The sequence below is a fragment of the Psittacula echo genome (genome assembly GCF_963264785.1).
Source record: "Psittacula echo genome assembly, chromosome: 4".
Lineage (NCBI taxonomy): Eukaryota > Metazoa > Chordata > Aves > Psittaciformes > Psittacidae > Psittacula > Psittacula echo.
The window spans coordinates 6,599,662-6,856,502 of NC_137738.1; the positions used below are offsets into that span (position 1 = coordinate 6,599,662).

General features: G+C 48.7%; 12 protein-coding genes across 17 annotated transcripts; 4 read left to right on the top strand and 8 right to left on the bottom strand.

Annotated features, from left to right (window-relative positions):
• Positions 1-2,975: 2,975 nt before the first annotated feature.
• On the top strand, positions 2,976-7,240 carry VSX1 (visual system homeobox 1; the record flags this gene model as incomplete). The annotated part of the gene is made up of 5 exons (XM_080615649.1): positions 2,976-3,336; positions 3,608-3,686; positions 4,436-4,559; positions 5,617-5,797; positions 6,969-7,240. 5 exons carry the CDS (start codon positions 2,976-2,978, stop codon positions 7,238-7,240), a joined length of 1,017 nt encoding a protein of 338 aa, XP_080471775.1.
• Positions 7,241-12,435: 5,195 nt separating this feature from the next.
• On the top strand, positions 12,436-26,921 carry PEX6 (peroxisomal biogenesis factor 6; the record flags this gene model as incomplete). Its single annotated transcript, XM_080615341.1, has 17 exons — positions 12,436-13,308; positions 13,390-13,550; positions 14,100-14,183; positions 15,435-15,537; positions 15,699-15,835; positions 15,917-16,028; positions 17,562-17,770; positions 18,328-18,520; positions 18,792-18,868; positions 18,972-19,104; positions 21,670-21,875; positions 21,967-22,028; positions 22,442-22,550; positions 23,343-23,459; positions 24,024-24,101; positions 25,490-25,629; positions 26,442-26,921. 17 exons carry the CDS (start codon positions 12,436-12,438, stop codon positions 26,576-26,578), a joined length of 2,931 nt encoding a protein of 976 aa, XP_080471467.1. The 3' UTR covers positions 26,579-26,921.
• Positions 26,922-28,206: 1,285 nt separating this feature from the next.
• On the bottom strand, positions 28,207-30,267 carry GNMT (glycine N-methyltransferase). 4 transcript variants are annotated; one of them, XM_080614811.1, is made up of 6 exons: positions 30,061-30,267; positions 29,832-29,959; positions 29,395-29,508; positions 28,831-28,973; positions 28,585-28,706; positions 28,207-28,502 (listed from the first exon to the last, which is right to left on the bottom strand). In XM_080614811.1, the coding sequence occupies exons 1-6, from the start codon at positions 30,264-30,266 to the stop codon at positions 28,331-28,333; spliced, it is 885 nt and encodes a 294-aa protein (XP_080470937.1). In that variant the 5' UTR covers position 30,267; the 3' UTR covers positions 28,207-28,330. The 4 variants fall into 4 exon arrangements, with proteins under 4 accessions (XP_080470937.1, XP_080470935.1, XP_080470936.1 ...); XM_080614809.1 differs by having other exon boundaries at positions 28,585-28,727; XM_080614810.1 differs by having other exon boundaries at positions 29,832-30,267.
• Positions 30,268-30,711: 444 nt separating this feature from the next.
• Positions 30,712-35,393, bottom strand: CNPY3 (canopy FGF signaling regulator 3). Its single transcript, XM_080614812.1, has 6 exons — positions 35,291-35,393; positions 32,916-33,039; positions 32,586-32,682; positions 31,524-31,646; positions 31,269-31,386; positions 30,712-31,147 (listed from the first exon to the last, which is right to left on the bottom strand). Exons 1-6 carry the CDS (start codon positions 35,382-35,384, stop codon positions 30,936-30,938), a joined length of 768 nt encoding a protein of 255 aa, XP_080470938.1. The 5' UTR covers positions 35,385-35,393; the 3' UTR covers positions 30,712-30,935.
• Positions 35,394-35,761: 368 nt separating this feature from the next.
• On the bottom strand, positions 35,762-36,942 carry PTCRA (pre T cell antigen receptor alpha; the record flags this gene model as incomplete). Its single annotated transcript, XM_080615000.1, has 4 exons — positions 35,762-35,865; positions 36,235-36,276; positions 36,478-36,789; positions 36,891-36,942. The coding sequence occupies 4 exons, from the start codon at positions 36,940-36,942 to the stop codon at positions 35,762-35,764; spliced, it is 510 nt and encodes a 169-aa protein (XP_080471126.1).
• A 412-nt stretch (positions 36,943-37,354) lies between these two features.
• Positions 37,355-55,172, bottom strand: POLR1B (RNA polymerase I subunit B). Of its 2 annotated transcripts, XM_080616052.1 has the most exons (14): positions 55,078-55,172; positions 52,646-52,792; positions 51,844-51,976; positions 50,730-50,866; positions 48,857-49,080; positions 47,513-47,684; positions 46,552-46,723; positions 45,488-45,769; positions 44,777-44,910; positions 44,213-44,383; positions 43,438-43,594; positions 41,441-41,637; positions 40,808-41,061; positions 37,355-39,106 (listed from the first exon to the last, which is right to left on the bottom strand). In XM_080616052.1, the coding sequence occupies exons 2-14, from the start codon at positions 52,763-52,765 to the stop codon at positions 38,224-38,226; spliced, it is 3,036 nt and encodes a 1,011-aa protein (XP_080472178.1). In that variant the 5' UTR covers positions 52,766-52,792; positions 55,078-55,172; the 3' UTR covers positions 37,355-38,223. The 2 variants fall into 2 exon arrangements, with proteins under 2 accessions (XP_080472178.1, XP_080472179.1); XM_080616053.1 differs by lacking the exons at positions 44,777-44,910; positions 45,488-45,769; positions 46,552-46,723 and having other exon boundaries at positions 47,498-47,684.
• A 4,033-nt stretch (positions 55,173-59,205) lies between these two features.
• On the bottom strand, positions 59,206-68,326 carry TTL (tubulin tyrosine ligase). Its single transcript, XM_080614796.1, has 7 exons — positions 68,049-68,326; positions 65,214-65,292; positions 63,672-63,904; positions 61,996-62,131; positions 61,639-61,908; positions 60,681-60,824; positions 59,206-59,640 (listed from the first exon to the last, which is right to left on the bottom strand). Exons 1-7 carry the CDS (start codon positions 68,203-68,205, stop codon positions 59,523-59,525), a joined length of 1,137 nt encoding a protein of 378 aa, XP_080470922.1. The 5' UTR covers positions 68,206-68,326; the 3' UTR covers positions 59,206-59,522.
• Positions 68,327-68,372: 46 nt separating this feature from the next.
• Positions 68,373-83,593, bottom strand: SLC22A7 (solute carrier family 22 member 7; the record flags this gene model as incomplete). Its single annotated transcript, XM_080615001.1, has 11 exons — positions 68,373-68,643; positions 69,930-69,983; positions 70,140-70,346; positions 70,827-70,935; positions 71,426-71,640; positions 71,728-71,837; positions 74,211-74,328; positions 75,379-75,547; positions 76,933-77,087; positions 81,249-81,352; positions 83,216-83,593. 11 exons carry the CDS (start codon positions 83,591-83,593, stop codon positions 68,373-68,375), a joined length of 1,890 nt encoding a protein of 629 aa, XP_080471127.1.
• An 8,895-nt stretch (positions 83,594-92,488) lies between these two features.
• TTBK1 (tau tubulin kinase 1) lies at positions 92,489-157,861 on the bottom strand (the record flags this gene model as incomplete). The annotated part of the gene is made up of 15 exons (XM_080616123.1): positions 92,489-93,000; positions 94,025-95,619; positions 118,006-118,564; positions 121,077-121,252; positions 124,860-125,079; positions 126,046-126,200; positions 127,144-127,269; positions 127,688-127,780; positions 129,163-129,228; positions 139,064-139,168; positions 140,373-140,513; positions 141,002-141,075; positions 150,053-150,200; positions 157,523-157,681; positions 157,811-157,861. 15 exons carry the CDS (start codon positions 157,859-157,861, stop codon positions 92,571-92,573), a joined length of 4,098 nt encoding a protein of 1,365 aa, XP_080472249.1. The 3' UTR covers positions 92,489-92,570.
• A 12,483-nt stretch (positions 157,862-170,344) lies between these two features.
• On the top strand, positions 170,345-194,986 carry ACSS1 (acyl-CoA synthetase short chain family member 1; the record flags this gene model as incomplete). Of its 2 annotated transcripts, none has more annotated exons than XM_080616262.1 (14): positions 170,345-170,398; positions 173,412-173,508; positions 177,909-178,108; positions 179,868-180,043; positions 182,420-182,572; positions 184,266-184,413; positions 184,714-184,851; positions 185,841-185,933; positions 187,743-187,855; positions 188,665-188,791; positions 189,457-189,584; positions 191,087-191,150; positions 192,227-192,345; positions 192,783-194,985. In XM_080616262.1, 14 exons carry the CDS (start codon positions 170,386-170,388, stop codon positions 192,954-192,956), a joined length of 1,743 nt encoding a protein of 580 aa, XP_080472388.1. In that variant the 3' UTR covers positions 192,957-194,985. The 2 variants fall into 2 exon arrangements, with proteins under 2 accessions (XP_080472388.1, XP_080472387.1); XM_080616261.1 differs by lacking the exon at positions 170,345-170,398 and adding an exon at positions 171,595-171,901 and having other exon boundaries at positions 192,783-194,986.
• A 2,786-nt stretch (positions 194,987-197,772) lies between these two features.
• APMAP (adipocyte plasma membrane associated protein) lies at positions 197,773-211,003 on the top strand (the record flags this gene model as incomplete). The annotated part of the gene is made up of 9 exons (XM_080614578.1): positions 197,773-197,864; positions 199,913-200,029; positions 203,256-203,371; positions 204,875-204,967; positions 206,254-206,370; positions 207,652-207,826; positions 208,273-208,407; positions 208,767-208,959; positions 210,761-211,003. 9 exons carry the CDS (start codon positions 197,773-197,775, stop codon positions 210,968-210,970), a joined length of 1,248 nt encoding a protein of 415 aa, XP_080470704.1. The 3' UTR covers positions 210,971-211,003.
• A 3,029-nt stretch (positions 211,004-214,032) lies between these two features.
• On the bottom strand, positions 214,033-218,586 carry CST7 (cystatin F; the record flags this gene model as incomplete). Its single annotated transcript, XM_080616254.1, has 4 exons — positions 214,033-214,123; positions 214,670-214,786; positions 215,104-215,276; positions 218,511-218,586. The coding sequence occupies 4 exons, from the start codon at positions 218,584-218,586 to the stop codon at positions 214,046-214,048; spliced, it is 444 nt and encodes a 147-aa protein (XP_080472380.1). The 3' UTR covers positions 214,033-214,045.
• Positions 218,587-256,841: the final 38,255 nt, after the last annotated feature.

The window sequence follows — 256,841 nt, forward strand, 5'->3', positions numbered from 1 at the left end:
ATGGGGGGTATTTGGCCATTATATCTATCTCCTCCTAACTGGCCAGGAGCACACACACATAATCCAGCGCTCAGCCCTGAGAAAAGTCCCATTGCCTGCACTGAAAGTTGCAAATCCACCTGGAACTCAGAGGTGGGGATTTAGCCTTGTGAGATAGGGATATGCCTCACTGCACACACACATACACACAGCCCTTTGCTGCCTTCTCTAGTGATGGGCTGCTTCTCAGTTCCTTATCACCCATGTGTCACAGGCAGCCTTTTCACAAGCCCCATCACTCCTTGTGCTCCCAGGAGGACATGGGGGAGCCAAGAGAAAAGCCCTTTTCCTTCTGTCCATGATGGCAGGGACCTTCCCCCTCAGGCTCCCTCCCCTGGCATATCACTGCACCCCACTCCTGAGCCACCCTACACCCAAATGCAGGGTCCACCATGGTCACAGGCAGCTTCCCTGCAGAGCAGGCACTCAAGGGATGTGGTTTCAACATCATTTCTGAGGACCAGGCTCCCGCTTGCTCCTGTGCCAGGAGCTGACGTGGCACAAAGAAGCAGGGAGCCCTGGGCAGTGACTGCTGGTGCAGGTCCAATGGGTGGGAGCCTTTTCCACCCTGAGCTGCCTGAAACTGTCAGATGGTCCTTTATTATTGACCTGATTCATATCTAAACCAGGGAGGTGAAAGCTGTCTTATCCCATTACTAATCCCCTAAACCAGGCCCTTCGATACCTTCTCCTTGCTACCCCCTGGTTGTTGCTACAGCAAGTGGTTGTGAGGCAAGTGTACACCCTTCTGGGGTTTTCCCAAGCTTCATATCCCTGCAAAGATGAGGTCCCAAAACCCCACCAGCCACTGATGGGCTCAGAACCCATCACTGGCTGAAGAGGAGCCATTTGTAGGAGCTATTTGTAGACCCCCAAGGATGCGCAAGACTTGTCCCCACTGCCTGAAGGGGACAGCCCCAGGTACCTACCCCAGCCTGTGTGCCCTCATGATGCATCCCATAGGGTGCTGCAGGGCATGGAGGGTGTTTGAGGTGGCACTGGAGCAGCCACGGGGACACCTCAGGGACTGTCCCACCTCCCTGTGCCCCCAGTCCTGCCCAGTGCAGGGCACAGGGGTACTCCAGCATCAGCCGTGGGTAACACCCATGCCTGGGACACCAGGACCAGGGTGCTGTAGCCTCTGATTGCCATGGCTGGAGCCCTCATGGAGGACTTGGGTGCTGTGGGGGGGGGGGGATGAACCCCAGGGAAATTAGAGCAAGGGGCGATGTTTGATGTTCTGCTCTTTAAGCGATTAATAATCTTCCAGCGTTGGAGAATCAGCTGAAAATCTTCCCTGGAAAATAATGAGCAGAGAAACATTTACTGATTAGTCTAATCCCAGCTAATCCTATTGGATGAGCATATATCAAGATATCCTTTAACTGATTTATTGTCCAAAGGGCCGGTGGAGATGCCCCTCTCCACCGTGGCCAGGGGAGCTGGTGGTGGCAGCAGGTAGGTCCCCTCACTGTGTCCCACATCCCCTGTCCCTTCCAGCCCCGGCCGCAGCGGCGTATGCAGGCCACCTCCAGATTTAATCGCTCCTTCCATTTCTGCATCTATCGGCTTTCTCTTGGGTTTGAGCTTTTATGTTTCATAAACTGATTAGGAGCAATTATAGGCGCTTTATCCCCAAACTTTCCAAATGCCTAGGCCATATGCATATTTAAAGCTTCATCATCTCTCCCAACAGCTCAGCCCGAACGTAAACTGCTGAAATCAAGCTGATTCTGGGACAAACATCAAAAATTAGGGGTTTATCCACTAATATCTGTGCGGAACAGGAAATTTGTTGTGGGTGGTGGCCGGATTACGGCTTCTAATTACTGCAGCAGTGCAGATCCTCCCTGCCCAGCAGTGAAAGTCTCCGATTCCAGCAAAACTGTGGCAAAACCACTGTGAAGGAGTGAAGGTGCCCAAGGGGGTGCCGGGTACCCTGTCCTGAGACTGAGGGACAGCCTTGGGTGCGGGTGCCCTCAGCATCCCTGCATCCCAAAGCACATGGGGGGTGGCTTTGGGAGTGGTACCCCCTCCATCCTGGTGAGTAGTGGCCCAGAGGGTCCGTTCCCCCCCCCGGCAGCCCCCCAGCGCCGGCCACGGCAATTATCCTAAATGAAAGTTATTGTTCTGCTAATCCCGGGAACAGCTTGCGAGGGGAGATTTGGGTCTTCCTTTAATAACGCAAAGTTAATGCGGAGTCCCCTTGTAATTATCTTTATCAGAAGGACCCTCGCTTAATCTGACCGTTCAGTGAAGGCCCGGATCAGGCAGCCCGTGTAAGCCGGTTGTAAATCGTTTTCCATCACCAGATGAAGGGAAGGGTGGAATAAATTGCAGCCCAGGTGCAAGAATCTGGGAGCTAAAGGGAGGACGGGGGCCAAGGCACCTGGAGGTGGCCCTGCCCCTGGTAGCAGGACACTTGGGGTCAGGGAGGGTCCTGTCCCACAGCCCCTGGCCATCCCTGTCCCCGTCCCCATCCCTGGGGTGCTGAGTGGAGGGACAGTGGCCAGGTAGGATGCTCCGTCTGGGATGTGGGGCTGAGGGATCATGGGGTGGGTTGGGAACCCTGGAAGAGGGGACACGGGGACATAACGGGGGGTCCTGGGAGCAGAAACAGAGAGGAGGGGACACGGGGGTGTGAGGGGGGGATTTGGATGACCGGGAGCGGGGAAAGGGGGGGCTGAGAGGGACCGAAGGAAGGGACCCGAGGAGGGGATGGGCAGGACCGAGGGGCGGGGGTTGTGGGGAGCGGAGGGAGGGAAGCCCGCGGGGGATGGGACTGGGAGCCGTTAATCTGGGGATTGGGAGCGCTTCCCCCGCTCCTCCCGCCGCCCCGGGGCGTGATTGGAGACGGGGCCGGCGGCGCGACCATAAAAAGGGCTGCGGGCGGCGGTGCCCGCTCCGGGCCGGGCCAGGCGGCGGCGGCGGCGGCGATGCCAGGGCGGGCGGAGCCGTCGGGGGGACGCGCGGCGGCGGCGGGGACTGTACCGGTGGCCGCACCGGTGGCACCGGCAGCGAGACCGGGCGGTGCGGGGCTGCGGGCCAAGGGCTTCGCCATCACCGACCTGCTGGGGCTGGAGGCCGAGCTGCAGCCGCCCTCCGGCCCGCTCCCTGCCGCTGCCGCCGCTGGCTACGAGGGCTGCGGGGCGCTGGGGCTGGGGCTGCTGTGCGGGCTGGGGGCGCCCGGAGCCCCGCGCCTGCTGCCGGCTCCGCTGCCGCTGCTGCCCGCCCGCGGCCCCCGCCCGGCCCCGGGGCCGCCGCCCGGCGCCCGCCGGCACAAGGAGAACATCTCCGGTGAGCGGGGCCGGGGGTGGCCGCGCACGGGGACCTCCGACACCGCGGGACGGAGCCGCTGCCCCGGGCATCCCGGGATCGGCCCCTCCGGGCTGCCCGCTCCTCCACGACCCCCTGCCCGGGATGCCGATACCGGTGCCGCGGCCGGGTGCTGGGGTTAGGGGGGACGGGGAGCCCCGGCCCCGCTCTTCCTCCGTGTTTTGGGAGCTGGGTTCTGTCCCCCTGCTCCCGACGGGAATGTGACTCTTCCCCTCCTGCATGCTGCTGCCAGATGAGGACAGCCTGTGCGGGGACGGCAGCGAGATGAAGATGTCCACCTCCCAGATCAAGAGGAAGAAACGCCGGCACAGGTAGAGCTGTCCCTGTTCGCACCTCCCGCTGCTGCCAGCAGCCTCCCTCTAGTCCCCTGGCTGGGGCAGTGGATGGCATGGAACCACAGACTGGTTTGGGTTGGAAGGTACCTGAAAGATAGTCTATGTCTCCAGAGGAGGAAAGAGAAGGGCTGCAGCTGGGGAGGATTTTCAGGAGGAAAATAATTTTTGTGGTGCTCCTGTGGATCTGCTTGAGCAAGTCCAGAGGAGGCCACAAAGATGGTCTGAGGGTTGGAGCAGGTGTGCTCTGGAGACAGGCTGAGAGAGCTGGGCTGGTTCAGCCTGGAGAAGAGAAGGCTCCTTAAGGGGACACCCTAGAGCAGCTTCCAGTGCCTAAAGGGGCTGACAAGAAAGCTGGAGAGGGGCTTTTGACAAGGGTCTGTAGGGACAGGACAAGGGGGAATGGCTTTAACCTGACAGAGGGGAGATTTAGATGAGACATTAGGAAGAAATTCTTCCCTGTGAGGGTGCTGAGGCCCTGGCACAGGGTGCCCAGAGAAGCTGTGGCTGCCCCATCCCTGGCAGTGTTCAAGGCCAGGTTGGACACAGGGGCTTGGAGCAACCTGGTCTAGTGGAAGGTGTCCCTGCCTGTGGCAGGGGTTTGGCACTGGATGAGCTTTAATGTTCCTTCCAACCCAAACCAGCCTGGGATTCTATTAAGCTCCATCAGGAAAGGGGCTGCAGTCAGGGTCTGGGCTGTGTCACAAGGTGCTCTCTCCTCTCGGCAGGACGGTGTTCACAGCTCACCAGCTGGAGGAGCTGGAGAAGGCTTTCAATGAAGCTCACTACCCTGACGTCTATGCCCGGGAGATGCTGGCTGTGAAGACGGAGCTGCCAGAGGACAGGATACAGGTAGATGGCTGCAATGATTTTCTTTCCCATTGGGGTCTATGGGCTGTCTCTTCCCTTTGGCCAGAGAGTGCAGGTGGTGGGAAAGTGATAGCACTGAAATGCTGCAGGGCGCTGGGGGGGAACTCAGCTTCCACTCCCAGTACTGAACAGGCTCCAAATGGAAATGCAGAACAAGGAGACTGGTTGGACTTGATGAGCTTAAAGGTCTTTTCCAACTTGGTTGATTCAATGGTTCTATGACTGAGCTGTACCCAGCAGCTGATCACTGCGGCAGCTCGGCTCTGTCCTCCAGAGGCCCAACTCAAGCAGGAGCTGGGAGCGATTCAGGAGCCAAGCTGTGTCCCATTGGCTTCCTCATTAGCTTGCCCCTCTGGGGCACACATGGCATTTTAGGGCCTGATCCCTGGCAGTGCTCAAGGCCAGGTTGAACGGGGCTTGGAGCAACTTGGTCTAGTGGAAGGTGTCCCTGCCTGTGGCAGGGGTTGGAACTGGATGAGCTTTAATGTCCCTTCCAACCCAAACCAGCCTGGGATTCTAAGACCCTGTCCCACTGTGGAGCAGCTTGTTGGCTTAAGAATTGGGTGGTGGTCTAGTCAGTAGCTAGGTTGTATCTGCATCCCTTGAGCCTTCAAACTCAGGAAGGGGGTGAGGAGAGGGACCTGAGCACCCTCTGTCATTGTCACTCACTGCATTAGGTCCCCATTTTCTATAGAGGATGGAAGCAGCAGAGGGGCTCTGTGGGCAGGCAGAGCGTAGGGTGGCTTTGGCTGGGATCATCCTCCTGTGCCACAATCAGCCTCATGTAACCTGTGCTCCCTCTCCCCCCCTTCTCTCCTCTGTCACTGACACCCACGTGTGTGCCCTCCCTCAATCCCCTCCACACACACTGCTGCCACCTGCATGTCCACGCTCTCACACCCAAACCCCTCCTTGCACCCCCACGGCTGCCCTTTGGCCCTGGACACACGTTTCCCCCTGCCCGACGGGCCCTGGATGCCATGGGGCTGTCTCCTCCCAATCCCACCCCTCCGTGCTCTCCTGGCTGTTACCCCTGAAGGTTTGGTTTCAGAACCGAAGAGCCAAGTGGCGGAAGCGGGAGAAGTGCTGGGGACGGAGCAGTGTGATGGCCGAGTACGGCCTCTATGGAGCCATGGTGAGGCACTCCATCCCTCTGCCCGAGTCCATCATCAACTCTGCCAAGAGCGGGCTGGTGGGATCCTGCGCCCCATGGCTGCTGGGTAAGTGAGAGCTTGGGGCTGGAAGGGTCACGGGGGAGCTGCAGAGTGAGTGGCCCTTCTTCTTCCATATGGCCATCCTCGTCTGTTCCCAGAAATGAACGGGGTCTCAGCCATGAGCTGTACACAGGGGGATGAGAACCTCGGCTTTTCTACTCGCTCCTTGCAAAGAAGAGCTGGGAAAGGGAGAACCTTTTCCTGCAGGGTCAGAGAGGTGTCCGCATGTGGTGGGTATCGCTGTCTAGTGCTAGCAGCCAGTGTGGGAATCATAAAACCACAGAACCATAGAATTGGCTAGGTTAGAAAAGACCCTCAAGCTCACCCACTCCAACCATTCCCAGCACTGCCAAGGCCACCACTAACCCATGGCACTGAGGGCCTCGTCTACACGGTTTGTGAACACTTCCAAGGACGGTGACTCCAGCACTGCCCTGGGCAGCCTGTTCCAATGCCTGACTGCCCTTTGGGGAAGGAATTGTTCCCAATATCCAGTCTAAACCTCCCCTGGTGCAGCTTGAGGCTGTTTCCTGTTGTCCTATCCGTTGTTCCTTGGCAGCAGAGCCCAGCCCCCTCCTGGCTCCATCCTCCTTTCAGGCAGTTGTAGGGAGTGATAAGGTCCCCACTGAGCCTTCTCTTCTCCACACTAAACCCCTCTCCACATCCCTCAGCCGTTCCCCATCACACTTGTGTTCCAGACCCTTCACCAGCTCCGTTGCCCTTCTCTGGCTCTGCTCCAGCACCTCAGTGTCTCTCTTGTTGTGAGGGGCCCAGAAGTGGACAGATTTGAGGTGTGAATGGGAGCTGCAGGGTGCCTAGGAAGTCATCAGCCTCCCCACCGAACTGAGGAGGGTGCTACCTGAGCGCTCCCCTCTGCTCATACACAGTCCTGTACTGAGGAGGCACCTGAAATCCATGCTGGGATAGGCTGTCACAGCAACCCTGTCCCTGGAAGTCTTCCCCACTGCAGGGGAGGTATGGACCAACTCTGTCACAAGCCATGCTGCTGGGCTGCAAGAGAGCAGGCTCCAGGGCTCCGGGTCAGAAAAGGCTGGTAGCTAGCATGGGTTTTCCTTTGGGATGCAAATGGGAGCTGAAGGAAGCAGCAGGAGGTGATGCTGAGCATTCGTGGGCAGAAAGAAGCAACCAGCCCCGGTGGCTTTGCTCTCTCCTCAAGGCATGCACAAGAAGTCCATGGAGGTGAGCAGGAAGGCGGAGAGCCAGGAGAAGCTGGCAGATGGCTGGCGAGCGGAGCAGCAGGAGGAGGAGGAGGAACTCAAAGGGAAGCAGGCCAGTTCCCAGAGGGGCTCTGACAAGCTTGGCCCAGCAAAGGATTCAGAGGACACAGCCATCGACCTCTCCAGGACAGCCAAGCACGAGAAGAGGGGTGTGCTGAGGCAGTGCATCAATGGGGACCCCCCCACGGAGCTGAGCAGCAGGGACCACTGACCAGCTCCCTGCTGAGATAAGAATATTTATTGATTTATTGCTATATATATATTTTTTCCTTAAATAATTGAACTTTTCTCTGAATTCAGGGCATTTCAAAACTGGGCACACACATCCTTGTCCCCTCACGTTGTTCCGGAGCCAGGGTGGAGGGTGGGAGAGGTGTCCCAGTGGGACCAGGAGCAGTGTGGAAATGAGAGCACATTGTGGTCAGCATGGACCACTGCTAGGGACGAGCTGCCCTTCCCCTCTGGGCTCCAACCACTTCCCGGCTAGCCAGGAGCACAAGGAGCGGCTTCCCTGCTCCAACACACGGGTGCAAAGGCAGTGCAGGAGGTGACAGATACCTTCTCCAAGCGCTTCCACCGTGTGGAAGTTGCTCTGAACACCAGCTCTTCCCTCTCCAGGAGCAGCAGGTTTGAAACACGGTTGGGTTCATCCTCAAGCTGGTGTAACCTGACAGGCGCTCCGGTTCCTACCTGCTGAGGCTCTGGCCTGCCGATGCAGCCTTACCACTGGATTTACACTGTGTGACCTCCTTAACTCGTACCTGGGAGAAGGGGGTGAAGACACTCTTGTTTATGCAATGATTTTGTACACTCTTGAATGTTTCCTGCCACACTATGCAGCACAGAACAGACCTTTGGAAAACCAAGCCATAGAACCTGGAGCAATTAAACAGTGTTGTGAATTGACATAAGAAGATATTTTGTAATTGTCTGTACAAGGTGTTAATGTCAGAGCTGTTTCTTGGTTGTCCTCTATTTATGTCTAAAAGCACTTTAGTGATCTGGATTTTTGAATGTGGCTCTTCCTGTTTTGTCCACTGCTTATTTATTACACATCCATAAATAAAATCGTGGTGTCTCTTTGGTTTTCATGCTCTGCCTTGTAGTTTGTACCCTCCTCTGGCACATCTCATGGTGGCTGCCAGATCCTCCATAGCCTTGTACACTGGGCGGGAGAGCTCTGCCAAGACAGTGTCATTATTCCAAGGGGACAGAGGTCTAGTCCAGTGGCCTGCACATGCCAGAAGGCGATTGATTTGTGCCAGTCAAAGAGCCAGAGCACAGCTGATGTGTTATGAGATGGTCTGAAATGAAGCAATCAGGCAGCTTCTCAGGGAAGTCACAGGGAGAAAGTTGTTCCATTGTCTCAAGGGTTGTGGAAGTTTGACAGGCTGCGAGACCTGGGCCTGTTCAGCCTGGAGAAGAGAAGGCTCCAGGGACACCTTAGAGCAGCTCCCAGTGCCTAAAGGGGCCAAGAAGATACCTGGAGGGGGCTTTTGACAAGGGCCTGTAGGGACAGGACAAGGGGGAATGGCTTTAACCTGACAGAGGGGAGATTGAGATGAGACATTAGGAAGAAATTCTTCCCTGTGAGGGTGCTGAGGCCCTGGCACAGGGTGCCCAGAGAAGCTGTGGCTGCCCCATCCCTGGCAGTGTTCAAGGCCAGGTTGGACACAGGGGCTTGGAGCAACCTGCTCTAGTGGAAGGTGTCCCTGCCTGTGGCAGGGGTTGGAGCTGGGTGAGCTTTAAGGTCTCTTCCAACCCAAACCAGTCTGTGAGTCTATGAAAATCCTCCTCAATATAGCTCAAATGTGAGGTTCTTCACTGGAGTGTTTGCTGCCCTGCCAGCAGGAAAGGTTCTCTGCCTCTGGAGTGTCTGTGCAGTGCTCTCCTACTCCTCTTCCTGCTGCTCTTGCTGCTTTGAGAGATGCAGAGTGGGGCCCTTGGGCCCTCACATCTCTTGTGGTTAATACAAGCAGAGCTGCTCACTCACTCTGGCTAGGTGACTGCACGGTGGGACATACTGTTTGGTCCCAGCCACACAAGCACCCCCAGTGAGGCACAAGGGTGTCGTGGCCATCCAGCTGCCTGACTGCTGTCTGTGCTGGGTCCTCACCTCATGGCTGGGCTGAACTGGCCACGCCGACACTACGACAGCTCTTCTGGAACACCTCCAGTCTCATCTGCTGGCCAAAGCATCACGGAAAATTATCCAGAGATTTTATTCAAATCTCAATAATTCCCCATTTGGAAAGTTTCCCAATCCATCTCAGGGGGGTGTGGCCATGTAGGGATGCTGTCACCTGTCCACACCTTTGCTGCTGGGTCCGGCTCCTTGCACACAGCCTGTGCTGGGCAGGGCGACAGCGGTGGGATGCTGCCTGGGGAGAGCATCTGCACATTTCCTGCCTTTTCCTGCCTCTTCCCTCCTCTGTTGGGCCCTTGCTGGGCGGGAGGGAACATCTGCATGGCAAATACAAGCTTTGCAGCAAAAACATGTCTGATGGGGGGGTCATGGGGAGCGTAGTTCAGGGAAGGACCAGCCAGGGCTTATTGCAGCAGCAATTAGGCTCACCGAGAGCCGAGACTTAGCACATTGGAGGCCTAATCCTGCCTGAGCAGCATCTGCAAACCTTCTATTTGGGCTGTGCCCCGCTGGCACTGGGTGCCTGCAATCATTCATTCTTGCTGTGCCCGTGTGCAGATGGCCTGGCTCTTTGCCTTGATGCTGGGCGCAGTGCTGTGGGAGGGAGTGTGTCCTCACAACTGCTACAAGGGGAAACCCCAGCCCCTGCCCCGTGCAGGGTGAGGACAACTCTCCTGGTGGGCTCCAGCTCTCACCTCATGCTGTGGAGGGAGAGCTGCTGGCCCGTGGCACTTTCTGTGTGCCAGGAGGTAACCGTGGGCTGCAGCTGCGTGTGCTGGGGCTCAGATGTGCCCCTGCTGCTCACTCACAGTGTGCACCTCGAAGGAGGTGCTGGTGGGTGACAGTGACTGCCCAAAGCTCCACAGTGCTGGTGGCCGAGTCTGGAGGGGCAATCCTCAGAGCAGGGACAGTCACTCACCTCTTGGTTGCCTGTGCTAAGCCTGGCAGAGAAATGCTCTCTGTCCTCCGCATGTTGCTGCGGTTGTACCAGCAATAGGAGTAAGGCAGCACGTTCTTGTTGTTGTTTCAGGTTCGATCCATGCTGGGATGAGTGGCAGTCAAATCAGTGCCAGTTCAGGCCATGGACAGTCACAGTGTGACAGAAGAGACCCTGACTTATGGCAGCAGCTGCTGCTTGTGCACATCTTCCTTGCTGCATTGGGGTTGCCAATGTGAGGCTTGAGAGTCCCTCAGGCGCAAAGGCTGGGTTTGCTGAGGCAGGAGATCCCTTCTGTGGGGCTTGGGCAAGAGGAGGTGGTAACATGAAAGCCACTGTTCAGCAGCCTCACTTCACCTGGGCTGCCACTCACCTCGGCACATCCAGATCTTTCCATAGCACTAGCCAGGGACTCCAAACAACTACAGAAGAAGAGGAAAGGGAAAAGGGAATAAAATGATATTTTTTTGGCATCTCTCAACTTCTTGCAGGATTGGAGGCTGACTGTCAAGCATGCATGTCTAGGGGCTGCAGGGAGGCAGTGGCATCTGCATGGTGCCATTTCTGCACACCTTAGTAATATCAAATCCTAACCATCATTCTGCAAATCCTCCCAAGCCACCGGCTGGATTTGCAGACTGGGAGGTTAGGAAGTACAGTATGAGCTATAGAGAAGTTACGGTGGCTGCCCCATCCCTGGCAGTGCTCAAGGCCAGATTGGACGGGGCTTGGAGCAACCTGCTCTAGTGGAAGGTGTCCCTGCCCATGGCAGGCGGTTGGAACTGGATGAGCTTTAAGGTCCCTTCCAACCCAAACCAGGCTGGGGTTCTATGATTCCGTAGTATAAACTACATAGGAGTACAAACGTTCTGGAAGTGCTCCCTCGTGTGGAGCTCTTGGTGATGGGACACCATCGGAAGCTGGAAGGTTAACTGGAGTCCCCGAAGTAACCTGGTGCCTCGCTCCTTCCCCTCAGCCCAACAGAGCCCTGTCTACGGGCCGAAAGAACCTAAACCCCTGTCTGGATGCCGAATGAAAGAATCCGATGGGGGTTTGTTTTCCATTAATTGCTTCTTGGATCACCAGCAGGCGCTTGGTAAAGGAGCAGCCCCTTCCCCAGAGCAAGCTGGGTTGCAGCAGAGGGCACAGGCATCGATCAGAGGCTCCAGTTTCCTCCAGCCTGCTCCTTTCCAAGGTTATTGTTAAAGAAGATTCTTTGCCCTGGGTTTCACACAACAGATTGCTAGAACAGTAATTTAATAACTGACTGGTACAGGAATATAGGTGGGTGTGGGTGCCCATGGGATGGGACCCAGAACACAGGAATCCCTGGGTCTTTATACCCTTACTTATAGGTCTTTATACCTTACTTATGCACTGTCCATCAGGCACTGCTCACACGCCTTGCACACATCTCATGGTTCCATGGGGAATTTTGGTCTGGGGTCTCCTGGTCCATCACCGAGTTCTTTCAAGGCCTTGAGGTGGGCTGTAAATTCCCTTTTATCTCTCTGGTTGTTGCTCCTTGCTAAGGATGCATCTCCTCTACCTTCCAATGTGCATTAGCCTTGAGCCTTCTGTTTACAGAACCAAGCACAGGGTGTTGCAGCCTAAGGCTCCAGTAACTTCAGTTTCCCTTCAGTTTCTCATGCTCAGTGACTACATGAGCTAGGCAAAACCACCCGGTCAAAAGACTTCAGTTAAAGTTGTTCAGCTGCTGTTAGTGAACAGTTAACAGCTCAGCATAGCACCGGCACAACCACACTCTTATGAACCAAGTACACGTGTCCAGCCCACAAAACCTCACCACCTTGGCACTGGTGAGGCCAACCAGTTCTGCTCTGGGCACCTGCCATTCCCCCCTTATTCCATGTGCAGCCGGCACGGGGCTCAGGGAGGGCAGCACAGGCCTCTCTTGCCTTTCTGGCTCCATTCCGACCCTCCACAGCCGTGACACTTTCTGTGAACCAAGGGGCAACCGTGGGGTGCAGCCGGGTGTGCTGGGGCTCAGATATGCCCCTGCTGCTGCACTCACAGCGTGCACCGCTCCAGAGGGCACCCTGAAGGAGGTGCTGGTGGATGACAGCGACTGCCCAAGACTCCACAGCGCTGGTGGCAGGGTCTGGAGGGGCAATCCTCGGAGCAGGGTCACCCTGCCAGCGGGTCCTGCCCGGGCCTGGCTCTGCGGTGCTGCTGCTGCCGCTGCCCGCGGTGCCGCTGCGGCGGTGTAGGCGCGGCCTGGCGCGGGGCGGAGCCGCGTCGCTGCCGCTCGGCGCCTGCTCCGTGTCCCCGACCCCTCGGAGCCGCTCCTCCCAGCGGCTCGATGGCGGTGGCGGTGCTGCGGCCGCTGGACGCGCCGCCGGCGGAGCTGGCGCCGGTGACGGCGCTGCTGCTGGCGCCGCCGGCGCTGTGCGCGGCGCTGCGCGGGCGGGGCGGCGGGCTGGTGCTGGCGGTGCGGCCGGCGGGGCGCGGCGGGGCGCAGCCCGTGCTGCTGAGCGCCGTGGCGGTGGAGGCGGGCGGGCGGCGCGGCGCCGAACTGTGGCTGCGCGGGGCCGTGCTGCGGCGGCTGGGGCTGGCGGCCGGGCGCCGGGTGGCGGTGTGGCCGGTGCGGCGCCCGCCGGCGCTGGCCTGGGTGCTGCTGGGGGGCGCGGCGGCGGCCGGGCGGGCGGCGGGCGGCGCGGTGCTGGCGCGGCGGGGAGAGGCGCTGCCGGGGCCGGGCCCGGGGCCGGGCCCGCTGGTGCTGGAGGCGAGGCCGGCGCTGCAGGGGTTGCTGGGCAACGCCACGCGCACCGCGCTCGCCCCGCCGCCGGCGCCGCGGGAGCCCGCCGGCGCCCCCTGCCGGTGCCCCGCCGCGCCGCCCCTCGTGTCCCGGTTCGCGGCCGCCGGGCCCGGTGGGGCTGCGGCGGTTGCGCGGCTGCGGGCGGCTCCCGGCGGCGCGGCGGGAGGCGGCGGCGCGGAGGTGTGGGTGAGCCGGCGCGGGCTGCTGGCGCTCGGCCTCTTCCAGGGCGAGTGGGTGCGGGTGGGCGCCGAAGGCGCGGCCCGCGAGCACTTGGCAGCGCTGCTGGCCCGCCCGCCGCCCTGGGAGTACCCGCGGGCCGCCCGCCGCCGGCCGGGTGACGGCGCCGCGCTGATGGCCCCGGCGCTGGCCTTCAACATGGGCTGCGACCCCACTGCCGCCGCGCAGCTCCGCCTCAGGGTGAGCATCTACCGGGGATGGGGGACAGGACGTGCGGAGCACGGCGGCGGGGTCTCACGCTGCGGCCTTTCCCCTCCGCAGAGGTACGAAAGGTGCAGCGCCACCGACGGGGCGGGCAGCCGGTCCGTGCTGGCCGTGCCGCCCTTCGCCAAGGAGCTGCACCTCCAGATCGTCTGCTCGCCCGCATACAGCGCCCGGGGAGGGTACGACCGTGTCCTCTACAAGCACTTCAGAACACCCCGGTGAGCTGCGGCAGGACACGCGTGTCCTTTAGTGCCTGAAGGGGTGCAAGGAAGCTGGAGAGGGGCTTTTGACAAGGGCCTGTAGGGACAGGACAAGGGGGAGTGGCTTTAACCTGACAGAGGGGAGATTGAGATGAGACATTAGGAAGAAATTCTTCCCTGTGAGGGTGGTGAGGCCCTGGCACAGGTTGCCCAGAGAAGCTGTGGCTGCCCCATCCCTGGCAGTGTTCAAGGCCAGGTTGGACACAGAGGCTTGGAACAACCTGCTCTAGTGGAAGGTGTCCCTGCCTGTGGCAGGGGTTGGAGCTGGGTGAGCTTTAATGTCCCTTCCAACCCAAACCAGTCTGGGATTCTGTGAAAACTTGCTAATGCTTTAAGATTTAAAGTCTTCACTTGCAGATAATGAAATGATTTTTAGCTCTGGTTACTCTACAAGCTCAGCTACATAGTCAAGAAGAGATTAGAAAGTAAGAGACACTATGCAGAGAAGTTTATGGTATATGCGGTAGGGGCCTCTTTCACTGCTGAAAATCCCTGGGTCTTTTGTAGGCTTGTCCAGGAGGGGGATATCCTGTGTGTTCCAACGTTTGGCTATGCTGAGTTTCTAGAAGTAAATGCAGACAAATTCCTCAGGTAGGTGGCAACAAACTGTGGCTCTGTTACATGGGTACTGCAAGAGAAAAGATACTGTTCTGTCGCTGAGGCTCTTGAAACAAGACATTCATTCCATCCTGATCTGTCCCTGGAGTTTAGAGTTCATCTGCCCTTCATTTTAGGGGGAAGAGGTTTTTATTGGATTATGGGGAGCTGCAGCCAAGAGGGAAGCCTCCGGCAGCTCACTCAGACAGTCATGGAGGGAAGAAAGGGAAAAACAGAGAAACTGATGGGGGAAAAGGAATGAAGAGAGAGGGGTGGCCTTGGGACAGCCAGTGCCACTTGAAAGCCAAGGGGAAGTTGGGCTTGTCATGTTAGTTACATTTCATGTTAGATTAACTTTCTGTCTGGCCATCGGTTCTGCCTTTCTTGGCTGGCTGAGGTGGCTTTGCAGCAGTCGTGTGCTAAACGAGTGTCAGAGTAGGGCTGCTTGCGGCAGGATTTGGGTGGTGGCAATGGGAATGCTATAGCTGAGGGAACTGCCACAGGCAGCCGAAGGGTGTGATGCAAAGAACTGCCTTGAGTTTGTTCCTGCAGGATACACCAGCAGCCGCTCGGCTCCACTATGTGCTTTGAAATAGAATGGGTTATAGCACTACTACGATGACTGTTTCCTAGGCTCTTTCTTGCAGGGAGGCAGGACCGTAGGAAGCACAAGTCTTCTGTTTGTAGGAGTTTCCATTCTGTATTAGCCATGTGGCAAGCCAGAGAAGGCAGCAGAGCTTATGGGACCTAAAGAGCTTGGAACTGTGTTGGTGTGCAGGTGGTGCTCCATTCAGAGGATGGAGAAAACCCTGGAGGAAACCTCTGCAGATCCCTTGGTCTGTCCAATGGGATAGCAGTGTGTCCAGGGCAGAATGCTTGTAAGGCTCTCATGGTATTTGGGTGAGCCCCAGTCTGGAGCCTCAAGGACTCTGTGCTGTTAGATTTTATACACTGCAGGTGGATGTCTGTGGAGTTGTAGTGAAGGAGAGAAAAGAGAATGTCCTGAGCTCTTAGGTGCAATACAGACGTACTTGTAGGCTGAAGCCACCAGCAGGAGCTGTTGACCGTCCTGTTGCTTGTCTGGCCAGGCAGCACAGCGGGGTCTGTAAAGGATCCGTGTGGGTCCTGGGAGATGGCAAGGGTATCTTTCTTACCTGAGCCTTTCAGCTGTCTTGCTGACAAGTGTATTGTTCCTGCCTTTGGGATCTAGAGCCAGCAATTTAAACTGCTTCACTTTTCTCTCAGGTGGCCAGAGCTTTACTTCAAAGTGAGGAAGATTTTAGGCATGGTGGAAGGCGAGCAGTCTGAGGGTTACCTGGTGGACACTCAGAACACGTCCCTCTATCTGGTAAGATGTCGGTGAAGAGCAGGAAGATCTGAGGCTGAGGTTGCACTATGGATGATAAAGGTGCCTTTGGAGGCTTGTGTCTCCTGCCATTGGAAAATGGCATTTTCAGGGCAGACATTGTTGCTTGATACCTGTCTTTGTGCTATCTTCCCTTCTCACAGGTGGGCTCAACAACCAGTGCTGTCCCATCTGCCCCGGCCTATAACAACCATGAGTTCTGGAGCAGTTTGTCTCCTGCTGGACTTTCCGATGTTGTGAAGCAGCTCTGTGATGCTCTTCGGCCTCACCTGGGCAATCGGTGAGTTAGAATTCCTTCTACCAAAGCCTCAGGGGAGCTGGGACCCTGTTGGTCACCGGGAGAACTCCCTCTGTGTTACAGGGCAAGTGCACTGAGCGGGGCCAGCAGCGTTCTCCTCTCGGGGCCGAGCGGCAGTGGGAAGCTGATGGCTGTCAGAGCTGTGTGTAGCTGCCTCAACCTCCACCTCTTCAAGGTAATTTCTCCTCTGGTCAGTTGTGAGTGGATTCACAACATACAAGGAATTAAGGAAATGTTCTGTAAGTTAGCCATGCCAACACTCCTGCTGCAGCCCTGACATGAGCCTACCCGCAACCTGCTCCCACGTGCACATAATGCAGAAGGAGATCGAGTGTGCTGAGCTTAGCAGCTTGCTCTGGAATGGATTAGGGTCGATACTGACATTGTTCTCTTTAGCTGCTTTTTGTCTGTCCAATTCAAGCCAGAACAGTGGGCGGGGGGGAGCTTGACCAGCTGCTGTGCAGCTCCTCTTCTGGGCACGATCCTTAGAGGTGCTGAGCTCTTCAGCAGATGTGCCATGGCTCTTGGGATCTAGCACAAGCTCACAGAGTCTTCACAGTGCCTTCAGATACATGTATAGGATGTGTTTGGGAGCCCTGTGGCACATGGCCTCATGTTTTAGTGTGATGAGCAAGGCTGTAGCTCTGGTTTTGGCCTTGCTTGCTGCTTTTAAAGACTAACACTCTTAGTATTGAAGCCAGAGGTATTTGCTGTCAGTCTGATTGTCCTAGCCCAGCTTTTGTGCTCTCCCCTTCTTTTTTCACTTACTGCAATGCTTACATTACCATTCCACCTTCTCTTCCCTTCCTCTGATCGTTCTGCCTGTAGTTCTACTACAGAAACTACTGTTCACCAGTAGCTCTTCCACATTTCAATGATGATCACCCCTTTTTTGTCCTCTCGCTGCCCTTCTATACTTGCATACAACTACTGCTGCCCTTTGGCTCTGCTTGCTACAATCTTAACTCCTATGTTTTTCTAGGAATAGGAGTTCCTGTGCTCTGTGCCCCCATCCTTACCCTTTAGGCCAGCTCTTGAGGTGTTCTCCCTGCTCCAAGCTACCCTTTCTGAGGATAAGGCCAAGGAATCCCAGAGATGGTTTGTCTCTCCCTGCGTTGGCCTTGCAGCACCAGGAGGCAGCACTGCCTGTTCCCAGCAGCATTCACGCTGCTGTTCAAGGCTCACCACTCACTTCTCCCTTTGGGATGATTTCATCAATTGTTTGCTTTGCAAACAGCCTCTGGGCCTCCAGCCACCTCTAGCGTCCCCTCACCTCCCTTCTACCTTCCTCTTGCACTTTGTGCTCATGCAGCACTGGGTTGAACAGTGTCTCCCTCTCCGCTCTTTGCACTGTTTCTCCAAGACACTTTGTTCTCCCTGTCTTGGCCTCTTCCATGGCTCTCCCATCCCCTTCCAGCTTGGGTTGCTGAGCAGTGACAGCCACTGTATCAATTTCTTGGGTCCCTTGGCCTCACCCTTTTCAGACAAGACCATCCTGTCACCCTCAGGGGCACCAAACAGCCATTTTTCAATGCTAAAAGGTCCTCAATCTGTCTACTTTGCATACATCCTGTGTCTCTGAGAAAAATCCGCTTGGATCTCCTTTCAGCTGTGAATTGCCCATGGAAAGCTTCATGGGAGCGAACGTTGTCCTGCGTCCCCGCTGCCTGTGTTGCAACCGCTGCAGGCTGTGTGTTGTGTCTCGCAGGTCGATTGTGTTAGTTTGTGCAGTGACACCAGTGGAGCCACAGAGGAGAAAGTTCAGATGGCCTTCACCCAGGCCCAGCAGTATCAGCCCTGTGTGCTCCTGCTCAAAGACATCGAGGTGCTTGGCAGAGACCGGGACAGGCTAGGAGAGGACGCCAGGGTCATTGCCACGCTGAGGCAGCTGCTCTTGGACAGAGACCCAGCACTGAGGTACAGACCCTGCATGTTTGCTGTGGGTATTTGAGGGGATTGTTTGCTCCTGCCATTCCTAGGGCAGCAGTCACTGCTGCAGCAGGGTAACTGATTGCTAACGTGCCCTGTTTTGTTTTTAGTCTGGTGGAGTCTTCCCCAGGTTTGCTTTGTTTGCTTCAGAGGGCCCTTGTTCCAGCTCAGTGGCAGAATCGGGAAGCTCTGTTGGCTGAAGCTGGTTTCCGAGTTGTTGAATGAGGCATGGCAAGGGTCACGGGGGCCCCAGAAGGGAGCTGGACCCTGGGGAATCTTGAGGCTGATGGCAAGTACCAGGGTGCAGGCAGGGAGACATCAAGTGAAGAAATAAGATATCACTTGAAGGGCCTTGACTTGGAGATAGAGCTCACAAAGCAGTTCAAAGGCAAGCTGGAGGAGAGTGGCTGCAAGACAGCTTGGCCAGTAGGTATGCATTTCTTGGAGGAAAGGGTAGCCAGTGGAGAGGGCTCGTATGCGATGGCAATGTAAGAGGGAAGCTTCCATAGAGCTGAGGCCATGCACTGTCCCGCTTCTCTCAACAGCCACCCTGTCCTGGTGATTGGCACAACCTGCAAGCCCCAGGATGTTCCTGCAGATGTGCAGACTGCTTTCCTTCATGAGGTGAAAATCGAAGCCCCTTCAGAAGAGCAGAGGAGGTCGATGCTGAGCATGCTGACTGCCAGTCTGCCTCTGGGCAAAGAAGTGAGCCTGTCCAGGCTGGCCCGCAGGACTGCAGTGAGTGAAACCATGGCAGCATGTGGAAGTGGGCAGGCCAGGGGTGCTGGGCCAACCTCCCCTACCTGGCCATGGAGAAGGAGGGCAATTCCCACAGCCTCATCTGTTATCCACAGTGGATAACACTGGTCTGCAGACATCTGCAAAAAGCTGGAGCCTTTAAACAGGGCACAGAAGCTCCTGCAAGGAATTTTTCCCCATACACCTTTTATGGCATAGCTGGAGCTGTGGTCAGGGACTGAACTGATGCTGTTTGTTTCTGCATTCACAGGGCTTTGTGCTGGGAGATTTGTGTGCCTTGTTGTCCCACAGCAGCCGGGCTGCTTGTACCCGCATCCAGGCCTTGAGGTAGAGCAGGCAACAGGGCAGGAGGCAGGGGAGGGCAAGGGCTGCAGCCAGTCTGATAATGACAGGGGCAGAGCCTGATACCTTCCTTTCTCTTTGCTGACAGCTTTCCAGGTGGACTGAGTGAGGAAGTGGAGAGAGATTTCTGCACTGCTGGGTTCCCGGTGCTCGAGGAGGATTTCAGTGTTGCACTGGACCAGCTGCATGATGCCCATTCCCAGGCAGTGGGAGCCCCAAAGGTAGGATGTTGGGCAGAGGAACAGGGGTTGGTTCTCCAGAGCTGTATTGTCTTAGAATCCCAGACTGGTTTGGACTGGAAAGGACCTTAAAGCTCATCCAGTTCCAACCCCCTGCCACAGGCAGGGACACCTTCCACTAGACCAGGTTGCTCCAAGCCCCTGTGTCCAACCTGGCCTTGAACACTGCCAGGGATGGGGCAGCCACAGCTTCTCTGGGCACCCTGTGCCAGGGCCTCAGCACCCTCACAGGGAAGAATTTCTTCCTGATGTCTCATCTCAGTCTCCCCTCTGTCAGGTTAAAGCCATTGCTCAAAGTACCTTTCACAGACCTCAGCAGATGATGGGGCTGTGTTCTGGCACATCACTTCCTGCAGTGTCCTTCCATGTATTCCCCCAGCCTTGAGCAAGGAACAGTTCCACCCTGGGCTTTCCCCCAGTAGTGCTGTTCACCTTCTTGGCTTTGAATTTGGGCAGTGGTCTCTAATTGGAGACCACTGAATTTGGCATTGCCATAGGGGTACAGCTGAGTAGCTGCGGGCTGGCTGCCTCACTGAGGTCTCTCCAGCCACCTGGCTCAAGCATGTGAAGGGGGGCTCCCCACATGTGTGAGAAGCCTTATCCTTAATCTCTTGGCCTTGACCACTGCTTGAGCTGGTGTGAGCTTTTCTGACAGCCGGGCAGTTTGAAGAGTTTCAGGGTTCTTAGGGGAAGGGACATGGAGTGTCAGAGAAAACCAGCTTCTGGGGAGGGAGCATGATCCACATCTGGCAACTCGGCACCCAGGGAAGCAGCACCTGGGGAGGCTGGTTTTGTTAGGTAACGTGGTGTTGGGATCAAGCAAAATGATCGGAGCTTTCCCATGCCCTTGAGTGCGAATGGCAGCACAGGACAGGAAATGCTGGCCTTGGAGGAGTTATGCTGGTGCCTTCCCTGACTGCCCACTTGCAGTCCTGCCCTAGCAAGGTGCCACCTTGCTGGTGTCATCATCCAGGTGCTACTCTGGGACTTCATTCATTCATCACATTACTGAGAGACTGAAACAAGCTCTGCTTTGAGGTATGTTTGCAAAGTTTGCTGTAAGGCAAACAGTAACCCCAGAGCACGCTGGGCAGTGAGCTCTCTGTACGCATGTGAGCTCATTCTGTTTGCCTTTTACAGTCCTTTATCTATTTCTTAGTAACTGGCTGTGGTTCAGGAAGGCTGTTAGCAGAGCTGGGTGCTCTCAACATACATAACTCTTGATTCCCTGCTTGCATTTTCTGGTTAGTCACACATCTGTTTGCAGGTACAGCTTGAGCCTCCTGGAGAGAACCAGTTTCAAACCTCCCAGTTGCTGGCGGTGGCTGCAGCATGGCCTAGGCCTATGATGCTCTCTGAAGACAAGTCTGCTGCAGTTTTCCAGCTCCTATAGGCTTTTTCTAGCGAGGCAGGATAGTCAGGAGTGCAGGGGTGAAGGCAGCTCTCCCGTTCACCAGCACTGAGGAATGAGGGCCTGTGACCTTTTGCTTTCAACCCTTTTTTTGCTGGGAATCCTTATCTTGTCTGACCTGATTTTCCTGGTGGACTTGCTGGACAGCTGGAGGAACAGCGCGAGATGGCATCACCTCAAGCAGGGAAGGAACCAGAGCCAAATTGGCTGAGGGGGGAAAGAATTTCCCTCCAGCCTATTTTTAAGCTCCCCATTTGTGCTGGCGCCTGTTCCCCACCGAGCCAGCAGCTGGGGGAACAGTGCCGGGGCTTTGCTTTCTCTGCACATTCCCAGGAGCGCTGCTGTGACTCTCATGGGATATTTCGTGTCAGACTGTGGCATTCCTGCTATTTTTAAAGCCGGGAGCAGAGCAGCAGCATCCTCCGAGGCAGTTTTGCTCAGCACAAGTGGCGTGACTCCCCTCTCTCAAGCTTGCTGTCTTTCCTCTCTTCTCAGTGATCTCCTTCATGTTTGCAGTTGACCTCATCCTATCTATTTCTTGCAAGCATTCATGGACTTTGTTCTTGCACCCCTCCCTTTCAAAAGCAGATGGTTTTCTGTGCAGCATCCTCCAGGGTGTCTGTCTCTCACATCCTCCTTCACAAGACAGAGGTCCTGCTAGCCCAGGTTTTGTCACTGTGGTGTGAAGCCCTCGCACCGTCTCACTGCCCTCGGGGACAAAGTGCCCTGAACACAAGTAGCTCACAACCAATAGGTCTGGGTTTCATTTTTTCCCCCTCTTCTTATTTTTACCTTCCCTCCTGTGTCCCAAGGCCTGCCTGCAGCGGGGCTCTCCCCACGAGGCTGCAGGCAGCCCTGGCAGCTACTTTCCCCAGGGTATTTTTGCTGACAGGCGTTAGGAGGTCCAACAGAGGATTGGGGATGAGGCAGCACGCAGTGAGCACAGCTTGCCTGGGACCATGGGCAGTTTGTTTTCCCCATTGCGTAGCTCAGGAGAGGGGAAATGTGGGTGCTGATAACACAAAAGAGAGTGCAGGGGAATTCCACAGCTGATGGCACAAGAAGCTGACGGCTGGTACCCTGCTGGAGCAGGGGCTCCCCAGGCACACTGACAGGGACCCCCCCTTTCTTGGCAGATCCCCTCCGTGTCCTGGCAGGATGTTGGTGGGCTCCAGGAGGTGAAGAAGGAGATCCTGGACACTATCCAGTTGCCCCTGGAGCACCCGGAGCTGCTGTCACTGGGTCTGTGCCGCTCTGGGCTGCTGCTCTACGGGCCTCCAGGGACAGGGAAGACCTTGCTGGCCAAAGCTGTGGCAACCACATGCACCATGACATTCCTTAGGTGAAGAGTGGGGCATTGCACAACGGGACTGGCTTTCTCCTGGCAGAGGATAGGCATCCTCTAACTGGCTCCCTCTTCTCCCTGCCCACAGTGTGAAAGGGCCAGAGCTCATCAACATGTACGTTGGGCAGAGTGAGGAGAACGTGCGTAATGGTGAGGAGATGCATCCTGCTCCTGCGTGTGGGAGGATGGGGCTTTTCTGGGGTGCTGGAGGGGGAGGAGGTAGTGCTTAAACCCCTCAGCAAGGGTGCGAACCCAGCAATCTTCTACAGTCTGTTCCCTGCCTTGCTGCAGCTTTCCTGCTCTCTCTGCTCCTGTCACTCTTGTCCCTGGTGTTCCTGATGGGACAGCAGCCCCTCAGAGACAGCTGAGCCTCAGGTGCCATCGTGCTGGGTGCTGCCAGTCCCTGCTCCCACTGAACCCTCCAGTCAGTAGCAGCTGGTGATGGGGAGGCAGTGGGCAGCTGGTTTCCATCCACAGCTCTTCCCTGCTGGGGGTGTAGCAGGTTCTGTTGCCATTGAGTGCTCCTCCAGGACTTTCTCACCTTCCGTGCTGTCTTCTCCCAGTGTTTGCCAGAGCCAGGGCAGCTGCTCCCTGCATTATCTTCTTCGATGAGCTGGATTCCCTGGCCCCCAGTCGTGGGAGGAGTGGAGATTCGGGGGGTGTCATGGACAGGTGAGTGAGCACCGTGCATCCTTGGCCTTAGTTGGAGGGATATACGGGGCTGCCCTGTGAGGCAGAGTCCATCCCAAGTGTCTTTTTCCACTTTTCCACCTCCATGCTCCCTTCCAGCCCCTCTGCATGGCCTGTCTGCTCTTTCTGGACATTGGTACTGCTGTTTGCATTGCTGGACATTCCCAATTGCCCAAGCTTGTTGTGCAAACATATGGTCAGACAAAGTCTCCTCCAGCTGCTTCTGTGGCTGCCAACTGCTCCCTTTGGCCTCTCCAAGGACATCTTCTGCACCCTGTTGTGCTCTCCTATTTGCTGCTGTTTCCCTGCAGTGGGAAACCTTTCAGCTGCCCCTCTAGAAGCAAAGCATGTACAGTGTGAGCATACCCAGAAATGGGGTTATTTCTCCCAGGCCTCTTCTGCTGAGCCATTAGTCCCCATGCACTCCTTCTCTCCATCCTTGAGGGGTTCTGCAGGGTTTCACAGTGACACCGTGTGTCCCCAGTGTCCCGTCTTCTCACAGACAAACCAGCAGCTCTGCAAGGGGCTGGGAATGGTGCCTGTTGGTCACTTCAGGTGATCCCAGGACCTGGTAGAGATATCCCTGTTCCAGGAGGTGTGTGCAGCACTCAAGTACTGTGCTGCCAGACCAGCTTAAGCCCTGTGTCTGCAGAGCTGGGTCTGCTGTTCACTGCCCTGAGGACTGTTTGGCAGCATCACTGCCCTGCCAGGGTGTCCCCAGGGTGACAGTGGGTGGCTTGCCAGCATTGTGTGCATCCTGTCTTGCTCCCACAGAGTTGTCTCGCAGCTCCTGGCTGAGCTCGATGGCCTTCATTCCACCAGAGAGGTGTTTGTCATTGGAGCTACCAACAGGCCTGACCTCCTGGACACAGCTCTGCTCCGGCCGGGCAGGTACAGCGCATCCTATCCTGCCTTCGGGTAGTTCCCTGGAGCTTCTCAGGCAGCAAGGAGCTGGCCTGTGTCCCCACCATGTTCCCTCCAAAGAGACTGTTCCTAAAGCCCCCTGGCCCTGGCTTGGTGGGGGGAAAGGAAACCAAGAGGAATGGCTGTAGCAGCAGCACAAGATACCTCTGCTTGTCATCCCCCACCACTCTGCTTATTGCCTCAGCAGCATAGCAGGGCAAGAAGGGACCTGCTGTAGCATCAAACTGGTGGGAGCAATTGGTCCCCCCAAGTCTGTCTTCATGCCTGTGGCTTGCCACAGCAGGACAGGACTTTGTATGTGCTGTGGTTGGACCTCGTGTGGTTCCTGTCAGCCCATTTCTCCAGCTGCCTTGGTCCCTCTGAAGAGCAGCCTTGCCCTCCAGCACACCAACTGCTCCCCCACCCCAGGCTTTGTATCATCAATGAACTTGAGAGCAAAAGGAGCTGCCTCAGGGCCACCTTCAGTTCCTGGTGCCCCAGGGGCAGGTTGGTCTCGGCCTCTTCTCAGCTGCCTCTCCTCTCTGCTGGCAGGTTTGACAAACTGGTCTACGTGGGCATCAATGAAGACCGGGAGTCGCAGCTGCAGGTGCTGAGCGCCGTCACCAGGAAGTGAGTAACCAGGGGCTCTTGCAGCAGCCTTCTGCCACCTGCAGTGGGTCACAGCCTGCCTTTAAGGTTCATGTGTGGTGCACTCCAGCTTGGCTTCGTGTCTGAGCCCGGGGGAGCACCTGAGGCGCTGGCCAGCAGGTAGGGGAAGAGGATGGGGCAGGTTCCTAAGCACAGCTGGGGCTGGGTTTCCTATCAGATGTCTCAGGTGGCTGTCAGTGGAGGGGTTGGCAGGGTTCTCCAGTCACCGTGCACACATAGAATCACAGAATCATAGGACCAGCCGGCTTGAAGAAGACACTCAAGATCCTCCAGTGCAACCATTCCCCAGCACTGCCAAGGCCACCACTAACCCATGGCACTGAGGGCCTTCTCTACACAGTTTGTGAACACTTCCAGGGGCGGTGATTCCACCACTGCCCTGGGCAGCCTGTTCCAATGCCTGACTGCCCTTTGGGGAAGAAATTGTTCCCAATATCCAGTCTAAACCTCCCCTGGTGCTGCTTGAGGCAGTTTCCTCTTGTCCCATCCCTTGTTCCTTGGGAGCAGAGCCCAGCCCCCTCCTGGCTCCATCCTTTCAGGCAGTTCTCCTTGAGGAGCTCAGCCAGATCCTAACAGTGGGATGACACTGCAGCGCAGCAGCATGGCAGGAAGCTCCCATTTGCTTCCTGCAAGAGCTGCCCTATCACATCCCCTACTGTTTGCAGGTCTAGGGATGAAGGCCGCTCCATTTATCTCATTGCCTTTCCTCCTGCGATGCTGGGGGGGTCTTCAGCCTGTGCTCTGTGTGCCTTTCCCAACACCGGTGGTGTGGGATCCCCGAGCAGCGATAGCTGTGATCAGTGCTGCTTTTGAGGGTGAGCTCGCAGGAGACAAGAGCGTGGGCTGGCTGCGAGCATCCTTTCACACCAGTGCTGGCGGTCATGCCCTGCAGCACTGTGCTGGTGCTGAAGGAGGCTGACTGTCTGCAGCGTGGCCCTGATAGGATGCTGTGGTGTTACAGTGGCTCGTACAGTCTCTCATTAAACACGTTCGTGTCCAGCCCTGGCTGTAGGCTGTTCCCAGGCATGTGGAGCGCTCAGTGTCTCCTCAGTGAAAACCCAAAGTTGCCTTTGATCCTGCTTAGCAGGACACAGGACCTTGCTGCAGGGACGTTCCATGGGGAAGTGACTGCATTTAGAAAACAAACACAACCCCCCTTTGATTTCTGTTTGGAGCACGCAGAGGCTGCGGAACATGGGGCCCAGGCGTGGTGGCTGCTGTCTCATAGAATCATAGAATGGTTTGGGTTGGAAAGGACCTCAGGATCATCCAGTTCCAACCCCCCTGTGTCTTTCCTGGTCTGGTGTTTGTTCTGTGGCTCTTACACCTGAAGTTTTCTCTCGTGGCAGGTTTCAACTGGATCCCTCTGTGAATCTCACCACGGTCCTAGAAAAATGCCCAGCTCAGCTGACCGGAGCAGACATCTATGCCCTGTGCTCAGATGCCATGATGTGCGCTGTCAAACGCAAGGTGGAATGGATCGAGGAAGGTAGGAGCCCAGCCCCTGCCTGTCCCACATGGGGCAAAGGGAAGAGTTACCACTGCTGGCAACTGGGCTGTGCCTCGATGCCTTTGGGACCATCTCTGAATGCTTGGCTCTGGGTTACTGCAGCAGTTTAGTCACAGAATTATAGACTCGTTTGGAAGGGACCTTAAAGCTCATCCAGTTCCAAACCCCTGCCACAGGCAGGGACACCTTCCACTGGAGCAGGTTGCTCCAAGCCCCTGTGTCCAACCTGGCCTTGAGCACTGCCAGGGATGGGGCAGCCACAGCTTCTCTGGGCACCCTGTGCCAGGGCCTCAGCACCCTCACAGGGAAGAATTTCTTCCTAATGTCTCATCTCAATCTCCCCTCTGTCAGGTTAAAGCCATTCCCCCTTGTCCTGTCCCTACAGGCCCTTGTCAAAAGCCCCTCTCCATATTTCTTCTTGGCCCCTTTAAGCACTGGAAGCTGCTCTAGGGTCTCCTTGGAGCCTTCTCTTCCCCAGGCTGAACCAGCCCAGCTCTCTCAGCCTGGCTCCAGAGCAGAGCTGCTCCAGCACTGGCAGCATCTTCATGGCCCCCTCTGGACTCGCTCCAACAGCTCCACGTCCCTCTTGTGTTATTGCCCCAGAGCTGGACACAGGAATCCAGGGGGGTCTCACCAGAGTGGAGCAGAGGGGGAGATGGATCATCATTACCTCCAGTGTTTGGCCTCAGGGGGAGGTTTTCCTTCCACTCTGGTGGCTGGAGAGGGGGCTGTTGGATCTTGCTGTCTACCCCCGTGCTTGTCTCAGCCTGTTCCTGTCCTCTGTCCCACAGGGCTGGATACTGGGAGTTCTGCTCTTATCCTCACCATGGATGACTTCCTGCAGGCTGCTGCAAGGTTGCAGCCGTCGGTCTCTGAGCAGGAGCTGCTCAGGTACAGACTCATCCAGCAGAAGTTTGCTGCCTGCTGACGCTCAGCAGAGCTGGGACTGGAGTGATGGGCACAGTGCGTGAAGGGGTGCGAGAGAAGAGGCACAGGCACCTGCCTGCCCTTCTCTGGTGGATCCTGGGCCCCTTTGGAGCTTGATTGGAAATAGCAGCTGTGCAGCTTCCTGAGGCTGGTGGAAGCTGGGCTGGTTCTGCAGCCATCCCTTGCCTCTCAGAGCACTGTGTGGCTGCTGGGAGCACACTGGGACCATTCCCCCCCAGGGTGGAAGCTGAGTCTCACAGTTGTGGGCACTACAGGAGTGTCTCATGAGTGACAGCACTGGTGAGGGAGCAAGGCCCAAACTGCGCCTGGTTGGGCAGCAAGAGCGGGACTGGAGGGAGTTGCTTGTTGGGGTGTCAGCCCCCAGTCAGGGGTGCTGGCTGGAGGGCAGCAGGGCACAGGACACTGCTGCGGCAGCTGGCCTGACCTCAGCATGGGCTCCCTCAATAAATACAGCGGTTTGGCACTGGGTATTCATTGCCTGGCCTCAGGCCTTAGGTCTTTGCTTGCTAGTAGTGGCTGTGGACCCGGGAAGGGCCCTGTGAGCCCCTGGGCAGGTTGGGTGTTGTAGAGGAGCCACTGTCCTATAAGTCAAGGGGAGCACGGCTGCAGACCAGGCTTAGTTCAGCCCCCGGGATGCCTGGAGCCCACGGCAGGTGGGGAGAGACTGAGGAAGGAGCTGAGCATCCTCTCGGGTAGCTCAGTTCTTCTTGGAGGTGCTGGGTGAGAGCAGACATGGAGGCAAATGGCAGCAAGTGAAATTCCCGCTGGGTACTAGGAAAAACATCCCCAGAGAGGGAGGGCTCCAGCCTTGGAAATACTCCCCCCTTGGCTGGAGCTGCACTGACTTGTGCTGGGAGCCAGACCCCCTTTTGCAGTCCTGTCCCACCTCCTCCCGCAGCCCGCATGTGCCACATCGCTGTTCTGGGCTGTCTGTGCAGCCATGTGCCACATCCCTGCAGCTGCTGGTGGGGCTTGGGGGCAGCTCTGCCTTAAGCCCCAGCCCCGGGGTTGTTGCGGCAAGGTTTTAGCACTGCTGCATGCACCAAGGCTGCAGCAGCTGCATCCCTGCGCCGAGCGTGGCTGTCCAGGACCACCTCCCCACGCTGCAGGACTGGTTCTCCAGCCGTTCCGTGCATGAAGACCCAGCGCTCTGCTGCTCCAGCATCTGAGCGTGTTGAGGCAGAGCTGTCCCTGACCACAACGCGCTGCTAGACCTGGCCACCACCTCTTCCCCAGGGCGAGCAGGCGGGAGCTGCAGCCACAGCAAAAGCAGGCTGGGGTGTGCAGAGCCTCCTCTCCCTCGGGGGGGCTGAGGGTGTCAAGGGAATGGGTCAGAGCCAGGTTTTGGGAGCGCAAAGGGAGAAAACCGGTTGCACCCCTGAGCTCCGTGCTCAGTGGAGAGGTGCCACCACACACACCCAGGAGCCCCAAACCCCACACCACAGGCATGACTGGCCCCTGCAGCTGGGGCTTGGGCTGAAGCTGTGCCTGCACCCACCTCATGCTGCCCCAGGCTGGCTGCTTCTTCCCTTGGGGGTCCTGAAGAGGCTGCGGCCGTCCCCTCACCCCATGCCCTGACCACACAGACCACAGGCTCCGGTCGCTGTCACCAGTGTTCTTAATGAAGGGGAGGGGGCTCTCAGGTGGCTCTCAGCAGTGTCCCCAGCCCCATGCTTGTCCCCAGAGCTGCTGGCAGCTCTCAGCCCACCACAGTCCCATCTCGGTGGCCCACTCAGGCCGTCTTCTTCACGACGTGGATGAAGTAGCAGGGGACGTGAGCCTGCCCTGGCGTGTAGGGCTGGAAGTCACCCAGGACGCTGTGCTGGCACTTGCCCTGGAAGGCACCTTTCAGCAGGGCTGTGAAGGCCTCCAGCCGGTGCGGGTAGTACGAGAGCCGGAACTTGCTGCGGGGAGGCAGTGCTGGTGAGGTGTGGGGCCAGCAGGACACGGCGCCAGCCACCCCACGCCACGAGCAACCCCTCTCACCTCAGCTCTGGGGCTGCCCCCACCTCAGTGGGGGGGACCTGCACTGTGTAGTCCAGGGTCACCATGTGAGCCTTGTTGTTCACCATCAGCACCGAGGTGGTGATGTCCTTCGTTAAGTCACTCTGGGGACCGCCGGAGGACGGCTGTGTGGTGGCTCCCTGGGCACAGCCCTTCTCCTTGGCCTTGCCTCAGAGCTCGGGTTGGGTGGAGGAGAGAGGGACGGGCCAGGGTCCATCAGCCACTCACCTTGTAGTAGATGTTCTTGCCCGGTGGCGCGCAGCCTGTGGCCAGGATGTGGTCGTAGTTGCGGTGGTCAATGACCAGGACACCCCCAGGCCGCACCATGCTGGCGATGTTCCGCAGGGCCAGCTTGTGGTCACTCTGGTCCCCTGGAGAGGAAACCGTGGCATCCTCAGGCAGTGGTTGTACCCCATGGCAGAGCCCATGGGGCTTCATCTTGACCCCCTCTCCCCCTTTCCAGTCTCAGCTTGGAGCAGGCACAGCGCCACTCATGGTATGAGCTCAGGCACGTTCTCAGCCTCATCGGGACAGAGCTTATGGGGAACCCACCACCCCGCTCGTGGCACACATCTGGGTGTGTCTCCAGCCTTGCCAGAGATGTGACAGAGATGCACGCAGACCCTTTACCACCATAGGACCCAATGGCCCCACTTAAGCCATGAACTGGGGCATGTTCTCAGCCATGACACAGCAACTCCATTGTGCGTAGCCCCCTGCCCCACTCACGGCATGACTTAGGGCACACCCTCAGGTGTGCACAGGTCCATTCCCCCCTGCCCCAAACCTCACCTTTGAAGTCAGGCAAGTGAGAGAAGGAGTTCCCCAGGCAGATGACTGCATCAAACCCATCTCCGGGCTTCTCCAGGTCCTTCTCCAGTGTCAGCCAGTTGGCCTCCTCAATGACTGCAGCACAGGGGAGCAGCTGAGGAGGACAGGGACACCCCCCACCTAACCAACAGCCTCCCCTGCACCCCAGCATCACCCACCCCTTCATTGCGCCCTGTGGGTACTGGACCTGGCCTGGGGCCAGCAGGCAGGTGAGGGCCATGGCCTGTGCTTGCTGAGCAGGCAGCACCGGCAGGGCCCTGCCCGTCCCTGCAGGGAGGCCACCCGAGCAGCGGCACTCTGGAAGGGGGGAAGGAGCCGCGAGAAGGGCTCCGGGGGCCCAGCGCCCAGGTGGGTGTTGGTGTCCGCACGCCACTCCCGGCCCCCCCCGGCCCCCGCACCCCATCGGTCGAAGGGCTCCTCCTTGCGCCGCTCCCAGCGCTCCTTCAGCGCGTACTTGAGCATCTTGTCGCTTGCGTCGACGCTGGTCACCTGGAAGCCCTCCTCCAGCAGCATGATGGAGTCCACCCTGGGAACACGGCTGTCAGCGGGAACGGGGGCACCGGAGGGGCCCGCGGGAGCCCCGGCAGCGGGGACTGATGCAGCGAGCGGGCGGGCGCGGAGCCTCACCCGGTGCCGCAGGCCACGTCGAGGATGGAGCGGCAGCGGTGCTGCCGGAGCAGCGCCAGGAGCCAGCTGCGGTACTCGGCCGTGCGGCCCCGCGTGTCCCCGATGTACAGCTGCCATACGCGGGCCGCTCGCCCGTCCGCGTACTGGTCCGGCAGCCCTTCCGCCGCAACCCCCAGCGACCGCGTCCGGTACACGCTGTCCACCATCCCGCCGACACCGACCCGGCCCCGCTGTGCCGCGCCCCCCCGTCGCCCCGCCTCCAGCCACGCCCCCTCAGAGCAGCCAATCCCTGCCGGCTCCGCCCCCCCGTAACCCACCAATCGCCGCTCCGTGCTGATACACACCCCCCCCGCCGCTCCGCCTCCAACACACACCTCCACCAATCCCTTCGTCCCCGCCCCCCTGCGGACCCACCAATCGCCGCTCTCTCCCGCCACGCCTCTCCGCCCATTGGCTGGACGATGTAGGCTGGGCCTGGACATGGCGGCGGGCCCAGGACCTGCTGTCCCGCTGGCGCCCGGCTTGGGCCCCCCCGGTGGAGCCGGGGAGGCGGCAGCAGCGGGGCCGCGCCTGTCCGGACACCGCCGGTGAAGCAGCGGCTCCGGGGAGCAAAAAAATGTCTTTATTTACAGTACCGGCGGGGTGGGGGCAGCGCGGGCAGGGCGCGGAGCCGGCCCCGGGGCAGCACTCGCGGCCTCCCGCAGCTGGAGGCCCAGGAGGCAGGCAGCGGGGCTGGGTCGGCGGCTTCTCACGGGACGGCACCCGGCCGGCCCAGGGTCGCTCACACCGTGACTCAAGTCCCTTCTCATCCGGTGAGGCCGCGGAGCAGGCAGCCCCGGCTGCTGGGGCTGCAGCATCGGGCTGTGGCTGCATCCCTACAGCTCGTCGGCTGGGCTGTGGGTGAGGGGAGCCTCCTCCTGCACCCCGCTCTCCTCCAGGGCCTCCCCTGTGGGTGGGAGGCCATCAGCTCCCTCGCTCTCATCCTTCCGACCCTTCTTCTTCTTCTTCCCACTCTTTTTCTTGCTCTGCCTCTCCCCCACGCTTGCCAAGTCACCCTTCTTGCCAGTCCACTTCTCTGCCAGGCAGCCTGGGAAGAAGAGGAGCAGGGGGGCCGCTGAGGGAGTAGCGGGGATCCCCGTGCCCTAGCGGGGTTCCCCTGCCCTCCCCCTAGCAGCCCTGTGCTGCCCAGGGCACCAGGCAGGACTTACTTGTGTCCTTCCCTTTCAACACGTGGTTGGCACAGAGAAACTGGGAAAGGTCCTCTGTCTGGTGGTGTCTGTACCAGTCCTCGATCACATCTTCGTACTCCTCCACCAGCACATCGCACTAGTGCAGAGAAGAGCCTGGCTCCAGCCACGCACCACTACAGCAGGACCAGGGCAGAAGGTCCTGGTGACACCCCCATTCCCAGACCCTCAAGGCCAACGGTGGCTGCCGAGGGTCAATCCCACTGAGCCAGGTACCTGCTTTTTGAGGTCAGCCACCTCAGCAGAGGTCTCGTTCCACAGCTCATAGGGGATGTCCATCACCACCTTGACACCCTTGTGCACCAGGTTGTGCAGGGTCTCGAAGGTCTCTGACATGCCCTGGAGGAGCAGCAGTGCTTGGTCAAACCTTGCTCCTCCCATCACTCCCTCCCAAGTAAAAGTGATGGAAACCACAGTGCTCCTTAACAGCTCTGTACTCCTTACACTAACAATTATTCTCACACCAAGACTCCTCCTCCTGCTACCAAACAACTTCCAAACCTCTCCAGCTACCATCACTCTCGCTGTTAGAATAGCCCTTCTAACCAGCCTAGTCCCAGTAGCACTATTTCTGCACTCGGAGTCAGAAAGCATTGCCTCCCACCGAGGATGACAATTCATCATACGTTTCAAAATCCCACTTAGCTTCAAAATAGACCAATAACACTCCTTATTATTCTCCCTCATTCCACTGTTTGCCACATGATCCATTCTCCAACTTGCAACATGATACACAGCATCAGAACCATACACGACAATGTCTTTTTCCTTGTAGCTGTAACTAAAATCAACCACTGCTAACAACCTATTTCTACTAATCATAGGCTGAGTTGGAATCACTTCATTCCTCTCATGGGCAGACGGCAGGGCTGTGCAGAAGCTAACACAACAGCCCTTCAAGCCATGCTTTACAACCCAATTGAAAATACTGTTCTTATCCTAACCATGGCACTACTTACCTCGACCAGAAACACCTGAGCAATACAACAAACCTGCTCATCCACAGAAACCCCAACACTTCCCTGCAAACCTGCCTAAATCAGGGTCCTTGGGCACCAGCGTTGTCAGGAGGGAGTCCCCACCTGCAAACCCAGTCCCAAAACCAACAGGAAGACACAGGCTGGGCAACACAGCGCCTGGCTTCCCTTGTGCAGCAGCCACACCTCACCTGGGGGGAGCACAGCACCGCATGCTGGGCACTGCCAGGGGATGGGAAGGAGCCGCAGTTCAGCACCAAGCAGGCGAGGGGACACTTGGGGACTGGAGCACAGCCCTCACCTTTGCGAACCTGTTGCTGCCGCTCCGCTCCTTGTGCAGGTTGTAATCCAAGAGCCGCTTGCAGATGTTCTCCGTCACCTCGATCAACCGGATGTCCCTGCATGGAGAGGAGGGAGGGCTTGGGCTCAGCACAGCCGCCCAGAACCAAGCATGGCACAGGGCGAGCCTCAGCCCTCCCCCATCAGTGTGACGGGGAGCTCTGCCATCAGAAGGAGCTCCCCATAGCCTGGCACAGTTTAGCTTCCTCAGCCCCTCCACAGGCTGCACAAGCCCCTGCTTTGCCTCCTGCAGCAGTGACTGCAGGAGAACCCCCATCCCGCTCTCACTTACGACTGTGTGTACTTGACGGCAGAGCCCTTCCCGTCCAGGAAGCCGTACTTGGTGTCAATCACCTCCTTGGTCTTGCCGGTCTCCTCAAAAGCAGATTTCAGCTCCACTGCCACGTACTTGCACACTGTGGGAGGGAAAGGAGGGGTTAGGAGCGGTTTGGAGCGTGACACAGCGGCAGAAACAAGCACGGGAGTCAGGCACACCGAAGACACTATGAGCAGAAAGAAGCCTCAGCCATTGGAATAAATAACTGGGAATGGCCCAGCCAATTCCACTGGAGCTCCACTGAAGCAGGAGCATCTGAATGGTGTAAGCTACGGCACAGCTGGGAAGGTAGAGCCCATTCTGTCTGCAGGTTGGCAAGCAGCTCCACTGCTCAGCCACCAAAGCCTCTGCACCACAAGCTGCTCCCTTCCTCCTGGAAGAGGATGGGGTCTTTTGGTAACACAAGCGTCAGCTCCTCCTCATGATACCAGGGCATCCCATCACATATCAGTTCTCTCAGTGCCTTGGGGTCATAATGGCAGTGTTGGGGACCAAGCTGCAGGACAAGATGGTGGCTATGGATTGTGTCACCACAAAAGAGGCTGTCTTAGAATCCCAGACTGGTTTGGGTTGGAAGGGACCTTAAAGCTCATCCAGTTCCAACCCCCTGCCACAGGCAGGGACTCCTTCCACTACAGCAGGTTGTTCCAAGCCCCTGTGTCCAACCTGGCCTTGAACACTGCCAGGGATGGGGCAGCCACAGCTTCTCTGGGCACCCTGTGCCAGGGCCTCAGCACCCTCACAGGGAAGAATTTCTTCCTAATGTCTCATCTCAGTCTCCCCTCTGTCAGGTTAAAGCCATTCCCCCTTGTCCTGTCCCTACAGGCCCTTGTCAAAAGCCCCTCTCCAGATTTCTTGTTGGCCCCTTTAGGCACTGGAAGCTGCTCTAAGCTCTTCCCTTTAGGAGCCTTCTCTTCTCCAATCAGAACCAGCCCAGCTCTCTCAGCCTGTCTCCAGAGCAGAGCTGCTCCAGCACTTGCAGCATCTCCATGGCCTCCTCTGGACCTGCTCCAACAGCTCCACATCCCCCTTGTGTTGTTGCCCCCAGAGATGGACATAGGACTGCAGAGGGGGATCAGATCCAGCCACACTGCCTGGGGCACTGCCTGCAGCTGAGACCACAGCACCAACAGCTTTATACCACAGAGCAGGTTTTCTTTTACACAACATTAATAAGAACAAAAGTTTTATTTCTTCTGTACCAGAGTCTAACAGAGGCCATAGAAACAGAAACCAGAAGAAAAATATCCTGGTGATTTACAAGTGGAAACGTGGGGTGATGGAAGCCAGGCACGTTGTGGTTCTTCGTTCTCCAAAGCCAGGCTCCCAGGAGGCTGGAGAGAGCTTTGTTTTATGCTGCGGACTCCTGTTTGCCAGGAGCTGCCTCTTCTTCCAGCCCTGCTTTGGGAGAAGGCCCGAGCCATAGCAGGGACAGTTACCGGCAACCAGCTGCCAGATCTTCTCCCAGGCAATGATGTAAATAGAGAAGGAAGGAAAGAGCAAGGTGGCTTCTCTGGGGCTGCCACCATATGCTGGATACCCTGTGTGCACCTCTTGCACTTCCCTTTCTGTGCAGGCACCGGGGGCTGGAGGTGACCACAGCAATTTCTGAGGTGGGACAAGTGCTCCTTCATGCAGCCCCTCTGGCCTCGAGGTCACTCCTCTCCACGTCACACCATGTGTGCCAGGAGCACTTGCTGCTGGGTCTGGTTATCCAAGTGCTGCTGCAGCCATCACTGTGTGCTGACAGGCTCCAGCCTGGGCAGGAACAGGAGCAGCGTGGTCAGTGCTCACTGTGATGCTTCTCTGAGGTTATGCTGGTGCCACCACAGAGCTCTCACATCCGTGTCCTCAGAGCTGCTTCCCTGTCAGGGAAAGCTTTGCAAAGAGCTCCAGAGGTTCATTTCTTCCCTTTCTCTTTGCTGCCAAGCTCCGCATGTCCCTACACAGCAAAGACAGAGTAAACCACGGCAGACAACGAAGGTCCACCATGACCTGCCCCGGATTGCTTGTGAAGCCGTTGATTGTCCAGGGAGGAAGCACCACCGAGTCCGAGCGATGAGTGGAATTGACGACCAGCCCCGTTGCAAGCCGCCCTGTGGTCAGTGCCTACCGGGAGCAGCCTCTAACCCGGGGATGGGCAGCAGACACTCGCCAGCAGGGACAGGCAGAGGGAGGCTCGGCTCTGACCCGCCGCGGCGGCCCCATGGCTCACCCATCTCGTCCGCCGGCGGGGCCGGGCAGAGAGGCAGCCCGCAGCCTCCGCACAGGGAACCCCCCCGGCCCGAGCACCGAGCCGGTGCCATGCGGCCTGCCCTGGCCCCGCTTACCCTCGCACTTGCTGGGCAGCCGCACCCAGTCCGAGTCGTCGCTTCCCGCCGCCGCCGCCATCAGCAGCAGCGCTGCGGCCGCAGCCGCCGCCATGGCTCCACTTCCGGGATTGCGCTTCCGGGCGCACTGCGCCCACCCCGCAAGGTAACCATAGCAACCGCGCGGCGCCGGCCAATCGCAGCCCCGCGCGTGGTCGGACCGGCCAATCCCGTCCCGCCATTCCGGGCGCCAACCCGAGCGCGCCAAGAGCGAGGCCCTCCCGGCCGCCGTAGACGCGCCGCCAGGTTGGGAAGCTGGGCCCCACGTGGCTGGCGGCGGCGCCGCTACGGTGTCCGCCACCGGCAACACCCCGGCATCCCGTTTCTCTTCCCCAGTCCTATGGTTCCCCCCCAGCACCCCCAAAACACGGGGTCCCTCTCTCCTGCTTTTGGGGGTGCTCCAAAGGCCAACCCAGCGCTTACCTCTCAGCTCTAGGCAAGGAGAACGGAGGTGAAGAGGGCACTGGAGAGCACGACCTTCAGCAGCACCACCCGCACGGCCACAAGCAGGGCTGTTGAGGCGTGGAGCAGACGCACTGCAATGGAAGGGGCAGGGTGATGCCTCCCACGGGCACCCTGCTGCCCCCCAGCGTCCCCTCCAGGGCTGCAGTGGGGCCAGTGTCCCCAAGACTTCAGGCCCAGCAGCCTTGCCAGGGCCTGTCATGGGCTTTTGCCACCCTCACAACTCCCTGAGACACCTTGTGATACCCTCACGCTGTCCCTCTGACCCACTTTCTCCCTCCTCCACACCAAGACAGAGCTTCATCCCCTCTTCCCCAGCCCCACCACACTGCGGGGACCCACCCTGACCACCTCATGGTCCCAGCTGGGTCCCTGCCAGTAGCCCAGCAGGATTTCCTCTGTGACAACAAACTTTCCCACCGTTACATGGACTGGAGACTCACCAGCCATGTTGCTGGGACACAGCTCTGCCACCTCCTCGTTGCCTGTGGGATGAGAGAGCAGCTGGGGAGGCACCAGGTGTGAGGCAGGGCCCACCGCAAACCCCTTCCTGTGCCTCTCCGCTGGGGCAGCAACGTTGGCTTGTGGGGCCTCACACCTGCTACTGGAGCCCTCATCCTCGGAGGGCACCAGGGTGCTGGGCAGCAGCACCAAAGCAAGCAGAGGGGGTATCAGGGGAGCCATACCCGTGATGGGGATGGGGCTGGAGCTCTGTGCCGGGGAGGTTGTGGTGGGCCCCACGTGGCAGGCGAGATCCCCCTCAGCTGGGAGGTCATCAGGGAGGAGGGAGACAGTGCAGATGGTTCCACCGTCCTCCTGGGAGGCCCCGTAGGAAAACGACTGCAGGATGCTGCCATTCCCACCGGAGATCCAGACGGCATGGCCAGAGCCAGGGGCCAGCTCGCTCACCACGCAGACCACCAGCCGCCGGTGCTGCCCGGCCACCTCCATGCTCAGCGGTGGGGCCAGGGTGGGCAGCGGCCCAGCAGCCCTGCCAGCTGTAGGGACAGGCGTTAGGGGGGCACCGTGTCCCCCGCACATCCCACCCACCACGCTCGCCCTTCGCTCCCTGCCCGGCTGTCCCTCCCGGGGTACTCACGGGGCAGCAGCGGGAGTAGAGCGGCAGCCAGCAGCACCCAGGGCACCTCCATGGCAGCCGCACCGGGCTGCCGAGAGCTCAGCCCCCAACCGCCGCCCATCACCTGGCATCGCAGCGGGGCGGCCCCCGAGGCTCCTCCGAGCCCGCCTCCCCTGCAATGGCACCGCCTGCCTCCCCTCCAGCAGCAGTGGTACAGCCGCTCCCGCCTCCTCTACAATGGTAGCTCCCGCCCCCCCGCCCCGGTGGTACGGTCCATGCGCACCATAGCCACGCCATGGAGCAGGCCCCGGGCCCGGTCCCCACCGCGCCGCCGCCCGCCCCGTCCTTCGCCGAGGTGCTGCGGCTGGTGCAGAGCGGGCAGGAGCCGCCGGGGGTGCGGCGGCCCCGGGCCTCCCCCACCGGGGACACCCCCACTGCCTCCCGCCTGCCACCACCCGCCAAGCCCTGGGAAGGGCGCCCGGCGGAGCCCGCCCTCACCCGCGGCCCCCAGCACGGCTCAGCACACAGGTGATTAGAAACGTACAAAAGAACTCTTTAACGGGCACACAGCTCCGGGGCCGGCGGCCACCGGGAAAGCGGCTGCAGCAGGGGACGCGGCGAGCTCCTGTCCCACCGTGTCCATGCGTTCCAGCGCTGCAGCCAGGCTGAAAAGCCCTCTGCTTGCTGCTGCTTCAGCCAACGCACCAAAAAGCCACCTGCGGTGCTGCACCAAGCCAGGCGCTGGGCTCCGCGACACCAAATGCTCCTCGGGTCAGGCCTGGCATGGCCACGCTGGTCTCTCGGGGTCAAGGCTGCAGCTTCATGCGGTTAAACTCGGTGCCTTCTTCATGAGTTTCAAGGCACATGGTATTGAAATAAAGCCAAGTAAAACATGTCTAATCACTTTAACACGTACCCATCATTCAGGCATACGTTTTGCAAGGATTTCTCTTCAAAAACCAAAAGTATATCTCTTTTTTTTCCATAATTTCCAGCATTCACTTCATGCTGTTTTATGACTTCTTCATCTTTGCAGCTGCAGCCAGCTCTCGGAGAACGAAGAACCCGCACCGCTCTCAACGCAGCAGCCTGGTGGGAGCAGTGATATTGCTTGATTTCCTTATGCCTGGTGCCCGTGATCCTTTAGGAAGTGCAAATGAACTTCAGCAGAGCTGTGGTTCCTCACCACACAGCTCAGCGACCGCCCCGTCGCAATACCAACACCAAATTAATCTTGCAAACGTTGAAGAACCTGAGAACTGACTTAACACTTGAAACCCACGCTGGGGCAGAGGCAGGACTGACCTGTGCTTCCTCCCTGCCAGCAGCAGCATCGCCGTGCCCAGGGACAGCACTACTCCACATTGAGCTTTGTTTTTATGTTCATGGCTGCCAGCTCTGCCACGAAGTACCGGAAGACGTGGGGCACAGGGACCACCTCGATGGAGTCCACCCCGCTGCAGACAGAGCAGGAGTACCTCCTGCTGCTTGGCATGGAGGAGGAGTGGGGCTGTTTCTCCAGCACGGGAGATGTCATGCTGCCACAGCTCGTGCAGACATAGGCGATGGAGCCATCGGAACAGTTGAACAGCCGGTCTTGCAGCAAGAAGGAGGTGCCGTGAGCCAGCAAAGCGTCTCGTTCCATCTCACCGAAGCGAATCCCCCCTTCCACGTTCCTCCCCTTGACAGGCTGGTTGGTGACAGCGTCTCGAGGCCCCGTTGTCCTCACCTGGAACTTGTCTGAGACCATGTGGCGCAGGCGCTGGTAGTACACCACTCCCACAAAGATCTCTGCCTCCAGCTCCAGGCCGCTGATGCCACTGTACATCTTTTCCGTCCCAAAGAAGTTATAACCAGCACTCACTAAAGTCTCACCAAAGTACTTCAGGGCCGAGTTCTTCTCTGTGAAGGTGAAGGGAGTGGCGTCATAGGAGACACCATGCAGCGCCGCCGACTTCCCCGCCATGCTCTCGATTAACATTCCAATGGTCATGCGGGAGGGAAAGCCGTGAGGGTTGAAGAGGATGTCTGGAACCATCCCGTTCTCTGTGAAGGGCATGTCCTCCACTGGCCAGAGCTGGCTCAGGATACCTTTCTGTCCATGACGGCTGGCAAATTTGTCTCCAATGGTTGGATTCCGGGGAACCCTCACGGTGATACAGGCCTTCTTGAACTTCCCAGTGCCACGGTCGTTGCTGCATAACCTGACGTTGTCCACAATGCCGACTTCCTTACTCCTGTGTAGGTGGGAAAAACAACCACAGCAAAGGGGTCACGGAGCTAATTTACCATTCCGGAAGAGTCCGACTCGGTAGCCAGGGAAATCAGACTGCGTGAGCATGAGGGCAAGGAAGCAGTACAGTGGCTTCACACAAGTGCCATTCAGTTGCTTTTTCTCATACTATAAGCACAGCTACAACTTCCAGGTGATTTAAAATAAAGCTCATTTGAACCTGGTTTATCTGTATCCTACTTTATCCGACAAACTGCATCCCAGTGCCATGTGCTTTCTGTTAAGACAGCAGCCCCTCTCCCTGAAGGAGCCGGGGTTTTTTTTTGGCAAATGGGGGGCAGGAGCCAGCACTGACAGCTGGGAACCTCATGTCTTTATAGGAATTCTAAATAATCAGATTTGGACCAAGAATGAACAAAAGCTGGATAGTAGAAGTAAAATGTCTCTCTGGATAGGGAACCTGAACTATGGCTGGGCTGCCACAAGACAGCTGGGAGCAGAAGTGTAGGGTGAGAAAGCTAAAGGGCTCCACAAGGGCAAGGACAAAGCTGAGCTTCCACATCCCCACTACCAAGTGCTGAATCTCCTTGCTCTGCTCTACAACCAGGATGACTGAGCAGTCTCCTGTACACCTAAGGCACTGTTAGAACAACAAACAACAGCTTTTCCAGTAAGACCACTTAGTGTGTTACTCAAGTTCTTCTCAAACTGATTTACATCCATAATGCTACACAGCATTATCCTCACTCTATCAATGCTATAGAGAGACACATATAAGGCCCGAAGTTGTACAGAGCACAGGATGCACTTAAATACATGGGTTTGTCAACGTTTTTGTTTCCCTTTCCTGAAAGAATTAAGAGAGTTTAAATGAAAGCCTCAGCAGCCTTCCCTCTGTCAGTGGAAGTTCAAGAACAATCTGACAAAACTTATCCCTGGAATATTCCAGGGGAGAGGAAGGGATGTAGTCAACACATTTTAATACACTAGCAGTTTGGAAGCTGCATTGTTAATAGAAATGCTCTTTAAGCCCCTAATGCTGTAACAACTTAGAATCCTAGAATGGTTTGGATTGGAAGGAACCAAGCTCATCCAGTTTCAACCTGCCATGGGCAGGGACACCTTCCATGAGAGCAGGTTGCCCAAGCCCCGTCCAACCTGGCCTTAAACACTGCCAGGGATGGGGCAGCCACAGCTCTGGGCACCCTGTGCCAGCGCCTCACCACCCTCAGAAGAATTTCTTCCTAATATCTAATCTAACTTTCCTTACAAGTTTTTCTGGCAAGTCTCTGGGATCAGGCACTTTGTTTTTGTTTTCTGTTTGGTGGTTTTTTGGCTGTGTTTCTTGTTAAACAGAAGCCCTCATGTGAATCAATTCATAAGAAGCTACAGAAAATGACTGCAGGGCTTGGGCAGGGGAACAGTCCTTGGACACTGTGAAACATTTCTGCAAGCTCTTTCTTTTTACTGGCCTCAGATTCTTCTCCTGGGATAAGAAGCTCTGCAGCATAAATTGGCTTAGAGAAAAGCTGTGACACATGCATGGGAGTCACCTACAACATGAACTTCACACTCTCTCTGTCAGGACATGGACACTATCACGTGAAGAGAGTAGGGAACATCTGGAGGAGACGATACTGCAGCTCATTAGGACCAACTGCTCTCAGACTGGTGTGTGGAGAAAGAAAGGACAAGTTGTACTTACGAATAGTACACAGTGAAGGTCTCCCCTGTGTTGAGGTTCATGAAGCTATAGAAGGGGTCCCCAGGCTGTAGGATGGAGCCAACAAAAGGCAGTCCATCAGCATCCAACTTCTCCATAACGTTCGGGTCACCAGGCTTGATGCCAAAGACTAAATTATCGCCTGCTCTGCTGGCTTTAAGGGAAAGGTCAATGCTCTCCATCTTGATAACACTTCCATAGGCAAACCCTCTCTGCCAGGAAGATTTGTTCACGATCTACAAAGAAACAACAAAGGCTTGTTAAAGACTTGATGGTAACTGCAGCACAAAAAGCGTTTCCATTCTGATCTGATGCTTAGCTTTTTAACATTGCTTTCCTAAACAATGCCTCCCAGCAAGTCACTGTTCCAAAAGGCCCAAATCTCCTGGAACCCCAGTATTTCTCAAAGCCTTGCCTAAGGGAGCTCTACTCCACTCTCAGTACCTCCAGCATTACCTGCTGTAACAACACTTAACCACTGTGCTCCTACATCTGTATTTACAGTCTGTGGACTAGCAGAAGCAGAAAACAGGCTCTTCTGAGTGAGGTACCACCCTTCCTTCCAGTCCCCCACATCCTTTACGGGACAGCAGGAGTTCTCCTTTGGTGCCTTACCATTGCATCTTCCATGTCATAGCCACTGTAGGAGATGACAGCCACAATCGAATTGGTGCCAACTGGATAGCTGTCCATCCCATAATAGTCATACATGCTGGGCCGCACCAGGGGGCTCTGGGGGGTGTGAAGGTGGTACAGCTTGTTATCTGAGCGATCCTTGTAGTTATAAACTGGAAACCCCATGGTTTGCTTTCCTATAAAGAAAGTTGGATTTATCCAGGATCAACTCAAAGTTAATCTGTGTTTCATTCCCCATGTACGTGGTTAAGAAGAAAGCTGGAAATACTTACAATGTAGAGGGGTAACCAATCTTAAAACTCTTGGAATTTAATAACTGCCCAAAGTCCAGCTTTAAGAGGTTCTATGAACCACAACACTCAATTCCTTTCATGGCGTTTCCTAAGGACTAGTTGTAATTTTGTGTCTTTCCTGCAATTTCAAAATCGCTGATGAGGTTGGTATGGTGCAGTTTGGGTTTTTGCTCCCCAGAGTTTCCCATACTGAGGCATACTTTACATATGTCCAGGCCAGAAAAGTGTTTCCTTGTGCAGTATAAATGTACTGGCAAGGAAAGCAAGTTTTGAGCAATAGTCACATTGCTACTTCAGACAAGTATGAAAAAGTAGTAGCAGTTTAGGGACATCTTTCTGCTAATATTGTCAGGGATGTAATACGCCAGCGATGCTATCAAAGGAATGAGATCTGTTCTCCTGAATTCCCTTACCCACACACTTTCTCTCAGCCTGACTTTTTTTGTTTTTAATAAGCTTCTTGCACATCACTTGCACCTCACCTGACTGAAACCCTACTACATAGAATCAGTTGGGCTGGAAAAGACCTGTAAGATCAGAGTCCAACCCTTACCCCAGGACTGCCATGCCCACCACTAAACCATGTCTCTAAGGGCCTCAGATCCTATCCCTACTTCTTTCAGACAACCAAATCAGTCAGTTTAAATCTTTGTCAAGTATTTGTCAGGAAAAAAAACCCCTATTGTGTTGCCACAGCGCTGTATGCTCTTGCAACAGATACCTGGCAACTGTCCTCTCAACAGCTGCAGTGTCAAGACAGCAGTTGCTCAGTGAAGACAGGTGGCAAGGAAACCTCACCCTGAGCACTGCAGAGCATCGACTGTACCCACCAGTCAGAAGTCAGTTAACCTCTGTTGGCTCTGGGGAAGAGAGGACTGCTGGCAGCACAGCTGTCAGACACTAACACCGTGACACAGCTGGTGCAGTGCCCTTTCCTTGTCTGTGTGATCAACAATATCAAAGTAAGAAAAAACAAACAAAACTTACTGAAAGGCAACGGAGCTGGTGAAGGGCCTGGAGCACAAGTGTGATGAGGAATGGCTGAGGGACTAGGGGGGGTTTAGTCTGGAGAAGAGAAGGCTCAGAGGGGACCTTATCGCTCCCTACAACTGCCTGAAAGGATGGAGCTAGGAGGTGACTGGGCTCTGCTCCCAAGGAACAAGTGACAGGACAAGAGGAAATGGCCTTAAGCTGCACCAGGCAGCCTCAAGCAACTGCCTCAAGCAGTTTAGACTGCATATTAGGAACAATTTCTTCCCCAAAGGGCAGTCAGGCATTGGAACAGGCTGCCCAGGGCAGTGTTGGAATCACTGTCCCTGGAAGTGTTCACAAACCGTGTAGACGAGGCCCTCAGTGCCACGGGTTAGTGGTGGCCTTGGCAGTGCTGGGGGACGGCTGGACCTGAAGATCTTGAAGGTCTTTTCCAGCCTAGCTGATGGTATTATTCTATGGCTGCAACAACCTATAATGCCCACCAGAAGGCAGCCAGAAGGATAAACCTGACTTAATTTACTTTGCCATGAAAAAAAAGAGGCTGTTCATCAACCTTAATGTTGAAACAACAGCTGGAAGGAGCTTTTACTTGGGAATGCAGGAAGACACACTGAAATAGACAAACAAGACATATTTTCCCCCCCTCTTTCTTGCCCAGAGACTTGCAGCATTAGGTACTATAGCACTTACCCATCTGGCACTGGTACATGTTTCGAGGACTTTGGTTGTGATCAGAGAAGGGAATGAGGTTGGCCACCACACTCAGAATGCTGTGAGGGAAGAGCTCCAGGTGAGTGGTTATTCCAGGTATCACTTCTGACTCTATTGTGGCCACATTCATGAAGATCTGCAAGCATGAAATTGGACGATGCTCATTCACTTCCTTATTTTAAAGGAAAGGAAGCAACACAATGCTGCCTGTGATGTCTTTTTATCCACTTCAGTTTTAGCTGTGGTCATTGCCTGCACCTCAGAGTATTAGCAGGCGAGAAAAATACCAGATAGCTGTTAAACTGCCTATCACAATCACAGACCAGCTGCAAGGAAAGCAAGTCTGGAAATACAAAACTGCAGTAATGTGTTGTCCTTCCTGTCTCTCATTTTAATTGTTCCAAACGGGCCAGTTCCCCACCATCTACTGCTTGCCTACCTAGGGGCAATTTGAAGAACATGATGTAAAATGAGATGAGACAGTACACACAAGACAGCAATCCTTCATCTCCAAAGCTTCACGAAGAGCAGATTTCAGCCTCTCAAGAAGATCCCTACAGCCCAGGTACAACATTTAAGAGACGCCAATTAGCAGGAAGTGTGAAAACCCTTTTGCCACCTATGCCAGCTCTTCAACACAAGCTCCTCATGCCCCATCTTCAGCTCCCTTCACAAGTATTTTCAAAACTCTGTTTTTGATGCCAGGTACCTCTGTAACAGTCAGTGCTTTATAAAGGAAATATCCAATCCCCACCTGTTCCAGAGTACCAATCCATTCGTTCCTTCCATAGAATAGGTTCCTGACAGGCCGCACCATCCGGCAAGGGGTAGTAAAAATGAACAACCCAGGATACAAACTGGGTTTTCCTGTCATTGGGATAAGGACCACTTCTGCCCGCGCAGGAAACCTCTTCTCTTGTGTCATCTGTTTGTGCAAAGAAATACCAATTTAGAAACACAAACCAACACTGGTTTAGTTAAGCTGCATCCCACAGGCTACACAATGCACATGCAAACCACAGGTGTAGCTGCTGATATTAAATGGTGGAGAGAAGATTTTACAAATACTTCAAGAAAAGGACAGAGTTTGTCCATCTTTGAGAAGAATTCCGTCTCCAAAATCATGACTTCACAAAGCAACAGACCAAACATATGGATATAAACAAGAAAAACAGGAAAGCCCACTCCAATACAAACATAATGCTAAAGACTACATACTGGGTCACATTCAAAGAAGAAAGAAGAGTCCCAAACATGCCTATTTTTGACTGCTGCATATTGAGCACGTTTAGCTAGAAAGCATTTTAAACAAGACAACCTTGAACCGGTGGAGGGTTTCTGCGATCTCAGGAGCCAGGTCCCATTCTATCCAGCCCACCACAGAGCCATCCAACACAACTCTGTAGCACTCGGCGTAAGGCTTGCTTGGAGTTGCATCCAGGGGGGTGACACCTGTGGGAAAAGCGGTTGGTAGGAGGAACAGCCCAGAAAAGCAGACAGAACACAGGAGTTTTGTCTGTAGGAAGCCTCAGGGTGCACCAAAGAGCTTTCCGAGACATCCAAAAATTCAGACCTACAGGGCAAAGTTGCAGATGGAAAATACAAGACATGCACAACTAAGAATGCAATTGCCCTGCCTGTTTTTCTGACTGGAATAAGGATTCCCATTCTTGCAGTCAACACAAGTGAGCTACAGTTTAATTCAAGTCACCAGCAGCATTAGAAAGTGCCTGCTTGGTCCAGTTTCTCAAAGCTTGCATTGTGTAATTCTTTGTGCTTCATGAACATCTTCACTCCACAGCACGCAGTTAAGAGACACCTACACTGAACTTTATACTCTCCAAAAGGTCGACATGCCTGTAAAATCAACGTGCTACTTATCACTAAGAAGCAGCACAATAAGTACAGGTTTAAGTTGATTTCACCTTCTCTGGTGACAGCTGGAGAAGCTTTCCCAGATATGGGTTTGCAGGGCAGTAAGGTATAAAGGACACTTGCTGCACTAAATGATCAAGCCTGTAAAACATACCCAGGGAACATAACAAAGGTGGGATGTCCCTCACGGGCACCATCTCGGTCACTATTTCGCACAGAGCTGTCATGTGGTTCATGAGCCCGCATGGTTCCCCATCTGGAGTGTCCACAGGGCACAGGAAGCCCCAGGACTCGGGCAGCAGCTTGCGGACAGTTGTAGTTCTCATCTGGGAAAAGGCGGCTCCTCTGTGTATGCAGCGGAAATGGGAGAGGTACCGGACGAAATTCAGCTTGTCTCCCACAACACACAGACCGCTGTCCTGTAGCATGCCCAGGCCTTGGGAACAGAAGTGAGATTTATGTCAGGTGTCAGCCAGCTTTATCAGATAAAGTGTGATGTTACAAAGCAGTTTCTTGGTTTTCACTGACAAGCCCTAAAAGCCCTCACCACGGGATCCCCGCAGCAGAAGGTGCACATGCTGCTACTTGAGCACAGGCAACTCAGTGATGCGCAAAAGGCTGAGAGACTTTAAATTCCAAGCTGTTGCTCAGAATCTAACTCCTTTCAGGAACATGGGAAAGTCATTCCCAGGGAAGCAACTTGGGGATCTGCAGCTGGTATATGTTTTACTGGAATTCCGTGGCCTTCTCATCTCATTTTCTAGTGGGCATTCCAGCCCAACAGCATCACACTGGACACTTCAAGGAACCACCAGGTAAATTTGAAATACACATTAGCAAAGCAGTTTCTCTCACATGACCAGTGGGGCAGTCCTGATAAAACAAATGCCCCTTCTCTGTCTTACACTGCACCTTCGAAGAGGAGATAATCCTTGAGAAAACAAATCATAATATGGTTGCTCTTAAAGACGATGCTAAATTTAGTTTCAATTATTTATCTGCATAGAGGCTTTTTATACCATGCATGAAGTCTATGCTTGAGGAGAAATCTTACCTTTTTCCTCAACTATCCTTTTCCTTAATCACTTTCCCTAATTCAGTCTGCACACACAACACAATACCTGCATACAAGCAGTTGTTTTGAGTTAAGAGCTCAGTTTTATGTTGTTTCTCTTTCTGTTTAGAAGGGAAAAAGGCTTCTTAAGCCTGAAGATTTACCTGTTTTAGATCGCAGGTTACCAGTTGCAAGAAGGTACTCAAATGGCTTGGTAAAGTCTGTCGCCAAGCTGAAAGCCTTCACCAAGCTGTCTGCGTTTATGCTGACATCAGCCTTTTCTGCTCTTTTCTCCAAAACGAACTTAACAGATTGCAACCAGCTTTCAAGCCTCTCCTATGGTTTAAAAGTGAGAGATTTGCACTTAAAACAGGAAAATAAAGGCTCAAATTAGAACTTCACATCAGTTATATGTACTACTACTCCACAATGATTTTCATGGGAGAGTCTACCTTCTGAATAGGAACATTTTCCTCCCAGCATCCTAAAATGAAGAAACCCTAGAAATAAACTGAATTAATATTGAAATGAAATAGACCAGGAAACCACATGTTTACATGACCAGTAAGAAATTCACTGTGTAAGTCAGAAGCCTGCTATCAACTTCCTATCTGTAAAGGAATTTTAAGATGGGATAGTGATGACAGTATTATGAATCATCACTTCTGGAAGATGGGGAAAGTTATTCTCTTGCACATTTGCTACATGAAACAGCAGAGACACCAGAACCAGACAGAGCTTTACCACTCCTGTATGAAATGATGCAACAGGAGCATGCTGTTTCAAAACCCTCTTAAAGCACCAGAAGGATCAGTATTCCTCCTTCCTCAGACTCCCACTCTGAATGGGGCACTTCGATTTGCTCTGGAAGGCTACAAAGCTCTTTAATGCAGGTTTTGTACAGGCTTATCTTCAGCATATTGATTACCTTATACCGAGACACACAAACCTTCCTCAACTCACTGCCTGCCTACACTACCTCCAGCACTCTCCCAAGCCTGCATAGCATACCCAGGCTCTATGCTCTTCAATCTGGCTCCTGCACTTCTCCTGTCCCCATGGTCACTGTGGTGCCTGGACCAGATGACCATTACATTCACAGGCTTAAACCCTGTGAGACCTTACCTTCAAGAACATAAGGAAAAGCTGTCCTGGGGTAAGCACTTCTTGGTTCATCAGACTGTCTGGATTATCCTCCATGCACTCCCCTTTGGCAAAGGCATACAGCTTCTGGGTCATCATGCACAGCAGGTAGAACTTTTCTGTTCTGTTTGTCAGGTGGATGCAGATACACTTGCTGGAGGGAGAGAGGAAGATAACTAACACCATCTCTTCATGCTAGCTGGTCTTCAAGTTTCTCCTCAACTATCACAAACCAAGTTGGCTTTTCCTTTTGCTGAAAGGCCCAACAAGGCACAGGCTTATCCAGCTGACCTTAGTATTGTAAGAAAATACCAAGAAATAATACAAAACCCCCAGAGTCTGAGCCAAAAAATGATCCTCTCTTAAGGTGCCAGTTTTGTTAAGGATATAGATAAACTTTGTGAAAGGTTGATTTTACACACTTCCATGTTAGACGTCCTTGTTAAGTGCACAGTTTATGTAGCAGGTATTCCAGTCAGGACCAGTCAAAGGATGAGGTCTGAATGCTATTTTACAGTAGCTATGACACTAACTGTATACATGCACATATACACACACGCACAGAAATCTGAGCTGGCAACTAGCAGCAAATCTCAAAACATTACTGTTTACACTATCACTGCCCTGCCACAGAAAGTCTGCATCTCCACTGCTGGTCTTCATCAATTGGTCTCTGGATATTTCAGCACCCTCTGAGGCACCTGAAGGCTGCCTTTGGGTTTCCAGCCACATGACCACCCCCTATTTACAAATACATCCTCCCAGATGATCCTTCTCATGTGCTAAAAGAACCTCTCAAAAAGCTTACTTTTACCAGAAAAAGAAACTAGTTGAACGCCTGCCACACTGACAGGCTCAAAGCCAGCTCTTCCATTCCTTTCTAACTCATTCCGTGGAAGAAGCAAGATTTTAAAGTGTCTAATTTCTACCATTTTAAAAGATCAATGTAACTGTCATCAGAGTTGTCAGCAACTGTGTGAAACTGATGGAGGGACACAAATTGCAGCATTTCTGTTCAACAAATAGGGCCTCAGTCACCTACCTTCTCTTCCTTAACATTTTTCATCAAATACATCAGAAAATCACCTCTAAATAACAACTGACACCCTCTCCCAAAACTATTCTGTCAATCCATTAAAATACATATTTCTGAAGACCACAAATACAGATTATCAGCATCCTGGAGTGCCATCAGAAACTGGCCACTGGTTTTACAAATGCACATGAAAACTGTACCGAAGTAATATGGCAGAGAAGTTTTAAATCTGCTTGTAATTTCAATACAGTTACACCAAATCACATGCTCCTACATGCATACAAACATACTTCAAAATGAAATCTGCAGCCTGTTCATTGCTGTACCACTCAGGGAGGTTGAGTTTTATTCTGAAGCTCTTTCCCAGGTATTCGAGGACATTTTGCTGTGTGTAACAGCCTGCATCCACCACTGCTCTCAACATCTCAGTAACACAGTTCACATAAAAGGTGTCATCTTCCTTTCCCTTGACCAGCTCTTCAAAAATCTGGTAGTCTGGGAAATTAACTAATGCCTGAAAGACAGAAGTGTATCAGATCAGAAAAAAAAGGCATAGCAACATCTGTCCATAAAATACAGCAAAAGAACAAGGGTACCCCACTGATTTAGGTTTTCAGTCCTCTGGAAACAACCTTCCACATGCAAAGTGAAAAATGCTGTGGGGTTGAGGTGCTTAGCCAGTGAGTAATGCAGGGGATATTCACACCCTGATGGATGATTGCAAGTACTCCCAATTCAATGAGAGCCTTTGGAAAAAAAAGTCCAAACTTGCAGCCTCCAACATCCTCTTGATGTTACAATCGCTTCCTAGTATCTCTGCATCAGGGTTCAGAGCAAATATTTTGTCCATCAATTAATTCTGTATTTACTGACAAATGTGCCTCATCTTTAAGTAGACTTTTAAGGCAGAAAGGGAGCAATGTAAACCCAGTTCTGCTGCTTGATCATGATACATACATGCCAGAGCACGTACTGCCTCTTGTCCAGCACATGCTGCCTCTTGTCCAACAGGAACAAGAGGAAAGAACTGGGATAATTACACAAGAAGAAACCAGAATTCTAGCTACAGCAGAGGAGCAGTGGGGCTACAGTAGCAGCAGTCTGCCTCAATGGGACCTAGACTTGCCACATGAAACCAGAACAGAACTGAGCTCAATTGATGCAGGGATGCAAACCCACAGAGTGACTACCTATGGAAGATTTTGAACGTCAGACAACAGGGTCTGCTTAGCCAGAGATCTCATGAACTACCAGAAAATCAGTACAATTCTTCTGCATGTTAATACAACAGATAATCAGCTACTTTTGGTAACTACTTTTGTTGAAATAGAAGTTGAAGAAAAAAGTGAAAAAAAGTGCAATGTATTATGCAACAGCAAGTTTAAAGAATCCCAGACTGGTTTGGGTTGGAAGGGACCTTAAAGCTCATCCAGTTCCAACCCCCTAGCACAGGCAGGGACACCTTCCACTAGATCAGACTGCTCCTAGCCCCATCCAACCTGGCCTTGAACTCTGCCAGAGATGGGGCAGCCACAGCTTCTCTGGGCAACCTGTGCCAGGGCCTCAGCACCCTCACAGGGAAGAATTTCTTCCTAATGTCTCATCTCAATCTCCCCTCTGTCAGGTTAAAGCCGTTCCCCCTTGTCCTGTCCCTACAGGCCCTTGTCAAAAGCCTCTCTCCAGATTTCTTGTTGGCCTCTTTAGGCACTGGAAGCTGCTCTAAGGTGTCCCCAGAACCTCCTCTTCTCCAAGCTGAACAAGTCCAACTCTCTCAGCCTGTCTGCATAGCAGAGGTGCTCCAGCACTTGAAGCATCTGGGTGGCCTCCTGTGCTCTCGCTCTAACAGCTCCACATCCTCTTATATTGGGAGATCTTTCATATTAGGTGGCAAACTCTTCCACCCTCCAAGAGCTATTCATCCAGAGTATTAATCAGCAAAATCTATGCACCCTCTCTTCTCCTGACTCTGCGCACACTTCCTCTGCTGCAGCCAAGTGTTACATTACAGGCATAGGCTTGGCTTGAACTACAGTTCTTCAGCCAGTATAGCAAAGATGAGTAAACATACTTATGGAATTAGATTCTTCCCATTACTTAGATAAAAATGCTTAGCAAAACTTCCATATTTACTCAACACAGAAAGCAAGAGCATTAACCATTTACCTTCAGAGCAAATCCCAAGGGAAGAAAGAACAACTCCTTCTGAAAAATGAAGTTTACCATGACACAGCCATTTTCCAAGTAGTGAAGGTTCATATTTATTGCAGTGTGCTCATCCTTAACACAGTGCATCACCACTCCTGCAAAAATGAACACAAGCAAAGACCAAAGTGAGCTGTACAAACCTAACTGGCTGCATTGCTGCTGTATGTCTGAGCAGGTATGAGACAATCCATCAGAGAAACTTTGGTACTTGGTGGCTGAGAATACAAGGCAGATCACTAGTTTCAGCATCAGTCTAGCACTTCAAAGAAATACACCAGCTCAATTCAGCTCTCAGTGGACAAATGCCTCAGTACGGCCAGCACACTCAATGAGAGGCTTGGAAAATGCATAAAGAGAAAATCCTCAACTATTCTGTGTGTAACCTCTGCTGTAAGATTCAGCAATGCATAGGTAATCTTCCTAATTGCCCTGTGGGTGAAGTTTTCACATCTCTGTGCCCGGGTGGTACCACTGAGGCAGCATTTCCTGGTCTTGTCCCATGCTTGGCCCTGTACCACTGCAGGACAAAATAAAACCAAATGAGACCGTTTAAATTGGCAGTGCCTCAGAATTCCTTACTCTGGAATTACAGTGTGTGCTTCACCAGCACAGTCCAGTCAAGTCAGCATCTGGTAACATCCGAGTTTAAACTGTGAATTTCTGGCTTAATTCAACTTTAAACTCCTTTTACTGAGTATACATGACACAGGAATAGGACAGCCAAGAATCTGGTTCATCTCTTTCATATCAATTAAATCTGCCATCTCAAAGTGTGGATAAGCAAATTCAAGGAGACAAACTCAGTAGTTTACACTAACTTCTACTGAAGTCACCTTCCATGTAACAAAAGGTTCCATGTACTGCAATACAGTTGCCTTGCTCAGCATGGGGAGATCAGACAGCTCCCACAAGGCAAGCACCAGCCTCACGCTTGCACTATTATGTAGTAAAAAAATTAACATCATACAAGAGCTACAATAAACCAAACTAACACAAGTCAGCTCTAGATGGTCACTCCTCTTTGCCCTCAAGTAGTTACGAGCAGGATGCTGCAGGAAACTGCTCAGCTTACCGTACTCTGTGAAACCAGGGCCTCTGTTTTTCCATTTGGGTCTTGTCATTGCAAGAGGGAAGTTTCGCCTGGGCATAATCAGCATCCTAATAACCTTTTCTAAGCCATTAATTATAAAGTAGCCTCCCATTTCCTGGCAGAGGAAGAAGAATTATCTTAATGTGCTTAGAAATTCATAACCCAGCAAAAATGCCTGAATCATACAGTAAAAACAAACTAATCTTTCAACTATGAAACACATACAAAGACATATGTTTCAGCATTGCATTTGCAAAGGCTGCACTTCTTGCCAGTGACTATTAAGTCTAAGTGTAGCACACAGTGCAAGGAAAGGGATGTTCCATATTTTATGTTCCATAATTTAAAGGAACTAAGAAAAATGCAACAAACCTGTGTGGTCAACTGAACAGCTTTGTAGAGCTGACATGAACTACTGTTTAAATAAATACTCTGAAGTTCTCAAACGAGAGGAATCTTCAGCGCAGAAAATCTCTTTCTGGTCACATAAAAACTTAACACTGATAAATTTTTAGCTCCCTAAACAATATATCATTAGACACAAAGTGCTTCAGGAGCAAGTAATACCCTGAGTAAAGGTACAAGTGGCATACGAAGGGGACAGCAATAGAGTGCCATTGTAGATTGTGTTTCATAGTTTGCTCACTCTTTTGTGAGTGATACAGCACTAAATAACTGTGTACTCAATCACCAGCAGCTGATGTGCTACTGGGAGGGGGTGAGGAAAAAGGCTGAGGAAGACAACTGAAAATGCAGATTTTCCTGACCCACAAATCCCTGTTACCTCTTCCTCCTCATGGTGCTGCATGAGCTCTTGTGGAGACAGATCATAGAGGTTGCATAGCTTGGACTTGACCATGATTGGAATATACCCCAGGGGATGTTTAATCGTCCCTTGCGGCATGTCATTCACTGACCAGCTGATGTCAGCCTGAAACAACATAAAGCAAACAATGAGCAGATCGAGTTGCCCTTTTAATCTTTCCTGCTATATTAACTGTATGTTTAGTGTAACCACAATCTGTTAACTTCCATCACTGTAAAAATGGTAATAACAATATACAATAAAAAGCAGAACTACTAGATACAGGCAGAAAAGACTGCACTCTGGAAAACAGTCAACATGGGTTTACAGAAGATCATACAAGTCTAGAACTAGGTAAAGAAGCTGCTAGTAAAGTGTTGGTACAATCCACTCAGCCTTTCAGACATCCCAACAGAGCAGCCTAAATGAAAAAGGCAGCCACGGGATAGGAAAGGAAACCTCTGAAATTAACAAACAGTTAAAAGCAGTAAAAAACAGTGCTCAATGGAAGGCCATCCACACTACAGCCTGCAGACCCTTTCTAAGACTTGTTCACTTCACATGTTCACAAATGATCTTTCACAGGTCTGAAAGGGAATGATGTATTTACAGTAACAAGATCTGGCAGTGGCTCTGCAGCACTCCCGGACTGCGCATAATGAGGTGATAAAACACAATGTGGGAGCAAAAGTTTTGTTTCAACTGTTGCAAACAGTTATACAGGTTCAAAAAAAAAAACAACCAAAAAAACCCAAAATGATTAAACAGACATTGGAGAAAAAAATAAAAAGGAAATAATTCAGGTATGGAAAATAACACAATTCTAGCTCAGAGAAATCTAAGAGCTATGGGAAAGACTGAACAACCTGCAACTGCTCCACTCTCATGTTCAGATAAGATCCTGCACTTGCAGCTGCTTTTATCACTGTAATGCTTTGACAAAGAAAAATTCAAACAACTGAAGCTGCAAACCCCTCCCTCACACTGGGTGCAAAGGACTGGGTGCTGGGGATGCTGCTTCTCCTCTACGCAAACATCAGAGCAATTCAGAAAAATGGTGAACATACAATGTGAATTTATAGCTCTGAACTACTCTATGGGAACAACACTGCTTCTGAAACCTCGATTCCTGCAGAAACAAGATTGGGATTATCACACTCTCTGGGATGACACAGGTCTCCTTCCAAGGCCTTCCACACAGGCTGGCTGATTGCAAAGCAAATCTGACAGAAAAGAACACAGATAAGGTCCTGTGGAAAGCCACTGACAACACCAAGCTGTCCGGGAGTATTGATCTGCTTGAGTGCAGAAAAGATCCACAGAGGGATCTGCACAGGTTGCATTGGCTGTGGCCAATAGTGTGAAGTTCAACAAGGCTCAGTGCTGGGTCCTGCCCTTGGGCCACACCAACCCCATGCAATGCTCCAGGCTTGGGGCAAGAGAGGCTGGAAAACTGCTTGGCAGAAAAGGACCTGGGGGTGCTGATTGATGGAGCTGAACATGAGCAGCTTGTGCCCAGGCAGCCAAGAAGGCCAATAGCATCCTGGCCTGTATCAGCATGAGTGTGGCAGCAGGACCACAGCAGTGACTGTTCTCCTGTACTGGGCACTGGTGAAGCTGCACCTTGAATCCTGTGTTCAGTTCTGGGCCCCTCACTATGAGAGAGACACTGAGGTGCTAGAGCGGGTCCAAAGAAAGGCAACAGAGCTGGTGAAGGGTCTGGAGCACAAGTGTGATGGGGAAGGGCTGAGGGACCTGGAGGTGTTTGGTCTGGAGAAGAGAAGGCTCAGTGGGGACCTTATAACTCTCCACAACTGCCTGAAAGGAGGATGGAGGCAGGAGGGGGCTGGGCTCTGCTCCCAAGGAACAAGAGATAGGACAAGAGGAAACAGCCTCAAGCTGCACCAGGGGAGGCTTAGGCTGGATATTGGGAACAATTCCTTCCCCAAAGGGCAGTCAGGCATTGGAACAGGCTGCCCAGGGCAGTGCTGGAATCACTGTCCCTGGAAGTGTTCACAAACCGTGTAGAGGAGGCCCTCAGTGCCATGGGTTAGTGGTGGCCTTGGCAGTGCTGGGAACGGTTGAACTGGGTGAGCCTGGAGGTCTTTTCCAATCTGGTTGATTCTATGATCCTATGACTCCATGAACACATGGACAGGGGACACGGGGCCCATGAGGAACTCGGTCTGAAGAGAGGTTTGCGCAGTGAGCTCGTACTTCACCAACGCTCAGGCTAAGAGGGAGCTCTTCAGAATGCCCCGAGGCAGGTGAACCCGGGAAGCAGACTTTACCTAGAGGGGTCTTTTAACTTCAGGCTCAGCCGGCTTTGACCGAGACCGGCCGCGTGAGGCTACCCCGAGCGGCGGGAATACGCGGACCGGGAGGGCGGGCCCCGGCAGCCGGACACTTACAGCGATCCTGCCGCGATAGGTGCTACGGAGGCCGCGGCACTCGGCGGGAAACACCCTCCTCTCCTGGCACACGGTCCCCGCGGGCACGACGGGGGGGGCGATGGAGACCCCGGCCACGGCCAGCGACACCCGGCTGTCCTTTAGCGCGAACTCCAGGGGCGGCAGATCCTGCAACGGCACCGGGTGAGGCGCGGCGGGAGACCCCCGGGAACCCCTCCCGCCGCCCCCCCGCAGACCTGCACGGCGCGGTACACGCCCTCGCTGACGGCGTAGTTGAAGGACTCGATGTGGGCGCCGGTGAGGTCCCGCCGGGGCGCGCTGCGCACCGCCAGCCTCGGCCGCAGCCTGTGCGGGTCCCGCCCGCCGTGACCCGCCATGCCGGCCCGCCGCGCGCCGCCTCACGGGAAGCGGCGGGGCGGTACCGCGCGGACCGGACCGCGTGCGGGGGGCGGGATCGTTGCCAGCAGCCGCCAGGCCGCCTGGGGGCGCTGCTGCACTCACACAGCAGCTCGTTGGTGGGGAGCGCGTCTGCGCAGGGCAGCGCAGGCAGCGCCCCGTGCGGTGCTCTAGCGCCACCCCTCGCTGTGACCTCCCGTCGCTGTCCCCCTCAGCCGTCCGCGGCCGAGTGCCTCCATTGCTGCCCGCCTCGGTCACTCCCAGCCATGTCCTCCAGAGCTCTGCTCCCCCCATCAGGTACTCCCAGCACCATGTCCCGGCTATCTGCACCCCAAGGGCCCTGCAGCAGCAGTGAGGAAGGTCTGACACACTCCCCCAGTCACTCCTTGTTGCCTCTGCACCCCTAACCCTCAAACAGCTTCCCTCCCATCTCCTATGGGTGCCGAGACAGCCTTGGCGTGTGAGGCCAGCCCCTCAATGCCATGCTAGGGTCTCACACTTGTCACCCTGAGGTGAAGAAACCTCCATGCAAGGAGGCAACACTCCCCCATTCCCAGGGGACCTGATCCCCCCAAAGGAACACTGCAGGCCATGGGGTTCACGTTTTAATGATGGTTTAGGAGAGATGTGGATAAGAGTCACCGGAGATCCACCGGCTCAGGCAGCTGCCGGCCCCACACGCACATGCTGACATGGGGACACGAACCGGAGCTGGGTGGCAGTGCCACAGGTACTCCACCATCCTCTCAGCACCGGGGTTTTCTGAGGGCTGCCACTGGCAATGAGATATGGGTATGAACCTACGGATGGCACAGCACTGCTCTCCTGGGGAAGAGTTCCACGCAGAGGACAAGAAATGCCAGGAGCAGGGACATGCATGGTCACAGCAGCGCTGGGAAGCTGGGATGAAATGGCTTTTGAGCCCTTCCTTCGACTTCTCCGGCATTCTCTGTGGGCAGCCACTGGATTTCAGCAGGAGCACAACAGCTGTTGCGTGGTAATCAGGACTAACCTGGTATGAAACAAGCCACATGGGAGTCACCTGAAACCCAGAGTCCAGCGGGACCAGACCCTGCTGGAAAACACAGCCAGAGCACTTGAGCCTGAAGTCCTTCAAGCCTGACATGGATACAACTAAGACTAGAGACATTCTGCAATACAGTAGGTGTCTTCTGGAAACCCAGCACCACTCTCTGTGAAAGCTCAGGAAAGGGAGTAATACGTTTTCCTATTGACCTTTTAGCTGAAATAAGCTAGAAAACATTCATTGTTGTGTATTCCTGAAAAAAAACCCCAAACAAGTTTCACAAGGGCTTGTGAGCATCCCTTGGTGCTCCTAAGCATCCCTTGCTGCTTGAACATCCCAAGGTGCACCCACGGCTGCAATGTGTGCCTCAGCCACACACACCCCCTCTGCTCCACCTTGTAGCTAGTATTTTATGCAAGACCTTAGGTGCTGTGCTCTCTGTCCTTCATCATTCACCTCCTGTGCTCTACCCTGGGGAGGACCTTGGGAGCAGGGGGTAAACACACATATGCCTGCTGTTCTCCTCCAGAGGCTGTTGCCTATTCCTAAAAAACTCAGCAGACAAGGTAAAGATTAAAGCAACACCAACCCGCCATCTCCCCCAAGCCCAGCTTGGTTAATGGACAGGGCATGAATTGCTGCATCACCTGTGCTCATGGCTCTACCATTCAGTTGCAGTCCCACTTTCAACTGAGCAGCAAAAAATGCCTGCCTGCCAATGTGCTACAATGCAATCTAGGGTGGAAAAGGCCTTGGGTTAGACAGAGGCTCTTGTCTCCTCCCGGCAGCACTAGCTGCTTTTGCCCACATCCAGGCAGCTTCCTCGCCCTCATCCCCAGGCAAGGGGCAGGAATCTCACATTACTGTGCAGTAAGGGAGGGATTTCCCTTTTGAGAGGAAAAGAAGGATGGGTCAAGCACTCCAGAAAATGAGCATTTCTCATTTCATGATGGGGAACATTTTTCCCTTCTCAGTTTGCGCTCTGCTTTCATCTGCCCTAGAACCTGGGAGAACCCAGCCTCTCCTCTGTCACCCCAAGCACATCCTGGACCAGAGCAATGCTATTAGATCTTCCCTTTGCTGGGCACAAAGGTGTGATTTTTAGGCTCCCATAAGCTAATGTGAAAATGTCAACAGAGATGTGGTGAACTTTGCATGTTGAGCGACAACCATTACAGCCTACATTCTACCTTGGACTGTTACCACTATGCTTTCACCTGGCCTGCGGTGACATTTTGACACCTATATGCTACCATAAGGTTAAAAATCCCAATGAATTCTTCCCCCACAGTCCTCTCTCAGCTTCTCACCCAGTGCTCCCGACCTCATGAACTGATGCATTCACGGTCCCTCTTCATCTTGTGTGAAATGATGCCACTCGCAGATTCACAGCATGTCAGAATGAATGTCCATCCCATGACAGCACCATCAAAATGCATCATTCCAGGGAGGCCTGAGCACTTCAGTCCTGCCTTCAGAAAAGTGCTAGATCATCTTGCTGGCACAAAGATCTCTGAAATCTCCGTCAGGAGCAGAGACAAGTACACCAAAGCACTAGGATCTTCTGAGGGAGGCAGAAATCCCATTGCTTGATTCATTTCACATTACAGGCAGCTTGTAACATCCACAACCTCTTGTTTGGTTTGGGTAACAGGAATCAGCTTATCTGGGTGCCAAGCATCTTTCCCGCCAGAGGCAGCAGAACACAGCCCTGAATTATCACCCATTGAGCTCTACTCTTAGGAGGGATGTGCTGGGCTTACACTGAAAATTCAGATGCACTTCACAGGGTAGACAATAAGCCAAGGATTTAGTAGATGTTAGCTTTGAAATTCAGGGACCTCAAGGATTTTCACCTCCCCTTCCCCACCAAAACACATGGCTTCCCAGCTGCGTGGCAAACTTGTACATAGGGAATGCCTCTCTGGTCTGCAAAACCTCACCCACCTTCCCCAGAGCTGGGACTGAGCTGTGGACTGTGTTCAAGGCAGAAAATAACAGCATTTGTCAAACGGAGGACAATAAAATTGGCTGGACCAAATGGGTCAAAAATCATTTGGGTTGAAAGGTTTCAGATTTGAGGCTCAAATGCCTGAAAGGTGAAAGCTGAAAGAGGCTCAATCCACTGCAATGTCTCAGAAGAAACTGAGGAGGTTGGGCTAATGCTGTTTGAAACGCTCTCAGCACAAAAGTGATGCTAGAAATCCTACAGCCTGCCAGTGAGCCCCGAGGGGGTGTCTCTACCTCTTTTAAACTGAGTCCAACTGCATCAGACTGGGACGGACACTGATTCAAATCTCATTAGGAAATGGGATAGCTATAAACAAACAAAACTGCCTTCCTTGCTTGGGTTAATTCACCACCTGCAGTTCAGCACCCTTTTGCCAGCCGTTGCCTGGGTGTTCAGCCAACCAGCTTGGAACATGACTTAAGGAAACTTACTTCTTGGTGTTCCTGGTTTTAAGCATCCTGCGACGCAAAAGAGCTTGCTCCTTTCTACAAAATATATCAGGAACAAAGTAAAGGAGTCACCTATTTGGAGCTGAGCTAAGGCACTAATGATGCAGTAGGTGAGGAAAGAGGAAACACAGCGGGAGGAGGACAACTTCCCAGCCACGACGTCCTGGGAGATCATCGTTCTCTTCACTCAATTCCTTTAAAAAACCCAATGTTATCTCTATAGAAAAGAAGGAGCTAATACAGTATTATAGTATCCCTGTTGGGGTTTCATTTTAAGGTTATTTTGTTGTTCTCCCAGAGATTTGTTTCAGGTATCAAAGTCACACGAGCTGTTTCTAAAGTGGATTTTGGTGAATGCAGGCAGAGTTATCTGGCCAGAGCTCTGGTTCACTGCAGCTCTTGTGTGGATGCCTGGATTTGTTGTTTTCCTCCATGATTTCCCAGAATATAGGAGGCCTGTCTTTATCACTTTTTGGCATGATACTGAGATAAGCCACTGCACTGTGCTGACCCGACGGGTGCAGTCTATCCCTGTGCACAGGAGAGGCAATTCCTGTTGTTGTCACAGCTTGATAAAGATCGACGATGACTGGCTTGTCTTCTGCCCAGTGTCACTGAGGGGAAACACACTAGAGATGGCTACATCCACAATTCCTTGGCAGAGCTCTGCATACAGCTTCCTAAGAGATAAGAGAGAGACAGGATCAGATGCGCAGGTGGGACAAACCAGGAACCCCCTGACTAATTTTTATGTGGACATGCAGCTTCCCATAGAGGCACACAGCAAACAGAGCATTGCTGCAACCCAAATCCACCCAGCAACAGCCAAATTCTGCCCGTACAGCAACACAAGGGTGTGCAAGGCAGTACTGCATCACAGTGCACATGGTGAAGGGGGCATCCTGAACTCAGAAAGCTCCCCAGGCCTTAGCTCTGAAAAAGCTGCTGAACAGGCTAATAGGTTTGACCTGTATTTTTTGACTACTGTTAGTGACGTTCTAATCTAATTTTATCTACATCTAATCTAATCTGTATCTAGTCTAATCAAATTCTAATGTAGTGATGTACAGTCTGTTCTGTTTTGCCAGGCTCGTACATGATACAGTGCCCATTTAGCAAAGATTTTCAGTCTTCTGCAGTCATCTCCATCACATAATACACCCCCCTCCTGCTGTGCCTATGCACAGATGTTCATGGGCACAGCTGTTTGGCTGTCCCAGTCTCCCTGCAGCTGCTGGAGGCTTTGATCCACTGTCTGCAGCATTCCCAGTGTGCTCTGGGGTCCTGCTGCCTGCAAATCCAGTCACTCACTCCCAGCTGCTGCCCTTAATGCTACTCATTTATCATGTGTTCACGTAAAGACCAGCCACCAGTGGCTCCACAAGGGAGAATGAGAAACTACTTGACCCCTGAAGCACTAATTCTGCAACAGAACTTCAACCCAATAGCATCAAAAAAGATGACCCAAGTTATATTCAAACCCTTATGTCCAAAAGCTAAGGTTAGTGCTCCATCTCACATAGGAAAGAAGCTGCAAGATACCAAACACAGGAGCAATGAACTTAAATCAGATGGTACTAACTAGTGCCTGGTGCCTAGAAAACTCCCCTGCCATTCACTTTCTTCCACCTTTGTCACTTGGAGCTGGGACACAGCCATGTTTTTGGTAAGGCATGTGAACAGTGGCATCACAAGGATATTACAGAAACTGAGTACTCACTGGGCACAGGCTGGGGCCCCATTGACTTCTATCAGCCAGACCTTCAGCTCCTCATCCACCATGAAGTCAAAACCAAAGAGCTGGAAGCTCTGGTAGTGAAGATGCTTTGTGCTGATTGCAGGCTCTATACACGTAAGGCAGCTTCTGTGAAGGGAAAAACAGAAACTCAAGATTAACAGCCCTGCAGACATGTGTCACACTGCAGTTTCTGAGGGCATATGTATAGCACAGTTAATTGGAGGGGTCCCCTGTTGCTCTGGGCCTGCCCCAAATTACAAGCCACATCCAACACATGTCATGGTAACCAGGTGCCTGACAAGTGACAACCTCCAGTCATCAAAAAATGTGTGGGGATACCCCTGAGTTAACTCCCAAAGAGCTGGAGAGCAGCAGCCACACTCACTACTGAATTAGGCAAGCTGAAGAACATGATCTGCAATTAGAGCCTGGAGCAGAAGTCAGAGCAGAAAGAGCTACACCAGGTCCCCAAGGAACTGCCACTGAGAGCTCGTTTGCCTCAGAGTTCCTCAAACATCATGTAAGTAACAGCAATGGGGAACTTGAAAGTAAATTCCACCATGAAAGATCACTCTTTGAAGACCTGAATTCTCTGCAGCACTATGATCTGCAAGATCTCCCTTCAGGCAGTTTCTGTGCCCAGGAGGTAGGTGAATCTGTGCGGACCTACCCTCTTCCCTTACCAAATGATCTCATTGCATCCTTCCTCATCCACAACTAGCAAAATGCAGACACACTTACACATACCCTTGAGAGAACAGCACCTACGGAGGTCCATCTTCACTGAGCAGTGACATTGGGATGTTTATGACTTTATCTTAAATCTACACAATTGAAACCCTTCCCTCATCAGTCGGTCTGTAGGCTTCCCCAGCTGTGTCCATACACATTCCCTGTCACTGAAAGGTTATGTTCCCCTGTGCAACAGGCAGCTGGCTACCTTATTATGTGTTTGATTTGCAGTAAGATGCTATTCTCAAGCGTTGTGTTCAGCGCATCCATCAGATACTGGTTGAATTCTTCAAAGAACATTTCATTCCCTTCCTCATACCGCCCGTAGTTTTTGGAATACTCCTTCTGAATGCAGTGATTGGTCAAATGGCAGGTTTTGTCCTGGAAATTAGCACTGTTATACGGTTCGGAAGAGGTCCGCAGGACACCCTCTCTGTAGAGGTAGATATTATACTGATGATCCACAAGAACCCAGCTCCTGAGGGGCAAGAGAACAAGTCACAGTGGCTTAAAAAGAAAAAGAGCACGAAAATGGAAACCAGTGTTACAAGAGCAGAAAGGTTACCTGATGTCAAACTTGCGATGCCCTGGCTCTAAAAGCAGAGGCTTCTCCAGGTATTTCTGAATCACATGCACTTGTCCCTGCTCATCGATGAAGTCCAGGAGCTCTGCAGCCTCTGAAGAAATCAGGATCCCTTCCCCTGGCACAGAAAGACAAAGGCAAAATCAGGTTGAGGATCCTTCTACCTTTGCTGCAGCTTTTTCAGAGCTCAAGTGGACCACGGCTCATTTGCCCACAAAGCCATGTGGCTGTTACCACAGTACAGGGGTCTCTCTCCTCAGTAACCAGAGCTAAAGCAAACGGGAACCAAAGGTACCTGTGACAGCAGACTGACTTTATACCCCTGCCTGGCTTCTCTGGCTGCCGGAGAAGAGGCATGCATCAGAAGCAGCGTGTGCACGCTCGCACAGCATTGCCCTGCTCACCAAATTCATTTCAGCTGCTATTAAAATCATTGCTGAATTAGGAAAAGCACCATTTCAAAATGCTCATCCATATAGACAAGTGTTTTCCCTGCTGTGGAAGATCTTTGTTAACAAAGTTAGATGTGCTGTTCAAATACTGCTCGTTATGGCTGAAGCTGTCACTGTGTATTTCTTGCAGGAGCGCAGATCTGAAGCCACTGTTGCAGAGTAATGAAGAGAGAACACATCCCTTCTGGGATTTGATAAAAAGATGGCACGGTGCCACATGAGGGATAAACCAGCTCAGGTAAAATTATCTAACACTTGTCTGGCATTGGTACAACCACAGGCTGTGCACTGGGGGAAACAGGGAAACAACACCTCTGTAAGCCTCTACACTGGACAGACGGTGAATCAAGGGGGAGGTTAGCTTAACTGTGTACCCGGTGAGGCAGCAAAGCAGCTTACGTGGGCCAGCTGACCCTTCACCCAAAGAAAGGATCAAACCCTCTAGCCACAGCTGAAAAATTCCTCAATTTTTAAGTGACATCCTAAACCTCTGATTTTCTTTTCACTGATGGACAACCAAGCTTCCATTAGACCTGTCCCAGGTCAGCAGCTGTGCCTGAGCTGGACCTGCCTTGGCAATTAATATTGACAAGCTTTCCTCTTCATCAGAAGTAATCCCCAGACATTTAAAACTTCCTCTAGAAGATAAACATGACTCATCTCTCCTCCTCCCTGACAAATATAAGCATATTCTGCTGCTGCTTCTCAGTAACACAGCCAAGAGAGCAGAGCAGTGAAGGAAGCTAGCATGAGGCACAGTTTTATCATGCAGACTCCTTGCAGCAGGCTTAGCTACAGCATGGAGAGCTGGGATCCTTGCCCTTGAAGGCTGCTCTCCTGCCTGCTGCCTTCCTCCCCGTATCCCATTTTGCTCTCTGTTATCTCCTGCTCTATGTATTCCCCTTGCCTCTGGTGCCTGCTGCCTTCTCCCTGCAGCAAACTTTCCTGTATTTTGAGATACAAACATAGATAATGGGTGGTCCTTTCACTGCCATCCATGTCCTAAGCATTGTGTGCATGTTACAATGCTTGTCAGGAGCCATGCCACCAAGCAGACAAAGAAGAGCACTGTGCTAGCTTGACTGGCATAAAGTTGGAAGGTGAAGCCCTTCATAAACATGCTAGATATCAGCTGGGCTTAGCCAAACTCTACTGGTCAAGAGTAAGAAATAATGAGAAGGTGGCTCATTTTGTTGTGGAATGAACCTTTGGCACCAGCTGAGGACTTGGCGATCCAGACATTGCCTTCATTGCCTTCCCGACGCCTGTTGTAAGCTGCCAAGAAGACTTCCCGCTCATCCGTCCTTGTGTTGTTTATGAGGTGGCGAATTCCATTCTGGGCTGGAGCCACAGGGGTCTTCAAGTTTGTTGGGTAAATCACATACGACTCAGGGAACCACGTGCAGGACTCCGATAGTTCAGGGCTTGTCTTGATTAGCCTGGGTGAACAGAGACAGGTTGTTAATCTCCAGAGAGTCCCCACCTGCATGGGCATCATTTAAGTAAAAATCATCATTAACTGGGCTCTTTTGCTTGGTGGTGAATAGCAGTGGCCAATGAAGACCACTAGGAACCCACTGAAAGCAAGGACACAATTACATGTTTCATGTCGCAGGGTGTCTTAGACGTCTCTGGCACATCTCTCCTTCCAGTAATGTCTAGAGATGTCAGCAAATTCCTGGTAGCAGAGGCCAGGCCCATTTTCTTTCAGAGTCAAGGTTGCTGCCCGCCTCTCTTAATGCTTACTCTGAGCTTGCTGAAGGCCAAAAGCAGAGCTCATGACTTGCTGACTCTCTCTGTGAGAGACTGAATGGCAGTCAGTCAGTGACATCCTGGTTGCCTTGAGGAATGTCGTTTGTGGTCCCTTGGGTTCCTAAGTAGCTTGTTCCTCGTGAAGTTCCTAACTTCACCCACAGTTAGAAAGGTCAGCCAAACTCCAGCACTTTCAGCACTGCCTCTAGACCACAGGCCAGAGAAATCCAGCTGAAGAGCACTGCAAGTGCTTGTGTAAAGAATACTCTGCTAGTTCCTGACAAACACCACCACAACTGTGAAGTGATTGGGACCAGGTTCTCCACAGGGGAAAGAGAGACCTTGGATCAGCACACCCAGTCTGCAGGACTGCATCAGCAAGAGGCAGCGCAAACACTAATTGTGGAATCAAATGCTTGAAGGAGATCAAGAGCTCTGACATGAAGATGCCCTAATGGCTGCAGAGTTTGCACAGGGAAGAGCTTATCTACAATGAAAGCTCATCCACATTTCCCCAGGAGACCCTGGCATGGCTGGTCATGCAGAAATAACTCCCAGAGCTCTTCCTGGAGATGTTTCCAAGCATTTGTTTGACCAACAAATCTCATTAGCTGAAGGCATATTAGTGTCTCATCTCTGTACGAAGCAGAGAATAAAAGGGGTAAGTTTGAATTAAATGTCCAGAAGGAAAAAGAGCAGATATGAGTTGTTTGGTTTTTTCCCCCCTCTCTTTTGATTTGGCTCTAATCTGATTCAATGCACTCTCTGGTTTCAAGCAGATGTAATTCAGTGGAAACAGCATTTCCCCTGAAGTTGCAAAGAAGTCTTTATGCACTCAGATAGCTCCAGAGACCAGCATAGGAGTCAGAAGAGAGCACGTGCCGGGACACTCCCAGGGCAGCTGTTCTCTGAAATGCCTTCTCAAGAGCTTCAACACTCAACCATGCTCAGAAGAATTTCTGCCCAACCCATGTAACGTATCGGTGCACGTCTTACTTCACTAGAGATGCTTTGCGGCACAGCTTGTCTGCTCCCCTGTAGTAATTCACCAGCTGCACGAGACCGGGTTCATGGCCTAAAAAGGGGAAACAAAGACATCAGACAAACTTCTCTATTAATAAAGGAAAAACATGTGCTTGGTGGAAAGGACCTGTGCAGGAGGGCAGAGAACGGAGGCTGTTTCCTTGCCCTGTGTCACAGAAACAGGCTCTAAGTTGGTACCAGCTCCTGTGTTTCCTTTCTCTTAATTACAAAACGCTGACACTTCAATTTTCCAACAGAAAATAATGATTTCCTAATTCATGCTAGGAACTGGCAACATCACCCAAAGAATGTTTTCCATTTCCTGGTGGCAGTTTTCAAAAGTGAAGATTTCAGTTACTCTTAAATGCAGCAGGAGGATGCAGCGAAGCACACCACGATACAAAAAACACAGCTTAGGACAGGGCCTCATTTCTTTCTTTGTGTACAGCAGGATTCTCTGTAGGACACTGGGAAATGTTAAAGGATGTGTGTCTTACTTCACTCTGGCAGTCTGCAGAGGTAGACCCAGGTATTGCCCCAGGCATCACTTGCCTCTTGCACATCTATGTTCAGCTGCAGTGGTTGTGTGGGAGAGACTGCATGGTGATGCCCAGATTTGTGTTACACTACAGACAACTGCTGCCATCCTGTCCAGCTTCCAGCTGAGTGCAAGACATAGAATGAAGCTACAGAATGGTTTAGGTTGGAAGGGCCCTTAAAGCTCATCCAGTTCCAACCCCTGCCACGGGCAGGGACACCTTCCACTAGAGCAGGTTGATCCACGCCCCAATGTCCAACCTGGCCTTGAACATTGCCAGGGATGGGGCAGCCACAGCTTCTCCAGGCAACCTGTGCCAGCGCCTCAGCACCCTCACAGGGAAGAATTTCTTCCTAATGTCTCACCTAATTTTACTCACATGGTGCCCACTAGTATAACCCCAAGTAATGTGAATACCTACAGTTCTGTGAATTAACTTCTCCTTCCACTGAGCAGAGACTTTAGGAAAACCAAACCAACCCAGCTTTGATGCAACAGTTGCTCAGGACGACAGCTTTAGGAAAATGTTATAGAGAAGATAGAGCTTTTTGGAAGATGCACCAAAATAACCACGTTATTTTTGGTTTGAATCTACTGATTTCAGGCAACCAGCTCCAGCTACAAGAGGATGGGTTAAAGAAGCCAGTGCCAAGGCACGACCTGCTGGCCACATTAAAGCCTGGCTACACTGTGTGTGAGCATCCTTGCTGCTTTAAGCCTCCCCTGGTGCTTCCCTGCCTGCTGCAAACACCATGACGCTGGGAGATGACCAGATGGCATCGCCATGTGATGCGGACTTGTCACTCACAAACACATGAGGAGACAAGGGAAAAGGTGCTGGAGCTGGTGACTTGCAGTCTGAAAGAGCAGTTAATGCTGGGTCTGAACTGCAAGAAAAGGGCTGCAAAAGCCATCCTGCCCTGGAGCTGCTGGGGCAAGGGAGCTCCTCCTGCTCTGATGTTTCTGCAGCCAGAAGCAGTGCTGCAAACTCACCCCAGCAAGGAAGAAACCAGGTCCAAGAGCAGGGAAGGAGACCTGGAGGGTCCTGCCAGCCAATGGATGCAGACATGGGGGACTGCGGAAGGGAAACTGCTGGGGTCTGCAGTGTTCTCATCCCAAACCTGCTCCGACAGGCCTGGTGACAGGAGCCAGAACAGCAGCTGGCACCATGCACGGAGACCTGCCAGCCATGGGCAATGACAGTGCATCTCCAGTCCTTACAACGCTGCCAGCGCCTGGCTCAGCTCTCCCCGCTTGCAGGCAGTGCATGGCACTCTCCCTGCCTGCTCTTGGGCTCTTCCTCATCCATCGGAGCAGAGGACCAGCATGGCTCTGTCCTGCACAGGCAGTGTGCATGGCAGGCAGGGGACAATCCTGCACAGGGAAGCTCCCAGGACCTTGCATGTTGACAGTGTGACCGAGGGACTCGGGAAGGAGGGGAAAAGGTGGGGATGGAGGCTGGCCTGGGCCTACACACACAGAGAACCTCTGGAATAACCCTCACCCTGCTCCAAGCAGGCACTATACATGCTGTCATCCCCTGCAGAGGCACACCCCCACCAGCTTCAGCTCCAGTGCAAAGGTTTGATCGTGCCTGGCTCAGACCTGTTCCCTCACCAGTCCCAAACAATAGCAACACCCCATAACATGTAAGCTCAGCACTGCAACGCCCCTGCCCTGCACCAGGCACCACCGCGTTCCCCACAACCCCATGCTGGGTGACCAGAGCCCCTGCAATGGTGGGAAAGCCCCTGTAGGGGTGTCCCCGAGCGTGTTGCTGCAGTACAAAGCAGGCAGGGCAGGAGATGGGGGCTGCACCCATGGGTGCTGGGACCCCGAGGGTCTGTGGCATACAAGAGGGGGGGTCTCCAGGTGCCCTCTGCCCCCAGCACCCCCAAGCTGGGCTGTGTGTTCTGGCGGGGTGGGGGCACTGGTGAAGCCACCCTCCGAGAGCTTGGGAGGCGGGATCCTCTAAGCCCTGATACAGCCGATGCTCAGGACCCGGCTCTGCGGAGAGCCCTGCCCGGGACCGGGAAGCAGCTACACCGAGACCCTCCCGGCTCCCCCGCTTTGTTCTGGGCGACGCACCCGGGGCTGCACCGGGTGCCCGTGACAGGGAGCCCGGCACACGGTGTCAGCGGGAAAACCGGGAACCCCCCCCCCCCAAACCTGGCACGCCCTGCCCGCAGCGCCCGGGGATGACGGCGGACCCCACCGAGCGGGACGGGCACGACCGGGCTGCAGCAGGGGTGTGCGGGGCACAGCCTTACCCAGCCTGCCGAAGGGGAGCCGGTTCCTCTCGCCCAGCATCAGGTTGAAGCGCGGGTTGTCCCTCCGGAGGCGCCGCCACTGCCCGCTGGCCAGCAGCAGCCGGCTCACCTCGGCGTACACGCTGCTGCCCTCGTCCCGCACCACGAAGGTGTACATGGCGCCGGGACTCCCCTCCCTACCCGCGGCGGCCCCGGGCGCGTCCCAGGCCCATGGGGCCCCGCCGTAGCCCAGGCAGGGCCCGGCGCCGCCCGGCCCCCCTCCGCATGGCCCGGCCCGCCGCGGCGGGGGGGTGACCCGGAAGTGGAGCGGAACGCCCCCTGACGTTACCGGGCACCGCCCGTCTGCGGGCCGCGGCACCCTGGTGTGCACGGGGACTGGTACCCGGCAGCGCTGCTGCCCGTCGGTGTCGGGCCCCGGGCGGGGAGATCACCCCCGGCCCTGCCGGCAGCCAGGCTCTGGTGCAGCGCGCACCACCCGTGTTGCTGTGGTACCGCTGCGGGCTGCGCTGGCGGCACGGGCACCGGCCGTGTCCCGCGCTGCGTCACCGGCAGCGTGAGCAGGGCTCCCGATAAGGGACAGGACAAGGGGGAATGGCTTTAACCTGACAGAGGGGAGACTGAGATGAGGCATTAGGAAGAAATTCTTCCCTGTGAGGGTGCTGAGGCCCTGGCACAGGGTGCCCAGAGAAGCTGTGGCTGCCCCACCCCTGGCAGTGTTCAAGGCCAGGTTGAACGGGGCTTGGAGCAACCTGGTCTAGTGAAAGGTGTCCCTGCCTGTGGCAGGGGTTGGAACCGGATGAGCTTTAAGGTCCCTTCCAACCCAAACCAGTCTGGGATTCTATTAAAGCAAGAAGGTGATGTATGCCATTTTGTCAGGCAGCTTGTCTGTACTAGGAGGTGCTGCTTGACCTGGGATGGGTCTTCATCCACTTCCAGATGCATCCTCAGTTTATATTACCCCCATAACACTGTGCTTTAAACCCCTCACAGCCCAGGGAATCACAGTGGCCCTGGGACTCAAATGCTGAGGCCATTCCCTCTTCCCAATTTGGGAAAAGTGCTGTTTGTCAGGCTTCCAAATTTGTAGATAACTTCATGGCTCATGTCATTGTTTGGAGAAGGAAGGGCAAAATGCAAAGGCATTGCATACATTTAAGATCAATGTTTAGACCAGTAAGCAGAGTGAAGTTCAATAATGGATTACTAAATATGCCATGCAAAGGTTCTTTTAGCCATGTGGTACGTTTTGTTTTGTTGGGTTTGGGTTTTTTTAGCTTAAAAGGGTGCTTACACACACTACATTTAAGTAATCTGCAAAATCTTGTTTTCGTCTTTGTGTATTTGGGACAAATACTTGAAGTTTTCCCATTCTCAGATTCCTGCATGTGTTTTTTGCTGCTGTTGAGCCTCAAGAGTGAGAAACGCCCAGACAGTTTCCAAACTCAAGAGATATTTGTCTCTACAGGTGATGGTTTATCCACCACCCAGTCAGATGTACAGGGGATGACTTGGGTTTGTACAATTCCCACTATTGTTTCTTGCTGCACTGTGTTCCTTGTGGTGTGTAAAGCAGTGGATGGTAGTTTCTGGAAGGCTGTGCAGTGATCTGAAAGGTGCTGCTAGTCCAACAAGGGCAAAGACTGGAAGAGCTTAGCACTTTATTTCCACATTGTTTTAGACCTCTGCATTCTTGCTCCTGGTCACGCTACAGGGTGCGTTAGCTCCCTCCAGCTGCTTTCATGATCCACCTCCTTCCTCCAGTGTTCTCAGCCCCTTTTCCCTGCAGGGAGAGACTAGGTGCACAGTAAAGGTTCTTTCATTGACAGGTCAGAGCACAGCTTGGTTTTGCAGTTCTACACAGTGGCTGTCGCATGGGGTCACTTCAGCAGAGGCGGCATGCTCTCGGGTGCACTGATCTGGCGTGGCCCTTTCACTCTGGAAGAACAGAAAAGGCAGGTTTGGGCAGATGGACGGACGAACAGGAAGGCTGACAGCCCCATCCCCACTGTGCTGCCACCTGCAGATGGGGAGTTACAGGTGGCAGAGAGGGACTCCCCTGCCTGTCTCAGCAGGCTCTGTGTGCAGACTCACTGTGACTTCTCTACGTCCTCGATGCCCTCAGGCAGGCACACGTTGAGGGTCTCCGGGAGCAGGAAGGCCACCGAGCCGCAGCACACCGCTACACCGCAGTAGGTCACCTCGGGCAGAGACCTCCACACCTCATCCAGCAGAAAAACAAGTGAGGCCAAAGCCCCACCGAGGCGTGCCACGAAGGAGTTGTACCCCATCCCGTTCTGCCTGGAAAGGGAGGGCACCGAGGAGGTGCAGAACACCACAAGGAACAGATGGTGACTTCTTTCATATCAGGACTCAGGAGAAAGTGCAGACCCCCTGCTCCTGCCCCATATTTTTCTATAAGTTCTGAGGCTTCTCCCCCTTCCCTGGTTTTCCCTCTGCCAGCTTTTTCCTGGGTTATTTTGTTGTTTTGTTTTCTATATTTGTATCTTCATACAATGATGATTGCCCCCACAACTGAGGGATGTGGAGCTGTTGGAGTGAGTCCAGAGGATGCCACTGGGTTGGAACTGGATCCAACCGAAGCCATTCTATGATTCTTCTCCTGGGATGAGTATGTGTAATCCCTAGAACCTGCTACTTCTAGAGGCAAGGCATCAGACTTGCATTTTTGCCAACAGCACATCCTGGTGCTGATGGCGAAGATCTGAAGGTGACACCCCATCTTTGTGGTTGTGCACTCAGGCAAGTAGCATCTCTTACCTCAGTATGGTGGGGTAGAGCTCAGAGGTGTACAAGAAGACGGTAGTGAATGCCGATTCGGAGAAACCTTTGCCCATAATGGCTACTACAGAGCGCAAGGAGGTGAAGGCTGGAAGGAAAGAGAAGACATTTAAGACAATGGTGCAAGAACAGCCTCTAGGAAGAAGTTTCGTTTGGCCTCGGATACAAGAAGGAAGAAGGTTCAACGCTCCTACAGAAAAAACAGGGAGCTTCATAAGTCTGGAGCTGCTGTCTCCGAAGTCTGGATCAGTAAGTTTGGTAACTATTAGCCCAAGTGAGAGCTTGAACTGATGAAAAGATAAGCTCTGACATTTCCCATTGGACAATGTCTGTAATAAAGACAGGCACTTAACCTTGCCGTCACTGTGCCCTTTACTAGCCCCTTCACAGTGACTCGAGACCATCTTGCCATTAGATGTTAGGGTTAGCCCACAGTAGCAACCTTGTCCCACAGGTGGCCTTGAGGTGGAGGACATGTCTATACAGAGTTGCCTGTGAACAAGTTCTAGGGTTCTCCTTCTCTAGGGATTCACAGAATGGACCCCTCCCCTTTAGCAAGAACTGGATGGAGGTCTCACGCTTGGGAATGATGATGTTGGCTCCTATGCACAGTCCAGTCAGGATGAGTGACCACGCCTGACTCTGCCGACGTCCGATTCGATTCACCAGCACATACATGATTATCTTGGCTGGAATCTCGATGGCGCCAAAGACAAACTGGGAGAGATACATGTTGAGCCCAAAGCCTGTAAGGTTCATGCTCATGCCATAATAAGAGAAGGCAACACCAAACCTGTAAGGAGCGTGTGGAGATGGGGGTTAGGGAAATCCAGCTGGAGAACTGCAGAACCTCCCCCCCATATGAAGTGACTCTGCTTACCACACAGCACCTGAACACAGAGAGATCTTCCGCAGGACTGGTGTCCTGAACAAGCTGATGTAGGAGTAACTCCCTCCTGGCTTCTTGTCTGTCACCATCTTTCTGAGGGCCTGGAGGAGGTGGAAAGAAGGAGATAGCTCAGCTGCTGTACTTTTAGGAAACCCTACACAGGCTGGGGCCTTTGCCTTTCCCACCTCCACCTTGGATTTCCCATAGGTTTCCACTGCAGAAGAATTCTCTGGGTATACATTGTCCTGCGTGGATTGTTAGCCAGATTTCTTGACATGTGGAAGGACAACTGAGAGAACCAGAACAGTGAGAACCACAAGAAACTTAAAATGCACATAATTCAGTGGTGGCTGAGGAGGGAGAAGGGTGAGGGAATCTGCAGGCCTGGAGCATCATCTACAGTTAAGATGATGCTGAACAGGTCCAGGGCTGGAGACTTGTGGAAATATCTAATAAAGGAGAAATTGCAGCCCAAAGAGCTCTCTGGTTAAAAGAATTGTGCCAAATGAAAGCAAGTGTTAGGAAGAGGATAGCTGTAAGTCACAGCCTGTTTCTCTAGGGAAGAGCTAAGATTTTATTTCTAATTGCATACTATTCTTTGCAGTTCCTGGAAGAGTGATAAAGCTTTTCCTATGGAAAAAAACATCACACTGGGAAATTCCTTAATCAGTTCTATAAGACAACGCCATTAAACCTAAGAGTATGTCAGTAATGTGCTGTGCAACTACCCTGAGATCATACATCTTTCACAATCAAAGTCTTCTGAACTAAGGAGAATCAGTTATTCCCTCTATAAGTCATCAAAACACGCTGGTGCCTGGTCAAATCAATATAGCAAACTTGAGTCAGACAAGTCATGTTTGGATATGAACGAGAAATGTTCTTATAAACCTCAGAGTGTCACAACTGCAAGCCTTTCCTGATCGTGGTCCAGTGGCCACACTATGGTGGGGAAGTCCCAGTTACATTTCCTAACCCTGAAATAGGATGAGGGTGCACCAATGCGCTCTGAAATACAGAGTCGTCAGCCAAGGCTGAATGAAAAAGGATATAACATTTTAGTTTTACATATTTAGTCAGAGCTACTGGCTTCATTAAAGGCAAGGCAGAGTCACACTCAGCTCCTGTCTGCCACAACTCATAAACTCATCATTCCTCACATGATTAAACACCAGTTTTGTGTTGTAAATCAAAAGGGCAAATTGCCTCTTCAATAGATATTAAGAAACTGCTTTTAATAAATGACATGCTGGCCAGGATAAGAAAGTGGTGTGGATGCAGGAGCAGTGAACGCAGGGATGCAGCAGGACCATGCACAGGGCTCAAATGCTGGTGCCTGGGGTCCTATCTTTGTCTTTTAGTGAGAGGAAAACCAATGGACATGAAAGAAGAGATCAATGTTTAATGAGCCACAAACTTGTGTGCCCACTGGATTTCACAGCTGAGCTTTGTTGCTCTTGGGAAGGTCAAGATAAATCATGTGGACCAAATTTTAGTCCACATGATTAGAGGTGTTGGATACACAGCCATCCAAGCCTGGCTGTGGGGGTTTGGTGTGATCCCAGGCTATGCTCTGGTGTTTCTCCAAAGGGAGAGACCAGCTTCTGCTTGGCATTTGAGTCCTGCCTAGAACTGGGACATCACATCCAACTGGAGCCAGCAGTGTCCTTAGAAAAGCACCATGGACCAAGGTGTCAGCATTTGTGAGTCTAGCTGCAAAACATACATTTTTAAGACAGAACTCAGCACAAGATGAAGATTTCCAGATCAGGCTTGTACCTTGACCCTGGTAAAAGGCATGAGGAGTTGAAGGTAGGTGGCCAGTTTTTAGGGTTCTCCTTGCCCTTTATTTGTTCTGTCACCTAGCTGAGCAGCTTTGCTGCATCCTTTGCATCCCTAGGGCACTATGGCTGACAGGTTCACATGTACACTGAAGGCAGCCTAAGGTGGACCAGCTTTTGCATTTTTGGATAAGACTACATGCATCTCAAGTGCAATATGAGAGAAACTATGCCAACTACATGCCATTAATGCGTGTTTGCTTTCTGCTAGCACTGTACTTGGCTAACACTAAAGCAACCAAGAAGGCAAACACCGAGCTGCACAAATTGCTCATGCATCTGCATACTCTTCTCTCTCTTACGGGAGAGATGCCTCTGCCTTATATTTCAGACTGTGCTCCTCTCTTGCTGTGTATTTAGTCCATCATCCAGTGCATTGAGGCTTCTTATCGTGGCAATAATGAATGAAAAGACACCCCACTGAAGGAGGGGGATTGCTGGTGTTATGGGAGCTGAGCTGCTGCTTTATTTTAGGGGTGAATGTAGCTGCTTTCTGGAGTGAAACGGCACACTGGGGACCACAGTGCCCACAGATCACACCGCAGGCTGAGCATTGCTTCAGGTATCAAATGGATGTAAAACAGAGAGAAGATGGGGGAGGAAGAACATGTGCCTGGATCTCCAGTTTCTCACCTCTGGTGAGACAGTGAAGTCCTTCCTCCCGTTCATTCTTGCACATCTGAGCAGATTCCTGTGAGCTTGTTTCACTTGGCCGTTGGCTATGAGCCACCGGGCAGACTCCGGGACCCACCTGGTGCGAGAGGACAGGGCTCCTGTTGGTGCTCCGTGTTTCCCACCCCTGGCCAAAGACAGGGGTTCTTCTCTATGAGCCTTCAACCTCAGCTACAAATAGCAACTGTGGTGCAATAATGGGACACCCCTGTCATACGTGCATGCTGTTCTACCCTTAAACGAGTACAGTCTGCTGTAAATGCTGAAACTGTAGGATATAAAAATACTACTCTGTAGAAAGGATTTAGTGAGCTCTACATTCACTTTGTTCATTGCTAAAATGATTTGGTTTTCACCATTATCGAAGCCTTCTGCACAAGGCAGTCAGCTGGGGTCGAAATCCTTGAGGCTGCGGCCCCCAGTGAAGCATCCATGTTCATCACTGAGCGACAGGGGATGCTCTTCTGCTGCAGAGCTGTTCTTGTGGGAATATCTGCTTATTATTTTGACATGGGACTTTTGTCCAGCCAGGAAATGGAACTGCTTTGGATCATTGAATAAAGTGATCCAATAAACTTTATGTTAGTCACGGTGTCAGTGGATTGACCCTCTATTCTATCTGTATTACTACATGAAGAAAAAAAGAGGAGGAAAGTCAGTTTCTTTGATTAAATGAACCGTGTCCCATTTTAAGGCTTAAGAGATGTAAGGTATTGCTTAAATAATGCTACAAGAGGGAAATAACCCACAGAAAGCAGATGTATTATTTGACCCATCAGGATGGTTACACAGCTGAGAAAAGCCATGGGAAATGCATGTGACCTAGCCTGCAGATGTCATAGGCTCATATGGAAGAACTGGTACCAAAGGTATCCTCCCAAATGAGATGGGGGCAGAGAGTGGATAAATGATCTATCTTGAGTCTACCAGGGATTAAACCCAGGGATCTGACCTGGTCCTGACTGCATTTATTGGGCTCTCTTTTCTTGCTCTAAGCCATGACTGACAGTGCTTACAGCACCAAATCCTGCTCCTTTGCGCTGCAGCTTGTCCCCAAATGCCTCAGTGCTGTCTCCTCCTTGTCCCCAAAGCCCGCTCCCATCCCCACCAACCATCTGGCTGCACTCACCACAGGCAGACAATGCTCAGAAGACAAGGTCCTGTGACAGCTACTAGTAGCCAGTGCCATTCCCGCACCAAGTACGCTACCATGGCCAGCAGCATGTTCCCAATGCTCCAGAAGATGCTAGTCAGGATCCCGGAGAAAGTGCGGTGCTGAATGTCCACCCACTCCATCCCTGCAAGAGGGAGGCAGCGTTCAGCTGGGACACACAGGGCTCCTCCAGGAAGGGGTCTGCAGGGCTTTAAACAAGGGCAAAGCGAGGTGACATCCCTGGTGTTCTCCTCCAGGAAAGCTCCACTGTTTGGCTGATATTTGGCACATTAAAAACATTCATCCACAATGCTTAACCTCTGGCAAAGCTGTAAGCAGCTGAAAGAAAGCCTTAGAAGAAGGAATACTGGACACACAGTAAGAAACAGTGTGAAAAACACATTAGGTGATTTTAAATCCCATTCAATAGCATTTAAACGGTTGTCTTTATCAAATACCCTTTTCCCCTATCCACAGTGCACAGTTTCCCATTTCTCTGCACACTCATGAATCCAGATTAAAAAAATGCATGAAGATGAATTGTCATTCATGTGGAATCCAGCCAGAGTAGATACCAATGCACATGTGAAGCCAGAACAGACAGTAGTCTTCTTGTTGTGTGTGTGTGTGAAATAAAAGCCACTTTCCCCCCAAAGATCTTGACATCTTGCTGCAACCTCTACCGATCAGAAGTGTCCCTCCCAAGCTCCACTTTGTCTTGCAGGCATCAACCTTTATAACAATAATAACCATAGCAACCTTCGGGATTTGTCAGGTCGCCTGTGGGCTTGTCCAGTAACATCATTTTTGGCTATAGCTGCAAAAAGGCTGGATATTTTTTTGCTGTACCTGTAACTTGCTCTTGGGTACAATGAGTCTTGTCTAGGACATCCCAACTCTATCTACAGAATCGCCCAGTGCTCTGTTGGGTACCCTGGAGTTTGGAACTTGGTGTTATGGCATAGATACCTCAATTCCTTAGCCTCAGGTTTGCCGAGCTCTGCATGAGTTTGTTTTTTTGGGTGGTTCTTTCCCCACATTCTTTCTAAAAATACAGATTGGGAACTCGGGAAAACTGCAAGCAAACTCAAGACTGGGGTGGTGGGAATACCGTGCAGATGACACACCATCCTCCTCCTGCTGCGGAGTGCTGATGGATTATCTTAACAACGTGTTTGAGGGGTGAGAACTCGGTGTCAGAAGAAAGGAGGAAAGTGTAAACTTTGGTTTATGTTTGTTATTGTGCTACTAATGATCCTGAACAGGAATGATGCAGCATGGATTGCAAGTGCTAACATTACAACAGAAGTACTTATAAGTGGGTGTTATATTTAGAGAAGACTGGTCAACCATTAATTAGACGACCAGGGCATTGTAATTCTTGGATCCTCCCAGGAGGGATGTTCTTTTGGCTGTCTGTAGTGCTATTGCATACACATAATGATTTTCAAGCTCCTGTACTAGCTCTACCCTGTCTGTTAGACAAGTCCCCCTGTGCAACTGGGCATCCCCAGACCCCAATGTACTTACCCAGAGGCAACACAATAAGGGAGACGCCACTCAGAGCCACGCCGGTGAGGGTCCGTGTGATGGCCAGCATGCTGTAGGACACGGAGGCCGCGCTCAGCATCCCAAACACGACTGAGCACACGAGTGACAGCTGGAGCATGGCTTTCCGGCCGAACCTGCCACGAGCACAGGCTGGGTTACAGCAGTGAAAACCTGCCCCAGGAGCAGGGTTTGACGTGGGGCAAGCAGGGACTTGGGAAGGGAAAGGAAAACATTGCGTGCGCTGCAAAGGGGCTCTGGATATAGACAGTGCCACTGCGGTGTGACACCATTCAGAAGGCCAGCCTGCCCCCAGAGCTCTCCTATGGGAAGAGCAGCACTGATCAAAACAACATATCACCCTCCTCTGTTCAACACCATCATCAAAACCAGGGATGTCAGCTGGAAACCTCATAGAACCATCAACTGGGTTGGAAAAGACCTTCAAGCTCACCCAGTCCAGCCGTTCCCCAGCACTGCCAAGGCCACCACTAACCCATGGCACTGAGGGCCTCCTCTACACGGTTTGTGAACACTTCCAGGGGCGGTGATTCCAGCACTGCCCTGGGCAGCCTGTTCCAATGCCTGACTGCCCTTTGGGGAAGGAATTGTTCCCAATATCCAGTCTAAACCTCCCCTGGTGCAGCTTGAGGCAGTTTCCTCTTGTCCCATCCCTTGTTCCTTGGGAGCAGAGCCCAGCCCTCTCCTGGCTCCATCCTCCTGTCAGTTGTAGGGAGTGATAAGGACCACCCTGAGCCTTCTCTTCTCCAGACCAAACACCTCCAGGTCCCTCAGCCGTTCCTCATCAAATCTACTGAGGGTGCACTCGATCTTGGTCATCAATGAAGGTATTCAACATGTCTGGCCATCGTGCTGGTGACACACTCTGATATCTCCAATGGCTATCTCTGTGCCTGGCTCAGCAATTCCATCTCCTGTGGCTCACTCAGGACCAGCCACTGCCACTGCTCTCAAGGAGGAGAGAGAACCATGACACTTCCACCCCATCTTTGGAAGGGAAAACAAAGATCCCAAAGGAAAATAAAAGGAATCCAGATGTCAGCCCACATGTGCAAATAGCCCTGATGTCCTAAGGAGTCTGTGAGGAAGTCATTCCCCAAGGGGTTTGGAAGCTGTAACACCTCTTACTCCTGGTGCAAAGCCTTGTGTGGAGAGAGTGGAGGAACACAGAAAATCAAATACACACAGATGCACATGTGTACACACACAGAGAGGAATGCGTGTGTATGTAATGGAGCACCAGGCATCAACCTTCTGATGAGCATCAGCCCTGCATGTGAACAAAGCTTGGGTTCGAACTGGAGTAGCACATTAACCCTGTCAGCAGGTAATGTTCAGTCTATAGGGTCTGAAATCCTAGTCCAGTTCTGGCATTAGGGCTCTCTCAGTGGCCACCTGAGAAAGATGGTGGCAAGAACAGTTGCTCCAGGGGAAGAGGTGATGTGCTGGGATATAATGCCATTGTTACATTCCTAAAGGTGATCATAAATGACTCCCTGCAGCAGGCAGCTAATGAATCTACCCAGATACACCCCAGAGCTGGCTCCAGTTTCCAGCAGGGAACTGCCTAAGGAAGAAGATGCTTTTATTAAGTGAAGACTTTTCTGGACAATACAGTAAGAAGGATATAAACCCATGAGGTTCCCTGCAGGGTGCTATTTATGGACCCATTACTGGGCTCCCTCAGCTAAAGCACACCACCAGCTGGGGAGAGCAGAGGCAAGATTGAACCGCAGGCTCCCTGTTGCGCTAGGAATAATGCTGTTAAAATTGTCTTCAAAGGGAGAGGTGGGAAAGCACAACCTCTGAAAGATTAAATGCAGAAAATACAACAGAAGGAGCAAACTGCACAAGCAGAAAATGAATGAAAAAGCTGTTTTCATTAATATCCCAGTCTGGAAGGCGGCCAAAGCATCATACAGCCGCTTCTGTGCAAGGACAAGGTACAAACAAGAGTGTTTGGAAAAGAGCAGGCAATAACAGAAACAACATATATATATATATATATTTGCATATATATGTTCACAGTGTAGGTTGTTGGAGGATTTAGCAGGGTGAAATTTGCCAAGAGACGTTCTTATATCCAAACGTCTGTGTTGGCTTAGAATGAACCAAACCTGAACTGGAATGAAATTCCAGGAGCAGATGGTTTTCACTGTGGGGCACTGGAGATGACATCCCTGCATTACTGGCTGAACAGATAAGTGGGACCTCATCTCTATTAGAGAAAAGGGAGGTTGCTAAGGGAGGGTCACCTTATAAGAGGCCTTAGGGGAGCTGTGTGCCTGGTGCCGGGGAGCTCGGGTGGGCAGGGCAGTCAGCTCTGCTCCAGGCTGATGCCTGTCCAACCCTTGTTATAGGCCATGTGAGCAGACCAAAGGGCCCTTTTAGGGTCCTGCTCAAGCCATAACTTGGTCTTTGTTAGTTTCTCCAAGCTTTCTCTATTTGCAACTGGATGATCATAAGGTCCTTTCCAACCCTGACCGTTCTATGATTTCTTTTGTATCTTTTTTGAGGTGGGGAAGGAGAGTGAAGGCATCTGCACGCAGTATTCAAGATGGGTCACCATGCGTTTACATGTTACTGCATAGTGATATTCTCTTTCATTTTATATTCCTTTCCTAATAATTCTTACTTTTCCATTTACTTCCCCAGCAGCTACTCATTGCTGGGTAACGGGTTCAAACTTAAACAGGGGAAGTTTAGATTGGATATAAGGAAGAAATTCTTTACTGTAAGGGTGTTGAGGCACTGGAATGGGTTGCCCAAGGAAATTGTGAATGCTCCATCCCTGGCGGTGTTCAGGGCCAGGTTGGATGAGGCCTTGGGTGGCATGGTTTAGTGTGAGGTGTCCCTGCCCATGGCAGGGGGGTTGGAACTGGATGATCTTAAGGTCCTTTCCAACCCTAACTGTTCTATGATTCTATGTTTGCCTCAAGCTGTCTGTCGTAACCCGAAGTCTTGCTCCTGAGCAGCCATTGTCAGCTCAGACGCCTCCAATTTAAGTGAGAAGTTAGAATTGTTTCTCTGTTTTAGATTAATCTAGGTGAAACTTTCTCTTCTGCTGCTCCCGCCCAGTCACAGCGCTCTTTGAGCTCCTCCTGCAGGTCTCTCAACAGACTCAGATCTCATCTCTGCCGAGCTGGTCACTCAGCATCACCTCCTCACTCACTTGCTCCTTTTCCAGGTAATGAGGCCCTTAGGGACATGGGTTAGTGATGGACTTGGCAGCCCTGGGGTAAAGGTTGGATCTTAAAGGTCTTTTCCAACCTATGATTCTATGATAATTTATAAATGAGAGCACACAAACCCGAGCACAGGTCTCCCTCCATTGTCACACGTGAACACTTACATCTCCTCTCTCCTTCCTGGCTTTTAATCACTTATTTAATCACACAGAGACCTTTGTTCTTACCCTAGAACAGCTCAGCTTCTTTAGGAGCCTTTGGGAAGGAAACTTCCTGCAGCTCATGTAGATGGTATCTTCTTTGTTCACATGCCTGGCAGCACATTCAGATCAGTCCAGTTTGTTTGTAAGGCTTTGTCTTTCGCAAACCCCCTACTGATTCCTCTCTTCTGCTTTATTTTGTCCTGCTCCTTTTCCTGATCTTGAATTAATTTCCCCCCCACTGTGCTATAAAACTGCTGTAGATACAAAGCCAGGACGCGCAGTCTGAAGATCAGCCAGGTCCTTGTAAAAGTCTATCAGTGTACCCACATGCAAAGATACGGATGTAAACCCCCCATGTTTAACACTGAGTCTCCAGGTGCTTCATACTGCGGAGCTGGTTCCCCTTTGCTATGCAGGGATTCTGTAGCCTGATACACACTAACGCTTGTTTGCTCCCAGAGGAAGGAAATCGGGAAGCAGTTTCCTGCAGAGGAAACTCAGTCATTGAATAATGAATAGCCTACAGGACAGAGCACATCCTGACTGTGTGCCTGCACTACACACTCTCCGGTAGGTTTTCTGCTCCTGCTGTTTGCAAAAGTATTTGATTTCTTAATTGATGCCCTTCCTAGGTTCTTGGTTTTAAGGTTTATATTATCACATCCTGACATTTAGCCAGAGAGAGCAGGTATGTTCTGGTTTTCCTCATTGCCTCCATTGGGGAATGCCTCCCTGCTTACCAGAGCCTCGTTCACCCTACTTTTCTAGTTCCAACCCCCTGCCACGGGCAGGGACACCTTCCACCAGACCAGGTTGCTCTAAGCCCCATCCAACCTGGCCTTTGTGAAACTGAAGCTCTGGAGGAACAGCCTGGAAGGGGTCAAACCTGTCTGAAAGGTATCCGAATATCACGGCTCCTATCGTCACGCCAATGAAGAAGAAGGTTGCGGTCGCCTGGTTCAGTCCACGCTGCTCACACACGAGGTCCCACTGAAACACAAGGCCAGAGTGACACTTAGTTCAGCCTCTGTTGCCTGTTCACATCCCTTCCCTCTGCTGATCAGCCATTGTGCCTTGCGATTTATGTCACCGAAATCTGATTGAGGGGTAGAGCCCTGCACTAAACTGCACAAAGGACAGTGCCAGAGTCCTGATACACATAAAGCTGCATCTTACAGAACTCAGACACTGTGTCAGCCTCTCCATCAACACTTGTGGGGCATCAGGAAGCTCTCCTGGGTACCGCTCATCATGGAGCTCCTGCAATAGCTGCTCTCCTCCTCCCCTGGTGCCTGTCTCGCTCAGCTCCCTCTGTCATGCTTTGGGGGCTGCCCTGGTGAGATGGGTGTTTGTGGTGAGCTGCAAGATAAGCTTCAACCTGCGGTTAATGTTGCGTTGATACCCAGTTACTGCTGCCCTGACCGGTTTCATTTGCAGTTGTCCATGCAGGGAGGAGGGTGGGCAGAGAGGGACTCAGACCAAATACTTGCTCTTGATGCCAACCTACTGATTTCTTCCTAAGAAGTTGCTCTACACGTTCTTCCTCATTAAGTTAATGAGCATCACTCTGCTTTCTTGGGGGTGTGAATGTTGCTAATCATTACTGAATGCAGTGGCCAAGCTGCAGAGTGAGACTTCTCTATGTGCAGACTTGGCAAAACTGGATTTAATCATCAATCCGGCCCCAGGCCTCTCTGCCGAGGCCAGACCTTGAGCAACCTTTCCTGCTGCGAGAGCAGAGGACCTCAGAGAAAGCCCTGTCCCCTTGCTGGTGCACCGTGGGCGCAGCATCACGAGGCTCCATGCTCAGGATCTGTGTTGCAGAAAACCTCCTCTTCCTTTCCCACCAAGGGTGCTCTGCACCTTTCTCCCTGAAGCAGTGCAGAAGTGAGGTACGGACCTGGTGCACCCTCACCTCTGCACTGCCAAAAGCAGGGGTAGTGGTGGTGGGGAGGTTAAGACTTGGCCCTGCTCTCACTGGAACAGCCAGCACTGCCATTTCTAACCCAAGCATGCCCCTTCTGTCTGACCAATTCATCCCCTTCCCTAAGGCCTCCTGTGCTTTGGGCCACTTCTCAAGGAAGGTAAAGCATTAACACCCAGAGGTATCACTGTTAGCCCTAGCACAGGGTTTCAGAAGGGGGGTGGTTAATGTTTGATGGGCAGGGACCTTGGGCAGGCTCAAGGTTATGGCCAGTCGGCATAGAATCATGGAATCATATAGGTTGGAAAAGACCTTTAAGATCGTTGAATCCAATCGTATTTATGTAGCTATGTGACATTTAACTCCATATGCTCCATCTCAGTGGGAGGCCCTTGGGGAGCACGCCTGGCTTGACAGCAAGAGGCACTGGTGATAGGAGGGAAGCAGCACTGATTCGGGGAGAAGAGGAGGAAGATGGACATCAGTGAGGAGTGGTGGCCAAGGGAATAGAAGTTACAAAGTGGAAAATCCAGAAAGCAAGTCATGGGCTCATGAAATCCTGACAGGGTGCAATCCTGTGTGAATGCCACGTGGCCCAGAGAACATCCTCTATGTTTTTCCTTCCTTCCCCACCCATCTCTCCATCACCCGGAGAAATTAAGATGCTTATAATGAGAAATGTTGGCTACTAACTATTAATCTAAGCAAGATTATAATAACAATGATAATAATGATAATAATGATATTGGATTCTAACTAAGAGCTTCAGAGCTTCCCCGTCCCAGGAAATCTTTCCTAACAAGTAATTTCCACAGGTTAAAATGCAAAGCTTCCCCTTTGATTCTGTGTACCCAGTGAACACCTCTCCATCTGCTCCTCCAAGCACTGAGCTAACATCATTATCAGCTAGATCCCAGGCCTGGCGTTACCTGTGTGGCGATGGTAGAGGTGAACTGCGAGTGGTCATAGACCCATCCGTGCTGGCAGTGCTGGATGATGGAGCTGTTCTCTGGCTGCAGAGAGGAGTTGAGCAGCAGCTGAAACTGGGGCTGCGAGAACATCTCGCAGGACCTGAAGGTGCCGTCGGGATCCCGGGGGATGCTGATGAGCAGAACTTCCTCTGTGGTGAGGTTCTCAAATGCCTCTTGAGGTGGAATTGCACAGTGGTGAGGAGGGGTGGCAGCGAGAAAGTTGTGCAGCAGAAAGTGCATGGGAAGGTTAATTCTTGGGAGGCAGAGGATAAGCAGAACCAAAATCTGGAATCTGCCAAAGCCGCCGATTTCCAGGAAGAGATCCTCAAATTTCATCTCTTCCATGGAGGTTTCTCATTCAGCTACGTACCAAGGAGCGGCAACATGAGCTTGGAAAGCGGTCTCTGTCCTTGGAGCTCAACTTCCCATGGTTTTCATACAGCCTCCTCACTGGACTTTGAGACCTTGCTGAAAGGTTGGCAAAAGTCACAGTGAAACTCTCCATTTGGGGTAGAGCCAAAGAAATACTCCTGTGTGCACACAACATCCACTTCAAGTGTACCCAGCACCAAGTGCCTACTCTTTATAGAGTCCTTTCCTTCTGTTGGGGTTTTTGAGAGTGAGATCCACGATAGGAAAGGAAGAGCGCTGTGAAAGCAGAGAGGATGCATCTGAGAGGCTGAAAGAGAGGTCATCAATGGTGTGTAACACACAGCAGTACATCACACAGCTGTACATCACTGCTGTACATCTCACTGCTGTACATCACACAGCTGTACATCACACTGCTGTACATCACTGCTCTACATCACTGCTGTACATCACACAGCTGTACATCACAGCTGTACATCACACAGCTGTACATCACTGCTGTACATCACACTGCTCTACATCACACAGCTGTACATCACACTGCTGTACATCACAGCTGTACATCACACAGCTGTACATCACTGCTGTACATCACACAGCTGTACATCACACTGCTCTACATCACACAGCTGTACATCACACTGCTCTACATCACACAGCTGTACACCACACAGCTGTACATCACACTGCTCTACATCACACTGCTCTACATCACTGCTGTACATCAGACAGCTGTACATCACACTGCTGTACATCACACAGCTGTACATCACTGCTGTACATCTCACTGCTGTACATCACACTGCTGTACATCTCACACAGCTGTACATCACACAGCTGTACATCACACTGCTGTACATCACTGCTCTACATCACTGCTGTACATCACACTGCTGTACATCACAGCTGTACATCACTGCTGTACATCACACTGCTGTACATCACACAGCTGTACATCACACTGCTGTACATCACTGCTGTACATCACACAGCTGTACATCACACTGCTGTACATCACACTGCTGTACATCACACAGCTGTACATCACACTGCTCTACATCACACTGCTGTACATCACACAGCTGTACATCACACTGCTGTACATCACTGCTGTACATCACACAGCTGTACATCACTGCTGTACATCTCACTGCTGTACATCACACAGCTGTACATCACTGCTGTACATCACACAGCTGTACATCACACAGCTGTACATCACACAGCTGTACATCACTGCTGTACATCACACAGCTGTACACCACACAGCTGTACATCACACTGCTGTACATCACACTGCTCTACATCACTGCTGTACATCAGACAGCTGTACATCACAGCTGTACATCACACAGCTGTACATCACACTGCTGTACATCACACAGCTGTACATCACTGCTGTACATCACACTGCTGTACATCACACAGCTGTACATCACTGCTGTACACCACACAGCTGTACATCACACTGCTGTACATCACTGCTGTACATCACACAGCTGTACACCACACAGCTGTACATCACACTGCTCTACATCACACTGCTCTACATCACTGCTGTACATCAGACAGCTGTACATCACTGCTGTACATCACTGCTGTACATCACACAGCTGTACATCACACTGCTGTACATCACTGCTCTACATCTCACTGCTGTACATCACACTGCTGTACATCACTGCTGTACATCACACAGCTGTACATCACACTGCTCTACATCACACAGCTGTACACCACACAGCTGTACATCACACTGCTGTACATCACACAGCTGTACATCACTGCTGTACATCTCACTGCTGTACATCACACAGCTGTACATCACACTGCTGTACATCACTGCTCTACATCTCACTGCTGTACATCACACTGCTGTACATCACTGCTGTACATCACACAGCTGTACATCACACTGCTGTACATCACAGCTGTACATCACACTGCTGTACATCACTGCTGTACATCTCACTGCTGTACATCACACAGCTGTACATCACACTGCTGTACATCACTGCTGTACATCACACAGCTGTACATCACACTGCTGTACATCACACTGCTGTACATCACTGCTCTACATCTCACTGCTGTACATCACACAGCTGTACATCACACTGCTGTACATCACTGCTGTACATCACACAGCTGTACATCACAGCTGTACATCTCACTGCTGTACATCACTGCTGTACATCACACTGCTGTACATCACAGCTGTACATCACACTGCTGTACATCACTGCTGTACATCTCACTGCTGTACATCACACAGCTGTACATCACACAGCTGTACATCACACAGCGGTACATCTCACTGCTGTACATCACACAGCTGTACATCACACAGCTGTACATCACACAGCTGTACATCACTGCTGTACATCACACAGCTGTACATCACACTGCTGTACATCACACTGCTGTACATCTCACTGCTGTACATCACACAGCTGTACATCACACTGCTGTATATCACACACCTGTACATCAGACAGCTGTACATCACGCTGCTGTACATCACACAGCACAGGCTGAGTGTCACCCAGAAGCAAGGGCACAAAGCATGCTGAGCAAGGCAACGCCATGGGCTCACACTTACCAGGAAGTGGACACCATGCTGTGACCTGAGGAGATCTTTGCTCTTTTTAGCAGCATTCCTGGTCACCCATGAATAACCAACGCTGCAAACCATTTTGGTGTTACCCTGGGACGAGCAAGGAGGAAGCCTGCAGGAGTGAAGCAGGGACATCTGACAGCACTGTACCTCCGGGGTTACAGTTTAAGCTGAACTCGAACTAAAGGACAAGCTATTTTTCTTCCCCACTGGTCTTCTAAGAGCAAGGAACAGGAGCTGCCATTGACATCCTGCTGCAGATTTGAACTGCAAAGCAGCTCCAGCTTCCCCATTAGAGATGGGGATACAGGCCAGTGCTCTGCAGCTCCTGGGGCTCTTGTTTAACGTGTGCAGCAGCAGGTGGCTGCACTTCTCTAACCCAAATGTGTTCATGTAACCAGTCACCAGATGTAGTTAATGACCAGCATGTGTGCAGGTGCTGTGACTGCCTGCTCCCTGCCATGTGGTTAATTAGACCCAGGACCTGCCTCAAACAGCTGGGGCTTGGCAGGAGGACTCCTCTGCTGCTGCCGTAGAGCTGGAAACAAAACTTTGCTTCCTCCGTCACATGTGCACGCTTTTCTTCTGCAATCTTTCTTTCTTCTCCTTGTGGGGATGCCAAATACTTGTCGATAGCCTACAGGAAATGTGGAGAGGGGCTTCTGACAGGGGCCTGCAGGGACAGGACAAGCGGGAATGGCTTTAACCTGACAGAGGGGAGACTGAGATGAGACATTAGGAAGAAGCTCTTCCCTGTGAGGGTGCTGAGGCCCTGGCACAGGGTGCCCAGAGAAGCTGTGGCTGCCCCATCCCTGGCAGTGTTCATGAACTTCCAGAATGTTCCTCCTGCCCTCACCAACTCATAAGACACCCCCTTAAGCAGTTGCTGTGGTTCCAGAGGGGGTGGCTGAGAAGGGAGGACCAGAGCTGCCTGCACCATGCCCAGCCCATCCAGCTCTTGCTGGGCTACTCCTATCATCAGCCTTACCTGAGTGGAGAGCTGCTCCTTTGGTGCAGAAAGGAGAACAGGGCCATGAGATAGATGGCAAAGGGATTAATGAGTTATAACCCCCCTGATAGAGGCGATGGGCTGCTGGTGGGGGTGACCAGGCTGTCATGCTGCTTCAGCTGGTGGAGGGGGAGCGATGGGAACATTTCACTCCTCTGTTCCTTGTGCAAGACCCGCAGCCCTTGAGCAGCCTGACCCACAGCTGTTATCCCTCATTCACAAAGCATGAACACACCAGTGAGAAAGTGGCTGCCCACCCCCCCCCCATGATGGCACCAACAGGTAGTGGGAGTACAGTGCATTCAAACTGTCCCAAGTGGTTTGCTTCTGCTCCACTTCCAGCATGTCAATGTGCAGGTCCAGCTGCAGCCACAGCTGGCACACAGCTGGAATGAAACCCAAGCACAACCGTAGCCAAGGTCCCTTGCCAACGATTCAGGGAGTATTTTTGCTTCATGTGTGGCAACGTTAAGAAATGGGAGAAAACACCAATGAAAAGGTAGACAGGCTTTTAATGGCATGATCGAGAATCCCCTGGAAATAACAAATCTAATGACAGCTGTGTCTGATATGAACAAGAAATGGCGTCATCGTTTATTTGTTTCCAAGACGTGATCCGAAGTGATGACGGATGCCAGTGGGGCTCTCCACAGACGGGGCCTCTGTGATGCATGCCGGATTTGATGGCCAAGAACTTGCCATGCAGTCGAACCGGACTGTGGTTCCTCGGTCGGAGTCATACATTCTGTCTGCAGTGTGTAAACATTCTCCAGCTGCTTTCCTAAAGAATGCAAAGAGGATATGTAGAGAGGTTCAGCCTTGGGACCTGGTCGCGCTTCCAGGCAGGCGGTAACCAAGGAGCAGAAGTCCTGTCTCCAGGCCAAACGACTTCGTCAGACCGTGCCAGAGGCAAAGAAAACCAACGTTGGTGTGCCAGGTACAATGTCTGAGTGTAGAGTCACATGCTAAAAGGAGATATACAAAATCATCTGCGTTTCCAGCTCCAATTCCCATCCGGAGCAGCAGCAGCAGCAGCCCAGGTCCCTTGGCACAGCAGTGTTGCTGACACTGTTTTCACACTCTGTTGGACCTGGACTTCACTTAAAGCCCCGTGCCCCGCAGAGCCCATGGCACCCATCACCTGCAGGCGATGGGCCGAGACTGCCTGGGGCCTCAGCAGCAAACATCAGCCCCTGCCTCCTCCTGTGCCAGACCCCCCTGTGCTCGAGGCAGGGCAGAGCTGCTCCAGGCCAGCCCCATGCTGATGCCAGCCCAGCAGTGCCCTCGCCAAAGAGACATCTCACCCCTGCAGCCCTCTGCTCTGGGAGCTAAGTCCCTTGGTCCCTACCAGGAACCCACCTCTGGATCTGCTGTGGTAGCTCCCTTTTGGCACAGAGGGCACCAATGCATGCTTTAAACCTCCTCTCCAGACATTTGCAGCTTCGAAATAAAAGGGAACGTTCGTTAAGCCAGAAAAAACTCATCTGATACCAAACTCATTGTGTCCACATGGGACTTTTAGTGTGTTCTCAAGATTAAACTACAGTTGATTGATGTGCTGGAAAAGGCCTTTGGTGGGCATCGGAGCACATGGAATACTGGTGGGATCGTGCCATGGGTCAGTACAGAGAAGAAAGAAGAGTGCTAAGGGACCATTGAGCTGCTACTGGAGCTGGTCAGGCTATCAACAGATCCTCCGCCGTCTTCTTACAGAGGATCTATCCTGAGCAAATACCTCTTGTTGGGAAGGAGAAAATTCAAACCTTCAAAGCTTTTCTTGCCCCAACACAACTTACTTTGGATTGCAGTTTCACTAGCAAGCAAACCATGCTTGTGTTAACCAAGGGCAGCCACCAGACGCTGGTCCATGGCACACAGAGATGTGTGGCAGCCCAGCACCTACTGCAGCTCTGATGGCCACCATCCAAGCTGGGTTGTTCTGCCCCCAGGCAAGTGGAGCCTCAAGGCTCCATGGACTTTGGCTGAGTGTTACCCTGTTCATCCACATGCGCTGCCCACAGCAGTCGGCCCTGCACACATCACAGGTCACGTAGCATCCGGGCACTTCTTTGAAGGTAGCAGGATCCTTTACAACCCTTAGCCACTATCTAGAAAGGGCACTACTTATATTATATTGTTATAATAATATATATATTATAATATTCTTTACTTTGAGGGGCAGTCTCCTGCCCCTCACAGATTCCGAGCACAACTAACTCAGAGCTGTCTGCTACTCAAACCCCTTTTGCACCAAGACAACCACAAGCGTTTGTGCTGCCAACCAGACTGATGGGTTAAGCATCTCCACCCGTGTGTTCAAGCCCCTACATGGCATTACTCTGACTGGTGCCATCGGTCCTTCTGCTCTCTCTGCTCATATCATCTGTTGTCATCCTGGCTCAGCACTGAGACCTGTCAGATTCACCACTTGGCATGCCTCCCTCCCTGTATCCTTGTTTCTTTGCAAGCACCTCCTGGCCATACAGCATCCCTTGACTCGTTATTACCAGCCACCTTCTCAGCTGGCAGGCAACAAAGAGCTGGGACTTCACAGACCCCAGCAAAGCAGAGCAAAGGCTCTCAGCAGAGCATTTGCTTTATCTCATGGTACCAAGCAGTCCCAACACACATATGGTCCCAACACACATATGCTCTCCTGAACAAGCCCTGTCTGTCCCCACCACACAAATGCAGGCATGGTGGCATCCTGCTCCAGGAGTCCCCTCAAAACACACATGGGCACAACCGTCTGCAGCTTGCTAGGACAGACCTTGCAGCAGACACTGATGGGGAACCAAGCAGGGTCAGGCTGTTCCCAGAAGTTCCTGCAAACATGGGAAGTGCTGGGAATCCTGCTTCTCCTCCTGACTCCAATTTCCTTTATCCTTCCTAGCCATTTCCTCTGATTGCTCAGCTTCATCTTCTCTTTGATCTCTTTGCAGTGAAGCAAGGAAGCAGCCACACACCAACAACAGATGCTGGGCCACGGAAAACTCTAAACTTCCTCTTGAACAAATACATTGATTGTGCTTTATTGGCCTCCCACGCTAAGGCAGCTTTGTTATCCCTGTGAACAGTCCTGTACCCTCTTCCCAAGCTCTTTCAAGGTTTGGCATTTGCATCTAAACCTGAGTGGAGCACCTGGTAAAGGCTTCACCTCCAAGTCTTACCCTCTGAGCACTCCAAACTGAACAGTCCCCCAACAAACTAATACAAGTGCCAGCACAGTTTATATCTCTGGAAAGAACCTGTCTTTGCATTCATCCTGTTTCTAGTTTCTAAACACACAGGGCACATTTAGGTGGTAGCTCGACACCCCCCCGCCCCAAGTCAAATTCACATGAAGTGCCACCAAGAAGTGGTCACCCTCTGTCCTCTCCTTGCCCCACTTCTGCTGTGTGACTAAATGCTCCCCATGCTTCTCTGCAAAGGTGAGGGCATGTCTGTAGAGCAGAAGTTGTGCTTCTTACCTGAGCATCATCAGTGGAAACAGTCAGCACTGAGCCAGATGAAATACATTCTTGGCATTGGCAACACTGAGATGGTCATGTAAAGAGGTAATTCCTGTCACCCATTCCTAGACATTTCCCTATTCAGCTGTCCAAGGAGTACCCTGTTCTCTCAGCCACCCTGTCACAGCTCTCTTGCTCCTTTCCTTTCCTGTAGATGTGAACACCTTCAGGATTTGACTGACAGTCAATGGCCGTCAGTGTGACTTGCCTTTGTGTTCAAATGAATCAAGACTATAACCGTCCAGGTTCCTCTATCAAGCTTTTTGCCTGCAAACAGTGAATACTTGAAGCTAGTTGCAGATGTGGGAATGGGTGCATGGAGCAGCTGTGTTTTTGTTCTGCCTCATGCAGAGCCTCTTTGGGCATGACAGTGGTGTGAAGCCCCAAGTACTTGGGTCTGGAGCATTTCCCCCTGTGAGGTGTGTGAAATTCTGTGATTGCTTTAAGATCTCATCATGCATCAGTCCTCCTGGCTTCACTTTCAAGCCTTCCTGATTAGTCTGGGGCTAAAAAGTTGGTTGATTTAGTTCTAGCTGAGCGCTAAGCTTCTGCTCTGATGCTACTGCTTGAGGAGCACAGCCCTTGCTTTTACCTTCACGTTGTCAGTTCTCACACATGCAGAAGAGCTGAGCACGGGACAGACACAAACCTCTCCAACTGAACCCTCTGTACTCTCAGGCAGAAAGGCACGAGGTACCCATGTGCTGACAAACCTCTCCTCACAAAGCAGCAGCTCTTGAGTACAGGACAGGACAATCATTTCCCACCCTGCCACGTACGGGAATGTTCAACCACAGTGCCAAAATTCACAAACACCGAGAGCGTGACAAGAAAGCACAAGGAATTCAGGTGCAAGGGGCACCCAAGCTAAAGGCATCCAGTGACTCTTCACATCTTCAGGCTGGAGCTGTGTTTGGTGGGCTCTGGGTCTGTGGCACCAACCACATCCAGGTTGGGAGATGTGGTCTCCACAGATCACAGTCTGGTACTTGAGACAGAAGCAGCTGCAGGGTGCTCCCTTTACATCAGTTAGCAAGTGCCCTTGATTTCTCAGCAAGCTGCCAATACATCCCTACTTCCATTTAAACACCCAGCACACCGGCATCTGCTGAAACAGCAGCAGTGCCACTGAGCAGCAGTGCCACACAGTGGGACACACCGGAGTGGGTGGGAGCATCCAGCAAGACCTGCCTATATCCCATTCCCCCCTGCAGAGGCATCTCTGGCAAAGAGAGAAGAGCCCCCTCTAGAAGATCTCTGCACACAAGGATGCATCCGTCCCTCCTGGCTAAGCTGGTGACCATCCCTTGCTAACACAGGTGGCAGGAGGCGAGCCAACACTCAAGGTAGGTGGTGGTGGCCAAGGCTGGTCTTTTCCCAGCAAGGAGAGAGGAGGGAGCTGCCTGCAGGATGGGAGCTTCCTCTCCAGCAGGCCTTGTTCTCCTCACCGCTGCTCCTCTTTCTACAGCCATTGGCATTGGCAACTGGTATTGCTAACAGGGAGAGGGGCTGCCGGGGCGGCGGAGGGACAGGCACTGGGCAGGCTGCCTGGGTCACTGCTTGGTGCTGTGCGTTAGCAAGCGTGAGCTGCGGGCTGGGGTCTCCCTTGAAGAAGGCTCCGTGGCTCGGAGGCTCTCAGGCCTGTGGGAGCTGATCGCGACGGTGTGGGGTGAGAGTGAGGGAAGCTTTGAAGAACAGCTACTGCTATACACTCGTGGGTCCAGCGTGGAAGGCTGTGCTGCAGCATCTCAAGTGTATACTATATGCAGAAGTTACCCAGTCTGTTGGGCTGGCAGAAGATCATTATCTGGCAGCTGCCTTGCTTTCCAGGGACACCTGCTTTCCTTTGGTTGCTGGACTCTGAGTCTGGGTTTTTCCTCTCTGTCGTTTTTTGGCCACGCCAGGAGAGGGCAGGGAATCTCCTGTCGGCCCCGGGGCCTGAGCTGGGGGCTGCGGTCGGGGGCAAGGAGGAACTCGCTGAGGAGCAGCAGTCCCTGGCTTATGCTGCCGGCAGGGAGAAGGGCTTTCCCTCCGCGGGGGCAGCTGGCTTCTGGGGGAAGCGCTGGGGTTCCTGGAAGGAAGGACGGGGCTCCGAGGGGATGCACAGCTGGACCTCTGCGAGCTGCTCCGTGCGGGAAGGGACGTGGAGCTCGGCGAAGGAGGGAGCCGGCTTTGTGTCTGCGCTGCTCGGCACTCGTTGGGGATGCTCCCAGCGGGTCTCTGTGCCTGAAGCCTGCAGGGGAAGAGAAGAGGGAGGATGAAGGGGAGGTTCTGCAAGAGGCTCTGGGCTCCTGGCACATTTGACATGAACCAGTCTCTGGCACCAGGATGACAGGAGCTATGCTGTGAGGAAGACGGGCACTGGTTTGAACATCACCCTCTAACTCCTGATGCTGTTAAGTAGCAAGTGTTTGCCCTGATCCTGCAGCACCCTCTGGGGTGATGCACGGGCATGGTATGGCTGATAGCATATATCTGAGACTCTTCTTAACATGCAGCATGCATGCAGCAGCCTCTTCCAAGGCTGGAGGTACAATCTGGAAATGAGCTGGCTCAAACCAGCCCACAGGGATTCCTTCCTTTCACCTCATGTCTCTTGAGCAGAATGTGCTGGCCGGGTGGCAGAGCCACGGCAGCAGCTCTGCTCCTGGGCTGGACCACCAGCGCCAAGGCCAAGGCAGGAAAGCCAAACATGGGTGAATTCAGGTCTGCCTCCAGTTACAGCTCTGTGTTTGTCTGACGGAGAGCCAGGTACCTCCAAAAAACCTTAAGGCACAGAGATGCAGGGAATCCAGAGCATGCGGTGGTGGCCCATGCTGTGCAGAGCTCACGTGTGTGCACCTCCTACCCAGCTCTTCACATGTTGGCCATCATCTGAGGCGATCACAAGTGGCCACCCCACAGCCCTTGTAGCTGTAATCACAGTAGCCAGGCCAGGCCTCCCTGCAGGGACACGGCCGAACCCAGCGTGCCGCAAACCTGCTCAGCACTGGAGGGGCCTGCTGTTAGCAGGATCAGACCACATGGAAGAGCCTGAGGAAGAGGAGGCGGCCTCAAAGCCAGGGCAAGTGGAAACGAGCTCAGCCCTTTGGCCAGACTGAGCTGGAGAAGACAGAGGGGTGGGAATTTCACACACCATGAGCCGAAATGACCGCAGGAAGCCAAAGGAAGGGTAAAGCAGCAGGAGATGAGCAGAGCCCTGGCTGCACCTCCTTAACCAGTCCAACATTTCACATTGCTCAGTGTTTTGGTCTTACCTGTGGGCAACAGCCGCATCCTGCGGGGAGCTGCACAGTGCCGCTGTTGCGGCAGCCATGGGGCTCTCAGCCTTGGCTGCCTCCAGCAGTGCTTTCACCGGGGTGATGGGCCGAGGAATCCTGCTCTTTGTGCTTGCGGGTCTCTCTTCTTTCCCCAGGAGGGCCGCCCTCTCCTTCCCGGCCTTCCTTGGGATGGAGTCATCCGAGTCATGGGTGTCCTCCTCAGAGCCAGTGGCCGAGAGCGTTTCTGAGGCCCGGCGCCGCTCGTCGCTGGAGGATGCTGAGGAGGAGGCCCCCGAGGCCAGCCGGAGGAGGCGGCTCTGCCTCTTCTCCATCACCAGGCGAGCCAGGTCAGGTTGCTTTGCTCTCTTATAAAGCCTCTCTTTGGCTGAGAGTGAAGTTGAGAGGTCTGAGCCAGTGTCCTCCTCCGAGAACAAGATGGGTATCCGGCTCCTGTACCTGGAGCCCAGAGGTCTCCGGGGGCCCTGCTGTGGGGTGTCAAGGATGGTCTCTGCTCGCTTAAGGGGCTCTGCCACCGGTACTGACTTCTCCAGGTCAGGCTGTCTTGTACCCGCCTTGCCAGGCTCTTCCACATCCATCGGGAGCACCGCTTTACCAGAGAGCTCCGGCTTGTCCTCGGGAGGCTTTGCTACACTGGGAAGGGCCAACTGCTCCCCCACTGTCTCTGAGGTGGTTTCAATGGGGTTAGCGGAGAGCGCGCAGCTCTCTGTCTCTGCCCCTTCCAGCCCCGAATGTATGCTCCCGTTCTCGACCAGCACCAGGTTGTCCTCCAGCTCTTCCTCGATGATGACCTCCTCAAACTGGCCCGGAGGGCAGTACTCCTCGTGCCTCATCAGCTGGCCGCTGGAAGACATGACATTTAGGTGGGTCTTCTCGGCGATGTGAACAAACGTGCGCTCTACTTTGGTAAAGGGGGAGGAAGCTGTAGCCACTGCCACGGGAGGCTTTGGCTCCGATTTAAGGACTGAGGACAGGGTCCCTGGCTCAGATACATCCAGCTGGCTCCCCATAGGCTGCGGCCGCTCGCTCTGAGGTGTCAGTGCAGCAAGAGTGCCCAGATCAACTTCTGGAGGCAAGTCTGTGGTCACCGGAGACTTCTTCAGATCACCTGGTGAAAACAGCACTAGTGTTTTTGAGCCTTCCTCCAGCTCCAGGTCCCCGTCAGCAGTGGATGCTCGACCCCTGGATCCCTTCTGGTCATCAGCCAGGAGCGTGGATGGGGCACACTCCTGGCTGCGCTCCGTGCTTTTCTGACTCAGGTCACTGCTGGAACCGCTGTGCATGTCAATCTCATCCCCTTCCTCTTCCACCTCCTCCTCCTCGTCTTCCTCCTCCTCGTCCTCTTCCTCCTCATCTTCCTCTTCCTCCTCTTTTCCATTAATTTCCAGATAAGGTTCCAGAGGTTTGCAAGGAGCAGTCAGGACAACATTTGAGAAATCAACTCTCTTTATCCGCTGGGACACCTTAGGCTTTTCCCAGTAGTTGCACACATCTTTTCTGAAGTCTTGGTAAGGCAAACTTAAAGGCACCGCCTTGGGCAGACCATTCATTTCAAAGGACTTCAGCATAAGGGCCTGCAAGAAGAGAGATGCGACAAAAGGGTCAGTATTCAGACATGACATCGACACAGACGACATCAGGATCAATAGCAATGGGAAGCAACAGTGGAAAGCATCAAGTCCATCGAGCTTCCAGAATACAAGCCTTTATCATTCAATTTGGACAAACCTTAGAGAGACTCCCAGACAGTTACCAATGAAGGCAAAACCATGTGCCTTCTTTGCTAAGCTGCAGCCTTTAACCTGGACCTAAAAGAGCTGTTCGCAAGCAGTTCCTCAGGATTTCTTCACGCTTCCCAATCTTCTTCAGTATTTATATCCTGATTCCAGTGTTTATCATATTTGGGTTGGAAAGGACCTTAAAAATCATCTAGTTCCACGTATATATTCACATCTTCACTCGTTCCTTACAGCAACCATTCAGCAACCATCTTTTATGCCCGGGCCGCAGTGAGCTCAGGGGGCCTCTCTGGGCTCGATAGATTTCCTGATCACTTTCCTGTTACCATCCACCGCTGTGGAATCTTTGTAGAGCTCCTGTTCCCTGCTGTGCTCTTTCACTCCTGCACCTCCTAATTCTGCCTCCTCCTGGCTCCTGCTTTCACTCAACTGCTCAGCAAGTCATGGAAGCTGACACACAAAGTACCATTATGAGACTGTGGGGTGTCCAAGCATGAAGAGCAACAGGAGGAGAGGACAGCTGGTGGAGGCAGTGCTCCTCGAGCAGCAGGCTGGTGTGGAGAGACTGCCTGTAAGGCGCCAGGAACGGGCTGTGGAATGATGGCAGATACCAGGAGCGGAAAAGCAGCAGCTCACGCACACGTGCACACCCTCCACCAACCAAGCAAAACGGGCAGAATAAATAGGAAATGGCCATCAATTTTGGCCTAATTAACAAGTGGTTGTACGTGAAAAACCACAGCAGCACCGCTCTGCAAAATGGGTTTAAACAAAGCCATTTAGGTCAGCCTTCCAGCAAGAGGGCTGGAAAACAAAAGCCTCCCCGTGAACTCAACCACTCAATAAAGCATCACGTTACCCTTGAAAGGTCCTAAGCATGAAGGGAAGAGCTCCAAGCATCCGCATTTGCAAGCAGCATTTGACAGTGTCAGAGGGCATTTAGGCTACATGGCTGAACAAGCACTCATTTAACTGTGTGGGGTACAGAGCAGCCAACAGCTAGCACATCCCTCTGGTGATGGGAACGTGTCTTTTTGTCTCTGGGGGGTAAAAAAGCCCTCAACAGCTTTTCAGTCCAATGATACGCCTTCAAATTGTGCTAAGGATCTCCACGTTGTCCTGTGCAGAGCAACTGCCCTATTAGTATGCCTAAGAAAGTGTAAGCGCTGTACGCTCATGTATAAAGAGGGACGTTTCAAATAGATGGGTGGGCAGCACCAGGCTGTTGTTAGGCATGGGGATAAGTTGTCATCCATTTAGTATTTCTTTTTGTATCTTATAAATTCAAACACAGGCTGACTTTGGCAATGCCTCTGGAGTCCAAAGCTGCTTCTCTTCTTTAATTAAAGCTGAAGCCTGGCCCCGAAGCTGGCCCTGTATTAGCCTCATTTGGGCTGTCACTGACCCACTCCACCTTTTGTGTCAGGATGCCAGATGTGGAACTCAGACTGGTAAGATACTTACCAGCCTTTGGAAAGGAAATTACACATCTGGCTTCCTCCCTCAGGCATTTCTTGGAAATGAGCCCATGCTCAAAATGATCCCAATCCATGATCAAATGATGCCCAAGATTGGGTTCTGCCTGCTGGCTGGATTTGGTTTTCCCAAAAAATACACACACAGTGGTATCCCTCAAGTCCTGATCACACAGATGCGTTCCCCAGTGGGACCAGGACCTGATAAAGAAGCCCTCACCAACACCTGAGCCTCCCCCTGGAAAGAATACCCCACCCTTAACTACTTCACCCTGTTCTCTAGACGCTGTGGTTGATGGTACAGTTGGAGGACCACTGGTTCCTCTTTGCCTGTGTAAACCTTCAAATCTCCTCTCAGGAACCTGTGCCATCTCATCCGCTTTCTGGTCAAGGAGAACTGAAACCAGTCCTGCAGTGTACACCCTAGATAGGCCAGAGATATGGTTTCCATGCCCTGCAGTCTGTCCCACCAGCAGCCCTGTCTCCAGCAAGCACTCTTTCCTCGACAGCTCTTTCCCTTGCAGGACATCACAAGTTTTTCTGAGATAAGACTGCACTAAGCAGGATGACACAGAGCTGGACAGCATGACATTGTGTAATAGACATAATGGTTCTTCTGCTGCTCTGGTCCCTCTTTGCTGACATTGAGTCATAGAATCACAGAATAGTTAGGGTTGGAAAGGACCTTAAGATCTTCTAGTTCCAATCCCCTGCCATGGGCAGGGACACCTCACGCTAAACCATGTCACCCAAGGCTCTGTCCAGCCTGGCCTTGAACACCGCCAGGGATGGAGCATTCGCAACTTCCTTGGGCAACCCATTCCAATGCCTCACCACCCTCACAGTCAGCCCTTCCTAACCTCATGTACTTCTAACTCTGGCTGTACAAATTCATTGTGTTCTTTAGCAAATGGACTGCCTTTCTGCCTGTCATTTCATTCCTCACATGTCTTTTCCACTTCCCTTCATGGACACGGCACCCTAAACACAAGTGATTGCTTGGCTTCCACCTACCTTTGTCAGACTTGGACTGCTATACCTGTTGTGTGCAGTACGCCAGAACTGCCAGACAGCATTCCTTAAAGCTGTTGTTTTGCCACTGTAAATGCACCGTGGAGAAAATCCAAAGAGCACAAATATGCCAAAAATGTGGAGCACAGAAGTTACCTCCAAACCCAACAAAAAGAAAAGGACACAGTTGAAATGTCTCCTGGGTCAAATATTATTTCAACACATAATTTCTTACCTTCATTCCTATCACCACCTGCAGCTGTTACCAAGGAACACTCTCCTAGGGCATCAAAGTCTTCACTGTTACTGTGATCAGCAGCTAGCTGCAGGCGGGCATCCTGCTGGACAAGCTGTTCCCTGTTGGAAGCCCCCACTAGAGAAGCTTGTGTCCTGTCTTGACCGCTATCGTGTATCTTTTGTACCACAGCACACCCAGCTGCTTTAGGACTATTCCCCAAAGGCTGGAGAACTTTTCTGCTTGGCTGTACCAATGGGAAGGAACCGGAGATCAGGAGCGGAAAGGCTTAGGCTGTAGTTTAAAACTGTAGAATATCAAAGGTGCAAGGAATTTCTGGAGGTCTCTGCTCCAACCACCCCTCAAAGCAGGACCAACTTAAAGCTGGCTGCTCTGGGCCCTGTCCGGCTGAGTTTTGAGTACCTTCAGGGCTAGAGAAGAATCCTGAGCCTCCACATACAGTGTCCAGGAGATAAAAGGGACTCATACACTGTACAACCTGGAAAGTCAGAGACCACAGCCAAATCCTTGCCCACCTGCCTGCACAAACTGCTCTCTGCCTTTGAGTGTTGGGGTCTTGTGCATCTTCTGCAAGGGGGAAAGTTCGCACCAGCCTCTCCACAGGTACCGGAGCCTTTGCATGCACCTACTGTCTGCCGTTTCCCTCTCAGCCACTTGCAGGAAAGCACTGAATTAGCAATTGTGCACCTCGCACCAAACCAGACAGGATCCATCGCCTTATTGCATAGAATCCTAGAATCCCAAACTGGTTTGGGTTGGAAAGGACCTTAAAGCTCACCCAGCTTCAACCCCTGCCACGGGCAGGGACACCTTCCACTAGAGCAGGTTGCTCCAAGCCCCTGTGTCCAACCTGGCCTTGAACACTGCCAGGGATGGGTTGTTTCCTCTTCCAACCTGATACCAGACAGCCCAACAGCAATTGGGGTTGAGCCGCATGCTGCTCTGCAGCAGAGACTGCTTTCCAAGCAGAGTGCTGATGAAAGGTGGGCACGGTCGGATCCCTGAGCAGCTCAGGCAGGACATGACTTGCAGGACGGCCACGATTTTGCACTGCCTCCCTGGGTTTTGGGGATGGAAGGGCTGGAAGTTTACCAGATGTTCCCGGACACCTTGTCGAATGTCCGATGTCAGTCAGGGGAAGATGCCCAGTGCAGGAAAACAAGAGACACGTGATGAGCTGTTTGTGCTGTGTCTGTAGGTGTTGGATTGTACCAGCTTGCATTCAGCCAGTTTGGATGCTGGCAACCATCAAGGCAGAGCTGTAAAAACTCATGTAACTTGGATTTAATTGTAATGTGCTGCTGCACTGTGACTGGGTTCAGGTCAGTCAAACTGGTACTAGCCTAAACTGACGTACATTGAACTCCCAGTGTGGCCTTCCCAAAGTACATGGAACACATCTCCAGTAATCCAGACCCTTGTTTCTATTCCCAGATCGGTTTTAACAGCAAGTTTTCAGCAATCACATCAGTAAACGATAATGAAACTCTCACTGTTCTACCAGAGCTCCTTCATCTCCCTGCCCAGTGCTCCCACATTCCTAAGGACGAGCAGGGAATACCTCCCAGAGCTGGAAAACAACGGGAACAGAAAAACGAAGCCAGCAAGCAAACAAACAACCCAGCCATCACCAGGGTGCTGCCTTTGATTCTTTAATAAGGTTTTGGTAGTATACAAGCTTTTTGTTTTCTTTCCTTTCTTTTCCGATTGTCTGGATTAACATACATGGATTTAAAAAAGGCACAAAATCCATTGCACAGCTTCTGTTTTGTTTGTTTTCGATGACATTGCCTGTTCCTTGTGGTTTCAAGTGTAGGATTTTACAGTACTCTGCAGCATTTACAGCATGGTCTACATACAGGTAATCAATGCATGCTTTTATACAGGAGACAGAAGTCCGATTCTCTCTCAGTATTTGTATATACACAATAATACAGTGGTTTTCTTCTGAAAAAAAGCTTTAAATTGGTCTTGCATGCTTGGTGTGCCAGAAGAATTAGTGCAAGCATATATTACAGTGTTATTGCAGTACAAAAAGGGGTCGACCTTAGGCTCTAAAGGGATTAGATACAGGAAGAATAAAAAGACCCAAGGAAAACAAGCTTTGGATCCCTTTAGTCAACTACGTCCTCCCAAGTGGATCCCTGCTCAGTACGGCCTTTAAAGCTACAGCATTTCCCTCGTCTCCCTGCTGCCCTCCCCCTGAGACGAACTTCCACAGCTTCTTCAAACCTCCCGTCCCTGGCCACTGATGAGGACTTCTGGCAACTTGAGGAAGCCCTTCCGCTGTGCTCCGAATGCCGGAGACCTGCCCGAAGGGGACTTCCCTGAGATCCACTGCTTCCAGCAAACTCAAGTCCCGGCAGATGAAGTTTCTCAAGCAAGCCAGGCAGCGCGGCAGGTTACCTACAGCTCTTGTCTCCTCCCAGCAGAAGGGACTACAGAAACCCACAATCATCTCCTACTTTGAATAGCGGTTGGTTCATTATGGTTTGGACTCTCTCCTGCTTAGCAGCAACAGAAGTCTAGCAAGGTGACACAAGGTAATGCAAAGGAAGGATATGCTGGTCCCTGAGATTCTTGATGGGAGCTGGGAAAGTCAGAGAAGCAGAAATCAAGTTCCCAACGTGACGGTAATTGTTCCATTGGGAATGGAAAGAGGCCTTAGTCCTGAGAGATGCAGGTGGCACACAGGCAGCAAGAGCCGTAGTCCGGTCTTCCCTGTAACGGCTTTGATTTGGATACTATCAGGACCTTAGCATATCCTGGAAGTGACATTATCCTCTGCCAACATAGACTAAGCTTGTTTGGGACTGGGAGATCGGGCAGGACTGACAACAGTGAGTGGGAAAACCCCTAGAATCTGAGTTTCTGAAGCAGCTCTTTCTTCAACCCAGCATCAGATGAGGTAAAAGGAGCAGGGGTCTTAGAGCTGCCACGCTTGCTTGCAGGACCTCCGCATTCCAAGAATCAGCACCATAAATGTCAAGAGAGATGTTGTTCTTTCCAGCATCAAACGCTCCACAGCCTTTCTCTTCTTTTATACCAAGGCCAGTCCAGTCCCATGCTGCATAAATGCTCTGCTCCTCCCTATTTGTGCTTTCAGATGTTTAGGTTTGTGCCAGTTTTCCTAGCGTCTTGGATGGAAGCAACAGCTCTGTGAAGGTGGAATACCTGCCCCTTCGCTTCCCACCTCTGCCCCCACCAGTATCTCCCACAAGAGTCAAAACAGAGCTCCTGGGCTGCGCAGACAACGGGGCCCACCTCGTTCTTATCACTCGTAAGAGGCTCAGGAAATGGTGAGCAGAGTGGAAGGAAATGATAATCCAAAAGTTGTCCTAGTCCCTAATTGTAAAGGCAACTTAATAGCAGCAAGAAAGAAGAAGAAGGAAATTCTGAAAGCTAAACACCTTCCTTAGCTATAAAAATAACCAGAAGTCAGCAGCGCTGAGTAAGAACCTGATCTGGCTTTTTTATCTTAGGAAGGACCAAGCTGGAGGGGAAGGAGTCCCATGGAAATCCTCCTTATCAGACTTGTTCGGAGGAAGTTTGCCATTACCGCGTTTCACGTTGCCAGATCAATTAATTGCACTCAGAATTAAACAGAGAAACGTGTCGGAGGAAGCCCTGGGGATCCTTATGAGTCAAGTGCACGAGGTGAGGTAACCAACTTGAAACACTTTGCGTATGGAAAAAGAAAGCCTCCAAACACAAAGCAATTCCCTGTTCAAACGCTGAGAGACATGCAGGTGAATGTAAAGTGGGGATCGCTTCCAACCCCCGGCTTACATGGTTAGCAGCTTGTTTAAAACGTACATTCATTGTGACATCATTCTCTCAACAGCAGGTTTCATACAAAGGAGTTGCAATACATCAAATAATCCTTAGAAACATTTCCCAGAAATTAAGCTTGTTGCTGGCCCCTGGAACTGCAAGAGCAGGTCTGTTGTGTTCCAGCCGCCCAAACACAAACCTCACGGTATAACAATGCAATCAAGAGGAAGTTAGTACCGCAGGGATCAGCCTTTATGCATTTAATGGTTTAACATTACCCAAAATAGGTGTTTGCATACCAATACATTACATCCTGAGTGGCAGCACCTGCCACCAGCTGATAGTGAATGGAGGGGTATGTGTGCTACAGGACACTGCGTTAAGAAACCGCGCTGGGTCAGGTTGCCAGAATCAGCTCTGCCACAAGCAAAGGAGGCCAGTGTGCCACCTGAACCAGACACCACGGGGATGCTGCTGTAACTGGCTGAGATCCATCCCTTGCAACAGCCTTTTGAGCACTTGGATGTGTGCAAAGTGGCCCATGACCGGCATGGGAACGCTTCTGTAAGGCATGACCACATATGGCCATTCACACACCATGTGTGGGTCATGAACACATAGAAACATACATACAATCAGAAATGGAAACTCCAGCAAAAAGCGTCCCAACATCACCCTGGGGACAGAAGTGAACTCGGGAAGCACATCTGGCTTACTTTGGTCAACCTCTCCAGAACCTCTCACTCTGTCAACTACAGGGGAAGCAGGTCAAGAAGAAAAGCACTCAAAGTGCTCCAGCTGACAAACACCTGGGGCAGTTTATTCACTACAAACACTAACAGGAGTTGAGGGATTTGCAAATCGTCCACAATTTTCAAGGCTTCAGACCTTGTCTGCTAGGAAATACAGTTTTACTTCTTTTTTATAGCTTGCCCTTTGAAGCCCATCTGTTACTGCCAACAGAGCTCCATGAATACACCGTAGCTATTTCCAACCAGTTCTTTCCCATTTGGGAAAAACAGAAAAGGAAAAATAAAAATAAAAGCTTCCCTTTTGAATAGATTGGGATAAAAGAGCCCTTTCTTATTCAATGTGAAATCGATCTCAGCTCCAGGTTGAGTTCTGAGAGTGGCGCGAATAAATCTCCACTGACAACCAACCATTAATAAAATGCATCATTCATCTAACCCAACCAGCCCTTTACAATGACAATAAGAATAAAGAAGGTCATTGACACAGTATGATGTGGCTGTAGTGTGAATGTGACTGGATAGCACAGAGACTCTGTGTAGCTCAAGGAAGAGATTCTAGATCCCTTGAACAAACACAGTGGGCATCAGCAATCCCTCCAGATGAGCAGCAGAAAAATCTCTCTCTGTTTTCAAGAACAATCTTGTGCCACTGCCAAACACTTTGAGGTTCCACATATACACATCATGGCAGATGGAGGCGTGAGAGGGAGGGGCATCAGAAAACAGGGAAAGGACTGAACGCATTTTTCCATGCTTTCTGATCGTCAGTCTCACAGTGCATCCTATTGTTGAGCTATTTTATAATACAGGACTAAAGTAGCAGTGGTTGTATTTCCTTGCCTTAATTTTATTTACATAGGATCACAGCACCAGTGTCAAACAGTGCAGTTTCACAAGAGAGAGCAGGTGAAGCTCCTGATGATTCGCAGTCGAGGAAATACCTCAATGATATCGGTTACATTTGGTATATAGGTCTCACCCGCTCTCCTCACAATGTCCAGATCATGAAATGACATTCTGCCTCCTGAATTGGCTCTGTGCAATCAAACTCTCACATCTGGCTTCATCCTGACATGTTCTGAAATGGCTTTGTTTGCTGCTGGCTTCCTCAAACAGCAGGGAAGTGACTCACAGGAAAAATAAAGCACTTGGGAATCTTTTGGATTAAGAGGCCATAGGAAGATATGAGGGCTGTGACTATTAGTACTGCTTCTGAACAAACTCTGGGAAGGCTAAATTGAGATGAGGGTTCCCATCTGACTGCAGAAGGCTTCTACTACAAAACAACTTCTAAGTCTCTCAGAAGAGGCCATAAAACTTGGGGCAGTGTCACGAGTGATAAAGATGGTACCAAAGCCTGGGGATGCTACTGAAATAAAAGACAAATGAGGTAGTTCAACACTCCAAAGCCTTTTGGAGTTGCTCTGAAACGAAAACCTTTGGAAGAAATATTTGATGCAGGGAGCAGGGAAATGTCCCAAACAACACCTGTGTTGTTTCTCATCTTGAAAGGCTCACAGCCTAGAGGAGACAGAAAAGAAGGTGGATGCTAACTGGCTTTGGAGTCAGCTTTGCAAAAGAAAAGCAACTCAATGACTGAAGAGTCGCTCAACCTCTCTGCCTCACAAGTGAGCAAGAGAAGCTGCTGAGGACACCTTTCCTTATTAGCTGATCAGTTTGAAACAACAGGCCTTTTGCCAGAGGCCCTATATGCAAAAAATACATCAAAAGTTGATTTTTTTGTTCACCTCGAAAAGACAAAAAAGAAAGATTTGTGACTGATCCTCAAAGGCGCGCTGCCTTCTCATGTAACACTGCAGAAACGGCTTGGGAGACATGGTGACAACCGGGATGGCAGAAGAAACACAGAGCTGCTTTAAAGCAACGAGATCCTTTGACAGCCTAATAGCAGTGGCACAGGTTAGGTAAGGGAAGAACCGGTGTGAACTATGTGCCCAAGTGAAGAATACCCATCCTCAAGGAAAAACACCCACCACTCTGTGATACCTCCAGATAGGACAGGCCATGGGAGGGAACACCAGTGAGTTAAAGTTTAGAATATGGGACCAAGGTGTCAGCTCTGTTGCACTTAAAATTGCCCTGTCCTGGCTGATTGAAATACTCTGCTTATTTCTGGTTTTATTTGGAGCCCCTCCCCAACTCCCAGGCTGGAGAATGGGCACAGACACTTCTGCCAGCCCAGAAGACATCCAGAAGATGAAGAACTTGTACTACCTGCAGCTGGAGTCGAGACATTTTCTAACTGGCAGAGACCAGGCACCAATTTAAATGGAACTGAAGAGACAAGCTCCCAACAACAGAAATGGTGTTTAACCGGGCATTTACATGGGTTGCAATCAGATGGCAGCAGTGCCTTCAGGGAAAAAGCATTGCCAGCTCTCTAAATTTAGCTCCTCATGTACACAATCATTCTGGGGAGTTTCTAAGCCCTGAGGATTTCAGGATTTGAAACTCGTGAACCTCTCCTGAAAATGGAAGGTATCTTCCATTATCATCTTTGAAATCAAACAGCCTTTAAACAACATGATCACTATTCCTCACACAGACTCCATGCAGAGCCGAGACTGTTCCAAGTGCCAAATGTGTAATTTTTCACTGTTTCCTCCAAGGAAATCAGAGGGAGGGAGGCAAGAGGTTGATCAAAGTGCTACTGGGACTATATGGTGCAACATGAGATATGCAATATGTAGGAAACTGGTGCAGGAGGCAAGGTTCCCATATTCTTGGGAACAGCAAAGGCAGCAGGTAGTGCAGGTATCCAGGGACACAACAAGGATGCAAGGGATGAGATACCATAAATGCCAATGGAAGTAAACAATGGGGCAGGTGGATGTGGAGTGGAACATGCACTGGCAACCAGGCTGGAGTAGAAAGATGGTGTCAGCTCCCACCATCCTGCACAGCTCAGGTGGTGCCAGCTGCCTCCCAGCACTGGAATGAAGAAGGTATGCTCAGGCTCTGAGTACCTCATAACAGAAAGGCAGCTAGAGCACCTTCCTACACACTCCTCAGAAGTCACTTGGACACAGGACTGCAGAGGCAGGCTGATCTGCCTCTGTCCTTGGGGACCCTTAAAGTGTCCCCACCTGAACTACAGGAAAAGGGCTGAAGGAAAGGTCTTCAAGTCAATATCTGTCACATGGAAAGGAAAGCATCCGTCCAGGTTGGAAGTCTCTAGGAACCACAAAGACACTTAGCCCAACAAATACAACTTTTGAACCAGCCTGTCCCTTTCAGAGCAACAGCCTTGCAGGAGCCTTGACCACCACAATGTCCAGGTTCAGACCCACAATGTAGAGAAGTGGAAGAGCAAGAGATGTTTTTCATCATGCAGAGGTAGCATAGGGATGGGATTATATCACCATATGGCTGTTTTACAGGGCATTTCTATCTTACATTCTGTATTCACTGCAACAAGAGAGACTTTAAACAGTGAAAGAGGTGATGCAACGTAACTCTGCCACTTACCTGCCCTTCACTTATTTGGAGCCAACCCCCTCCCACTACAGCCTTCTCCACTGAAAGTGAATGTGTGCTGCATAACTGCATTTACCCAACTCACGCTAGCTTAACCCAAGCATTTACAGTAACATCTTCACAGGAATCCTATCTCCTGTGGGAAGAAAGTCATCAGTTAGAAACATTTCCCGTTCTGCATAGAAAGAAAGTGCAAGGAACCAAGATATAAAAAGATGGCTTTTGTATGTATATACAACTGATGTGCATTTGCTCACTGAAGTAGAGCATGAGATCCTAGCAGCAGCTACCTGTCCTTCTGATGCTAATGGATTCTCTGTATCATAAAGGAGTAGCAAATGCTCATTTCAATCCTCATTTTGGAATCTGAGGAGAACAAGTGCTATGTACAATGGGAAGCAAGAACATCTCTTTCAAGACGCAAAGCCTGCTCTTGAACCCTTCTGATGGACACAATTTGCCTCAGAGTCTGATGCTGAAAGGAATTTTTATTGCACTGGGATTGACTTGCACTGAGATTGATTAGCACTGAGTGACCCCAGCTGAAAAATTTAAGTAACTTTATCACACATAAAAGGAAACATAGTAAGGGCACCTAACTTTTCAGCCCATTAACTCCATCATCACTCCAGGAGGACTGACAGCCCTCCATCAGTTGTTCTTCTCCCCACTGACCCTGGCTTGCCAGTGCTGTCAGCTGTGCAAATGGACAGTGAACCAAAGCAGGACATGAACCAAAGCTGAAAACAACTTTCCTTCTGCAGGTCTGTGAGCCCCATGAACACGGGCACTGGCACAGGGGGAAGGCTCAAAGGGATGGCTGGGATGGGGTGGGAGTAGAGGGTATACCTCTTAGAGAACTGACACTTCTGTTCCCCCACCTTGACTATGGAAGTGCAGCTTTCAATGGGAAATGGCTGCCTGCCACCTCCCTTGAGTTTTCTAGTTGAGGGTTTGGGGGTTTTTTGTTTCGATTCTGGACATATTTACATTTATAATTGCAGTCATTATGAATGAAAAATAAATAAATGCAATATAAATGTAATCTACGGAGGTTTTTCTTTAAAATGGCACTGTAGCTAGTTTTAATATTAATTTATTACATTTCCAGATATATAAAAAGAGCTATTTTCACATTTCTTCCATTTGCCAACTGTTCCTCAACAACATGTGGATTCCACAGTAATTACAGCATTAGATGAAGATGTTAAAAAAAAATCTTCAAATTGACTATTTTTAATACTCTTTGCATACTACTGTAACAGCAGGATTCCAGCCATTAGCACCAATTAATTTGTTCAGAATGAAACTGTAAAAGACATATTGAGCATGAAAAACTTCCCATAAAACCCAGGCAACAGCAGCGTGTCCAGTTATTCTGGTAGAGAGCCCAAATTTGATGGTTTAACAGGATTGGTTTAAAGATCAATATCCCACCTTACAGAATCAGAACAGCAAAGAATTCAGTGTCTTGTAATAACACGTTTCAGAGGTTTACCACCCACCTATGACTTTAGAATGAGCATCTTACTTCTAGTTTGACCTCTCTTACTTTATCTTCCAGCACCCAGACCCGCATCTTTGCCTGGCAGACAAAAAACCCATCCTGCTCTCTTCAGACAGGTGCTCCTAACAGCAATCACATCACTTATCTTATTAAGCCATCCATCTTCCTGTCACTGCAAGCTTTCTTCCTCAGTGATTTCTCTTCTGGACAGCCGCTAAACGCATGGCATAGTGCTGAGCTAAGGGCAGGAGATCAGGAGTCTTAAGGAGAAACATCTCCTCGTGGAAGAGATACCAACATATAAACGTACTTTGTTTGGTTAGTTTGTTTTCAATTCAGTAATAATTTTATCTAGAAGAAAATCTCATAAAAAGTCTGTATAAATCAACCATCTTTATCAATCACACTTTTGAACTTGGAAAAATACCAGTACCAAGCTTACTTGGCAAGTGGTTATATATATATCTATATATAACCACGATGAGTGATGTTAGATTACTGCCCTTTAAAATTTATGTAGGGAGCTACTCATCAGCTAGTCATTGGTTTTGTCTGAAAGGGGCAGGTCGGAGTTTGCCAAGACCCTCTCATCCCATTGTTCCCTTTTCTCACTGAGAAAACTACGTTATTATTTAATAGAACCATAGAAATTTTCACTCCTAAAACTGACCTTGAAAAGTGACCATCAGCATTTTGGAGAGGAGGAACTGTAAATTATCCAGAGCTACTGATTTCAAATCTACTTCTTTCACAAATTCCATTTTCTCTGCAATGGTAAAGTCTCTACTGAACATGTTAAAAATAACACCAGAGCACAGTCTACCAAAGGGAGTCATTCACTTCTCAGTCACTCTGGCAAAAGCAAAGCATTGCTCTCTCTGGTTTCTGTGCCTGACAACAGAAGAACTGGAAACAGGATTAGGCAACTGGTCAAATCAGGCCATGTATTTCTGGCAAAAATAAAACTGATCAAAAACTTGGAGATACACATTTTGGGTGGGCAGAGAAGTGTCCTGTTCACTGATGGTTTTGGAGCAAATCAATAGAAATTGATGTCACTGATTCAAGAAGAACTGTGGGAAGAGACTGGTCATGCCCATGCTGCATTTTCGCAAGGAGGGTGTGTTGCCCCCTCCACCTCCATCCCACCAGGATGCTCTGTGGGCACGCAGCACACGTCCAGCCTGCCTGAGCATGTCCTGCAGCATGCAGACCCACTGGGCCAGGTCCTGTAAGCTTCAGGAAGGACCATAGGTGGCTTATAGAAGAGTGAATGACATTAAGGGCACCTCAGGCAGGGCAGATACACTTAAAAAATATGTATTTGGAAGGAAGCATTCATTGTAGCTCCACGGGTAACACCCTACCTATGCAGTAATAACTCAGTGTCACAACTGCCTTCCGACACCCATTTTCACATAAAAATCCCAGACTAGTTTGGGTTGGAAGGGACCTTAAAGCTCATCCAGTTCCAACCCCCTGCCACAGGCAGGGACACCTTCCACTAGGACCAGGTTGCTCCAAGCCCCTGTGTCCAACCTGGCCTTGAGCACTGCCAGGGATGGGGCAGCCACAGCTTCTCTGGGCACCCTGTGCCAGCGCCTCAGCACCCTCACAGGGAAGAATTTCTTCCTGATGTCTCATCTCAATCTCCCCTGTCAGTTTAAACCCACACCTGTCTGAGCTTTCTATATGCTTTCCTTGTCAGTATCCTGTGTTTACGCACTTTCTGCAGGATGTATTACTTCGGACTTGCACCCTCCTAAAGCACTGAGCACCAGCAATGACTCTTTCATCCTTAACCTTAACATCCATACTTTCTCTTCTCCCAGAGGACCAAACCCAAGGCTCATTTCGATAGAAGACAGTCACCACATTCACTTCACAGAAAGGCTTTGTGCAGTCTGGTGTTCCGCAATGCAGCTACACTGAAAGGGCAATATATCCCTGCAAACTTGGGAAATAAGGATACCTATGACAATTTAACTTTGATCCCCCTTTTCTTCCGAGGTTCAAGTCAGGTTTAGACAAGGGCTTCAGGGGCTCTGCATAACAAGTGCTGAGGCCGGTTTATTTCTCAAGTGACATCTGTTCCACAGACATTTCAAAGCAAGGCCAAGAGGCAGAGCTGCTCTGCCACTGAAAAGCTGCAGGTGCCTGAAAGTTTTGGGATTTAGAAAAAGTGGAATATACAGCTGGATCAGCAGGAAAATCCTTGCTGTCCACCTCTTGACAGTCAGTGCCTCTGGGGGAAGGCAGGTAGATTTGGAGCAGCTTAGGAGTGGAGAGCAGACAAACTGGTCCACTGCCGTGGAACAGAGGCAAAGTCAAAGGGACAGAAATAGATGGTCACTGTATGGAAACCAAACTGCAACAAAAACAAAGAAACAAAGAGATATGTAACCCTAACTCCACAAGAGGGGCAGATCCTGAGGTCCTGCCTCAGATGAGCTTCCAGTGGGAGTCTGCCTATATCTAAATGGAGTAAAACCACCTATAGGTTTGGCCTAGTGTAAGACACCAACAAAGATGCTTGAACCAACTCGCCCCGGGGAAGACAACGCTTGCCAATACCTCCACAGTCTCTCCCCTCCAGTCACAATTAGGCATTGATTGCCCATGTTCAGTGAGGCAGCCCTGCACTTCCTACCCCAAGGCTGCAGGACGCGCGAGGGAGTCTCTGAGATGAGCCCTGGCATCCACCTCTTTCACACATGACACGTTCCCCTTCTGCGTTCTCCTCTTCGGCCATGCTGCCACCCCTCGCCCAGGGTGCTGGGAGGTTTAGAAAGGCAGATGTTTTCAGTCTCGGTGGGGTCTGGTTGCAGGGGCTTTGGAAGTTACAGGTACCTCAGTCCAGTGTTGTCTGGGATTCAATATTGCATTAAGTGGTGACACATTGTGGGCAGGTGGGATCTATTATTGCATTATGGAGGCTGCTGCTTCCCTGACCAGGCTATGTTTTGTGTGTGAAGCGGGCCCACACCTGCTGGAGCTGGGACCTGGAAATGCGGAGGACGGAAGGCATGAGTCTGTGGTTTCCTGCCGTGAGGGGCATGTGCCTGCGGTGGGGCATGCGCACGGGGCTGCTCTCCGCCGAACGGCTGCGCTGTATGAAAGTGCCACCAACGTGAGGGTAGTGTTCTGTCTCCAGGGTTGAGGAGGAGAAAACGGAGGACGCCAGTCTTCTCAGGGGGCTGTACCTCGGGAGGGAGTGCTGAGAAGGCCTGTCCTCCTCCAACTGAAAAAGACCAAGAAGAGTGGAGGAAAAGGTGTCAGGCAAAGACTTGACTCGCCCCTGGTTTGTGATGCGCATGCTGCGGGCATCTTCGCCGGCGGATGAAAAATGCTTTTTTGCCCTATGTGGGGCTCTACTTACTGCTCTGTGCCTACACCTTCCCAGGGATCTGCCTCTACAAGGGGCCTGCCTTGCTCTCCCCAGCCATGCGCAGACGCAAGTGACACCAGCAGTGTCAGCCTCTGCCAAGTCAGTCCCCTCCTCTGGCTCTTCAGGCCACATGCCTCACCTCTCTGTTCCTCTGGCATCACTCAGCTTGTCATTAAAGCTACTCATACACCTCGCATATAGGCAGCAAACCCACTTGGAAACCACGTGTATGAGAAAAGGTGAAACACCCGGCGCTAATATGATTCTATATATTTAAAAGTCAGGGATTCTCAGGGACTCTTTCAATGACTCTTATTAAAACTCGCTCCAGGGATTTGCAAAGGCAACTCTGGGGGCTGTTTGTTAGTGGACTTTCCTTTTCTCACGCTGCTGGCCTCCCGATACACTTTTCTATCGAGTCCCTGCAGGGGGAGTGTTAATGCTTCCAGTCTGGAGGACGGGCAGCGGCAGGAAAGGCAGGCAGAGTATAGTTCTCCTTGCAGTGAGAAATTCAAACCACAGGAGGAAATGAGGAGAAGATGCACTCTTAGGTCCCTTCTCAGCTTCTGTGATCCTGGGATGGCCAGGAGAGGGAGGAAAGTATACTTACAGAGAGGACAGCTTGTGCCAGGATGAGATCGCAGTCCCTACCTTCCCTTTACAAACTGAATGGAAGAGAGAGGCATTACAGGAATGACTTCAGATTCTTCACCCTGAAAACACTAAGCCCTTTCTCTGCTTTCTACCTTTGCTGTGAAATGAGGGCTTTCACAGCTGCCAGCAACCTCAGCTTCCAAAACCAGGTCATTTTCCCTGGAATTACATTTTCCCTTTCAAATCCATTCCCTTCCTTGTACTGCATTTCTTTTCAGGAAGTCTCTGCAGGTTTCACAATGTAATTGGCAGATGTGAAAAGGCAGTATTGTATTTTCTTACGCCAGCACTGCTCTCCTTACCTTACTAGAGATGCTGCCCTTGCAAATGATACAAGAAAAAGAGCTAAACATCTTCCAGTCTCATCTCCTTCCTGTCACCTTCAATAGCTCTGCAGTGCTTTGAGGCAGGTATCTTATCTTCATAAGCATCTGAGAACTACTCAGCTTGTGGTGGGCATTAAATGTGAAAAGGAATTATTCACAGTCCTAAATGTACTGCGTGTCACTGCATGGATCAGACGTTCAGATAATAATAATATAATGCTGTCACACAGAGTATTTGAGAGAGAAAAAGAGATCTAGACAGCAGCTCTGATTTCTCATAACAACAACAATCTCTCCTTTGTGTACATGGTGCAGACATTCAGTCCTGGGTGTACTGGCTGGAGGCTGCTCAAGTAAGTGTACTGGAATTCTTACTATTACTTTTTCCTCTGTGTTTGGGCTCAGCATGTTGTATGATTTACAATGAATACACCATTCCCACATGGTAGAGATTTCTCAGATCAAAAAGGATCACTCCAGCTACTCAGATGAACCTCCTTTACAGCACAGGACCAAGGACATTGCACCCCAGCAGCAAGCACACATTGGTATTGCTGCCTCCTGGCTAAAGCTGAGGTTACAGACATACCACTTATCTTCACTGATGCTCTAATGCTTAAATTACACAGTCAGTGCTGGAGATGCTGCCCCTTTATCCCCGTGCCATTGGCAGCAATCAGGCTGGACCACCTTCCATCAGGCCTACTCTGTTCTGTTTGGACAGGACACCTCTCACGTGAAGTCCCAGAAAAATGTGATGTTGATAAAGCTCAATACATTTGAAAGTTATAAAATGTAATTAGGAATTTCTACTGAGCTTAAGGTTTTGATAGTTATGACCTATGTGTGTATATATAAGCATATAAAATGAGCAGACCTGATGATACTTTTAAAATAGCACCTTTCTGCTGATCCTTTTTTCCCAATACATGGATGGACAGGAACTTTGAATCTGAAGAACATAAGGGAGAGAGGCCACTTTACATACTCCTTTCTCCATCATCTGGCAAGCTCTTCTCACATGGAGGGAAGCCAGAGGAGCTGAATGTCAGAGTCACATCATCTACAACAGGCACCACGTGGAGCTCAATGGGAATTACACCGAGTGAGGGGCAATGAGCCTGCCTCTCGTCTGCAAATGGAAATGCCTACTGAGAAATGGTCCCTCAGAGCAGCTCACAGATGATGCTGTAGGAGGGAAAGGAAACCAAGACAAGCAGCACCTTTTCAAATCTCATCCTTCCTGCTGCCTTCCTTTCCCAGCCCACCGCTTCTCTTGGGTTTATAATCCTGGGGTTATAAACCTGAGAGCCTGCTGTGCTTTGCTTCTACCCATTGCTTGATGATTTCAGCACAGCCTTCCTTCCTTCTGCTTCAGAGCCAGAGAAGATGTAGTTTCTGTTCTATCCTCTTGCTGTCTATAGGCACTCTGGCACTGACAAGGAGTTCCCTCATCACTACTCCAGGATCCAAACTATAACCTAGACCAAGCCCTGCTCAGCTTTCAGTCCTCAGTTCAAATCACACTTAGTTCCTGCAGGTAACAGACCCAGGGCAACCCAGGTGTCTGCTCCACATGAATCAGAGACACAGTACAGATCACACACACAGCGCTATGGCCCTGTCCTTGTCGTGGGGCAGCCCCCTCCTGTGCCCCTTCCAAAGGAATAATCATCACCAACTCAAATCAACGGAGGAAGAGAACAGCATATGGGGGTCTCTGAAGTTGTCATTCCCTGACCTGAATCTAAATCTGAGCTTCAGAAATGACTGAATTTAGTTGAGCTGTACTGCTCCCAAGGGTAGCAGGCATCGTCACGACTATAGCATCCCTCAGATGAGATAATACTGAGGTTCAGACCACAGGGGCACCCATGGGCTCAGCACCAGAACAGGGAATGTTTTCTTGGCTCAGTGAGGGTCTAAAGCACAGTTTTTCACAGAAACCAGTGATTCTGGGTAAAGCTGGCTCCCAGGTGAAGCTCACCCAGGCAGCCTGTGCAATGTGCTGCTGCCTGCCTCTTTCTTAGCCACAGGGGGATTACCAACACAGGTCTTCCCACCGAGCATCCTTGTGTGATCTCTCAGCAAAAACACCCACGGTGGGATGGGTCCCACCCGCCTCGCTCTCAGGGTCAAGACATGGAAAATTAGAACAGTGAGTCCATTTGCGGCATTCCCTGGCTGTGGGGGAAAACAGGCTAATATAGCACCAAGGGAGATTATAGAGTGATTCTAGCTACCCAGCTAAGTTGGTAAGGAAATAGACCAGTGCCTCTTCAAGCTGGGACCTCTTCTAAAAGATGAATTCTTGGCTTTGGTAGACAGGACTGTAAGAGAGTGTCCAGTAAAATGCTCTGAACTGTGCAGAATATATCCAAGAATAGGTAAGGAAGAGTTAATATCTCCCACTCTCACTTGCGTTTTTACTGTGGTCAGGCATGTTTTAGGCAGGCAAGTCTCAAACCCTTTCGTATAGTGCCAACTGCGCTAGCGGCAACGGAGATCCCGAGTCAAGAAATACCTACAAGCACAGACCTACCGTCAGAAGTAACTGCTAAAATTCATCAATGTATGATGATCTATATTTCTTTCCAACAGAGAAGACAGCAGCAAGTTGCCGTTCCTGCCAAGTGTCAGTGAATTTACTCAATGTCTTTAAGAACATGACAGACTTAAATGATATTGCTATAAATTACTTGCATCAATAACAGCAATCCTATGTCATGATGAATATGTAAACAAAAGTGAAGGTTCAACTGTTTTTTCCCTCCTCAGATTTAGCTATTTCTATAGCTCTATCTGCACATCAGTGCATAAAAGCAAGCAGAGATTTATTAGTACATTCCTGACACACACACATCAAAGTAAACCCCAAGAGCTTTCTGAACAGCTTGCTGGGTGCTCAGTGCTGCAGAGACAGAAGGGCTTGAATAAGATACAGTTTCACAACAGACCTATTCTCCAATATCAGGGCTTCCCTTGGGGTCTGTGCTCCACTGGAGCTGCCTTCTTGTCAGCTGAAACTGGGAGATAACCAAGACGTAAGAATCTTTGGGTTAGAAACATCCCTGGGCTATTCAGAGCCTCCTCTGCACTTCACTTTCCCCGCTGCAGCATCTGATCATACTGTGCTCCCTCTTACACCCACAGTTTCAAGAGGACACGACCATCCCTCACACTTGCACTACAATATCTTTCTTCCAACAGGTTCATTCAGTTGAACAAACATGTGAACTCTACATGAGGATAACCTGGGGAACTACAGGTTGTGCAGGCTGGAAAGGCCACGGAGCAAATCCTCTTGGAAGCCATTTCCACACATATGAAGGAGAAGAAGGTGACTGACAGCAGTCAGCATGGAAATACGAAGACATGTCTATGGAGTCAGGCTGAGAGAGCCGGGCTTGTTCAGCCTGGAGAAGAGAAAGCTCTGGGGACACCTTAGAGCAGCTTCCAGTGCCTAAAGGGGTGACAAGAAAGCTGGAGAGGGGCTTTTGACAGGGGCCAGTAGGGACAGGAATGGCTTTAAGGGGGGACGGTTTAAACTGAAGAGGGGAGATTTAGATGAGATCTTAGGAAGGAATTCTTTACTATGAGAAAGGTGAGGCCCTGGCACAGGCTGCCCAGAGAAGCAGAAGGGCTGAAACTAGATGATCTTAAGGTCCTTTCCAACATTAACCATTCTATGATTCTATGAACTTATTCATGTCCCAACCAACTGTCTGTCCATCTCTGCTGTACCCAAGACTTCTGCTTTTCCTGTAGGCACCAAGTCATTTTTCCTTCGAGAGTCAGCAACCAGTTATGTGGCAGCAAATGGAAAAACATGAATGTCATCGTAAAGCTGTGTACACAGAGGCAACTGAAGGACCCCAACATCAACAGAAGCACAACTAAATCCTGGCCAGCCAAAGAAGTCCACTGCTGGTCCATATGTACAAAGCTACAAAGGAGAAACTAGAGGGTATTTCAGAACATAGCAGTTACAAAACTGCTGGAGAACCAAGGCTGTTTAATGTATTAGCAGATACGTATTAGTGATATATGTATCACTAATGTATTAGTGAGCCCCACAATCCCATTCATTCCTTTTTGCTTCATTTGTAAACATCCCTGTGCAGTGATAAGCAACCTTCCTAGCATCAAACCCAAGTCCCTCAGTCAGTTCACACAGCAGCGTTAGGTGCCATGGCCAAGAAGGCACCTCCAGCCTACTTCAGCTACACTAAATATGTCAGTGAAGTGTCTCTGCTGATTCTTACAGCTCGCTCTTGCCACGTTCACTGCATCTTGCAGATCATCTTGCACTGATCAGCATTGTAAGTGTCCAGAGCAAATTCATACACAGACCCTCCCATATCTCTGATCTTGCCTATGCAACCTCTAGGTATCTAGGTTATCCAACATATTGACTTTATACAGCAAACACCTCCACCTAGGAACCTTGCCAGTGGATGCAGCCTCCATGAGAAGCATGTACTACTACTATTTCATGCTTAGCAGGCCAGTCCCACTAGTGCTGCTGTCAGTATTAATACCCTTCTTGTAAATGCTGCAGCCTCATACACATTAGCAAGCACAACAGGGAATGGGAGATGGAGTTACCTATCTTGCAGACTGCACAAACACCTGCTGTAGATGGGTATCACCATGTACATGACCTGATACTCGCCTGCTCCTTGCTGCACTTGTGGATCCCATGTGCATGAGAGATCTTCATTAACATACAAATACAAAAAGCCCTCAGGAGAACAATTTTATTGTCTCTTGCAGTGGACACTGTGACAGCCTTCTTCTGAATGTCTGAGAAGTGACGATTAGATATGATAGAGGAACTGTGAACCTAAAAGTATACCACGTTTTTTCAGGTAATCTAATAAACTACCTCCCACTAAAAACTGAACCTCTTTATATCACAGATGACCACAGGAGAAAAAGAAAAGGCAAAACTGAAAGAAAAAAAGCCCTCTACAACTATCTGGAAAAAAGACAGTAGGTCAAGAACATTTCTGTGAGTAAATACCTGGTAACAGCAATGCCAGCCACTGAAGGAAGGTTGATGGGATGTGTGTGTTGGTTACTCTGAGCTTTATTAGGTATTTAGAAGAAAGTTTCATTTCAGGGAGTTCTTTAGTTATCTGCATTGCTGCAGGCCTGCCCAGTGCTGATGGAGAATTAGATTAGAGGGCATTCTCTTGCCACACACTGCTGTTGCTGATGAAAAACTATGTGGAGAAGATTTACTAGCAACACCTCTGTAGAACTAAGCAGTTATTAACAAAACACTGTGGGAGAGCAATAAGAGAACTGATTAAAGATAACCACAACCACAACAGTGCTCTCCTCTTGTCCCTGTGCCAAAATGGCTTAAAGATTTTGATAACAGCGTGTCCTCAGTAGGGGACAATGGTACTAGCTATAGGGAGCACTTCTAAGGTGTTCACAACATTTGCAAGTACTGTCAGAAAGAGTTTCACAAGACCATCCATGCTTGGAATCATAGACTTCTCCAGCACAGCTGAGGTCTCCTAAGATGATGATATGCTAGGCAACAAGATACAGACCCAGGGATCTTACCTGTCTCTGAGGACCAGTAGGTTCAGATTCTCGTCTCCTTTGTCGGATAGCTGGTGCTGAATGTAGGGGGGAGTGGGCTGGACTTCCTGTCTGCTGTTCATGTTTACTGTCAGATACTGTTTGAGAAGGTCCTTCATGTCTGTGGGAACTGTCCTCCTCAGTCACAGGCTGCATACCCCGACTTCGCCCATCGTGCGTCTTCGGCCTGACAGCAGCATCTGCCCCCAGGCGCCTTCTCTCCTCACCATCTTCAATTGGTCTTAATTCCTCAGGCTCCTCATCCGTGGTCCCGGAGGTGCTTGGCTCAGCACCTGGGTGGAAGTCCTTCAGCTCTGTCTCCTTATCAATGATAACCCATTCCTTGCTGTCAAAGTCCTCTTCCTCTGCAAGTGGCACTGAGCGGAAAGCATTGCTGAGGGCTTCATGTTCCACTGAAGCAGACACATCCATCCGACCACTTGCCTGCCGGTCAGCCTGGCCAGTATCAATGGACAGCATCTGGGCTGGCTGGGAAGAGCACACGAGCCGTGATGGAGAGCCAGGTAAATCCATTCGAGATCTGAAGACAGAACATGAAGCCATTAAAAATACATCGGGTTTGTGTTAAAGTTAGGGATCGTAAGAGCTGTATAGTCCTTCTCACACATTTCTTGGTATGCTTCAGAAATACAAGCTTAAGCAAAAGTATTTCTTCAGAACCTATGATGCATAAAGGTATTTGCCCTAAAGTACTTCAGTACGACAGCCAGTTTGGCATCTCCCTTCCTTGTAGATGACAGAAGCTGTGGCTGCCCCATCCCTGGCAGTGCTCAAGGCCAGGTTGGATGGGGCTTGGAGCAACCTGGTCTAGTGGAAGGTGTCCCTGCCCGTGGCAAGGCATTGGAACTGGATGAGCTTTAAGATCCCTTCCAACCCCAACCATTCTATGATTCTAAATACTAAATCTACTGTCTGATTTAACAGTGTCTCTGCTGACCTCCTACAACCTCTTCAACTGCACCGTGTTGTCTCTGTAGTGGCCACTGAGGCACTTGTCTTTCTGCTCCAGTGTTACGATCCATGCTTCTCATTTGGCCTGCACCTGCTTTACTTCCCTATCCCAGAGGGTAGCAGCTTGCTGCACAAACCAGTGTCTGCTGCCCAGCAAAAGACAGCTGCAGTGTGCTTTACCAAAGGATTTCAACCAGGACCACGCAGGAGCCTTGCAGACTCTTCTGGGAAAAATATTCCATGTGTGAGAAAGCATGAGGGGCAACAGGGAAGTGAGGAACCATTGGGTGAGGTTTGCTAAGCAAAACTGGTACCTTTAACAATGTGGAAGGCCAGAGCTGAGATGGAAAGAATTACAAGCAAATGAAATATTTGTTACAAAGAAAGAGGAATTAGACAAGGAGGTGAACCAAAGGGCGATATAGAGGAAGTTGTAAGTAAAAACAAAGCCATCTGATGGATCTGAAAGAAGCAGGGCTGCATTTGTTAAAGTCTTACAAATAGATCATTGTGAATAGGGAACACTAAATATGCAAAGAATGAAAAATGACCTATACTCTGTGTGTGTGTGTGTGTGTGTGTGTGTGTGTGTGTGAAGAACTGGATTTTAAAGAGCTGTTGCTAAAAGAAATGAATAAACTCTGGATTCAGCCAATGTCTTCATCTGTTCTGCAGCAGAGGAGAGGCTCCTGGAGTGGAAGAATTTCCCAGTGCTGGGATTCAGGTCTGTGTTGTGAAAAGACACAACCAGGATAAAGGGAAGCCTGTGTGGCAGAGTGAGGCTGTATTTGCACCATGCTTGGTGCAGGCTACTTGGGAGATGAAAAAATATTTTGATTTTAAAAACAGGAGCTAAAGGAAGAACACAGGAGAAAGGGACGTGTTTTGGAGAACACACATTTTCTATATTAAGCTAGCATGATGCTGAGTAGACAAGGAAGAGTGGGAGAAATAAAGGAAGGGCTTAAAATCTATTCATATATATATTCAGTGAATATACAGGACTAGCGTCACTGACTGTTATAAATGGCTTTTTTCCCTTCCTATTTTAAATGGCCTTTCTTTGGAGCAAGGAAAGGAAGAGGTAGCAAGACCCAAGATTTATTATTTAAACCCTAAATTATTAATAGCAACACAATCAATCTTTCCTGAATTACAGAGAATCATTACAGCTTCCCACAGCCACCCAGGATAAACCGCTACCTAACAGATTGGGGTAGTGCTAGAGGCACATCTTCTCTCTAGTTCTTTTTGATCCTCTTTCACTTCCAGCTACTGTTTCCTTGGGGCTTTTCCCCTTGGCTGAAGTGTGACAGCTTGTCTTCAAGAAGAAGACCTGTCTCTCCCCTATCTCTTCTACAGGGGCCATTTTACCTGTACATCCTGCAACCACAGCCCATGCCCTGACTTCCAATGGGAGGAGGAAGACAGAGTAACAAAGGGTGTGAAGGGAGTTACCAGCACCAAGTGCTTTTATCTTGTAACACATCTTCTCCAACACACAATACTTTAAAAGCTGCTTTCGCTAAGCTTGCTTTTTTGTTTCTTTGCTGTGGATCTGAGAGAAGGTATTCCCATGACCCTCAAAACCTGGGTGTAATGTGTACTTTTCACATGCAAATAAGTACAATGCTATATGCTGGAGAATGAATACTATTAGTACTGTTACTGGAAAACAATGAAATAATGGAACCCACCAGATCAGGATCTGCCAGCTAGCTCCCAGAATACATGTGTCCCTGTACATACCCTAACAAGATCCGTTGTTCCCTCCCATCTCAGGCCACCCTAAAGCTTTGTGACTATCCACATTATCTCTGATCTGATGCTTTGCCTTCCCTTTGACAAATGTCACCCCCTCCATCTCTGGAGTTCTTCCCATCCAGGGACAGATTAAGAATCATTCCCACTACCTCTCCTTATTAAGAGACATGAGTGTCTCATCAGAAAGATCATGAAGCTCATGAACACCTCCCACAAGAAATGAACTTCCAGTGCCTGGATCTAATGGTTGTGTTGGTCTCAACAATCATTCCTCAAAACACTGCTAAAAGCCATGAAGCTACAGAGGGTGAGCAAACCTTCTTTCATGTGGATCTGCTTTGCCATCAGCAGTGGAGAGGCGTTCTGACTCCGGGCTGTTCACACGGCGGTACCGCAGGGAGCGTGCTTGGGCGGTGGGGGACTCCGGAGGCACTCGGACAGGGGAGCTGGGGCAGACACCATTTCTCTGCTCCTCTTCCACCATGCACTGAGTCTGTAGGGGGGTAAACACAGACAACCTCAAACTCTGACCAAGCACATTTACTTCCCATCCTTCACTGTTGCTCTGTGGTTTCTTCTAGGATACAGTTCCAGCTGCATTTTCACAATCTACACTGAAGGAATGCAAGGGCCCATATGCCCTGGCAATTATCTAGTATCAAACAAGGTATGGATTTTAAACCCATTCAAATATTTAAACATCTTTATAAAGTAGCCTTTGCACTGCAGTTATGCTGAATAGTCAATCCAAAGTGTTCTCATGGGCTTACCTACTTCACACAGAAACCCTGGTTATCCCAGATGCCTAAGAGCCCAGGTTCGTCAATATTTCTCTATGTGTTATATTGCAATGTACATACTTTCACTTTTGATGAACTTGATATGTCTCAGGCATCTCTTAATTCCCAGGGTGGTTTGGGATTTGTGTGGTTTTGTTTCTTGTTTTAATCTTGGCCCTCTAAACAAAGTCCTCCTGGACATACACTTAACCATAAGGTCTGTAAGAGCTTTCCACGGACCCAAGGTCATGCAGGGACCTGAACATGCTCGAGGTCACTTGGGAGCACTGTGTGTTCATACTCTACTAGTACATATTTTCTGTTTTCATATGGCCTTAGGGAATTTGATAGGTTAAGGAGCAAAAGTAGGTGACTAACACAGCTGCCTTCTGCCTTCCACTGTGCTGCTTCCCCCCAGAAGACCTGCTTAAGCAAAAGCATAGAGGCAGAATGGTCCATGGGCTGCAGTAGCAGTCTAGGATTTGCATTCAACCCTGCTGTGCTGCCTGAACACGACAGCCACACGCTGCCTCTGGGTGGGGATGTGCATTGAGGTGCCAGTGCAAGTTCCTAGTGTGGAGAGTGTTTACCCTTCTCTGCAGCATGCCCTGCATTCATTTGTCCTCTATTAATGCCAGAGGCTCTGAATGTAAGCAGGCTTCTCAGCAAAATGCTGCTGATAAGACAAGTTGCCTTTGTACATGTACTGTGTATATGGCAAGTCAGTCAGTGTCCATAAACGAGCAGATCAAAACCATCCAGGCTGGGTTTGGAATGCATACTAAAAAGCCTTTGCAGGTAGGGAAGGTGGAGGACTTTCAGGCATTGTAGGAAAAGCAGAATAGATGCCAATGATTTAATCTGTAACCTATTCAGGCCAGGAGAAGGTTAATGAAGGTCAAATGTATTAGTGAGAGGAGCAAAGTGCTGATGTAACTGTAGAGTAATGGGCAACTTGGTAATACCCAAGAGCAGAGAATTGGGGGGGGGGTGTGGGAAGGAAAGAAGAGGCTTCGGAGAAACACAGAATGAGAACTTTGATCCACTGGAGGAAGGAGAACCAGAAGGAGGACTTAAGAGAGGTCCGTGACAGTAAGCAGGGAAAAAACTGTCCTTAGCACAGAAATGGGAGAAGTGGGATAGGAGAAGATCTGAACTGTGTGAACAGAGAAACAAGGATGACCTTGGAGAGGTAGTGGGGAGAAAAAACATAGCAAGGTCTACTCCTCACCTAAATACAAAGAGCAAGACAGGGAGAGCCAGAATTACTTCTGGTGCTACAAGACTAGAAGATGACGGATGATTAAGCTGTAAATAGCAGAAGGGTGTTTTACACACCAGCTGCCTTTGCAGTCCTGAAAGACGCAAGGGATGCCTGAGATCACAAGCAGAGGTGGGGCTTTGCCCTTACAGATCAAATCCGCAGCCTCCTTCTTTTCCTCCATGTGGTGACTGTGAATAAAAAATAAAACCTGATTCTCTCTCAGAGAACAGTCACACTAAAGATAACCCTCACAGAGAGAAAGGACAGACTTCTTCAGCTTTGGAGAGCGTGATGCCCTGGGCTCCATTTCACAGACTGCTGTGTGGCTACAGAACTTGTCAGAACTGAAGTGCTCACTGCCACGCTGACTAACTCCCTAAGCTTCTTTGCCAGTACACTGACAAGAAATAGCATATCTCTTGGCAGAAGAATCACCTGGTCATGCTGTGGATCTTGTAGAAACCTCTCTTGTCTCTAGCTGTTGTTATGACAGGGCTTGCAAATGACAGCACTTGGTACCTAAGCCATGACGTACAACTAGCACGCAGAAAGGACATTTGGGGCTCCCCCATCAACACCTCAGTTGGACTGAAGAGCACCAAGGCAGCTGGTGGTTCAAAAGAACAGGAAAACACATAGGAGTTACTAGGACTCCTCTGTAATACTACTTTTTTGGGGCTATGTTGGGGAAACAGAACTGTTCCATTCTGCCAGACTGTTCTTATCTTATGTGCCTTCAAATGAGAACTTCTGGGAATGCACACAGTTCCCCTGATAGAGATGAAGAACTAGGGGGATGCCACTGCTAATGTTCCATACATATAACATCTTGATCCAAGTGATTTGCATTGGAGAATTTTAAGCAAGTTAGATGAGCCTATTTCTTGTCCAAGGATAATGTTTTCTAATAAGACTAAGGATAGCGGAGATATCTAAAGGGCTGAAAGGATTAACTTTGTGCCAGTACAGACCGAAGTAAATTCTTGTCAGATACAGAAGTCTGGAAGATTTAACACGCTAGCCCATTAAAGACAGGTTTGTGAAGTGCATCTGACACACCCTGATAACATCTTAAGCCTGTTTGGTGAGGCTTCTCTGTTAACAGTCTCTGTATGTATCCCACATCATGCCATGCGACATTCTGATTTTTAAATCAGAATTAACACAACAAATACTAATTTACTTACAATATGTAAGATGATCTCCTAAATAAACTAACTGGCAGATTCTCATACTGAACATTTACTAAGAGATCATCATTCAGTGGGAATGCTTCCAAGAAATTAGGTAACGCTTACAAGAAACGACTGAGAAACAGCTTAGGGATTGCGAGGAAACCCAACTGAAGTATATATACTTCCTGCAAGCTAAAAAGTCTAATATGATCCCAGAATGAGGAAAATCATAGAATAGTTAGGGTTGGAAAGGACCTTAAGATCATCTAGTTCCAACCCCCCTGCCATGGGCAGGGACACCCCACACTAAACCATGCCACCCAAGGCCTCATCCAACCTGGTGGATAGTTTCTCTAGCTCTTCACAGGGGTGAAAACACCATTAGATGCTCTTTATAGATTGTGCTAACCTTAGAATAGAAAGTTAAAAATTGGAAGAGAAAAATCAGTAATGATTCATGATGTAGAAAAACATGGCTTACGAAGACATCTCTGATTAAATGTATTTAACCAAGAGCTCAGGACACAATAAAATCTTGGTTTATGATTTCCAAACCTGGGACATTTCTGATATTGTATCAGCTATGCAAGGACTAGAATTCCACTGCTTGAGTTAGCAAGATCCTAGATATTGACATAATGATTGTACAAACGATTGGCTCCAGCATTATTTGCTCCCAAAATGTAATTTGCGTGAAGATCCAAATTAATCCCAATGGCTTTGTGGAAAAATTGTTTGTAATTTCCAGTTTCCACAAGGATATTCTACAGTGCTTTTTGGGCTGCATTACACTGGATGCAGTGGATCCAATCAGCTTCTAGCAGTCTATGAATACACTTCCCTAAATCCGACAGCCACCAGAGGTAAAGAAATGTTCTTTACTTTGCTGATGCTGATCCTGAGTTTGTTGCGATTCACATCTGTCTCTTCCCAAACTTCCCCCTCATTGAACGCAGTGTTGGGAGCCTGACCAAGACCTTCTGCTGGCCGGCCTGAAAGAATGGGAGGAGCATTCTCTTGATCACTCAGATGTTCACCCTGCAGGACATCCTCAGTGTTCTCACGCAGCAAGTCCCCAGGCACCGGAGTGACATTAACCACCCTGTGGTAGAGACAAGAAGTAAGGTTAGTTGTACTTAATGAAGGAGGCCCACTGCTCTGCCCACAGAAATTCCTCAGCAGCTTTTAGGGTTGAAATAACAGGCAGGCCAGCATTATCGCAGAAATGACAACCTGAAACAGAACAGGAGGATTCCACCTAACATATAGCCATGAAGAGTGGGCTGGATCAGTGAAAGCATCTTGAGACCCTTTATATGCAGGCTAAAAACTTGATAAATGCCAATTACACAGGATTTAGCTTAGAAGAAACTTCCCCTCTTTGCATGAGTAAATGAGGCTTAAAAGGCCTTATAGTTTTTATTTTCTAAAACATTAAGCTTTTATCTTCTATAGTATTACTAAGGACTATCATTATTCCTTAATGTCAGCCCCCACAAAAGCACCAAGACAGATCAGTGAACTATGCCTTATCAACTTTCGTTTGGACTCGTCTCCATTTCTGAGCACCAAGCTCTGTGTACCTTTGCAGCAGCACATGAAACACCCCGTAAAGGCCGATGAGCTGTATCAGGGTGTGACGAGTGCATGCGTTCTGCTGGATTCAGCTCACTATCAACCATAAACCCACCCCACAGCAAGGCAACAACTGCCTCACAGCAAGTGCTCTCACAGGAGGTCCAGCCACGTATGCTGTATAATATGCAAAATCTGCAAGCATATGGGCTTCATCAATCTGGCCAAAGATCTCCAGACATCCCTTAATGTGACTCCAACCCACACACTCATCCCCAGTAGAAAATGTGTTTTCAGGACAGCAAGGGTCTGAAACTGGGTTCCACCACTTCAGATATACGTCAGTACACATGAAGTCAAATCAAGTAGTGGCTGCCATGCAGCTCCAACTTCCCAGGATCATACAGGCCTTGAAACATTTCAAAAAGCAAGCTGATACTGAGCTTATCACTGAGGATGTCAATAGTCTGACTTGTGCAACTGCAACACTCACCCAAACATGGCTGCTGTTTGCCTGGTGTTTTGCTGCGGTGGGGTAGAGGTGCTAGTGGACAACAAGACATCTGTACCAGCCTTCTCCCAGTCAAAGGCTTCATTTTCAGTGATACCTCTTTCTTTCATGCTGTTCTCGAAAACGGACATGATTAGCTGGAATAAATTCACAAAAAAGACAACTTATGTGAAGCAGTTGAGGGTGGCTCTCAAAAAATCTGAAGTATGAGCATGAGGACCAGGTACAGCTTATAATCTCCATCTTGCCTATGAACGGTACCAAGAAATGAAAGCAAATGTCATCAAGTGAGTGGAGGGCCATGAAGATGCTCTGAGGGCTGGAGCACTTCTGCTATGGAGACAGGCTGAGAGAGCTGGGCTGTTTCAGCCTGGAGAAGAGAAAGCTCTGGGGAGACCTCAGAGCAGCTTCCAGTGCCTAAAGGGGCCAACAAGAAAGCTGGAGAGGGGCTTTTGACAAGGGCCTGTAGGGACAGGACAAGGGGGAATGGCTTTAACCTGACAGAGGGGAGACTGAGATGAGACATTAGGAAGAAATTCTTCCCTGTGAGGGTGCTGAGGCCCTGGCACAGGGTGCCCAGAGAAGCTGTGGCTGCCCCATCCCTGGCAGTGCTCAAGGCCAGGTTGGACAGGGCTTGGAGCAACCTGCTCTAGTGGAAGGTGTCCCTGCCCATGGCAGGGGGTTGGAACTGGATGAGCTTTAAGATCCTGTCCAACCCAAACCAGTCTGGGATTCATTGATTCTATGACCATTGAGCTGGTGGCACAGGCTCTTTGCATTTGGCAAGCTGTGCTAAAATTCTGTTACATTTAGAGTATCTCAAGACTTTCGTGTTTTAATGAAAGCCAAAAGTACTCTGATGCTTTCTGATCTGGAGTATGGGATTATTCTGGACAGGCTGGTGGAAAGAGAAGAAAAAACTTTTGAGCTGTTGAGGAACTCTACAGTCCAATCTTTTTCTCCTGGTCCTAGGAAAGGTATTCCTCAGCCAGATATGAACATGTGCATGGAAATGTTAGAAAATCCAAATGCCAATCCAGAGTGCCATGTAGCACATTGGTAACAAAGAAAAGTTCCTACCTGATAGTCTGGCTTGGTGAAGTAGTCTAGGCTTGCAATGTGATCCAGAAAAAGGTGGAACTCTGAAGGCATGTGTTTCAGCAGCATTCGGTGTTCATACTTTTCTTTTATCATGCCAACCTGCTCCTGGAAAAAAGAAAATATCTCAGGGCCAAAATCTCTTCTATTGCTTCATATTCATACAGTCTTATCATTCCTGGAACACTGCCTCTTAGACTGAGCACTGTGTCTGCACACGTCTCCTGTTTATTTGTCAGCCTTTCCACTTTTTTTGTTTGCTTTTCAAGAACAGAGTCAAAGTTATCTGATCAAATGTGGTTAACAACATGCATAAGAAAGTACCTAGCTACCCAAGTAAGACAAGCTCTACACTGTGCATCAGAACACACAAAAGCAGGTTAGCATCCTGCAGCGGTATCTGATGACAAGCAGGCTCTGGCTTTCCTTTAGCAAAAAGCTGCACTTAGCTGCAAGAGGAATGATAAAGAGTCATGATAATAAACATGCAGCAGCCTATCATAAGCACAGAGGTGAGGTTTCCTACCTTATCTTTGATCTTCCGCCATGGAAGCTGACCAACCGCGAACTCCACCAACATGTAAAAGAGGGACCACAGATCATCATGTCTACCCATCTCCTGGAGAAGAGAGAGATGAAGACTGAGGAGCAAAGTTCCCTGCTGCTCAGGAGTCCGGTTGTGCTCTCCAGATGAGCTACCTCATTTTACAAAGCAGGAAGAGAAGTCATACTGCCCATTCAATGATTAAAAAAGCCAGATTAGAGATGCAAACCCAAGCATTTATTAAACTTGGCAATGTCAATACAATCACCTGAATAACCTCATTTGTTTGTTGTGAAAAGTTTTCTATCTATACAGCAAAGCCCAAGTTTTCCAAAGGACTCTCCCTCACTGAATGTACAAGAGGGAATGTTTATTAATGGGATGTGAAATAACCCAGATTAAGAAAAACAAACCCCAAACCAACAAAACCCCAAACTGTGTAGAAAGTCTTCAGCAAATGGGAAATTGAAACACAGGGATTAAGGCTGAAATCGTCAAAGCACATGAAGTAATTTTTGGTGCTCAACATCCAACGTCTAGAATGTGATTTCTCAGAATAGCATGCATTATACAGCCATTTTTGTGTCTAAATATACCTTCAGCTGATGCCAGCTACAGCTGGCACTATTCAGCTCTTCCAAAAATGGTACCTCAAGTTTCTCAGTGTCTCTCAGGAAACAAAATGAATTCATGATGGTGTTCAACTGCCCTCCCCACATCACACTTTCTATGCTCTGCAGCCAAGAACTTCTTTCCCTAAAAAAACTTGAAACCTCCTCCTGTGTCACAGGTCATCCTACAGAGTCATCCCAAATGAGGCTGGAAACCTGGAGGTAAGCGAGGAAGGCTGAGTTTCCATCTTGCAAGCACTTAGCTACAGAACCAGAGAACTTCCTGTTTACTGTCTACACAGAAACATAAACTGAATAGGATGAACAAGTGTTTCGAGCAGAATGTTGAATGAGACTTCGGGAAGTGTTTAGAATTAAACAGGCCAGACACTGGGTAAATAATGGATATTTTCAGGGAAATATAAACCTAGCTTTCACTACGTGGCTCTGCACCTGATGGCATGATGTTAATATTACATATTCCAGGTGGAGAACGGATCTGGGGACCTGGCACCTGGTAAGTCACAGCCAAGTTCTGCTAGAAACTAGCAGAAAGCAGCCTGGCATTTAACCTGGTTTCCACTTTAGTGTGGTTTGGGTTTTTTCCCCTTAAAGTGTCTGATAATGCAATTATTCAGGCTGCTATCTAGAGAGGATCCAGTAACTGAATCGTAACTTTGATTTCACAGACAACAGCCTTGACCACCTCATGGAAATCATCTGATATACTAACTTCTGGAAAAGAAAAAAACCAGAACTCACGCCTCTTACACCCTCTGCTCCTGAAAACAGGTTTCTGAGGAGAAATAACTTTGCTGTTGGCTCCTTATAACCCCAAATACTCACTCGGTTTTTGTGTGCATTCACTGAGGCGTAGCGGACCGTTCCTCGAAAACCAGCGACGTTGCGGGGCTGAAGGAGATGAGAAACATCTCAGTGACAGAGCAGATTACTAACCCCCCTGTGCAGCTAATTCCTGAGAACTCCTCCTCTATACTATGTCATATGCGCCCAAGGAATAAAAAGCTCCTACTTGCCTCCATCTGCTCTAGCAGCCAGCATTCTCCAATAGTGCATTTCTAGAAAGGCTGATTTTACAGAGAGGGCAAGGTGGTGACAGTGATAGATTAGAATAGTAAGAGTCTAGGCACAGAGCTAAGAACATTATCCAAGATCATATTTTCCTTTTTAAATTCCAGATTAAGGGACAAGCTGATAAAGAAGTGCAAGTGCAAAACAGAGCTGTGAATAACATGAGCTGAGCAAAGTCTGAGGGCAGCCTGGTTGGGACGGGAACAGGGATCCCTACTCTGACACAGAGCCATAGGCATTTACTGGCACTCTTGTGAGACTCAAATCAAGAACCTCCAACTTTCAGAGTTCTTGCTTTTTTCCTAATTCTTCCCTGTATATTCTAAACCAGGTATCTATTTTTGCTTTGTCTGACTCTCCTGTTCCTTCTATCCTCAGCTTGATATAGCAGCCTTGGGAAGAAGGCAGTGCTCCTGCGACTGTTCCTCTGTGCTGGAGGCTTTCTCTGTTCTGGGGGCTGAGCAACACTTCCAACTCTTTCCATTGCTGCTCCCACAAGAACATCATACCATATGAATTCCTTTACTGAAGATGTCATTGTTCTGAGAAAAAATATGCTTTTTAAATAAAGGCATCCACAAAATCCTTCCAGCTTAGCTAAGAAGCACCAGTGTTAACAGCAGTGCTTTCAAAATTCATGTGGCAAAACTGGGTTCAGGCCCAGCCACCACTGGGCTAAGCATGGGCAAAGAACTAAATGGACATAAAGATCCTACTCTAGCAGGAATCTGAGCACATTAGTTAACAACTCTAATTAGGTAACTTGCCCCACTTAGGTCAGTTGATCCATGTCTGTTCTTTTATCTGTGCCTATGCTTCCAGAACTAAGCCTAAAGCTCTGCACTTTTATTCTAAGGCACCTTTCTATCAGTTTAAATACATACAATTCAGTTGCTTCAGCTGGATACAGGGAAGTTGCTCTGAGTTTCAGTACTCTCAGAAAAAAGAAGACGGTTTTTAAGCAAGTTCACCATACCACGCTACTAACACACTCCTGAATGGTGCATAATGCAGCTCTCTATAGTGACTCCAAGCAAAAAGAGTTACATCTACCTTACAGCTCCTTTATGCTAATCAAATACTTCATGAGGAGAACCCATATGCATACCCCATGCACTTAATGCAGCCTTTAATCTTGCAGTACTCCAGCTTGAACTATAAGCTACTTATTTAGCAGCAGGTAATAGTCAAGATATTCCATTCATGATCCATGAACTTCATCCCTCCTGGAGCACACATTTAGGATTCCTACTGACAAATGACTGAAAAACAGTTTCCAGAATTCCTGTGATTTCACTGATGTGAGTTCCTGAAAAGCAGAATACTGGCCAGTGGAGTATATCTGTTGGAGTCAGCCATCACTGTAAATGTCCTTTGCATATTCAAAGAGGATGTTCCTCTTTTCCATTATAAGTGGAAGACAGTGTGTTTGGATACTTTCCATGGGCCATGAGTGTATTATGAGCAATTCTAATATGCAACCCCTGACACTTTCAGAACAAACATTGTTCAGTGTTTGCAGTCCATGGGAGTTTGTCTTTCATGTTCTTTCCCTACTTCAGTGTCTTCAGTTATCAGCTGTGTATATCCTGAGGCAAGTACCACAAGTGCTGGTTTCAGCACGGTTGGCAACGTCTCTGAAAACCTTTTTAGATCAATACTCACTATTTCTGGCAGACAGGCTATCTCTGCTGTCTTTAATTAGATCTATTCTGAAACCAACTCCAGGCAGCTTGCAAATGTATTCCCCTCCTCTTTCAAAAGCAAGCCAGAAGCTCAGCCATCTTTTAACTGAGCATGTCCCACAGACAACACAGGACACTTCACCAAGCCAGTCCTGCAGCTGAGGATAAAGGGCTCTCCCCAGTCTTCTCTCGTAGGGTACCTCACTGCAACTGAGCAAGACTACGCAATTTATTTGACAGGATGTTTAGAGCTTTCAATAAACCAGGCAGATGTTGTGTGAACAGCATCTTCTCATAAAGGTTTCACCTCTTTCAACCATATCCGACCGCCCAGGCAGTCACACGGCAGTCAGTCATGCCTTCTGACTGTGTCACTGATCATTGCAATCAAATATTTCCATGGCTATGGAGATACTTTGTTTTCCATTAAAAACAGACAGCTCCTGTCTGAGCTTCTATTGTAGCACATGCTGCCTACCCAACTGTTAGTGACTTCTTTTCTGAACTCATCAACATTAATTTTCCAGATGATTTCTTTACATGCTTCATTTCTTCCAGTTAATAAATTTCATGCCACCACTGCATTGTCCAGCAGTGGAAAAAGAGCCTAGATAAAGCATCCTTGCTGTCCAGATCAGTCCACATTTGACACAGAACTGAAAGTAGAAATTAGGAACTTCAGGCTATGGAATAATATTTAACCCAACCTATTTGAATCCCCCAGATTGTAAGAAAGTAACAAACTGAAATACAATTTAAAACCATACATGATTTTTTTCTTTCATTTTTCCACATCAGTATTACCATCAAAAATGTTACTTGGGGTAAAGTGCATCTAATCCTGCATTCAGATTGTGTCTAGCACAAAGCTAAAGTAATTTAGTATACAGTGCTGTTAGGAAGATGATCAAGATATGAAGTATATTGCACTGTTAGAAGCTTGGTTTAAAATGAGTTTTAGCTTGGGAGAATGCATTAGATCACTACCACAGAGCAAAAATTACACTCTGTGTTTCTTTTAGTACATTAGCAATGAACATTACCTCACAGACAAAGACAGAATTAGGTAATAAAATCCTATAGGAAGTAGATGCATTGTTCCAAATAGTGCCCTTTGGCACCCATCAGCTTTTCATCATTCTCCAGCTCAAACACTCATGATCATTCGTATTTTAAGTGCCAACCCTTATGATTCATGGCAAATCTGTCTTTCCTGGATATGCTCCCTTTATGCCAAGAGTGCTCATATTTCCTCATTAATCTGAATCTTTCCTCATGTCTCAGTGGTTCCTAGATTGGTATTTTGGATGTCCCAGTTTCCAGCTTCCTTCCTAAAAACTTATGTTTGGATGTCAGTATTTTCCTCCTACTGTTTCTTATGCCTGTGGTATTTATTCTCATGGAACGTATCTGCTGGTTCTTCCTCAACATCTGGAAGCCTGAGGTACAAGCACCCCATGAGATCCACCACCTTTGCCACTGGCAGGCCTGCTGTCATCTAAGATTATTGACCCACCACTCCTGGAAACAGGGAAAGGATTTCCAGCAATTCCAGTAAGAAAACGAGAAGAGAACGCAGATCGAAGAGAAGGTGGTAACGGGAGAGAGGAAATGCCACAGATCATGGAAAGCATTTGGAGATACATCTTGGATTGAAATGACCCATTGGAAAAATTGTGATAAGAAGGAAAAGTGACAGGAAGCTTTAACTACTAAAAGGAAGTATCTCTCTGACTTCTAGCACTCTTCTGCTTCCATCAGTTAGGCTCATGGAGGAGATGCAGGGATATGCATTTCCACCTCTTCTGTGGAGGCAAATTCTGCACCTCTTAAATGTGTTTTACACTAATTTAAACAGCAGCACTTTTAGTATTTTATGCCAATGGGGAGTCAGAAATGACTTAGAGGAAGCTGGAGCCAAAAATGCAAGAGGACAGAACTCCCTTCCTCTGGCCTCTGCAACAACAGAAGTGACAAAACCACAGTCCCTGGCACCACCCAAATGCCTGCCAGCCCCTCAGGCAGCATCCCAAGTGTTCTAGACCTCTGCAGCACATTTAGGTGGCTGTCACGATCCTGCTGAAAGACAAACGTATCATGAGGGGAAAAAAGAAAACCAGGTGTCATTCGGACTTTGGTATATAACAAAAGCACAAAACAAAATGAAAACCCAGAAGCATGGTGATGGCTCACTCACAACTCATAGCAGAGATGGTTACGAGCAGCGGATGGGAAGCCAACGCATCAAACACAGCCTCAAAAGAAGAGCCCAAAAGAACTGTAAAACAGAGAGAAACCCAAAGAAAAACATGATAAAAACCAACAAAATGAGAAAAAAATTAAACAGAAATGAATTAAAAAACAATTCAATATTGTATCCCTCCAGAAACCTGGGTCTCCTGCATAGCTGTTGCCATCTCCCAGCATCCTCCCCAGGGCTGTTGGTCCATGCTGAATTTAGTTTCATCTAGACCCCAGGCTTTGGGTGAGCCTGTGGTGTGTGAGCGCTGTCAAGTGGTGAAAGGGGTCCCTCTAGAGACCGATTTTCCCCCTGCTTACAGATCATACCTAACAGTATAAAAACCCCCAAGCTGAGAGGAGAGATGCATATATCCTAACCATACACCAGTTGTATGATTCTACTGTGATTTCCCTTCCTAAAGTTGTCTGGGGCCAAAAAGAAATCTGGAGAGGGGCTTCTGACAAGGGCCTGTAGGGACAGGACAAGGGGGAATGGCTTTAACCTGACAGAGGGGAGATTGAGATGAGACATTAGGAAGAAATTCTTCCCTGTGAGGGTGCTGAGGCCCTGGCACAGGGTGCCCAGAGAAGTTGTGGCTGCCCCATCCCTGGCAGTGTTCAAGGCCAGGTTGGACAGGGCTTGGAGCAACCTGCTCTAGTGGAAGGTGTCCCTTCCCGTGGCAGGGGTTGGAACTGGGTGAGCTTTGAGGTCCCTTCCAACCGAAACCAATCAGTGATTCTATGATTATATGGCAGTTTGAAAAAGAACAGAATGAAAGTCAGTGCTGCTTTTAGGCCACATGAGCAGTCACTGTATCTTAAGATGTGAACTGCACAGTATGGAAACATGAGGGCCACACTGATCAGAGGCAAGAGCTAGTATCATGTATTATACAGCCTTAAAACTCACTTCAGTAAACTGAGGAAAGAGCTGGGAGACACCGATTCCAACAGAAACCAAACAATCACGAGCAATCAACTCAGTGGTGTTTCTTCTGAGTCTTACTATTCCTCTTCCCTAAAAATGTGCAAGTTCCAGGAACTCTGCAGATTTCACATTGACTTCAGTTTTGAGACAGTCTCCTACTATTCTTTTCAAAGCAAAAGCCCTGAAGGAGATGAGTTTAAATGACACCTTCCCTTCTTTATTTCAGGAGAATTCAAAATTACTAATGGATTTTACCATCAGAAGAGACCAAGGTAATAATTTTGTGTTTCCAGACAGCATATGCCAACCACCTCATCATGCAATGCCTGCTCCAGAACCTGCACTGGAGATGAGGATGCCTTTCTCACACTAGAAACACGGCTAATAATAAGCATTTTTTTTTTACTCAAAGGCTTATTCCAGCTATAATCCTATTATTCAATTATTATCCAATTTTTAACAAGAGAATTTTGGCCGCAGAGCTGCACTTGTTTCTTACAGGCATGGTCCCACTGGGGAACATGCAGTACTGAATATCTCTATGGAAAGCATGGGGAATGCCGAATAAGGAAGAGAAGTTCTTCATGAGCTGTATCACAGAGCTGAGGGACCACTGAAATTGAAATATTTTGGAGAGTGTTGTAAAGTGTTAATCACATTTCTTTGGGGATTTACAGCTCATAATGCTTTCCTGGAGTCAGATGGAGAAGATGACCCTTTTCTACTAAAAGGAAGACAAGAGAGAGTTGTGGCAATCGCCAGGATGCAGCAGAGCTAAGTTCAAACCTCTCCACCCCTCAGACAGAAATGAAACCCACACCACCCTCCTTCCAGAGCACACCCTCACCCCTACCCCACAGGGTGCTTTGAGATGCAAGTCTAAGAACATCCCTGTTGGAATGGACCCTTCTTGCACAGAATAATCAAGTATTTATTAAAAAGAGAGAGAAACGTAGGCACTCTGTAACCTGGCAGCAAATACACTTACCTGATTGAGGGGAGACTTAACCTGCAATCCAATTCAACATTCACTTGCCCAGGTGGTGAAGCCCTTGTTCCCTCACCACCAGACATAATAATAGTTTCCTGTTCCTTTGTCTGCAGTCCCGTGGGAAAAACAATCAAAGCTTCAAGTGGAACAGCACTGACCAGAAGGAATGATACATCCAGATATATCCCCCCTGCAGCTTGGCAGCAAAGGCACTTGGAAATGGAAAATGGGATCGCAGTTCCCTGCAGGTATACATGGGATTTGAGCCTGAGATGTCCTTCGGTTTCCCTCACCCCTATAGCACGAGAGCTCTAATCAGAGAGCTGCTACATAAAATCAAACCACCAACAACCTGATGTGGATGATCTAAGGTCACCCTCACTGAACCAGGGGAGGAAAGTAGAGAAACAACTAGTTGTAACAAGATACAAGAGTCCCTGCTTGCTAATACATTTCGAACTCCATCAGCTAGCCTGCTTTTCATACAGTTCATTTCAACTGCACTGGCTTTCCGTAGCTGCAGTGTTTTAAACTGGAACATGAACTCCCTTCTCAAGTCCAAATTTGCCGCACCAACAATAAAAGTAACAGCAAGAACCTTTATGTAATTTGCACAATCTGTTTTATAACTGACCCATTCCCACAGCAATGGCATTTCTGTAAATATATTAAATGTGAGATATTTTTAAAGACAAAGGTCCATTTTGTTCCCTTTCCCCATCTCTGCTAAACCTACGTGACTCTGCTGCGCTTTCAGCCTTTTCTTCAATTACCTTTTAACCATACGAAGCCCAAGACAAAAACGATCTTTTCTTAAGCAGAGTACTACAGCTCCACAAATCTGTTTATTTGACTGCAAAATGCTCATCTCTAACATAACATTACAGCTTTACATATATTTCAAGTACTAAACAAGTGTAAAAGCTACTGGGCTTCTAGGTTTGAACATTTGGGTTCTTACGATACAGGAGTTCATACCCTTTATGCCATTTTACAGCTCATTTTCCAGTGTGGGGAAAACTACTTCGTAGAAAAATGTATCACATATCACACTCTCCTAATACCTTGTTCACTGCAGCAAGGTTTATTTTTAACACTAGGCAGATATTGTGGAAAAGAAATACCTTTTTCTCAGTTAGCTGACACATTTCTGCAGCCTTCATCACGCTCGTCTGAACAGGCTATGCCCTGTCCTGCCTACGGCATCTTCCTTCTGCTCCCTGACTCACAGAGCCGCCCTCACAGCTGAGCAGTGCCTTCAGCACAGCGCTGCAAAGTGCTGCACTGCAGTTGGAGCCACGAGGAGATCAAGAGCTGATCAATGGGCTGCAGCTGACTAAGCGAAAAAGATGCTTGCTGAGCAGAACAGCCCAGTGTCAGCTCCTGCAACAGGAGAGAGGCTCCAGGAAAAACATGGCTTTGCCTCTGTTTCCAAATAAATAATTAAACCAAGCTGCTAAATGCTGGACCACTTTCAATTGCTATTTGTGGAGCCACAGGGAATATGTCTCTGAAAGCAGGGTGTCGCAGGCAGAGGGAAAGAATAAAGCTGCCTGTACTGCGTGTTCAGGACACAACTGGCAGACCTGAATAAAGACCAGTAATGATCAAGGAGTTATGGTCCAAAACTTGTCCTACATTACCGTGGACCACATGTCCCTGCCTGTAGCAGGGGATTGGAACTGGATGAGCTTTAAGGTCCCTTCCAACCCAAACCAGTCTCGGATTCTATGGTTCTTCATGGATAAAGAAACTGAAAGAGAATGGAGAAAGAAGACTACCTACTGGCTTGAAATACTCTTTGGTGAAATAAATGATAAAAAAGAAACAAACTCCTCCTCCCTACATGAAAATCTCATTTCATACTGCCCTTCACCCCCATCTCCTTCCTAATCCTTAGCCCATTCCTTGGGCAGCAATCCACCATGCTCCCCCAGGTAAATGTGTCAGTCTGGTAAGTGGGACTCAGACGCGGAGTCAGGCAGCAGGGACACAGATCAAACAGCTCAGTGACTATAACATAACGTTAAAAGGAACTGAAGTCAGTATTTTTTGTATCAAAAACCCCTACCACCTGCTGCTTGGCGAGGGGGAACATGTACCTTTGGTTTACAAGACTTCACCCCCATGATCCTCCCACAACACAACAAACCAATTACCATTTTCAGCTGAGGATGCTCCCACCCCTCTGGGGATCCCTTTGTCTTTTTTCAAGACAAGATTATGTGTTATTAGTTCTTCCACAAGACCCATCTGTGGCAAGCAAGCAACCAGCATTAAGACCAACCTTCTCAGAGCTTTGCATCCTAACCAAACCCCACCTCACCCACATGAACCCAAGCAGGACACAGCCTGCAAGACACGCGGAAGTCTTTTGCCCTGAAATACATCAAGGCTGGATGGAGTGCTTTCCCAAAACCAGGGCCTGGGAGTACTGCCTAAGGATGTAGCAAAATAAAAGCAAAGTAATTTTACTGGGAGAAAGGAAGAAAAGAGAGGATCCAAAAGAAGAGACACCTGGAACAACTGGTTTCTTTAATTTTAAAGACAAAATACTGTTCAAACAACAGAACTTGAAGTACACGTGTACCCATTGCTTCACTGAAGCAATGTAGAGATTTTGAAGAAACCCTGTTTCAACCTGTAGTGGGCTAGAACTCTAACTGCAGAAAGAGAAAGGGAGTGGGGCTGCATTTTGCAAAGGGCAGTGTGGAGGAGGGTTATCCTTAAACTCAACAGCATGAACAAGGAAGACCAGTAGTACATGGTGTGTGTCTTCTTAAGAATAAGACGTGAACACAAGCGTTGGAATTGCTCCCATCTACAGCTAAAAAGAAAAGGCTTTTAATGTTCAACTGAAAAGACAGGGAAGAAAAAAAGGAAAAAAGAAAAAAGACACAGAATTTGCTCACTGATCTTTGCTTTCTTCCCACTCCCCAGCCATATCCTGCACTACAGAATCTCTGAATTTAGCGCTCACATTGTCCATGTTTTCCGAAACAACAGTTATCCTGCAGATGGAAAAGATGTGCAGACCCCAAAGGTACAGGCTTAGGATGATAAACAGAGATTGTCTTGAGCCCTCCCTGCTTGAGCTGCGTTCCAAAATAAATCTAGGAATGCTCTAAATGGTACCTAGAGCACCTGAAGCTTAATGTATCCTTATGGGTGACCCCACATAACACAGTGCTGATAAAGATAACACCACACGTCATGTGGTGCAATTATGCCCTTTGCCCTTACCTCCCCTCCAAGCAGGCACACTGAAATCTGCCTGCCAAGAAATCTTGTCAGAGAGCACTGTACACAAAACCAAAGCCAGGCAAGGCTGGAACAGCATTACAGGTTGCAGTTCACAGTGAGCTCAGCCTCAGAGATCAAGTCAGCCTGTAACTTCCAGCATTTTAACTTTTTGTCATGAAAAGCCTTGAGAACACATCAACCTTGTTCCCCAGATCACAGAGGACTGAACTAGATCGGTCCTCTGGGACTACAGAAATTACATGGCCAGCACTGGGCTCACCCTCTTTGCTTGGCCATTACATACTCAGGAAGTATTGAGAGCCTGTGGAAAACATCATTATCTTCTATGAAAAGTTAAAAACCAAAGCCACACACCTTGTAAGACAACACCAAGCATCCCTTCTTAGATTCTCAACTCAGTTGAAGCTACCTGCTGCATCTCACCTTGCAGAAAATGCAGTCAAATATAATGACCAAGCAGAACCACCACAAACCAAACAAAACCCCAAAGCTTTCCACAACTAAGCAGCTGCAGAAGTGGAAAAAAATGACTTCAAATGTACTTACTGGCCGGACTTCACCAGTGGTGTTGGTATACTGACGGGCCAGACCAAAGTCTAACATATAGCACTTCCTGTACGTTGAAGGCAAGCGGCCCATGGCAAAATTGGACTAGATAAAGAAAGAAAACCAAAACAGTTTGATACCAGAAACTTGGGTAAGAGTGACCATTTAATAACAAAACTTTGTTACATAGCCCCACACACCTCTGGTGGAAACATAAGTCAAAGAGAAGAATTTGAAGATGCATCTTAAACTCCTGATTAGCCAATCGCTGCCATGTTAAGAGGTTAACTTCGCAGACAAATGACTGTGGAGTTTCAAAGTAACTAAATTTCACATTAGCTTAACTAAATTTCAGCTGCTACAAGAAAAAGTGAGAGCTCCATCGCATGCATACCAGGCTGGAGTTACTGTAGACAAATGCTTCTGATCATTCAGCTGCCAGCATGCTTTATGCTGCCCTAACCCCCAGAATCTCCATCCACTATACAGCATTACCTCAACTGATTTAAACATTCAGACAACTAAAAATCACTTGGTTTGGTTCCTAGTAAATAAACTAACAAGCAAATAGAGCAGCTTTTTTTTAACCCCCCATCTTAAACATATCTTTCACCATAAAGGATTTGTGGGCAGTTACATTAGTGACTGATTTTCACCTGAATCTGATCAGCCAAACCCAGCTGATTTTAAAAGCAGCAAATGATTTTGCTGGACGGAGGGATGGTCTTAGGGACCAACAAGTGTAGAGGTCAAATAGTGAAGAGCTGGAAGAAGACTGGCTCCTACAATGCGAGTTGGAATTACTGTGCCTCACCAAGGCAGATGACCACCATCGTGACTGTGTTTCTGACACTGGAACCTCTGCTCCAGTTTTTTTGGCAATTGCTCAGAAAAGATTAAGAGGATTATTTAGCTAAGTCAAATACATGAAACAGCATTTATTCAAGTGATGGGTCATAGCGCAAGACATCCTTTCCGAACCCCTTTTATAGGAATAATTGGTTGGACTCCAAATGATTGTTTGAAATTAGACTGCTTCGTTATGTGATCTTAACTGGTACAAGTATGACTGACAGCTACTAACCCACCATGGAGCAGCTTCTGCTCATACTAACTAGTTTTCTATGCGCTTAAAGGAATGACAATACTATATTACTAGTCTGTACTTGGAGAAAATAGCCAACGTGTCAGACAGTGCGAGTGTGCAAGAACTAAGCGCCTCCACTGACATCTGCCCATAGTTGGACTGTCTTTGACTCAAGCAGAACAGACAGACACAACCAAACCCCAAATTCCCAAAACAACATACAGGCTTGATGTCGCGATGCAGGAATCCCACAGAGTGAATGGCTTCTATTGATTCCAGAATCTGTTTGCCTAATCGCAGCGTGGTGCTCAGTGTGAAAGTCCCTCGAGGCTGACTCCTCCTGAGATCTGCCAGATTCCGGCCCTGAAACAATCAATAAAACATTTAAACCATCACACACAGCATTTCACAGCTGCAAGTTCTAACGTGCATCCCCCCAAAAGCAGAAATGCTCCTCAGACGGGTGCTCATTTTATGTCTGCTTTATTTCTTGTACAAGATCTTCCAATACTTCGTTTTAACTTTCAAATGCTGTGTTGACTCATAAGAAGATACCAGACCATTACACTGAGAAATCAGCTGATGTACTGTTTGGGAAACAGGCACGGCATGGACAGTGCTGCCTCAAACTGTGTGATGTGAAATATCTTAGCACATCCTGACAAGCGGAGCTATCCCAAGGGAGGGTATCACAGCAACACCCCCCCCCAGTCTTGCTGTCTCCCATTCCACCCACTTTCTCTGTACAACAAAGTCTCTACACCAGTGCTTGGCTGTCTGCTGTCACTGTGAATCCTTCACTGTGATGCCATCTCCATAGGATGGGGGCTGAGGGGAAGCCCAGAACTCACCTGAAGCTGCATGACCACGTAATTAAATTTTTCATTCCTTCCACAGCCAATAAATCTGCAAACATGATCTTTCCCTGAAAAGAAACAGAACACACAAAATGGAAGATGGCAACCCTGTGGCCATGATTGTTGGAAAGATGGTTTCTGATCAAGGGCTTGTAACTGCAAGAGGCATCAGCCAGGGAGCTCTGCAGAACAGACTGACTTTATTTCTACCTCCCAGTCTCATAGCTCAGGAAAGTACTGCCATTCATCAGGAAAACTGCCTGTGAAACAGCCATGAGCGGAAATCCGTGCCGGGGATTCTCAAATCCTCAAACTGACAGAGGGCACAAGTGAGAGTGTGACGAAGTGCAGTTCATACCACCACCACATGCAGGCAACACCGCCACAGTCACCACCATCCCTGAACTACTTGTGGTAGCACCACTACATTTGCCTGTCAGTACTGCATACCGTGGAACAACTAAACTAAGCCTACATCAACAAGGATAAACCCTGATTTTAATAGTCAGAAGCATCTGGAAAAGAAAGATGCTTATGGAAAAAAAACCCTCCATGGGCCCATTAAAGCAATTTCATAATAAAGGAAGGAAATAAACCTGGGCAGTTTCATATTGAGTTCTGGCATGGTGCTAGAGCTACAAACTACATCTATTCAGGCAAAATCAAAACCAACCAGCCACCTCACAACACTCAGCTAGTCCTTCATGGTCATTCTCTGTGTTACAAAATGCAGAGGGAGCAGAGGCTGTGGTTTCAGGTCTTGATCTGTAATGGAGTTGTGATGGTGTGGTTTCTGTATGCTGCATGAGTTTCTCTAACAGCAGACTGTTGATAACAGAGTAAAGGTTCATACACACCAGAGCGGTGAACATTTTGGCTGCTGGTGTGGTTTCTAAGCAGGGAAGGGGGTGAGTACCACTGCAGAACTTTGCCCTGTATGTCTTTGCAGCACTTGAGCAATGGTGATTTTAATTAGTTTTCCAACCAAAGCTTATTGTTTGATACTTCTCAGTTTTACAATTAAAAAAGGAGGAACACAAAGATATACAGTAATCAGTAACGGCACTGCCTATAACCACCTGATCTATTCCTCGGAGCAGGAGGTTGTACTAGAGACATCCAGAGGTGCCCCTCCCAGCCCAAATCATCCCCTTGATCTATCCATGTCAGACACTTATTTTCTTCAAGGCCTGCCTCTCACAACAGCAGTGGCCTCCGACCCCTCTAATCACAAACTCAGCTTAATTCTAGAATCATCAGTCAAGTTTCTTTTCATTCAGTTAATACAGGAAGTATCAAACCCAACAGAATACTGGTGGTCAAAAAAAACCCAGCATGGCACAGCCACCCAGCAGCTCGACCCTGAAGAAAGCTGCATAGGAAAAGCCCAAGTCCTTAGTGACAGAACCTACTTGAGCACTTGGCACTGCCAGGGATTGTAATATGCACAGTTGTGGACATCCAGCTATACAACTGCTTTCACCAGCATTTGAGAAACTGTAGCTATTTTTCATGCTCGTACATTAGAGATGCAATGTACATTATACAGCTATCCTCTTGCCTGTCCACATCAGAATCAGATTTATCAGCTTATCACAGATACTGGATTCACTTCTGTACAGTCTAAAGAAATAGATGATCCATCAGGACTAGAAAATGAGATGAGAGTTATTTTCATCATTATCTAACTTGCTTGGAAACAGTGTCTGTAGCTTGGCAAAGCTGACCTGCATGCAGTTTTCTTTCCTTTGCAGTTAGTTTTACCTCTGGCCAGACAAACTAGCTGACTTCAGGGACTTGTCAACCCAGCTGGAGACAAGGAGTTTTGAACATGAAAGCAAACAAATTCTATGCTGGAAGTCAAGGCTTAAATAATGACATTATCCAATAGTAGTCAACTAGTGTTTAATCAACTCTGTTAGCCTTGCTAGTGCTTCTGTAGTAAATGAATGGACTAAATAAATTAATGAACTAATGGGCATAACAACAAAAGACTGGTTGTCACCTTCTAATCAAACAGTAAAAGGTAAAGCTGCCTGGCCTTGCATGGCATGGTTCCTCATCTCCCTTCCCAAGCCCACTAAAATATTTAAGATGAGCAGCTGATAACAGATCCCACATAGGGCAAGGCAGAATACTGAAGGAGCAAAAATTCAACCCAGCCTCAAAGAAAAGTGTGTTTTAAATCCTCACCCTTCCCTTGACATCACACTTGACGCAGAAAACATGTGGCCCAAATGACAGTTCATTTGACTCTCCCACATGGAAAAATGCAGTGCTAGGCAGAGCTGCATCAAGTGTCTGAATCTGCCATTCTGTGACAGCCTAAAAACCTGCCAAGGGTAAATTACCACGCTTTCCAGATAGTTACATCAAGCTAACAAAATACAAGAGACACATAAAACATGTATACAAAAGTAATAAATTGAACCACAGAGAGTTTAAGGCACCACTTGAACATGAAAGACTCAGATATGCAAAAAGAAGAGGCTAGGACTGGCAAATGAGGAAAAAACCAAGCAAGATCCCTTTTCTTCCCTTATTTTGACAGGAAACCCTTACCTTTCCAACCCCTGGCAGTAAGGGGGACCAAGCAACGCAGCCCTACTTCCCTGTCTGCCGTAGTAAAATCAGGTACTCAAACCCCACAGTGCCTGTGACCAGGCTGCATCTTGCACAACTACTCAATATGCAGAAGATCTCTGCACTGCAGAATAAAATTAATCAGCGTCCTACGCAATGAGATTGGTTCCACTGAAAAGCCGCCTTGACAGAGCGAGTGACAGGCTATGGAGAGCCGAGGAGCATCTGGCTGCGAGCGAGGTCAAAGGCAGGCACGCGGGGCCTCGCACCAGGGCAAAACTGCCACCACGGTGACACAGAGCAGTGCTCAGCACCAAACTAACCTGCCCATTTCAACTGACCACCTGACTGTTCCAAGGAGAATCCCAGACAAGGAAACTGAATGCTGTGGTCACATCTGTATTCTGGGGAGCCTGTGGACCAGAAGGCATCTGGACTGTATGCCTCACATGAGAGCTTTTTGCACTATCCAGGTCTCATAAGCTTTCAGAGAGCTCCGAGAGAGACCTTTCAAGGAGTGCATAAGGACAGGGAGAATACTTCTGTATCCGAGCATTTGCTGCTGGGCCTCACACAGCCCCAGCTGAGCATCCAGAGCAGACACAGTACCTGGTACCTGGTTTTGCATGTGCAGATGGCTTCCACATCCTTCTCTGCAGCAAATAAAGGTGGAGCAAATAATCCATTGGATTTAATCAGGGATACTGGATTACTATTTTTGCAACTAAGGCTGCCACTGGAAGGGCAAACTAACACTGAGATAGCCCATGCCAAGTACCTCAAAAGCTGTGCCAGAGGTATTCTAACAGAGCCACTGTGTTTTGATTACACTCAAAGACCTCAGAAGTGGTAACAGTCTGGATAGTATTTCACAGATGTCCCTTTGCCTCCTGAATGTTCCTCCACAGCAAATCCAAGGTGGGGGACAAAAAAGTCCCAGAGAGAGCAGGCAGGCCTCCATCTGTCTGTATTCCAAAGGGTTAGACAAGCATTGAAGATGAAGAAAAACATCTGCGCTTCTAGAGGTGACGGGACTCTTCCACGTGTTCAATGACAGTAAACCATCCCATTCTTTCCTCCCCATGATTTCAAAGAACGGGAGTCTCAGACTCCTGGTTTATAACAGCAATAAGTTTTTAAAGCAAGCCTCCATACTACTGTACATCACTGCAATTACCATGTGCTGTTCACTGAGTGCCTTTGGGTCTTGTCAACTTTCCTCAGCAAACAGACCCAGGAGCTCCATTCCAAGTACACACCAAACAGTCCCCAAATCCTAAAGGAGACAGTCCAAACCAACAACCGGCCCCTCAGACAAGGGGAACCAGATTAAAGCTAACCCAAAGCAAAATGCCCCAAACACGTGTTGTTTATAGTGTAAAATCCCCAAGCCATATACGCTAGAGATGTACTGGTCTGAGCAACTGCTTCTATCCACTAATCTGCTGGTACTACACTGCTCACTAATGTAGACAGAGCTTAAAGGGTCAAACAGAAAAAACCTTGCAAAGGCCCTTCTTGCTCTCTGGATAAGTTGCTAATTCACTTAGCCATGCAGATCTTACTTCCATTTGCTCTTTAACACATGTGGCCAAAAGGCTTGTCTACGCAGCAAAACACTTGCAAGATACAACTAAAGCAGCCACCTTCTCTGCTGGATCCCTGCTGTATCTGCAAGAAGTATTTTGCCAATGCAGCTTAGCTTGGTTTCAAAATGCCTGACTGCAAAGTAGAAAAGCCCAGTAGGTTAAAATGATGTGCAATCATATGCAATTATCTCACTTCAAGATAATTTTACAGTAGTGATTAAGGTAATAATGTGAGGGCTTGGCACTAAAATAGTATTCTTCTGACAGAGGAGCTGTATTCATGCAGAATTTCCCTGGGCAGATGTGCCAGACTATCCCTGAAATGCTTTCTGAATTTGTTATTTGTCCCTAGTAGGGTAATTCTCTATTAGCTGTCTATATGGTAATGTTTCTTACCATCTTTTTTTATAGCGTTACTTAGATTTATTATCCTTCTACTTGCCAACTGCATACACACATTTCTTATTGCTGTACACTATGAATTTTTCATTCATCATTTCCATATTACTTGTTACTTATGGAAAATTTTAGAGATAAATATATATTACTATATATATTACTGCAGCAGAGTCTACTCTCTCATGTGGTTCCTTGGACTCTCCATGACACCCAGCAGCTCGGAACTGCATAGCAGCCTTCTTCAAGGAAGGGAAAGCTCCTTATCCTTCAGGTAAGGTTAGTCCTGTTTACTCCTTCATCCATGGTAAGGACAGATAAGTCAGAGATAACCAAGCCTGAAAGAAGTGGTGAGTGACTCCAGTAGTCATGCCAAAAGAGCTGCTCAGGCTGGTATTGATAAACAGCAGAGAACTTCACCTACAGCAGACAGTGGGTAAACCCATGGTGGATCTGAAGTAAAAGAGAGTTCTAAGGTCATAATCTATAATGGCCACTGGTTATACAAGGTGGGGTTGCCTGCGTGCACCACAGGGTGAGGATCTGGAAAGACAGACCTGCTTTCAAATGGTGACTCCTTATGCAAGAGACCTGGCATCATGGAGGACCCCATCTACAATGATGACATGGGTAAAACCAGGCACTGTTGAGTGTGTAGGCCTCCTGATCGTCAAAGACAGTAATACACAATGTGATACCGAGGTCAACATTCCTAATGGTACCAAAAAGAGAATGTGATTTCCCTGTTCCCCAAGCAAGATAACCAATACACACTGAGAAAATGGCTTTGGTTCAACAGTGCCAAGGACTAAAATAGTCCATAGAAAGCAAAGAAAAGACAGAAATCTGGTAGAAACTTTTTGGGTAAATGTGTAACAACAGGAAAACCAAGAGCTTCAGATCGTCACCTGCTTGGGCAAGAAACTGTAAACCGACTTCTCAATCATGTTTCACCCAAAGCCTAAAACGGCACCATTGCTGGTGTTTCCCAGCCCCAAGACAGTATAAAGGTTTGAAAGGTTGGTCAGAAGATGATCTACGCTCCTTTGAAGTAACAATACATGTCAGAAAGAACTTTGCCTTTGGCAAAGACATTTATATCCAAACAAAGAAAAAGCACTATGCAGCTAAAACAATCAAACCAAGTAAGAGCAGAACAGAATAACTCTGCAGGGCAGCTGAGGGACACTGAAGTGGCAGTGATCTCGCATACACCAAGCACAAATATCACAGAACCATTAATGTCGGAAGGGACCTCTTGAGATCATCAAGTCCACGCACCCCCACTTCAAGCAGAGACAGTACAGCAGGTTTTCCAGGTCAGCATCCAGTTGGGTTTTGAAGATCTCCAAGGATGAAGACTACTCAACCTCTCTCAGCAGCTTGGGCCAGCGCTGGACCACCCTCACAGTGGAAAACTCCACACAGTGTTTATTAGAAGGTACAGAGAATCTCTAGAACAGTCATTAACTGATTAGTTCCCCAGTTGTTCTGCATGGACTATGATTCAACCTGGTATTCTATGATTCTGTGACGGCCAGCTCAGAAAGGACACTGCGAGGGACCTGCAGCTGTGTTCATTATGTGACTATTCCAGAAAGTATCCCAGAAAGTCTCACTGTTGGCAACAGCCTGCAGTCCAAACCAATAAAGAGCTACTGCACTGAGAGACCAGGCTGCACCCAAATCAGGTCCTGATGCAGGTCTGCAATATGGGCTAATGGTCAGCCTGCTTTATCTCAAACTCTGTGAAGCTCTAGCAACTTGCAAGATCCTGATCACAAGCTCTGAGAAGAGAAGCAGTAGCTCGTGAGTCCTTTAATGTTGGTGTGATACCCAAACAGAAAACAATTCAGCTGTACTATTTAAGAGGACTGCAATGTTCAATTCAAACATAAAAGTAGAGGGGGATTTTAGAAGACACTGTTCCATTGTTTTTCACCCGGAAAACATAAACCAAACACATTACCTATGGTAACACCAACCTCCTCCATCCAGTTGTTTGTAAAGTCAGTCTCTCCCTTTCTGAACTGTTTTTTACCTCTTTGCAAAGCTCACCGTGAAAACATACACAATACATGATTCCCAACTCTCTTAACCTAATTTCTTATTTTAACTCCAGCGTTTATTTCAGGAAGGCATTTGGGGATTAACCTTGAACCAAAAAAGCTGAATTCTTCACAGAACAGCTTGATTTATAAAAACATGGCTGAAGTAATCTGTTGTTCTCAAATGCAGGATAGCTGATGCAGAGCCAATTCTGCTGCTTCTGTCTTTCCTGTCCCTTAATATTTGCTAACTGCTTTGCCAAGGGACTTCACTATTGCCACACGCCACCACTCCCTCTCCCCAGTGCCCAGGATCACACAGTGTACACTGGTGGGTGTTTTCTCAAGCATTTGATATTCTCAGTTTTCCAGACATAAACACTGATGGCAAAACATGAGTATTAGTCAACTCACTGCACATTTTCTGATGCTAGCTCACAGAATCCCAGACTGGTTTGGGTTAGAAGGGACCCTGAAGCTCATCCAGTTCCAACCCCCTGCCACAGGCAGGGACACCTTCCACTAGCCCAGGTTGCTCCAAGCCCCACCCAGCCTGGCCTTAAACACTGCCAAGGATGGGGCACCATAGCTCTGATTTGGTGACATGCTGTTCAAGCATTCCCTGCTGTAGGTGTACCACACAGTGACACTAGCCAGCATGACAGCATCAACTCTTGGTATTCTAATGATCTGCTGTTTTACCCAGTCACACCCTCACTCAATTCAGAGCATTTCCAAGTGTACAACCAAATGCAAAAATCTAAATCTCTGCCTTGCCACCTGCTCTGCTGTTCTGAGATCTCCGTGTCTCCAGGCCTGTCACAGTTCAAGAACAAGCTGCCTCCTAACAATATGGGTTGATTTCTCCTTTGTTTCAATTCTCTTTACCAGCTTAGCTGCATTTATTACAATCCAGTGTATTCAAAAAGGCCTTATCAGTCCTCCTCTTAGCAGGGCTGAAACTGTGGGAAGTCATTTGACCTTCAAGAATAATTCACTGACTCTTAGCTAGAGGCAATCTGCCACAACCATTGAGTAATCCGTTTCACAAGACCTGAAACAATCTCACCCTCTAATTCAACCAGATCCCTGGGGGTTTCATACAAGGGCAGAAGTATAGAAACGGACACAGGTCCACAGCACTATCTCTGAAGGATAAGCCTTGGTGATAAGGATACTAATGCATGGGAAGGTGTTTCCTCATCCAAAACAAGAGGCCTGCAAAAAGGGACATCCCTACAAAAGCATATACTAGAATATATAAACTATACCTGTCAAGAGCTGCTCTTGCCTTCACAAGGAAATCCATGCCCAATGTGCTTTAGCAAAGAGCAGCTCTCCGTTCCTCAAAGACGGATTTGGGAATTCCTAGTTTACATCCTCCTCTAGTGATCAGTTTTTAGTAAAAGTCCCCTCAACGTTCCTTCAGCCAGGAACAACTGTAGCAAGACTTGCTGTACCCTTTGGTGTTAAACTGTAGCTCATGAGCATTGCAAATGCCTTAGGGACCGTGGCTGGCTTCCTTCACACTCTTCTACTAGCTTGCTGAGAATAACTGACTGTAAAGACTTTAAAGGTCTGCACAGGAAGTTTCAACTTTTAGCCTTATTTATGGTTTCACCTGAGCAAACAGCATCTGGCATAAAGCAAGTCTCCCTTCAGTGTGATTGCTTAAGTGGAAGCAGGGTTGGACACAAGTCAAGGCAGGCTCCCATTTTGCTGCTTCCCAGTCAGTTTGAAACCTGCTTATAAGCTTTGCCAGGTTCAGCCATAGAAACTGATGCTCCCAGGGCTGACCTCCACATCCAAACTGATAGAAGGCTGTGTTAGGGAAACTTAAGAATAGTCATATAATTTAAATTAACATAATTCAACCCCCCCCCTCCCAAAACTAAGAGACTTAAAATTACTTCACATCCTCCTTCAGGAGTCAGCTACACAAAAAAACCCAACTAAATGCCAGCTTCCTTATACTTCATGTTATTCACTTCTTGCACTCCTCTACTAGGCAGTCAACCATTTTACTTGGACACTCTGTCATTCTCCCAGTGCTACAGCCACAGACACTGTCCTGGTGCCCAGGGAGGTAATCAGCTACTCTCATTTTTCCATCAGACATTGCTTGCTTTAGTCCTTACTACCTAATCAGTGTCACTAGACTGCACAGACCAGTGTACCACTGGTACAGTTTGAGTCTCCTCATTGTTCCTATAGCCTGGCAGACAAAAATACTCCCTGTAGCTGGATCTCACTACAGAGATTAGTTGGACGCTCCACAGAATGTAATAACTTTCTGAGCTGAAGGACTTAATGTAACATAACATATAGGTGCAAGCAAAGAGAAAAATCATTAACATCTGCAACTTCTGATTCTATTTGTTAACATGCACAGTGACCTTTAGCACTTCTGAGGAGTTTTCAGCTTTTACCTTGCAGCTTTTTCAGGACGGCCACTTCCATCTTGAGAACTTGCTTGGGCTGCTGGGCTGATTCCACCTTCAAGGCCACATTCTCACGGGTCAGCAGATCCATCGCCTCATAGATCTCCCCAAAGCCACCACCACCAATCTTCTTCAACTAGAAAAGAACAAAGAAGTTTGCTACCACATACATGAGAGACATCAAACTGGCTCTCAACAGAGCCAGCCAGTAGCTCCTTTACTGCAGGGGGAGAACAAACTCAGCTCCCAATCTGTGCTGTGCCTGAATCCCTTCACCGCAAACCCAGGCAAAATTCCAGCTACCCACTTGACTGTGCTATGTATAAATTCTTTGCTGTAACAACAAAGAATAAGCCTAGCAAGTGATGACATGTGATACATTTATAAGCAAATGATAATACCCCAATAATGTTCTTGCCAAAATTCAAGGCGAGACCCTTCAAGGAGATGGTAGCACCCCTATCCAGACCTTGGCAGATAAAAACTGTCATTCCTTCTCAGCAAACACATCTCTGCAGTAGAACACAACCATGGTGCTGGAACTAATGCTTTCAAGAAATAAGTTAAATGCAGTTTACATCTCATTCACAGGATTTTAAATTTAGAACCAAACATCCACTGGGATATTTGACAAGATGCTTGACCTGCTCTGTTATTGAGAGTATTTCACTGCCACATTCCAGAGAACTACGAACCACTCAATGCACTACCTCAAAACAGTCATGTATAAGCCACAAATACATCTCCATTGTTTCTCATTCTCTTTTTCTCTTTTTAAAAACCTTAAACTGCAGCAAATAATGCCCTTTATGTCTCTGAGCTGATTTAAAGACTGTTTCACTGGGAGGGTATCACTACATAGAAATCAAAACCATTTCAATAGGCAAACTCAAAGCTACAGATGTCCAAGTCCCAACATATTTGATAGGCATCTACCAGAGGTAGACCCTCTGCCTGTTCTAGAGCAGCCATCCACCCAGAGAGCAAGCTGGGATTATCTGCCTTTCCTGGAAGGTGATTCCTTGATTCTCTTTTTGCAGAGACTTGACAGTACATGCACATATAGTTCCACATATGCATGTATAAGGCAGACTCCCAATATGCTGCAAGTGTCAACGTCTACGCCAGGAAAAGCATTTTATATTTGTTTCTCTTGGATATATTTAAAGCATACTATGCTGCTCAGGAACAAACTCAGGTTTACAGCAGAGCTAGACCAGGGCTCCTTTGATCTGATTAGCACTTTGTCACTGAACATAGCTGCACCCCTTCCTTTCAGCATCTCGTGTTCCCTCTGTTAACAACTGCTCAGGAAGCCCTGAGCACTGCCCCTTTCCAAAACAGCAATAACACCTGAAGAAGAAAAGAAGTTTAAATCAGGCAGATAGTCAAACATGTATCTTTGACAACATTTAATGAGGTTTAGATGATATTTTAGTGTCTTTGGTACTGCAGAAGGCTTGCCGTGTGCATCTGTCCTGTCTGCTGAACAAAGGGCCCTGCCTTTCAAGGGCAGGTTTTTTTCTTCTTAAGGTGACCAAAGCCATTTGCTTTTCAGGCTCCCAGGTCAAGAAGATCAGCTCTGCATGAAGCAGGCATGAACAACCTGACTATCATCTCTGAAGCTATTTCTTAATAACCCTTTGAAAGGCGCTGTCCAGGGTCATACTTCTCCTTTAGCTTGTTATTTTTCCTCACAACCTTGCAGTAGGCTAAACAGGAATATTCATGCAGTAAACAGTCCAATAACTAGGTCACCACATATTATTCATAAGTCATTACAGTGCAGCCCTACTTCTACTTGGAAATTTACACTGAAATGGCCATTACAAATCTTCCTAGCAAAACAATGCTGCATTCAGCATAGCAACAACATGCCAGCTAATACCTCAGCACTCAGTACACAAGATCTTCTGTTGCCAGAGGTATGAGTGACACAAAAGGGACAAGGGGAAAGAAAGGGACAAGGGGGGACAAGGGGGGACAAGGGGGGACAAGGGGGGACAAGGGGGGACAAGGGGGGACAAGGGGGGACAAGGGGGGACAAGGGGGGACAAGGGGGAAAAGGGGAAAAAAAAGGGAAAAGGGGAAAAAAAAGGGAAAAGGGAAAAAAGGGAAAAGGGAAAAAAGGGAAAAGGGAAAAAAAGGGGAAAAAAGGGAAAAAAAAGGGAAAAGTACACAAAAAGCTGCAGAAGGCAAAATAGTTGGGACCTAGAAGAACTTGGAGGAAGATTAAAAAAAGTCTCAGTGGGAAAATGGTAACAGATCAAGAAATCAATAGTAATAAATGTAACACAGCAGAGCTGGGATGGAAAAGAAAGAGGCTACCCAAACATCTTGCTGGGTTGCTAATGAGATCAAGATCAGAGCTTCTGCTGAATATACACACTCTAGCCAATGGATGCACCTCATTGCCCAAGAGCCCTCCAGCTGCCTCTCTTTCCTCACATCCTTTCACACCCTCTTATGGAAATTACTCTCTGGCATACTTTTCCCAGCACAATAGATGGCCCTATTCATCATTACCACCAGCATTGCCATTCTCCTTGAATTTTCAGCAATGTCAAAAGCCTTTTCTTTGTTGCAGAGCAAGATATCTTGCAACTCCAGGTCTTGGCTGAGGTCAGGGGCTTACCACTCATTGCTCAGGTACTCTGGGAGTTCACTGTCTAAGGTGAACTCAGCACAGCCTTCTGCTGGACACAAAGGAGAGATGGGCATATACCACCCAAGAAAGTAAATGAATAATGAAACCCTTAAACACAAAGTCAAGAAAGAGAAGGAAACATCTAACAAGAATCACCTAACTGGTAATAGTGAGCCAGTAGCCCATGCTAAACCTCACTCCTCCAGGAATATTCTCTTCTCACCCTGCTTCCTACCTTCCACCAGTTAACTTACTGTTAAGACTGGGATACAGGCTGACAACACCAGCAGGATTCATTCTACTTAACTGCATGAGCCTGCACATCAGCTGGGTGTCCAGGTTTCCATCACAGCCTGTGGAGTCAAGCGAAACATTCATCTGACCAAACACAGGCCTCACAAGCAGACAACTAAAAGTAAGCAACCTGCATCTCAGACATGAGAGTTCTTTCAGCATCCCACTAACAGCCACACGACCACACAGCTCCTTGCAGTGCTTCTCCCATCTGTTAAGAGGTTTCATGCCACGTTGGAGTAAACTTACAGAAAAGCCATTCTACTTGACCCCTCAGTGTGGCAGTCTCCAACTAGGGGCTTCCAGGAATCCAACACACTGGACTGTCTCTCGGGACTACTGATACAAACCCAGCCATGTCCTGATGAGGGAAGCCATTCCTAAAGCCCCCTGGATGTATCAGTAGTTACAGAGGATGCAGATGGCTCCTTTCAAAGTCTCCTTTAAGTATCCTGAAATATTTTGGATTTATCCTCAAAAGACTTTGCAGCCTGATCCTCCAGAGTGTATTAAAACCCAAACCAACAAAACCCCAACATGCAGCCTTCCCACTGAGCAGAAATCAGTATCTCAGAGGGACAGTTCAGAAAACCAAGGCAACACCCCCCACTTCAAGCAACCAAAAATAGAACTGAATTCCAAATTTAATCTTTTACTCAACAAGCATGTAAGGCACCACTGCTCTAGCCAAAGTCTGCCTTCCAGGAATATTAACTCTAAACCTTTCCAGGAAAACACTCCAGGACCAAGGCACGGAGAGCCAGGGACCTGTGGTGAACGGAGCCAGGGTTAGGGCTGTCACCCACAAACTTCAAACACTAACCAGGTCAAACAGTGGCCTTTTAGGAGCACTTGTATAGTCACTGCAATTCCCACAGCCCAACTCAATGGGTTACTTGATCCAGAAATCATAGGAAACTTGATCAAGGCCTCACCTCACTTAACAAGAGGTGAAGAAGAATGGACCTACATTCACCAAACTCTCCATAGTCCACTCAACTTCCTTAGGAGGACTGGAGTTACATGGATCTCAAGGGAAAGCTAACTTACACACAACAGGCACGAACTGCGAAGTCAATCAGCCACATTCTAAATCATCTGAAGACCTGCCAAAGACCACTTAAAGCAGTTCTTCACAGAGTGAGACTAAACCAGGCCTCAAGACTGACAAAACACCTTCCTTGTCACAAGTTCCCCCTTGGAACCATAAGTGGTCTTTGTGACCAAGGTAAGGTGAAGAGTCCAAAAAAGTCTGTGGGGCTTCTAGCAAGGTTTTTAAAACAGGAGAAGGGCCAGTGTAGCTAAACATTTAGCTCAAGAACCTCAGCAACCTGGGAGAAACCAAAGCATGGTTTGGCACCTGACAACAGAGCATACATGTGTACAAGGGTCACCGGTTGGATTTCAAAGCTCAGTGCAGGAGCTGCCAACTCTGCCTTACTAATAAATCTTAGTTGTGAGTCCCCAGTGCAAAGCATTTAGGTGAAAGATGGAGATACATCCATTCAGCCTTGGCATCTATACCTAATTCAAAGCAAGCACAAGAGAAGTTTGACTTTGTTCCCTCTCTTAAACAAAGCAGTTTACATCATTCAGAGGATGGCTGGATCAATTCACCTTCTAAGGTCTCAACAAAAGCCACATGGTTCCAGGACTGTCCAAATTTCATCCAATCAAAGCATCAAACATATTTGCAAGTAAAGAATGATGATTCGAAAGATTACGTCAGGTCCAATAGAAGCATAAGCATCTCCTGTCCATGCCTTTCTTCAAAAACAAGGACAAAACCATCATTGCTGTCAGACAGCCAAACTTCACTGACTTGGAGTGGCAGGAAAATGAACTACAAACAGGCTAACTGCAGAGAACTACCATCTTCATTTGTCAAAGCTTTGTCAGGCAGCATCTAGGAGAAGAGGAGGAAAGGAATTCAAGGAATACATTACATCAATCTAACATTAGAAATTGGCTCAATACTGGAAGCATGCCAGCACTAAGAACTACAAGGTCCAAGCAGATGCCCAGCCAGAGACAGTCACATTGGGAAGACAAATTACACAAGAAACCTGCTGGCAGCTGAACCCCAGCATCACATAACTGCCACACACCTGCTTGATTAGGAGCCATCACTCACAGCAAAGCCTGTACTGTCCAGCTTGCACACTATGGATTAGATTCAGAGAGGTCTATGATAAGGTGCAAGTGCCCTTGATAAATTCAATGTGCTTGCACCAGAAATCATCTGCGTCCTGGGCTGCATCCCCAGCAGTGTGACCAGAAGGTCAAGGGAGGGGATTCTCTCCCTCTGCTCTGCTCTGGTGAGAACCCCCTACAGTCCTGTGTCCAGCTGTGGGGCAACAATGTAAGGGGGATGTGGAGCTGTTGGAGCGAGTCCAGAGGAGGCCACGGAGATCTTCTGAGGGCTGCAGCACCTCTGCTATGAAGACTGGCTGAGAGAGCTGGGCTTGTTTAGCCTGGAGAAGAGAAGGCTTTGGGGACACTTTAGAGCAGCTTCCAATGCATAAAGGGGCTGACAAGAAATCTGAAGAGGGGCTTTTGACAAGGGCCTGTAGGGACAGGACAAGGGGGAATGAATGGCTTTAACCTGACAAGAGGGGAGATTGAGATGAGACATTAGGAGGAAATTCTTCCCTATGAGGGGATTTCTCCAGTTGGAGGTAGCTGGTTTTGACAACACACCTGCACACTTCTGTATTTTCTAAGGCAGAATCAGTGCCTACAGTTTCTAGCACTCCCCAGTCACAGACTCATGCAGCAGTGAAGTCACCAAATCCCACAGTTAGCGCCTCTACCAAACAAAAGTAGTTTGAAATGTTCCCCTATGACCATAACTGAGCCTATTTTAGACTTTATTTTGAGGTTTTGGTGCTTTTAAGAGTTCTGCGCTTTCCAAAAAACAAAGAAGAAAGAGAGGCAATGGGGGAGTAACAAGAACAGAGCCGGGTGGAACTGTCCAGGGCACCAAAGAGATACAGGCTCGAGGCAAGTCTAACAAAAGGATAATAAGTTGTCTGAAGTGGGCTGTTGAAAATAACACCCACAGCCTGGTAGTGAAGCGAGTTCAAAGGCCTGAGTCTCTCTAGGCCTCTGCTCTTCACAGCCCACTGCAGAGCTGCACCACAGCTAGTTAGCACAAAGAAATGTCTTAGTGCTACTACTACAAATCACTTAGTCCAAACTAGCAAGGTGTCTGCTGGGAGTTTAATGATTCAGACACTGCTGGTAACCCAAGCTAAAAATGGACACGATGGCACATGCGGGATTTACAGCGTTTTCAGCTTTTCAAAAGCAAAGCTTTTAAAGCCAGAAGACAAAAAAATTCACAAAACACATGCAGAATGTAAAGAAGTATAAAGGTAAATGATCCTTTCACGTGTGATATTCCAGTTTCTTTAACTGAGGTGATAACATAACACTACTTCCCGCCCATCCCAGAGACCTCACTTTAAGGCTAAAGAGAAAGCCTTATGCATAAGAAGCACTGCATCCTCTAACAAATTTGGTGGCAATGAAACATGCTCAGAGGATGAGATTCTCCCCATGTCTATTCCACAGCATTCTTGCATGACTCTGGTCAAGCTGCTCAAGCCTCTGCTCACAAGCCATCATTAATCACATAATCATCTGCTGGGTGCCTAAGGCAAGAGCCAGGTTCAATCTATAGGAGTGATGAGCATGATGCTTAGAGCTCATGATGTTTAGTGTGGTTGTGCTTCGGTCATAAATATTAAGCAGTCTGGAAGAAATAACAAAAATCAAGATCTAACTCAATTTGAAGTCCTAGCTATAAAAGCAAGCTAATAGCTCTCTCTTGTATCACCTGGTAAAAGCATGAATAAACCCCCCTAATATATATATATGTCCGACACATACTACAGCATTAAGAAACAGACCTGAGTTTAAATGGCAAACTCACATCATGAATTTAAGTGGATAGCAAGATCTGGAGCCATACAATGATGAAATGGCTGCTAATTCAGTGTACCCCATCCAGCTAGCACAACAGATGAGACAGCTCTCCCATGAAGAACTAAGCCTCTCAACATGTGGTGATGATATTCTAAAAAGTGGCCTAATAAATTGACACAGAAGTTGTACCAACAATCTAATCATGGAATTTCTGACTTTTGAAGCAGGTAACATTCCAACCTTAAACATTTGCTTTTCGATTATTTTATTGTAATGCAACTTATTTATAGGCATGCCTGTAGTATTCTTTGCCACAGTAACTCAAAATCTAAGTTTCTTAATCAAAGATGACTCAGCCTGCTGCAAGAGCTCAATCCCACCTAAAAACCCTCAGCAGGTTTAGACTACTCAAAATACCAGACAGTCTAAAAAACACTACAGCAATATTAACCATCTTCTTGAACACCATACGCCTCCTCCGTCACTTCCCAAAGACCAGCATTAACTAGACAAGTCTCTATCCTGCTACAGTAGGAGAAGATCTGTTTGGGCCACCAAAAAGGAAGCATGAAGCTGGAGCTACTCACCACTTTCCAGCGATCTTTGACCACGTAATTGGCCGGAAGAATGTCGACCTGTTCCCCTCCTCCACTCATGTTTGGTTCGTCCTTGATGACTGCTGCTAGGCACTGCATTTGCCAGCCAGAGAGTATTTTAGTAGCTCCCAATTTAAATGAGCCATTTATCTGGGGGAAGAAAGGGGCAGAGGGAATGAATGACAACATTAGTACAGGTCATGGCAGAAGCACATGCTATACTTCCACATATTTTGCTCATGATCAGATCCAGCCTCTTAGGAAAGAAGGCAAACTCACCTTGCAAACACCTGAGCTCACTCCATGCATAAACTGGGCAGACACAACCATGCTTCAAGTCAGCAGCACAAACTAAAAGGGTGACAATTACTGACCATACCATGCAGGACTCCAGGGCTCTTGGGCCTGACAGCCAACAAGTCAGAGAGAATCTAATGCCAAATGCTGCAAGAGCTGTTATTGTTACCAGGCAAAAAGGTCTTGCTTCACAGAGCAGCTGCTGCATAGGCACTTTTTATGGTTTCCACTGGACAACATCCAACACAAATCAGAAAGGTTTGCCAGGTATTACATTCAATAAGCCTAAAAGCATCTGAATAGGATAGAAGGGCCTTTACAGAGCAAGGATTACAGACAGTCTCACTGTGATGAAGAGCCAAGCAAAGAAGACAGGGACGGTTAGAAAGGGCTTCAGCCATGTATGAATTAGTCTTCCTCAGAGCATACACACAATGCTAAAAAGGATTAAGTTAAAATACACAGATATATCTTGTTCCTGTGGGTTTGTGTTCTACCTCACACCCCTTTTCCCTGCTTTTAGAGGGAGCTCCAGACAGCTTATGCTGCAAATTAATTTTGGTTTGAGGGTTTTTTGGTTATAATTCTTCTACAAAAATGACTTTCAGCTACACGCTAGCTTCACTTTCCTGGAAGAGAATGAATTGAAACAGGACGAATAAGATCCTCCTAATGCATTTCATCTCTTCCTGTAAGGTATTCTTCTGACTTTAGAAGTAGGCCAGATCTTTTATTAAGCATGGACCTTTTATTAAGCTTTCCTGGCAGTTGTGGTGTCCTTCCCCTCTCAAATATGAAATATTTTCCTTCCTAAAAATGAGTATTACTGTAGCACTGACTGCAGACTTGAATCAGATTCACAAACATAAATGCCAAATTAGACAAAAAAGAAGATTAGAGCTGGTCATTCAACTACTACACTTCTTCAGGCCCCGAAAAAAGGAACAAGTCACCAGTGAATTAGGAGCTCAAACAAAATGCTCATTCCCCAGCAATAAAAGGGCTGAGAAAGAAGAATAGAAAGTGACCAGCATGTAGCGTGCACAAGGAAGCAGCAGACAGAAGTACGTCAGAAGCGCAAGACGGAGGATGATCAAACGTTGTCTCAGAGAGATCTTCTCAAAAGATCTTCACAAAAGATGATTTCATTCTAGATATAGAAGGTAACTACACGGAATAAAGGAGCAGCAGACTAATGCAGTAAGAGGGCTGCTGAGAAATGCTCAAATAATCCGACATCTGCTAAAGGACAATCAAAATGATAGAAGAGAAAGAAGAAGAAAATAAATAGTAAAGAAATTCAGAAGAAAAGTGCTGCAAAACACTCTGAATTCTCATAGAAAGAGTTCTGCACCTGTAGCAGCCCTTTCAGTCTCCAGATACTGAAGGAAGAAACCGCAAAGCTCTCCAATGAGAAAGTACCTGCTGTGTCTGGCAACAGCGCTGGTGCTTCTTCCTCCTAATGAGCAAGCCTAATGCCATGCCCAGGCTACTTTATGCTCACCAGAACACCTGAACTGATCATCCCTAAGCTACCAGTGAGTTTTGCATATGCTGTGCAGCTCCCTACAGACTGCACAGGAGAGAGAACCCCTGCCAAAATCTCTTCTAAGGGTAGCTTTTCTCCTGTTATTTAAAGAAAAGTAATTTACAGCCTCTCCCAAGCCCTCAATGTTAACACACTGGTACAGAAGAATGTATCGTATCCCTGTTCTTCCAAGTCTTTTGGCATCACCTCATGAAGACAAGTACAGCTCAATGCAGGCTCTGGACTGCAACGGGTAAAAAGGCAGCTCGAGATCCAGGATGTGGAGTGGTAGTAGCAGCAAAGAGAGATACAAGGAAGTCTAAGAGTTTTCCAGAAGAAATCTGCCATGATTTTTCCATTTTGAAGCAGAACACCCAAAAGTACGTATGATGCACAATGTACACATTAGTGATTCTCTTCATCAGGGACACTAGCAATAGGACAAGGGGCAATGGGTTTAAGTGTGAGTGTGGTGAGGCACTGGCACAGGTTGCCCAGAGAAGTGGTAAATGCTCCATCACTGGCAGTGTTCAAGGCCAGCCTGGACAGAACCTTGGGTGACACGGTCTGCTGGGAGCTGTCCCTGCCCATGGATGGGGGTTGGAACTGGTTGATCTTAGGTCCTTTCCAACCCTCACTATTCTGATTCTATGATTTCAGTCTAGTGACCGCTGGTGGAAAGTAATCCTAAGGAATCACTTCAGAGGAGAAACACAGCGTGAAAGTCTGTGAGCACTATCCAAGCTAGAGCTGCTTTCCCTTGTGCACTATGCCATGTTCCTTTATCAGTGTTATAATACATGTGTACAAAGTAGAGAATGGGTTTGTTATTTAAAGGAGTCACATTTTCACTGGCTTTGGAACAGATCAAAATCCTCCTTGACACTCCCATTAACTGCAGCCATTTGGCAATAGGGAATTACAGACGTAAGCTTACGGATATGCTCTGGTATAGCCAGAGTGAAAACAAACCAGCCATACCAAAAGGCAATTGAATTACAGCTTGAGACAAATTTCAAGCTGTTTTAGATCACAGTAGCAGCACAAAGCAGTGTTAACATATCAAAAGTTTATTCCTGAGGGCAAAAAAGATGAAATTACCTTAGGGCAGAATAAATAGCACATTTAAATTATGCTTTTAACTTATGCATTACTGTAATACTTTTAAAATCAATAAAATACAGTGTCAATATCGTTTGACTAACATCAAAGCCTGCAGCTAGCCCCCTGCTACAGCTGGATTGGTTAATGTAGCTACAGAAGGAAGGTGGTGAAGAATGGTCAGTGCGGGAAAGGTGAAGCACTACCACCTCCTCCCCAACAGACAGCAGAGAACACAATTTCTGCATGTTAAATATTAACTGATGTGAAAGGTAACTGGAGGAGAGATGGACGGATTCTACCTCTCCAACTCAGTAAAGCTGCTCCTGATTCAAAAGCTGACCAAGCATATGAACTTTGATGTATCTGCATCACTCTTGGCTTTAAAATGTACAGACCATAAACACGTAGAGATGCATCATTTTGAAGATAGTGACTGAGAAGACAAGAACTTTCAGGCTGTCCTTTCCTGTAGGCAATGTACAGATTGTCAAGAAATGACTGTACCATGAAAACAGGCAAGAGAGCTGAGCAATCCTAGGAGACTAAAACTGACTTCCTAGAAATAGGAATTGAAGCAGAAATGAAAGCAGCTGCGAGAAAGAAACAGTGACAACAGGACCAAATCCCGTCTCTTGGCCAACCTCAGCATGAAGAAGTGTGAAAAGAGCTCTTGCATACTGCCATCTCTTCCAGCCCATACTGGAAAATCTTTAGAGTTTTATAAATTTAGTCTTGACCTTGAAAAAGAAATCTAAACCCGCCCATGCTTAAACAGGTTAATAATCCCCACTATGAACTCTGACACGTTGGCCTACTACCTCCTCCTTCTGTGTGGCATCAAGGTAGTTCTAGTCAATAGCACCCACAGGTAAATGGTCTCCTTATCTTTAAGGCACCTTACAAAAACCTGATGCACTATAGCCTGGAGAAGGCTCTGGGGAGACCATGTAGCAGTCTTATAATACCTATAGGAGCCTAGAAGAAGCCTCAAGAGGGGCTTTTGAGAAGGGCCTGTAGGAACAGGACAAGGGGAAACGGCTTTAACCTGACAGAGGGGAGATTGAGATGAGACATTAGGAAGAAATTCTTCCCTGTGAGGGTGCTGAGGCCCTGGCACAGGGTGCCCAGAGAAGCTGTGGCTGCCCCATCCCTGGCAGTGTTCAAGGCCAGGCTGGACACAGGGGCTTGGAGCAACCTGGTCTAGTGGAAGGTGTTCCTGCCTACGGCAGTGGGTTGGAACTGGATGAACTTTAAGGTCCCTTGCAACCCAAACCAGTCTGGGATCCTATGATTTAGCCAACATGAAAATCAAGGCCGGGCAGAGAAGCATGACCTGGATAGGCAACCGTAACAAACTTAAGAGGAAAGCCTGCAGGAATTTCAGTGCAAGGCCTAAGGTTGCAGTTAGTGTGGCAGATTCTTACATCAAATGGCTTGTTCACACGAGTGTTCATCAGGAGACAAACCAGACCAAGCAAAAGTAACTTCATACAAGTTGTTAAGCTGAAGAATTCTTCACTGCAGATGCTAAAAGCTTACACAGATTCAAAAAGTGACTTCACAAATTCACTAAAAATAATAGAAAAATCCATTAACATACATACAAATATTCCATCTTTAGCTTAGGAAGCTTCAATTCACAAATAACTGAAGATGGCAAAAGCATTCTGCAGAGTCATTTTATGTGCCTTCCCTACTCTTATTCTCTACCCTAGATACCCACTCTTGGCCAACTTAGGACAGGACACTGTCCTAGATGGACCTGTGATATGACTCAGTATTGCCAGACTTGTGTTTTTATCAGTTACTTTCAGAGGAATGTGTATATATAATAGATATGTCTTTTTTATCCCTTCAAGGAGGTCAGAGATCAAAACCCAATCAATCAATCAAGAAATCTCACATACACAACCCAGTCTCCTATGTTATGATGTTCTCCTTCATGCAAGCAACATTTTAAACAGCTTTATTGGAAAAAAAAAATTCCTAATTTAACAGGATCATTGCACTCTTCAAATTAAACTTGGAAAAAAATGGAGCATTCCCTGTGGAAATTCCTAACATCTATATGAGATCTTTCCTTTGTTAAGCTTACTGCAGCCCCAATAGACGGTGGTGGCAGTGCTCAAAAGACAGCCAAACAAACATCAAGTTGAAAACTCAGAGGCAGGATGGTTATTAAACAACAGAGCAAGGCTATGGAGGTCTGTCTCACCATCTTACTAAAGATCCTGGATTATCTTAAGTGTCTTAATCTCACTGTGGAGGAACTGCAATATCCCACTTTATTTCAGGACACATCCTCACCTCTGGAAGCCTACAAATTAGAACAATTAGAACAAGTGAAATTTATTTCAACTGTTGTAGCCCATGACTCTCTTTACCTGATCAAATTCCCCTCCATGAACACAGGATCCACCTTAAGAGCAGACCCCAGTGGTGTTTTAGAAAGCTGACGCAAACTACAAAGCTGGACATCTGCAAATACAAAAGAAGTAGCCCCAGTAAAGTGCAGTCTAGAAAGGAGATCAATCCCCCTACCCAATACATGCATGGGAGGAACAAACAAAAAAACCATTTGTAAATAGAATTTAAGCATAACTTAGCTGTTCCCAACATGAACTTTTCTGCCATTTAGGCAAAATGAAATAGCTGGGGTGGGGAATAAGACGAGACTATAGCAAGTAGGATTGAGAGTGCTTCAAAGGAAGAAAGAAAACCAGTGGAGTTTCCAAGTGCAACTGAGCATCAGCAGAACTGGGGCTCAGCGAACGGCAGCATTAACTGCACACACTCAGCGTCCCTTGCTGTTTTACAGATGTCATTTGCTTCCAACACACAACACCAATTATGAAAATGAAACCTCTCACATTAAAAGAATCAAAAAACACCCCTTAAATCTTTGTATAAAGAAGTCGTACCATGCATTAGCATTCTGTTATTAGGGTAAAAATGCATATGACAGTACAGAGAACAAGTTGGTTAGAAAAAAATACAGTGCAATGGACTAAACGAGCCCCTCAGCCCTGGAATACACCATACCTCCTGCTGAACTTGAAACAGCAATGAAAAACAAGTCATAGACTGTTAGGGCAGGTCTGACAGCAGGAGCTTGCAAGGTTCTGAATCGTTCCTTGAAGACACATCTCCTCCTTCATTGCCTGCCTCTGCTGTAGCCAGCCCTGCTTAGGGAGCAGGCTCAGCTCCTAGCAGCTGCAGCTTAAAGTCTCCTCTAGGAGATATTCTTCTCACAGGCATGCAAGGACATCATCAGCCTTAGAAATTCTGGATTTGCTATTCACAGCCTTTCATTTCTGTAAAAAACAAAACATCTAAAGGTGAGGTTGCAAGGTACTGGGACTGGTTTTCACCTTTCAAAGGTTTGTGACCATTAAGGAGTGATGTAGCCATGACTGGGAAGAACAAACAAACCAAACCAAACACCCTCAAAAAAAGCTGCAAGCCAGACAGACAGGTCCAGATTCTCTGCTAACACAGAACATCCACAAAATATATTAAATATGGTAACAGATGCACTCTGAAAGAACTGGTATGGCTACCCGGTTGCACAGCCAACTGAATGCCTGCACAGTGATGTACAAGTAACAGCACAGGACTTAAACAAAACAAGCCAACCCCCCAAACACAATTTCATCACTCCTGACAGTTCGTATGATCCTAATCCTCTCCAACTACATCTCAGCAACAAAGCTAAGGAAACAGGGAGGAGAGGTTGAGAGCAAAGTCTATTACCTTCCATCAGTCTCCCTGACTGAGTTGCTCCAAGTTTTGATCCAAGCAGAAAATTCAACTCCAGGAAATCCCTCTAACGTCATGCCCAGCTTCACCTCTACTAATTTAACAGGCAAGTGTTATGGCAAACAATGACAAAAAAAACCCATAACCAAAAGTCCCATTTTTGGGTGACTGGACACTAATGAACGGAAGGCGAGTATCAGTGGAAGCACTATTACATCACATTACCTACATCCCCTCCTCCATAAAGCCTACATAAAGTTGATCCTCAATCCACAGCTTCAGGTGCCTGGTTAGCCAACATAAAACTCTACCTTCAATGAGGAGCAACCCTTCCCCTCCCTGAACTTCTGCAGAAGGATTCCACCACAAGGCAGGTCAGCGACTTGTACCAGTGGAAAAACCACTCCTCTTCCTAATAAATAAGGTTATTTCCTTGGCTTAGAGCCCCTTTAACTGGTTCATCATAGGGTCAAACATAAGTGCCAAGACAGTGAAGGAGCAGCACTTCAGACCTATTTCAGCTGCTGGCTCACATTCACGCCAGCTGAACATAAGCCATATCGTGCCCTGATAGCCAAAAAGGCCAACAGCTCCTGGCCTGTATCAGCACCAGTGAGGCCAGCAGGGTCAGGGCAGTGACTGTGCCCCTGTACTGGGCACTGGTGAGGCTGCACTTCGAATCCTGTGTTAAGTTCTGCGCCCCTCACAACAAGAGAGGCAACGGAGCTGATGAAGGGCCTGGAGCACAAGTGTGATAAAGAACAGCTGAGGGACCTGGGGCTGGGGTGGTTAGCCTGGAAGAAGAGAAGGCTCAGGGTGGACCTTATCACTCTCTACAACTACCTGACAGGAGGATGGAGCCAGGAGGGGGCTGGGCTCTGCTCCCAAGGAACAAGGGACAGGACAAGAGGAAACGGCCTCAAGCAGCACCAGGGGAGGTTTAGACTGGATATTGGGAACAATTCCTTCCCCAAAGGGCAGTCAGGCATTGGAACAGGCTGCCCAGGGCAGTGCTGGAATCACCGTCCCTGGATGTGTTCACAAAACACGTAGAGGAGGCCCTCAGTGCCATGGGTTAGTGGTGGCCTTGGCAGTGATGGGGAACGGTTGGACTGGGTGATCTTGAAAGTCTTTTCCAACATAGATGATTCTGTGATTTCCTAAAACTAATAACTGGCTACAAGAGAGGAAAACACATAAGAATGCACAGCTACGTTTCACAACAGAGCGCTATCACCAGTGGGGTAACACACCTTATGTACAATACAGAATTATTCAGGATAACAAATAAAGAGACTGACAAACTGCAGACTGCAACACCAAGAAAGGTACAACTAGAGCAAGCATGTTTTACGCATCCTCTGAGCCTTTCCTTAAGCATCATCTCTTGGTCACTGGGAGAAAAGGACCAGAGCAATACACGGCTTAGGCCTGAGCAGTTTGGTTTATAATCCTATCATCAAACCTTTTTCACTAGACATCAATGTCTCCTTATCCCTTTTGCAACCTTTTCATAACCAACTGGTAACCCATCACATTTTCTACAATACAGCCTCCAGGATGACCATGAGCCTCCCAACATTTACTGTCACACAGGCAGCAAGGAATCTGCTTCCATCTGTCACAGCTGACACTGGATCTCTTTCTTGAGGCTGGGCTGCCCCATTTCATCAGGGAAGAGGCAATCAGCACCCACTGGCATTATCTTTGCTTCCCATTGTGCCTCTACAGCTGGAGCCAGCCCAAAAGCTGCAGTTTGTCCCTTTCATATTGTTCACCAAATTAAAGATGACATGGTTTGACACCCAAAGGAAAGGTTTTCTAAGTACATCTTATCTCATTACCTCTACAGTCCATCACGCTGTCAACATCTTCCTTTTCAATTACTAAAAAAGACCATTTCCCATGTGAACAGCTCTTGAGTAGTAAAGAAGACTTAATGGAAAAGAGTGTGGAGGTGGGTAAGACCAAAAGGGATTTTGAGTGATGAATAAAGCTACTGTGGCATTTTTTTCTTCCCCCCATCAGGTCTAATACACTGATGTATCTGCCGGTCTCCAAGAAACAGAAAAGTCCATGTGAATAAAAGCTGCTTGAAACAGAGCTCAAAGTCACACTGCTATTGCTGAATTGCTTCCTATATTTTGGGGGATGACTGTCGTGGGTCTCAACAGTGTTAGACACAGGCTGTGTGTGGGCACTGTGGTAGAGAAGACCAAGAGCTGGTCCTGCATGTCACTGAGGACTGCCACTGCCTGGTTTGTTGCTGGTGAGGCTCTTACAGGTGAGGGAATCTCAATCTGGGTTCAAATGCACAGTGCAAAAACCCCCATCATCTCCTTCACCTCCCACCTCTCCTTCCTAATGCTCCAATAAATGTTCAGCAGATTCTCCCATTCTTCCTCTGCCCAAGGCCTCATAGCTGGTGGATTTCCTTATTCTTTTCTCCCAAAGCAATCTTAACCTTTACTCCAGTCGGACAGTGTCTCACAAGGACATTAAAGGGGATTTCAGGATGCTTCAGAAGAATACCCAGTTTTTTGTTATTTTTGATGGAAGAAGCGGCCAGAAGCACTTGTTGTGCCCATTACGTATCTTACCCCTTTCAGCAAATGCTTCCAGTCACTCCAACAAATACTGGCTGTGCCTTACAATGTTCAAAGGACAAGATACCAACAAAGCCAATGCTCCTTTAAAAAAGAGGGAACAGTTTGCAAAACCCTTGCGGACTTCATAGCAACCTCTAGAAGGTCCTATATTCTGTCTTCTGCTCTGTTTTCAAAGTGAACCAATGTTACTGGAAGGTCATGATGGAGCACTGGCAAATGAATCTAACCTAGGACCTTCCCAGAATGTGGAACCACTCCTGCAGAGTTGATCTGGACCCTGCACATGGAGACATATATAAAACTAAGGCAGAAAACAGACAGGACACAACTGAAGAGCAAGATCCACAAGAGAGTAGTGGGCTACGAAATAAACTCTAAGGTGACGTGGCAGTCTGATGTCTCATCACTTCTGCTTTGGAAAAAGAGCATCAGCTTCACCAGAGCAGAGCTCCGTGCTGCCTATTGCACTGTAAAGATACACTTGCCTTTGCCACCAAATGCTGGGGTTGAGATGGAGAGGCAAGGAGAAGGAAACCCACACATGAATGTCATTTCATTAGCATCAACCATGGGGAGCAGGTGAAACAGATTTCCTAACCCCAGAGGCCTATAAGGGAATGATAATTACAGTGTTTTATTTTGCCAGTTGGAGAAGAGGAATGAATGAGGTTAGAATAGGGCACACCAAATCACACAGAACACAAAAGTCACAGCAGCGGACACCAATGCATCACTCCTGAGCATCACAGCTCCAGCTTCTGATCACACATAGATTGCCATAAGAATGTTGTGAGCTGGATGATCACTGGCACACAAAGGGAAAAAAGCCCCCAAAGTAACACCTAATTCCTCACCTAGAGATACACTGATACACCAAGAGATACACTGAAATGTGGTGAGCAGCTACAGGTGAGGCAGTACTGACACACACTGCATCAGTCAGAGCACCTGAATACAGCACCTGTATGCATTAGTGTGGCGAAGCATTTGCCCACCGTGCCTCACATACAACATGGGATGAAACTTCCCTCGTACAAAGAAGTTCTGAGGCTGAACACATCTATTGTGACTCACTGAGAAGTTTGTTGCTAAAAGGCAGCATTTTCAGTGGCAGCACAGGAATATAAAGACATTCATGTGCGCTGACAAGTTAGGAAGCCTTTCCTTCTATCAAACTGTCTACACTTCCTCCTTGCAAGCCTAAGGAAATTCAACAACATAAAAGACAGATTTTACTATACAGCTGGTCTGGACTGCTCAGAAACATGATACAAACAGCTACTGAAATCTCCACACCTCAAAACACACACAGCGGGTCTTGAACTTGGCATGCAAGGAGTTCAGCAACACTGACAGAGTGGCAATGTCACTCCACCGCTTCACACAGCACACTGGTTCCTCGGTAAATACAAGATGCACTTCAAGGTCACCGTGTTCATCTTGAAAGCTCTCAGTGGGTCAGACCCAGGTTACTGGATACCTCCTCTCCTGGTGTGCAGGGAAAGCAGAACGACTACAGTCACATTCCCCAGTGCAAACTTGGGACACAGTGAGCAATAAAGACGCAATGGCAGGAGACCTGCAGCAGCCTCCTCAACACACACGAGAGTAAAACCTCCCACCTCTGAAAGCTCAACAAGGAGAAACTCCCAGCCCCTTAAAACATGAGCACTGAGGAGTGATCCCAAAATAACACAATGGAAACGTTCCCACCACAAGAGCCCCGTGAAGTTTTGCAGTGTTCAGCTAACTCGGTGACACCCGGAGGGATGCTCGTCCCATCACCGCGGCCGCAGCCTGCCCTCACCCTCCAGGGGCTCATCTCACCTGTACCCGCAGGCCCCGGCCGGCAGCAGGGCCGCCGGCTGCCTTCGCACCTCAGCCCGCACCCTTGACACCAGGGAACCACTCGGCGGGGCCATTCCCAGCTCGGTGGGGACTCTCAAGGCGTGAAGGACCAGGACAGCTCCGCCCGCGGCAACACGCGGCAATACCGCCGCCTGCACTCCTGCGAGGACACCGCCCGCCCCGCCCCGCCCCCGGCGGGCACCCCCCGGGCCTCGCCCTGAGCCGCGGCAGCCGCTGGCCCGCAGCAACCCCGGGCAGGAGGCGGAGGGCACGGGGAGGAAGAAGAGGAAGGGGAGGGAAGCCGCCGACAGCCCGGGTCCCCCACCACCCTGCCCCTCACCTCCGGCCGCCCCGCCTCCCCCCGCCGAAGAGGTGGCCGCTTCCGCCCCTGCACTGCAGCTGCCGGCACACCGCCCCCCCACCGCTCTTCTCGGCAGATGGTTTGCCCCACCCCGTCCCGCTTTCTTATTGGCGGAGCTCGCTCGTCACTCCGCTTCGAGCCCGCCCAGCCCCGCGGGCATGCTGGGAACCCGAGTCCTCCGCGCGAGACGCTTCCCCTTGCACAGCCGGCAGCGGGAGGAGCAGTGAACTACATCTCCCACAGTGCCCCGCGCGCAGACCCGCAGCGGCGCGGCCCGGCCCGGCCCGGTGCGGCCCGCGGCCCCGCAGCTCCCAAGCCGCCACCGGGACGGTCCCCCCGGGCGGCAATGACCGCAGCGGCCTCCGCGGCCCGGCCCGGCTCACCTGGCCCCGCCGCCGCCGCCGGCGCCTCCCGCTGCGGCCGGCGTGGGCAGCGCATGCCCCGCGCCCCTCAGTGCGGCTCGCCGGGCTCGGTGCCGCCGGCCCGGCGCGCTGCGGCTGCGGCTGTGGGGCGGGACGACCCCGGGCGCATCCTCCCCCTTGGAGCCGCGTCGGGCGGCGGGATTTGCCCACAATGCACCGCGCGCCGCACCGACAGCATCAGCCTGACATCACCCGCGGGCCGCCCCCGCCCAACGGGACCGCCCTGGCACCGCCCCGCGGCCGCCGGCAGCCGCCAGCGAGCACCGCACACGAGGCTGGGTGCTGCAGCTGCCGGGACACGGGATGATGAGCACCGCCCTGGCACTTGGGACTGGAACCAGCACCGGCAGCATGACCACTGGCACTGCCCGTACGGAGACTGGTGCAAGGCTCATCTCTGAGCGGTCGGGACCTGCACTGACATCACCAGTTTGCGGGTGGGCACAGCACGATCTGAGGACTGGGACCAGTGCTTTGACTGGGAGCAGAACTCCTTGTCCTGGGACTGTCTCACCAGGACTGTTCCACAGAGCCTGGGACTGTCACAGTGTGGAGCTGGGCACTGCACTGATGGGACCAGCGCCAGAATCAGCACATCAGCCTGGGGCTGGGCATTGCATGGCACTGGGACTGGCAGCGGAGTCACCCCCAGAACTGCTGGCTTCCGTGTTGTGTTGTAGTGCTCTGGGGCCATGATCAGCTCCAGCACCACCAGCAAGGGTCTAGTGCCCTACACTGCACTGTGAGTGCCAGCACCAGCATAGCCTGAGCTGGACATTGCACTGGGACCACCAGCACTGGGCCGGACACTGCCGGCTGGACAAGACCAGCACAGTCTCCATCCTGCCCTGCCAGGATTGGGAACAGGCACAGCAGCCTCAACTGGGCACTGCACCGGCACTACCAAAACTGCACCACGTGCAGAAATGGCTCATGCAAGTGAGTTGTAGAATCATAAGAATCTGGAAGGGACCTTAAAGCTCATCCAGTTTCAACCCCCTGCCATGGGCAGGGACACCTTCCACTAGAGCAGGCAGCTCCAAGCCCTGTCCAACTTGGCCTTGAACACTACCAGGAGTGGGGCAGCCACAGCTTCTCTGGGCAACCTGTGCCAAAGGCCTCAGCACCTTCATAGGGAAGAATTTCTTCCTAATGTCTCATCTCAATCTCCCCTCTGTCAGGTTAAAGCCATTCCCCCTTGTCCTGTCCCTACAGGCCCTTGTCAAAAGCCCCTCTCCAGATTTCTTGTCACCCCCTTAGGCACTGGAAGCTGCTCTAAGGTCTCCCCTTAAGGAGTCTTCTCTTCTCTAGGCTGAACAAGCCCAGCTCTCTCAGCCTGTCTCCAGAGCAGAGCTGCTCCAGCCCTCACAGCATCTCCGTGGACTCTCGACTCATTCCAACAGCTCCACATCCCTGTGAATGTGATACCAAAGCCAGGAGCTCCACGTTGTGGTAATGAGGATGCTCGCAGGGCTGCCAAGCAAAACGTGCACGTGTGTCCACTTAGAGAGACTTGCCCCGTTTGGAGCAGAGGTGGTACAGGGGTATGATGTGGCAGTGCATGAGGGCACAATATGCTTGCCACGTACCCAGGTGCACAACCACTATCTGTGCACGAGGGTTGGGCATGTTTAAGGCCCGTGCTGCTGCTGTGCTGACTCCGGTGTCAGTGTCCTAGCGCATGTCCAGGGCTGTGTGTACACAGGGCTAGCTGCCTTTGGATAGGTGTCTCTGGGGTTGGAGTGTACCCATGTGAGTGCTGCAGCAGTGCCAGAGCTGTGAAGGTGCAGGCATCTCTCTTGGGATGCAGGGTGCTGCCGGGATCCTGTCAGTGCAGGGGTGTCTCTGTGTATGGAATGTTCCTAGGGATGCCCCGGGTGTGGGGTGCTCCAGGAGCCACATGTGTTCAGGGTTGTCTCTGAGTGCAGGGTGCACCCAGGGCTGTCTCTTGGTGTGGGATGCGCCCAGGGGTGCGGGATGCTCTCAGGGCTGTCTTGTCATGCTCCCGTCCTGGTTCGGGGCTGTCGCGGGTCCGTGGATGGGTGGGAGCTCACGGAGCCGCCCCGCCGGTGCAGCCCCTCCCCGCGGGCGGTCCGTGCCTGGGCGGTGCCGGGGCCGCGGTCAGGGCTGTGCCCATGGCGCTGGCGGCGGCCCGAGTGCGGGTGCTGCGCGCCCTCCGCCGCCCCGTCCCACCGGGACGGGTCCCGGTCCAGGTCGCGGTCGCCGCCCGGCGCTGCTGTAGCGGTGACAGCGGCGGTGCCGGGGCGCTGCCGCCCGGTGGGTACCGGCTTTGGCAGGAGCGGGCGGCCCGGGACCCCGCCGCGTTCTGGGCGGAGGTGGCGCGGGACGCGCTGCGCTGGGACTGCCCGTTCCACACGGCCCGCGGTGCCGGACCGCCCGCTGCCGTGCGCTGGTTCCTCGGCGGCCGCCTCAACGTCTCCGGTAAGGCCCCGGCGGTAGGCACCGGGGGTCCGCGGCGCCCGGGACGAGGCAGTCCCAGCACGAACACGGGCTGGGTGGGGAATGAATGGAGCAGCCCTGAGAAGGGCTTGGGGTGTTGGCCAGTCAGAAGCTCTCCATGACCCGGCAGTGTGCGAGGCGCTGGCACAGGGTGCCCAGAGAAGCTGTGGCTGCACCATCCTTGGCAGTGTTCAAGGCCAGGTTGGACGGGGCTTGGAGCAACCTGGTCTAGTTGTTAATGTCCCGTAAGTGTCCCGGCCCGTGGCAGGGAGTTGGAACTGGATGAGCTTCGTATTAACATGGCCTAAGAAATGGCTATATCTCCTTTTTTTTTTATAGTATTGCTGCTGAAAAAATGAAGACTTTCATCAGCTGAAGGGAGCTTTTCACATTGTTGAATTTGACAGTTGTTCTTGTAATGAAATGTGTTGAATTCTGAGGGACTTCTCACCCTGTGCACCTTTAGGAGCTCATTCACACTCTTTGTGTGGTTACATAAATCAGCTGTGACCACAGACCAGCCTCAGCTGACTCCCAGGCTGCAGGTTACTTAAACTCAGGCAGCTTTTATTGCACTTTATTTATCTGGGGAAAAGCAACAAACTCCTTTCCCTCCAGTATTACATTTCCAGGAAATACGATCTGAAACTCAGCACTTGTTGTTAAGGTTTTTTTTTTTTTGAGTTATGCAGCCACATGCATGACTGGTTTTCCATAGTTGTCTATAGAAACAGAATAACTTGGAAGAACATAAGGAGGGAGTGTAGTTTGGGCTTGGAGTTAAGACTTTAACCTCTAACCTTCGGGCAAGTTGCTACTGGACATGCAGGCAGGTTTTTGCTCTGTCTCCCTAAGTCCACTTGAGCTTGTCTTACCCTCAGAAGGTAATTTTATACCTTCAAGTTTTAGGAGGTGTAGGACACAGCTGGAGCCATGTTCACTTTTCCCAAGTGCCCGGTAATGTGTAGATGTCTGTGCGCTTACCCTAGATCCCAAAGGTTTTGGTATTTTCATCTCTTCTGTTATATCCTGGAATTAAAACGTTTCACCTGAGCTTTTAATTAGAAAACTCCAATGAGATGAGCTGAGGAGGAGAGCCTGTGGGATTGATGGAGTGCAGAGCTGCTCTGGGGAGCACAAACCATCAAGAGTGTCTTTTGTGCTGCTGAGAGCAGTGGAGAGGTTTGGGCTGGTTTCAGCTTAAGCAGTGGAACTAAGCTGAGCTGAATCAGCTGAGGCCCCTCATCAGGAGGCCATCCCTAAGGCAGCTGAACACCAATTTAGTATTTGTAGTATTGGCATACTACAGGTATGGCAAAGGAGAGCTTTGCCAGTGCTACAAATGCTATCACTTCCATAACTGAGTGTGTAGTTAGCTAGCTAATGAGTGATGTTTCATCTTAGGCTAGCTTGCTGTTAGGCTTGACCAAGCTAAGTTTACGGAGCACCTTGCATATGACCAGGCTTTGTTTAAACCTCTGTTTTCTTACAGTAAATTGCTTGGATCAACATGTCGAAAAGTCCCCCAACAGAGTAGCTTTGATCTGGGAGAGAGATGAGCCTGGCACTGCAGTGCATGTCACCTACAGGTATGGCACCTTCTCATGGGGCTTCATGATGCTTGGCAGTGGGGTGGGGAGAAGAGACCTGTGTCAGACTCTCCTTTCTTCCAAGATAATCACAGCATTGGACACGCAGCCCCAGTGCTGTGGCTCAGATTGAGATCTGGCATCATCTTGTTCCTCTTCCCCATCCTCAGTGCAGTTTAGAGCAACCTTGAGGCTGCTCTGCATGATGCTGACTTGTAATTGCTGTTATAGGTTGTAGGATTTGTTAGAATATGGCAGTTTTCAAGGATATTTCTCTTCTCCCTGCTATGTGCCCTCCCTCAGGAGACAGGCATGCCTGCCAAAATGCAATTTACATCATCTGTTTCTCTAGTCAGAGTTAAAGGTTTCCCAGACTTGTATGTTCCTCAGTGTGTGTTTAGGGAGCCAAATGTTTGATCTGCTGGATTAGAAAGCACAGGAGACACAGGAAGTCTTGGTAGCTAACTCTTTAGGGGACCTAAACTCTGGTATCTGGCACAGATGTGCCCCTTTCCTTAGGATCTGTATGTGCTGTTGATGGGACAACAGCTTTAAAGTCAAGCTCTAGGAAGGTAAAGACTTTCTTTTGGCCACTGCCTTATGGACCTGGGCTGGGAGGTGTCCAGGGCTTATGTTCAGAGAGGTACAAGGGACTGTTGTTTTGCATTATCTCCTTTGCAAAGCTTGCTGCCGTGAGCTGTTTGTGCTTATAGATAAGGCCTGGGTGGCATAAGGAAGGACCTGGCTGCTGGCGTGGGCACTCCCCCTTCTCCTCTGGGGAGAAAACAGTTGAGTGCTGGCCCCATTCCCATCACTGCAGAGGAAGGAGGTGGCTGTGCAGGAAAAGGGCTGGAACAGGCATCCTCCTCCCTGAGGAAGGAGAAAGCTTCAATCAGTGGGACCTCCTCTATGCACTGGCAAGACAGTGCATTGGAAAGTGCTGTCCCAGCTTGCTTGTCCGTGGGAGAAGTAAGAACTCCCATTTGCCTCTGCTGCCCCACACTAACTGCCTGCTGACAGTGGGTGAAGGGCTGGTGGGGCTGTGCCATTGGTCAGCCTACATCCCTATACCTGCTTGTCTGCAGGGTGGGTTGTGTTAACGCAGCTGGGCTTAAGTGCTCTGTTCGAGGAGAGCATTCTGAACATCTCCTTGTTGGCAAGGGTACACAAAGCCATGAGTGAAACATTTCAGTTTTGCTTGAGTGGTGATTGCTGCATCACAACCTCAGTTGTGATCATCTTTTTCACTGCTGAGTTTCCTCCTGTCTCTCCAGCTGATGCAACTCAGCCTTCGGGGGGAAAAAAGCTCCACTTGTGCTTACTCTGTCTCTGGGTTTCATTTTTATCAAGTAGAAATTCAGCTAAGCTTCCAGTTACGTCCACTTTTGAATGGGAAGGTGGGAGACTTGGTTTTTTTTCCTGCTTTTGTGTTAACAGGGCTTGCAGCTCTCCTGGGACTTAGTGGCTGCAGTCAGCAAGTGGGGACAGATCATGCCAATCTGTTATCAAGAGGTCTGGCTCTCCAGAGGCTAAACCACCATGAAGTCATTGGTAGGCAGTGGTGAAGCAGCAGTTAAGCCCCAGGAATGTGCTGCAGTGATCAGCCAGCTGGATTTATTGGCAGAAGGATCCAACCCAGCTGGGAGTGCTTTGTCCTGCTCTGTGGGTGTTGTCAGGGCCCAGGAGCTTTGAAATCTTCCAGAGGAATTCCTCGAAGCCTTTCTGAGCCTGGGTTTAAAGGGAACTGTATTATCAGTGCCTTGTGTAAGCAGGAGGAGTTGGTGGCTGGATGTGCTGAGTTGCAGCGTCTGTAAGCTCAGCAGCAAGGAATGTTAAAGACAGCAGCTCAAGCTATGCCAGACCTTCCCCTGTCTGACGGGGGGTTATTCTCTCTGGTGTTCCCTTGTTTAGCATGGTCTGTACAAGTTAGCTACCCGTGAGGCAGTGTTTCCGAGCACTGTAGGATCCTATGGATATTGCCAAAGGGAGCTGTGTGGAGAAGTGGGCAGCAGAACACATTAGCTAACCCCTTTTGGAAAGGGTTGCAGGCTGGGTCTCAGTGCTTTAATTTATGAATTATCTCCCTCCGGTGCAGAAAATGTTGCAGGCAGAGGGAATGTTCGAAATGCAAAACACAAAGAGAAAAGCAGAAGCTAAAGGGCCAGAAATGAGGGTCCTAAGTAGCTTTTTGTAGGGTTCTTGGGTGGGTGGGGGAGAAGCGGTTGGACATCTTTGTTCACCGCATCACAGCTATGCCTTTGGCAAGCCAAGGGGTGGTGATTCCTCAGCCTGAGAGGAAGTCATTGAAACTGTGTTAGAGATCACAGTGAAGACCTCAGCCAGGAGCCATGGGGGTTCTTACCAGGCTGTGCAATGCGGAAGGTGTTTCTCATTAGCAGCAAACTCTTTTTCCTCTTCCCAGTGTTTGCTTCCTAAGCTGAAGTTACACCTAAATCTTGCCCAGGCTTTCAGCTTTCCCCCATCCAAGGCAGCTCAGGGACTTTTCACCCTCTCACCTGAAAAAGGGCACAGAGGGTTTTCATTGTCTCGGGTTTAGGATGTCTGCAGGAAGACTGGATGACCTTCAACCAAAAACCCTCATGTTGAGTTTTATATTTTTCAGCTATTCTCAGTCATAGAATCATAGAACAGTTAGGGTTGGAAAGGACCTTAAGATTAAGACCATCAAATTCCAACCCCCCTGCCATGGGCAGGGACACCTCACACTAAACCATGCCACCCAAGGCTCTGTCCAACCTGGCCTTGAACACCACCAGGGATGGAGCATTCACAACTTCCCTGGGCAACCCATTCCAGTGCCTCACCACCCTTACAGTAAAGAATTTCTTCCTTATATCCAGTCTAAACTTCCCCTGTTTAAGTTTGAACCCGTTACCCCGTATCCTATCACTACAGTCTGTAATGAATAGTCCATCCCCAGCATCCTTATAGCCCCCCTTCAGATACTGGAAGGCTGCTATGAGGTCTCCACGCAGCCTTCTCTTCTCAAACAAACATCTCAAAGACAGCACCCATAACTCTGTGACCACAAGGTGCAGAGGCAGCCTTTGAACTCTGCTACTCACAGTAATTCATGTAGAACAGTAGCTAGGAGGTGAACTGGGAGGGTGTTGGGCTGAGAGAGGCCCAAATCTGTTTGGTTTGGGGTTTTTTTTCTGTTGTGTTGTTTTTAGCTCCACTAACCTGTTTGGGACATTTGACCTGAATTTTCAAATCATTTCAGCTTCATCCAAATGATGGTTCCAGGAAATAAACTGGTCGCTGCCAGAAATACTCAATCCAGCAGGGACATCAAAGACCTTGGCTTGTGCTGAGCCTCCTAAGCAGGCGCTGCCAGATCTCATATATAGCATTGAAGGTATTAGGAAAAAGTCTAGAAACACTTTCCAATAGGCTGCTTTCTGATTTTTTTTTTTGATGTACAAGGAACTGGCTTCCTGTGTTTAGAAAGCTGCAGGCTGTCTCGCTGTGGGAAAAGATTAGCATCAGGCTTCTAGGGGCAATGTTCCTGCCAGGCATCCCTGATGTACATCAGAGAGATGCTGTGTGTTGGTGATGGGTTTACAGTTGTTGTTCCAGTCCACGTCCTGGGCTGCACCCCCAGAGCATGACCAGCAGGTCGAGGGAGGGGATTCTCCCCTTCTACTCTGCTCTGGTGAGACCCCCCCTGCAGTCCTGTGCCCAGCTCTGGGGCAACAACACAAGAGGGATGTGGTGAGGCCCTGGCAAAGGTTGCCCAGAGAAGCTGTGGCTGCCCCATCCCTGGCAGTGCTCAAGGCCAGGTTGGACAGGGCTTGGAGCAACCTGCTCTAGTGGAAGGTGTTCCTGCCCATGGCAGGGGGTTGGAACTGGGTGAGCTTTAAGGTCCCTTCCAACCCAAACCAGTCCATGAAATGTGTTTTTCACCCTTGCGCTTTAAAAAGAAGCTACCGGTTGTAAAACACTTCCAGAAGTTCCCCAACATAAACAGTGCTGGGAGTTGTGGGACAGTGCTTCCATTTCATCTTGTGTTGATCCCACAGGAGTTTCCAGTAGCTTTTGACTGACCCTTATAGGTGAAAAAGTCATCAAGGATGGCTAAATGGACTAAACTGACTCCTGGAGGCAGCAGGACAGCCACTGACTTGCGGGCTGCTTTACCCACACCAGAGCCTGGCTTGTCCTTCTGCAGCCAGCGTGGCTCTCTGCTCCCCTTTTCTTTTCTCTCTGATGGCAGAAGCAGCTTCTTTAAGATGCCAAAGCTGATGTGCCCTATACTGCTGATATGACAGGATCTGGATGGGGTTGTGACCCTCACTCAGTTCAAGTTCATCCTTTTTTTGCTCCCTGGTGTGAATCAGGTTGTGCATTAACATGACAGCATTGCTTCCATGCCACAGGGAACTCCTGGATCTGACCTGCCGTCTTGCCAACACCCTGAAGAAATATGGGATACAGAAAGGGGACAGAGTGGCCATCTATATGTCCGTGTCCCCCTTGGCAGTGGCAGCCATGCTGGCTTGTGCCAGGATTGGTGCCATCCACACTGTGGTCTTTGCTGGATTCAGCGCGGATTCCTTGGCCGGGAGGATCGTGGACTGTAAGTAGATGCGGACCTGGGAGCAAACCCCACTGAACAGTGCTCCACAACATACCCCGATTCCATGTTTTCTTAGCAGAAAGTGGTTCGTTCTCAGCTGGTGGGACAGTACACCCTCCCTTCTCCTTAGTGGCAGCAGCAGCATCCTCTGACCTTAAAATACTTTATAAGTTGCTTAACATTTGGTCTGTGCTGGGTTGCTGCCAGGCAGGAGCGAAGTTGGAGGGAAAACCAGAGCTTAGGAATGGGGCCTGATTTGTTCTTTCACAGTGCAATTGCAGTGTTCCTTTGATACTCCTGCACAGTGCTAATTCCGCAGCCTCGACTGGCACTATGATTTATGGGTAGCACTGGAAGTGTTGGCAGCCTGCCCCCTGCTCTGTTAGCCTTTGTATCTACAGGCAGAGCTGTTCTTAGCCCAAAGCACTTGCAGGGTGATTAGGTAAAAAGCAATACTAAATATACCAGCAGAAGAACAAAATAGCAAGTATGTTCTAGCAGTCACATCAGTTTCTTTATAGGTAGTGTGAGTTAATAAGTCTTACAGCAATTTTCATGCTTTCGTTCCCTGTTTAGGTAGAAGTAAGGTGTAGAAAGCAAGTACGTGTTTTAGTTCTCCCTCACTTTAGGCCTCTTGTTTGGAGGCAATGGGCTAAAGAGCTGTTTCTCTGCAGCCACAGTTCTTGCAATAATGTAGTGTGGCTCAATAGGAAGTGCTCTGCAAGATCACTGCTGTGTGCTCTGACTTCCAGGAGGTTTCTCCTCAAGACCCATATGAGTTTTAGAAGGCTACAGGTGTCTCTGAGCAGGGAAATGCCTCCGAGAGGCCGCTGAGTTTGGTGCTCTTCAGTTTGCAATGGACATTTATCATAGAATCCCAGACTGATTTGGGTTGGAAGGGCCCTTAAAGCTCATCCAGTTCCAACCCCCTGCCATGGGCAGGGACACCTTCCACTAGACCAGGTTGCTCCAGCCTGGCCTTGAACACTGCCAGGGATGGGGCAGCCACAGCTTCTCTGGGCACCCTGTGCCAGGGCCTCAGCACCCTCACAGGGAAGAATTTCTTCCTAATGTCTCATCTCAATCTCCCCTCTGTCAGGTTAAAGCCATTCCCCCTTGTCGTGTCCCTACAGGACCTTGTCAAAAGCCCCTCTCCAGCCTTCCTGCAGCCCCTTTAGGCACGGGAAGCTGCTCTGAGGTCTTCCCTTAAGGAGTCTTCTCTTCTCCAGGCTGAACAAGCCCAGCTCTCTCAACCTGTCTCCAGAGCAGAGCTTCTCCAGCCCTTGGAGCATCTCCATGGCCGCCTCTGGACTCACTCCAGCAGGTCTCTGGAGCCCCAGAGAGACGATGAACAAGGGGCAAAGGTGCTTGCTCACTAAGATCATAGGAAGTCTTGCCCTATTTTCAGTGTGTGAGTTGTTAGGCTAAAGCAACAGTCAGTATTCACTGTAACAAGTAGTTGGGAAGAAACTGCTCTGTATGTCTGCATTGGAGTGGACTGGTGGGGACAGAGTATAACAGTTACCATTGAAGTGTTTAGGAAGATTGGACTGACAGCTTTCAAAAGTGTTATAGCTGGAGCGGACCCTGGTCTCAAGTTTTAAAGTGTTTTTTTCAGTGACTGGCTGGTTTTAACGGGTAGAATTTCCAGGTGCTTGTCACACATGTTGTCCTATACATCATCCCCAAAAATAATGAGAGCTGGGTGCACATATGAGCCTGGTAGACATGCTGGTGTGTCTGCTGATTCTTTCTCTAGCTGGATGCAAAGCAGTTATCACCTACAACCAGGGCATTAGGGGAGGACGGATCATAGAGCTGAAGATGACTGTGGATGAAGCTGTGAAGAGCTGTCCGAACATCAAACATGTCTTTGTGGCTCAGAGGACAGATAACAAAGTCCAGATGGGTGACCATGATATTCCACTTGACGAGGTATGTTGGTGTTTGTAAACCTTGCCTGTTTCTCGTGATGTTTCTTGAAGTGTGTGTTGTTTACTATGCTGGGGGAGAGAAATATGATGCACTAATAATAGTAGGGACCAGCTGGCGTATCCACACCAGACCTGCCAGCGATGACTGGCCCTTATGCTGCCTCTGGAGCAGGTTTTCAGTTTGTGGTGCTCTTCCCATGCTGTCACAGTACCCCGATGGGCTAATGGATACAGCTTTGTTGCAGTGACAGCATCTGCACATCCCTGCAGTCACCTTGCTCTGCAGACATCGCTCCATTGGCACTCTGGATAACTCCTTTTAGGTCTGAGTGTCGGCTAGATTATTTTTCTCTCTGTCTGTGCCTTTTGGACCAGTGTCCTGCAGATGAAAATGAGGTGCCCCTTGACGGCATTTGGGTCTCCATCCTCTAACAGATTGCCTGTACCTACAGCCTTCTAGGATTGTGAGTTGAAGAAGCTCAGTCTATGCCTGATTCATCTTAGCATGGGGATGGGGTGTGCTGCTCCATTTGGGTAATCTTGCAAACAGTGATGGGATTTAAGGAAGGAGTGTTTCCTGAGACCCACAGTGCACTGATACAATTGCTGCTGCTGTTATATTGTGTTTGGGCACTCTGTAAGGGTTTGTCATATGCACTGTTGAAAGGCAGTGCAGAAATAATCAGGCTCCTGGAAAGGCTTAAGATAGCCTGTGGATGTGATGGGAGGACAGTCATGGCTTGAGAATATTTAGAACCTGTGCTTCCTGGGGGAGAAAACAGCAATCGTTGTAATGTGTTTAGCTGGTACACATGGGACTGCAGCCTAAGGCAGAAGTAGTTTTATCGGTTTGCTGGCAGCAGTAAACAGAAGCTACTCATTGTAATGATGCCTGGAAATCACCCATCTGCAGGCAAGATATGTACTCAGGAGTCCATGTGCTGGTCACGTGAGATAGGAGCAGCTACTAGGGTAAGTTAAACACTAGAGAAGGCAGGTTTTATTCAGAATTTGTGTTACTCCTTACTCCACAAAGCATATTCCAATGATTTTCCTTGGGCTGCAAGCAGTCTGAGGTGCTTTGATGATCCAGAAGCTGAGCTGAGCCCACTGTTGGTTGTAGGGCCTGAAACATAACAAGAATTAAACCATTAATGCTGTTACTTCTGATGTTCCTGATCTTCAGAGGAGTGGTGCTTTCCAGTTCTTGTGCAATGGCTTACTGCAGAATTTAAGCTTATGTTGTAATTGAGCAATAAGAGAACTCCATCTTAGTTTCAAAAACTGACAAGTCAGCCCAAACTGGCCATGCTGAAATGTCACAATGTAATAGCTGAAATGAGAAGGAGTGCTATAATTCAGAGACTTAAGAATTCCATCTGACCCTATCAACTCTTCCTTTTTCGTTAAGCTTTATTTGTCAGGCACTTTTAAACAACTGGACCTACTATTGGTAGTGTTCACTTGTAAAAGCAGCATGTTTACAGTGTATACTTGTAATAAGGCAGTACCTAGAAATTCCTTCAAAGAGCCACCTTGTAACCCTGGCAGGAATTCACCTAGGACAGGACAGAGCTGAGAGAAGGAAGCCAGCTGGGTTTGTATTACAGTCGTACGTTGAGCATTTGGAACACAAAGTGATTATTCCAAGTTCGCACATGGATAAGAAAATTGTTCAATCTCACGGAGGTTGGAGAATTGAGGTTGGGTTGTTCTTAGAGAAGAGAAGGCTCCAGGGAGACCTTAGAGCAGCTTCCAGTGCCTAAAGGGGCCGACAAGAAAGCTGGGGAGGGGCTTTTGACAAGGGCCTGTAGGGACACGACAAGGGGGAATGGCTTTAACCTGAAAAGGGGAGATTGAGATGAGACATTAGGAAGAAATTCTTCCCTGTGAGGGTGCTGAGGCGCTGGCACAGGGTGCCCAGAGAAGCTGTGGCTGCCCCATCCCTGGCAGTGTTCAAGGCCAGGTTGGATGGGGCTTGGAGCAACCTGGTCTAGTGGAAAGTGTCCCTGCCCATGGCAGGGGATTGGATCTGGATGAGCTTTAAGGTCCCTTCCAACCCAAACCACTCTGTGATTCTATGATTATGTATGGAGCTAACCAATACTTCATCTGTAAGCATTGGGACACCTTCCATTAGACCAGGTTGCTCAAAGCCCTGTCAAAAGCCCCTCTCCAGCTTTCATGTCAGCTCCTTTAGGCACTGGGAGTTGCTCTGAGGTTTCCCCAGAGCCTTCTCTTCTCAAGGCTGAATAAGCCCAGCTCTATCAGCCTTTTTGCATAGCAGAGGTGCTCCTGCCCTCAAAACATCTCTGTGGCCTCCTCTGGACTTATTTAAGCAAAGTCTTTCTGTTATTGCCACCTTTTTTTCCCTTAGGAGATGGCCAAGGCAGCTTCTGTATGTGCTCCAGAGAGCATGGACAGTGAAGACATGCTTTTCATGCTGTATACCTCAGGCAGCACTGGGAAACCCAAAGGAATTGTTCACTCCCAGGCTGGGTACCTGCTGTATGCTGCTCTCACGCACAAGGTAAGTCAGCTGCACCCTCTGGGAAAGGTGGATTTGCTTACTTCCATTTGTCTTCTGACAGTACTAACAGTGGGCGTTGGACTGCTGAGGTTGGCTGTAGTTTGTGTTTGCTGCCCAGCTGGCTTACTGGGTCTCAACAAACTGAAAAATGGCTGAAAATGTGTAATTAATCTTCAGGATTTGTTCCTGGGGAATGTCATGCTCTGCAAATAAGAGCTTGAGTTATGAAAGGAAGGAAACCACAGGACTGCTACTTTTGCATTTAAAATGTGCTAGTGTTGCCAGCCAGCAGACATTAAAGTGATGCAGGTGAGGAAATGCAGGTATGTATGTTACTGGCGTTGGTACTGTGGATAGTACTGTAGTATTTTGCAGTGGGGTGCTAGCTCTTTTTGTTTCAGAAAGGATCTGGACTCAAACCAACCTCTTTGCTTAGCACTTGTTGTCTGAAGATCAACAGTTACTTTCATGCTCTGTGGCTGCACCTTTGCACCGCTTTTCTGTGTGATGTAGGCTAAATGTTTTAACCCCCTTTCTCATAGAAAAAGTCAAGGCACTGCTTCTTGAAGCTTCTGTTCTGAGCTCTGTGTATGAAAAGGTAACAGTGAAATGTTGAGAGAACGGGAAGATTTCCATCTGGCTGTGGTGGTATCACCCTGTTTGTCATCACCCACACCTCAGGCAGAGGTTTGCTTTCTTTAGACTGACAGAGTGGAGTTTTTAGATCTGAATGTGCAAGTGTCAGCCTTCTCTGCCTGAGGGCTATTTATTATGTCAGCTTTGCTAAGTGACAGACTAATCTCCAAGGCATCTCTTTCTCAGTCCAGAAGGTAGATCCTGCACCCCAGTGCAGAGGTGCAGGTAGGCACTGTGTGCAGCTGCAGTCCCCTTATAGGGACTTCAGAGCCTGAGAGGGAAAGCCACTTGCCAAAGTAAGGTGAGAAGCGTCTCTCCTAGGCAGAAGAATCAGACAATTTGCGTGGCCTATGGGTCTTTACACACTCATTGGGTTTTCTTTTGGTTCTGATCCACGTTCTTTTATTTAAAGCCTAAAGCTGACCCTGCCTTATGAGTCAGGACCTCTTTGCCATAAGGGAAAGGAGTTAGATTTATGGGAAGTGTTTTCCATAACAAAGACAAGATAATGTGTTCTCCAACCCTGATTTTGATGAGCAGGGTAGCAGGCAATACACTGATAGAGAGGCTGAGCAGCTAAGAACATTTCTCAGAAAACATTTTACAGGCACCTCTCAGTTCCTCCAGCTTTCTCATGCAAGTTTCTCCATCTCTCAACCAAGCTCTTGATATTGGTGAGGGGTCTGAGCCTCCAAGGCCTGCAGCTTCCCTGCAGTTCAGGGTCAGCTTTCCCACGTGTACTGCTTGGAGCAGGCAACCTTTGGTATCCAGGGCTGTAGGCTTTCGTTGCCATTTTGTTGCTCCAATCTGAGGAGCTGCTGGTACAGCTGTGCTCCCTTTATGTTTGCAAAAGCAATCAGGAGCCTGGAAGCCCTGGTACTTGTCCCTCTGACTTGCTTCCTCACCTTGGGATAGCCCTTGTGCTGCTGTGTCCTGTGTGCCTGGCTCCACTTGCCCTGTGTGCTCGCTTGCTCCCACTTGGATGTCCAGTCCAGCACCTTTAAGCTCTTTGTGCCTGCCAACAGGAAGTCAGCTGGCCTTACATTTATCTTTGCAGTATGTATTTGACTACCAGCAAGGCGATGTTTTTGGCTGTGTGGCTGACGTTGGCTGGATCACAGGACATAGCTATGTTGTATATGGACCACTCTGCAATGGAGCCACCTCTGTCCTGTTTGAAAGCACTCCAGTGTACCCTGACCCAGGTGAGGAAGTGGGGGGTAAAGGCTTGGCTAGACATAGCGGTGTGACAGAGGAGATCTAGAAACCTGTCCAATGTGACCTGCCTGTGTAGGGAAGGTAAGCTCCATTTCCTTGGAACATGTGTCTAGGACATTGAGGAACATCTGTGCATCCAGGTGAAAAGAAAATAGACAAGTTGCCATTGGTTTTGCTCTGTACTCACAGTAGTCACAGCTTTAGCTTTGCCTGTTGCCCTTCCTGCTGAGCAGTTGCAGTGGTACGTCAGTGCTGGACACATAAAGAGCCTGTTTGTGTTTTTGCAGGTCGTTACTGGGAAATGGTGGAAAGACTGAAAATTAATCAGTTTTATGGGGCACCCACGGCTATTCGCTTGCTGCTGAATTATGGAGAAGAGTGGGTGAAGAAATATGACAGATCGTCCTTGAAGACCTTGGGATCAGGTAGGGGGGGCATGCTTCATCTGAAAAAGACAGGTGGTTATAGCTGGTGAAATGAGGGTACCAGAGGAGCTTGGCTGACCACATGGGATGTGCCTTAAAACAGAAGGTAAAGAAGGCTCGCTGTCTGGCTTTTCAGATGTTTTCTCAGCAGAAGGAGAACAAGCTGAAGTTGGGGCTGTTTGACCTTACTGTGATTGTCTGTTTCCTAGCTTATTTTGCAGGATCACACTCTGCTAAAATGATTTATCCAGTGGTAAATAATGTCATTGCATTTAACTGGCATAGGTGACCCAAGCAGCATTTTCCTGCATTATCGAGGATTCTAGAGGTTCTTATACATGACCTGCATTGATTAGTTACTTTCAGAGATATTTATTGGTTCTGTTTTGGACTTTCTGGGAAAAAACAGACCTCAATTACATGAGCCCACTGCAGTCCTGTGCACATCCCAGGCAAAAGCTGTAAGATTGGTTTGGGTTGGGAGAGCCCTTAAAGCTCATCCAGTTCCAACCCCCTGCCATGGGCAGGGACACCTTCCACTAGACCAGGTTGCTCCAAGTCCCATCCAACCTGGCCTTGAACACTGCCAGGGATGGGGCAGCCACAGCTTCTCTGGGCACCCTGTGCCAGGGCCTCAGCACCTTCACAGGGAAGTTTCTTCCTAATGTCTCATCTCAATCTCCCCTCTGTCAGGTTAAAGCCATTCCCCCTTGTCCTGACCCTACAGGCCCTTGTCAAAAGCCCCTCTCCAGCTTTCTTGTTGGCACCTTTAGGCACTGGAAGCTGCTCTAAAGTGTCCCTGGAGCCTTCTCTTCTCCAGGCTGAACAAGCCCAGCTCTCTCAACCTGTCTCCATAGCAGAGGGGCTCCAGCCCTCAGAGCATCTTCTTTAAGCTTCTTTAAGCATTGTGCTTAAAGATCACGATCAGCTTGCACACCACAGGGGAGAATGAACTGCCTCAGGCTGCTTCCTTATTTATTTTGGTCTAGTGGGAGAGCCCATCAACAACGAAGCTTGGCACTGGTTCTACCATGTGGTGGGAGAAGGACGCTGCACCCTCGTGGACACGTGGTGGCAGACAGGTAAATGGCATCCTTGGGACATGGGAGATCCTGACCTCTGGCAGGTTGCTGGTGGGTACTGAAAGATTAATACAGTTCGGTTTGATCCAACAAGTCTGTCAAAACCCTACCGGCTTTTTGATCAGCTTTCGAAGGTCCCTGGTGAGTTTCAGCACATAATAGCAATGTAGAAACATGCAAAAGCAATAGTAATGTTGGGTTTTTTCTTCTCCCCTATAAATGCTCTTTGATAGGTTGAATGCTGGGAGATCTCAATGGGTTCTAGAAACAGGAGGCAGAGATTGAATTCCTGAGCAAAGCTGTGAGTGGGCAGCTTGAATTGGAAACCTTGTTTTCAATTATTTCTCCAGATGTACTGGTGTTGATGAGGTCTTATCATGAAAATGCACTTACAGCACCATGAAGCCACAGTCCCCACTTAGGTGTGCTTTGTTTCCCATCCTGGGAATGGTCAGGAGAAGGTGAAAAACTAAGCTGTGTAGTCAAAGGGACCTGTTGCAATGGCTCTGGTGGGTTGGGAAGGAGTGAGGGGAGGCTTTGTTGGCTCTGCATCGGGGGATAGGGGACAGGGATTGTCAACCAGCAGGGCTGCCTGGGAGCAGCTCTTCCCAGGAGTAAAGTACTGGGCTGTAGTTGCTTTGGCCTTGGAGCTTTGATGCCCTAAAAAAGTGTGTTTCTGTTTTGGTAACATGTTTCTCCCAGCTGGCCCTGTTTAAAATTGGTCTTTACCATGCAAATAATCTTTAAATCCCTCTTGCCACCATGCAGCTCCCTCTGGATTGTGACTTCACCTCCTTACGTGCTTCCAAGCCAAACCAGCCTGTACTTCTATGACTATGATTTGTAGAGCCATGTTTTTAAAAGCCTAATGCACCTATGTTTTTGTTCCTCTCTTGTGTTTGTGAATTAGTTTTAGAATAGAAAAGATCTGATTAAGGTTGGAATCTGATTTAATGTTCATCCCAGCAGGAATGGAAAAAGGATAATTAAATGGTTCAGTTTTAAATAGAAGATAAGCTCAGCCTGCCTGTTAGCAGTTGGTTGATGTCATCCTCTGTAATAAAAGTAATTTAGACTCCTGAATGCATTGTAACCTGAGATAGCTGTAAAAACAGCACTGAGAGATAAATCCCCTGACATAAGCCATAGAATCCCAGACTGGTTTGGGTTGGAAGGGACCTTAAAACTCATCCAGTTCCAACCCCCTGCCATGGGCAGGGACACCTTCCACTAGACCAGGTTGCTCCAAGCCCCTGTGTCCAACCTGGCCTTGAACACTGCCAGGGATGGGGCAGCCACAGCTTCTCTGGGCACCCTGTGCCAGCGCCTCAGCACCCTCACAGGGAAGAATTTCTTCCTAATGTCTCATCTCAATCTCCCCTCTGTCAGGTTAAAGCCATTCCCCCTTGTCCTGTCCCTACAGGCCCTTGTCAAAAGCCCCTCTCCAGGTTTCTTGTCAGCCCCTTTAGGCACTGGAAGCTGCTCTGAGGTCTCCCTGGAGCTTCTCTCCTCCCAGCTGAACAAGCCCGGCTCTCTCAGCCTGTCATGCTTATAGTTCCCCTGTAAAATCACATCTGGGATAGGAAATCAGGCTGGTGAGTGCTGTCCCAGCTCATGAAGAGCTCTTAGTTTAGCAGGTCCTTGGTGCTTTCAGATGGCTGTGCTACTTGGTGTTGTGTAATTCCTTCCCAGTGGCTTTTCCTTGCGAGGTGGCTTCACTAATCTATTCTTTAACTAAGAAGAGTTGTCATTTGCTTTCATCCAGCACTGGATGGACCCCACATATTTTGTTTTTCATTATTCTTCCAGAAACTGGTGGCATCTGCATTGCCCCACGGCCTTCAGAGGAGCAAGCAGAGATCGTTCCGGCTATGGCCATGAGACCTTTCTTTGGGATTGTACCTGTGCTGATGGATGAGAATGTGAGTTGAGGTTGGGCTGGGTGCCCAAAGAAGCTGCTATGGGCTTCTGCCTTAATCACCTTTCTGGTGGCAGAGGAGCAGCATCCAAGAGGATGTTTGTTCCTCCATTAAAATGGTAGAATGTATTGAGCGTATCTCAGATGTCCGTATGGATTGCCAACAGGGCATTGCAAACTGTCTGCAAATCTCTAGAGGGGTATTTGCATTTTCAGTACCAGTTTTTGGTCTTTTACTGCTTCTGATTAATTGCTGTTGCTTCCATGTATGAGAGAGGTAAGAAGACACACAGCTCCTGGGAACTAGGGAGCTGGACAGTTGAAACAGTGTGTGCAGTACCCAGTAGCATGGCAAGACTGGAGCAGCCAGCAGGACTGGTGGAGTTTTCCAAGGAAACTGCAAGGCATGAGGCCCTGCAGTCTGTGGCAAACCTGGTGCTGGTCTGTAAAGCTCCATCTGCATTCCAGTGCTCTCTTAAACAGCAAGACACATAATCTCCCTCATGTACCTTTTGGTAAGGGAATGTCGCAGTTAACAGAAGTGGAAGGCAGGGGTCCAGGCATCTTCTGGCTTCTTGGCACATCTTTGCTGGTATTGCCCTCCAGAGGATCACAGGACTCGCTTCTCTTTTAGTCTGATCTGCTGTACTGCTGGCTTCAAGGGGTGAGGAAGGCACGATACAGACAGTGCCATAGTAGCTCCATGGGTGGATTAATATTCTCCACTGTGGCTCTTGCCAGATTGATGCCACAGAAGCCCTCACTATTCCTGTTTGGTTCACCTGATCATCTTTCCTGTGCTTGAACCTGCAGGGAAAGGTTATTGAGGGCAATGATGTGTCCGGCGCGCTCTGCATTGCCCATCCATGGCCTGGCATGGCAAGAACAATCTATGGAGATCATCAGCGGTTTGTTGATGCCTATTTCAAAGCCTACCCAGGTAAGGGGAGTGCCAGGGGAAGGCAGTTTGCACTCCAGTTATAAGCACACTGAATGTTTGCAGCAGCACTTCATGATGTTCGTGCGCCAGCTAGGTCTGGGTTCCTTAGGGCTGTGTGTCCCATGCTCCAAGCCCACACTGATGGTCTGAGCTAGTTTTGACCTTTCTAGCTGTCTAAAGGGATTTTGTTTTTCTTTCTTAGAAAATTTAAATTTAATTTTTAATCCAAAAACCTTTTCTTTGGGGCCACTTCTGTCCCCAGATATGCCAATATTAGGCCCTTGTCAAAAGCCCGTCTCTAGCTTTCTTGTTGATGCCCCTGGAAGCTGCTCTAAGTTTTTCACAGAGACTTCTCTTCTCCAGGTTGAACAAGCTCAGCTCTTTCAGCCTGTCTCAGAGCAGAGGTGCCCCATTTGATTTTGTCCATCTTGGCAGAGATCTGAGCTCATGCTGCTCATGTGCTTACTAGGAGCCAGCGCAGGCCAGGCAGAGCAGATAAAGGCTGGGGAGGTGGGAAATGGTGTGTGTGGCTTAGGAGGCCCCACGAGCTGCCTGGTCCACCTAAGCCACTTGCCATCCTAGAGCACAGCCTGTTCTGTGTCAGAGCTCAAAGTACCAGGCTGGCACACTTCCAGCTGCTGAGCAGCACCGTGTCTTTGCTGTAGGTTACTACTTCACAGGAGATGGTGCTTACAGGACCGAGAAAGGCTATTACCAGATAACGGGGCGCATGGATGATGTCATCAACATCAGTGGACACAGGCTCGGGACGGCTGAGATAGAAGATGCAATGGTAAGTTCTAAGCAGGTAGAGGTATCTTCACAGGACATATCTGTGGAGCAAGGTGGTCCTTTCAAAGAAGCTGATGAATTGAAACAAGCACAGGGTCTCTTGCCTTCCGACCCCTACCCCTGCATACACATAGCTTGATGCATCATGAATAGCAAAAGGGAACAGCTCCCATATTATGGAAACAGCGACTGGGGAAGTGAGAGCAGAGTTACGCCATGGGCAGTCATTGCAGTCAAACTGTCAGGGCTGTGCTTCCTCTCAGTGATCTCCTGTTGCAGTTGTCATTTTGGATGCTGGTGGAGTCTCTGTAAGGGCTTGTCTCTCCTGTTTGTTCCTTCCCCTCTGCTAACAACCAACCTCTCGTTCCCACATCTGTGGTTCTTGCTTGTTTGAACTAGCTGAGTAATGGCTGAGAACTCAGCAGTGTATGAAGTAACCTCAGTTCATGTCAGCTGCAAAGCCAGCCTGTCATTTTGAGAGAAAATAATATTAGTTCAGGGAATTGAAAACAAAAAGTCCTCGAGCATTCATCTTCAAAGCTTGACCTGAATATTTATTCCTGTATTATGTGCCTTGCCTGCAAATGGCACTTAAATGTAACACTCGATAAAACCCAAGCTCTGTTTGCATGTTACACAGTATCCTACTTTCTCCTCTGTCATTTTGTGTCTCTGTGGGTTTCTGATCGTAGATGTAGGATCCGTCTCCCACTCTATTTATGTTTATGTATGTGTATATACAAATAACATTTATATGCTTAGATTGCTCTATGATGTTTTCTTTCACATTTAATTTAGGATAGCATAATCCAGTCTTTGGTGTGGGATTCAGATTTGTGATTTCTTCCAGTCTGTACACCCAAACTGTCTCCTTGCTGCAGAGAATATGAAGTTAAACTCTGAAGTGTGACAGAATAAATCACTCTTGTGTAGCATAATAATAACAATATGCATTTGGCAAAACAACCCTTCTCCCTTGTGGGGAGGTGAGGAAGCCTGATTGTTTCTGCCTCCTGGTGTGCTTTGGGCACTTACAAACATTGGCCAAATGTGGACTGTGATGTTGGCAGCTTTGCTTCTGCTCTGCTGGCAACAGCTCCGTGAGGCACAGAGCAACGCAGAACTGGTTTTGCTTGTGATTTAGCCATGGCCAGCCACCGCTTGGGACCAAGGCCATGCACACACAAGAATCACAGGCAGAGAAAGAGAAAGCCAGTTTTCAGCCGGTGCGCGTTCAGCTTGGTGTGCAGTGGGCTTAGCAGTGTGTGTAGAAGGGCTTATTCGTATGTTTAAAAGCAGGGCCATCCCGGAGATGTGGCCATGGCCGTGGCCACCAGCTGACCACACAGCAGGAAGGTAGCATGCAGTTTTCCTGTTGTGCTTCCAGCAGGATCTGCTGAGGGGAGGGTGAGATAGAGCAAGGTGTTCTGTTCCTAGAGCAGACTCTGCAGGGTTTGAAGCAGTTGTTATGCTCTGTGTATTTTTGTTTCCTTTCTTATGAAGGCTGATCATCCTGAGGTCCCTGAGACAGCTGTGATTGGGTATCCACACAAGATCAAGGGTGAAGGTATGTGAAAAGCAGTGTCCTGATGTGACACCTATGGATGCTTTCCTTAGTTTCTAACCTGAGATGTGTGTTAAAGAGGTGTCTAGGGAATGGGAGGGCAGTTATCCTTAGGTTGCCTAGCATTGCAGCCACAGGAGGCAAAGCCAGCAGTGAAACTAACTGCATGTTCCTAAGCTGGACTCAGGTCTCTCTCGTGAGACCTCACTTGGAGTACTGTGTACAGTTCTGGTGTCCTCAACATAAAAAGGACATGGAACTGTTGGAACAAGTCCAGAGGAGGGCCACGAGGATGATCAGGGGACTGGAGCACCTCCCGTGTGAAGACAGGCTGAGAAAGTTGGGGCTGTTCAGCCTGGAGAAGAGAAGGCTGCGTGGAGACCTCATAGCAGCCTTCCAGTATCTGAAGGGGGCCTACATGGATGCTGGGGATGGACTATTCATCAGGGACTGTAGTGATAGGACAAGGGGTAACAGGTTAAAACTTAAAACAGGGGAAGTTTAGATGGAATATAAGGAGAAAGTTCTTTACTGTTAGGGTGGTGAGGCACTGGAATGCACTGCCCAAGGAAGTTGTGAATGCTCCATCCCTGGTGGTGTTCAAGGCCAGGTTGGACAAAGCCTTGGGTGACATGGTTTAGTGTGAGGTGACCCTGCCCATGGCAGGGGAGTTGGAACTAGATGATCTTAAGGTCCTTTCCAACCCTAACTATTCTGTGATTCTATGATTACTCCCTAAACTGTTTTCACACATGCTGCTTATATATGTGGTAGAGCTTCCTTTAAAAGGATTGTGCTCAGAGATATCCCTTAGTGATTGGTGTTGGCCAGCTTTTGATCACAATGACACTTTGGTCATTTATGTTGAGTTGTCATTGTCACAGTTGCCAAGGCTGGGCCATCATTTGAAGACTGGAGACTGACTCCCTTCTCTAAACAGGATCTATGGTTTTCTTGGCAGTCCCTAGATTGTGCATAGGGGTGATTTGAAACCTGCCTTGGCATTCAAATGAGCATCCCTGGTCTTACCAGCCAGGATCTAATATGAGCTATGTGGCTTCTGCTTGTTTGCCTTCCAGGTGCCTTTGCTTTCATAGTGCTAAAGGAGCAGACAGACAATACAGACCGCATCAAAGAAGAGCTCAAAACCATAGTGGCTTCTAAGATAGCAAAATATGCTGTGCCTGACCACATTCTGGTAAGTGGGAGACTGTAACTCTGGTACCAGGGGCAGGAATGGTTGCACTGAGCAAGCCTCACCTTCCTGCCTGCAGTGCTGCTGTGGTCCCTCTCTGGAGGGAGGAAGAAGCAGAAAACCAGAAATAGCTGGAGGGATCCCCAGGTAGGGTAGGGCAGATGCAGTGGTCTGCATGTGCTCTTCCTCTATGCCTGAGCATCAGCAGTGACACAGAGGGTGGCTGGAATATTACAGCTGCTTTTTGGTGGGGCTGTTACAAGAGCCTGCTTTAGATCTACCATGAGACTGCTCCATTTGTGCTAAACAACCCTTTAAATAGCATGTACAGAGAGTGTTGAAAGCACTGTGCTTGGCAAGAGCTCTGGCAGGCTTAGGACAGTTCAGCCAATCTTCCTTGTTATTTCCAGCAGGACCCAGGTTCTTTCCCTTCTCTGCAGGTGGTGAAACGTCTTCCTAAAACCCGATCAGGGAAGATCATGAGAAGGCTGCTGAGGAAAGTAGTCACTGACCACTCAAGCAACATAGGAGATGTCACCACACTTGATGATCCAAGTGTTATCAAGGAGATACTGGATGCTTACCAGAAATACAAGGAGAAAAACTCCTCCTAACAGGCAGCTCTGGAATCTCTCCTCTGGAAATGTGGAAGGTCTCAGATAGCAAGGCAAATGACATAGTTCTCTCTTGTTTTCTATTTTTATTTTTTTATGAACCCCTGTTCCTTCCAGGGGAACAGGATTTTCCACTCCCCAAGAAATGGATGCTGAGATGCACAGAGCTAGGAGCAATCTGCGGCTTTTCACAGTGAACTCCCTTTCATTGCTTTTAGGGCTGCTGCAGAGCAGCCGCTGGTGGTTTCCATTAGCTATGAACTGATTTAATACTAGCTGAAGCAAGACGCAGACGTTCATGTTTCTCATTTTAATGTTACTCTACAGGGAAATGTTTTTATACAATACTTTTGCTGATTTAAAAGAAGCCCTGAAATGCACGGCTTCCGTTTTCCTTTCAGCTGTGATACCTGAGTCCAAGTAGCTGTATTTCACTGCAGCTGTGGTGCCTTTTCAGCAATGCTGGGTATTCCAGTAGATGTTTCACCTGTGCTATTAGGGAAATGAGAAGGACCTGGCTAGTCTGATAATTCTTTCTTGTATTTACCCAGATGTTCTAATACCTCATCCTGCTTTGCTGATAAGGATTCATTCCCACCACTCTATGTCTTGGGACTGGCCAGAGATGGTGAGCCTGTGTCCTTTCATGTCCCACCTAGGCAACCCAGCACTAGCACTTCCAGCTGCAAAACTGAGCCACTAAGTCTGCTGCTGGACTCCCTGCATGTCCTCAATGCATTACCAATTGCACAGGAAGGGTCTAATTCCACATGGTTTTATTCTGCTTTGAGAAACTGAGATCACTAACTTGGCTTTTAAAGTAACTCTTCCTCATTGGTGATGACAACTGGATTGAGGTTGTCCCCTGTGGTTCACTTCTGCATATAAGAATTGGTGGTCTGCAACTGGGAAATCTTTGTTGCCAGTTGGTGCTTTGTGTAGGTGCCTTTGTTTCTTTAAGTCGCTGTGAAAAGGGACAACGTTTGCTTTGAAGCATTGGGAAACAAGTCCTGAAGTGCTTGAGAGAGATTTGACGCTGCAAGGTGTGCTGGAGAGTTCACTGTGACTTGTCAGGCTGTGTAATTTCTGCTTCAACAAAGACAGGAACCCAGTTTGGAGGTAGGTTGGTTCTCCTCTCAGAAGTTATGAGTTAATGCTTATTGTTGCAGTAATCAGCAGGCTGCCATGCTGATCTTCCAAAGAACCAAGTGCCAGGTGGGAACCCACAAACTGCACAATCCACAAGAAAGAAGTGCCTCTTAGATGCCTTAGAAAGTGATACCATTCCAGACCAGCAACCTCAGAATAGCAGGGAACAATAACCTTTGCCTTTCATATACTTTCAAAATTGCAACTAATATATTAAGTGGTTTATTTCTGCATTCATTTTATGATGGACACATTTTGACTGAACTACTTATATTTGGGCTGTTCAGAAGAATTTGCTAGTAGGTCTGCTGCCCTCTAGTAAGCTACTGAAGGTCATGGAGAAGCCTGTAGGTGATGGATGTCTTTGAGACTTCTGCCACTGCTAAATTTGGTTTAAGCTGGCTGAGGGGTTTGGAGTGGCTGGAGGGGCCATGGCGCATGGCACACTGTGGCTGGGGTCACTCCAGACTTTGCAGTCCTGCTTCTTTCTCAGGTGACAGTCTGCTTAGTTTCATGGAGCTGTGTTTTGACCTCATAGTAATAGTCAGAATTGCCAGGTTTTGCCCTATTTTTCCAGGGTCAACTTATTGCTGGATTTAAGTGGAGCAGCACTGCCTTTTCCAGGGGGACTGTGTACTGGAAAGACAATCCGTGCACCTACTGAAGGCAGGAAGGAAATGGATAGATGGTCTGGTAGGATGGGGAGAAGAGGGGTGGTGAGGTTTTAGAAGGGGGAAGTCCATCTTTCTAGAGATGAGGGGTGTGTTGCATGGTCTAATGTTAAGCCTTTAATTTGATCAATTTGTACTCATGCTTTAAACACATTTATTTTCCTTGACCAAAACCAGTTTCTTCAATGATCTCTGTATTCATATTTTCATTAAAGGAAATACTTTTCTTTGTGTGATGGGTTGGCTTTGTCTTGTAGGTGTCTGGCCTCCCATGCCTCAAAGAGTCTGGGACTTTCTCAGTTCTTTGGTCTTGCTTCTGCTTGTCCTGACTATTTTAGTCTGCCAAAGGAGACTGAGGGTAGGATGAGTCATCTTGTGGACCAAACTGTTGTTTTGCTTTGCTCTGAACAGTAGCTCACAGGAAGTGAGTTACTACCAGAAAACTTCCGCTGCGTAACAACTCCAAGTTGAAGTAGTGTTTGCATATCAATAAGCTCCATGTCTCTGAGGTCCCACTGCTCTACACTAATTTTCCTCTGATGCAAAGGGGGAACAATTAGTGGGAACAGTTAATTACCATTAGTTGATACTGTTAGCTGATAAGTCTGATAAGGAACGGCTGAGGGAACTGGGGGGGGGGGGTTTGTCTGGAGAAGAGAAGGTTCAGGGAGGACCTTACCGCTCTCTACAACTGCCTGAAAGAAGGATGGAGCCAGGAGGTGGCTGGGCTCTGCTTCCAAGGAACAAGGGATGGGACAAGAGGAAACAGCCTCAAGCTGCACCAGGGGAGTTTTAGGCTGGATATTGGGAACAATTCCTTCCCCAAAGGGCAGTCAGGCATTGGAACAGGCTGCCCAGGGCAGTGCTGGAATCACCATCCCTGGAAGTGTTCACAAACCGTGTAGACAAGGCCCTCAGTGCCATGGTTTAGTGGTGGCCTTGGCAGTGCTGGGGAACGGCTGGACTGGATGAGCTTCACAGTCTTTTCTAACCTATAATATGGGTGGTTCAGCTGTGTGTCTCCTTGTTTTATATACAGCATGCACTAGAAAAGGAGTGAAAATGGGGTGTGTGTGGGGAACGTGAAAGACAGCATGGTGTAGAAAGTGAGCATCTAGCTGTCCCATAGCTGTGCAGATGAGAAGAAATTTGTTTCTAGGTGCCATGGATCACTTGAAGTGCCAGAAACACATCCTCTGCAGCGTGCCTTGTCAATGAAGTGAGGAAGATTGCGTGCCAAGTGAGCAGCACCCTGCTCGTAACGCAGGGATGGACACTGAACACCCTCATTAGCCATTTCTCCTGTTACCTCTGGCTAAAGCTTCTGGAAAGCTTCCAGTGCCGCTCTTGGAGAGTTGTCTGACAAGCCATGGAAAGGCCTGGAGAGAAAGGCAGGTGCCCATCACCTCACTTTGTGTTTGTTACTGCAGCTGCCCTCATTAATTTAGTGAGAATTTACTGGTAAAATGAAGGCTGTTTTGCAGCCTAACACAATTATATTTAGCAGCCGTCTCTGTGTCCAGTTAAAGCTACAGAAACTGATTTCAGCAATAGGTTTCTGTTTTTAAACTAAGCAGGAAAAGATTTATTTATTTATTTCGGCTTGGAATAGATGATTCTGGACAGGGACCTGCCTTCTGGCTGAGTATAGAGGCGCAGCATGTTTTTCATGGCAGACAGCCTAGCCTTGCTCTGTTGTGGATGGAAGGATTTGGGGATGTAACCATGATCTGGGGTAGAAATAGTGACAGTTGTGCAAAATCATCAGCCTACAAACATTGGTGGCCAGTGATGTGCTACAGCAGCTTTTGCCCTCTTGCTTCTATTCCTGTGTAGCTGGTGTGTACCCCTGTCGCTGCAGTTGGTCCGCTGAATGGAAACCCAGTGCTTGTCAGTGCTCATCCTGCACCTGGCATGCAGGAAGGCTCAATTACATTTCTTTTTCTACCCATTAGACCTTGGAGATGACATTTTACTCCTCTGCGCCTCAGCCTCTGCACCCCCAGCAGTGACAGTAGCCTCATGTGGAATACTATTCCCAAGGTCTGGGGTGAGATGGGTGTGCAGGGAACAGTGCTGCTAAGCTCTCCTGCAGCTGCTTGGGCCTGTTGCCTGAATTCAACCCAGCAGAGAGCAAAGCCATTCCCACCCATCCCAACCCTGTCCTGGCCACAGCCTCTCTCTGGAAAACCCACGTGTTTTTTTTTCCTAGGCATGATGCCAAATAACCTTTCCCAGGCCTTGGCAGCTGGGCCAGTCCTTGTTCCAGCCCTTGGCTGTTGAACTGCACTTGAGTTTCACGTGCTAGAAGTGTTCTGCAGTGTTCCCAAAGCCCCGGGGCTGATCTTGGCACGGGCACCCAGGGATCTTTATGCAAACACTGCTGCTGCTGAGCAAGTTAAGGGTAAAACCTGAGCACACGGTGTTACCCAAGAGAGGAGGAGCACAAGTGATGTAGTGGGAGCCCACGGGTGGGTGTCAGCCTTCATGCCTGGTTTATCATCCCTTGGGTGCAAGGAGCAAGGGGACGTAGAAGTGGTGCAGGCAGCTCCACCAGCTCACGCTCCTAGGAACCAAAAAGGGATTTGCCGTCCCGAAGCCCCTCTGCGGCCCCTCCGCCTTTCTCATCCCACCGGGCGCCATTTCCCCGCCCGCCCTCCGTCCCTCGCGGTTTCCTGGCGCCATCTTGCGGGCCCTGCCGCTCTGGCTGGTCCCGACCGGGAGAGGGACGGTCGCGCACCGGGAGTCCCAGACCGCCCAGGGGACATCGGCGGAGCCCGCCCGGACCCTCGGGGCCGCCGGGTATAGCCGTTATCAGGTACAGCCATTATCAGGTACACCTCGCAGGCGTAGACGGGCCGAGCAACGCCCGCACGACCACAGTGCCCGCCACCTCGCGGGGCGGCTGCGGCCTGAGGGGAGCGCGGAGGCGGGGCCTGCGGGGGTGTGTGAGGAGGCGGGGCAGGGCGGCAGCGCCGGTGCGAGGCGGCGGCAGCATGAATGAGACGGAGGGGCTGCGGCAGCGCCGGCCGCTGCGGCCTCAGGTCATCACCGAGGACAGCCCCGCGCAGCAGGACAAGGAGGGCAGGTGGGGCCTGGCGCCGTCCCCCGCCATGGGCAGGGAAGAGGCGCCTGCCGTGACCGCGGAGTTGGGCCTGGGCCTAGCCTGAGAGGAGAGGAGAGGAGGGCCGGTGTGGTCGGTGCTGAGGGGCCGGGCGAGGGGGTGTTCGACTTGACCCGAGGGGAGGGTCCAGGGAGCTGAGGAGGAGCGTTCATAGTAGGTGTGTTGTAGGACGGTGATTGGGCCCGGCCTGAGCGAGATCTTTGGGTTCAGAGAATGGCAAGGGAGCTGGTGAAGGATCTGGACACAAGTGTGATGAGAAACAGCTGAGGGACCGGGGTGGGTTTAGTCTGGAGAAGAGGAGGCTCAGGGGGAACCTTACTGCTCTCTACAAACTGCCTGAAAGGAGGATGGAGCCAGGAGGTGGCTGACCTCTGCCCCCAAGTAACAAGAGATAGGACAAGAGGACACGGCCTCAGTCTGCACCAGGGGAGGTTTAGACTGGATATTGGGAACAATTCCTTCCCCAAAGGGCAGTGGTGGAATCGCTGTCCCTGGAAGTGTTCACAAACCGTGTAGACAAGGCCCTCAGTGCCATGGGTTAGTGGTGGCCTTGGCAGTGCTGGGAATGGTTGGAGTGGGTGATCTTGAAGGTCTTTTCCAACCTAGCTGATTCTATGATTCTATCTGTGCTGGAAACGCAGAGGCTCCACCGGCCTAGCCTTGCCCTGGTCAGGGAGGCCCGAGTCTGAGTGAGAGTGCCCTGGGGGAGGCAGTGAAAGGGGCTGGAGGCCTTGGTTCCTCTCCTGGGTGGCAGCACAGGTTGGTGCTGGGGCTTCCGTGGGTGTCAGCCTGGGATTACAGGCAGGCTCCTCTCCCCAGTGCTCAGCTTCTGCTGAGGATGGCTGACAGAGGGAGGAGTATCTGGGGCAGGGCCTGCACACCTGCCACACTGCAGGAAGAGCTTTTAGCAAAAATAAAACAGTTTAATTTATGACGTGTTTTGTTTGTTTGTTTTGTTTTTTCAATGGGTCGGTTTGAGCATGGTTTATCTCTCACTGTGAAGGAAAAGCAGTTATCCTGTTGTGGCTTGCACAGGTTTATTGTGTGTGTGATTAAATCCTGTATAACCCTGGTTAGCCTGTTTATATTCGGCAATTGTTTAAAGAATAATCTGCGGTTTAAAGAATACATTGTATGCCTGAGCTAGAATAATCTTATAAATCTTAACCTTATTTGTTTGTGGTTAAGTTAAAGAAGATTTCAGTTACAATTTTCTGTTTAGGAATTTTATAAAAAATGAGCTTCACTGTACCCACATGCAGTAGGTGCAGTAAGGAAGTGGTGGTGTTTGCTTTGCCTTCCACTGAATGAAGTAGTTAATGATTTTTTAATTCTTTAGTTCACTATCTATTATGTTTGTTCAGCTTGGAGTACCTTGCAGATTCTGATCTCTGCCCTTCAGGGTTATCAGAATGAAACACTGCTAGGAATGGGGCAGCTTCTCTGGACAACCTGTGCCAGGGCCTCACCACCCTCACAGGGAATATCTTCTTCCTAATGTCTCATCTCAGTCTCCCCTCTGTCAGGTTAAAGCCATTCCCCCTCATCCTGTCCCTTCAGGCCCTTGTCAAAAGCCCCTCTCCAAATTTCTTGTCACCCCTTTATGCATTGGAAGCTGCTTTAAGGTGTCCCTGAAGCCTTCTCTTCTCCAGGCTGAACCAGCCCAGCTCTCTCAGCCTGTCTGCATAGCAGAGCTGCTCCAGCCCCTGGAGCATCTCCATGGCCTCCTCTGGACTTGCTCCAACAACTCCATGTCCCTCTTATGTTGGGGAGAAGGTCCATGTTACTCTTGTTTTGCTCTAGGTTTTTACTGTTTTTGAGTCAGATGTAAATATCCCTTTCTCGTATCTCAATGAGTTCAAAATGGACCTTAAAGGTCATTCAGGATGGTGATTAGGCAAAAGTATTCCTGTTTCCTTTTGTGGAGAAATAGGCCATTAGAGGTTTTTTAAAGACTATTGTATCTTAAAATGGTTTAGCATGCTAATCCTATTTCTTGTCTGGTTTGACAGTGCTTACAGCAGCAAGGTGTTCCGGGTTACTTTCTTGACTTTGGCTGCATCTCTAACTGTACCTCTGCTTGGAGTAACTGTTCTACTGGATTGTCCTATAGACCCTCAGCCTATAAGGTAAATTGTTGCCTTGTTTTGAAATAAATGTTGTTGAAGGGTGACTTCTTGTATGTGTTCTGTTGGTGGTTTTGATGGTTTGGTTTGTTTGGTGTTTTTTTTCCTCACCAAACAGGAGTCAACTGTGTAAAGGGGTTCTAAGTGGGTTAAGAAATTGGGGAGTGGTGGTATTATTGTCCGCTGCCACGGCTTGCTTTGCATACCCAGCCTGTTTCTGAGCTGTCTTGTGCAGTTTATCATTGAAGGAGCTGAATGACTTAATGCTGTCCAAGCTGTCAGTGGAGCTTGTGATTCCTTATGTGCACTCTTGCCTTCTGTGAGACAAGAACTGCATTTTCACTAAGGACCAAGCTGCACCCCTGTTACTGTGGTTCTACAAAAAGAGAGACTGTTTGTCTGCGTACGTAAGTTCAAAATGGATAACCTGATTGGGTTGATGTAGTGCTTTGTACCAGCCCAACCACATGGTGATGTTATATTGAAAGGCAAATCTCATCAAGTAATGCAGCTAGGTGATTTCTGCCCTGTCTGAATCAAGGTCTGTATAAAATGCGTAGTGTAACAGTGAATCCTCTATGTGAGATGATGTGACCTGTTCTGGGAACTGTGCTTTGACTCCTAGCATAGGGTGAAATCAGGCTGTTTAATGCTTCTGGCATTTTGAAGTAAGTGAAAATGCTCAGTCTGGTATTTACGAATCATATCTGTAAATCGTTACTGAAAAGGAACAACACCACTGTAAATATCTCTAGAGCTGAAAGAAAGTGTTAATGGGGGAGGGTAGTACTTGCCACTAGGCTATTAGACATAACCTGCCTTATTTCAAATTATAATGAAATGCTTTCTGCTGTGGTTTGGTTTAACAAAGCCCAGTTCCCTGAACTACATTGCAACTGAACAGTAATTCTGAAAGCCAGTAGGATAAGGCTATGATGCTTGTCCTATTATATAGGCCTCGTCTAATTCTGGTGCAGAGTAAAAGTATTCTGCAAGCTTATGTTTCTTGCTTTAAGTCCCTTTTATAAGACAGAGAGAATTATTCTTCCTGCCCGAATCACTGTCTTACATTGTTGTACATCCTGAATTAACTTGTTAGCTTAATTGCTAGAGGTAGTTCCAGTCTATACAGTAGAAAGGATGATTCTGTGTGATGTTTGAGGTATTTGGAAAAAGCTCAAGGAGGTGGATGCTGCCTGAATCAATCCCTTCAGTGAAAGGGCACATTTGAGAAATCTCATTTGCCAATAGTGATGTTATTCCTGTAAGCCACTGGAAATAATGAGGAATAAGAGGGGAGACAGAGATCAGATGCGAAACTCCATGCGAAATTCCTGCAACTCTGATTTATTTCATTTCTCTATGAGCCTGTCTTGGATAATACTGATTTCGGGGAGGATTTTCTGCTTGCAAACACAGCTGTCCAAAGTTCTCAGCAAATGAGTTCCTTATCAGAAGGCTGCTCTTCTCATCTTAACCTCTCTAATGTTTGGAAAAAGGGATGAAAACTGAATTTTTGTTAGCATTTTGAAGACAACTGTGCTGTAAATCACCTATGACAGAAGCTAGTAATTCATCTGGCTTTGCCACTGTCGTAATAGATACTTAAAGGACGGTTTGCTGCCTGTAGCCAAACAGATAAAAGTATGTATCTTTTCTCTCCTTCTGAATTCTTCATGTTGTGAATCTGTTTTCCTTATTGGTCATGGCTTTTATAGTTTGCAGCTTCAGTTGACTTCCTCCAGTCACTGCAGCTTTAGAAACTCTAATGGTTTTTAGCACGTGAGTTGCAGTGTGGTTGATGACAAATAGGTCCTGAATCCTGTGAACCTGAGCAAGGTTGAGAGTCAAAACTCATCTTTTTAAGGTTCTACAGCTGGAGGACATTTGCATACGGTCATGTGAGGAGTCTTTAGCATACTCTTGTGAATGAACCCCTCATGAGCTTGCCACTTTGGACCTGTGTGCAGTTTTTAGTAGTAACTTGAAATCCTTAACTCATGGGGACTGAAGTGGCTTATGTATGAGTTTTTAAGAACCTAAGAGATTCAAAGATCTTGAAGTTTGCCAGCGCAATTAAGGCTTTTCTGAAACACAGTGCTTTTGAGCCTGGTATTTAAGCTAAAACTGTGTGAGCATCTCACTACCTCTCCACATCTCTGTAGTTAGTTGGAACTCCAGTTGGCTTGAACATGGCTATTTTTGTGAATAAAGGTTTGCAAGATTTGACCTGATTTTGTTATTTTGAGAGTTGAGTCCATACCCTTTAAGTTTGTATAGCTTACTGTTTTGGGTTGGCCTTTCTCTATTGGAATAAATTCAAGTCACGAAGAGGAATGTGTTTCAGTACGGTACAAAAGCAGGTGTGTGCTGGTGCTCAAAGTACTGGAGCACTTTTTTCCCTAGCTGTATGCCAATTAGCAATTTTTATTATTTTTCTCATGATGAAAGTGCTGGCTCTCAGTGTACTGTAAAATGCCATGCATTTAAATTTTAAAGCCCTTTTGCTTAGGAATTTTCTTGTCTCTACTTAGGAAAAATATTTTGGTGCAAACAACTTGTTCAGCTAAATAAGAAAGCAGTTATTTGTGTGGTGGCAGTGCAGAAATCACAGAATCATAGAATAAGCTAGGTTGGAAAAGACTCTCAAGATCATCCAGTCCAACCGTTCCCCAGCACGGCCAAGGCCACCACTAAACCATGTCACTGAAGGCCTTGTCTACATGGTTTGTGAACACTTCCATGGATGGTGATTCCACCACTGCCCTGGGCAGCCTGTTCCAATGCCTGGCTGCCCTTTGGGGAAGAAGTTGTTCCTCATATCCAGCCTAAACCTCCCCTGGTGCAGTTTGAGGCTGTTTCTTCTTGTCCTGTCACTTGTTCTTTGTGAGAAGAGACCAGCCACCTCCTGGCTCTATCCTCCCTTCAGGCAGTTGTAGAGAGCAATAAGGTGTTGTTGGAGTTTAAGCCATATGAATTTCCAGATATGTCTTAGGAAAACATAACTGCAACTTTTCTGATCAGAACCAGAAAATTATGATCCTTGATGAGCAAGAGCCAATTTCTCAGCTTGTCAGCTGCGTTTTCTTTTTGGAAATATGCTGTAAGTAAGGCATAGGTCAGGTTTGCAGGAGTTGGCAAACCAGGAAAAGAAAATGGTGCAATGCATTGCTTAAGTGTGTTTGCAGATCTGAGTGAGGGATCATGAGGTCTGTGTTCTGTTTTGCAGTTTGAAGGAACCTCCGCTCCTGACGGGTGTGCTTGAGCCCAATGTCAAGCTGCGCAAAGCTGAGCGGTTATGGGAAAATCAGCTGCTTGGACCCGAGTCCATTGCCAACATCGGGGGTAAGCACTGACAAAATAGCCTTTTAAAGAAGGGTCTCAAAATGTTACTCCATTGGTCAAGGTTTGTTCAGCAGTATAACTCTTAGATAACAAACTCTGCAAGTTATTGTGAATGTGCAGGGTTTTTCTAGAAATACATGTGTTATGCAACAAAAACTGCTCCATCCCTGGCAGTGTTCAAGGCCAGGTTGGACGGGGTTTGGAGCAATCTGGTCTAGTGGAAGGTGTTCCTGTGTGTGGCAGGGGGTTGGAATTAGATGAGCTTAAAGGTCCCTACCAACCCAAACCAGTCTGTGATTCTGATACCGCTTTTCTCCTCTTTACCCGGTATAAAATAAATCTTGTTTCCAGATTAAAAATCCCTGTATTCCAGGACTGAAAGCAGCAAAAATGTAGTCAGGGGCCACTTATATTTGGAGGCAGTGGTCTCAATTTTCATCTATTTAGCTCTTAACTGGGAATTAATATTTACAGGGTAATGCCTACTTTTTTAATGCTCACTGCTGCTGAGGGAGCCGAGTTTTGTGGTGTTAATTTTTGCTTATATGTGAGAAAAAATATCTCAAATTGATAAATAGCATATTTACATATTTGTGATACATGCATTACTGGTGCCAGGCCACCTCTGAGCAGTTTCTTAACAAGGTGGCTGAACTGGTAAGGTTTCAATGTTTTGTCAGTCTCATTGGAAATTGGAAGGAAACCTTCCTGTAAGGGACAGCTGACTTATGGGTGAAATAATCAGTCTGACTGGAAATAAGTTTGGGATGAATAAATGTTGAAGTCTTCTTATTCCCTTTTGAAAGTGTAATTAGCAAACTGAAAACTAAATCAGTTAAATTGGAGATGGAAAAGTTGAAGCAGTGGGCTCTTCTAATCCAATGGTCTTTCAGTTAATTTGGTTCTAAGGAAAAGTTTGTGCGTTGTTTGTATTCAGTGAATCTGTCTGATGCTGTCACTTGGCATGAATATAGTAATTTGGCAATGATTTGGATTTGGGTGGTTGTTCAGTTGCTGTGGGTTTTGCAATTCTCCAGACCTGATACAATGTGAGCATTGGCAGATGTCCAGCAGCCTGTGGATCCTATCAGGATGAGAAGTCTTATCTAGTCAGGCTCTTGTTGAAGAGTGGTAGGATGGACGCAGTGCCTGATCCAGTTTGATGCTTATGTAGAAATTTGCCCAGAGGGATCAATACAGTGACTAGCCATTAAGTTGTTACATCCATCCTTAACCAGAGATTTGGACTACTTACGAGTGAAAAGCTTCATATCCCATACTCATAACTCCTAAGGCTTCAATCCTTCCTCTTCTTTCTCAGTTGGAAAAAATCTAACTAAATACTCTTATTTGCCTTCATCTTTCTCCTTCCCCCTTTATTCTGTTGCTATGACAGAAGAAGACTGTTACTTTACTTTAAACATGCTAATAGAAGGATTGTGTAGAAGGATGTTTGCCATTGAAGTTTTGTGATCAAGCTAATCACACCAGGTGTTTTTGCAGATGTGCTATTTACTGGGACAGCTGATGGGAAGATTATCAAAATTGCAGATGGGGAAATACAAACAATAGCCAGAATTGGCCATGATCCTTGTGGTGAGTGACATCTCCTGAACATTATGTGCCTCGAAGTGTCTGGGTCAAGGCTTGTGTTTATTAAACTGGTGTTCTGTCCAGATTCCTCATGCAAGTGCATATCTTCCTCGATAGAGATTTATAATGGCATGGGGGTTGGAACAAGATGATCTTAAGGTCCTTTCCAACCCTGATCATTCTATGATAACAGAAATGTGAATAGATTTGTATGAATGAAGCATGAATGGAAATATGTATATAAGCACTGGAAGGAACAGTAGAACAAAGGGCCCAAGGAATGAGAGTGGGTGCACTTGGTTTATGTCATGACTACAAGGCCTGCACTCTTGCAAGGCTGCAGCATAGATGACTCAGAATCAGCTAGGTTGGGAAAGACCTTTAACATCATTAAGTCCAGCTGCTGATCCGGGACTGCCAAGGCCACCACTAAAGCATGTCACTAAGGGCCTTGGCTACATGGTTTGTGAACACTTCTAGGGACAGTGACTCCACTGCCCTGGGCAGCCTATTCCAGTGCCTGATAAAATGCCTGATGTGTTGGTAGAAGATCCTGTATAACACTGGGAGGAAGATAAGGTTGAAGTGCATCACAAATAACATTCCTTTTCCTGTTAGCTGATCTAGAAAAGCACATGTCACAAATAAGCAAACAAACAAACAAAAGAAATGGGCAGCAACCTGGCCTAATATTTATGGAAGCTGAAGTCAGCAGAATTCTGAGGGGAAGGGCCACTCCTGAGCCTTCTCTTCTTGAAGGTCTTTTCCAACCTGGTTGATTCTATGATTAGGCTCTGGACTAATTTGGAAGCACTTTTGGGTGCCTAACAGGTAGGGCAGCCTTGGCACTGACAGCCAGTCTGCTGCCAGCTGCACTTCCAGCTGCTGCTTAGGCATGAATCTGGATTGGAACAGATATAAAGAATTACCTCTTCACTGCTCCTTTATTCTAAACTCATACAGCTTGGGAGAGGTGAGAAGATTATGTTGCCCTAGTTCTTTGAGGCCAAAGAGGTACTGGGGAGTGTAGACTTCATCTTGCCCTGCTTTGAGTTCAGAAGGGATGTGGAAAGGCTGACTACCTTCTCCAGAAGTTCACTTGCTGATCTTTGAAACTACAGATGTTCCTCAGGACTCACTCAAGTAGACAAAATCTATAGATTTACTATATTCCCCTTCTTCCTCACATAGAAGTCTTCAGAGTCTGTGTGCAGTTTGACCTGTGTAGGTAGCCTGAATGCTTTGTATTTATTTCTATTTGGAAAACCATTTTAAAATTCTTTCCTAAGGAACCCGTGACGATGAGCCCACATGTGGAAGACCACTTGGCATCAGAGTGGGGCCAAATAACACCCTTTTTGTGGCAGATGCTTATTATGGACTCTATGAAGTTAATCCTGGTACAGGTATGACTTTTGTGCTCAGAAGGTCTCCTCCACTGACACGCCTGGGCTTCATTTGCAGTTTTGTCAGGCATTGCAGGCAAAGCACTGCCTGCTGCTTTTGTAGAGTGCCTTGGAGCTGTCTGGATGAAATATGCCATGCAGGACTTGGTATTTATTTTCTTGTAGCAATCACCTCCTCTCTGTATCTGTATGTCTGGATCAGAGTTACCAGTGGCTTATCTTCTTGTGACATATGCTTTCTGGTTGTCAAAATTGGTACCTCAGGATCCATGAATAAAGCTTTATGTAGCTGCTTCAGTTTTCATCAAGGGAATTAAAAATACTGCTGTTACACAAGCTTTTTGCCATGTTTGCTGTACTTTTGTTTCTGTCTTGACCTTGCGGTATGTTAGTGAGGAGCTTTTAACTCCCTGTAACTCCAGTCGATAGAAAGTGAAGAAAGATGTATTTTTGGTACAGCTGAAGATCAAGTGGCTTGTTCCTGCTGAGAAAGGCACTATTGCTTTGCGCCCTTCATTGTATGTCCCTGAGCCAGAACTCAGTTTCAGGAGCTGTGCTGTCAGAAAGCAAGATTTGCTTTTGTGTAGGGTTGATTTTCTGACAGTTTACATCTCCAAATTGGCTTCAGGAAAGGAGAGGAAGGCTAGCCAAATGCTGGGTGAGATGTAACAGAAGGGCTCAGACTGTGTGGCTAGGGGAGCGTATGATCAAGGTCTCCCCTTTTCATGGGACAAATGCCATATTGCCTCCGTCATGACAAAACCAACCAAACAAACCAACCCGAAACTCATACCCAAAGATGATTTTAATAGCTTTTTGGATATTTTTTTAGAGATTTGCATGGTAATGTGTCAGAGCTGACTGTGGCAGAGCAGTTTAGTGAACCTTCTGATGTTTTAGTGTTGAGAAAGTACTATTTGTTCCTACAGATTTACAGGGAAAGAGGCAATAGTGTTTGGCTTGCCTGCATCCTTTTATGGGGTTAGGGTCTGAGTTAGTACTTGGTTTCATATGAGCTTCAGAAACCTGAAAAGTCATGCACTTACCAGTAGGGAAAATCATCTACTGTTCCAATTTTTCCGAAGAGCATTTTCTTCTGGTCATTCACATTGTTGAGTTGTTCTGTTATAACCCAGAATCTTATTAGTTAACAGAGGCATGAATGATAAAAATATGAAGTACCTGCTAATTTCCTGTTAGTATTTCGCTCCTTTCCAAGGCAGGACATAAAAGAGCTTGTTCTGTGTGTTTTCTGTTTTTAATTCTTCTTTTTGTAACCAGGTGAAACGAAAATGCTTGTGTCAACCAAAACACTAATTGAAGGTCAGAAGCTATCATTTGTGAATGACCTTACAGTGACCAGGGATGGAAGGAAAATCTATTTCACTGACTCCAGTAGTAAATGGCAAAGGCGAGACTACTTATACTTGATCATGGAAGGCTCAGATGATGGGCGGCAAGTATCTTTTCCTAAGACAATTCACTTATTGTAAGCTCAGCTGTAGGAAGGTACTCTACCACTTCCTCGGTCATCTTCTTCTCTTTATGCACCCCCTGTGTAAACACTGCACTGCCCAGGAGAGGGTGAGAGAAGGTGTAGATGTGGCTAAAGAAAACTGCAGTGAAATAATTGAGATTCCTCTTTTTCCTTCAAGAGGAATTGCATGGAACATTTGCTTTAAAAGGGGAGATGTTGGCATTACATCCAGCCTACATCCTTCATGAATGCTGCCAATCTCAAGTGCCTTAGTATTTCTGCTGTGTTCATAAACAAATGCTTCCTGGCTATTCTGGCTTTTTAACTGGGGTGAAGTGCATGTGAGAGAAGATCTGATGCCTGGAGAAGGAAGCCAGGATGAGTAAATATATGTCTTCACTCTAAACCATATTCTTTCTTTTTAGTCTGCTGGAATATGACACAGTGACAAAAGAAGTGAAAGTCTTAATGGTGGGGCTAAGGTTTCCCAATGGTGTCCAGCTCTCTCCTGCGGAAGACTTTGTCCTGGTGCAGGAGACAACCATGGCTAGAATCAGGAGGTGAGTATGATTTTGCTGAAATTATTACTACTTTCTGTTCAGATACTGTTTATATAAATGAATTGAATCACAAGAGAAACTCTACACTCTATTCATTCCAAGTTACCGAGGCAAAGAAGGTGGCCTTCTTCAATACTTAAGGTTTTGCTTTCACTGTCAACATCTGGACTGCATAATCTTTTTACCATAGGCTCCTTTCCTGGGGAGCAGAATGGGGCTGTGCTGTATTTCCCTGCACCAAAAGAAGGAGAAAATAAATTCTTTTTATTTGTTTGAAGTAATTTTCTTTTGGGACTTTTATTTATTACTTAGACTGCTTGAGTTAAGATGTCCTAATCCTACATTCTTACACCTTTCAGGTATTATGTGTCTGGGCTGATGAAAGGTGGAGCAGATATGTTTGTTGAGAATATGCCTGGTCTTCCAGATAATATCAGGTTAAGCAGCTCTGGAGGATATTGGGTAGCTATGGCAGCTGTCCGGCCCAATCCTGGATTTTCTTTGTTGGATTTCTTGTCTGAAAAGCCATGGATTAAAAGGATGATATTTAAGGTAAAAAACCCCCAAATCACCTTTAGTGTAGGAGTAGAAGTGACAAATATTTAGTTTGTCCTGGTTCTTCCTCTTGACAAGAAGATTTTACAATATTTTTTAGTGCCATGGTTAAAGCTGTTGTGATTGCCCCCAGGCAGAACAGCCCTTTTGTGTTCATAGGAAGTAAAACTAACATTTGCTTCTGAGTAGCAGGTACACATCTCTTAAGTTGCTTTCCATCTTGATGGAAAAAGAGACCGTCTCTGCCCCAGTCATGCACCAAGACAGGATCTACACTTGGATATGTGAAGACCTTACCTTTGTGCCCAAAGTGCCTAAACTCCTTATTTCCAGATGTCTGGAGAGCATTTGAGAAGTCTGACCTGTTCTAATGGCTACCCTAGGCATCCTAGGAGAGTGTGCATGTTAGGTATGCTGCTAGGTGCTGACTCGGTAGGCCTGTTTACGTCACATCCCCCCTTTAGGATGAGGATGAGCAAGAATAAGGTATTTCATAAGGAATATCTGATGCTAAAGAAATGGCGTGGTGCTTTTTAAACAGTACAAAGACTTGAAAACACTTCTCAAAAAACACCCAAATAAATAAACAAGCAGTATTTAGGGTGGAAGTTAACGTGTTAAGCCTGTGTATAGAATCATAGAATCACTTAGGTTGGAGAAGATCTTTAAGATCATTGGGTCCAACCATTAACCTATTCTCAATGAAAATAAATACCAGACTTTTTAATTCCTACCAAGAGGAGTTGGCTGCAGGACTGGCCTGGTGAGATTTCCTCCATACATGTCCTCACACCTTTTTGCCAGTGGAAGTGATCAACTGTGAAATCATTTAGCTGTGTGGAAAGTGTGAGGGACAGTATCAGGCAGGTTTTGAGCTATAGGCAGACAAATCCAAGGGGGAAAAAGGCCTGTTCCTCAAAAAGAATGAGTTTCTGAATTCTTCCTCGATATTTTAAGATGTCTTCTCTTCATTCTCAGAGTAAATGCAGCATTTTTCAAGCCAAAAAAAATGTTTCAAGTGAATGTGACAGATGCAAGAAAAGGGTTTTTTAATAGACTGAAGCCTTCACTACAGAGAGAAAAAATATATCTCCATAAGAAAGCAGCTTGAGTGAGTATAGTTAACACAGGTACATGAATTTACATGTGTCTTCAGTTATGGCTTGAAAGTGTCAGTCCTTGGTAGCAATATGCGACAACATCTGAAAACTGTTCAGTGTGTTCCCTGGACTGGTGTAACTGAACTTTTTTTTTTCCCCTCTAAGATTTGAAAAACTGAAAATGTGAAATCATGTTTTCCAGTGAGGTACCATTGCAGTGAATGAAAGTTAAGGAATAGGCACTTTAGGAAGGCCTCTTACAGGGTCATTTCCTTGGCCAGGTCTTCTCTTGGCATCCTTTTCTTCCAAGTTTGTATGCTTACATTTGCCTCTGTTGAGGAAAAAGATGGCATTAGGATAGCCTAGGTAGTACCTGGGAAGACAATGACTTTGGTTAATCCTTACTTTTGTTCATCAAACTCTAGATGAACAGTTCCAGTCCGAGCTGTTCTTAGAGCCTCAGTTATGGCTTTAAAAATTGTCCTGGTCCTACAGAAGGAAGACCACCATGTATTAAAGCATTAGTTGAAATTCAAAAGGTGAACATAGAACAGAGTAATACTGTTTACACAAAACGTGCGCTTATGTTCTTGACTGTTTCTTCCAAGGAGAGTAGTCTTTGTCTGAGTGTCTGAGATCTACTTGTGGAGAACAAAATCTTCTGTTGTTAATTCTCATTTTTTCTCTTTTTCTTTTAGTTGCTGAGTCAGGAAACTGTGACAAAGTTTGTGCCCAAATACAGCCTTGTTGTTGAACTAAGCGAGACAGGAACCTACAAAAGAAGCTTTCATGATCCCAATGGGGTAACAGTACCTTACGTTAGTGAGGCGCATGAGCACAATGGATATCTTTACCTGGGCTCCTTCCGATCTCCATTTATTTGCAGACTTAATCTTCAGCATGTTTAACTGCCCATCCATGATAAAGTGCCGCTGTCCTAGAACACTTCAGAGGTACGAGGGAAGTGTGTGCTTCAGCCAGCATGTGACAAAGGACAAAACATGAAAGACAGTCTGTTCATGTGCAGTAGCACTGTTCTGTTGCCATAGGAAAACGTACAACTCGCTGTACTTGTCCTCTTCCTTGTTTTGTCTGCTCTTGTTTTGGAGTTGGCATGCCTCATTGTTGGTATCTGAGGAGTATGGTGGGGCATCTTCATACCGTTATGTGCTCCTTAAGGAAAATCTGTTGCTTTTCCATGCCCAGCTCTGTTTGGAGTTGTCCTAAACATCATCTGTCACCTTTAATGTAACTGTATGTTTTCTTATACTGGGAAGATTTGTGATGTATGGAATTTTAACCGTGTATGATTCGGGTTGAAGAGGATGTCTTGCATGTGTTTATTTCTGTTTTAGAACCTCTTGTTCAGGAGAGATTACAGTGCATGTTCTAATGTCATACCATGGTGCTGTGGTAGAGGCAGCAACATCCAGAACATGGCTAGAAATCTAGTTACATCATTTGGGTTTCTTCAGTTCCAGCCTGTGTAATCAACATCAGACATTACAATTAGCTGTTAATCAAGATGCAGAATCAACTTGCCTGTGATCTGTGGACTCCTGTGTTTCGTTATAGCACTGTAGTCAGATGATGAATGAAAGTTGCATTTTCTATGTTATTAAAGACTAGTTCCAGCTGGTTTAAAAGCGATCAGTGGTGGTATTTCCTCCATGTTTACCAGGTCCTGTATGTCTCCTGTACATGATGTAGGTGGGCATTCCTGAGGGATGTGAGAGGGAAGAGAGCCAGCTGCAGGAATCCTCTTCAGCATATGTTTTATGGAGAACTGGTAAAGATTTTGGGGAAACTGGTGTCTGAAGATGGGCATGGACTAAAAGGCCCCTGTAAAATACAGTAATAATGGATGAGGAAGGCTTTGGTAGAATATCTTGGAATGCGGTAGAACCTATGGATGCTTTCTAGCATCTCCAGAGGAAATTGTTTACTTCCTCTATTAACAGGTACCCTGCTTGGTAAATCCAGAGAATGCTTTTCTGACAGCTACTACAAAGAAAAGGCTGTGCTATTACATTTTAAATAAGAGGGTTTGCATCTCGAAGAACTAAAGGGGTTGTTTATCTGTGTCATTTAGTGGATTGAGTTGTGCTTTGTGACTGAAGACTTTGCTGCGCTCTCTTTTTCGGCCACTGGGTGATAGTCAAACATAAAGCTACACTATTGCTCATTTTACTCACCTTTGAAAAGGAAATAATCAAGATTTGCTTCAGATATAATGCAAAGCACCAGAAAAGGGAAAAGTGATATTAAAAATGTCATCTGCTTTCACTGGCCTTCTGCACTTCATTAATGGAGGGATGTGCAAATGAAAGTGTTTCTTTTCTGTCAGTGCTTCTGTCACCTTGCTCTGTGTAGCTGCCAGGCTGCAGCAGTCCTGTGGCTGCAAGCCCTCTTGCTATGAAATTTGAGCTGGATGAGATCTTAAATTGGGGTTGCAAAACCAAGCCTGTTGTGGGGCTTGTGTCATGCTGGTGCTTCAGTAGCCTTGGGGCAAGTCCAGCTTTGCCTGTTGGTGCATAGTTACCTCTAGTGATTCATTTGCCAGAGTATCTTAACAAATTGTACTGTCTTTTGCAGTGAAAGAGACCTTGACATGCCAAATGGGATGGCTTTTGTGTGACTAATTCCCTTCTAAGACACTGTTCAAGAAGGTATGAAATGGGAAAGAAAATAGGCTGTAATGCTACTGATATCAGGGGGAATAAGGTGTATGAAGAGTTGTCTCTGCTTCTGATCCTTTTTCTACTCTCCTACCCACTGAAGACTAACTCAGTATGCTGATGAACCTGTGATCACACCAAGAAGTTCTTGAATCTTCTTTAGTTCACTCTGAGCTCAGCAGCAAGTACAGCAGACCCAAAAGTCATGCTAATAACTTGCTTTTCTTGGGGAAGGGGAATGTCAGATATGAGAGATATTTAACAGAGTGGCCTTTCTTGACTGGACGGTTGTTATAAAGGCTGAAATTGGTGGTGTCACTGCTAATAGGAGTGTCAATATTGCTGCAGAAAGGCAATAACTGTCAGAAGAAAAGGGGTGGTTTTGGAAAGAAAGTCCAACAGGGCCCAGACTTTATGCCTGTTTTAAGGAAGCAGTTACCAAAATCCTGACAAAGAAGTGCTTTAGTCCACTGTAAGTAATAATCTGTGCACATGTGAAGAGTGAAGGCTGAAGGAAGGGTGGGCACCCACCTAGAAAAAGCCATTAGTCTACTAAACTTGACTCTAAGCTGTGATCAGCCAGAGACTGAATGTCACTTATTAACCTGAATGAAACACCATTGTTTAACCTCGGTGAAAATATGCTTTGGGAATATGGTTGGGTTTATTTGTCTTGACATTTGCAATGATGCCCTTTTATAGCCTAGATTAGCTATGATTTAAATAGAAGCAGTAGTTACTGTGTCATTTGTGGGCTGTGGGTGTTTTTCAAGCATTTGATTCAAGCACAGCCGTATCCATACTCTTGTCTGGAAGAAAGAACAATTCTACCTCACGCATTCCTGACAGGTAAGTTTAACTTTTTCTCTAGCAATGGAGGCTCTTAAGACTTTTTTTTCTGGTATATGTATGTGTATCCTCAGCAAGCTATCCCACTGCTATAAAGCTTTCATCAGTGTTGTAGTCACATGTGCTGTGGTTTAGACTTGTTCACATCATAGCTGTGTGAAGATTTGTCACAGAATAAAGCAAGTCCAACAGAGCTTCCTGGGTGCGTTCACATGGCTTGGAAATTCAGCCAGAGCATGGATGGCTCTATTGAATGGATGACAACATGTTCTCATCTGCAGTTTAGTTTTGGAAAAACAGGTACACAACTGGATAGCAATGAACTCAGTCAGGGCAGGTCTTGTCTTTGTAACTTCTGCACATCTTTCTCAGGGAGAAACCACGTGCTTTGAGAGAAAAGTGAAAACTCATGGTGGTAGATCCCCTGTAAGTCAGGCTCTTGTGGGGAAAGGTGAGTTAGTGACAGAGAGCAACGGGAACATGTGCTGTATGTAACCAGGGCATTATCCAGACCTCAAAATAGCATTTCAGCATCTGCAAATAAAAGAAGAATTGGTGAGGAAATTCAGGGAGCTGCTGGTTGGTCTCAGCACGGTGGGCTGTGGTGAGGTAGGACAGTACAGCCTCTTTCTGTCTGCTCTCTTTATCCTAGGGAAAGTAGTTTGCTAGATAATGGTATCTTTGTTAGAAAGCCCATGTAAGGATTTCCTCCTCCCAGGAAATCTCTAATCAGAACCTTCTCTATTTTGGCACACTTTGTTACCCAGGAACAGGGACTAGATGGCTGTGCCTGTGTTGACTCCTCAGAGAAGAGCGGGCCCTGAATGCGTGAGAGGTACTACACTGTACCTGTCATATATATTCACAGAATGGTTTGGGTTGGAAGGTACCTGCCACAGGGACAGATAAATGATAACCCTGGTATACTGATAACCCTGCCTCACTCCAGTTGGTCCTGCACAGAGGAGGCTTGTGTCTGTCCGAAGACATGGCAGAACTGCTCTGATGGTGACTATACAGCTAGAGATGGCCAAGAATCACCTGCAGCTACTGCGTACCCCAACGGAATTAGACATGTACCTGTTGCAGGCTTTTTTCCTTCTGGAAGTGACAGCTATCCAGGCTGGAATGCTCTCTCTTCTCACACACGGTGCGTTCAATCTCCACAGACAGCATGTATTTCAGCCCTCTGACGATCTAGAGAAAGCAGTTTCTTCCTTTAAAGTAAGGGCAGGGGAAAGGGATGCCAAAGTTTTCACTGGGAATCAAGTGGTACCTCTGTAAATTGTGTGTGGATTGAAGTGTTTTGTGTTTTGTGTTTTGTTACTAGGGTAGGGATGGGATAGCAAAGCTCTGTGAAGCAGTTGAAAGGGGACAGAGGAACATGAGCTGTTTATCTTTAGGCAGCCAGAGCAGTCCTGAGGAGGATCAGGGCTCCTGTATCTTGAGTGCTCTGTAGGGGAGTCAATTGATAAATTATTTGCAGGACCACCAGAAGTCTGAGCTCTTCTTACCTGAACCATAGCTTTGTTTATTTGTGATTCCTTAAACAGAAAGAGGTCATTGGAACTGTTGTTGTATCTGTAGACTCCAAAGCGAGCTGCCTTGCGGACACCAGGGTTGTCAGTGTTCATGGGGACAGGGAAACCAGGTTTCACGGTTGAATTAGGTGATAGGACATAGGTAGCTGAAACAACACAAAGCACAAATGCAAAACACATCAGGAGCCTGAAATGGTGGAAGTTCAGCCCTCTGAACCAGTGCTAAACCTCACTTTTCCAAAGCACTTGTACTTCAGGACTCTGCTTGCCTCCATTACAAAGTCATTTTCCTTTATATGTTTGAGACGGTGAAACAACCCTGTGGAATGAAGTGACATCAAAAGATGCTGCTAGAAGTGGTAGCAGAGCTCAGAGTGACTTAGAAGGAGCCAGAGTATCATGAATATTATTTAGAACATCTCTGGCATGACTCCTGGCTCATAGAAGGTCCAGCTTTGAATCTAAAGATAGATCATGTTGCTCAGAAGAGTATGATTTTTGATGACTTAAGAGACACTGGCTTGCAGAGCCCTGCTGCTCTTAGCTGGCATGCCAAGTTCAGCTTGCAGAGATCAGTCTTTCCCACTCCTCCTTAATGCTTTGATGGCATCTTGAGGTTTTTATTTTAGGGGAATTTAGGTGGTGATAAAGGTGAGGGAGAGATATCTTCCTTCTACCTGCTGAGAGTTGTTATCCCTCTCCTCTGAGAGGGAGAGGATGTTCTTCAGCTGGGCACAGGGAAGGACCTGGGGCAGAACTTGGACCAGCTCCTCACTGTCCTGCAGAACAGGCTGCTTTGAGTGCTGAAGTGCTGCTGCCCTTACCAAAATGCAAATGACCATCTTCTTACCACAGCCATGATGTGGAGGAGCAAGGTGTGTAGGAGATGGAAACTGGAGAGGGGAAACCCATAAGCTTTTGAGTTTGAGCACTCCTTTCCATACACTGTATGTTCTTACTTGGTTGTGTAGCTCATTTCCCTATGCCTTGCTTGTTTTTTCAATAACTTTAAAGAAGCTTGAAGCTAACAGTATGTCCTTTTTTTCTCCCCTCTTACACTTGCCTTCCCTTCTATTTTCCTGCTTGTGAAATACACAGGTTGAGGATTTTTCCCTCTTGCTTGTAAGTTGCTGTGCAACCACTGCTGATGCCAAGACCTGCCAGTGCAGGCCATGGCCCTTGGAGCTCATGCTCTGTGTGTAGGCAGTGAGCCTGCCTATGCATGCAAACATGCACACAGAGCTTGGGCTAAATATGCTGTGAAAGTCAAGGTTCTTATCACCTCCAGCTCTTTCACAGCTAGATTTCTCACTCACAGCCAAACGTGGACTGTGAATTTAAGCCAGTTTCTACTGAGAAACCAGAGCAGAAGAGAGAGCTGCAACGGGAGCTTACCTAGCACTGGGAGAGTCTGCCAGGCTGAGAGCAGCTCAGAAGAGCAGGCTCGTCTGGCTGCTCTGCAGGACCTTGCTTGTATCTATGCTCTTATGCCTGTTGGAAAATTGGATGTGGCAGTGGTTGGGGTGTCAACAGCAGAACCTGTCCCTTGCAGGAGGAGGAGATAACCATGGGCTTTTTCAAACTGAGCACAAGGTCCTTTGCTGCTTAATATCCCTCAAGGCTTCCAGAGTCATGGTGGCATCTATTTTAGGCATGTGGGGCAGGGGGAGTGAGGCTGAGCTCATGCTGTAGACAGATGCAGACAGGTAGCAGGCTGGTAATAAAACGTATGTTGTAGGCAGGTGGTAGGCTCATGTAGATGCCTTAGCTTTCACCCAGGGGTCCTGACACTGCACCTCCTTCACCTGTTGCAACTTGGTACTGAGAAGGACTCGGACCACAGTGAAGTGAGTACTGAATCCACTGAGCCATGGGAGAACATTACTGACCCACTCTCTTCTCCCCTGCCCCACTTTCTTCTAGTCATTCATATTCCTCAAGATTAGGACTTTGTTTTTCTTTATATGCTTTGAGTCTTATTCAACGCAGTCGCTGCATGGTACCTGCACTGCTCTGAAACAACTTTTGATGTTGGAATAGTTTGCACCACTCCTTCCAAAACCCAGCAACTCTCTGGTGTGGGGCACCTGTAGTTCTGATTCTCTTCACCATAACCTTTCATTACAGCTTCTTATAGAACCACAGATTGGTTTAGGTTGGAAGGGAAGTTAAAGCTCATCCAGTTCCAACCCCCTGCCACGGGCAGGGACACCTTCCACTAGAGCAGGTTGCTCAAAGCCCTGTCCAACCTGGCCGCCTTCCCTAGCTTAGTCTTTGAGGGCCATTACCTTAAAAAGTTGAATGTGTTCATGGTGATGGCCCTGCTTCAGGAGCAAAGCAGAATAGCCCAGAGGATGTGCTTCCATGGCTTGGAAGAACAGCCCTTAGAGCCAGAGCATTTGTGTTTTCAGACCCTATCCTTGTTTCTGGGTTTGGAAATGGGAAGAGATGGGAGAAAATCTGCCCCCCTCTGCTTCTGTTGGGTGGTAGCAGGGCAGACTCCTCTTGCTCTAACTGGCAACTGCCTGCTATTAAGCAAGAGAAGGCTGTTCTTGCAGGCATGAGTTGAATGTTGTATTTGGAGGCTCTCTCTTGTGCTTTCCTCATTGAGAAATACTCTGGGGACTCTGTTTCTGCAGTAGGAGACAGCAATCCTGCGGATGCTCCCTCCCAGCCTGCAGTGAAGCGAACAGGCAGATAGCAACAGGTTGCTCTTTCTTTTCTTCCCCACGAGGTGCTTTCAAAACCTCCTCCCCATTACTAGCAGCAAGCCTTTATCTACATTTAAGATGCAGCAGAGTTCCTGCAGGCCTCCGTAACCCCCAAAGGAAACCACAGCTGAAGAAAGGCTGCCAGCCAAGCAAGCACCATGCCCCTGGGTGCGTTAGTACTGTGTATGGGAGCCAGAGTAAAACTGAAGTACAGCTAAAACCTGCAGAGAACACTCCTGTCTGCAGCTCCCATTCTAAAGATTTAAGGCCAGCTGCAGTCAAGAGTTTCCTTGCTCAGCAAACAAAGGAATGTCACACAGTAATGCTTCATTAAAGGCAGCTAATCGGCACTCAAGTGCCCATCTGCACTTAGCAGTCAAATTGTTACCCACAGTCTTTAGATTTAATAATCAAGGTCGTGCAGAGTTTAAACACTGGCAAATAACTTAAACCCATCTCTAAAATCCTTCAGTGCTGTCCGCGGACAACGTGGTTTGCTACGACTGGAAGAAGTCTTTCAAGCAGTTGGGTTTTCAGCTGCAGCCTGAACCCTGCAGTGCTGAGCCAGCATGGGCAGTAGTTGAAGGGTGGCTAGTTGCCAGTGCATTAGAAAGCAGCACTCACAGGACCTAAAGCACAAGGAAAACAGATACTGCTTCCCACTCTTACCTCCTGAAGCTGTGCTGAAGCTCCAGAGTGCTACACAGCAAAGTGTGGTGAAGCTGCAGGTCAAGCTCACTGCCATCTCCAGCACTCCAGATGAGGACCCCGCCTGCAAGAAGAGTGACAGCCCTGCTTCCTTCAGGGGAGGATGTGCCTCTGGGTGCTCTTATTGGCTGGGAGGAAAGAGGAAAACCCCCATAATCATCACAGCTCTGATGCAGACTTTGTCTCCTGCTGATGACCACGTACCTCAAAGCTCTGGCTTGGTGATAACAGCACCAGCCCTGCATCAGACAGGGACTTTGCACAACCTCAGAGCATCATGAAGCAAAAGCATGGGCAGATAGGTGTGATGTGGCACTGAGAAGTGGGGTGTGTATGTGTGAGGGGAGTACCAGCCGTGTGCTTTAAGATTCATGGGGAAATGTAACCCCTAAGAAATGGTCAAAGAACTGTGGGAATGTTGTTCTTGACTTATATAGAATCGTAGACTAGCCTGGGTTGGAAGGGACCTTCACAGGTCATCTAGTCCAGCACGCCTGCAATGAGCAGGGACATCTTCAAGTAGATCAGGTATATGGGTGTTTGTGTGAGGAAAAGCCTGATGGAGAAGCTGGGCCTACTCTTGTTTCTCCTGACATGGAGATGTGGGGTTTGGTTGAGGACGACAAGGAAGGTTTAGGGGTACCTGCCCGAGGGGGCTGTGTGGAGCAGAGCCAGTTGCAAGAGGTTTTTGGTTTTGTTGGCAGAGGAGAACACTCTGCCCCAAATCTACAAAAGGTGTTTTGACAGCAGGAAAGGGCTGTGTTAGGCTCAGAGGAGGTGACGTTTTCTCTAGATGCTTCCCAGAGAGCAAGAGAAGCATGGGCAGAGGGGTAGTTTGACCCTCTGTGGCTTCTAAGGTTTTCGAGCTCTGGGGTTGGATTCCCCAGGGTCAGTACTTGGTTTCCAGAGAGGTTGTCCCATGGCGAGCAGCTTGCAAGTCTGGGGAAAAGGGCTTTGTTGTCAGACCTTGTGGTGGACCTGAAATAACCAGCGTCCAGATTCAGGAGACTGGGAGATGAACTGATAAATCACTGCAGGGCTGAGGGTGGTGGGCCTCAGCCTGTGTATGTGTCTGTTTCAGGCGAGCAGGAAGGTTGTCTTTTGTTGCTCCAACAACAAATTAGGCTCTTTTCTGAACAAAGACATCTGATTACCTGAAGGAAAGTCCTAATGCAGGGTAGTGTGGGTGATACATAAGAAGCTGGATGAAAACCTTTTCCTTGTATGAAGGGGTTAGGTAAATCCTGTGTTGAAATGTCCCACCAGGAAGGAATGGGGCAAACGCGGTGAGTCACATTGATCATTAGTCCTACGTGCACAGAGCTTCTGAATCAGACTCCAGAGCCTCTGGAATGCATTGGTGGCTTGTCCCTCAGCTGCGGCATAGGTAGGGACTGAATCAAGGATCTTCAACCTTCCCTTTCTCCTCGAGAGCTGTGCTCCACAGTTCCTATCTCACTGAGAGAATCAAGGGGGATATCTTTGTAAGCCTGTAGTAGAGTTCTCCAGCATACAAGAAAAGGGGGTGGTTAGGACCCTTGTCACCGGATCCCAACACACTCCCATGTGTTGCAAGTGCCTGTTTGTCACCCTGTCGCATGATGTACCAGAAAGCGTTCAGGCTTCCTGCAGGAACCTCCATTTTATGCTGCACATGTTCAGAGGGTAATAAATTCAGTCATTTTTGGTGTAAACATAATTCCTTAGTGGTTGCCATCTATTTCTTTTTATTGGTAGCAATATCTTAGCTTTTCAAATGCAAGATCTGGGCTGTTCTGGCAGTGCCATAGGAGAGGCTTGCTTAATAGAAGTACAAATGCATTTGGGAAGGTTTAAGTTAGACAGCTGCAGAGAACTCTCTTTTTGAATTCATTCCCCAATAATGCTGTGAGGGGCTGGAGAGCAGGATGAAACCCTTCTGTCTGTGAATGTTTAGAACATCTGGTTGATCCTCGTAAAGCACAGCTGGAATGAGACTTGGGTCCTGAACAGCCAGGTATAGTGGCTCTTTCAGCCTTGTCACCAAGACCTTCCCCTTCTTTTCCAATGCTGCAGGAGCCTTTGCGTAGTTGCTGATAGCATTCAGGGCAGGCTGTTACTGATGCAGTTTCAGGCACTGGGAACACCATTTATTACTGCAGTTCTTCCAACCCTTCCATGGTTTCCTTTCTCATTCTTTGATCTATCCACACTGAGAAAAATAACCCCCGAAAACTCACTCTGACCCACATGCCCATGCAGCACAGAGCAGCCTTTCGATAGTTCCACTGAGCAAGCTTCAGCAGAAACCCTGGGTAGTTTTCATCTCCATTTCACCATCAGCTCATTAAGATGAGACAGGTACAACATCCCGGAATGAAAACGACAGACACAAACCCAGGTCTTTAAATCTGAGTGTTTGCTAAGATTCTGTGCTGACTTTTGATTACTGGTGCCTTTCACAGACTTCAGCTACAGGATCTAAATCTTTTTTATTGTGCATTCCCAGGATGATAAAGCACAGTTATCGCTAGTGCAGTTTGGCTTCTATACCCTTAACACAAATGCCTGTTCCTGGGTTCCCATATGCTACCCAAAGTAGTGAGATTCTAATTACGAGTCAATAAAGTCCTTCCCATTTTTCATGGTAATAGACCTAAAAGAAGTTATTTTTACTCACTAGTTACATAGTGCCTCTTAAGATGTCAGTGGCTGGGGACATACTGGGCTCACTGCAACCCAGGGAGGTGTTTATTTGCCAGTCGCATCTCTTTACCCCCCATCTCTCTGATCAGTGGTTTCTGCAGAGGGACATTGAGGATCCTTTGAGATCCATGGGTTCTCTGGGGCTGTCACTTGTCCTTTGCCAAAGCATGGGGACACCAGCAGCAATGTAGCCGTGGGACTCTGTGTAAATGCTGTGTCTGTCCATGCACAATATTCCACATGTGGTCTGTGCTGCTGGCAGGAATGCTTTTATTGCTGTGTCTGGCTGTGTTCAGGAAGCCGTGAAGTGTGGTACAATGTGAGAAATAGTTTAAGTCCTGTGCTGCTCGTAAACACTTAACCCTGCTTTTCAAGCGCAGTACTTAATCAAGGGGTGGAGAATATGAAGCCTCTTCCACTCACTTGGGCCATAAATGAGCCCTTTAGCAGTGAGGTACACAGAGGATGGCTGCTGTTTCCGATGGCTAAGAAAGTGTCTATAGCTATCGTTCTTAACAACTCCATCTCATTAGGATGGTGGGTCTAAAAAGACATTGGAACAGAAGGGGACCACAACCCCCATGATGTGACTGATGCTAAAATGCTAAACTCAGACCTATTGCAGTGCTTATTTGTAAAGCCTTGTCCTGAGCACACTGCTATCACTAATGGAAGGGATTTGAGGTGCCTCCAGACTCAGGCCTTTCCTGGGGCTTGTTCTTGCAAGGTACCTGCCTTTCTGTCCTGGGAGAGGGCATGGGAAAGGAAAGCAGCCTCCTGACTTGCACCTTGAGCATCTTCAGCTTTCACATTACATGTGGAAGTCATACTGGTAAGGTGAGGGTGACAAAGATCTATTCATCATAGGAACATGGAACGGTTTGGGATGGAAGGGGCCTCAAAGCATATCCCGTTCCAACCCCCTGCCATGGGCAGGGGCACCTTCCACTAGACTGGGTTGCTCCAAGCCCCATCCAACCTGGCCTTTCTAATGAATGTAGGCATTCCTGGGGTAAACCAAGTGCTAGGATGCATGCAGACAGCACTCAGAGGGATGTGAAAGAGGATGGACAGGAAATGTGCAGAGTCGGGCTGAGTATGGAGCCACGGCTGAAAACACATACCCCTGTGTGGACACGGTGGGTCTCTGTCCCTGCAGACCCTCAGCTCAGCAAGCAATGCTGGGTCACTGCTCTGTGCTAATTGACCTTAGCTGGGGAACTGCTGGGGGTGTTTGGGTTCACAGGGGTGCTGCTCTGCTGGGGCAGTCAGGATGGAGCATTGCCCTGTCAGAGCCTCGGGCTGTGCCTGGCTGCGTGAACACCAGCGTCAGGGGAGCAGAAGCTGCTTCCATTAGCAACTGAACGGTTCCGTGTCTGTAGATGACAAATGTGCTGCTTGTGAGATGTGAGGGCATGCTGACGTTAAACAGAGTTAAACACAGGTGCATTCAGCACTGGGGACACATGTTGTTTCACAGAGAGGGGCAAAGCCTGTTTTCTTTACCTTCCAAAGAAGGGCTTTTGACAAGGGCCTGTAGGGACAGGACGAGGGGGAATGGCTTTAACCTAACAGAGGGGAGATTGAGATGAGACATTAGGAAGAAATTCCTCCCTGTGAGGGTGCTGAGGCGCTGGCACAGGGTGCCCAGAGAAGCTGTGGCTGCCCCATCCCTGGCAGTGTTCAAGGCCAGGTTGGACACAGGGGCTTGGAGCAACCTGGTCTAGTGGAAGGGTCCCTGCCTGTGGCAGGGGGTTGGAACTGGGTGAGCTTTAAGGTCCCTTCCAACCCAAACCAGTCTGGGGTTCTGTGGAAAAGCAAACCTGTGATGGGATGTTTCAGGTTTCTGGGATTGTGTTGTTGGATGTTTAAAGTGGATTACAGGAATGCACAAAGCATTGTGGGGTGTTTAAGGGAAGGGCCAGAGGCAGGGAAAGGAGGGATCAGAGCAAACTGGGGAGAAACAAGCATTGGAGAATGAGTAGGAAAGAGGATGTGGAGGTCCAACTGTGTGTAAGCAGGCTGTGTGCTTTCCTGGGTGAGCTCTGTCTGTACTTGAGCCTGGCCTGGCCTCACACTAACCCTGATTTCACAGTTCTGTTTTCTTTCTCTCTCTGTCTCTGTGCATGTGAATATGTGAGTGTTTCACTGGGAGACTTCAAGCTCTACCAGTTGGTGAGTACAAGGCCGGAATGTGAAAGCCCAGGGCTGGACACAGGGTAAGTGAGGCTCATGGGCTTGGTATGGAGTATGGATGGAGGCAGTGTCTGGGGTTGGAGGTTTGTGCTGATGAATGGGAGAGTGTGGAACCATGCGTGTCCACTGGACCTGCTGCAAGAAGTGCAGATTGCTGCAGAACAGGGTTTCCAAGGGAAAGCCAGCAACTTGCTGTGGTTATGGGGCAAGGCAGCCAGCCCAGCTGATCTGAGGAACCAGATTAAACACGGACCATTTCCAGTTAAAGCTTTGATTGACTGGTAACCTACAGTGAACGGGAAGCCTTCATCCAAAAATCTTGGGAAGTGCAGTCTAGGAGCATATCTTCCAAACCTGTGTACTCGTATTCATCTTCTGCACATGTTGTAAAGCTGGTGTAAAGATGGTACATGTCTCAGGAAGGCAATGTTTTGCATTACCAACACTGAAATAAGGGGCCCAGATACGTTCTTTCTTGGAATGTAATTGTAAATGGATCTTGCTTCTAAAACACCGTGACATTGATTTCCTACAAAGTGACAGCCTTGTCTCATTACCTAGATTCATCTGTTGTGTGATGGATTTTAATAGCAAAGATATGAAATCTGATGATTAACCCCCACCCCCAAAAGACAAAGAAGTTCAGAGCTGTGTCACATCCTTAACATGCTTCAAAAGGAAGCGTGACAAGCAGTGCTTGGGAAGAAATTCATGCTGTAAGAAGTCTGATGGCAGGGAGTCTCGAGCAAAAGGAAAACACTGAAGAGGGAGAGAGGGGGAGATGTGGGGAGGCAGAGCCATTGGCTTCACACAGGCACAGTGTCCCTACCAAAGAAGAAAAGGTACGTCTGTATGTCCAGTATCCTTTGTTCTGACTCCATCCCCTGCCTGTGCTGTGGTAGTATTTCCCTGAAAGTGGTATGTCTCCTATTTGGGTCTTGGCCCTTCTGGCTCCAAAGGATCAGCATCACTTCCCTAAGTTCAGCGTGGTATGGGATAACAGGGGCAATGTAATCCACAGGGTTATCCAGTGTGTCTTCGGGCCACAAGGGGTTTGATTTCCACCAGGATGGATTTGACTTCTGAACTTAACAGATGCTGTGTCTGAAATTCTGTGATGGAAAGGTTAACAGTTGGACTCGATGATGTTAAAGGTCTTTTCCAACCTAAATTCTATGGTTCTGTGGAGTAAAAGCTCATTATACTAAACACAGCAGAAGGAAGGAAGGGGTATAGCGTGTGTACAGAAATTGACAGGGAAATATAAGGTGGAGGGAGAAAAGCCTTGGGAGTGGGCAGGGATACTGGGGTAAGGCTTGTCCGCTGCTTTGTGTGATTCCTGTAAGAGCCTCATTATCTGGGACCTCTTTGCTCATCTCCCTAAATGTGGCAGCCAGGAAACTACATTCTCACTGTGAGTCTCGCAGGATGCAAGCTGTGCTGCTTCATCAAAGTGATGGCTGCTGCTGTAACGAGCTGCATTAGCCCAAGATTGATTGTCCCTTTCACAGCGTGAAAGATTGGTGCCATTTGCAGCGGGGATGGTCTGCCCACTCTGAGGTTAATGCTGATGTGGGGCATCACTCACTCAGCTGCCTGCGTGGCAGTGCTGGTGGGGAGCCTGCTCTCCCATAGCTGGGCATGGTGCTGCGGGCATGGGCAGCCTCTTGTGGTGCCTGCTGGGACACTGACAGCCCCGTGCTCCACTGGCTCAGGGTTTAGAACTGAGAGGTTTAGACTGGATATTGGGAACAATTCCTTCCCCAGAGGGCAGTCAGGCATTGGAACAGGCTGCCCAGGGCAGTGCTGGAATCACCATCCCTGGAAGTGTTCACAAACCGTGTAGAGGAGGCCCTCAGTGCCAAGGGTTAGTGGTGGCCTTGGCAGTGCTGGGGAACGGTTGGACTGGATGATCTTGAAGGTCTTTTCCAACCCATCTGATTCTGTAACTCTATGATCATCTGTCCCATACCGTGCGGTTGCCTCAATACAGCACTAACCTCCGGCTGCTGGTTGGGACAAGAAGGGTGATTGGGACAGGGAGGAGGAAATACAGAGAGAAAACTGTGCCCTGCTGTGGGGCTGCCCCTCTGGGAAAGCACAGAAGGAGCATGAGGGATTGGAAGGCTCAGCACCACAATCCCAGTGGCTGAATCCTTCACACGGGCGTCTCACAGGAGGCTTCTAGGATTAGGCCAAGTGCTCTTGAAGTGTTTCTCCTAACTGGGTTTTAGAGCAAGAAACGAGAAGAGAACTGCATGGAGAATTCACAGCTGAATGAAAAGCCTGTGTGCAGAGTTGCGTCCAACTGGTTTCTGAGTCCTGGAAAGCCACAGGGTCCTTAGGCTGTGCCTGCCTTTATTTAAGTGGGAAGTGGCTTTTGGATTTCTGGGAGAGAGCAAGTTCAGGTGACAGCAGATGAGAAATGTGAGGCCTGCGGCAGTGCCCTTACATTAACTCCAGGTTGGAGGAGACCCAAATCCGGTGCGAAGGCTGTCGTGAGGCGTGCTGGAGGCAGCCTTGCTGCTCTGCATCTGGTGCTGACTTCATGGCTGGCTGCTTTTTCAGGTGACTCCTTTGTCCCCTGCCCTCCTCACCCTGTGGCTTGGCTCAAAGGAGGCGAGAGGCAGCAGCTTCTGTTCATCTTTAAGTCATTTTTAACAGATCAGGACAAAAAGCTTAACTCCGAAAGAAAAGGGAAGGAAGCCTTAGGCAGGTGTTAGCATGCAGGCAAAAATGGGTGAAGCAGGGAATAATAAGAGCCTTTCATAGGTTTCTTCTGTACTGGTCGATCAACATAAACTCTGTGGTCCTATGCTGGTTATGACCAGATTCCTATTTACTGGGCTGCGTTGGGTTTTACAGCTGGAGCCTGCAGCTGGATTCAAGGCACTGATGGTGAGAGATGCGATTTCCCTCTTCCAGTATTTCAAGCTATTTTCAGATAAATGACTGATGTTCCTAGCTGATCTTCATGCTTTTAAGAGCTGATGTCTGACCATCTGTCTCCAATTAGTCCCTTCAGCCCTGCAGTGTTTGCTCTTTTAAGTTCTCACACTTCTTTTTGGATACATTAATAATGAAGGGACCTCAAAGCACGCTGATGCTGTCAACCCATCACACCACAGCCCTGCTTAGCTGGGGGTTGTCATTCCTGCTCCCCTAATCCTTCCTAGTTTAAAGCTCTTCTCACCATCTTACAAGCTTATTGGCGCAGGTGCTTTTGTTCCACTTAGGTGGATTCAACCCCTCTCTAGCAGCCCTTGATCTTCAGAGGGGATCCATGATTGTAAAAGCCCTTTGCAACAAGCTGTTGATTTGCAGGATCAATCCACTCTTCCTCAAGCTTTTTCCCCATTACCACTCTCTTTTAGAGGCAAGACTGAGGAGAATGCCACTTCAGCACCCATGTCCTTGGCCATCATCCCCAAACACGTCGTATTGCTTGATACTTTCCAGGTTTCCAAAGGCAATTGTGTTGGTGCCCACGCGGATGAGCAGTGGGGGATAATAGACTTCTGAGGCTTTTCTGGCCTTCAGACTATCCTCAGTGTCCTGGATCCTACCAAATCTCCCCAGGCAGCATCCTCTGTCCTCCACAGCAGGAAGTCTCCTAGTGCTATTCCCACTTTCTCCTGGTGCTACCATGTGATTTAGGCTCAGTTGCCTCCAATGCTGCTCTGAACAGAGCTCCCAGCCCCTCATCTAATACCATGGCACCAAATCTATTCTGCAGTTGCCAGTCTGCAGGTGGACCAGCAGCCTTCCTCCTGGTGCTACAAGTCACCAGCTTCCAGCTTTTTTCCATCATGCGGGTCTCCTTTTCCTAACCCACTGAGCACAGACTCTGAATGCTCCTCCATCAGTGCAGTTGGGTGTTCAGGCTCTTGTAGGGTTCTGGAGAAGGTACTGTCCTCTTTTACACGATCTCTCATGCTGTGCAGGCTTCCCACCTCTTTCTGCAGCTCTTCAACAAGTGCTCACCTTGTTGTGTGGGCACGAAGGCCATTTCGCTATCCCAGGCGCATCTTGCACTGCTGCATTCTCCCTTGGGAGCTCAGCCTGTGCCGAGGCCTCTGATGTGCCAGGAGGAATTGCTGCTATTGATGTTGGCCTGTGTTCTGTGGGGCATCACCACCATTGCTGAGCACACATGCGCTGTCCTTGGCTCCCTTCTGGGTGCTCTTCTGTGCAAACCGGAGCATCTGTTTGCACCTTCTGTTACTGAAGCACAGACCAGTTTTTGGTGCTATGTGACACCGTGCAAACTCCAAATGGTAGAGATGAACAGCCTTTCTTATTCCCAAGCTGAGGTGTGAAAATCATAGAGCAGGAGTAAGACTCAAAGCACAGGTTTGTTCTCCTCCAACCTCATCCTAGCTGTGTAGATCTCTCTATATGCAGCTTCACCACCTTTTAATCACTTCTATTTGAGTGCAACTGGATGTTTATCTGGCATACAAAACCTTGGCCAGGGCTCATTCGATCAATCACAGTGTGGTTGTAGCTGCTTCACTGGCAAGGCGCTAACTGCTGTAGGGCAGAGGAGTTTTCTTCTTCCAGCCTGCCCGGCTTCGAAGAGCACTGCATTTGATGACTCCTGTGCAAACAATTCAGGCAAGTGCAAGATCTGAGCTGGTGTTTGATGGGGAAAGAAGCAGCTCCATGCAGAGCTGTGGTGAAGAAGGGGCTCATTCCTGGCTGGGGTGCGCTGAATTAACTCAACTACTTGTTGAGCCTGGTTTAGAGGTGTCTCTGTTGTGATGGATCCTGACCAGAACAGTTTTATTCCATGTGCAAACCTGGGCCTTGCTGATGTTGTTGTGTCCTGTCAGTGCCTTTTACAGACAGCAACTGAGGGAGCAGTGACGTTCTTCTCTACACACTGATGGCTGGATAAGTGAAGGCTACTACCCAAAGGCTGGGCTGGGACCTGAGGAGTAAGCAGGCTCACAATGATGTGTGTCTGTTGGGGTGAAGAGGGACACAAGAGAGAACTTGGTTGAGGAAGGAGGTGGGGGACAGGGAAGGAAGAGTCCTTCTGAAAACAACGAGAGGGAAAAGCCAACCGTATGCTTTGGGCTGAGGACTGAATGGAAAAGTAGACTTGGAATTATAAACTGGTTTCTCTCTGAACCACACCTGGAAAACCAGAAATGTTGAGATACACTCCTTGTAAGCAGACCAGCATCTACGGGAGCCTGGCTTATGTGTTTGCTTGCTCTTGCTAATACAACAGCCTGCAAAACTCCCAAGATGGGTTTACCGCTTACTCTGAGAAAGTCAATAACATCGCTCAGGGAATTGCTTTGAGTCAGCCAGGGCTTAATGTAACATGGCGTGTGTAAGATCTCCAGGCTTGGTGCCATCTGCTCGCAGAGCATTGGGTCGCTGTAAGGATGTCAACAAAGAAGCTTGTGAAAATGAGGAGGGAAATAACAAGCTCCAGGGCGTAGGAAAATGGTGATTTTTCTGACTGTTGCCTTCATGAGATTGGTTAAGTCTGAGTTTTGAATCTGCTCCCTTCCCATTGTCTCTGGGGACATGCCTACAAGAGGAAAGACACGAATCTGCTCGCTTCCCACTTTCTCTAGGGAAATGCCTGCAAGAGGAGAGAGACGAGTCCTTGAGTTAAACTGAGAGAAACATGGCAATGAGACCAGCAGGCTGATGAGACAGAGAAAGAACTTCCCCATGGTCTTTGGAGATGTCACATGGGAACCCCCTGAGAATTAGGGTTGGTGGGTTAGTGAGGGAAAAGCAGCGAGTGGGCGTCACAGTTAGCAGCTATAGAATCCCAGACTGGTTTGGGTTGCAAGGGACCCCAAAGCTCATCCAGTTCCACCTCCCTGCAATGGGCAGGGACACCTTCCACAAGACCAGGTTGCTCCAAGCCCTGTCCTGTAAGATCTCTTTAATGCAGCTTTCAATATAATCTGTGAGTTACCCAGTTAAAGAAAAGATACTAAAAAACCAGGTGAATTTAAACCCTAGGTGGTAAATCTAATAGCAATGTTCTTTGCTCCAAGTCAAGATAATTGCACTTTGAGAAATTCTTTTGGTAGAACATTAATTCTGACCTTTCTCTGAAGTGTGACATAAACATGTTCTAAAATGGATATTCATGCCCAGACTGTTTCCATTATCAGCTAAAAAGATTTGGGAGTTATGTTACAGTTAATCTGTTTTAAATAAACGGTCTCTCGCTGTGCTGTTTTCGTGCTATAACAGACTGCTCAGGTTTCTCTCTTCCCCCTCCTGTGTAGAAGATACAATTCCACTGGTTTCCAACAGCTGATGCTTGAATACATGCAAAACTCTGTGTGTGTGTATGCAGATTGCCTGTCACAGTGTTCAGCTACTTCAAATTGCTGCTCACTCACCAAAGACTAATTCTATTTCCTGAACCCCTGCCCTGCTTTCACCTGTGACAAGTGAAGAATAGTTCATCCATTATAATAAGGATTATTAATACATACCAGTTTCTAACTGCGGTCTGATTTCCCCCACCAGCTACCAGGAGGGCAATGCCTCTGTAAATGTATGATCACACTCCTCTCTCCTCCAGAGATGGGGACCAGTTTCCTTATCTCTACCCGGTGACACCCGACAGTGAGAGCAAAGGTGCAAATATATATGAAAACCTGGACTTGTCCTTCTCCATCAGCATCTGCTGCTTGGCGGTTCCTGCAGGAACAATTCGTGCCCACTGTTCTCTAGAAGTCAAAGGTAAAAGACTTCTGCAGGAGTCTCAAAGCTGGGGTTCAGGGTAGAGGTGTGTTTGAAGCCATGCTCCTCCATGGAGCCCTGGGGGTGGCTGCCTTGCTGTGCTGGGAGTAGGAAGGGGCCCATTGCCTAACACACAGTTGAGCTAAGGAGAGACTGTGAGCCAGTGCAGCACAAGGGGCAGGTTTGGAAGTGTGGGAATGAATGAGCAAGGCTGTGAAACCCATCTGCATAGCATATGGACTGCATGTCATGGGCTTACTGGGGTCAGATACCAAGCCCATTGAGCTGACCAGCCTTAGGTCCTTGGAAAGCATCCCAGGAAAACACGCTTGTCTTCAATACAGCTCAGTATTTCTTCTCCCATCACCATTTATGTGAGTTACTTTCAAATGTGTCTGTCCTTGAAAGCCAAGCGGTGGAACAAAACAGATGAAGATGAGGTTAGAGTCATGGTACTGCTGGAAACTAATGTTCTCTAGACTAGTGTAATGGTAATGTCATCTGGCAAGCTACCAAAGTCGGGTTTTGCTTATTTTAGTTGCTCTATTTCACTCCAAAGTCATTTTTTCAGTACTTCTGGTGATGTGTCCTAAGAGAAATGTATAAGGTTGCTTAAAGAATTAGCCATGAATCCATCTGTTTCAAGAGGGTAAGCCCTGGAAGCGGAGAAATCTTGATTTATGCTCTTGGTGCATGAGGCTAGCCTGGGTGATTTCTGAGCTGTGAAGGGAACTTTTCCTTGGGAACCCAAAGTGTGTATTTTAGTGAAAGGAGCAAAGCCATAGGTTTTTTCCTGCTGACTCTTGTTTCATTTATTCTTATGAAGTGCTCTTGGACCACTGAGCAGCTGAGTCTGACCTGAGGTTCAATGGACTTGGAAGGACTTGGGGGTGTTGGTCGATGAAAAAATGACCATGAGCTGGCAGTGTGCGCTCGCAGCCCAGAAAGCCAACCGTATCCTGGGCTGCATCAAGAGGAGCGTGACCAGCAGGTCGAAGGAGGTGATCCTCCCCCTCTACTCGCTCTCATGAGACCTCACTTGGAGTATTGTGTGCAGTTCTGGTGTCCTCAACATAAAAAGGACATGGAACTGTTGGAACAAGTCCAGAGGAGGGCCACGAGGATGATCAGGGGACTGGAGCACCTCCCGTATGGAGACAGGCTGAGAAAGTTGGGGCTGTTCAGCCTGAAGAAGAGAAGGCTGCGTGGAGACCTCATAGCAGCCTTCCAGTATCTGAAGGGGGCCTACAAGGATGCTGGGGAGGGACTATTCATCAGGGACTGTAGTGACAGGACAAGGGGTAACAGGTTCAGACTTAAACAGGGGAAGTTTAGACTGGATATAAGGAAGAAATTCTTTACCGAGAGGGTGGTGAGGCACTGGAATGGGTTGCCCAGGGAGGTTGTGAATGCTCCATCCTTGGCAGTGTTCAAGGCTAGGTTGGATGAGGCCTTGGGTGACATGGTTTAGTGTGGGGTGTCCCTGCCCATGGCAGGGGGGTTGGAACTAGATGATCTCAAGGTCCTTTCCAACCCTAACTATTCTGTGATTCTATGAATGCGTTCATTTTCAGTCTGTTGCTCTCTTCTGCAGCTCAGTATTTGGTTACATAATGTGTTATCAACGCTGTAATAACCCACAAATCCCCTTACACTGCCCTCTCTTCCAGTTACCACAGCCTGCAGAGGATACTATAGAAGAAAAAGTGAATTTAGAAGGTTCTGGAAACGCAGCATGGGGTGGGGAAGGAGGAAAAACCACAGATCTCTTTTGACACATGGATTTTGAAGGCAAGTTTTTAACAGACCCGCTTTTGTACTAATGTTCATGCTACAGCCTATGCTGGACAAACTGCTATGGTGAAAAGGCTTAAAACCTAACCCAGTGCTGTTGTCCTACCCAGGCAGAGCAGCATGAGCTATGCTTGGTGTTTCACCAGGAAAGCTTGCATGATGAGAAAGGCTAACTTGGTCTGCAGCAGAAGGGGAAGAGATGTGAGAGAGGACAGAGGCTGCAAGACATGAAATAGCACAGACAAATCCAAGCAGCCCATCTGCTAGGGTCTGGGTGTGGGGTGCATGTGAGTGTAGAAGGGCAGCAGTGCAGCTCTTATAGCAAATACATGAGCATGAGGCAGACTGGTTCTGGAAAATCCATGGACACCACCTCCCAAAATGAGTCCCCACCAGCCACGTGTCGCTTATAGAAGTGATGCTAAGCTGCTCTCCCTTTCCAACCTCCCGCTTTGAGAGCTGTTCCTTCAGTGCTTTGGGGATTCTGCTCCTCCAGCAGTCATGCAGCATCACTCTCTTTTGTCTCCTAGGATTTGCTGCTTCAGTCACCTCTCCTGCTTTAGGGCCTGAACATTATCTCATTTCCCTTATATTCAGGGAATACTGGACCTTTGTAGAGTAAAGCAACCATTTTGCAAAAGAAATTGTGAAAGTGTTAATGATATTTCTCCTTTGGCAAGCCTGCCTCTCCTTAGGAGCTATGGTGTCTCCATGGAGTGTATCACAGCTCCAAGCAAACCCAGGAGCTGGAGTGTCCTTTGGCTGCCCTTTGTCACACTAGGGTGAAGAAGGGCATTTAGACAGATCTTTGCAGGGCAGAATGAGGAGAATCTGTAGAGGAATGAAGAAAATATGTAGAGTGGTCTCTTGCTGCTTGGACGCCTGGATCTGGACACCAGCAATCCCACATTAAGGCAGTTCCAGCAGAGTTCCCGTTACTCTACACAGTGTTCATTCTGCTTTGTCTTTCTACAGGTTATCCCAGCTACTTACCCACTCCTGATATCTAAAGGGAAAAAGTGCTCTGGTCAAACACGGGAGTGGTGTCTGCTCTGAAACTTGTGATAAAGCATCTCTTTAACATCTGCATCCCAAATCTTCCCTTTTATTTCGAAGGCCACCCTGCTTTTCCATGTGGTGAACTGTGAAGGGATAGATCCCTTTTGCAGGTTCTCAGATAGGAAATGATGTTCCAGCGGTGCAGGAATTGGGGAGTAGAGGGGGGAGAAGCTGATGGCCCTCAAATCCACTGAACACTTGACCTGCTGTTAGCCACAGGGGGGAAGGGATTTGTCTTCTGACTGCAACCAGTGTAAATCTGTTGCCTTGTTGGTTTGCTCCTGTAAGGTTCAGAGACGTCAGTCCCTAATTCAACAGAGCTGTGCTTGTGCAAACTGCTTTAATTGCAGTATCCAGCTCTCCCGTACTTGAGCGTTCTGTCAGGATGGCTGCTCAGGGTGTACTTCAGGTGACCTTGACTTCAATTGGTTGCAGTTCATTTGGATGATTCCAGAGTGTTTGCTACCCCTGATTAAAACTGGTTTCTTTCCAAAAGTGTTATCTTTCTTCCTCTTACTTCTTTCTTTAAGTACTTAGATGCATGCTAAGGTACCCTGAAACATTCCTGTGGGATGGATAGACTGAAGAGCTGAGGTGCCTCACTTCTTACTGCTATGGGGGACTTGGGGTCAGTTGTTGCTATCTGCAGGTCCCTGATGTATGATACTGGGCTCCAGCACTTCCCAGCATGAGTAACATGCTGTATATAGTTATCTAGGAGAAAGGGCTCTACTTGTGTTGCACAAAGTGAAACAGGGCTGGAGTGGCTGAAGCAAAGGGAGCAGGAAGAGGGGATGGCACTTCAGCAACATAGCGGTTCAGGGTCACTTTAGGTATGGTGCAGGCGTTCAGCTTTGAAGAGAGCTGTAGGAGCAGGTGAGGTCTCTTCCTCTTATTGATTGCGTTTTGGCTTTTAAGATGAGGTTCTCACTGGGTCTGTCCTACCTGCTGTACTAGGATGTGTGGGACTGCATCCTTGCTGGTGAGGCCGTCACCTATGCTCAGAGATAACTCGCTAGTTCTGTGCCCCTGACCTGACCCCATGTCCCCAGCTGGGCCCCACATAGGCTGCCCTCCAGGTGTCTCTGGGAATCAGATGCCTATGTTGTTTTGTCTCTGTTCAGAAAGCAGAGCAGAGCTTCACAAAGGCTTGTTGGCTTCCAAGAAGTCTCATTGAATTTCAGAGTGGTTGAGATTGGAAGGGACCTCTGGAGCCATCCAATTCCTTGTCCAAGTAGGGTCACCTAGAGCTCCTTGCATATCCCGGTGACTTCTGAATATCCCAAGGATGAACCCTCCACAGCCTCTCAGGGCAGCCTGTGCCACGGCTGGCTGCCCTCACAGTGAAAAAGCATTTCCTGGTGTTCAAATGTACCCTCCTGTGTCTCAGTTTGTGCCCATTGCCTCTTGTCCTGACGCTGGGCACACTGAGAAGTGCTTCTTTACACCCTCTGTGTCCTCAGAGCCCTCTAACATCAGTCTGGACAAGGCCATGATCCTGGCTGGACCCACTTTGAGCTGGCGGTTGGACTAGAGCCCTTCAGAGGCCCTTCCAAACCTTCATTTTCCTGGGATGCTATAGCAGAACATAAGGACTGTACCTTAAGGTACAGAGACCAATTGGGAGACCAAGGTACCGCTCAGCCCACAGCTGCAGCACCAAGTGAAAGAACACAATTTTGGGCAATTTTTGCCCAGGTTCCTCTCTCGTCAGAGCATGATTCTTTTGATAAGGAGTCTTTAACTTTGATTACTGCAAACACTCCAGTCAAAGGCACTCAGCAGGTAGCTATGGCAACCCCTGGGATAAGTGGTCTAAAATACACCAGGTAAAATAATGAGGGGATAATAATATGGGTTTAGTTCAAATAAACTATTAAGTGTGACTAATGGTTTTACATTAGAAAAATATTCATACACCATATTTCTGGGCTATAAATTAGTCATGGTTTGAGGCCCATTGTTCATCCCACTGCTGCAGGTGGTCTCCAAAGAATACTGTTAATATTAATGCCTCCTGCATTTTGTTAACCCAGCACTCGGCAGGAGAAAAAAAGAAGTCTTGTAGCTCCACAAAATAAAACTGTTAAAGGGAGAAGAGAGAGGGGAGGGAAAATTACCCAAGCAGAGAGAGCTGCAGCCCCTCACAGGGGCCGACCTAACTAAATGAATGTGACTCGATACTTCCCTCCCCAGACTGTCTGTATTTGGACTCAAATCAAACCTAGTAATTAACAGGCAGGTGATAAGTGCTGTGTATACTCAGCAAGAGACAGTCATTACCTAAGGAAAGCTTATGATGATGTAAATAGTCTAATGTATTTTCTTAACTTGTGGCAAGGAGAACAACAGCTGGAATTCTCTTCTGGAATTCTGAGGGGCTGGTCTCCTGTGATTGCTCCTCCAGCAGCTACCTATCCCACTAGCAAGAAGGCAGAACTGAAGCTTGCTGGAGGTACTCATGCTGTTCCATAGGATCATAGAATCAACTGGGTTAGAAAAGACCTTCAAGATCATCCAGTCCAACCATTCCCCAGCACTGTCAAGGCCACCACTAACCCATGGCACTGAGGGCCTCGTCTCCATGGTTTGTGAGCACTTCCAGGGACGGTGATTCCACCACTGCCCTGGGCAGCCTGTTCCAATGCCTGACTGCCCTTTGGGGAAGGAATTGTTCCCAATTAGTTTAAACCTCCCCTGGTGCAGCTTGAGGCTGTTTTCCTCTTGTCCCATCCCTTGTTCCTTGGAAGCAGAGCCCAGCCCCCTCCTGGCTCCATCCTGCTTTGAGTAGCTGTAGAGAGCAACATCTTGATTTTCAGAATATAAAACAGGAGATCATATTCCCTCTTAACTCCCTTTCTCCATATTGTTTTCCTGTCTTCATCCTGTCCTGAGCACAGCCTGCCCCTTCTCATCTTTCCTTTGCCTTTTGACTGTGGTCACACAGAAGCAAATAGAGCTATCCGAACATCAGGAAAGAATTCATCGTTCAGACCTGGCAACCACCCCAAGGATTTTGGATCATAAATCCTGCAGCAGTCCTTACAGCTTCTTTAGTTGGTTCACCTTGAAGCATCTAATACATAAAAGATTATTATGTTATTTTTGTCCAAAGTACTGCCATTATGAAGTGGACATAGTAAACAAAAGTGGTCCATGTCCCTTCTTTGGTTATCCACCCTCCTTTCTAGGTAGTTACAGTAAACCCTGATGAAGATTACAAGCAAAGCGGCTTTATTAAGTTAGCTTTTCTTATCAACAACAAAAAATGACATTTGATTGTAGTTTTGATCAATGGAGAGGATCACGTGAGGAAAACACAGTCCATGGGGTTGCTTTTCAAAATGGACTTTGTAATCGATTTTTATGTTTTAGACTCTTTCTGACCAATTTAAGTTCCTCCTCCAGGAGCTTTAGGTATCTCTGCTTGTTTTTGTCAGGTATTGCCTCTGGAAGAAGTAAGCTTTGTATCACAGCAACGGCATCTGAAATAGTGCAGTGTGCAGGTTTAATCAGCCGCTACCCAGGGCAAGATTGTTCAGGTAGGGAAGGGAGGAGAAGGAGCCGAAGGTGGAAGCCCTTTGTCCTCTTCAAGCAGTGGGTCACGGCAGATAGGGGCAGGTACACTTCCAGCCGTCTGCATAACCCAGTAGTGTTTCTCCTCCCTGTTCGTCTTGTTCCCTGCTGTCTCTTAAGGCATTTTGAGATGAGGCCACCTTACAGAGTGATGTGGTCTCAGCAAAGTAGGGTGCTTTCTTAGGCCTGAGGTGAATTGGGGATCAGTGTTCTGCATCTTTCTGTTAATGTGAGCTTCAGCCTACCTTTGCTCGCTGAGTGTCACCCCTTTGGGCTTGGCACACATGGCCTGAATGTCGGGATGATCCAGCCTCTGGGATCCATGGTGATTACTGCCTTTTTCCCCTTTTTTCTTTCTTTTTTCTTGTGATTTCCTTTTGCTGCCTCCATGCTGCCCCTTGGGCTGTCATGAGGCTTTCTCCTTTCACAAGCTGGGACTCTTCAGCTCAGTGAGCGGGCAACATGCCTACATCATCTGTTGTACTTAAAACCTATCCTAATTCAAGTGACAGCTCCCCATGTCCCAGCTTGCTTTAAGAAAGGGCGAGGGAATGCTTTGTTCAAGTCAAAGACCCAGTAGAGGCCACTTCTCAATACTTCTGCAAGATGCCAATGAATAGGCTGCCTCAGAAAATGAATTCTGGGCTCCAGGAGTAAGTGCTTGAATTCTGGGATAGAGACACACATAAGAATGAGACTGATTCTCTGCTTCCAGTGCAAATTCCGTCGTAATTGAGCTGCTATTAGCAACTCCGGGGCGGTGCACTGTGTGTTTTTATGGACCAATAATAGATGTCGAGGGTGATTGGAGGCAATCAGCCTTCAGCCTAGAGTTTTACAAAGCCCCAGATGTGTGAAATGATAGGCCACTGAAGTCTTCCCTTCTCAGACTTATAAATACTCCATGCTCCAGAAAGCAAGCCAGCTGCTCGCTGGTGGGGAACAGGCAAAAGACCTGTGGTCATGGTGTTGTGTATGGCCTGGGCCACTGAATCAGAAGGGTTGTTCTGGTTGCTCAGGCCCATAGAGTCCAGCTGGGGTTAGTTGTACCAATTTGAGTGGTAGTGAATGGTACCAATGAAATGGAGCATGGTAGATGTGGCAATGGTCTGGCAGTCCCATGCAGCAGCAAGGAGGTTTTCTGTGTCCAAACTGTGTCAGTTCTGCTCAAGCAGGGCACGGGCTGTCACAGAGGTGATGCTTGTGGCCAGTCTGGTCCCCCATGTAAAGGCATTTTCCAAACTACCTTTGAGGGCTGGGTACCACTGAGCCTTGTTGTACAGGAGTCTGCTTGATTTCAAGGCAGCGGCTTGGAACTAGATGGACTTTAAGGTCCCTCCAAACCTGAACCCTTATGTGATTTTATGATTCTCAAAAACCCCAAATGTGTTCCATTCTCTAGCAGGCATTGAGCCTTTTGACTTTGAACCCATCTAGCAAATGGGAGACATGATGGATGCTAATACAAAAATGATTCAGCTGATGGAGGGAGCAGAATGGGGATGCATTTAATGTTTCTGAAGTAAGAAATCACTAGGGGAAGAGTGAGCAAACTGTGCTTGAAAATAGATGCTAAGGTGTTTAAAGCCAGAGGAGAAACTCAAATCAAGGCATTCTCCATTTTGGAAGTGAAATGAAGACAAATATCTAGTACTTTAATAAAGAGGAGTCTATTAAGCATAGCCTATGCTTACCAAGGACAGTCAGTTGTGCTATATCAGTGTGAGATGGATAACTTTGCAGCCTCTACCTGAATTGATGTTGCACAGTGTTGTTAGCACTAAGAAACTCCTTCCCTGGCAGTGCTCTGCTTCATCCAGGAAGGGGCTGGTATCTCTGTTGCTTCAAGCTTTCTTCTGTGCTCCTATCTGAAACCAGGTTTCGAGTCAGACTGTGGTGATATCAGAACAAGCAGGGGTTCAGTTCATGCCTAGGAGCTACGTGAGACCATAGAGGAAGATGTGCTGTGAAAGCCCTACTTGGCTCAGTGCTGGGGTTTTCTTGTCACATTTAGAGGTGTAAGGATTTCTGTGTGAAAAAATAGCTGCTAATATGGACCTATTAATGCTGTTAAGAGTCTGGTTAATTAAGAAGGCTCCCAAATCTGATCTTAGGCACATTAGCCTGTAGGATGGCTGTGACTGGGAGCTGTAAAGTAAAAACTTTGGGAGCGTTTCTGTGTTTCTCCCTCTGTAGGAAGGGAGATTCTGGTTGTTTGGAAGAGGGATCTGTTTGGGAGGCAGCAAAGAGTGTCTTCAACTGAAGAACAGGAAAGGAGGAAAATGAAATGTGCTGGTGTCTTTAAGACATAAATCAAAGCATAAATCTGAGCACATTATGGGTCTGCAATAAATGTGGTGATAAATCAGAGGCAGCTGATAATGTAAGAGTAATGCATGTTTGCAGTACAATCACCACATTATATTAAAAGGTAAGTATCCATTTACAAAGCAATGATGAAGCAGTCCTGGATGCCTTGAAGTTCACCTTGTAAAACTGCTGGATGAAAGGAAAAGATCCCTGCGTTGGATCCAAAGGGAATGCCAGAGACACCGGAATATGTGGAAGAAGGCAAACTGCCTTTGCTTGCCCAGCAAGGCTGGCCAGAGGAATGGGCAGTTGGAGCTGATCTCCCAGACTTGCAGTTCCAAACCTGTCTTCAAAACGAGGGATTCTACCAAGCAAGAAGGACAATGGTTTGCTTGCAGTGCTGCCAGACTGAAACTGGGCTTAAAAGTGCTGCAAACCCCTCGTGAAGCACTAGGTAAATATAAACATCAGTTCTGATTGGGATGAGATGAAATGAAAGCAGTTAACTAACAGCCAGGATTAACAACCACAGGTTTTGTGTTGCTCTATAAACCTTGGCTAGGCAGTGAAGCAAGGAACAGGGCTGCGTAATTACAGCCATCAAAGTGCAAGTGTTCTCACCACATCAGAGCAGAAGAGCCAAATGAATACTGCTGAGCTTGGGAAGCTGTGAATTCATTTCAGTTCTGTAAATTTCCATCCTTTGAGCTGTATCCTCAGCTGGTATCCTCGCTTCCATAGTTTAGATCCAGGGTGCTCAGTGGAGTTCAGGGCACTAGCATCCAAGATGATGACTGCTGCCAAGATGAAAGCAGGGGTAATGACATTATTCATGGATGTTAAGGCTGGATGGGGTCATTATGAACCAGTATCCTGCCCTTCTATAATAATTCAAGCCTTGAAGCTTCACGCAGCAATTTCTTTAGCTCCTGATGCAGTTAGGATGTGCATCCTATAGCCAGCTGGCTGTAGACCCCAGCTGATGGGGATCCTACCACATCCTGAGTGATAGATTTCACTCCGTTAGGTATGTTCAGCTTTCAGTGTTGAACTGTATTTTGCTTCTTTTGGAAACAGAACAATTCATACTTCTCTGTAACTTTTATAACCCACACTGAATTAATTTAATACAGGCACTAGCTTCAGAATACATTTTTCTTTATAAGGCATCTTCCAGAGCTCCAATAGGCTTGATCCATTCATTTTGCTGTCTGTGTTTTAGGTATGCTGGTGTATTACCAATCAAAGTACATAGCCCATTAACAACCTTGACAACACTAAGTAATGACCTTGTGTTCTTCTGGAACAGATGGAGATTGAATTGCTGCATGTGATCAGAGCACTAGTTATTCCTGCCTCATCCCTTTATGTTCTGGGACCTCACTTGGTGGTTAACAGCACCTAAGAGAGATGTTCTGATCAAATAGAAATCTCGCATCTGGATTTTATTCTCCCTTGTCTTCTCTGGTCACTAGGAGCCTTGTATTGGGTGTCATGTTGTGGCCTGATGATGGGCACACAGGAGGTATAGGACCAGAGAGCATCTCCAGTGTCATTGTATCCAGTCCATGTTGAGCTCCATCTTATGTCCACCGGTCATCTTGGAAGGCTATTCCAGAACACCCTGTTATTAAGGTGATACATAAAACCATGGGGAGTGCCTCTGTTTAATTTACAGCTCTTACCAGACAAACTGTTCTTCTTTCAGACTCCTCAGTTCCCTCTTGAAAATAACAGGGATGCTATGTGTCTGCTCCTTGGTAATGAAGTTAGGAATTAGGGGATCGGAAAAGAGAATTATTATCTTGGACTTAGTGGACTCCAACACATGGGTCTTCAAACAAACCCCAGCAAAACTTGGTCGTGAGATGGCAGGCACGTTTGTGGAGGGTAATTTATGCTGTTTTAAAAAAGCATTTTGACTCAGTTCTGCTTTGATGGTCAAATTCAAGCTTTTCTGAGCTTACCCGGAACTTTAACAGGGCAATACCTGTTTTGATCAACTCAGGATGCAGACTTCAGTTCCTATACATTAATGCAGCACGCTGGTTGTGGATGGCGTACAGCATGAGGGGTATGCACCCTCCATCTCTGGATTTCCTGGTTTGAACTTCCTTCTTGAGAGCTTATTCAGAAGCAAGTGGTTCAGTAATTGAAACATGGATGAAGCCATCTCTTTCTGGCAAGTCTGATCTCCTCTGCCTTCTTTCTTTAGGTGTTCAAGATCTACTACAAATTAGTTTCTCCAGGGAATCTTTGCCTTAGCTTCACTCAGAAAACTTACTTGTTGAAGGAAAGAAACTGTGTAAATAACCGTCCAGCTCGGGCACCCTGGCCAAGTGCCTTATGGCATTTTTCTCTTAGAATTTAATTTGCTCTACTGATTCAAAGTGCAGCATTCACACAGAGCTCGGGAGTCACTTTACTGCCTTTCATCCCTGTCTTTATCATGATCAAACGAGCCCTTATGGTGTACAATGAGTCTTCTCTGCATTGTTAATAACGGTTCAGACCTACAGAGCTCCTGTTTGTTTCTGGAAGGGGACATCACTCTGCGATGGCTCAGGAGCAATTGTAGCCCTGTGTGCTTGTAGGTGAGCATCAGTTTTATAAGCACTGCAGGTATGCACAGTTGCTGCCACCTCAAAACCACCACCAAAGGCAGAAATGCATTCTTCAGGTGGTGTTAATGTGGCTGTTGCAGGGGAAAAAGCCTGCAGTGCAGTTGCTTGGAGCTGTACCTGATGTTCAGACTGTCAGAGACACTTAATTAGCACTCTGCTGTCTTCAGCTTCTATGAGCAGCCCATGAATCACTTTCAAACTATACATTTGGGCTGACTCTCAGGCTGGGTGACTGACAAATGTCTGAGGAACATTTGTGGGGTCTCTTCACAAGCAGTTGTGCTCAATCTCAGTACATGAAGTATGCAGGCTTTTTGATGCGTGCATTTATTCATGTTTGTAAATGCGATCTACTTGCAAGAGAAGTGTACATTAAAAGGCTATAGGAATCCTGAGGTATTTATCATGTTTTCAAGCTGTTTTTCTTTGAGATGTTGGAAAAACTATCCCAGCCTGCAGGAGAGTGTACTATTGCTGCCTATTAATTACACTAAACCATGCAGTGATTGAAGACTTCCACGCATGATAGATTTCACAGGTAGAGTTATGGCTGAATTAAGTACAGAAGAATGATTTTCCTCTTGTTTTTCACCTTCTACAATGTAATGTTTCCTTCCAATACGGCCCTACAGATTTTTTCTAATGTGAATATTGTTGGCTAGATTTAAAACTAAGCAAGAAATGAGTGAAATAGGAGGAGCCCTGGGTTACAGTGATAGTTATGTTCAGAGTTTCCACTGTGAACACTGTGATGAGTTTTTAATCAGAATTCTGGCAGTAGCAGACAACACTGAGTTCCAGTGTTGTGAGTGGTACATTTTGGGTTCTTGAGGGAAGAGCTGTGCCATGTGTTTTAGCAATGCAAGGGCTCGGTGTCTGCTGGAAATCATGGCCTGCATAAGTAATGCTGGCTGCAGTGTAGGGGCTGGAGGAGGAAATGAGGCAAAGCTATGGATGGGCAAACAGGCATCTGATGAGGAAGGGACAGACCAGAAGGCTTCCCGAAGAGCCTTAGCCCTGGTTGTGCTGTTAAAAGAGCTGCCGTAACATGGGCATGGTGGTCTTGGTAACGAAGTTCTTCTTCTCTTTCACCTCTTCCATTGTCCAGCCCTATGACAAGGATGTTAATTCTCAGATATCTGAAGAAGCAGCTCCTTGTCTATGTAGTGCTCTTTTACCCTTTCACTCGCACTGGTTTTATTTCAGCCTCCTTTGGGCTGCTCCAAGTCATTTTGGTTGCTGGGGCCGGTTTGCAGCAGTGGTTGCTTGTGCTGCTGGAGAGCTTGTTCAGCTTTGCTGCGTATGTGTTGCATCTGTTGAATCCAAAAGGAGAACTGTCATGTTACTGCCATAGGGAGAGCAGCTGGAATGACACAGAGCCCATGACATAGGTGAGAGAAGCTCCAGCCATGCATGGGTGATGCTCTGAAAAATCATCCTGTTCCTTCAAATGCGCTGATAACCAGCTTCCCTATCCATAAAGTGTCCCACTTCTGTAAAGAGGAGCACAGAGGTACTAATTTCCCTTATGTCATCTCTGGCAGGGCAAGGGTCTGGGAGCAGTCTATCGTATCCATGAGGTCTACCCAGTGGAGTAGAAGATCCACCTCACATGATGACCCCAAAGGCTTGTTCTCTGCAGCAGCTGGGAATGGAGAAGGCTGCTTCCCAGGTACAGCCATCCATGTGGGAAGAGGGATGTCTCCTCACAGCTGAGGTTTCATCCCGCAGAAAGGGGCCACAACATCCCAAACAAGCAAAGCAGGGAGGCTCTGTGTTGGCAGATGACCCAAGCAGACGCCATCCTGCCTGCCTTGCAGCTTGTTCTGCTACGTTCAGCAGGGGGGTCCTGTTTCACTCTCCTCAAGGCCTTGAGTCAGGGAAAACCCTTCCAGAAGGGCACAAAGGCATGAAGAGAGTGTTAGAGAAGTGAAGCTGAAAAGCTGGGCAGCAGGATGGAGTGGCATAAGGGACACTTAACAACTGGCAGGGTCTATGCTTCTGATGCTGTTCTGTGTTCTCCATTTTCCTGCCTTGCATTTTTAGCCAGGAGCTGCAGCTCTCTCCTAGTGAAGTTGCTGTTTTCCTTCTCTTTCCTTACTGTATTTCTTCTTTTATCCTAGTCTTTTTTCTTTTCCTTCGATAAGCAACAAAAACAAAGGAACAACCAAATCTTCAAGGCAATTCAGTCTGACAGGCTCAAGGTAGCACTGCTAAACTCACCTTGGCAAGCTCTACTCGGTTAAAAGACACATTTGGCAGCTTCTTGCTGCTTTTCTTAAGGAAAGTCTGCCCTTTTTGGTTTGTTAAGCACCTAAAATGCTGGGTGAGATTACAGCGCTGTCTTTTAATGATCCCAATAGAGGCTGATGCTACTTTTTTGAGGCATTTACTGCCTGTCCTCTAATTGGTAGCAGACAATTGACGTGCAAGTGTCTCATTTGGGGAAAATTGCAAATTTGCATGGTTACGATGCTGCAAATTACAGAGAGGTTATTCCCGGCCTTGCTCGTGTGACACAGTGCCCTGCTGAGGCTTGAATACCACTGAGACACTGCAAGTGTGCAGACCAACCCTACCTGCAGTGAGCGGTCATACAGGAGAGGCTGGGTCTGGTCTGCAGAATCCATACGGTCACAGGGCTGTGTCAGCCCAGGGGAGCCAGGCTGTGGGTGGACATGGCCTTTGCTCACCATCTTGGCTGTACATCAGGAGGAAAGAGGAGTCCTTGAAGCTGAAGGGCAGTGCTCAGAAGAAATGAGGATGCATAGGGTGAGGGCCTGCCATGAAGCTCTCAGCAGCTCAAGCTGGTTGAGCCACGTTGCTGATGCACTCCTCTCCCTTTTCCCCAGCCCCAAGGTAGTTTAGGTAGCATTTTTCCTCACTGTTTTTGACTTTTCCATGCTTTCTCGATCTCCTGGTATACCAGGACTGGTTCCCTCATCACAGCTTAAAGTCACATATGGTCTGTTGGTGGGCAAGGATTCTGTCTCTTTCCCAAATCCTCATGCTGGGATGTCACATTCAGTCCTGTGGCCACTGAAACCCCCATTTCAGGGTACAATCCCTGTTTTGTGTGTTTCTTCTTGCTAGACACATGACTTTGCTTATTCAAGCTGACTCTGGGTGAGTGATTCCTGCTCCCTCAGCGACCAAGATGTCTTGGTACGGCTGCCTCATCCTTATCACTCTCTATTGAGCTGCTGGCATTCGCATCACTTTCCAACTTCATCTGCATCAACCTCAAAGCCAGGCAGAAAGCAGCAAACCATTCTGGGCACAGCCCTGCTCCTCATGCCGCCTCACTGGAGCTATTCCTGTTTCATGCTGGTTTCTGCTCATTGCTGCTGGGTGTCTGTCAGGTAGGCAGTTCTTAACCTGTTTAGTTCGTGCTTTATTGATGCTACATAGCACACATTCTTTAAAACCAAATGCTATTTGATACTAAGTCAAAAGCCCTCTGAAGATTTAAGCCTATTACCTCTGGACAGTTCCCTTTATCAACCGAATTTGTAATCTCATCACAGAGCGAAATCAGGTTTGTTTGACAAGCCCTATGTTCCATAAACCCTGGTTGATTTGCCTTGTTGCATTTCCTTCTTTACTTCTTCAGAGGATGGGTCCTCTATGGAGATTTCTACAGCACTGTCCTGGACTGATGCTATGTATCCCTTCCACTCTGCCTGCGTTTTTGCAGCATTGGCAAGACATTACTGCCCGTTGAGGCTGTGGCACTGGGATGATGGGAGAAGTAGTTTCTCAGAAACCAGGCTGTAACTGTGCTTCAGAGCAGGGGAGCGAGGGATCCCATGGGAGGCAGTTTGAAGGGCAAAGTAGCTTAGGCAGGAGAAGTGATAGGTCCTGAAGGACAGCATTGTCTAGGTGCAAGAATGGCCATCCTGATATTAAGGACCGACAGGACACCTCCGAGGGGAATTGTGAGCTGACCTGTTTCATGCTCACTAAAAAGTGGACAGGAACCAAACTGGAACCAGTTGCTTTGCGGGAAGCGCAAATTCAGAGACGTTTTTTTAGAGCATTGAGCACCCAGGGGCTTTGGGCTTGGCTGGGGATGATGGGTGGTTACTGCAGTATAGACAATGATGTGACTACTGATGATAGTATATATATACTGCAGTATGGACCATAATGTGACTGCTCTTCAGTTTATCACTGTCCTTAGTCTCTGGGGGTTGGTGAACCAGAAAGGCCTAGATTTTTGTGGGAACAATGGTGCTAAATACAGCTTCTTGACATCTTCACCTGCCAAGCCCAACACATTAGCAGTGACACCGGGAAGTCAGCCTTAAGGAGTCCTCCTTCTAAGAGCTGTCAATAAAGACTACCTTTTGTAATCTGCTCCCTGCCCGCCTGCTGGGTGATAGAGACAGCACAGGGACAGTCACAGAGTGTTCAAAAGTAATACCCCATCAGTGCAGACTGGACACCCGCCTGACACCAGGCAGCTTCGATAAGCATTACAGGGAGGCTTAGTGAGCTTACATACCCCTCTGTTACTGTGCAGATGTCTTTAAGCTTACTTGTGACCATGTCTCTCTTTCCCAGCTTTCCTTGGAAATCCCTTGTTAACCTGACCTATTCCAATGTCCTATTTTGTCCACTCTGTGATGTTTTCCTTTGGATTACTCACCAAGCTACATAAATCAGGGCTGAGCAGGGAGGTTGCCTTCCTACTGTACTGGCAGTGCTTAAAGAGATGAAGTGGGCTGCTGATGTGCCTGAATGAGGCAGCTCGGATGTGGATGCTAGGGGCCGAGGCTTCAGTGGACCAGCTTCTCATCCCCCTTACTGTCACTGACTGCAGCTTCCTGCGAGCAGATGTAGTGGCTGCAGGGCAGGTAGGTATGGTCATCTTTCAAACAGGGAAGGGGAAAAGATGCTACGGGGGAAATACACTCAGGAGACTGATCAGGGATGGCCATCTCCCATGGAAGAATGTTATACTCTGTGGGTTTTGTGTTGGTTTTGGTTTTCCTTTTTGTTTGTTTTTTCCAAAAGTAGGTAATTTCCCCCCCCAGTTTATTTAATAGAATGGTCGTGTGTGTTACAAACCTTTCTCATTGCCAGTGGGCTGCCCGAATTTCCAGATAGACAGTTTAGGGAAGGAGAAAAGCTCACAGGAGAGGAGACACTAGAGGGCAACATCTTGCAGCAGTGCTGTGAAGGAGGTGGACTGGCTTCGTGCTAGAGTCAAACGCTTTTGCTGTTCAGCTTCACAAGTAGCTTGATCCGGTGGGCTGGGTCATTCCTGAACACTGAGGTCCTTTCTAAACCCTTTTGAGATGTCCAGTGAATTTACAGAGGCGGAGACACATTAAACAGAGAGGGTCTGTCTCGTATAAGTGCCCTCAGCCATGCCACTTCGGAGGGGTGAGAGGAGCTTGTCTCCTGAATCCCCTGTGCTTTTCCCGCTCTCCAGCATACCCCAGGATTTAGCAAGTTTCTTCCTTATTCCCTACAAGCCAACTCCTGAGAAATCTTGTCAAGAACCAAATGTTGGGCTTGAGCATCTTAATTTGTCATGGCTCAAGCTGTTGTGAGAGCGTTGCAGCACCAGAGATGAGCTGAGGCTGGCAGTCCACCTACCCACTCATGCAGACTCACCTAGAGCAGGTAGCTCAGGGCTATGCTGAGTTGGGTTTTGAGTATCTCCAAGGATGGAGGCTTGACAGCCTTGCTGGGCAAAACTCTTCCAGTGTTTGATCACCCTCACAGTAAAAAAAGCCTTATGTTTAGACATAAGGTCTTGGTGAGGAGTGATGGGTGGCTTATCCTGCATCAGTCAGAGGCAACTGAATGGGCTGCGATGCAGGTCAGTGCAGAGTCCTCCCTCCCCACTATGACTTATTCAGCAAAGAGGAAAGGAAGGACCATAATGGTCCCTCCTGCATTTCTACCTATGTCCAGCAACACCCCCAGTTGTTTTCTAGGCCACAGCGAGCACAAAGAGGTGGTTATTCATAAACCGTGTAGCTAAACTCCTTGCTGCTAGACGATGTAGAACTTCCATGGTCTACAATGACAGCTTTTCTGGTTAAAAAATCCTTCCAGGAAGAATTCTTCCACACCTGGGAATTTTTCCACACCTGGGAATTGTGAACCCCATTCTCCCACTTGATTTGGGAGAGCTGCCCAACTCTCACTGCTCAACAGCCTGGAGCAACAACTCTTTTTTCTCCTCCAAGCTTGGCAGCTCATACAACTGAAAACAGAAAGCGGGCTCATATTAAAACGTGAACATTTTAATTTATGCATCTAATTGATATTATGCTGTAATTAAATTATATTCCCATGGTGCGTATTGCATCAGGTTTGTAGTAATACAAATAATTAGTAATTAACTCTAATCAGATCAGTTAGCAAATGGCAGATTCCAGATGAATAAGCTGGCCAACAGCGTGTGTGGTGAGGAAAGCCAAGGAATGAAGAAGAAAAACTCATTTGTGCTGATGGATAAGGGGAAAGTGAAAATAACCGGCAACTGATTTTCAAGAGATCGCAGTCTTAAAAGATCCTTTAGGCAATGATCACCCTGGGGCTCAGTTCTTGGAAGATGCTCCATTTAGACCTGTTGCATTCTGCCCTGAGTCCCTCCCATGCCTCCTACCATGCTTTGGTGCTGAAGTAAATCAAGGGCCTGTGCAGCAGCATGCACAGACTGCCTTCAGCCATAGGAACCTTCCACAGCTAACTCCTAGCTAACAATTCCTTGACGATGACAAGTGATGGTGGCACCTCAGGGCCTTCCTCAGCCTGCCAGGAGCAATTTGGGAATGGGCTCCTAACCAGTTGCTCCCACTAATCTGCAAGTAACTGCAGTGCTGCAGAGCTTTGAGCTGCAGAAATAGGTGGAATAGGGAGGCCCAGGCATATCTGGTGGGAAGAATAGTTAGAAAATGCACCTGGGCATGGGACTCAATAAGGACTGAGCGTTAGCACAGGTCATAGGAGACCAGAGTAAGCATCTTGATGGTGCTGCAGATGCACAGAGCCTAACTTGAGCACACTGCAGTATGTCTCCAGACAGCAGAGAATCTCAGCCTTCCAACACATAGCTCACAGCTTTAATCTCTTGCTCTGAACTGTCCCGTGGAGGCACTGGTTTCTGCTAGCTACCACAGGAGAAAGCAGAGGCTAACCCTCCTGGGCTGAGGCTGGTTGTCAGAAATCCCTTTCCCTGAATGAGTCCAACAGGAAGGAGTTCAACGTTCTGCTGCAGAATGCCCCAGAGATACAGGCGTGATCTTCATCTCAGCTCTAAGGATGCTGAACTAGCTCCTGAGCAACACGGAGGCTTAGCAAATAGTTGCAAGTGTTGGAGTTTAGAGTCTGGTGGGATCACAAAAGCAGGAAGAATGCTGCTGCCTGTTGACCTTGCAGAGCAGATCAGTTGAAGATGTCATGTCTAACCTTCAGAAGGAGATTGATGTCAGGACTGGATGGAAGCCAGGGCTGCACAGAGGGAGTGTCTTGGTGTCTGCAGCTTCTCTTCTGAGAGCACCAGCGTGGAGCTGCTTTGCTGTGTTTTGCCATGAGGCCCCAGCACTATCCAGCACCAGCCCCACCAACCAGCACTGAAGTCTTGTTTCTGAGCTTCTGTTTGCAGTCTCTGGGAGGGGAGACTGTGGAATGAGGAGAGTACATGAGGAGATCTGTGCAACAGTCTGCTGGAGCATCTTACCCTTCAGCTCCAGGGTCATGATCTTCACTGCAGAAGAGGAGAAGTATGTACTTCCAAGGATTCATTACTCAGTGCAGAGGGCTTAGGAGAGCTGTTCTTCATGGGGCCAGGGAGAATTCCTCTACAGACCAATGACATATAAAAATCTGGGCATAGACTTCCTATGTGAAAGGCAATATTGCAATCTAAACGTCTCTTTCTGCATTGAAATACAGCAAAACGTTGCAGTCTGGCAGTCCCCTCAGATAAGAGTAAAAAGAAAAGATTTGTAACAATTTCAGTTTGGATCTGTCAAACCAAGTTCCAGTTAAAAGAGAATTTGAGTTGTGCTCTTGCCAGCCCGGCTTCAGTTTGATCAGCATCAAATGTTGGAGACACATATAATTTCGAAAGAGAACAGTCTCCCTCAGAAAGGTCAGTGGGAAATATTCTGCCATTGGGAAAGGGTTTTGCTTTTTATTTTCTCAATTGCAAAACGCCCTTGAAGCCAACATCTTCCCGCAGCCAAGCTCTCCTTTTGATTAAATGGCATTTTTCTGATGGAAAACCTTCTAAGCAAACATAAAATGATTAGAAAATGTAGCGGGCTCTAATTGCTGCTGTGTGCCAAGAGTGAGCCAAAAGGTCCCTTTCTTGGAGGGAGGCAGGAAAAAGGAGGTTTTTTTCTTTGACGAGTCAAGAAGTCACTGGCTGCTTGAAAGTTATTGGTGAGAGTTCAAAGGCAAGGCTCCAGAAATGGGCAGATGAACTAATTAATCATATGAAATAATAGAGAAAGGTGAGGACAGGTCATGGTGGGTGGAGTCATCTCAGCTCCTTTCCAGAATCCTATGAAAAGATGAAGAAGTGGGAGAAAGAGATATATTTGTGTGTAGTACTTAAGGTGGGAGCAATGGTCTACAGGCCCATATAACATGATAGGCAGCGGTTTACCAAGGTGTTTGTCAACCCTTCAGAATGGGAAGTAGCCTTGCAACGATGTATGTATGTGCATCGCTCTACCTGAACATGTAAAAGTGCATTAAGTAGTTTGCTGAACCAAGGGCTGCCTGCATGTTCATGTCTGTCTCCTTTCCTAATTAGAGAGGATCTCCACAGCTTTGATGGGATGAGGGCAGTTGGCATAATGAGAGTTTGCAGTACCTCAGTCTGCTGCCAGGTTCAATGCAATCATTGTTCCCAAAGCTCCTAACTTTCAGATAGGACTTTTTCCTGCAGCTTCTACTTGTGGACTCTTTCCAGAAGTGCCACTGTTTGATGTCATCTTAAAGGTTCTTTTCCTCCTGCATGCAAACAAGCATTGGCCTTTGTGAGATGTTTTGGGTTACTCATTTAATGGTTCAGTTTTGTGGGTTGCTTTTGGCAGAGCAGCAGTTGCACCGACATTCTTCCTGGTCTCCAAGATGGTTTGCTTGCTTGACGAGGCTGTTATTCTGTTACAGCTCTTAAGTAACTGAAGCAATTTAGTAATAATACAAGCTGTTGATTCATGAACCTGGTTTTGAAAGATAATCTATATTATTTCACCTGCATCTTGGCTCATTTGAGCATTCATTTATTTCTTGTGATCAGTCTTGCCTCCTGGGTATGGCTCAAATGAGTAGAAAATAACGAATACACCAGGACTAAGGTAGGTGTTCTTAAAATATAATGGATATACTAATTCTAGATCAGAATTAAGACATTGGGCCCCAGTACTAAATGTGAGTCAATTGCAGTCCCTTGGGTGCTCAAATTGGCTTTCAGTCTGGGGGGAATTCAAAGAGAAGAGTTGCAAATTCTTCTGGAAGAACAAAAACTGGTGGTCAGACCACATGCTGTTTTGTCTTTTCACTTGGTTTTGCACAAAGAAAATGTTATTTCTGAGGGTCATGCAGCAGGTTTGTGAGAGATAAGAAGTTGGGGGAGCAGGCAACACATTGGAGGGCAGAGATGCCTCTTGAAGAGCCCTGAGCAGGCTGCAGAAATGTATTGCTATGGACATTGTGAAGGTCATTCACTGAAAGCAAATGTGGAATCCTGCCTCTGGGATATAATGACCCAGTCTTGGGAAGTGTGTGAGGGAGTTAACTAGGAGTCAGTAGGTGCCCCTGCAGCACATGGGCTCTGTCAGCAGAGTGCAAAGTGAGTAGAGTGAGTAGAGTGATTAGGGTGATTATAATCCTTTCTACTTGGGACTGATGAGATCTCGCCCAGTCTGGGACTCCTCAGGACAAGAGACAGAGGAACAAACTAGAGTGAGTCCAGTGGAAGATGCTGAGCTGGTTGGGGGCTGAAGCAGAGGGCATTGAGTAAGAAGCCAGAATGGAGACCTTCAGAAGTCCCTGCAAACCTAGTGTATTCTATGGTCCTACATGTAGACCACCATCTCTAATTCCTAGAGACTGCAGATCTCCAAAGAGGATGGCTTCAAAGGTTGGTAGATGGCTGAGATGAACTGCCAGTCCTTGGAGGGCAGTACAGACTCTACTAAGGCTTATCATAGAAGAAATCCATGGCCAATTTGGATTAAGATCTGCTGTCCTAGGGGCTGGGTCCCTTCTTCCGCAAAACAGCGGGCAGCATGCTGCTAAGGATGTGTCAGTACCACTTCCATACACAACCATCAGCTTGCCTCTACCCAATGCTAACAAAAGATGCATTGAGAAAGGTGACAGGGATTAAAACCCCAGCAAACAGCCGACTCAAAAGCAGAGAGCAGGGAAGCAGCAAAGTGTAGCTGTTGTGATCTGTTACCCATTTCGTACATCATTATTGATCACTATTGTTCTGTTTGTTTTGTGTTGAAATCCACAGCAGCATTCTCCTTAATGGAGAACAAGTCAATTGATTTCTCTTAGTCGTTTTGTACTGTATCTCACATATACATGTATGTGTAGATATGCACATAGACACCTGTATATGTGTGCATGTGTATTTATGCACGTTTCTGTACATATATGGCACTAAAAAATGACATGATTCTGAAAGAGAGGGAACACCTCTGAGTTTTCTGGAAGGACAAATTGAATCTGAGAGGTATTGGAATACTTAACCTTGTGTTGGGAAGGGAAAGCTGCTGTAACCCACCCGGTACATCCCTTCTGATACTTCACCTTTGCACAAGCACAGCCTGCTACTGGTCAGGCAAGCCAGTACAGAGGGGGAGTTTTGACCCCAGCAAGATCGTGTGTGATGGTAGATTGGATGTGATAAATTACAGATTCTCTCCTATTTCCCACCTCACAAAGTCTGTCTCCCACAGCCCCTTCCCACCCCTCTGCTTCCTTCCCCAGACAGCCACTGCCCTGAAATGGCTAGAGCAGACTGCCGTAAGTACACTTGGGCATGTCCAAGGAAGGAAATGTGATGGCATGGAGTAGCTCCTACCTTCTGACCATTGCAGGCAAGCAGGGTTACCCGAGCTGCCTCATGATCAACAAGCAGGAGACATACGATGTCCTCACCATATCACCATAGACTACAACTCTGCTGGCACCTCCTGCTTTCATTCCTTTGACACAGCCACGATCCTTTTGTCTGCAACACTGACTCCTGCCCATGATGTCTGAAGTAAAACCTAATGTTCTGTGCTGCACAAGAGAAGTGGAACCATGGGCTGCAGTGACCAGGCTGCCTGAGGAACCACCCCACAGCATCTTTTGTGCTGGCCTGATACAGAAAGCAGAGGATGCTTTCAGGATGCTGAAAAGGCCTGGTTTAGTTTAGTTGGGAAAACTGGCACTGTTCTTGTCGTCCATCATCTCTGCCCCTTGTTTTGGATTTGAAGTCATCTGAGCCCAGGACTAGGCTACTTGGACCGCATCTGGCCCTGAGGAAATCAGGAACATAACAAGCTCTCCTAGGTGCAGCCCTTCTGCTCATGTTCATCTTGTGTTGCTAACAGCCAAGTGTAGTGAACTCTCAGACTGATGAAACCTGTTCTCCTGCAGACCCTGTGTGTATCACGGCCTGTTGTGCACGCTGACCGCAGCTCCACTGCTGGCTGGGGCTTTCAGCAGCCTAAGTGTGTGTTTTCTGATGTCTGATGCACAGTGCCCTCTCTCTTTGTGCCCTTCCTCTGGGTGCAGCGATTGGGTACCTCTCTGCTGTTGCACTGCTCCTTCCTGTGAAGTTTATAGGCACTTAGTTTTATTAAATATGTCCACTCCCTCTGTCAAGTTCTATCAAAAGTGGTTACTGAATTAACAACTCCCTCAGGTTAGAAACACCTTCCAGCCATCACTGTACGCAGTGATGCAGGAAGAAATGAAGGGGAGATTAAAGAGGAGCTGCCGGTTGTTGGCTGCCCGTGAATTCCCTTTGGAGCTCACCACATGGCATTCCTCAAGTTCTGGAGGGAGGGTGCATGGCAGCCAGCCCAGAGAAAGTGGCTGCCACCGCCATGGGCGGGCAGGCTGGTGTCTGCCCCCATCTTTTCCAGCCTTGGGTTACAGTGATGCTCCTAAGCAGCCTCGCTATGCCCTCTCCTTGCCTCAGCAGGGAGCTCTTGCAAGCTAGCCAGATGGTGGGTGTTGTGTGGAGCATGGGAGACATTCATTGCAGGCTGAGAGTGATAAAAAATGCTCAAGGCTAGGAAGATTCCCAAATGAAGGCACTGATGGAGGTATCAGGAGGTTATGAAATCCCATCAGATAGCAGATGTAATGTGTAATTAGTCTCTGACCCAGCACATTATTTGATGAGCATCTCTCTGTTCTCCTGAGCTCTGATACGTTCACAAAGAGGGTTTTTTTAATTCCCTATCAGTGAGTCTCCATCACTCCTCATGTATCTTTTGAGGTTAATCCACACTGGCATCCTACACCCCATGATTAAGTTGGAGCCTTCTGACCCTGGACTTCACAGTTTGGTATTTTGATTCATAGTGAATCCCAGCTCTCGCTACAGTTTGTCATTGGTAAAGATATCAGTGCCGCTTCTTCGACATTTCCTGATTGAGGAGTCTCAGGTCTCCTGGGTGAGACCTGTTTAGAAAGTCTCACTTCAGGAAGGGAGGCAAGTAATGAGGCAGCTGTAGCCTTTGAGAGACTGACTGACTTTTGGACTTGATGATCTTAAAGGTCTTTTCCAGCCTAGCTGATTCTCTCTATTCTCTCTGTGGTGCCAGTAAACTCAACAGGCTCTCCCTGTGTGCAAACTCAGGAGGGCAGAGCACTCTGCTACCCCAGAAGTGATGCTCATTAAAAATAAAGTAGCCTTTAGGCATGGAGAGAGCATATAAACAGCAATGGCTTCTGAATAGCAGGTAGGTTTAAGGGGTAAGTTCAAGCTAGAATGACAAGTACACTAACTCAGTTTCAAAAAGCTGCTTTGAGAAAGGAAAGCATCCAGAGGCATTTTCTTGGTGTCCATCTGTAGATAAGGAAGCTTTCAAAGGTCTATCTTTACCTGTCAGTACTTCCTCCTGACTTCTTCCAATTCATCATTCACAGTAGATGTAGCATCCCTGTCTCTCCTCCCTGGTTACACAACCCCTCCTTTCACAAAGTTACAAACAGAGAAGAACCATCAGCAACAAGCAGCCAACAATTAATAATGGGTGTTTTAGCTCAATAATTTCTTACAGCATTTCATAACCACTCTTGAATGGTATGGCTTTAAACAGCAGGACTAATTGCTATAGCAATTTATGAAGATCTCTCTGTCTGACTGTGATTTCCTAGTTCATACAGGTATGTACACTGTGGCATTACTCAGAAACACCAATGTCATCCGGGTAAGGCAGATATCAGATTTGCCTGGACACACAGTAGGAAGTTCATGGCACATTTATTCTAGGAATCACAGAACCCCAGACTGGTTTGGGTTGGAAAGGACCTTAAAGCTCATCCAGTTCCAACCCCTGCCACAGGCAGGGACACCTTCCACTAGACCAGGTTGCTCCAAGCCCTGTCCAACCTGGCCTTGAACACTGCCAGGGATGGGGCAGCCACAGCTTCTCTGGGCACCCTGTGCCAGGGCCTCAGCACCCTCACAGAGAAGAATTTCTGCCTGATGTCTCATCTCAATCTCCATAGATGACTAGCAGTAGTACATTGCTAGTCTCCAGGCTTAGTCTGAAGCCAAACAAATCAATGCAAAAGAACTGCCAGTGACTGCAACAGGTCTTTGGGTCCAGGTACAGTATGGGATGCTCCATACCAATACTTCTCCATGTAGCTGAACTCGGGGTACTGAGGTAAGTTTCATTCAAGTCTAATGCTTCACATCCATCCAAAGAAAGTGTCACACGGAGCATCAGCAGCTGTGTACCATGTATTTTAATAAACTGTATAACTAGCAGAAAAATAGTTTTGGATGTGTTTGTCCTCCTCCCCCCTGAAATTAAATGAAAAAGGTCAAATTAAACCCAAAATAATGCCAACCCCAAAACAGGAAAAAAATCCTGCCCCAGAGCAAAGCTGACACACAATACAGAGTTGGAAAAGAAAGGTTTTTGAGACATTCTTGGGTAAAGAAATGTTTGTAAAACACAAGGCAGTGAATATAAAATGCTTATTGTTTTGATCAGCTTCTCTCTCTGTATATATGTATATGGAGATACACATATATTTATGCTGATACACCCTTGGTGGGATGAAATAGTACATCTGTCAGACAAAAAAGAAATAAATAAAAGGTTGATCGTGGGGAAGAAAATAATTGTATCATTTCAGTCAGTGGAGTAAGGACAGTGCTCAGTTTCCTTGCAGCGTACCATTGCGCTGCTTATCGAGCGACAGCCTTGTCTCTCCATGGCTCTGTTGTGTCCCTGGTCCACGGATGAGCTGTGAGCTTGTGATCTGAGTGGTCTCCTTCACTGCTCTGCGTGCGAGCAGGACCCCAGAAATGTATGAAGCGTTCCTTCCCCTGGTTAATTCCCATGCTTTACCGTGATTTGTAATTTATTAGTATTTCAGTTTGCATCCCCCCTCCCCAACCCCCCCCCGGTTTCTTGCACTGTTACGCAGGTCTCCATGGTAAGACGGAGCAACCCAGGTGAGCAATATGCCACAGGAATGTGCCGTTATCACGATATGACCGGATGGAGGAATTCGTTTTACAATGGATCTCATGCTACTTCGACTTCACCCTCAGTCTGCGGAGCCAAGTCATGCAGCAACCTCAGCTGTTCTGCACTGGGAGGGCCTGTGGGTCACATCTTAATCCAAAAACAAGGAAAGGAAAGAAAAGAATACTTTTTTTTATTTCCTTTTCTCCTTCCATGGGAACCTACCCACACAAGAAGAGTAGGCAATGCCATTCTACGCTGAGGTCTCTGCTTCACTCTTAGGCAAGTAAGTCCTGTGTTCAAAACAAAAGAGAACATATTCTTCCTCCTGTTGTTAACATTGCCAGCCACCGTCCAGGCTTTCCCAGCTCTCAGCGCAGCGCTTAACAAGCGAACTAAGCACAAGCTCATGCTGGCTGCAAAGTTCAGGTCCCCAAAAAGGTATTGAGAGAACAGCTCAGTTTGCCAGCTGCTTGTAAACACCATATTGCAAAGAAGGAAAAGCCAAACACCCCTCTCCACACCTCCCCCAACTTCCTTTTCCTTTCTCCTTTTTTTCTTTCTTTTCCTTTTCCTTTTCTTTCTTTCTTTCTTTCTCTCTTTCCTTCTGTTTTTTCTTGTAC

Coding starts and splice junctions, on each gene's coding strand:
- TTL (XM_080614796.1), bottom strand. CDS start 68,205: ATGTACACCTTCGTGGTGCGGGACGAGGGCAGCAGCGTGTACGCCGAG. Junction 62,132..63,671: donor GTCCTCAGCTGGTGCCAAAG/GTTCATTCCACA, acceptor TTTCTGTGCCAG/GGGAAGGGATCCTGATTTCT. Junction 59,641..60,680: donor GGGGCCCCAGCCTGTGCCCA/GTGAGTACTCAG, acceptor CTTATCTCTTAG/GAAGCTGTATGCAGAGCTCT.
- POLR1B (XM_080616052.1), bottom strand. CDS start 52,765: ATGCCGCAAGGGACGATTAAACATCCCCTGGGGTATATTCCAATCATG. Junction 51,977..52,645: donor AGCACCATGAGGAGGAAGAG/GTAACAGGGATT, acceptor TTCCTCTGCCAG/GAAATGGGAGGCTACTTTAT. Junction 41,062..41,440: donor ATGACATGGAAGATGCAATG/GTAAGGCACCAA, acceptor GTTTCTTTGTAG/ATCGTGAACAAATCTTCCTG.
- GNMT (XM_080614808.1), bottom strand. CDS start 30,177: ATGGCAGCTGTACATCGGGGACACGCGGGGCCGCACGGCCGAGTACCG. Junction 28,974..29,394: donor TCACTTGCCTGACTTCAAAG/GTGAGGTTTGGG, acceptor TTTCCTCTCCAG/GGGACCAGAGTGACCACAAG. Junction 28,728..28,830: donor GCAAGAACATCTACTACAAG/GTGAGTGGCTGA, acceptor GCCACCACACAG/CCGTCCTCCGGCGGTCCCCA.
- CNPY3 (XM_080614812.1), bottom strand. CDS start 35,384: ATGGCGGCGGCTGCGGCCGCAGCGCTGCTGCTGATGGCGGCGGCGGCG. Junction 33,040..35,290: donor GCTGCCCAGCAAGTGCGAGG/GTAAGCGGGGCC, acceptor TCCCTCCCACAG/TGTGCAAGTACGTGGCAGTG. Junction 31,148..31,268: donor GTTGAAAGGGAAGGACACAA/GTAAGTCCTGCC, acceptor TCTTCTTCCCAG/GCTGCCTGGCAGAGAAGTGG.